Source organism: Eumetopias jubatus, unplaced genomic scaffold (genome assembly GCF_037043125.1).
Source record: "Eumetopias jubatus isolate StellerSeaLion01/CBP00866 unplaced genomic scaffold, mEumJub1_p1.0 scaffold_10, whole genome shotgun sequence".
NCBI classification, from domain to species: domain Eukaryota; kingdom Metazoa; phylum Chordata; class Mammalia; order Carnivora; family Otariidae; genus Eumetopias; species Eumetopias jubatus.
This window is the reverse complement of record NW_028274816.1, coordinates 6,425,741-6,709,412: the sequence shown is the minus strand read 5'-3', so window position 1 is coordinate 6,709,412 and position 283,672 is coordinate 6,425,741. Positions and strand designations below refer to the sequence as shown.

General features: G+C 52.9%; 1 protein-coding gene and 1 pseudogene across 1 annotated transcript; both read left to right on the top strand.

The window, feature by feature from the left end:
- Positions 1 to 106,785: 106,785 nt before the first annotated feature.
- ZNF423 (zinc finger protein 423) lies at positions 106,786 to 267,213 on the top strand. Its single transcript, XM_028094544.2, has 6 exons — positions 106,786 to 106,837; positions 129,685 to 132,899; positions 139,576 to 139,660; positions 238,565 to 238,696; positions 240,235 to 240,350; positions 266,902 to 267,213. The coding sequence occupies exons 2-6, from the start codon at positions 129,759 to 129,761 to the stop codon at positions 266,929 to 266,931; spliced, it is 3,504 nt and encodes a 1,167-aa protein (XP_027950345.1). The 5' UTR covers positions 106,786 to 106,837; positions 129,685 to 129,758; the 3' UTR covers positions 266,932 to 267,213.
- A 6,709-nt stretch (positions 267,214 to 273,922) lies between these two features.
- On the top strand, positions 273,923 to 274,466 carry LOC114201718 (ATP synthase peripheral stalk subunit d, mitochondrial pseudogene; annotated as a pseudogene).
- Positions 274,467 to 283,672: the final 9,206 nt, after the last annotated feature.

The following is a 283,672-nucleotide window of genomic DNA, read 5'->3' as shown; positions in this document are numbered from 1 at the left end:
ACCAGAGCCTCGGCCCCACCCCAGCTCTCCCCGACCTTTCGTCGTCTGGATTCTGCCTTTCTCCTCTCAGGATGCAAACTTGGGCAAGAGAGAACACTCTGTTAGCATTCCTTGGCCTGTTGCTCCTTGTCGTGGATGTCCCCTCTTGGGCTCAGTCTGTGAGGCTCTGGCTGGGGAACGAGAGCGCGGACAGATACATGATCAAGAGGGCCACCCCTGCAGAGCTGGACTTGTCCAGCCCTAGCGCCAAACCTACCTGAGTGCCTGAGCCCCTGTTCCAGCAGATGCCTCCATCACCCCGCACAGGCCTCTCTGCCACCCTATGGCTTAGGCACCATTATGAGCTATCTTTGAGATGGCTAAACTGAAGCTTAGAGGTTCAATAATTTGCTCACGAGTCAGAGTCAGGATTCGAATCCAGGACCAGAGCCTAGCCGGCATGCTCCTATCACTGCTCGGCTACCCAGCACACTTGTGGACCTGCGTTCCGTGGGGTGGGCTGGGGTTGCTGCTTATCAGTCCCGAGTTGCTAGGATTCTGGACAGCATCCTCTGCGCCTCTGTATGCGGTGGTTTCAGATTGCATCGGCCTTCCTTTCAGACCCACTTGTGCGTTTTAGGCCAGACTCTGCACGTACTTCCTGTAGCCATGTAAGACCTCAGGCACGTCACTTGGCCTCTCTGGGAGTGTTGTTGAGGAGTACTTGCAGTATTGCCTGGAAAGCACCCAGCGCCGCGTCTGGCTCACCGCGTGTGCCCACGGAGGACAGCGACGGTGCAGAGGGAACGGGCGGGACCTGGTAGCTTCAGTTTGCACATATGTGGAACTTCAGAGCCCGTTAAATTTGAAAAATTCTGTGTATGCACATTTTTGGCTTAAACATTTTACAGAGTCTATAACCCAGCTTTAATATTATTACATGCCCTAGACTGGGATTAATTCCAGGACAAGAGCTTTATTATGCCAAATAGAGTTTCTCCCGTGCTCCCCTGGCGCTTGGCCTCCATCTCCACCAGCCTGGTCTTACATGTTGGGGTACAGGGTGGTGGAGGTGCCTCATCCCTACCCAGCCTCGTTCTGGGGGCTCAGGGGCGGGGTGGAGAGGTGAGTTGCTTTCTGATGTTACAGCCTGTGACTGCTGACCACAGGACCTTAGCGTATCCTGAGGTTTGTCTGTGGGCCAGTTCTCTCAGTGTGTGCAACAGCACCCTGTGCTCCTCCAACCTCTGAGAGTGATCTTATTTGCTTCACAAACAAGCTCTCACATTTTGGTGGTGGCTTAAGGGGCTTTGGGGAGGAGGACGATGTCTGCGGGATCGGGGAGAGGTCTGAGTCTCTGCTGTCTTCCTGTGAGTGGCTAAAGGCTTTCTCTCAAGCGGAAACTCTGATTATAGATAGTGATTGGCTGTAGCACGGTGAAGAGAAAGATCCTGATGCTGCATCTGGCTCTAGGCAGTGCTGTGATTGATTTGTGATGTCTGCTAGGGACACAGAGATGGGGAAACTATACTGATCCAGCACTTACTCGCTATTCAGGTTTTATTCTGATTACTTTACATCTCCGTGAAGCCAACAAAGGCCTCTTTGTAGGCTTTACCCCCTTGTTCCTGATCGTGGGTATTATAAGGACCCCCCACAAATGACCCTTCTTCCTTGCCGTGTTCCGCACCCTGATGGCCTGTTTGTACAGCTTCAAAACTCACAGGCCCATCTCTGTTCTCTCTTTCAGTTGAAGAGGGGGAGGCCTCGGACTTTTCGCTGGCCTGGGATTCCTCCTTGACCGCATCAGGTAAATGCCCAGGGGCTGCTGGGGGGAGTTGCTGGGGGTCCTGGGGGGGGGGCGGGCTCAGGAACTCAGGAAGCCACCCAGCTGGTTATGGAAATCATATTCTTCATGTCACATTCCTGTCTCCAGGCCAGATTACCCTGTGCAACACGATTTTTATATCAGTTCCATATGGTCAATAAAATCTATTACATACGGAGACTAATATGCCCTATTCTCCTGGGGGACCACGTTTCCTTCTTGTGGGCGCATTCAGAGGGGCCATGATACCCCCACTACACAGACTTTGAAGCTCCCTGCCGTGGGCCTCACTGCACATTCATTCCAGTCTAATTGCATAAAACCCACTTTACTAGGATGTTTAAACTCCAATCGAAATCACAGTCCTCAGACTTCCCCTCCCAGAAGGGGATGCTCTGTACTCCCAGGCCAGCAACCCAAGCCCATGCCTCTAGGGGGAGGTAATAGGGGAAGTTCAGACTTGTGTGTGGCCCCCATTGGGTGATGCAGGCGACTTGGCAGTCAGGAGTCACTTGGGTTTTCGGCTCACTTCTGTCCTTGCATAAGCTCCTCTGTGCCTCAGTTTCCCCCGCTCTAAAAAGGAGTGAAGGTTTAAAGTTTTTCTAACTGTAAAGTCTTGTAATTTGGAGCTGCCTGTGGAACTTGGGATTAGAACTGGCTTTGGGGTCCTTGGGAGCTGCTTAGTGGAGGGCATGACTCTCCTGTTTGCTCTGCATCCAGCCAGCACCTCTCTGGGCAATGGCCTTGGCTCCCAGTCCCGCAGGTACAGCCTCTCCGGCCTTGTCCCTGTCCCAGGATCCTGACCAGCTGGTTCTGGATTCCTGGGGGAACTGGATCCAGGCTGATCTCGAGGAATCTTGGGCCTGAAGAGACTCTGAGGGAATCATTTAGTCCAACTTCCTTGTCTTCTAGCTGGGGAAACTGAGGCACAGAGGGAGCTTTGCTCTGGGTCAGTAGTTCCAGAAATGTGGTGTGAGGCATCAGGCATATGAACATTTAATGCTCGAATGGTTATACATTGGATTTGTGATTTTATGGCTACTTGTGACTTATGATGATGCTGAAGTCATTTAAGTGAGAAAATTGCATTGACAGTTTTAAGTAATGGTACATAATGCTTGGGTCCAACAAAAATCATGAAGATGGTTTGTAAATGACAGAAATTTGGGAAATGCTGGTATAGATTGCACAGAAGGGGAGTGGAGAGCTAGCACTGGAACCTGGGTTCCTGGACTCCTTGTCCAGTGCTCTTTCCAGCACGATGGGGAGCTGCTTGGAGAGTCTGAAGGGTCCTGGTTGGGTCCTGGCTGACTCAGGTTTGGGCACTGTTGTGTCTTCAGGTGCCTGGCCCTTGGTGACAGGGTCTCCCTCCATGGGAAGGGTGTCTGAAGCCAGAACAAGGGGGCTGGTGCTCACATTTTCAGAAGGGTCCAGGATTAGGGCAGACCTGGGGGTCCACACCGGGTCAGTTGGAGGAAAGGACTGCATAGCCCCTGTGCTGTCTCTTCCTGTACAGGCGATATGTACTCCCCCTGGTTAGTGGAAACACAGTGAGATTATAAAGCTCCATGTCTCCTCCAGGGATCCTGACCCATGTCGGGGTGCATGTGCTCAGGCTTCTGCCAACTCTGAAAATGATCCCCACTGTGCTCTAAACCCCCGAACCAAGAAAGTGCCCAGTGTGGTGTCCATGTAAGGTCCTGCCACCTTGCTGCTTTCCCAGTAGTGCTGGAGGCAGTGAGGACAGACAGGAACGGCAGTGGGGTGCCAGGAGGGCAGTGGCGTCGGTTGTGGTGGATGGACAGCCCTGCGCAGGGGGCACCGGGGGCCCAGGCTGTATCCCTAAGGCAGGGAACTGTCTCTCGGTCTGCGATGCCGAGGGGGCCGTGTGGGGGCCCTGCTGGTCTTGGGTTCTCTGCTGCCATCATGGAATGGCCAGCCTCAGGGCCTCTCTGGGGCAGTTGGGCATCGCGGAGGTTGTGGGATTTGTCAGTTTCCAGGCAAGAGCTGAGCATGCCCCGTACACTTGTGCAGGAAGAGGTACATGACTCTTTGTGAGTCCCCTCCAGCCCTCAGGGACTCATGGTGCCAGTCAGCTTTGGATCATCTGCTCAGAGATGGGGAAAGGGAGGGCAAAGCATCCTGGGCATTGGATAATCCACAGCCAAGCAATGGATTGTTTTGTTTTCATTGGCCCATTTCTGGTGATTTTTTACAGTGTGTGCATGTGATAAATTTTCCTTCCCAATTTTGTTGGGCTTGGGCTATTAAAGTCAGCTTGGATTCCCTGAGCATGGGGGTTGTGAGATGGTGCAAATCCTGGGTGAGGGGACAAAGTCAGTCTAGGAGGCAGCCCTGGATGAGGGTGATGTCACATTTATTGAGCCTTGGCTTGGTCCATGCCAGGTACGGAGCAAATGCTTGACCTGCGGTATCTCACGGAGCCATCGTGACAGCCCTATGAGGTGGGTGCTGTTTCCAGCAGCAGCGCCAGAGTTCCTCCATAGGCTGGTTTAGGGGCAGCCATCTGGTGGCAGACAGGGCCAGAGGCCTGGGTAAAGCTGCTTTAGTGTAATGCTTTTCATTAAGGTGAGGAAATGTCACTTGGCCGCATCGGAGAATGGGGGCAGGTGCCGAGGAAGATTATAGGGGGAGCAAAGCCCCCCCAAGCCACCCTTGGCTCTGCCGCTGAGAATTGCCATCTTTATCTGGCGGACGGGGGAAGGAGGCTCAGAGCTGTAGAGTAGCGGACCCGCGGTCCCTGGCCAGCAAGCTGTGGAGAAGGAACTCGAACCCAAGTCCTCCTGCGGCCAGATCCTGTGGTTTCACCTCTGCACCGCGTGGTGCCAGAGGTGGGCAGGGAGGCCGAACCTGACAGTGTGGCATCGTGGGGGCTTCAGGAGGGTCCCTGGAGGTACGGGCCACGAAGGGTCTTTGGCTTATCAGATCAAAGGAGTTCAGGGTGAGGTGAGCAGGGTGGGCTGAGAGCGTTTTACCAGGAGGAGCTGCGGGCCATGGGCCATGGGCCGTGGGGCAGCTCCTTTCCTTGGGGGCCTAGTAGCCGGGCTGCAAGCTTTGCGCGGTGCCCTTCCCCCTCGCCCGCTTTGCCCTGCCTGTGGGAGCGTGATGGAGAACTCCACTAAAGAAGCAGAATGCCCCGTGTGCTCTCTGCTCACTTCTGGCCTCCTCCGGCCTCCCCTGCCTGGGGGCACCCTGTGGTCACCACCCCCAGGAACAACCTGGCCTGCTCTGTCTATGCCTTTGCATCAGGGCCCTGACAGTGATGGAGAGCCCGGCCTGGCCTGCCAGGGGGACTGGCTCACGGCAGGGCTCCCTGGTGGGCCTAGGGCTTCATGGGAGGGGGGAGCACCAGCCTCTGCCTGCCCCTTGGCCAGCAGATACTGGGCTCCTGAGAGCAGAGCCCTGGGACCGAGCACTGTGCTCAGAGCCTAGGTGTGGGGTGTGTAGTAGGGGTGGGGTTTTAAATCATTCCCCACGGGATCCTGATTTTTCTTACCCATGAGATGGGGGTGAGGGGGATAATAGGTTATAAAGAGATAATTGAAGCATAATTCTGAACCTGTTTTGAGCCACAGATGCCTTTGAGCATCCAGTGGGAACATTTTACGTGTGATTTCAGGGGAGTTCGTGGGTTTGAATGGCCTTAGAGATGGGAGAGTCTTTTGTGAGAGCCCCATAGAGGTCCTCCCTGTCCCGAGGCTGGCCTGTGGCCCAGGTGAGGGGGCAGGCTGGGGAGGTTCTCTGGTAAAGTGTGACACAGGCCCTGCTAAGGGACAGACTGTGCCAGGGACCTGCACCAAATTGCCAGATCATCTGAGTTTTTATTTATTTATTTATTTATTTATTTATTTATTTATTGAATTATTATTTTTAAAAAATTTATTTATTAGGGAGAGAGTGAGAGAGAGATCACGAGCAGGGGGGAAGGGTAGAGGGAGAAGCAGGCTCCCCACTGAGCCAGGGATCCCTGATGCAGGACTTCATCCCAGAACTCTGCGATCATGACCTGAGCCGAAGGCAGACGCTTAATGACTGAGCCACCCAGGTGCCTCCATCTGAGTTTTTACTTTTTATTTATTTATTTTTAAAAAAAGATTTTATTTATTTATTTGACAGAGAGAGACACAGCCAGAGAGGGAACACAAGCAAGGGGAGTGGGAGAGGGAGAAGCAGGCTTCCCGCGGAGCAGGGAGCCCGATGCGGGGCTCGATCCCAGGACCCCGGGATCATGACCAGAGCCGAAGGCAGACGCTTAACGACTGAGCCACCCAGGTGCCCCCATCTGAGTTTTTAAAAAAGAGACCAGAAAGCTGGATTTTTGAGGGAAATCATCAGATTAAAAAAATGCAGCAACTCTTATCACTTTAAGGTAGCTTTATTGAGATACAATTTACATATCATATAATGCATTTACTTAAATGTACAATTCAGTGGATTTGAGTATATTCAGAGATATGTATCACCACCATTGTAGTCAACTGAGAACATTTTCTCTCTTTTTTTTTTAAAGATTTTATTTATTTATCTGACAGAGAGAGACAGTGAGAGAGGGAACACAGTAGGGGGAGTGGGAGAGGGAGAAGCAGGTCTCTGGCTGAGCAGGGAGCCTGATGCGGGGCTTGAGCCCAGGGTCTGGAGATCATGACCTGAGCAGAAACCGAGAGTTGGACACCCAACCAGCTGAGCCACTCAGGCGCTCCTTGTGTAGCCTAATATTGTCAAGATTTATCCAAATTGTAGCCGGTACCAGTCCTACATTCTTTGTTACGGCTGAATAACGTTCTGTTGTATGGATAGACCACATTTTGTTTATCTGTTCTTCTGTTAATGGACATTTGGGTTATTTTCCCCTTTGGACAGTTGTGAATAAGCTGCTGTGAATTTCCATGTGCCAGTTTTCAGCTTTGGCGGACATACACCTAGGAGTGGAATTGCTGGGTCTTGTTGTAACTCTCTGTGTAACTTTTTGAGGAACTGCCGAACTGTTGCCCATAGCAGCTGCATCATTTCACGCTCCCACCAGTAATGTGTGGGAGTTCCAGTTTCTCCATATCCTCACCAACAGTTGTTATTTTCCCTTAAAAAAAAATTTTTTTTTTAAAGATTTTATTTATTTGACAGAGAGAGACACAGTGAGAGAGGGAACACAAGCAGGGGGAGTGGGAGAGGGAGAAGCAGGCTTCCTGCCGAGCGGGGAGCCTGATGTGGGGCTTGATCCCAGGACCTTGGGATCACGACCTGAGCCGAAGGCAGATGCTTAACGACTGAGCCACCCAGGCGCCCTTTCCCTTTTTAAAAATTTTAAAGAAATTTTTTATTCCAGCCTTCCTAAATGTGAAGGGGTATCTCATTTTGGACAACTCATATTTAAAAAAAAAAAAATCTGGGGCGCCTGGGTGGCTCAGTCCGTTAAGTGTCTGCCTTTGGCTCAGGTCATGATCCCAGGGTCCTGGGATCGAGCCCCACATTGGGCTCCTTGCTCAATGGAGAGTCTGCTTCTCCCTCTCCCTCTGCCTGCCACTCCCCGTGCTTGTGCTCTCTCTCTCTCTGTGTGTGTCAAGTAAGTAAATAAAATCTTAAAAAAAAATCCTTGTTTGGGTCACAGAAAGGCCTTCTGCTAGCTGGTTTGGGCCTGGTCACCAATTAGGAGGTTGCTAAGCGTGGCCCTCCCAGGGGGCCTCTCTCTCCCCCTGCCCCACCCTCCCTGGTCAGCCCAGCACAGTGAGGAGACCTGTCTTCCCTTCAACGCTTCTCTCTTCCTTCAAGCCCTTTAGAATGTGGTCTCCAAGTGGCAGGCACCAGGATGATCGTGAGCCCTACAATGTGGGTTTTCAGTGAACCGGTCCAGCCGGATTGAGCTTTGCTTCCCTTGCTCTGATCACCAAGTTTGATGGGGGGGGGGGCAAAGGGGACTCATCTTTGTATAACTGTCTGACCGCAGTGTCACTGGAACCTCTCCAGTCCAGCTTCAGGACAGGTTGGGCTTCCTTCCAACATGGCAGCTCTGGAGTGAGCTGGGGGGTGCAGTGGGAGGAGGGTCTGCGGGGTGGTCCGGAGATGGGAAACGGTTACTCTGTTCACATACACTCATTGTCAGTGCCTGGGCAGGTCAGCCAGGTGGTGACAGACACTCTAGGGATTGGAGAGAAACGCTCGATATAATTCGTTGTTTGCGATGGCCTGAGACCCTATTGGGGTGATCAGAGTTTTGGGCCTTCCTGCCACCTGACAGGTCTCATTGTCCTGGCTAATGGAAACATCCATCTCATTTACAGACTAATTCTGGACCAGCCCTCTTTCTTGGTTCATGTACAGAAACTGAGGCACGGAGATGCTAGTGACTTGTTTTAAAGTCACACAACCAGAAAGTAGCCGAGCCAGGATTTGAACCCGGGCAGCTCATGCATGAACGTAGCATCAAAACTGTAACTGGCCGAGCTGCCTGTGAGGGTGTTGTCCAGGCTATTCACTGTAGAGGGAATCCAGAGCCTTGGGGGAGGGTCTCAGCTGTGTGCACTGTCCCTCCTGGGTCAGGTGAAAGAGTCTGACTTCTCCGCCCGGAAGGCGAGGAGAGGTGCATGTTTTGAAGGCCTTGTACACATTTCCTATCTCAGAGGCCAGGGAAACACTTCGGGCCAGGCTCTCGGTAGGGACCCCCACACGCCTATGCCCAGCCTGCCTCCCCACTGGGCTCCCTGCTCATGACTGTGCCTGCGTGTTGGGCGTGGCTGCAGTTTGCAGGGGAGGCTGGTAATTGGGCTGTGGGCTCTGGGACCCGCTCGGGTGGGAAATTAGAGTAGCATCCAGGTAGCTGGTATCCTGGGGGCCCCATAGAGAGGGGTGCTGGAAGCCTTTCCTTTCCCTTTCATTCTGGCGCTGGGTAAGCAGTGGGCTAGGGAGAGTGGTCAGGGTTCCCACTCCTGACAAAGGTCGCAGGCTCCTCCCCACCCCTGCAGTCCTGCACCCCAAGGTTCTGACAGTGAAGTGGTTGGAAATGTCTGGAAAACTGGGCCTTTCACGCAGGGCGTCGAGGCCCCTCCATGCAGCCCAGCCTGTGCTTCTGAGCCTTCTCGGAGCTCTCTCCCCACACCACTGGTGTTTTCTTAGAGTGCGTGTTTATTATTTCAACTACTTCATAGAAACTGCACCTACAGCCTTGCGCTTCTGCACTCCTGCCCTTTCTGTTTCTCTCGGCCCCGTTTCCAGCTCTGTCCCGTATCAACCAACTTACCTAGATGAAATCCACGGTGGAATCTGTGTAGCTCCCGCCCCCATGAGACCCGAGCTTCACGTAACCCCTGGACCCCACACATCCTTCTGTCACGCATCAAGGTCGTTGGGTGGCTGGACATTCACTTTCCTAACTGCCCCTCCCCTGTTGGGCATTTGGACTACTTTTCATTTTTGGCTCTTAGAAATAGTACAATGACTAGGGCCTTTGTGTAGTAGATGCTCTTTTTCTCCTTTGGAGTTTTTCTTAGGGGCTCCCAGCACCTTTTGACTTTCTCTTTCAATCTTCAAACCCAGGCTGGAGTAACTTGGACCCCCTCTTTCTCCCCAGTCCTCGCCAGGGTCCCTCACTTGAATTCTTTCCTGAGTGGCCCTTTATCCTGGGCTCCTCCTCGAACGTGTTCCGGCCCCTGTGGCCAGAATACCGCGGCCGCGATGGATGGCCCAGGCTTCCTTTGGCTCCAGCTGTCCACCTCTTGAGCTTGAGCCCCCAACCCAATCATACTCTCAATGTGGGCCAGGGGACATCTTAAAGGAGCAGAAAAGGTCTAAATAGATGTATAATTTCCCAGCATTTTAAAGACTTATGAAATGCGTTTTTATGTGGGGCCAGCTGGGGAGTTTCTCATTAGCTCAGCTGGGGCGTCTGTGGGGAGTTGAGCTAAGTGGAACCAGGCAGGCTGGGCAGGAAGACACAGTGGCCCCGAGCTCACCAGGGGAGGGTGGCAGGCATGCGCCGGCTGGTCTGTGCCTCGGACCCCCGGCCAGGCCAGCAGGTCTGCGCCTTTGTTAGGGCTGCCTCCCCCCCAGTCCAGGAGGCCTAGAAACCTTTAGGGGGTTACTGGAGCTGAGAGGTGACCACTCTGTTACCATGGTGAGCAGTCCATGAGGTGTAGGGCATCTGTGCCCTGCGGGCACACGGAGGCACGTACTCGTGTTCATGTGCGCATGCATGTGTGTGTGTGTGTGTGGGGGGGGCCCAGGTGCTATAGCCCTGATTCAGACCCCTGGGGACCCCAGGGCCTTTGCACCCTTCTGTACCGCATCATGGGTCCCCCCGGCCTGACTGGGACCTGTTCTCTGAGGGGGATGTGGTATTTCCTGCCCACCCTTTCCTCTGGCTCTGGACCAGCCAGGGACCCCTGCTGGGCTGCCCTCTGATTGCCTCCCCTGTGCCCTATCTGCCGTGAACACGTGTGTGCGGAGCCCGTGCACATGTCTGAGTGTGTGTGCCGGCGCCTGGGGTGTGTGTGAAGGACCGTATGTGGGGTCTCTCTTCAGCCTCCTCGTCTCCCCCCAAGCCTGGCCAGTGGTTTCGCTGGAGTGAAACCATGGAGTGGGGCTCGTCTTGCTGGTTTTCACCTCTTACGTGGACTTGGGCTTTCTCCGAGGCAGGGACTCTGTGTCATTTGTGTGGTACTGGCAGCCTGGCCCACAGCAGCTGCTCCGCCATTGTACCCTTGCTCCCAGCCCCTTGGACTTGGGGCTGTCCACCTCAGCGAGCCCTGGGTCCCCTTCCCCTCTCCTGGTGTGCCGGGCCTTTCAGGGGGCAGTCATGAGGATTTTAATGAGGGAGGGGCTGGTTCTAGTTTCTCCAGGCTTGGGTGCTCCCTGAGGTCAGGGAGGAGTCTGTGTGGTGTCAGCCCTTCCCTAAGTCCTGAGGACCCCACTGGTGGGCGGTGGAAACCAGCGATTCTTTGGTGACTTGAAGCCTGGCTGTAAACCAGGACCACAGTCTGGTGTGTATATGGGTGTGAGCATGTAGGCGTGATGATGACATTGCTCCTCGTGACTTTGGGGACGTCTCCCTGTGTTGCCCAGGTGTGGTTAACGCCAACTCTGCTCACACTGGAATGTGCATGCCAATCTGGTGATCTCGTTAAAATGTGAATTCTGACTCAGTAGGTCTGGGTGGGGCCTGAGATTCTGCATTTCTTACCAGCTCCAGGGTGGCCACTCCAAGTAGTGAAGACTTAAAGGGCTTGATGAGTTAAGCCCTCTTGCCTGCTCCCCTTGACTTTTGCTCTAGCTGGGCCCTCTGCCTATGGAGCTCAGCTAAATGACCCCTCCTCCAAGAAGTGTGCTATGATAGACCCATCATAATTATTGCACCTTCCTTTGTTCCCTTTAGCCCTGGGGACAGCCGTGATCCTGGCCTTCACTGCTTTTCGCTTGCTTATGACCTTCCTTCTGTACATGCCCAGTTCCCTTGCTGCTCTGTGTGCTCCTTCAGGCAGTGACCACATATGATTCTCTGTGCTCCCAGAACCTAGCCCTGGCTTGGTGACTTGGTTTGCCACCTCTGCCTCTTTGTCTGTATTTGCCCTTGGCAGTCCAGGGCCAGATATCTGTTCCCTTTAAGGGCCAGAATTGGGTTTGAGGTCCAGATACTTAGCAGCTCTGTGAGGCCTTGAGTAAGTTGCGTAACTTCTCTGTGCTTCCATTTCGTCACCTAAAATGGGGATAATTGTCTTCCTAGGCCATTGTGAGGATTATATGAGGGAATCCACATGGGTTAGCCTTAGCCTTCCAGGGTGGCACCTGGGGTGCTCTGTGCTTTTATTCTTGCTACTGAGAACACATTGATGGAAGCTTGGACTGGAGCTTAGCTCAGAGCTTGGATCTGTGGGGGCGGCAGAGGAAGCTCTGATGCCCCCAGCCCTACTCCCTCAACGTCTTGAGTGGCAGTCTCTAGCCCTCACCACAGTGGGCAGCGTCCTCACTCATGCTGACCCTGGTTGGTGGGGCATTGCTCGTTTCCTAAGTGGAGATGGCTTTGGTGGGGTTGGGTACCGGTCAGGGGTTTGGTGGGCAGGGTCTGTTCCGAAAGGCAAATGCTGTGAGGATGTCATGTGATCAAGCTCCTTCCCTGGGCAGGGCTGGACACACCAACTGTGCAGCCATGGGTCAGTGCCCAGTAGGAAATGGCCAAGGTCAGCTCAGTCGTGCTGCCTGGCTGCTCCTGGCTTCCTGGGCAGGCACTCTGCAGGGCCCAGCTCCTGGGTCAGGGTTGGCCAGCGCTGTGTCAGCCAGTGTCCTGCTGCAGGCTGTGGGTGGCCCACGGGGGTTAGGCTGCTGTCCTCTCAGCTGACATTCTCCTAAAATCGTTGAGTGTGCAGGCAGGTGTGGGTGTGTGTGCGCACAGACACACGCACACACACACCAGTCCTTGTATGTATTAGTCTGAACCTGGCTAACTGATGCCTGTCTGGTTCGAAAAACCATTATTTTGCCCACACGGATAATTCTTTTCTCCTTCGTTGTGGTCGATTGCTTTAACTGATGGCTGCTGGCCATCCTTGGTGGTGGTTAGTACATTAGGCTGACACTGAGTCCAGTAAATAGGACACTTTTTTGCTTCTGCTTTTCTACTTCTTGCGGCTAAATACTTTGCAAACCGCATAAGCTTGGGGAGGCAGGGTAGTGCCTGTTTTGCTCACTGTTGAGTCTTCAGCCCCTAGCTATGGCTACCAACAACTATAGTAACAGTAACGTTAAAAATAATAACCATCTAGTTGTTAGTCAGTGGTGCCAGGCATGAGGCTGGGCTCCAGCACACGTGATCTCATTTAACCCTCCTTAGAAGTGCTACTATTTGTGTCTCACAGAGGAGCGGTTGAGGCTCAGAGGGGTTGAGAGCCTGGGGCAGGCTTTCGGAGCTCATGGGACCAGAGTGGGGATTTGAGCCTTGGTTTCATCTGAGTCCAGGGCCCCCTTCTGTCGTTGCTGATTCAGTGATGAGGGCTCAGTGGAGATGTACTGTGTGCTTGTGGGGACACACGAGAGGATGTGCCAAGAGCCCTGATGAGATCACGATGGTGACATACCACTGGAGGGGGGTGCCAGGGCCAGTGTGGGGACGAGTGACCGCGGGGGGCACAAGCCCGAGAGTGCTCTTTAACAGCGGGGTGGTGACTCACCAACCATTGTGGGTGCAGGTGTGTGCACACACACACGTTCACTTGCTCACAGACATACGCACATGTGCACACACCTTCACACGCACACCTGTACCCGCAGCACACATGTACAGACACACATATTCACACATGTCACTCCTCCACCCCACACCCAGGGCACACATTCATATATATGTAGCCCCCACACCTCACATGTGCCCCACCACGCACACACGTGCTCACAGACACGAGGTCCATGCATATATGAGTGCAGGAGCTCGTTCTTACATGTATGCAGTGTACATATGCACACGCTTAAAACATGTACAGAGAGAGACACGCACACACACGCAGCGTGCCCCTAGGCTTGCAAATGAGCAGAAAAATCCTGCTTCTGGGCTGTGTCTCTTCAAGGATGGCGACCGTGTGCGGCCGTTCCAGATGCCTAGGTTGTCTTTGTGCCTTCCGTTTCCTTCCTTTTCTTTGGTTTCTTTGTTGTACCCTCGTGCCTTAGACATACTTTCCGTCCAAAGATTCAAGCGCCTGCTGTTGGGCCCGGTGCTGGGCTGACCCGCGTGCAGACACAGACCCCAGTGCCCATCTGTCTGTTCGCCTGCCTGGCCTGCTCTGGCCCACATGCGCCCCCCCAGCCCCAACTTGGACATGACTTCATTTCCACCCTGCACCTGCCACTTTAAGAGTCCAGGGGCCTGGTGGGCCTGTCCCCAGGGTCTGGCTGAGGGAGGCTGGACAGCTGCGGGTTGGGGGGAAGCTTTGTTAGCTCCCAGGGGCCTCTTGGAGCCCAGGCAATGCTGGGGAAACCGAAACAAAGAGCGACAATGGCCTCCTTCCCTCCCTGGGCGGCCTCGGAGCAGGGCCTGCATGGGCGGCCTCTGGGGGCCCCTGTTATTTCCTGTGCTGGCTGCGGGGCTCCTCGCCAGCCACAAATGGTCAGGAAGCGGGGCAGGGCATCTCCTCCCCACCCGCTGGGCTGGCCCTCATAGGCCAGGGTAGCCGCCTCTGTGAACAGCGGCCCGGCACGGCGTGCCTGCTCCACCGTCTGCTACTGTAGAGGCCTAAGTGGCCGGGCCTGCCCTGCTCAGGTCTGCCCGGGGCCTCCCAGGAGGGGAAACCCGACCCCCGGCTCTGCTGACCTCTCCCTGCTGCAGACCCCACATGCTCCCACCATCTGCACTGGAAGCCGACTTTCTGCCACCGCTAGAACCGAGGACCAGGCTGGGCAGGGAGCTTCATATTGGTTGTTAATTAATTCATCTGGGATTGTGCTAGAAGTAAGCTTAGATTTAGTACCGTGGTTAGGTGTATGTTTAAGCCTAAGGTTAGGGTCAGGGTTATGTTTAAGGCTAAGGCCAGGGTTAGCTTGGCCAAGCCCTAAAGACTAAAGCAAACCAGGAGTCAGAGCATGGATTTTGAAGCAAGCAGACCTTTGTCTCAGTGCTGGGCCCCCCACCCGTTTGTTCAGCGCCTAACAGCAAGGGTCTGTTTGGGCCATATTTGGCCCCAAGGATGCAGTGGTGTCTGCTCTCCAGGACTCACATCCTAGAGTGAGGACACAGAGCAGGACCCTTCACTTCTTAGCTGTGAGGATGCACTTGCCTAAGTTATTCACCTTCTCAGGGCTCAGTCTCGTGATCTGTAAAGCGGGGATACCAAAGCCCTTGCCAGGATGAAGGAGAACGTAGATGTCACGTGCTCAGCGCAGTGCCCGGCATACAGCAAGCACTCCTAAGTACCAGCTCTAGGTATTATTAATGAAACGAGATGAGGTGGCTGTACATCACTGGGCAGCTAAAATAATAGATGAAAGAACTAATTATGTCCAAAGCCCAAGGTAATGGTCACTATGCAGGTGAGCTTCCCGGCAGCTCAGGCCAAACGAGAAATCGGATGAAGGGCAGTTGGCCGCCTCTTCCTGATTTATGCACTGGGGACGGACAAATGTTTTTCCCTGGCACTAAATGCTGAGGAATTTACTGTGCAGAGCCTCATTAATCATTGAACAAACAACAGCCACTGTCTCAGTAACAATTTGGCACACAATACAGAAACAACTTTCCTAGAGTTCTTTCTTAAATTGACCTCGGAAGAATGCTCAGGGCCTAAGTGCACACCGCAGCCGCGAACTTCCAACTTCCATGTGGTGCAGCCTGGAGGGGGCTGGGCAAAGGCAGGCTGCATCCTGCGGCAGATGCTCAGGTTACTTGCCTCAGTGCCTGGTTCAATGCAATTGAGCGGGGTTCTTCAGTGTAGGACCTTGAAGAGCCCTTGACGTGCGCATGGTTGCTGGGAGTCTTTGGGAGGGCTCCTCAAACTCTTGACTTCAGAAACTAGTCCCTACCTGTTTCTGAGGACCACCTATCCCCAGTTCATAAAGTGTTTTTTTTTTTTTTAAGATGTATTTATTTTATTTGAGGGAGGGAGCGCACGTGTGTGGGAGGGGCAGAGGGAGAGAATCCCAAGCAGACGTCCCCCCTGAGGATGGAGCCCGACATGGAGCTTCATCTTGTGACCCCGAGACCATGACCTGAGCCGGAACCACGAGTCAGATGCTCAACTGGCAGCCAGCCAGGCATCCCGCTCATGAAGTCTTGGGACACAGTTTGGGAAGCTCTGTTTGCATCCTTATGTTTTGAGCTCAACAGCTCGGGAGATGCGTCACCCACCATGGCCCCTCTGCCCAGATTGTACTCTGGCCATGGTTTGTGGACTTGCTGCTGGGGGTTCCACCCAGCAAGCCCCATCCTTTGTTCCCTTTTTATAGGATTTTGTATTTACTCATCTTATCTGAGTAGAATCTGGCCTCTGGGGGCTGGCGGGGGGCACAGTCAGGAAGAGTGAGGCTCAGAGGTGTTAGGAGGACTCGGGGCTGGGGCTCATTCGGGGTCTCTATAGACTCATGCCTAGATGCATATCCGCATACCCAAACTCACTCACACGTACCCGCTCTCTGTATGTATGAGCACTGTTCTGGGTCTGAGCTCTGAAGTCCAGCTGGAGCCCCCTTCCTGGCCCTTCCCCCTCCGGCTGGCAGGACTGTGGGCTCGGCCCCAGGAAGGCCCGCCAGTGGCCACTTGCCCTTGTGTCTGGCAGGCACCCCATGGAGTTTCCATGGTGAGCTCTCCTTTGAGGGCCCCTGGGTGGGACTTTCCATCTGGGTGGAAACCTGACCCGCAGGCCCCGAGAAGGAGGAAATGCCTTCCCCAAGTGTGGAGAGAGAAAGAGACGGCCAGCCTGGGATTCCAGCCAGAGCCCCTGACTCTTGCAAAGCCGTGGAGCCTGGGGACCCCAAGGGGCCTGGGGAGGGGCTGCCGAGGACCCACCCCTTAGGGAAGCGTCGTTTTTTGGTGGCTGGCTGCCACGTGTCTCAGTGGCTCTGGCCTGGAGTCTGTGTGTGCTCTCCTCCGGAGACCGGTGTCTGGCTAGGATTTGAATCTGGCTCTCTCTATCCCCAAGGCCTGTGTGCTGGCCCCTGTGTCCCCTCACCTCCTTCCAGCGGGCATTTCCACAGGCATTCTCTGTCTGAACCCCTGAAGTAGCATTTGGACCACAGGTAGTGTTCTCATGCCTGTTTCTCATATGCAGACATTGTGCCTCAGAGAGGCTGGGAGACTTGCCCAGTGTCACACAGCGAGTCTGCAGCACAGCGCGCCTAATCCCACCTCCCTACCTTGTTGACAGTGTATGTGCAGACTTAGAGGTCATTACTCGTTCATTCAACTTCGCCCAGTTAAGATGCACATTTGCCCAAATAAAGGAGGCGATAACAATTTGAAGAGAGTTGGCAGTTCCAGCCGCGGGGGCTGCCCGAGTGAGCCTGAGTGAGGTGGGTGAGACTCTGCCGCTCCCCCAGGTGCCACAGGTGTGTGTGGCCCCTCAGGTGGCTGTGGCTCTGGGGTTCTAAGATGTGTGTCTTCCTCCCTCACGCCTGACGTAGGAGCCAAGCACCTCACGGCCATTATCCTCACGTGTGTATCCCAAGCCACGGCCACTGGATCTCAGGGCAGGGGACATTTTTGCCTCATAGGTTGACTTTAGAACCTGGCATGCACCCCCCTCACCCCCACACCGGGACCCCACAGCCAGGGAAGGGCTGTGTCTGACACATAGGTTCGTGAAGGGTGGTGTGTGGGTCCATGTGCAAGGGCAGGGGTGTGTGGTGGGTGCTGAGTGGTTCCCATTATGGGTGTTCTCCTTGGGGCTCCTCCTGGCACCACCCCGGCCCCAGATCCTGGGGCAGACCCATTGGGGGATGCCTCTTCTGGCTGAGGCAGAGCTTCACTAAAAGGAGCCTGATCTGGTTGTTGGAGAGATGGGCCCATCTGCTCCTCCACACCCAGCCCCATGGCTCCTCTGGCGGCACCCCTCCATCCCTGGCCCGGGGGTGTGCAAGCAGAGTGCCTTGACCTAGTGCTGCTGGGGGGAAGGGCCCTTGACTTCAGGCTTTGCAGCACAATGGCCTTCAGGGCTCAGGTCAAGGTCTGGGCCGGTAGCTGGCGCAGTGGGCAACGAGCGAGCCTAGAGAGTGGTGACAGCAGGAGCACTAGACCGGGAGTCCAGAGCCCCACGCTCTGGGCCCAGCTCTGAGGCTGGCCAGGCTTGGGGGCTTCCAGCAGCCTTGGGCAGTCATGGTGCCCTGAGGCAGGGGGTTCCCCGTAGAGGGTCTCACCAGTACATGTAGCTCAAGAGTTGGTGCGTGGGTGGGGGGACTCCCCAAGTCCCGAAGTGGCCTCTTGCAGGAGGTTCGTCCTGTGCTCTCGGCCTTCATTCTAGCCCACGCCTCCACTTGGGCTGTGTCCCTCTCCGGCAATGTCCCCGCCCCACGCCAGAGTCCTTCTGGGCCCAGCCCCAACCTTGCTGTCCGCGCAGCCCTTGTGTATGTGCCTCCTGGTTCCACGAACCCCCCGTCCTGTCCTTCGGAGTCTGTGAAGGGCCAAGGGCCGGCCTGTCCCTGTTCCTTAACTGTTCATAGGCTCCACCTCCCTTGCCACTGGGGATGGCTTTTTCTCCCTCCTTCCCCTCCCTAGTCATCCAGCCCGGGGCTCCAGCTCTGCTTTATTCACTGCCGGCCAGTTTCTCAGAATGTTCAGCCCCGGGCAGTTCTAGTGAACGTCTAACCACCTTCTCATTTGCTGCTGGATGAGCATCCCTTGACAGCCAGTGATGGCTGGGACCTGCGTCACCACCAGCCGGATCCCGACAGCTTGCCTTCTTTCGGTCACACGTGGGACTGAGCACCTACTAAGTGCTGGACACGGTCCTGGGTGGTGAACAGGGCCAACAGAGTCCCTGATGTGCTCGGCGCTGGCGTTCTAGTGTGGGGCATGATGCCGGCAAAGTCTGAACAAATACAGAATGTGTTTCTCTGGGACATGACCAGCAGGGCGGTCAGTTAGTGATGGGGGGTGGGAGGAGGGGCGTCTGGAGGGTGGTCAGAGAGGCCTCTGTGTCTAGGAGGGGCATTTGAGCAAGAGAGGGTATGAGCCATGCAGAGGGGTGGGAGCAGTATTCCAGATGTTCCCCCCTATGGGGATGAGCTGGGCCCGTGGAAGGACAGAAGGAATGTCCCTGTGGCTGGAGTAGAATGAGCCAGGAAAAGAGGGGCAAGAGGTGAGGCCAGGGAGGTGGCGGGGAGGAGGTGAGGTCAGGGAGGTAGGGAGAAGGTGGGAGGGAGGAGGTGAGCTCAGGGGAGTTGGTGGGGAAGGTCGGGGGGAGGAGGTGAGGTCAGGGAGGTGGGGAGAAGGTGGGGGGGAGGAGGTGAGGTTAGGAGAGTGGGGGGATGCTGGGGGGGAGGAGGTGAGGTCAGGGGAGTGGGGGAAAGTGGGGGAGGAGGGGAGTCCAGGGAGGTGGGGAAGGGGAGGGGAGGTCAGGGTGCAGTGGGAGGGAGGCAGGCAGGCCTTGAGTCTTGGTGGACACTGGATTTTACTCTGAGCTGACGGGAGGCTGGGGGCAGAAGGGAGAAGGGACCCCTTTAGCTGTGTGTGGGCAAGAGGGAAGGGGACTGAAGGCCTTGCCCACGTGGGAGATGACGGGGGCTGGGACCCAGGAGGTGAGAAGACATCGGATTAGGAATTTCTCTTGGAGGCAGGTCCCCCAGGATGTGTCGGGGGTTGGATGTCGGGGGTTGGATGTCGGGGTGAGGAAGGGAGAGGAAGCAAGGTGACTCCAAGGCTCCAGGGCAGCTGGGTGGCTGCAGGTGAGCAGCTGGGCGGCCGGGTGTCCTGGGAGAAGCTGCTCTCGTATGATGGTGGGGGTGGTGCTCAAGAGCTTGGTTTTGGCCGCAAGTTGGGAATGCCTCTCCAAGGTCGAGTGGGACTTGAATGTATGGTCTGGCGCTAGGGGAGGAGGGGCCCGGGGCCGTATTTGGGTCTCGGGTATGTCGCTGGCACTTATAGCTGGGAGGGAGCTCAGACAGAATAGAGGCGAGGTCTTTGTCCAGAGAGGCGTCAGCACTGAAGGCAAAGATGGGGTCCCCAAAACCGAATGAAGAAGGTTCCTTCCAGGAAGGAGGGGGCCGCCGGGCAGGTCCGGAGCTTTCCAAAGTGGGGCCCTCTGACCTTGGTGGGACCAGCTCTTTGTGTAGATGTGGTCAGGTTGCTTGAGATTCGTGCAAATGGGAAGGAAGGCCAGCCCGGCGACCTCTCGCTTGGCGGGAGCCAGATCTGCGAGAACACCCTTTGCTAGAAACCATTCTGGGGCGAGAAGAGATGGGGTTCAGGGGTTAATGAAATGAACTCTCGTCTGCAGACTGGCCCATCCGGGGGCGTCTGCGCCAGGCCCCCCTCCCCGGCTCCCGCTCGGGACCGGCCCCGCGGCTGGGCCAGGGGTGGTGTCTGGGCGCCGCAGACTGTCCGCGGCGGAGTCCAGCTGTGAGCGAGCCCTCAGAGCTGAAATTGCCAGCCTCGCGCAGCCCGGAGCCAGCCCGCGGAAGTGGGCCAGCCGCACCTCCGCACAGGATTAGAGGGATGTGTAATGGATTAAAGATCAAAAATGTTAATTAAGAAATGGTCTTTTCTAATAAGATGCCTTCAAGGGCACAGGCCTGCGAAGGAGGGGATTTCTCATTTTGGCAACACGGTTTCTGTTGTAATGAAATTGGTTCACAGACAGTGGGGAGGACCCGACGTAAGTCTTGGTTTAAAGACATCTCCATCCAAATTAATTAGCAATGAAAAACGGAGGGCAGCGCGTCAGACTGGCAGGCAGGCAGGCAGCGTGTGGTGGCCTGGCAGAAAGGCTGAATGGGCTTCGGAGAGTTCCATCTGTGTCCTGGTGCCCGCTGGAATGTTGCGTCTGAGGGGATCTTCCTGGGGGGCCTAGTGGGGTGACTATCTCCAGATGAGGCCCGGTTCCCTGGGAACTTGCTGTGTGACTTTTGATTGTTCATGCACCTCTCTGGTCATTCCTCAGATCGTTTCGTATCCGTCGTGGATGATAGCAAAACCTCTCCCATCTCCTCACTGATCTGTTGGGTCACATGGATTCTTAGATAGGATTTGAAAACTCAAAACTGTCCATGTGAATCGATATTATTTTTAAGGCATGGCTTGGTGTACCTGATTCAGCCCCGGCCCACCCTGAATCCTGGTTTCCGGCCTGTGAAATCCCCCAGGTTGTTTGAATGTCTTGGAAGGACACAATAGTCTGACGGTTAAGAATTGGGCTCAAGAGTCTGCCGGGTCCTACAGTGAATCCGAGCTCTGCCTCGTGCTTGGGACCTGAGCTTAGTTACTTGACTTCCCTAAGCCTTTGGTTTTCCCTTCTGTAAAATGGAGTCAGTGGTCCCTGGCTCCTAGTATGGCTGTGAATTGAGGGGCTAACACTGTAACGAGGCTGGGCTCAGAGCAGGTGGGCTTAGTATGCCGTGCTGGGGCTATTGCCTGTATTGCGAAGAAGGAATCTGTGTGTTGGTTCCAGATGCATCCTTGATGGGAGGCTGGCAGCCTCCCTGTGAATCAGGCTCAGACCTGCAGTGTTTTGAGTTTTCTGGCCCTCCTGGGGGCAAAACCTTTTAAAGAAGCCAAAGGAAGGGGAGTCATTCAGAGCCTGGGTCTTGCTCTGAAGGTTCTGAGACTTGAGAAGAGCGTGGATGCCCATGTCCAAAGGAGGGTGTCTCACTGACTCCACGTCAGGTCTTGCTGTGTCTGATAGAAGCTGGCCTCATGTCTTGCTTTCTGTGGCCGGGATGTGGGGAGAAAGTGAGAGAGAAGACAGGAGCCTCGGACTGTCCTTTTTCTCTGTGGTTGGAGATTCTATGCTCTTCTGTGTCTTGCTGCCTCTTTGGACTTACCATGGCTGCAAACCTCACTTTTAAAAAAATTCTGAGGGGCGCCTGGGTGGCTCAGTCGGTTAAGCATCCAACTCTTGATTTTGGCTCAAGTCATGATCTTAGGGTCATGAGATCAAGTCCCGAGTCGGGCTCTGAGCTGGGCAGAGCCTGCTTAAGATTCTCTCTCTCCCTCTCCCCCTGCCCCTCCCACCCTATCTCTCCCTCTCTTAAAAAAAAAAAAAAAAAGTCTGAAACCATTCTCATTTAACAGTGTTTGCCTTGAATTGCATTTTTGTCTCATATTAGTATCATGACTTCTGTTTTGCTTTTTCTTGCATCTGCCTGCTATACCCTTTCTCAGCATTTGACATGTTTTCTGATTAAAACTTGAAAAAAATTGTGGTAAAGTACATCTAATATAAAATTTACATCTTACCCATTTTCAGGTGTACAGTTCAGTGGCGCTAAGCCCATGAGCACTGTTGTGCAACCAGCACCACCGTCCGTCTCCAGAACTCTCTTCGTTTCCCTCAACTAAAACTCTGTCCCCACTGAAATAGCAACTCCCCATTTCCCTGTCCCCCAGCTCCTGACAGCCTCCATCCTACTTGGTCTCTAAATCTGACTACCCTAGATATCTCACAGAGGTGGAATCAGAGGGGATCGGTCCTGTTGTCACTGGCTCATGTCACTCAGCCTCATGTCCTCAAGGTTCATCTGTGGTGGAGCAGGTGTCAGGACCTCCTTCCTTTTGAAGGCTGAATGATATTCCCTTGTATGGACTGGCCACATTTTGTTCTCCACTCACCCGATGATGGACGCCTGGGTTGCTTGATGTTCTGAGGACCCTCCCTGCTGTTTCCCACAGTGGCCTGCACCATTTTACAACCCTTCATGTCGAGCTTTGTCTGCCGGAGGAGTGAGAAGGAACCTGGAGAGTGTGGTCTTGTCCTGTCTCGACTTGGATGAAGGACCCCCGTGGCCCGAGGTCGAGGCTTGTCGGGTGTGTCTTCTAGGTTCTCTGGAGCTGGGCCTGGGCCAGGGTGTGGGGAGGCTCTGGCTGAGACAAGTCCCCTCGGTGTCCTTCCTGCCACAGTTCGGCCCTGGGACTGGGGGACCCATAGACGCAGCCCCTTCCCTGCCTCCCTCCAGCCCCTCGAGCTGGAGTAGCAGAGGCTCTTAGAGGAGGAGAGGGAGCTCTGTGCTCAGTGAAATCTGGTTGCCAACCACGGGAATAGGAATGCTTTACACCTCACACCAGCGACCGCACAAACGGTGGAACGGAAAACTACGGGATGAGCGGGTCCTGTGATCTGATATCTGAGCCTAGTCAGTGACACCGATGGGGAAAAAGGGATTGGATTGGATCCGACCTTTACGAAAGCAAAAATTAAAAGAAAAGTACAAACACAGCAATGGAGATGAGCTACCTGCTGCCACACCCAGAGATGGGCTGGCTCTCCCAGGCCTAAGGTTGAGCGAGAGAAGTCAGGCAGAAGAGGAAAGACGGAGCGTGTCCGTGTACGTGACGCTCGGAGTCGTGCCAAGCCACGTCTGGGGGTAGACGTTGGGCAGTGACTGCCCTTGGAGGGCATGGCTGAGGGGGCACATGGGGCCTGTGGGTGCTGGGAACGTCTTCTGGAAAAATGGCCGCCCATTTACCTTAAGATCTGAGTCCTTTAAGCGGGCACCTGGCTGGTTCGGTCAATAGAACACGAGACTCTTGATCTCGGGGTTGTGAGTTCAAGCCCCACGTTGGGTGTAAAAGATCACTTAAAAGGGACATGAAAAGAAGCACAGGAAGCAAAGCTTGAATTTCAGAGGTGTGGGGGTTGTGGCTCTGCACTGAGCTCCTTTCCTCCAAAATTATTAGAGGAACGTAGTCCGGGGCCAGTCTTGGGCTTGGCCCTGCCAGCATTCCAGACTGAGGCGGAAGATAAGAAACAGAGGTCAGTACTCCAGTTCCTGAGCAGGGAGGAGGAACTTTGGGCGAACCCGAAGTGCCATTTTGACGTTCTGAGTGACAGTGGGGTGGGGAGGGGGCTGTGAGCCCCTCACTCTTCCACACACGGAAAGCGAGGTTCAGGCCTGCTTATGTCCCTCTTTTCTCTGCCTTCCCGGCCCCGTCTTGGGCGAATTGTTTGACCCCTGTGAGCCTCTGTCCTCCGGCCTGGGTGCAGGGACACCTCACAGAGTGGTTGGGAAGTGTGCACAAGTAACGTGTCCCAGGTCACACTGTATGTGGGAGGCACTTTCTCGGGGCATGTGTGTGGTGCAAGCACACGCACGCTGGAAGGGAGGTGGTGCTAACGGCGCAACTTGGGGAATTTTGGGAGATGACTCTTGGCGGAAGCGGCAGATACAGCAGATGGTTTGGGGAGAAGTCGGTGGGGTTGGGGAGATCCCGAGGGCCTCCTGCAAGGTGCTTGTCCTGCCTCCCAGTGGAGGGACTTTCTGGCTTTTCCTTCAAAATTCAGCTCCATGTCCTGTCTTCAGCGAAGCCCTCCCTGATTCCCCCTCACGGTGCTTACATCACCCCCTGTGCATTTTCCACCTTCGCCTTCATCACGTGGTCTGGTTTGTGCTTCTCCTTGCTAGATGAGGAGGTCCTTGTTGGGAAGACCATGTCTTGGTCATTTTTGTGTCCCCTATGGCTGCCATAGTTGGGTTTCTTTCACTGATTTATTTTATAAAAATATATCGATGGTCTCCTGTGTGCTGAGCCTTGGCTTCGGCACCACTGGTTCCATGGTAAGTAGGGCACGTGCGGCTCCTGATCCCTGGAGTATAGTCTGGAAAGGACAGCTCTTGTGGAAGGCTCATTCATTCATTCATTAATTCATTCCTTCATTCAGCAACCTGAGGCACTGGGGTTGTAGTGTAAGCAAGTCAGATGTGACCTGGGTCCTAATAGAGCTTACAGCCCAGTCGGGGAGTCCATGACCAGAAATTTCTCTCTCTCTCTCTTTTTTTAAATATTTGACTAGAGACTTTATTTAAATAAATTTTTTAAAAGATTTTATTTATTGACCAGGGAGAGAGAGTGCACAAGCAGGGGGAGAAGGAGAGGGAGCCCGATGTGGGCCTCGATCCCAGGCCCTTGGGACCATGACCTGAGCTGAAGGCAGCCGCTTAATGACGGAGCCACCCAGGCGTCCCCAGAAATCTCTCTGTATAGGCTCAGCACCGTGAAAGAGAACAGGGCTAAGGGGCAAACTGTTTTATTGTAAAATGGAAAACTGATACAGATGCCCCACAAACGAATTTCGGACTGAGGGAATTCTTATAAGTCGGGTCCAGATATGGAACTTTGCCAGCCACCGCAGAGGCCCCATGTGGGCATAACCCCCTTCCTCCTTCCAGAAATAACTACTCGCCTGACTTCTGTGGTAATCGCGTCTTTGCATTTCTTTAAAGTTCTGGCACCCAAATGTGTGTTCCTTGCCATTATACGTTAGTCTTGGGGTGTCATTCTTTATGGAGCATGAGGGAGTAATATTTTTTTTAAGAAGGATGATTGTTTTAAAAATCCTTTATGACAAATCCCTGAAGTGGATCCTTCCGACGTTGAGGTTCTTGGATAAACCATTTTCCACGTTTGGCAGGCGAAGGTGGGTTAAGAAGGACATTTAACATACAGCAGGCGTCCGCTAAGGGTTTGACAGGGGGCTGGATGGGCCGGTGAGGCCGTGGGGGAAGAGGTGACACAGTCCTGAACCAGGGTGATGGTGGCCGGGAGGGACGGACAACTTGGAGGAGAGGAGCGGATGGCGTGCTTCTGAGTGAGGGGCCGTACATCATCCGTTCTTTGACTTGTCATTTGTGACTTATTTCCCATTCAGAGCATTTTGGGAAATTAATCTCCCCATACCTGCTGTAGTAGGTAAACTGAGTTTGCTGTGGGGCCGTCTAGGGTGCACGTGTGTGTCTTTGAGGCCGTTCTTCAGAATAGATGGCAAGGGGGTGTTTCCTGCTGAGTCAAGCTCCTCACCCCTCCACCCAAAGGGAGGGATCCACAGGCTGGTGGCCACATGTCTGGCTTGGTTCAAGTTTCCAGGAGCCCCAGTAACCTGCAGAAATGTGTCGAATTCTAGAAGTTACTGGCAGATGAGTTCCATGCGATTGGGACATGGTGATTTTAAAAGGCTGGGTAATTAAGCAGCGTTAACCTTTGGCGGGGGCTGTGCAGTCCTTCGCACTCAGGGGCTCCTGCTGTCCTGGGAACTTGCTTCAAGCAGGTGGATGACAATGCCATCCTCTTAGCCGGAGCTGGCGGGGCTGGTCTCCTTGTTCACCTCCCAGGCATATATGAAGCCCCTTCCCTGGGGCGGGGGAGGCGGCCGTGATTATGTGAGTGCGGTCGAAGATTCCCTTTGCTACAGGTTCATTAACTCCCAAGCGAGAGCAGATAGAAGGAGAATGGGGAGATGTTCATATAGCCAGTTACTAAGCTGAGTGAGTGGCTAAGTGTTAGAAACCCATGGAATCCCCAATATGATATTTGAAAGGCAAGAAAAATAGGATTTGTGAGATTGGACATTTTTGGCTTCACGCGTACCACGCACACTGATGGAAAGTCTGTTTTGTCTTTGGCATGGAGGGCACAGCGACTCTGCATCCGGTGCCTCTTTTTGAGGCGCTGCGTGGGCCTGGCCTGGTGTGGCATAGTCTAAGGGCAGAGACATAACTGTCACCATACAGCGTGGCAGAAGATTTAGAAGAGACAGAAAACAGCCACGTGCAAGGCGGGTGGTTTCTTGTGTGTGGCGACATGGGAGGAGATGTCTCACGGACCTTCCTCTGGAGTCTAGAGCTGTGCGGTGTTTCAGCGGGACATAGGTTTTTTAAAAAGTCCCACGTGCTTTAGGAGAAACCGCGAATAATCTCGCGGCGCCGTGGATGTGGCTTCTGACGCCCGTTCGTGTGCGTGTCCACCCTCCCCACGTCCCCTGTTGTCACCAGAGGTGCTCACAAGCATCCAAGAGATCAGATGAGATCGGGCGCGTTCAGGGTGGTATGGCCGTAGACGCTCGCAAGCATCCTAACTCAAGATGGGTGTTGTCCCCATGTGCCCATCCTGTCCTCGCCCCCTTTCCCACACCATCAGATTCCCTGGCCTGGCAGTGCCCTGGGAGGTGGTGATCAGTGCGACCACCTCCCTTCCCTGGAGGTGTGCTGGCCAGCTCCGGACAGCCTTCAGGAGGGATGAAGCTTTAAAGCACACCGCTTTACCAGGTAAGAGCTGGGCTGGATGACATGGTCTTTGGGGTCCCTTCCAACCAGAGGCTTCCCTAGGTGCCTTAAGGGACGGGCCGGGACCACTTGTGCCATACGGCTGGCGGGGAAGGTGACCCTGAGCGACGGTGGCGCCGTAGATTCAGCTGTGACAGCTCAGATGCTCCTTGCCTTGGCCATCTATGGGACGTGGGGAGCTTGCCAGATTGCCGTATATCTCATGCAGGGTCTGGCCTCCACGAGGCTGGCTGTCCTCTGAAGACTTGATTATCTTGTGTTGCTTTGATTCTAAGATGGGCATTTTGGCGGAATCCAACATTTCTGAAACGGAGCAACCTTTTGGTCCATGCATCTGTAGACCCGAGGGGCTGCGGCAGCTGGGGATGGGCGCCCTCGTCCGATGCCCGCTGCCTCCTGGGCACCAGGTTTGAAGAATCCGGAGCTCCCAGGATGAGAACACCTAGCCCTGGACCTGTGTGCTCGTAGCCGTGGCATCCTGGGCCGGCTGCTTTCCCAGACACAGCTGTGCACACACAGACGGAGGAGGCAGTCAGCCATGGACAGCAAATCTGTTCTGAAAACCCTGGACATTGAGACCTTCCAGTCGCCTCTGTGGGCTCTGCTCTGAGCTTGCTTAAATCCTGCATTTGCTTTTCCTCCCTCCCTTACAAACCCTTCAGTGTACCCCTGTGCCCCCAGTGCTTCCCACCAAACCTGAATGCAGCCTGCTTCCAGCCTGGCCATTTCTTCTGCCTCAACTGGCCATTCACCCGGTTCCTTTCTGGTCATCCCCATCTCTTCAGATGCAGGGCTGGCTCTGGCCCCGCTTTCGACTGGCTGGGTGCCTAGGACAGGGCCTGACTGGTGGCAGGCACTTCGGCCACACTTGTTGGCTGGTTGAATTGATGGGACGATAGCTGAGAACTGGAAGCTTTCAGGCATTTTATTACCATCAGCATCCGGGCAACGCAGCTCGAGGATTAAACCGAGTTATAGGAGAGAACTCAACTCTTCAGAACGGCTAATTATTATTATTATTATTTTTTAACCAACTGCAATTTACAAAGGGAGGGAAGGAGACACAAAAGAGCACACCCTCTAAACGAGGGTTAATTAGAAGTCTTCCCGATAGCTAGTGCTTCATCAGCAACAGAACAGCATGTAAATAAATCTAATTTCCCTCCAACTCAACTCGTCACAAGCTTAATTACAGCAGCCGCAATGTGTGCATGTGTGTGTTTTTTTCATTAGCGAAAGAGGGTCATTATTAGTCGTGTCTGGTAAGAATTATTGTGAAGAGCCTGGTTTCCACCCTCGATAGGTGTCCTCAGAGAGCAGAGAGGAACTTGCCGTGTGAACTACAGAGTTCCCAATTAAGGTGGCTTGGAGGAAGCAGGAAGCGGCAACGCAAATTAGAAAAATATTAGGGAGAGGGGACAAGCAGGCGGGCAAGCCAGGGAAGGGTGCTGGGAGCCTCGGTTAATTACTGCGTGGAGGAAGAGCACCTTGTGGGGGTCGGACCCTCTTTTCCCCCATTGCCACTTGCCTGCCCTGAAATCTTGGGTCTGTCTCCAAGACCCTTCTGGGGTCCTCACTTACACTCCAGCTGGCTGGCCCCAGAGAGCCGAAAATGAGACTTGCCCCGGGGGTGGGGGGCAGGCTCGACCATTTCCACCCACCTCTTTCAGATGGCTTTTCACACCTCCCTCCCCCTCCTGCCGAGGAGAAAAGCAGGGGGAGGCCACACTGTCACCGCCAGGAAGACTGCCTCACTGGACGGCTGTTGCAGTGAGCGTATTGTTCTAGAAATAAATGGCTGAAAACCCTGAGTCAGAAATTAGTTGACACAAAGGAAGTCGAACGCTATAGGCCAGGTTCCATTTGTCTGCAGGAAGTGCCCTTCTCCGGGGCGTAGGGAGGGGGGGTGGCCTTTGAGGAAGAATTATGTCCATTCTGCCTGGCACTCAGTGCACAATGTTGGCAAAAAAAAGTTTTTCTTTCCTTCTCATCCCGGCCGCCGTTAAGATTCTGTCTCTCTTTAAGCAGCATAAGGGGCTGCACTCGGTGGTGCTAGTAAACCTTGAGTGATCCAGAAATTAAGGCACTGCCCAAGCTCTGCCACGTGTGTCCTAGCCACTCGATGATGTCTCTCCCCAGCTGTCTCCTCACGGTGGCAGGAGCTGGTTGCTCCCCGGCACTGGGCAGAGGGTAGATCTGGCAGCTCTTGGAAGGGGAGAGAACCTGGAGCCCCGACCATCCAAGCCCCTCCTGGTGCCAAGGGTTCCCAACATGTGTTCTTCCAGGCTCTGCTTGAATGCCTCCAGAGATGAGAGGCTCATCTCTTCGCAGAGCAGCCAAGGTCCTAGTGGCAGCCTGAATCATCATATTTATTGAGCACTTACTGAGTGCCAATAATTACTTATTAAGATGACATTGTTGTGACCCTCCTCTAGGCCAGGCAGTAAGGATTGCTCAATGACCCAGGGTGGAGATTCCTGCCCTCCTGGAGCTTACACTGGATTGGGTGTCAGGAGAAAATAAACAAATGCATAAGGTTGTGAGTGCTTCTGGAAACTACAAATAGTTAGGGTGATGGGGTAGGGTGTGCAGTGTTGCTGTCCTGTCTGGACAGGGAGGAGGTACTAAACCCAAACTTCTGGCTCTGTCTTTATAAACCCTCCTGGACCTGGCCCTCACCCACTCACGCTGACCTTTCTGTTCCTTGAGCCTCCCAGCTTGCTCGCCCCAGGACTTTGGCACTTGCTGCAGCCTCCTCCCTCCACCTTTCCATGCCTGGCTTCTTTGTGCTACGTAGGCGTTTACTCAAACACTGGTCCCCAGACAGGCCTTTGTCATGCCCGTGGTAAAGTTGCCTCTTTGCCTGCCATCACTTCCTACCCCATCGACCCTGTTTCAGTTCTCCACTCTGCATTTATCACCACCTGAGCTTTTCTCCCTTGTTCCCTAGTGGATTTTGTTGGTGTTGTGGACTGCTGTGCCCCCAGCCCAAGGACACTGCCCGGTGTGGCACACAGTCGTCCCACAGTTATGAACTGCCAAGCAGATGAGTCCCATGGCTCTCTCATATCATCCTCACCACACCTCCCACACTGTTGTCCTCCCGTTTTACAGAGGAAGAGACTGAGGTTCGGAGAGGTTACATAGCTGCAGTTGCACAGCTGGTGATCTATGACACAGGGCTGCCTCTCCGGCTCGTCTACGGTCAAACCCATGTGCTCTGGCCTCGTGATGAGTTGACATAGGTTCTCCACCTGGTCAACCCCACAGGCTCTGGTTCTGTGCCTGTCATTCTCCAGGACAAGCCTGCTCGCTCAGAGCCTCAGTGTCTGTAGATAGTTTTCCTGCCATCCTCCCTGCTCCCTTCTTTTCAAAAGACACGATGCTCAGAGAGAGATCCAGGACTAGAATTCTCTGATGATGTTGCTATTGTCAGAGGTGGGAACCCCCAGGCCCCTGAATCAGTCAAACAGCTGGTGCTGGGGCTAGAAGTCCAGAGCGGGCTGTGCGGGCAAGAGAGAACATTGTAGCTCTCTCACATGGAGCTGCTGAATTCACCCCCTGGGCCTGATCCCGGCTGGGTGGGGTGGGGAACGGCCACTGACAGGGTCCCCCCTGATGGGCCTGGGGTCCACGGAAGCTGGAGGATGCACCAGACCACCTGTTTCAAATGCCTTCCTGGGCTACGTCACTGCCACGCGGTCCAAGTTCTTGGATTCTCAGGCTGATGCATCATGGGGGCAGGGTGGGTGACATTGTCACACGGGTGTGGCCCCTCAGCCCAGTGTTCTTCTTCAGGTGCTCGATCTCTGAGAGCCTGGCTGGGCAGGACTAGGGGTCTGAGATGAGCCTGCTGGTCTGAATTTGCTACCTCCTTGCTGTGGTGTCTTGGCTAAGATCTTTGCCCCCAGGGGCTGCAGAAACCTCTTGGGTGTCCCTCTTGGGTGGCACTTTGATCTTTCTAAGGCTGAAGTCAGTGGTTTAAGAGAGCCAAGATTGTGACTACAGGGTCTGCCTGGATAGGCAACCCCCACCCCCAGGTCTACCCCATCATTATCTTGGTAAGCAGAGGCCATGCACATGTGGTGCTGGTACTTTCTCTCCCGACCCTTGGAATACCAGCATAGTTTTCAGTGTAATCCCATCTTTGAGAAATCAGAAAGCTCAGCTGGCTGTGGTAATGGTGGGTTTCGAAATGACGTCTGACATCACAGCCTGTGAAATGTTTGCCAACTGAGATAGGATCAAGTTGAATTCTAGTATGGAGGTTCTCGATCTTTCATTTGTACACATTCACCTTCCATCTATCTTCGGTCTGGATGTTTCACGTTTGCCCCGAATCGAGATATTAGCACTGGTTCTGGGCTCTTTCCCAGTCACGGTCTGATCCAGGACTTGATGGCGGGTCCTGGGCCTTCCCCAGGCCTAGGGTTGCTCTCCCGAGTCTGCACTGTTGATACACAGGCCTCCTTTTGGTTCTTGGAATGGACCTGATTCTCTATCACCTCCGACCCCTTTGGGCTCCATGCTCCTTTGGCTCAGAATGCTCTTGTCTGCGTGTTGATGGGCTGGTTCCTTCTCATCCCTGGCAGCTCAGCCCCCGCCCCCCTTGGCAAGGCCCTTCACCCTGCTAGAGCTGGCCTCTCCCCATCCCGTCCACTTCTTCATTTCCTTCAGAGTGCTCATCGCGTTCGGAAAGGATCGTGTCTCTATGTATCTGCTGTCTTTCTCCCTATGGAGGGTATGTCTTCCTCCTTCCCTGCTGTGTTTGAGGACAGTGACACGTCATTGGCACATCATAAGTCTTGGGAAATGTTCTGTGCATAAATGGATGTATCTTAAATGCTCCTATGTGTCTCTGCCAGAGTGAGCAGGAGGCTGGCCCTGGGGCCCATGGCCTTCTTCCTGTGGTCGCGGGGGCCAGCGCTGTTCTTCTGTGATTCAGAGCCCGTAGCTGGCAGAGAGAGGGGAAGGCGACTCCCTGAGGAGCTCGCTTCCCAGAAACATCCAGCTCACGTCCCCCACCTGAGCTCCCCCAAGGACAGGACAATGAGGGGCTTCCTGGAAACCCTCCTGGCTTGGCCCCTGGAGGGTGGGAGTGACTTGGGCCCAGTGCTTAACTGTGAGTGACAAAAGCCAGGAACCATCCCGGCTTCATGCCTAGGAGAGGGGAACCCTCCTTTGCTGGTTGGTGGAGGAGGGAAGGCAGAGAGCAAGCTGCCAATTGAGAATTCCCAGAGTAGGCATTTGCTAGTCTTTCCCTGGGATCAGTGGGTGTGAGGAAGAGGCCCCGGCTGGACTCCCCCAGAGCAGTAGATTGTGCGTGTGTGTGTGTGTGCGTGCACACGTGTGAGTGACAGCCGGACGGGGTCACGGGCTGAGGGCAGCCTTCCCTTCAAGCTTGGCTGCCCACACTGCCCACCGCCTGGCCCTTGTCCCTTGCACAGATGCAGTGGGAAGTCCGGACCTGGAAGGTTTTGAAGAGAAGAAGGCCAAGCCCTGGGACCATGCTGTCCCACAGATCTGACTCCGCGCTGAGGCACAGAGCAAGTTCTTGTCGTGGGGAGTCAGCCTCCTGGGCCAGTATGGTGATTGAGAAATTATACTGGAGAATCATTATTATTTCCGCTCCATTTTAAATACACTTGGACAGTACTTAGCAACGGACATACTGAGGCGGTTTAAAATACCGATTTCCGAGCCCCGTATTCAGAGAGGGGCTGCTGGTGTGTCATCTGCATTTTAACAGGCCCTCCCTTGGGCGCCTGGTGGCTCAGTTGGTTGAGCGACTGCCTTCAGCTCAGGTCATGGTCCTGGAGTCCCCGGATCGAGTCCCGCATCGGGCTCCCTGATCAGCGGGGAGTCTGCTTCTCCCTCTGACCCTCCCCCCCTCATGTGCTCTCTCTCGCTCTCTCAAATAAATAAATAAATAAAATCTTTCAAAAAAAACCAAAAACAAAAGAAAAGAAAAAAAGCAGGCCCTCCCTCCAGGTGATGCCAACTCAGGTGGCCCTTTGACCTGCACCTCCAGAAACCCGTGCACACTCGTAGGATATTCTAACACAAACCTGGGGGGTGAACCCATTTGCAGATTTGCAGAGCAAGGAAGTCTTTTCTAGGAAAAATGCGCTCCCCCCCGCCCTGCCACCAGTTCATTTACTGGGACTTGTTCGTATTTCGCGAGGAGCCAGGAACCTTCGTGGTTCCTTCTAGATGAAGCTTTCAAGGCAGACTCTAAACGCTGTCCCTCAAAGAGCTGGCCGTGGTGCAGGGTTCAGTGGGACAGCGAGTAAGGTCACACGGCGGCGTGCGGCTCAGGACCCCGGTCTTACGAGATGATTGCTGTGCGTGTCCGTGAACGGCTCGCCTTGTTCGTCAGAGCGCTTGCCCCGCGGGCCTCTGGGTGGTGAGATCGCAGGTGATTGTGACTGTTTTCTTTGTGCTCGTCTGTCTGACATTGCATCTTCCACGTCGGTTGCTGTTGTCTTTGTAGTCAGAAATAAGAGCAAAGCTTCCTTTTTGTGGGAAGGAAGGAGACTCAGAAATACAGAGGTGGTTCTGGGGAAGAAGCCCAGTAGGAGCCCTGGCTGGGCTGACACCCTCCTGGCATCAGCTCCGGGGTCAGGAAATGGGGATTCCTCTGGGATGACCAGGCAGAGCCCCAGCTTGGGCATTTCTGGGCTGTCCTGGACTTTCCTGCCTCCACGTTGGGGTTCCTGTGCCCACCTTAGCTGAGGTCTCTGTGAGGTGCCACTCCCTGGCGTCCGTGTCTTTGGTGGGTCTTCGTGCTCCTGGTCGCCCTTCTGGGGAGTGCCTTGGCTTAAAAAGGAGGTGACAATCCACCTGCCTCATCTCTTAATTTAATGCACTGGAGCTGGGATGGCAGCACCTGGACCCTATGGAAACTCAGCATTGTGCCCGCAGGCTGTGGTCAAGCCGTGGCATAGACTTCACTGTTCACCCCGTTCTGCACTAGAGGGGTGAACCAAGAGGATCTCAGAAGCTGATATCCCAGGGAAGCCTGTTCATGCTCGGATGGAGCTCCCATCTCTTGGAAATTGGAATCCCTGCTCTGCTACCCACTAGTTGTGTGACCTTCTCCTCTCTGGGTCTCAGTTTCCCCATCTGTAACTGAGGCTGAAATAGTCCCTACCTCCTAGGGCAGAGGTCACAGTGGGTGCCCGACAAGATGGCTTTGTTTTCTCTTCTCCCTGCACAGAAAAGGGGATTTGCTGGAAAGATTTCCAGCCACGGTTTTGAACTCTGACCTTGACCGTATCTTGACTGTAGCAAGTCATCATCTGACGTTGCCTGGTGTGATTTCTTAGCAACCAGCTCCTTTTGGTCGGCCCAGCCCTCAGATGCTCTCCTATAGAGAGAGTTCAAGTAATTTTTTCCATGTGATGTGTGCTCATGGAAGGGGGCCAGGGATGCATTTTAGGCAGTACCTGGCTCCTCCTTAAATTAGACTGTTTTCCATTCTCATCTCCCCAAAGGTGCTTTTCCAGACTCAGCCGTGACTCACAATCTCAGCCTACCCATAGGAGGGTCAGAAAATTGGTGAGAAGTCAGAGTTGGAGCGTTGTTGTTTTTTTTTGACACGAACCTGGAAAAATCTGCATTTGCTTAAAAATGACTAACTTGGTGTTTGTCCAGCAAAGGGGTCTTGTCCAAGAGGGTCTGCTTTAAGGGGCACAACTTTCATTCAGCCCTGTGTTCGTTTGCTCATTCATTCATTCACTTGGCGAATAGTTATTGTGCACCTACTGTATGCCAGGCTGGGATCCTACGCTCCAGGAGAACCAAGTCCTTATGTGCCATTTACTTCCTCAAGCTGGAAATTCCCTCCTCCACCCGTCTCACACAGGGTGCAGGGAAGGAGCAGACGGCTGAGGCAGGACCCGCACACCTGAGGACGAGCTGTGGTACCGCCACTAGCCTGCCACGAGACCCGGGAACAATCCCGTGGGTGTTACAGTCTGCAAAACTGTGGATGGCATTGACTCCTTTGCCAGCCTTCTCTATCAAAAATTCCCCAATTCGTTCACCATCTGAACAACTATTCAGCAGTAGTTTTCTTTTTTTTAAATTATTATACAGTATTTCAGATAAGTAAAAGAGAGTAACGACTACCCAAGGTGTACCCTTCGGCTTGAGGGACAGACACCATGGGTCACCCGTGGAGCTCCCAACTGCACTTTTCACCCTCTTCAGGGGCTCGGCATTTACCATCTCCCTGTATGGCTTTCTTCTTGGACTACGTCTCATCGGTATATAAATGCTATTGGTGCGTGTTTTTAAACTTTCTGTAAATGTTGTCATATCTTACCATATTACCATAACTTGTGTTAGTTATTTATTTATTTATTTATTTATTTATTTATTTATTTACCATAGTTGATCTTTAGAAACTCGCTTTCTTTCTCTCTTGAAGTCTTGTTTGGAAGATGAATCCTTGCCGATACATGTTTAATCGTGGCATGGAGTCCACTCTGTGAATATTCTACCCTTGATGTATCATCCATCTTCTTTATGGGAATGTAGATGCTGTCTCCTTCTTTGGCTGTTGTCCACCATTCTGAGGTGAATAGCCTCACAGTGAGCTTAGATACAGGAGCTTCTAGCATAGAAATCTTGATGCAGAATGACTGGGTTCAAGGGCATGGCTCACACACCTTTTGTCCCCCTTCCCATCCAACCATCAGCTCTGCTCTCCCCGTTGTCATATTAGGTGACCCCTTTCCCTGTGGTTCCAGAAAATGCCGTGGTGTTGTGTTGTCTCAGTAGCCCCGCTTGGGTCATGTGTCCATCCCCAATTGGCCGGGTCTGGGCCTGACCCTGGAGCTTGGGGGTGCATCCAGCCCCCAGTGAGCCTCCAAGGGAGAATGGGAAGGCTGGCCCCAGGGCAAGTCAGGGTGGGTGGCCAGGCTCGGGGGGCTAACCACTGCCACTGCTCAGGGTAGCCTGGCCCCATGCTGTTAGAGGAAGTGACTGTCCTGCCTTTTGCCTTGAGCTGTCTTAGAAAGTGCCAGTCTCTTTGGAAACAACAGTGAGTGAGCAGATGAAAGAGCCCTTGGTCTCTGTCTCCTCTTTGATTTATGAGTCCCACCCAGGGCAGTGATCTGTGTGTGCTTTTTAGAGGTGGGAAACCAAGGCTCCTAGGGGTAGATCCCCGGAGGTGTCTGGGGACCCGTTGGACCCGGGAAGATACTCTGCTCGTCTCCTGAAGCTTTCTCCCGGCTCTCAGGGGCCAGGCGGCTCCTTGAATGGCTCCTAGAATCAATCCTGCCATTTTACAGGTGCGAGGACCAGGCCAGGAGCAGGAGGGGCTAACGCTGCACCTTCTTTGTTCCTAGTTGTTCATCTAACATCCTCGACACAGGGTTGATGCAGGATGTTCTTACAGGTGGGGAAGCTCGGGCTCAGAGATGGGAGATGACTGGACGGGCCCAAGGTCACTCATAGATTTAGGGACAAAAGTCAGAGAACAATGCAGGCCATCTCCCAGTTCCCCCCAACGTGGCTTCCACCTGTCCTCATCATAGGCTTGTTTCTCCGCCCCTGATGGCACTGGTCTGGCTCCCCAGACCCCACCTGTACCCCCCACGGGGCAAGGAGATAGTCCACTGGTCCCTGTCCCCTTGACTGTGTCCCCTTGAGCTCCCCACAGAGAGTCCTTTCCTGCCTTTGATGCAAATTCTTGCGCTTTCCTGATAATATTCTGGGATCTTCTTAACGCGAGGGGGTCAGCTGCGAGGCATCTCGGCAATTTATAATTCTTGAAAATTCTGTTTGGTGACATGAGTTAGCATTTAATAGACACCCTGCCACCTCCTCTCTCCCTATTGTGACAAGCTCCTGGCAGAATCCTTTTGAGACTCAGGGTAATTGCACCACGCCGGGAACGGGAAGACCACGTTGTGCTTGAGTGCGTCTCAAAAACGTCTCCACAATAGACAGTCAGGTACGTGTTTGCCTGGCTTCAAGGTAATGATTTAAACTTAATTTGACCCTTGATGAGGAAGCCCGTGTTTCTGGTCAGACGCAGTCTTTCAGTTTGGGCCTGCCTGCCATGCCTTCAATGGTAACACAAATAATTCCTTCGTAACAAGTGCCTTTCAGAGGATGTCTGCTGCTGACAGCTAATATAGAATTATTGCCCCTGAATGCATTTCTGTAATTACTTCCCAGAGATCTGTCTTTGTGTTAGAAGACATTTCACACTTTAGTAACATAAGTGTTTTGGGAGAGCACGAGCAATAATTATGAACAGTCTTCCCGTGAAAATAAACCTAAAAAAATTATAAAAGCTAATGCTAAAATTGGGTAGAGTCAGGGAGGAATTTCATTTGAATTTGATTCATGTATATTTATTCCAAGTATAATAACCTTTCCTGTATGGAAACTTTTTTTTTTTTAAACAAAAGCAGTAATGATACAGAGAACCCGCTTTCTAATTTTTGAGCGATACTGAAACTGAAAACTGATTAAAAGTGACACGTTGCTTGAGACGGAATAAAGAAGCGTAATCGTGGAGCCCTGATAGGAGACATTTGCGGTAATGGAAAATGAAATGATTCACAGTGTGATCAATAAAAAATTAGCAGCATTTAATAAAAGGTTTCTGCTTCATGTTGACTAAAGAACATCGCAAGCAGTTTGAAATCCGAGTTAAGTGACGGTTAGAGGTTGAGCGGGCGGCGGTGATGGGGTGCGGGTGTGTGCGTGCATATAGATCACGCGGATATTGGCCATTGTGGAGGAGGCAGCCAGGCCCCTGGGGTGGGTCTGGAAGTTTCCTTTGCGCTGCCCACTTGACCTTTGATCTGTGGTTAATTCTCTCCAGGTCTCTCCGTTCCTCATTGTGTGGGAATGTTTCTCCAAAAGCAGACTCTGCTCTCCTTGGTGGGTGTGGGCCCAGCGCGCTGCCCATTTAAATCCATCTCCTGGGAAGGGGGGGGGCGCCCTGCCCGGGGGGGGGCCCTCAAACGTGTTGTGTGGGCCGTTGGCTTTGTTCTCTCAGCTGTCCTAGCATCTAGGTTTTTTGGAAACTTCTGGAATGTCTTACAGCCCGTTTGTGGGACTTGACACCCTTTTGTGGGCCGGCGGGAAATCTGTGGAGAGCTGGCAGGGCTTAGTGAGTGGATGAGGTTAAGCGGGGAAGGACCTCCATGGTCTCCCGGTGAAGCCCGCTGCTCGCATGGGCCCTTGGAGGAGTGGGGGGCCTGGCCGGGGGGGTTCAGTGGGGACCGGCTGCTTGCAAGCTGAGCGTGCCACCATTTGGCTTCTCCCTCAGTAGCAACAACATGGTGAGAACCACTCCATCAGACACGCTCCCCGTTCTCCAGGCACTACTTCAGTATTCCCTGGGACGCCGCTGCACACCAGGCTGTCTCCATGCCCAGAAACTTGTTAATTTTTAAAGGCTTTACACAGCATTTCCACTGTGGCTCTGGGCCTCCCGGGCCTGGATGGGAGACTGGGGTTGGAGGGCCACTGGGGAGGGGCGGGCGGCAGCGTCGGGATTACAACAGCAGCCCGGGAGCCTGGGCCCCAGAATTTGTGCAGGGAATCCTTGCCATCTCTGAATCTTGGGGCGGCGGGCAGGACCAGGGGCCTGTTCCTGGATTTGTGCCTGTTTGCAACCCTCCCCAGAGATGCCTAGACCTGTGGCTGGATCCACAGAGCACTTCCAGGTGGTTTTGTTCATGGGTTCGCTCCACAAATATTTCTTGAGCACCTGCTATGTGACCCGTCCGATGCTGGGTGCTGGGTAGGGGGAGAGGGAGCAAGATGAGGGGGCCAATAAGGTCAACTCTTGTTGACCCTGCCCGCCTGGGGTCTGCTCATTGACACAGGAGACGGTCAGATGTCCTGCAAAGAAAAGACCGTGGCTGTTGTGACCAGAGCAGGGAGTGTTCCGAGCTCATGGGTGGCTGGCCCTGGAGGGGTGAAGGTTCCCTGAGCTGGGATGTGGACGGTGTGGGGGGAGTTGGCTGGGGGAACTTTTGCACATGTTCTGCTTTTGCAGTGGAACTCCTAGAAAGCACTGCCCCGTGGAGTCCCAGAGTCTAAAGCCGACAGAGTGGGCTTCCTTTGATGCATCAGAGTTATGCCCTCGGGCCGGCCCCCCCGCATCAGGGATGAGTCACTAAGGTGTACTCTTTTAAAAATTGCTGCTCCACGGTCCATGCCTTCATTTGATGGGGGCGGCTGAGGTCCAGGGAGGCTGCAACGTGCTGGGATCCCCCAGCGACCTCGCTGTGGCCCCAGGGCTCTGGGCTCTGTCTGCACCGCCTGTGTTTGCCTTTGACTCTGAGCCACTCGCACAGCCTGGCCACTGGTGCAGTGTTTGGGGTACACAGCCCTTCCCTGCCCCCTTCTCTTCCCCACAAGGGGCTCCTCTTTCTGTCCTGGCCGCCAGGGGGTGATTTGTGCCCCAGCGTCCTTGCCTTGAGTCTTGCTCCAGGACCGGGAGCCATTAGGAGCGCCAGGCCACGGCGCTGGTCACAAATTAGCTGGATTTATCGAGCTCCCCACGCTGCCTCGCCGCCCTCCTCCCCTGCCTACCTCCGGCCCCGCTCCTCCATCTCCTCCTTCCCAGCAGCCGTCGGAGACCAAACATGACAGCAAGGAGAGGGCAGAGTGGTCACAGCCTCAGGTGGTCACGGTGCACAATTTTCGTGGTTCCAGGGTGGCTTTGTCCAACCGCTCTTCATTATTGCATGCGGCGAGATCAGTTTTATTAAGATGGTGAGGCTTGGAGGAGCGACACTGTTAACGACTTGCTGGAAAAATATAATCCCCCCTCCCTTTTGGTGGGGGTGCCTGTGGTTGCTTTTTCCCCCTTCCTGCTTTGTCCCTGTCTCGTTCCCTCCTCACCTACCACCTTTTCTTTCTGCTCCTTCCCTTGCCCATTGAAGCTGGGAGCTGGGTCTGGGGGCAGCTGCTGCCTCTCTCCGCCTTTGGGGTTGGGCTTAGCACTTGAACACCCTCTGGGAGGGTTGTCATGCATTCATCCTGCAGGTATGGACCCCAAAGGGCAAGATGCTGTTGATGGAATGTCAGGCTCACCTGGTTCAACAGCTGTGCTTTTGATCTTTGATGCACCTACAGCACCGAGAATAAGGGCCGCCACGCAGTAGGTGCTCAGTAAGTTTGTTGACTGACTTGATGTGTGTGGCGTTTGTGTTCCAGCTCTTGGGAGCTTGTTGCCCACCAGAGCCCCAGGTGGCAGAGACCTGGGGTGACCTGAGCAGGAGGAGGTGATATCATCCTCATTTTTCAGGTGAGGAGAGCGAGGCCCAGAAGTGTAAGCCACCCAGGTCACATGGTTGTGGACTTGACTGCAGATTCTAAGTCTCCAAAGAAAGGACGCTTCCATTGCCACCCAGCTAACAAGCTTCCTGTTTGGTGGGGAGGGAGCAGAGCGCCCTGGGCTCAGGGCAACTGTGGCTCCTGCTGGGCATGCTTCATGGCAAGGGCCCTCTAGGCTGCATTCAGCCCTCCAAGGCCTATTGTTTCGTCCACATCTTGCTTCCTAAAACTTGAAGTCAACATTTAAAAATCCAGGGATGTCACATAAAAATATGGATTTCCTTCTTTAAAAGAACAACAACAAAAGTCAGCTGATGTATCTGCACCGGGCATCACTTTTCCATATGGTGACCGTGTACATAGAGCATTTAAGCAGGGGCCACCCCCTTGGGTGGGTGTCTGTCTGCCCCGGCCTCCCCCACCTGATCTACTCATTTGTATAACAGTAGAGGGCACTGGAGTTGTGAGCTTTGGTCAATTCATGGGCTGAGTGATGGGGGAAGGGGGCCTCGCTCACCCATTTGAACCTCAGTTTTGCCTTCTGTACAATGGGTGGATTGGTACCATCTCCCTCGTGGGGCCACGGATCACTGGGTAAGGGATGCAAATGAATTAAAAGGTCTGGTCTGAGGGAAGTGATTACCATCCTCTACGCTGCTAATCATTTTCGGCTCAGGTTCTAGAATTCCTGGCAACTAAAGAGATACCCTCTGGAAGATTCTAGTCCTTTCTGTGGTCAGCCATGGGCCAGTGGAGAGGGAGGCCCGGTACCAGGTCCTGCATTGTCAGCCAGGGTGGGGCATCCCAGCAAGGCTTGTGTGGTGCAACCAAGTCAGATTCAGCATCTGACTGACCGTGGCTTTGAAATTCCATTCATGGAGCCCTCAGCACTGAGAGGGGACCAACAGATGCTCCCCCTGCCTCCCTGGCTCTCCCTCCTCCGACAACCATCCAGAAGTTGCTTCCTTATTTAAGAAGCAGAACTTGGACAGCAAATTATGTGTTAAAATATTTGCCTACAGCCCTGCTGCCAAGGGGACCCTTTAGGCTGAGTGTTAAATGTTACCCTGCTGCCCGCACTGCAGATATTTTAAATCTGAAGATAAATAGTGGCTGCCTCGTGGAATTTGGGGCCAGCCACGGATGCACAAGCAGAGTGTCTAATTGGGGTTGGCAAGCTCCTGGCCCACCCTGGGCCCAGCCCCTCCCGGCCTCCATCCCACCAGCGCAGGCATGCATGAGAAAGTGCTCACAGGCACTGAGTCCTTCTCTACAGGCAGAGCCCAGATAGTGAGCTCAGGTTAAGCTAGGGGTTCGACCTAGTGCCCAGGTTCTGGAAGTGCTTTCTCCCACTCTGGCCCTGGGGAACACGCTGCTAGAAACCCCCCCCCCCTTTTTTTTTAGGAAATAGGCAGGCTGTTAGGATGGAGTATGCGTTCTCTATTAAAGAAAAATGTTGCTCTAGGAAAAACGCTTTGGAAATGGTAGACACCTTCCTAGACTAGGAATTCTATGGGGAGCCGCCCAACTACATACAGGGGAACGTGCAGGAAAACGGGCTTGTGGATTGTAAAGGGAACATGTCTATGCTGTTGGCCCCGGGGGTTGGCTGCAAAAGACCCCTGGCGGAGGTCACGCTGTTTCCGGGGGGAAGGTGGGCTTGTCACTTGCTCAAGGTCATAGGACGTGGAAGGGGGGAGCCTGGACTTGAGCCCAGGACTGTCCTCTCCTGCTCCAGGGGATTTTCTTGTCTGTATGGACATTTTTGTGCCTTCGGGTGGCCCTGTGCCCTGACATTCTCCATCCTTTGGAGCCGACGAGGCTCCGCTAGACCTCCCCTGTGTCCCCAGCTCCTGTGTAAGTCACGATGCTGCAGGTACTGGTTGGAGTGATAACAGCACCAGTAAGACTGTAATCGTGGCTCCGCTTTTCTCAAGTTTTATTGCAGGCCAGGGATCAGGCTCTGTATAATATTACCTCATTACAATGATTGAACTTGTTCAGATTGTTCTCTGAGAGGGTAAGGGGCTTGTCCAAGGTCCCCCAGCTGTGAGGTGGTGGCATGTGGATCTGAACCCAGACGGGTTGGCTCTACAGTCTGTGATTCTTTTCCGTTCTTTGTCCGTCATCCCGCCGGTCCCTGCAGCATGACTCCGGCTGCCTGCCGCTGGTGTGTGCTCGCTCGATGAGAGTCTTTCCTGCAGTGGCTTGGCCCTGTCAGCCCCGCTGGACCCCTGCACGGCCCTGCCCTGTGCTTCCTGTACAGCTGGGCTTCCCGGCCGAGCCCTGGATGCGCCTCGAATTCACTGTCCAGCGGTTCTGATATTTGCGGCGGGGGGTGTGTGGATGGTGCCGCCACCGGTCGGAGTCTACTTGGGAGAGGAGATGAGAAGTGATGGGGGGCCGCGGTGGGGGCTGTCTGGTCCTCCGGGGGCCTCCCCATCGTCCCCGGGCACCATTCCTGGCTTCTGCATTGCTCTCTGCTCCCCGCTCCCCTGCACCCTTGCCCTGCACCTTTGCCTCTTCCCGCCTGCCCCGCCCCAGCCTCTTCTGGGCTCCTCTAGACCCCACAGGGCTCCCGGCCTCACACGTAATTCTTGCATCCACGGCCATCCGTTCAGGTGAGCCTCACCTCCACCTGTCTTGTCTCTCATGAGCAGGCTCTTTACTGATGATACGAACTCAGTGTCAGGCAGGGAAGGGACTTGCTCAGGGTCACTCATGGGGTGTGGTGGGGGTACTGCAGTGAAGACTGGGAGCTGGGCCCCTGACTGACGCTGGCCCAGGCCGCCAGCCCTTCCCACCTGTACCTCCCTTTCGGCATTCATGGATTCATATATTCGCTCATTCACCAAGCCTGTGTTTGTTGAGTGCCCTTCTGGGCCAGGCTTTGTGTGGGCTTTGAGGCACCCAAAATGAATAAGGCTGGGGAGCACCCTACTCTGTATGTGGTAGCAAATGTGTGCATGTTATGCCTGGCACTCAGCAGATACTCCATACATGTTTGTGGGATGAATGAAGGAAAGAATGAATGACTGTGTGTGATTATTGGCACTGGTATATTTCATGCCTTTCGAGCTCTGCCCTTGTTGTCTCTATCCTGGGCTTATGGGGCTTCTCCTGGCTTCCGGCCTCCACTGGGCAGGTACTCAGCCCTGGGGCCCCAGAGGTGGGACCCCCAGTGGTCCCTGGTTAGTTCTCAAGGTGCCCGGGGCTCCCCACTGGTAAGGGGAGGGACCCCCATGGTTCCTCCCAGGAAGAGACGGGGCAGCCTTCTCACTGAGGTCCCTGCTGGCTCTCGAGCTGGCTGGGGACCGGGGCCAGAGGGAGGAGACCCTCACCGGGGCTCGCAGACTGAGCCTCCCTCCTCCGGCCCTTGGGAGTGGTGGGGCCCCACCAGCCCTGACTCATGAGCTCCAGAAGCCTCGCTGAGAAGGTAGGAAATGTTCAGTTCCCAGACCTGGCGGCCTGCGGGCAGCCTGCTCCTGCCCCTCTGGGGCTGATCTCCTTTCCCTTTCTCCCGGCACCAGGCTCGGCCAGCTGTCCCTGGCTCGGCCCTTTCACAGACGTCCCCTTTTTGGCCCTCCCAGGCAGTGGTTAGGAGTCGAGATCTGTTGTCAGGAGGCCAACCTCTGCCCTTCCCAGTGTGCGTGACTCGTGTGTGGTCCTGAGTCGTGGCCTCCCCGTCTGCAGAGTGGGGATACCGACCCTACCTTTTGCATAGGATGGCTGTGATGAGGACACGGGACGCGGGTGTAGGCCGGTGCCAGAAATTGCTCCTCCTGTGGTCAGCATCACCCAGGGTGTGGGGGTCGGAGGGGGGTAGGCCGAGCCGCCTCCTTCTATCCCTGACTCAGTTTCTACTACCTCTTCCCTCAAGAGGGGGCCCATTTTCTTGCTCAGTGTCTCTTGCTGTGTACCCTTTCTGTAGGGTCCCACTGGCCTTCTCGGATTATCATCTTGAATGAAAGCCCTTGCTCGTGGGCAGTGGTTCCGTGAGGCTGCTTAGGCCTGGGATGGGGCAATGCATGGCTTTCTAATGAAAAGCAGTGCATCAAGGGGGTTTGTTACTCCTCCCTTTGCTCATAGAAAGTTCTGCAAACCCGTATCTTGGGCTCAGGGACTGTGGGATGTATGGAGGTGGTGCCGTGGGGTCCACCAGTCCAGGTGTTTCCTCTTCCTCCTGCTTTGAGAAAGAAGCTGGCGGGACAGAGTGGCCCCATCTTACGTTAGGCTGAACCGTTTGAGGTGGCCAATATTCAACTTCTTTGACCCACAAAGATGGCAACTTCATGTGGTTCAACCTAATGATACTTATCATCGCTTGTACTGATATTCGGAGACATGTTTCTTTGAAACCAATCTTTTCATTCGGTTGAACATTGACTGAGCCCCCCACCGTGTGTTCTGTCTGTACCAGGGGCTGGGGAGACAGTATTGAGCACAGAGCTCCTGCCCTCATGGAGCTTGTGGTCTCATAGGGGAGCATTCCTGCTGTCTATTGCTCTATAACAAACCACCCCAAAACTCAATGGCCTAAAGCAGTGATTATTATTTCACATAGCTCTGTGGGCTGAGTGGACTTGGTTGGGGTCCCACTTGGCATTTTTCATGTAGTTGCCGAGTGAGTTGAATCTCTTGTCATCTGAAGGCTCGCCTGGGTTGGATGTCCAAGATGGTGCACTCCCACGGCTGGCAGTTGGTACGGATGGGGGCTCTGCTGGTGCTGTCCACTGGAGCAACTACACTCTCTCCATGTGGCTTAGGCTTCTCATGGTATGGCAGCCAGGTACTACTAGGTAGTGTCCCAAGAGACCAGGAGACCCTGTGGAAGTTGCAATCCTTCTGACCTAGCCTCAGAAATCCCAGAACATTGCTTCCATTACATTCTAACGTCAAGGGAGTCACTACAGCCAGCCGGGCCAGAGGGCAATTGTGCAGGGGAATTAGATCCCTCTTCCTGATGGGCGAGTGCGGGTCTCGCTACAGAAGAGCGTATGGGATGGGAGGTGTTGCCGCTGCTGTCTTTGGAAAATGCAGGGTGCCACAGGGAGGCGGGGAGGAAGAAAGTTAACCTACCAAAGCATGAGTGAACACTGTGCCAAAGGTACTGGTGGCAAAGGGAAAGGCACTATGGGGTAGGAGTGCTGGGCATCCACATGACATTGGCGCTCAGGCCTGTAAGGGAGCCCCGTTAGCTGGGGGAAGAGTCCCGGGGGAACAAGAGTGTGAAGCCCTTGGTGGAACAAACTTGCAATCGAAGGGGCTGGAAGAAGGTCTGTGTGGCTGCGGGGCAAGTGATAAGTCAGTGAGGTTGGCAGAGCCCTTACTGGGCCTTCGGGGCCAGGACAAGTATCCTACACGTGACTGTGAAGGGTTTACAGATCCCTCAACCGTTTTTCATCGAGTATCTACCGGGGCGGGGCTGGTTTTGTGGGCAGGGTGGTTTTGCGTCCGACACAACTGTGTTTGAAACCTGCCACCGGTGGCCTTTCTTTGCACCAGTGTCCTCACAGAAGGTTCCTGGCAGGCAGCAGGTGCTCCAGAAAGGCGAGCTGCTCTTGGCGAACTCCTGGCCAAAGGAGTGCCCAAGTGCACATCGGTGTGCAGAGAGGTGTGCGTGTCGGAGGGCAACTAGGCTGTGAGTTGTCCAGTGGGGAGTGTGAGGCTGGGGAGGTGGGGAGCTTTGTCCACGGGCTTGGTGACCCTCAGGGAGAGGTCCCTATTCACCACTGCTCAGCTCCGGCCTTCCCAGGCAGCCCTGGGAGGACTGGGGTGGAGCAGAGGGAGGGAAAGGCTCCAGGGCCTGTTTTCGGGAAGTCCTTCCCAGCTCCAGAGGCCTGCATGGAGAAGAATGAGCTCCTCCGCCTGCGGACTTTGCTTCCTCCGGGCCGGCGGGGTGGTTGGAGAGACCAGCGGGTCACCCGTTGTTCAGGCCCAGAGATCACAGTGTCAGAAACTCGAAGCAGCACGTGGGATGGGGACTCAGGGCTGGTGGCCGCTTCTGAGCTCTTGCCTTCTCTGTGCTCACTCAGGCAAGGACTCGCAGGGCTGGGTGAAGGCAGGACCTGGGACGGGCAGGGCCACCCCTGACTAGCGAGAGCTGGATCAACGGAGGGGGGTAGGTCCATTCACTCAATCCCCCGGGCTTCCTGAGTAGCTGCTGTAGGAGGAGAGAGAGGTCTCCTGAGAATGAGGAGACCCCAAGGGTGCTCCAGGGGAGACATCACCCTCAGGGCTCTCCCCTCCCGGGCCTTGGAGAGCTTAGGGCTCCAAGAGGCCCCAGGCCTGGGGGAAGGGCGTGCTGCTTAACGTCAGCTTTGGATGACCCCCTAGAGCCTCTGTTTCCTCATCTGCAAATGGAAAAAGAGCACCATTTACTCTTTTCCCCTTGTGTGAGGTTCAGAGCCTGCGGGCAATGAAAGGGCGTTGCAGGGAGTAAAGCTGGAGCCGGATGGAGGGCTTCCTGTTTTGAGGTCCTGATTCTGCTGATGCAGAATACTGAATACTGGGTCTTCAGGGGGGTCCTGATATCCAACTTCTTCTGGCTGCTGGTCTTTTCTCTCAGGCTGCTTGCCTTCTTTCTCTCTGGCTTCCCGAGGGGCAGGCTGGCTGGCCGTGTGACCCCCTGGGACCTCAGAGGATGGGGGGCGCCCCCACCTTTGCCCGCCTCCCCTCCCCTGCCCCTTTGTGCGCAGCCACCTTGCCTTCCCATTAGTAGACAGTGGCAGGGGAGGTGACAGTTCCTTAAAACAGATTTATACTCTTGGATGACTTTATGGGTTTTTGCCTTATAAAAACCCAAGAGTTGACATCCTGATTTATCTACTCCTGAGTCAACAGGATGTACCAGATTTAAAGAGATCAAATGCATTGTAATGTTTGTGGTTCCAGTTGTGGATTAGATGAGCTATTATGGAAAGTGCTGCCAAGTAAATATGGCAAAAAAAAAAAAAGTAACAAGGGGTAATTTAAATATGTCTATTAAATTGTGTGTTAAGTAAAGTAGCACAAGTGTGGTGCTGAATGTAACTTATTATCTGGAGAGTTCATCTAGTAGATAAAGCGGGAACGATGTTTCTTTCCCTCCCCCACACCCAGAACATTTTTTTTTTTTTTTTTTTTTATTAAGGAAAGAGACTGTAAACTAGGAATTTCAGAGATGGGCGCTTGACTGCGTAACCGTGGTTGTGTGATGACTTATAATATTGAAGGCTCCAAATGATATTTCTCATTTCTTTGCTTTCTATTTCTTGTCGCCACAGCAGCAGCCGATCAGATTTCCTGAGATAAATATGCTGCCTGGCTTTTAATGGGATTTCTGTATTGCCGGGAGTTGGCGTGTTCTGATAATAAAAGAACCTAAAAATTGTACATCCCTTAATTGGTAAGAAGAGAGATGTTTTGATGGGCCACAAATGGAAACATTGATTTTTACTGCCTCCGAGCAGTTGCAACAGCGTGTCATGCCACGTTCCCTGCCACGGAAGGCGGCAGCTGGCTCTCCGATGAGCTGATTTGTGTTCGCAGGTTCTTGATGTCGGGTGCTTGGAAGTGCGTGTTTTGTGCGGATGGGAGAAATAGAGCCCTTATAACATTATCTGTTTCTAAATTGAAATATTTATAGGACTGTGGCTTTCACCTCGAATCGAATGCATTCTTTGCCTCGTTTCTCTTTCTTGCTTTGGTGACTAGTCCTCGGGGGTTTAAAGGTTGTGTGCTGAAGGTTTTTGCTCTAACTGCGGTGTTATATGTGACATGCATGGGTGCACACGTGCTGGCACACACACCTCTTTACCTGTGTGTGTATGTTTGCATCAGCATCCTTCCACATAATAGAGATTTCTCTCTTTAGTTCACATCAGTGCTAATTTCTGGATGGGTAGATTGTTTCCCAGGACAGACCGTGGGAGATGTAACACGCCCTTGGATTTTCCAGTGTGAGTCTCTGTACTTTAATGAGGAAGTTTAATCCACTGACATTTATTGGGATTACTGATATATTCTCTGTGTTATATTTACCATGCTTTTTTGCACTTTGATTTACAAGTTCTTGATGTGTCCTATTAATCTCTCAGATTGAGGCTGTGCTCCATTTTCCCCAGCTGTGCAGGGAAGTGCAGTAGACAGGAGTCAGGATGTCGAGTTAAACGTCTGTCGGGTGCTGGGGATATCATGTCCCCCTACGTGGGTGTCAGGTGTCTCACCTATGAAATGGGAATAACAAGGCTGCCCCTCTCTGTGGGCAGGGGCAGGACCGCATGATGGTGTGAGCTCCCTCTTAGCTCTAGAATGTGTAAGCCTGGGAAATGGGGCTATGCATATATAATTGGGGCTTTGAAAAAGCGTGTGGAACACTACATGAAACGCAAGGCATCATTACATGATCATTAACTCACTTTTCTGTACAGTTTAGCCACTTGTCTGCATAGTGCTAAGTGCAGAATAGGTAATTTATTTTACAGAAATTGGTTGAATGATTCCAAAACTGGTTCTCACCTTCTAGGCTGATCCCAGCGCATGAGTGAGGGCTCAGATGCAGTTTAACTTGTGATTTGACTATCCGTGGTCTTACAAACACACGTGCTTCCTTGATTCCAGGATCAGGACATCTTTGCAAAGAACTGAGCCAACATCACCACATTGGGAGGCATGCCGTGTGGATGGTGAACTTGGCTAAGAGATCTCCCTTGCTGTTAAATTGCAAGGCTTTGGGGTGGGGGGGAACGAAACGTTTAGGTGCATCAGGAGCAGCTGATGGAGGCTCTGGAGAAATGTGTAAGAGAATTGGGTTTTCAGGAGACAAAATGCAAAGGCATTTTCACCTCTGTGATGGGTCATGACCCCCAGCATCCATGTGCAGGGGGAAGATGACAGGAAATCCCCCTAGAAGATTTGCACCAAGAATTAAAGGACCTAGTTGAGAATTATGGCACCACACGCTACAAAAAAACCCCTGTATATTAATATACTGAGAGGTGTCAAGAATAATGGACCCTGGGAGGTAGAGTAATTAAATGTATCTTAATAAATGCTGGGCAATTCTTTTAAAAACCTTTCCCAAGACCCCGTCAGCTGACATGGACTGTATTCTTCCTGTTGGCAGGAGGCCTGGAAGGAGAGCCGGAGTGTGATCGGAAAACCAGCCGTGCGCTGGAAGACAGGAACAGCGTGACAAGTCAAGAGGAGAGAAATGAGGACGATGAAGACATGGAGGATGAGTCAATTTACACCTGCGATCACTGTCAGCAGGACTTCGAGTGTCTGGCAGACCTGACGGACCACCGGGCCCACCGCTGTCCTGGAGGTAATGCTAAATAGCGCCAGGATTCTGACAGGTGGTTATATGGATAATTGGACATAGCAACAGCTTGAAGCCTCAAGTGAGATTAAAGAATTAATAATGTAATTTTACAGTTAATGTCATTTTATTATGGTGTCTTGGGTACCCTGTATCCGCCTTTTAAATAAAATTAAAAATAAAAGCAACAGCTTTCTGGCAGGCAGAGATTTGGGGGAAGCACCCCATTGCTGCTTCCCCCCAAACCGCCATCTCTAGAATGTGGGCCCAAGCTGGGAGGGTCTGCCCCCTGGATCTCTGCAAGGCCTTTTGGAAACCCAGCAATTAAGAGGTCGTTAGTGCAAAGTTAAGTAGCTTAAGTGTGGAAAGCTGCGTGAAGGAGTAAGCTCTGAGGCTGGGCTTCGATGGGATGGGGGGAATTTCAAAGGCCAACAAGAGCCCATGCAGAAGGGGACCTGGTTCCGCCTCTGTGCTCGGCCTCCTGCTTCTCTGAGCAGGAGAGGGCTGGCTGGGAAATAATCTGCCAAACCTGACTATGGCCCTGTTTCCTGTGTCCTGGCAGCCTCAGAGAAGGGGGCCAAGGCCATGGTTTTATAAGAGCGATTTAAGATGTAATGAATCATGTATGTCTGTGTGTCTGGGTCCTGTGGGTGGATGGAGTGGGAGAATGGGGGCCTCTGTATTGCCTGGGGGTGTGGCAGCCATGCTTACAGGGGCAAGGGGCCGACGCAGTTTCAGGCCCCGAGTGGGGAGTCCAGAGCATCTGTGGTCCGACATCTCTCTCCACGATGGCTGTTGATGCAAGGCTGCAGATGCCAGTTTGCGGGGAGAGGAACTAAAATCTTAGACAAGTATTCCAAAGGGGACCTGTCTCCTGTTTTTGGGGGGACCTTTGCTGGTAGGAAGCAGGTTGGGACTCAAAACTCTAGCTTCTTCTACTTGTCATGCCATCTTAGAAGTTTGCAAGCCAAGTGTTTGGGGAACTATGACTTTCCCTCTAGTGACGGCCGTACCTGCACAGCCCTGGTTAGACAAAGTCCCCTGTTCTCAACCTCTGGAGGAACCATGTAACCAAAAACAGTGGACGTGAGAGGATTCTCACAGTTTTGGACTTTTGGGGGGCTCAGGAAACCAAACCCCAGTCATTTGGAATTTGTGCAATTTCATCCACAGGCAGAGGTGACGGCCAACTTAGAAGCTTAGGATCAGAACTGGAAGGGACGTATGGGGTTGGCTTTTCAGGCCCCTCATTTCCCGAGGGGAAATACTGAGGCATGAGAGGGGATGGTGATTGACCAAGGGCACCTAGGGATTTGGTGGCCGAGCCAGGACCTCTCCAGGACCTGGGCTGTATACTCTCATTCTGCTCGAGAAAATAGTAGATGGCCTGTGTATTTCTTGATTTAGCCCAGAACTGAGGTGGAATCTTAATGATACGGGAATGAAATATTGTCCCTGACTTGGAAGACAATCAATGAATTGATCTTCTAATTAAAAGTGATTCTCTTTATTTTCGGAGTGTAAAAGAACCCGTGGGGCTTGCCTAGCATCAGCGCAGGCCCCCTCAGGACTCCTGTGAAGTGATGCTGCGTTGAGTCTCTGCAGCTTTTGGAGTGAGGCCCCATGCCCAGCACCACTCAGTTCTTCAGCACCAAGGAGATTCTCTTGTCTCTCTCCACACTTTCGAGAATGGTGGTGTTTCCAGGTGGCGAAGGGCCAGTGTGAAGCTTTGAGGCTGAATATCGGGGTGTTTTGCTGGAAATAGTAGCTAAATTGTGCTTCAGTCCTGGGCAGGCCTCTTTTCCCAGTGGCTTTCTCTTCTCTCCAGAGATGCGGCCTGGCTGACATCATGGTAACTCTGTCTGCAGGGCCTTCAGCCACCGACACTTCTGCCTGCTTCCTAGCAGGACCCCACTAACGACCTCCATGGGGACATGGGAGCCAGGAATCCCCAGGCCCTGGAGCATCGGAAGGGAGTCAGAAATTCCTTAAAGGAGTATGGGAAACGACCTTGCCTAATAGCATCCCTAAGAAATTCATTACCGCCCAGTAAAGGTGTGACCCAGTCTGGGAGTCTCCCTGACATGGAAGTAAAATGTCAGGAGTGATGTTCCCCCAGGTCTTAGGTTCTGAGGATTATTACCCAATGACAGGATAAACCACTGGGAATTGTGTGCATATTATTCAAAGCAGGTCCCTACCTCGGCCACCTGCACGTTCTCTGATCTGCAGTGGTTTCCCACTGTGTCCCCAGAGATGTTTCTGGAACGATTGGGGTGGGCATTGGGGCCTGTCTGACCGAGGGGGCTCTGATACCCACTCCAGTCAGAGCTGTCCACATTAAAAAGTCTTTGATATATTGGGCTTTAGCACAAGATGTGTGAAAATTGGCTTCTGCTTTAAAAACTTGGAACTGGCGCCAAAATGCAATAGCAGGTCCTCCCAGGCTGGGCTCAGGGGGCTGCTGGATGCTCACCATTGGCCATCCAGCCGCTGGACTAGGGACGAAGCAGGCGGGCAGTGTGGCCACTTTGTCACCCTGGAGGGAAAGGTGGACCCTCAACAGCCTGACAAAGACCATTTCAGAGAGGGCCACGCTCTGCTGAGGCTGGGCAGGCTCTGGGTGCTCAGCAGATGTTTCTGAGGGAACAAACAAGTCTTGTTTGGAGGGAAGGTGGGGGGCCCTCCCTGCTTTTGAGAATTTGGGGCCCAAGGGCAGCACCACCTGTCAATCCCGCTGTCTACTCCTCCTGGCATCGGAATTAGGCTTTGGGTGTGAACAACAATCGTCCCCACTCATCCCCTGCTGGGGGCAGTCAGAATGTGGAGACTGCACACCCCTCACCAAGCAGGTGTGTCCCGGGGAGGTGGGGTGTGTTTGTGGGACGCCATCTTGAATGTGCTTCTTTTAGAAAACTGCTTTAAGAGGGTGATCTCTTGGCTCTTTCTGTGTCTTTCTGTGGCCATTGGGGTGGGGGTGGAGCAGTGCCTCGTTCCATCAGAATCTGGGAGAGTCGCTGAGGTTTGGAGATTTTCCGAGGTGGTGGGAAGCTCCCCATGGAAGCGGGGGGGGGACTTCCTGCCAGGATGGCATTGGTGGCATGCAAAGGGAGGGTAGGCCCCTGGAACTCTGCCCTGAGGAACCCTCACCTGCAGAGATTCTGGAGCTTGAGAAGGCCCCCTCTCCATCGTCCCTTCGTGGGAGTGCTTCTGCTGGGGCCAGGAGAGTCTGGTGAAGCGTGGACTTCAGAAGCCAGCCCTCTTTCTCCCCTTTCCCTTTCTGTCTTCCCATTCGCGTCGGAGAAGAAACCAGCCTTAAACCCACAAGGCATCAAATGTTGCATCCTTAGGACCCGAAATGAGATAAGCCAAGAGCCGTCCGCTCTGTGGATACTCACATCCCCAGGAGCTGATTCCTCCTTGTTCTCCTGCAGACCTGGCCCACAGGGTGACATGTTTACGGGCTTGGCGTCGGGGGCATATGCCATTTTGCATTCTGCATTTGTTACTGAATGTTTTCTGAATGGATTCCCACGCTGCAACATGATCTTCTCCATTATCAGCAGCACTCAAGCAGATGAAGTTTGGGTTGCAGGTCCTGTGTCCATATACTACAAAAATATGAAATTTAGACCGGTCCGCCAGGAGATGAGGATTTCTACAACAGAGTGGACAAAGGCTGACTTGATGCCTGTGCTGGGCTTGTCTGTGCCTCATGGAGCATCATTTGTGGGCCCCAGGTGAGGAAATGGCCAGAGCGTTTGGTGGCTCTCTGAACTGATGATAGAAAGTTCCCCTTACTTCGGGCCCCACTAACTGGAACGATGTCAGAACAGGGAGTGAGCTGAAGTTTACATTGACCCAGTTTGTGAAGTGTCGGCCAAGCACGTGTGGACCCTATCAGCGGTGGCAGGGGGTGTTTTTCGTCATCTTCTAGAAGCCCAGAGGACTTCAGTTGCTTTAGAAAGTATCTCTGGGAACTTCCTGGGGCACCATGGAAGCAGCTACTACGAGAGGTTTGATTTACCCAGGGGCTGATTCCAATTTTTTATGTGCTCACTGAAGCAGGTCGGCTGTGGACCTTCAGTCTGGATTCAGGTGGAATGTTTTACGGCTTTCTGGGACGAAGACTACCTTTTCAGGAGACGCTGTGATTTAGACCGACGGCCGCTTTGGCCCAAATTAATGAAGCTGAGTGCCCGAGGACATTTGGGTGCTGGATCTGTGCTGTTATAATGCTTTAGATCGTACTCTTCTAGGGACGTTCCTCCTCGTGTCAGGACTGGGCTGTCTGCAGGGATGTGCACTGTGCCAGTCGTGGAACGTGGCAGCTCCCCAGGGCCGGAGCACCCGACGGCTTTTGGAGATCTCTAGCCTCTTCGCTAAAGGCACCGCTGGTATGATTTGGGTTTTCATCATAGGTAGGGAGAGGTAGGCAGATGGAGTCTCTTTAGAAAGACTGAGGTTTCTAACTCTGGGCCCGTTCAGGTACTTGCTCTGTGGAATAGAAATAGTCTTCAGGACCAGGTTGAAGCCAAGCATTGGTTTCTTCCTCCAGGCACCATTCCGTGATCTCCGACGCAGACCAGGCTCCTCACTGGGCACAGAGAGGCATCCTTGAAGCATACGGGGTCCCTGCCATGCCCCCAACCCCCAGGGCTCCATGTGTGGGCCGCAGCCTCCCTGACTGCTCTCCCCACAGTCCTACCCCCGACACAGTGCATAACATGGGTCAGATTCTGTGATTATTCTGCAATAGTTTTTTTTTTTTTTTTAAAGATTTTATTTATTTGAGAGAGAGCGAATGAATGAGTGGTGGGGAGGGGCAGAGGCAGAGGGAGAGGTAGAAGCAGACTCTGCACTGAGCAGGGAATCTGATGCGGGGCTCGATCCCAGGACCCTGGGATCATGACCTGAGCTGAAGGCAGACGCTTAGCCGTCTGAGCCTCCCAGGCGCCCCTGCCCCTCTGTGATTGTTTTTAATGTGTTTATCGCCGGTCTCTGCCACTACTGTTGAGCTTCAGGAGGACAAGAGCCGTGTCCGTTTTGTTTCCTGTTATGCCCTAGCCCAGTGCCTGGCACACAGTGGTGGTTAATACGTGCTTGTTGGATGAAGGAATGATCCCACCTGGTCCTCCTGACGGTCCCAGCAGGGAGATCCCATTTTTCACCATTCATCGCCATCTTACACATTGGGCAGCTGAGGCTCAGAGAGTGAGGGGATCTTGCTGAAGTTTAGAGAGCTTGAGCTAAGATTCGAGGTCTGAACAGCTCACACAGAGAACATAGACCAGGGACAGTGAACGATTTCCAGCTAAATTCCAGACAGACATGGCTTTTTTAAATGCTCAACTTAAAAAAAAAAAAAAAAAAAAAGATGGAGACGGAGAGGGATTTGTTCAAATAGCAACAGCAAAAAAATGAACTCCCTGTGGGTTAATTTTGCTGCTCCCCCTTCAGCTGCCCCCCACTTCCTGAGGACTGGGACCGAGGAGTGTTTCCCCAGCCCCTTCGGAAAGGCAGACCCGCCTTTTCTGGCCAAGGTGAAATGCTGCTGTGTAAAAAGCCGGGTGGAAAGTTAATTACACCCTGGTTTGTTCAGCTGTGGCCAGAGTGACCTGTGGGCCCTAATTACAGGGCTGGGGCTTGCGTGAAGGTTGGCACCTTTGCCAGCCTCCTTCCTGCCCGCCGGCTGGCGGGATCTTGCCTTTGTGTGCCGGCTCAGGCCCTTTCTCGCTCTGACAGCATGGGTGGGGCCCCTCCCTGCCTTATTGCTTGGGGCGCCCCTCGTACTGGTTCCATTTGGACAGAGCAGAGTCGGCATGGGCAGCCGCTGGGCAGTGCACTGCCAAGTGCACAGGTGCAGGGCGCGGGTTCCTTCTGCCCATGGGGAGCATGCACTGCGCCTTGGTGTCAGCCGGCGTCTCGCAGTGCAAAAGGCCTGGGGGCTTGAGCACAATTAATACCCCCGCATCAAGAGCTTTCCTCCATGCAAACAGCATCCAGCTAGAAAACGCGGAGCAAAGAAGGATCCTGCTCATGTAGTCAGAGAATGTGTAAAGACCAGGCAACAGACCCAGGAAGCCACTTTCAAATGTTTGGAGAGGACAAACAAACCAGCAACATCAACTATGGAGGGACACAGAAGAGACTTCACTAAATGAGGAGGCAGACCCTCTTCCTGGGTGGAAAGATTCAATATTGTAAATAGGTCAATTTCCCCTGGATGAACCTGTTAACTTTACTTAGCCTGTGAAAGTAACAATGGGATTTGTTTAGAAATGGACAAGCTGATTCTGAAGTTCATCAGGAACATAGGCATGCAGGGAGAAGAAGGAGAATTCTGAACAAGAGGAGTGATGGGGAGGGCTGGTAACCAGACCAGATTTTAAAACACATTCTGAAGCCCTAGGAATCTAAGTGGTGTGGGACGGATGAGGGCCCGGAAAAGAGAGCAGAAAGGGATGTGAACAAAACTGGAGATGAAGTGTATGAGAGCGGTGTCACTGCATCTCCACGGAGGGCAGATGGATCACTCAGTAACCGGGATTGGGGTGCCTTGTAACCATCCTGGAGAACGGAAATGGGACCCCTCTCCTCTGAAAGCTGAAACAAATCCCAAATGGATCAGAAATCTAAACAGAAAAAGAAAACTTGAAAATACTAAAGGAAAACGTAAGTGGGTTTTTAAAGAATATGATAAGATCAGAGTGGGGAAGCCTTTTCTAAATATAACCATAAACCCAAAAGCCGTAAAACAAAAGACAAATATTTGACCACATAAAAATAAAACATTTCTGCATAGCCAAAACCACAATAAACCGAACCAAAGACACATATAAAGGGCAAAAGATATTTTTCCTTAATGTGTAAGAAACTCCTACCAACACCAAGAAAAGAACCAATAAGTCAACAGGAAAGCAGGGTGAAGTCTGGGCTGTCTGAGGTCAGCCCCTGCTCGGAACGATTGGTGCCCCACTGGTCTTCAGATATTTTGAATATCTCCTGTGCGCAAAGTGGAACCAGAAAGAGATACACTAATGAGATCTTACACATTGAGGAAGGAACCTTATTGAGAATAGGAGAACTGTCAACTTTGTTTAAAGATTTATTTATTCATTTGAGAGAGAGAGAGAGAGAGAGTGGGGGTGGGGGAGTGGGGGCAGGGGGAGGGGCAGAGGCGGGGGGAGAGAGAGAGAGAGAGAGAGAGAGAGAGAGAGAGAGAGAATCTCAAGCCGACTCCACACAGAACCTGATGACGTGGGGCTCCATCTCACGACCCTGAGACTGTGACCTGAGCCAAAATCAAGAGTTGGACGTTTAGCCAACTGAGGCCCCCTGGCACCCCGAGAACTGTAGATTTAGACCACAAGAAACTACCTACTATTTTTAACCTACCAGATTGGCAAATATTTACAAGCCCACTGTGCTGGTGAGGACCTATGTCTTGATGCCAGGGCTTGGGGTCTTGTTCTCCTCTCTGTCTCCAGGGTCGCGTTGGCCTTATAGCTAGAGCACATAGTAGGTGCTCAAGAAAAGTTTGTTGCTCTTGTTGCCAGGGAGGCCACACCCTCCATGAGGGAAAAGCTGTCAGCAATTAGGCAGGTATGAGCTTGTAAAGAGAAAGGCTCCATGAGCCATGCCTGGATATAGTAGGACTTCAACTAATGAATCATGAGAAGGGAGAGTTACAGAAGGAAGAGATGCTTTACTCATGGAGCAAGTATTGAGCACGTGCTATGTGTAGGGACCCTTCTGGGTGCTGGGGATGTAGGAACTGTTTATTTAAATAAAAGGTAACCCAGTGGAGAAGGTATTCACTTCACAAAAGCATTCCGTGACTTGTAAGGTGACGTGCCCTGGGTGGCCTTTAAAGAGCTGGCTTTCCCAGGGTCTTTAAAAGATGTTTCCAGGGGCACCTGGGTGGTGTAGTCGGTTAAGCGTCTGACTCTCGGTTTCGGCTCAGGTCGTGATCTCAGGGTCGTGGGATCGAGCCCCGCGCCGGGCTCCACGCTGAGCGGGAAGTCTGCTGGAGATTCTCTCCCTCTGCCCCTCCCTCCACCCCTGCTTGTGTGTGCCCTCGCTCTCTCTTTCTCCAAATAAATAAATAAATCAAAGATGCTTCCAGATATAGAGATGTCGTCTGAGGGGTACCTAAGAGGATGCTGACTGTGTGCGCTGTCTTGTGAGCTTGCTGCCATTTTGGAGGAAAGCAGATAGGCGGGGTGAGCCACCGGCCAGTCTGGGTCTGCCCCGCCTGTGGTGAGATCAGAACCTTCCCTAAATTGCCTGCTCCCTGCCCTCCGAGTGCCCCACCAGAAGGTGCCTGGGAAGCCAGCAGGCTGCCTGGGACCGCGGTTCTCTCTGGGCTTGGGCAGCTCTGCCCTGGCTCCTGGTGGTCATGTGGAGGGGAGGTGCTTTTCAGATGCTGGTGTGATTATTCACCTCCTGTGGGGCCCACAGGTTTACAGAGTGTATCCCCCCTTGACTTGATTATGTGGAGCGAACGCTGCTGTCATGTTGTGGGGCCTGTAGGTCTCTCCAAAAATTGGACACCACATCTAGCAGTATAGAAGGCAGGGGTCAAGGTGGGAAGAATCCATATGTCTCTTGGTTTCCACGGGAAACGGTGTGTCCATGTGTGTGTTCTGAGGTTTCTGAGGGCTCTCCAAAGTGGAGAGGATCTTTTCCTTCTGTTCCACCCAGCTAGCCTGACTACCCTGATGGGTTTCTGAATCATTGTGCCCAAGGGTGGGTTCCTTTGTGTCCAAGGTGGGCCAGAGTGGAATTCAGGTGTGGTGCCCGACACGGGGAAGGCGTCTGCTGCAAACACCCCCTGGGATGAGCCTCAGTGAGGGGACCCTGCAGAGGCCTTGGGAGAGTGATGGGGACTGGCCCGGGGCCGGCCCAGTCTGGATCCTGGTTTCCTCTCCTTTCCTGGCAGCAGGCAAACCTTCCGCTGGCTTCCTGTTGTTCGGGCCAGGATGTACACCCAGCGGGACCTCAAGGTCCTGGGAGGAAAAGACAAACCCCAAGCTGGCCTTCAGGCTGGTTGCGTGTGTATTTCTGGGTCCAGCCTGCTGTCATCCATTTCAGCCTGGAAGTTTCCAGAAGGCACATGTCGTGCCAGCAAGTTGTGATACCATACCCACTGTGAGCCTGGGGCTGTGTGCACGTGTGTGTGTGTGTTTGTGACAGAGCGAGACAGAGAGAGAGAGTTTCTATTAACAAGGAATGTATAATCTAGCTGGAAAGTGAAGTCGCCATGATCCTTTGGGCTGCCTGGCGCATAGTAGGTCTCAATTAACGTGCTATGTGCATACTCAACTCCAGCTGACAAGCAAAAAATGCAGATTCATGGGCTCAGGGAACTGAGAAGTAAGACTGGCTTCAAGCATGACCCTCCAAAGGACATGCTCCAAGGCTCTCTCTACAAACCCCATCCCCAGGTGTTCAGTGGCTGGGGTGCTGCCTCCAGGATTCCACCCTCCCGCCTCAGAGAAAGAACAGCCTCTTTCCAGTCACCAGGACAGGAGTCCTGGGGTTGACTCCTAGCGGAGTAGCCATGACCAAGGCTCATCCCCGAAAGCGTCCCCGAGGCCAGGGGAGACAGACATGTGTAGTAGCTCAGGGTGGTGGCAGTCGAGGGCACCTCCATACAGACCATGGGGACTGAGAGTTGGGGAGGGGCCTCCCAGGATGTCTTCTGTAGGAGGAAGGCGTGATGTGCAGGCAAATACGGAGGAATACAATCATTGAATCCAATGCCAGATTGCCGAGTATCGATGGTCAAGTCCATTCACTTTGCTCTTGATGGAATCTAGCCATCTCATCTCAGAATTTTAGGGAGGCAGACATAGAGTGCTCTGTTAAAGAGTGTTGTAGATTCTCAGCTCTGCCTACATCTCTCCTCCTGCCACCTTAGCCTGCCCCGGAGCCCCCCAGGCAGTCTGAAAGCCTGGAGTGGGCCAGGCTCTTCAGTGAGATAGGACTTGTCCAAGGTCACACAGGGAGGTGGTAGCTTAGTGAGTGTGCCCCCTCTTCCCCAGGAGGTGGCTGGTAATACCCGGGAGGCAGTCCAGTTTCCAGGATGGCCAGGGGACTGGTGTGGGACCCACAAACCTCACTTCATTTGGACTGGACTTTTTGTTTGCTTCCTGCGGAGTGACTTGGACACTTGAATTCTTATAAACTTTGTGGAAGTTGTGCTCCTCCCTTGGGGGGGGTCCCACAGAGGCTGGCCCACCCTCCCCTCCCCGACCCTCTGCCTCTTGTCCCTTTGGGGGCAGAGTTCTGGGAAAAGCAAGTCATGCCCTGGTGGCATCCCCCGGCTACTGGGCCTCCGGGACATTGTGTCCAGGCCTTGGACCCCCGCTGGAGAGAGTTGGTCTGGCCTTGAGGCTTGAGTGGCTCAGGTGCCCAGATGGTGTGGAGGGGCAGCTATGAAATCAGTCTGCTTTGCCGGCTCCTGAGAAACCCAGGGTGACCCCAAGTCACATCACCCACCATCAGCTTCAGGGGGAGGGAGGGGGACAGATAAAGTATTCCAAAGTTGCAATAACAAGATGTTTTTCTTTGTTCTATAGGTATTTCAGTAATAAGTGTTTTCCCCCAGTGGATACATATATAGCTCCCAAATCTCAGCATCACTGAGCAAACCCAGGGTCAGTTATGAGGTGCTCTGGTCAGTCCCTTTCCCGTCAAGACTACAGTTCATTAGTCCAGCCCTCCTTGCTCCTGCCTGCCAGTGCTGTCACTGATGGTCAGGACACAGGGACCAGAACCCCTCGGAGAGGCCCTGGTGCTTTCTCCCAAGAGGTGCGTGTGGATTCCTCAATCTGTTGGGCGTAAAGACCTGACAATTGTGTTTCCTAAGTCATCAATCTTGGTTTCCTCCAATTTGAGGTTTGAAAAGCTTTGAGAAATGCCTGTCAGTGAAGATCGGAATAGCCTTCAGCTGGATCCTGACCTGGTTTTGGGGTACAAGGGGCAACTAGAAAGTAATGTTCTCCATGAGTCCTTTATTAGAGCTGAAAGCTATCGGTGGTGTCTTCCCGTGTCCCTTACTTAGGCTACAACTCCCCGTGCCCAAAAGAAGAGAGCAAACCACTGCTCAGAAGAAAAATGTGTTCTTTAAAATCACAGCACCCCCTGGTATGTATTCATTCATTCATAAAGCACCTACTATGAGCTGGGAACTATTTTTGACACAGGGGATAGAGTAGTGAGTGAAACGGACAGTAATTCCTGGCCTTCTGGAGCTTACCTTTGATAGCACCTAGCCCCTCGCAGGCTTTGGCCACGAGATTCTTAAACTGACCCGCATGTAGTTATTTTGTTCTAAAGAACCGCCTGGTTCCCTCTGTGCTGTAGCTGAGTCCTGGCCAAGGCCCGTGTGAGCAGTATGAGCGGGGAAAACAAGTAGCAGGGTCCCTGCCAAAACGGTTAGTGTGCTCAGAGGCTGTGTCAGCAGAAGCAGGACGGGGAGGCGAGAGCTCAGTCCTACATGTTGCTGGAGAGACCGGGGCTGGGAGGGGTTCAGGGGAAGATGGAGAGGGGGGGCGGTCCTCAAAGCCATGTTTGCAGTTTGGGAAGTTAGGCTTCTCGGTGGCTGGTATCAGAAAACTCATCCCTATTTTGCTTCAATCAAGTAGGGGAATTTAGTGGCTCGGTAACTAGAAAATCCAGATGTAGTTAGCACCAGCTTCAGGTGTGGCTACATCGAGGGACCCTGGCGAAGGCTTTGGAACCCGGTCTTCCTGCATCTCCTGGCTCCGATGAATGTTGTCTTGGCTTTTGGCTCAGGCAGAATGGAGTGCTCTGAATGGCAGACCCAGAGATGTTCCCCAGAGGAATCCAGGGTGCTGCTAGCAGAAGAATGGGGTGAGGGGGGGATGGGTGCTCTTAGGCAGCATCAGCCCAAAGAGGGAAGGAGCTTATGCCATTTAACCAAAGAGTCCAGAGTAGGTGACCTGACCTCAGGGGTGGGATTGAGCATGACCAGTCCCACCAGTGCAGAGGCCATCTGCTCCTATGGTGGTGAGCCAGTGGTTGGTATCTTTACTATCACTTCTGGGTAAAATGTATGGTTGGATGGGGCTGAGCAGTGGGAGCTCTGGTGGAAGCTGGGCATCAAAGCAGTGGGGGAGCAAGGGGGAGCAAGAACAAAATATAAAGTTGCTCTTCATCTGTGGGCCAGAGTGGGTATCCCTGTGGCCCCTTGAATTGGTCTTGGTTCTGTCCCTTAGAGCACCAAGATTGATGGAGAGAGGGGTTCCTCCGAACCTTGAGATCCTGTGATTGGCATCCCTCAAATGACACCCTAAACACAGGAAAATAAAGAACATCCCCAAACAAAATGAGAAATCAACCAAATTTATCTCCTGCTGCCTCAGGCGTGTGGTTCAAGGAGTGCAGCCAGCAGGGGATCAGCCTGGCCTGGCCTTAGAGAGGGAGTTAACAACTGCTTGTGATGCTGCGGCGAAGGCTTGGTGGGGCTGGGGGTGCGGGTGCGGGTGGGGGCGGGGCCGGGGGTGCGGGTGGGGGCGTTTCCGGACCGGGAAAGGAGCAAGGAAATTCGAAATTTAACTCTGGCACTGGTCTAAAATAAAGCCGAACTATTGGTTGAGTGTTTTGGCAGTGTTTTTAAACGCTGTGTGTGCCAGCTCAGGGAAAAAATGTACAGGGGATTATAAAATGCTTCATTTTGTGTTAAACAGTTTTATTTTGGAGTTGACTGGCTAGAATTTGGCTGCCTTTGGGAATGACATCATTGCTCTGGGGAGGGGGGCATCTGGGAAGACTGGGGCTGTGAGGCAGCTGTGCAGGTGGGGAGAGGTGGCCACTGGCCTGGGGGGAGCACACATACCCGGGCCCCTCCCCCACCCTGCCACCATGGATGCCCGAAGTCCCGGCCTGGCCTAGTGGTTGGCTGTGTGTGTGCCAGTACTGCCAAGTGGCAGAGGGTGACAAGACCAGATCTCCTGGAGCAGGTCTGACCCCTCGGAGGACTGGTAGGGGCTGAGTGGTGAGGAGGTGGCAAGAAGGTGGTGGAGGGCAGGGGGTAGGGGGACTGGGGAGGAGAGATGGTTGGCATCTGTCTGTGGCCTTCCAGTTGCTTCCCCGCATCTGACCCTAGGGCTGCTTCCACGTGACTCTGCCCCTCTCCTGGTGCACTTAGGATGAATCCATTTCACGGCCCCAGGCCTGCCTCTCCTACTCCCCCTGAGACTGCTTATTCCTGCCCCAGGGCCTTTGTTCCACCTCTTCTCTCCACCTGGATGCTCTTTCAGGTTTGCCCAAGGATCTCCCCTCCGCTTCCCTGTGGGGCTTAGCTCCAGTGCCCCATGCACAGAGGGGTCCTCTTTGACGCCCCCACTCCCCAGCCTGAGTAGTTCTCCTTCACTCCGTCTATCGAATCGGCCCCTTTGATTTCCTTTCTGGTAATTCTTTTTATTTCCCATTTTCTTTTTGATTTTTTTTTTTTTTTTTTTTTTTGGCTTTGCTATTAGAAGTTGACCCTCTTGAGAACAGCGGTGCGCTCACTTTCTCATGCCTGTATCTGTCTCTGGCCTAACACGGGCCCAGCGCATGGTAGGTGCTCGGGAAATATTTATTGAACGATTTGTTGGACGTGGTGCCAGGTTGTTCCATTTGTCACTCCTGTGGGTGGTTAAGGCCCAGGGATTCTTGTGAACGGTCTCCCGTGGTCTGGAGAGGAGCCTCCTTGGTGTGCCACCAAGCACATACCTCCCTTCCTGGCCTCAGAAACTTCTTCCCACCTGCACCCTGAGACCATAAGACAAACCAGAGGACGTATGCCGCTCTTCCAGGGGATAGGGATGTTTTGCATGCTGGACCTCTAGTTTTTTATGAAGTCCCTGCTACGTGCCAAGCCACGGTAGGTGTTAGGGATATAGCAGGTCCCTGCCCTCAGGAAGCTTTTGTTCTGGTGGGGGAGATGGGTAATGAAGAGGTAGATGGACAAATGCCTAATAAACCCTGGGGTGCACATGGGGAGCACAGGAAGACCCGAAGGTCCCCGGGGTGGGATTTGAGGAGCACCAGTGGAGTGTCTGCATGTTGTGGGGTCCGGCCAGGGTGGTTTGTGCTCCCCACGGCGGGGTGGCAGAGTTGCAGGGAGAAGTGCCGAGTCACAGAGGGAAGGGCCTGGGGAGTCTGGGGTAGGAGGGGCGTGGGTACCTAGGGAGGCTTTGCCCTCTGACCACCTTTGCCACGGGCCACTTGCCTCATCACTGATTCTGGTTTTGGTTTTTTTGTTAATCTCTCGTCACTCTCACTGATGACATATTTTACACTGCATCCTCTAAGGGCTTTTTATTACTATCTTCACAAACACCTTGTGTCGACACATTTACTTAAAAATTGTTTAAAAGATACCCCCTTAGTCAGGGTCCCAGCAGAAAACAGATGGTGCATTCAAACGAGGTAATTGAAGAGCATTTAATAAGGGGCCTTTTTTTACGGAGGTGGGTAGGTCGAAGGGAGGGATGGGGGAGCATTTTTGGGACTTCCTGGCCATGTTGGAGAATGTAATGGGGCATGCGGAGGGGCTTTTGTTGGAACCTGGAGAAGACTGCCCCTGTAGCTGTGAGGTCCCTGATGACAGGCAACCTGTGACAAGCCAGGGAGCATGCCAGGAGAATAAATACCCCGACTCTGTCCCCTCCTACCCTCCAGTCTCTGCCGGACCCATGGGCTAAACCTAACAGGAGCCCCAAAGCAGAGGAGCCTTCTGGTCAGCTTCCTGGGATGCAGAGCAGGATGGAGAAGGGAGGAGGGTGGATCCGGAAGGGCCGATGACCAGCGCCCTCTGCATCGCCCCTGCCCCTGGGGCCAGCTTGGGTGCTGCTGAGAAGTCAGCTTTTGGAGATGAACCCCAGTTTATAAAAGGAGAACTTTTCCCGTGTGAACTTGTTTGGGGGTGTTGGAGCTACGTGTTTGTCTTGGAGCTTGGGGTTTTGTCAGGTTGCCGCGGGGCTTTTGGCTTTCGGTGTTCTCTTTCCCTGGGACCTGGTAGTAGTCTGTGACTCAGTCTTGCGCCATCAGGCCGCAGATTATGGGAACAGAGGAGCAGATCTGTCAGACGTGAGGCCTGGCTCCTGGCAGGTAGAGCTGTTCAGATCACGGCCTGAGCTGCCAAAACTTTGTTATTTGCATAAATGGAGAATGGAATAGACTCTCATTCCGATTAACACCATTTACTGCTTAACTACTGGAGAAATTGGCAAGGAGGGCACTCTGTGGCCGTCACCCCCCTCAACGGTGCCATTCCATTTATGGCTTCACTGGGGACAATGGCAGGGGAGAAGTCAAGGAAAGCAGGAAGGTCAAGGATGCTTCTGAGGAGCCTCTTTGTTCATTATGTATTTATACTGCGCATGGTTTCCATTCTCTGGCTGCACCGCTCCCGGGACCCCCAGAGGATAAGGCAAGGGAACCTGTGCTCCGAGCACCAAAGCTATTTTTATTTGTGCGCAGGGCAAGGTGACGCGGCTGCTGCAGGCTGAGGTTCAGCTCTCCCTGACACACAGAATTGGATATTAAGGCGGAATTAGAAGCTTGAGTCCAAGGAGATCCCTTGTGAGTGATGCATTCAGGATGGCATTATGACTTTCCAGGCAGCTTCTGCGGAGAGCAGCAAGGGTAGATGAAGGAGCCGTTTTGGGGGGCAACCCTGGGGCCCCCCAAGTAGCCTTGTGTTAGTCTGTGAGTCAATTGCAAATTCTTTCCCCAAATCAAATTCCCTTCCTGTTGTTTCTTTTTTTCCATGACACGTCCCCACTGGACATTCAGAAGCGCTTCCTTCTCCTCTTCACGGAGCTTGGCGTGTCCCGCTCGCCCACCCACCCGGGCCCCACCCTGGCCTAGTGCCCTGGAAAGTCCCCATCTCTGCGGTGACTCATGGACTTGCCCAGTGCTCTCAGCATCGCCTCACCTTTCAGTGAGGGGCGGAGGAGGCTTTCCTCGCTCTTTATTTAAAAAACATTTTTAGAGATTAAATAGCACGAACACATAAACGTATTCCATTTGTGAAAGTTTCAGATGCAGATTCAGCTGAAGTCTCCATCCTGGCCACCACCCCCCACCCCACATTAATTTGCAATCACTAGTTTGGCTGGCGTACTCTAAGACCCTGTACTCCAGATTTGCGTCATACTGCGTTTCATAGATTCCAGGACAGACTCTAACGTCTCCTGCAATTAGTGGCTGGTCATGGTTTAATTGATAGTTTTTTTTTCTTCTTTTAGTGGTATGTAAAATAGTGGTGACTTTACAACCCATGGGGTCTTAGATTTGATGAAATATGGTATATGTGTATCCATAGAAACAATGTCATATTGATTTTTTATTAAAAATATAAATGATCCCGTATTGGATTTATCATTCTGCAATGGGTTCCCCCCCACAATACTATGCCTTGGAGAGTTTTGCACATTGGTATATAGATCCCCCTTATTCTTTAACTGCTGCATGGCATTGTACAGCGTGGATGTACCATGGCTTATGTAGCTGGTCCCCCCGGTGATGGGCATTTAGGTTGTTTCTAATTGTTGCCTGTTGTAAACATTCTTGTACATGTCTCCCTATAGGAGCACTTTTTCCATGGCTGATAGTGAGAAAGAGGCATTGCTGGGCCTAACCTTTCTTGCATTCCATTGTCTCCCATACGTTCTGTCCCTCTGTCCCATCCCATCCCATCCAACCCAGCCCAACCCATCCCACCCCATCCCACCCATCCCATCCCATCCCATCTTACCCCATCCCACCCATCCTACCCCATCCCATCCCATCCCATCCCATCCCACCCCATCCCACCCATCACATCCCATCCCATCCCATCCCGTCCTACCCCATCCCACCCATCCCACCCCATCCCATCTTACCCCATCCCACCCATCCCACCCATCCCACCCATCCTATCCCATCCCATCCCATCCTACCCCATCCCACCCATCCCATCCCATCCCATCCCATACCATCGCATCCCACTCCATCCCATCCCACCCCACCACATCCCATCCCACTCCACCCCATCCCACCCCACCCCACCTCACCCCATCCCATCCCATTCCATCCCATCCCATCCTACCCCATCCCACCCATCCCATCCCATCCTACCCCATCCCACCCATCCCATCCCATCCCTTCCCATCCCACTCCATCCCTTCCCACCCCACCACATCCCATCCCACCCCACCCCATCCCATCCCATCCCACCCCATCCCTCCTCATCCCATTCCACCCCATCCCTCCACCCCATCCCACCCCATCCCACCCATCCCATCCCTCCCATCCCATTCCATCCCATCCATACCATGCCATCGCATCCATCCCACCCCACCCCATCCCACCCCACCCCACCCCACCCCACCCCACCCCATCCCACCCCACTCCACCCCATCCTATCCCACTACACCCCACCCCATCCCATCCCATCCCACTCCACCCCACCCCACCCCATCCCACCTCACCCCATCCCACCCCATCCCATCCATCCCATCCCATTCCACCCCATCCCATCCCATCCCATCCCACTCCATCCCATCCCATCCCACCCCATCCCATCCCATCCCATCCCACCCCATCCCATCCATCCCATCCCACCCCATCCATCCCATCCCACCCACCCCATCCCATCCCACCCCACCCCATCCCATCCCATCCCATCCCACCCCACCCCATCCCATCCCATCCCATCCCACCCCATCCCATCCCATCCCACCCCACCCCATCCCATCCCATCCCACCCCATCCCATCCCATCCCATCCATCCCATCCCATCCCATCCCATTCCACCCCATCCCATCCCATCCCATCCCATCCCATCCCATCCCATCCCATCCCATTCCATCCCATCCCATCCATCCCATCCCACCCATCCCATCGCATCCCATCCCGTCCCACCCATCCCATCGCATCCCATCCCGTCCCATCCCATCCCATCCCACCCCATCCCATCCCACCCCATCCCACCCCATCCCATCCCATCCCACCCCATCCCATCCCATCCCATCCCACCCATCCCATCCCATCCCATCCCATCCCATCCCATTCCACCCCATCCCACCCCATCCCATCCCATCCCATCCCACCCATCCCATCCCATCCCATCCCATCCCACCCCACCCCATCCCATCCCATCCCATCCCATCCCATCTCATCCCACCCCATCCCACCCATCCCATCCCATCTCATCCCACCCCATCCCATCCCATCCCATCCCATCCATCCCACCCCATCCCATCCCATCCATCCCACCCCATCCCATCCCATCCCATCCCACCCATCCCATCCCATCCCACCCATCCCATCCCATCCCATCCCACCCCATCCCATCCCACCCCATCCCACCCATCCCATCCCATCCCATCCCACCCCATCCCATCCCATCCCATCCCATCCTACCCCATCCCATCCCATCCCATCCCATCCCATCTCATCTCATCTCATCCCACCCCATCCCACCCATCCCATCCCATCTCATCCCACCCCATCCCATCCCATCCCATCCCATCCCATCCCATCCATCCCACCCCATCCCATCTCATCCATCCCACCCCATCCCATCCCATCCATCCCATCCCATCCCACCACATCCCATCCACCCCACCCCATCCCATCCCATCCTACCCCATCCCATCCCATCCCATCCTATCCCACCCATCCCATCCCATCTCATCCCACCCCATCCCATCCCATCCCATCCCATCCCATTCCATCCATCCCACCCCATCCCATCCCATCCCATCCCATTCCATCCATCCCACCCCATCCCATCCCATCCACCCCATCCCATCCCATCCACCCCATCCCATCCCATCCATCCCATCCCATCCCACCACATCCCATCCATCCCATCCCACCTTGTCCTTCACCTATAACCCCAGTACTTATTTGTTATCAGATACTGTGCCAGATCAATTTTGTGGCTTGAGGTATCTACAAAAGAGAGTCAGACCCTGCCCCTGGGAACTTATAGTCTCCCTGGGAGAGTAGGCATGAAATGAGTCTTGGATCAAAATTCCAGAGCATCCCCAAGTTCAGCCTGGGTATAGGAGCACAGGTGTTGGTGTGGTTCTGAGGAAAGCATCTCGGCCCTCGTTTTATACCCATTCTGGGTCCCCTCAGGGGCAGTAATCCCCTTAGGAACAGCAAAAAGAGTGCCCTTGCACCGACACATGTCACCCCTTTCCTAATCTGGGGCGTAAGTGTGCATCTTTCCCAGTTGTGTTCTGAAGGCTGACACGTGTTCCGGCTGTTCTGGGAGCGAGGTCCCGCTCTTGTTGTCCCTCCTTTGAGCTGAACAGGGAGAAAAGAGCTGGCCCACCTGTCCTGTGACACCTGGTCTGTTGTTCATGAGGGTTCTATGGCATCTCACTGAGGATGCAGGAAACATGGGGTTGGGGGTGCGGAGGGAGGCGACTGAGGTGGTTGGAGCCTCCCTCTTCTGCTCTGCCCCAGGAGGGCTTGTGAACAGAAAGTGCCAGGGAGGCTGTTTCCAGTGCATATGGGTCATTTGGGATCTTGTAAGAATGCAGATTCTAATTTGGCAGCTCTGGGGCGGGGGAGGAGCAGGGTTCTGCATTTGCTCCCAGCTCTCGGGACGCAGATACTGCTGGTATCTGGACCGCACTTGGAGTAGCAAGGACTTTGGGATCACTCAGCAAACGGTGCAGGCAGGGAGGACCGGGGAAGGGGGGAAGGAGCATTTTGGTGGGAGCTGGGGTTTTTCTAGGGGCCGAAGCTGGACACATCTGGCAGATCTCACTTTGGGGGATTATAAATCCTTTGACTTTGCACTTTTGGCACACCGGCCTCCAGCAGTTGTAGCCAAGTCAAGGGAGAATTTGTTGGTTTGCTGATAGATTTGTGCTAGAATTTCCAAACTTGGGGTGGCATTTGAGTAGGATACTTCATCATTCTGAGGGACTCTCCCTTGCTTTACAGGGCATTCAGCACCCCTGGTCTTGCCCATTAGATGCCAGTAGCAACCTCCCTGATTATTGTAGCACTTGAAAAGGTGCCCCCCCCGAAGGGAGCTATTGCTACACGTGGTTGAGAGCTACCGAGCCCGACATGGCCCTTGTTGAGGGCAGGGACCATGACCTGGTCTTCACGTCCCTAGAAGCTGGCACCATGCCTGGCATGGAGAAGGAGCTTGATCAATGTGTGTTGCATTAGAGAACATAGCATGCTGGGCACTAAGGGGAATGCAAGTCCTAATAATCCTGTGTACTTCAAGGAAAAGCCACATTGTGTGCCCCTGCTCTACCCAGCAGGGTGGCACCCGCTGAGGACAGCACCATCCTGACCTGCGCCGGGTCAGGGGGACACAGGACATGGAAGTGGGGAGCATTCTGAAGTTCATCTCTGTTTCCTTAGCTTCCCCCCAGCACTTGAAGGCTCCCTTTTCTCACGGGTTTTTGATGTATCTGTCCTTTCTGGGCAGAGAGGCTGGAGGAGAAGGTGTGTCTTGTTCATCCTTGTGTCCCTGAGGCTCGGTACGTAGTAGGCTTCTTGCAAAGGTTCGCTGGAAGAACGGTTTCAGTTCCCTAGCGGACTTGGCTCCTCTCAGGAGCTCCGTGGTGGCTCCTCATGGTTCTTTGGTGATTGCATTTGTAATGCCAGTCATCCTCCCTGATTTATTCATGCTGTTATTGTTCTATTTATTTGTTCAACAGCTCTTTCTTGAGCACATGCTATGTTCTAGGCAGGGCATGATGGTGCGCAAGGTGGGCATTATTCCCTTTATGGAGCTCATGGTGTGCTTGGAGAATCATACAGACAGTGGGAAAATCACAGTTGCCCTAAGGGCTTGAAGGGGAAGGTACGTGGAGCTGTGAAAATGCTGAGAGGGCCTCTGCATCTGGTCTTTGTGCTGGGGCTGGTAATGATAAGATGTCATGGAGGCCTTCCTGGAGGTGGTGAAATTGGGGCTGAGATCTGAACCATACTGCATCCAAGTTAGTGCTTCAGGGTCTCGGTAAGGCAGGACCACTCCCACTGGAGAAAGTTCTTTTGTAAGAATTTGATTTAAAGTATTTTTTAAAAAAACTTTAGAGGTTGCACAGATAAATGAATCAATAAAAATTTTGTCAAGACTTCATTACTCTTATTTTATAGTGTAGTGGGTTTTGTTCTATTTTGTTCGAATCATGCAAGTGTAGAGCATACTTTTTTCTATATGCAGGGCCTCTAAGAGTCTTGGCCCTGGATCTGGGATGAGTAAGAGATCGTGGGTAAAGTCTCCAGAGGAGAGTGCTGCAGACAGAAAGAAGAGTGTATGCAAAGGCCCTGGGGAAGCAGGGGTGCTACAGAACGTTGGAAGACCAGCGAGGAAGCCAGGAATGTAGGAATCCAGTGAGCAGGGATGTGAGGGTGTAGGATCGGGCTGAGAGTCTTTGGGGGCCAGGTAATGCAGGTCCTTCCTTGGATGCCATCGGAGGGGATAAGGCAAAGGTGTGACATGACTGGGGCTGGGGCTGCTGCGTGGAGAGTAGACACATCTGTGGGTCATTCTCGGGGGTGGCTGATGGGTTTTCCCTGTGAGGCCAGCACTGTGCGGCCTGGAGCCACTCATGCTGTGCGGATGAAGGTGCCATCGTGTCACCGGTGCGCAGATCTTCACCCCACTCTGCTCTGTACTTGTGGGCTCTCTCTCCCCTTTCTGGGTCAGGCAGACCTGGCCTTCAGAAGCCAGATGGAGTCCAGAGATCTTTGGGTGATGTTTGGATTTCTAAGTTACTGTAAATCTCACTGAAGTGACCTATTTTTCTCCCATCTCGCTCTTGTATTTTTTATGAATGGATAATAAAAAATGCGGCAGGGTCATTTGTTTTAATTTCCTCCTGACACCTGGACTCTGCGTTTGGTGGTAGCTGTCCCTCTGGCGGCCGGAAGTCTACCTCCAGGCAGTGGGGCCCTGGGCCCATTCAGGCCAGGCTCTGTCGGGAACGGAGCAGCTGAGACCGTGTCCCTCCCCCCCCCTCCATGAGGCAGCGAGCCCTCTTTGGACATGGCGCCGCAGGTTCAGTGCCTGCTGGTTGGGCCGGGACTGGTCCCAGTGTGTCTGTGTGGTCAGATGCTGGAGCAAGGACTAGCTTGGAGGGGAGAGCTCCGAGCCTCCGCCTCGTTTGGACTGCAGCCCCGCCCATCTTGTTAACCAACGGATGGAAACCAGTTCTTCCCAGGCAAATGTGGCCTTATCTTTGATGTGGAGTGGTGTGATGGGTCAGGGCCCTGAGGGATGCCAGCCTGCAATACCCATGAGACCAAAATTCAGCTCTTTACTCAAGCGGCCATGGGTGGTGGGGTCTGTCCCTGGTTTTCCAGCTTGAATTACCGCCTCCTGCCTGACCATTGTCCTTGAAGTCTGTCATGGGTTTGTCTGTGCCATTCTCTCTGCCTGGAACCGCCCCCCCCCCCCCCCATCACAGTTTGCTTCCCCCTTGGCAAAGCCAGACCATCCTTCCTGCCTCCCTGGAAGCCTCCCCTGACCCCTGAGCAGTAAGCAGACCCTTGTTTACCAAATACATTTTTCTTGCTTTGTGCTAATTATTAGGTGAATTTGTTGTGGAAGATCTATTACATAAAGACAAGCCAAAGGAAGAAGATAAAACCTAACCATAGTCTGGAGATCCAGGGTTTTGGCGTTTGTCCTTCCTGACTCCGGTTCTGCAATCTGCTTTTTCCCCAAGTACCTAGAGATTGTAAACAGTGTATTGTATTGTTAAATACTTTCCTAAAGCTTCCACGAATTGGCCTTATCGTGTTCCATTGTCTGGCTGTGTTCAGGTGGGTATTACAGTCCCTTTGGGCCAGATGGGACACAGCCATCCCACCCAGGGGGCTTGTGAAGGGCAGGACCTTGCCTCTTCACCTGTGTTCACCCAGGGGCTGGCATTTGGCTGGAGGGCTCATGGGATGTGTTCGTTGGACGAACGAATGGTCCGGAATAGTGTTCTTTCTCCCATCATGGCCAGAGCTAACAAAGCCTGTACTTTGGGCCTTTTTCTTTTCCCTACTCCAAGTATCTTCCTGCCTTCTCCCAGAAAGAACACTCTATATCCCAGTCTGCAGTTGTTGCACCTCTAAGAGTCAAGCCCAAAGGCTTGGAGGGGGTGGTCTGGGAGTGGGTGGACGGAGAGCTGCCTAAAGGTCAGTGATTGCAGTGCTGACTGCTCCTAAGTGGCTTCTGGAGGGTGGGAGGTTCAGGGGGGCCCAGGGGCTGCTGCTGGTTGTGGGCAGGAGGAACTCTGGTTGGGTGCGGAGGTCCTGGCCACCTCCCAGCTCTGGCAGCCACGTTCGAAGGCCTCCAGGGCAGGCCTGATGCTGCCTTGCGTGCCTGGTGCACTCGCTCTGTGGTTACCTGGGAACTGAGCAACTATTGTACCCCCTCAGGCCTGCTGGAAACTGGGATCAAAAGACTTAATTTGTTCAGGCATGGATTAAACAAATGTTTATCACACACCTCTTCTGTAGCAGGGTCTATGCTGGTCCCTGCCCTCAAGGAGCCCTACAGTTTAGGGGTAAGGGTGTAGGGGTAGGGTGTAGGGTGACCCCCTGCCCGGGTTTGCCCTAGACCGAGAGGCTTCCTGGAATATAGGATTTTCTGTGCTAAAACTGGGAGTGTCCCAGACAAAGTGGGACAAACTGGTCAACATAGTCAGACGTAGACATAGATTCCCGTCATCCAAGGAAAAGCAGTCAGAGCCCCGCAGGTGGGATGGAAGGAGGGGCATGGGTGGGAGGGAGTGGGGGGATGGGCTCAAGGGGGGGAGCTCATGTGACAGGTCTGGCACGCCTACTGGGGAGCTTTACATGGAGCTGTGCCATCCCTAGAAATAGTTTCTATCAAAGATTCTTCCCCTCCTTCTCGTTTCCCCCACCCCCGGTGGTCCCCCTCTGGGCACGGCATCGCTGGCTGCTGGGGCCAAGCAGCCCTCTGGAAAGTGCATGCCTGGGGCCTGGGTTCAGTTGCCTCTACCAGCCTCCAAGACCAAGGTTTTCTCTTTGAAGAAGAGGGTTCCCCAATGTCTGCTCCGAAGGGGAAATCTGTCCTTCCTCCTTTGGGACTGGGAGATTGTTACCAATTCTATGTTTTTCAAGTCACATTACCTCTTGGGGTTGACTCTTGATAGCCTCATCTATGACTTGAGCTTATTGTTCACCCATGTCTCCATTCACTTCTTCACTCAACACTGATCGTCTATTATGTGCTTTTGTGATATACCGATCTCAGAGCTGGGCACTTGGGAACTGGCAGATAGAAAACTCCCGGCCCAGAGACTTGGGAGCTGTCTCCAAACCGGCCAGCTCCGGAAGTAGCTTTCTCACCTACAGGTGCTGGTGGGAAGGACTGCATTCCTTCATTCGGTGGAGTCTTATCCATCCCTTAGGGGGCCTCCTTGAGGGCTGACACCCAGGGTGGAGGCTCCCTTGCCAGGTACCTCTGGAACCATTGTCCCCAGAAGGCTGTGGGGGGCTTGGGAGAATGCAGTTTTGCACCCTTCTCTTGGAAAAGCTGTTTGTCTATGGAAATGCAATTTGCTTTTGAAAGGAGGAGAAAGAAGAGGAAGGCCACCAGGGTGAGAATGTGTTTCCTACAGGCCAACTCCAAAGTCAGTTTCTAGCATGGAGGTGAAATCCTGGGAAAATGTAGGGCTGGGCTGGACATGTTGTTACCATCCCCCATGACCCCCCTCACCCCTGATTCTAAATGCTCTGGTGCCCAGCAGAAATGATGATTATTTCTTAACATGCTTTGGAAAAAAAAAAAAATCAACGAAGGACAACCCCAAGCCCACCACGTCATGGTACGGTAGTACAAAGAGAATTTTAAAAGAAGCAACAAAAATTTCTAGGGAAGATTTCTTTGTGTGTTCCAGTGGCCGTGGCGTGGTTGAGGCAGGTCGCCTCTCTCATTCTGGGGCACATGGTTGGGGGGTGTCCTGAAGGCAAACGCAGAGCCTTGGAGGAAGGAAAAGACCCCACGTTGGAATGTGCATGCCTGTGTATTGGTGTGTGTGTTCCTATCAACACACGTACACATTTATCACATTACATCCGCTTTTACCTTTAAAATTTTATGAACACGGGCATATGGCGCATTATCCTGCCACAGAGTGTGAGTGCGTGTGTGTGTGTGTGTGTGTGGTGTGTGTGTGTACGCAGCCAGGCCTGCTTGGTGCTCGTTCCTCGAGTGGCTGAGGAAGTCTTTCGGAGCGAGCGCCTCGGAGCGCGTGGGGCTGGGGGGCTGTGGGTGAGCCGACCTCCCCAGGGCCCCAGCCTGGCCCTTGGCCCACCAGGCCATGAATACATTTCCATCCATCTCCGGCCCCCATCACCTAGGCAGCTAATTCCTCTGAGCCCCTCTGCCTTATTAAAGTCACAGATCACTTTCGCGAGCTTAACGCTGTCAAGACCAGTGTGCCCCAGTTCCAGCCCCTCCCCGCCATGCAGCCTCTCCTGGAGGGCTGGGGGGGGCTGCGGTGGAGGTGAGGGTCCTGCCAGCCGCCCCCCCTGCGCCCCCTGCCCGCCCCCCCCCCGGTTTGGTCTGCCCGATGCCTTGCAGTGATCAGTGAGGTCGCCTCAAGATTCCTTCAGTAAAGCCCTTGGCAGGGATACAAGGACCATCACAGCTGTGCTGCACAGACCCGCTTCCAAAGGCGAGGACTGGGCCGGCCCACTTGAAGTGGCGTGGCGGCGGAGGGGTGCGAGGCTCGCTGCTGGTTCGGAGAACACTCCTCCTGTCCCCGGCTGCCTCGGCCTCCCCTGTTATGAAATATGGATGGTACCGGTTCCAGCGTTGGGAGACTCGCTGGCAGCGCCGAGCGTCTCCAAAGGCCCGCCTTGTGCATGCACCTAAACACTTCACTGAGCAATCTGTCAACATGTCAGCAACACATGTTTTGTAAAAAGCTTCCAGTGGGAGTAATGACTCCCACCAGGACTTCCAAAATGCTTTGAATTCAGCAGATTTCTATTGCGGGCATCCCCTGGGGTGCCTTTTACAATGCCTACATTTCAGAAATTTGAGCCACAGACCCCTGGGGGTTTCCTTTCATAATGCCTCAAAATGTAGGGTTATATTGTTGGAAGTCCCCATGGGGTCTTTATTAATACCTGAATTCTGAGGAACTGGAAATTACACAGGGCACTGCAGGGGCCCAGATCCACACCAGGAAGAAGAGAAAAACTCTGTGGGGAGATTTTTTTTCTTCATGCAAGAGTGAAAGAGAAGAATTTGCTAAAGGACAAAATTGAGTGTGTTTGAGCTCCCTTCATTTAATCTGCCTTCTAGAACGCTACAGTAAAATCTGCAATGGGGAAGGGGGGAAATGACTTTTCTATTTTTAAATCTCACTTTGATATTTTAGGGGCCAGGGCATATTCTCTTTAAACACCCAGTGTCGAGGGGCTATTGTTTAAAAATAAATTATTTTTCTTTTTGGTAATTGAAAACACCTCTGCTGTGCCCCCCTCTCCCGGGGTCTCCCCTCTTCCTTAGAGCTGTTAAACTCCTGGGGCGCACGCCGGCTCATTATCATTAACCGTTTGGGGTCGGTTTGAGATATTGGCCCGCTCACTGTCCTCCCCTCCCCTCCCTTCTGTGCATTAAAGATGAGAAAAATCAACCTTGGATAGGGTCCAACCCCCCCCCCCCCCACCCCGGTGCGAACTGGATTCAAACCCTCTCTCCCAGTCGGGGCCATCAGAATAGGAAATAGTGAGGTTGCCGGCTACTTTTTTTTGCAAGTGTTTTGTTGCTGAAGTCTTGCAAAGACAGAAGGGATGTTCTCCTGTCCCTCAACGCACACGCACACGCACACGCACACACACCAGCTTCTGTGTGTGCCTCGCTCGAGCTCTCGTCTGCACGCTCACCTTCGGTATTGTTTTTTTAAAAGTTACAAGACTTCCACATGTTAAGCCTTAGGGTTAATTTAAGCTGCTTTTTTTCCTTTCTAAATCTGGCATTCACCGGCTTGCTGAAAAGAGGTCTCTCGCTCTCTCTTTCTATTACAGTCTCATTGACTGGGACAAGAAAATAACATTGAGAGAGCTAACTTGCAGCCGCCAAGGCCAAGAAATTCTAAGTTGCTGATAAGACCCTCCCTCTTCCCTCCCCCCTCCGCCCCCCCCTTCTCCCTCCTCCCTCCTCCTCTCTGCCAGAGTGACTGGATCACACAGGGGACTCGGGAACTCACATTTTTCCCCCCTCGGTGAGACTCCCAGACGGTGCTCAACCATCTGTGGTCCCGTGGGTCCAGCAGAGGGGGCCCGAGGAGGGGGGGTTTGCCCATCAGGAGCTGTTTGGGTCAGACACTCACAGAGATCCTATGCACCCACCCTGAGCGGGCTGATTAATTAAGCAATTGCATCATTGATTCAAGGTTTGTGATTTGGTGCCAGGGCTCTGGCTGGCGCATTCCTGAGCTTCCCTCCCCTGGGCTGTCAGTTGTAGGATCCCTTTCTTTTTTTCCAGGCGGATTTTCCTCCTCCTGCCAACGCTGGGCGCTTGGTGAGGAAAGGAATTGGGGCCCCTGTGTCTCCGCCACCCTCCCCCCACCCCCCACCGCCTGACCCCCAGCCAGGAAGCTCCGGTGGCAGCTCCTGGGGTGTCTTGATGGGTGGGGCTGTGAGCTCACAGCCCTGGGCAGACCCCAGGAGGGGACATTTCTCCTCCCAGCAGGGCCCCATGGGCGTCAGCAGGGGCTCCAAGGCTGAGAGGGCAGGGAGCCCCGCGGCGCTGATTTGACATTTTTAGCTGAAGACCTTTGTTCAGGCCAATTTCCAAGTAGCTTTGGGTTGGAGTGCATTCTGCTTTTTTCCTTTCCTTTCTTCCCTCCCTTCCTCCCTCCCTCCCTCCCTTTCTTCCTTCCTCCCTCCCTCCCTCCCTCCCGCCCTCCCGCCCTCCCTCCCTCCCTCCCGCCCTCCCGCCCTCCCTCCCTCCCTCCCGCCCTCCCGCCCTCCCTCCCTTCCTCCCGCCCTCCCTCCCTCCCTTCCTCCTCCCTTCCTCCCTTTCTTCCTTCCTCCCTCCCTCCCTCCCTCCCTTCCTTCCTTCCTTCCTCCCTCCCTTCCTCCCGCCCTCCTCCCTCCCTTCCTCCTCCCTTCCTCCCTTTCTTCCTTCCTCCCTCCCTCCCTCCCTTCCTTCCTTCCTCCCTCCCTCCCTTCCTCCCGCCCTCCCTCCCTTCCTCCTCCCTTCCTCCCTTTCTTCCTTCCTCCCTCCCTCCCTCCCTCCCTCCCTTCCTCCTCCCTTCCTCCCTCCCTCCCTCCCTTCCTTCCTCCCTCCCTCCCTTCCTCCCGCCCTCCCTCCCTCCCTTCCTCCTCCCTTCCTCCCTTTCTTCCTTCCTCCCTCCCGCCCTCCCTCCCTCCCTTCCTCCTCCCTTCCTCCCTCCCTCCCTCCCTTCCTTCCTCCCTCCCTCCCTCCCTTCCTCCCTTTCTTCCTTCCTCCTTCCCTCCCTCCCTTCCTCCCTCCCTTCCTCCTCCCTTCCTCCCTTTCTTCCCTCCTCCCTCCCTCCAGCCCTTCCTTCCTTCCTTTCTTCCCTCCTTCCTTCCTTCCTTCCTCCCTCCCTTCCTCCCTCCCTCCCTCCCGCCCTTCCTCCCTCCCTCCCTTTCTTCCTTCCTCCCTCCCTCCCTTCCTCCCTTCCTTTGTTCCCTCCTCCCTCCCTCCCTCCTCCCTCCCTCCCTCCCTCCCTCCTCCCTCCCTCCCTCCCTCCCTCCCTTCCTCCCGCCCTCCCTCCCTCCCTTCCTTCCTTTTTTTTAAATCCTGAGCCTATTTTTCCTTTTTCTTTCAAAGCGATGAAATAGAATCTGACCCCGGGAATCCCATTCTCGCCATCTCTTTCCCCAAGCCACCCTCTCCTGCCTGACCAAGAAGGCCTGAATGTCCCAGTGGCCTCTGGGCCTCAGACCATCCTCTCCCGGCCCCCTCCCTGGGTCTTCTGAGGGCTGCAGGCTCCCATGGGAGGCCATCCCCCAGCCTGGGGCCTGGTGCCGGAGCTGCAGGGTGGGAGCTGCCATCTTCCTGTCCTCCTTCCTCCCGAAGACTTTGGCCTCGGTTGGGGGAGGCCGTGAAGTCTGCCCAGATGCGTTCATAGCCTCTAACCTCAGGGTTGAGAGCCGTGGTGATGGGTGGGGAAGCAGTCGAGCAAGAAAATTCAACCCACTTCCAAGGATACAGACTTTTTCCAGGGGAGGCCCCAGCTACGTGGCAAGAACCTCTTAAGTTTTCATTGAATGGAGGTGGCATTATAAGAGCTACGCCCTCACCCTGCTGCTGCTTGGGGAACAAACCCAAACCCAAACCATAAAAACAACCCAAACCGAACAATAGAAATTCCTCCTCCTTGTGTGCCTCAAAGTAAACAGTGAAGACACTGCCTCTGGGGGAGAGGGGATCGCAAACTTAGGTTCTTTAGAAAACCCATCCTGTTTGCCAGAATAGATGGCGAACCCCCTTCCAGCGCTAAAATGCGCGTGGTTCCAGAGAGGAAGGCTTGCAGGGGGAGGTGGCGTCCTTGAGCCCCAAACAGATGTCCAGGGAGGGGAGGCCAGAAAGCCGCCTCTGTGCAGTGATTTATTTTATTTTTTAGATCTATACGCTTTGGCCACATTTATTTATTTATTTCCAAAGGGCTATTTTTGGCTTCTGCCCGGGCTCCTTTGTAGCAAAGCCCCCTTTTCTAGAATTTCCTCTCCTTTATTAGAGTTACAGCTCAGCTTTGTGCGGCCCCGGGGGAGCCGGCCAGCCGCTGGCAATTTCTCTCAGACACCCAATTACCCCCTGACGTCAGTGCCTCCTCGCCCTGCTCCCCTGGGTGCCTGCATTTTTTCCTTTGTAACACTAATAGCTGACTAGCTAAGTGCCTGTCGGTTCCTTGGCAGAGGAGTTGATTGTGTTTTCGGCTGGATACTAAATCCAAAAACTATGTAAAAATGTCAATAGGTGAGTGCACATTGATTTTGGTTAGTCACAGTGATATTTGAGCCCCTTTGGGGACTCTGTCTGGGGAAGTATTTTACAAGAAAGATAATATAACAGAAAATTACTGGAGCTCCGCGGGTCTCTGGTGGGTTTCTTAGGGGCCTGCTAAATTGCTGTAGAATCAACAAATGCTTTATTAATCTAAATTTGTGGTTTTGTTCTTTCTTCTCTTCAGAAGGTTGGAGTTTTAATGATGCCGGCGGCGAGGCTGGGCGGCGCGGCCCGCACCTTGGCTGCCGGGCTGGGGTACCCTGGCTGGTAATGAACTCCCAGAGGATTCTGGGAGCAGGGCGGCTGTGTTCCCAGCCGGCTTCCTGGGGAATGCGGAGCAGGCGCCGGGCCCTCCGCTTGCCAGGCCGAGGTCTGCGCGAGCAGATAAAGTGAGGGGCTGAGGGCCTGGAACAGCTGTGCCGGGCCAGGCTGACTGGGAGCGGCTGATAAGGGCCCAGAAGGAGCCCAGGCAGGCGGCGTGGCACCGCCAGAAATCTGACGGGGTATCAGGACTGGCAAAGAAAGTTAAACGCGGCCGGTTCCGGGGGATGGTTGGCGGCCCTGCGGAGAAAGATAATGGTAATTGATGGAATCAAAGTCACAACACAGCCTTGTGTTTTCTTGGCAATTAATCCCCCCCCTCCCCAACTCCTAACCCCCTGGCATTCTCAGGGCCCAGGATGCCCTGGGAGCAGCCTGCACACTCAGATAATCAGCATGCCCTCCTTGCTTTGGCGGGTGGGAGCTGGGAAGATGCGGCCCGGGCGCAGACACAATTAGAGACCAGGTTGTTGTTGTTGTTTTTTGTTTTTTTTTTTAAATATAGTACAAACAAACAAGTCCGAAAAGAAAGCCCCACTGAAAAGTTAGGGATGTGTCTCTCTGGGAGCTCATCTGATCTTGCTCTGGAAGGCAGGGAGGAAAATCGATGTCTTTGTAAGCACGCGTGGCGCTGGGGTCTCCTGGCTGGGCAGGACAATGTGAGTGGGGCCAGTCCCTGCACACGCGCGCACGCACACGTGCACACGCACACCACGCCTCCCCCATGCTGCTGCCGGGGAGACTGTGCCGATAATGGGCCAGCAGTTTATGCTTATGCCCTGTACAGATATGCCTGCCTCTCTTGCGCGTGTGTAGGCCTGCCCCCCTCTACCTTTTGTCCCTTGAAAGGCAGCCCTTCTCAACAATAGGCCGACCGGGCTGTTTCCGCGGGCTCACGCTGCTGCCCGCCTGCTCCGTAGGTAAGGCTTTCAGCCGGCCTTTTGTTGTGCACACGCTGGGACACACCTGCTTGCAGACACGCGTGAACGCATGACTCTGGGGCGCACACCCACTCTGCTGCCCGGCCCTGGCTTGCTGGCTCCTGAGCAGGTCTGGCTGTGCCCCAGGGAAGCCCCAGTGTCGACTCCAGGGTCTTCAGCAAATAAAACACTCCAAAAAATTTCCCTGGAGTCTTTTGAAATTAAAATCAGTGTGCAGTAAAACGGCGTGTCAGTCCAGCGTGTGAGGTGCAGGCCTCCAGGAACTGGGAGATCGTAGAAGGGAAGCGATCCAGAGCAGTCTTCAGGCGATTCTACCTGGTGCTCCGCATAGACGCCAGGACCCTTCTTGGTTGGTGTTAGGGAGCCCATCTCTGGCTAGGTGACAGAAGCCAGGTGACAGAGGAACCCAGTGGGTTAGGACTGAGAGGCTTCTGATTTTATTCTGACCTCCTGTCAGGTCCATCCCATCCTGCCTTGGTGAGGGGCTGACATTAGCCTTCCATGGAAGCAGGGTCCTGAGTGCGGGCAGAAAGAGAGAGAGAGGTGTGGGCCGGCCCTCCCCAGCCAGCCTCCTCCCCCAGGACTGGCCGCATTCCTGCATCAGCCCTCACCAGCTCCCCCAGAGCTTTGTCTCCCCTGTAAGGGTTGGAGGAAGGAGGTTTGGAAAGGAGGCCCCCTGGTGACTTCTGAGCCATCAAAGCCTGGGACAGCACGCCTCCAGGCCCCTCAGCTCCCCTCCTGAAAGGGCTCTGCAGGCCGGCAGCTGTTTGGGGGCCTGGAGAGGAGGAAGGGGGCTGGTTCTTTGTCCCTGGAAGGAGGCCTCCCGGAGGCCCAGGCCTGTGTGGCGGGCAGCCACGTTAACCTTCCACCCTGGGGGGAGGGGGCTTGCCTGAGGTCAGGCACATAATGAGGCCAGGTCCCTGGCTGTCCCCTGCCTGGGCTCCTACAACAAAGGCCCCGTCAGGCTGCACAATGAGGGGGAGGCGGCCGGGTGGGGGTGGGTAGGTGCCGGCGGCCTCTGCGGCCCAGGGTTTCCGTCCAGCCCACCCCATGCTGGGCACTTCAAAGGGGCAGAGGGGAGAGGCCAGCCGGACCCCGGCGGGCCTGGGCCTCCTGCTCCCAAAGCTGCCACCGGAGGTGGAAAAACACCTTGAGAACATGGTCATGGAGTCCGGTTTTTGGAATCTGGCACCATGGGAAGCCCTTGGTCTGGGGTCTTTCTCTGGCAGCCGTGTTTCACTTTCTTTGTTTGGAACTAGAGCTCAACATGGCCCAGTTATTTAAATCAGAGCCTTTCAAATCAACAACAACAACAGCATCCAGTGTCTGAGGACACATACATGTCACTGAGTCCGGAGTGTGTACTCACCTCTCCTGAGTGCTTTTTCTATTTGCTTGATGAGGTGGGAGGGTGAGCAGGTCTCTGGGTACCTCTGCCCTTCAGGTGGGAGGAGGGGAGCCAAAGACCGGTCCTGGGGCACAGAACTCAGCTCTTTCCTCCTCCGGACTCCCGCATTCTCGCAATAACACGGACAGCTGGGCAGCGGTCCCATTTCACAGATGGTAAGCAAGGCTGCCTGAGAGAACACAGCTCTGTCACTTGCAAACCCTGGGACTCCTGTGGATTTATCGAACCTCCTCGTGCCTCAGTTTCCTCATCTGTAAAATGGGGCTAATAACCGTACTACCTTGTGGGAGCGCTGGGAGGATGCCTTGAAATACTGTGTCAGGGGCTCCGAGTGCACAGAGTAAGCGCCCAATAAACAGTGGCAGTTCTTGTTGAAGTCGGTGGGTCTGGAGTTGGGTCCAGGTCTTCTCGGCTCCAGAGCCAGTGCCCTTTTTGCTTCCAGACCGAACAAAGGAAAACCCTGTAAGGCTGCTGAGGGATGATTGGTCTGAGCTGCTGGGCTGGGTGTAGAGCTGAGGAAGAGGTCCAGAGAGGGGGTAGGGATGGTCCGAGCCACAGGTGTCTTGGGTACTGGGATGGGAGCCATGCTCTCCTGTCTTCAGCAGGTGTGGGGTGCATGTAGGTGTTGGGTGTAATTTGTCAGCTTTTGCTTAACTGCAGACTCATTTCTTCACATGATATTGGACCATATTTTGTTTTTTTTGTTTGTTGTTTTTAAAGGTTTTATGTATTTATTTGAGAGAGAGAGAGCATGAGCAGGGGGGCAGGAAGGGGCAGAGGCAGAGGGAGAAGCAGGCTCCCGGCTGAGCAGGGAGCCCAAGACAGGACTCGATCCCAGGACTCTGGGATCATGACCTGAGCCGAAGGCAGATGCTTACCCAGGTGCCCCTGGACCATATTTTGTATCTTGGAAATGCTCATGATTTCCAGAAGCCCTTTCAACACAATCCCAAGAGGCTGTTGGGTAACTAAAAATGGGCTGCCTGGTCCCCTTCACCCTAGCCGTGGCCTGGGGCGGGGGGGGGTGCCGGTCCTGGAGAGAAGGCATCAGAGCCCTAACCGGAAGGTTGAGGGCAGGGCCTGTGTGGAGTGCCCTTTGCAGGAGAGGAAAGCATAGGCTCTTCAATCCTTGGGAATCCGACGGCTGTAAGGTGAGGGGAAGAAAGGCATGCCGAAGGACGTCTCCGTGCTGGGCAGCCATCTCTGCTTGCAGAGGAACCGAGATTGGATGCTTTTACCACGTGGGCAGAAAAAGAGCTTTGTGAAGTAGCCGGAGGTACAAAACCACATTTCAAACTAGCAGGAGAAAAAACCTTGAGGCATGGAGGGATCCTTGGGAGTTCACCTCTCATGTTCTCTTGTCTCTGCTTTCCTCTTTGTTGGCTTCGTTCTCAGCCAGGCTCTTCCTAAGAAGGGCTGGTTAATCCCCCTCCCCTCCATGGCCCCACACTCACATCCTCGCTGAGCAAGAGCATCTCTTTTCTGACGACTAGTGAAAAAGCCTTAGGATTCACTCTGGTTGGGCCACACTGGTCACATGCCTACCCCAAACCTGGGACGCAGTGCTATTAGCCGGCTTGGGGTATCTGAATCATAGAGAGAGGAGTGTTCGCTCAAGGAAGACAGGGCTGCTCTTACAGAAGGTGGGACGGGTGGTGCACAACCTGAAGAGCATGGTGTATTCCACCTTGGGCATCGGAAGCATCCTTCGAACTTTGTTCACCTGTCACACGGGCTCTGGAGCCCAACTGCCTGGGTTCTGCTTCGTGCCTACTGTGTGATATGGGGCAAGCCTTAGCTTCGTGCCTCAGTTTCCTTATCTGTCAAATGAAATGAACAATAGTCCCTACCACCTACCACGTAGGTTTGTTGTGAGCATCCAATGAGGCCACCCGTGTGAGGGGCTCCGAGCAATGCTGGGCACACGGGAAGCACTTAAATAAATGTTAGCTGTGCTGTTTTAGTTAATTTATTCACTTGCTCATGAGCTCTTGCACTCGGACAAGAGGTGAATAAGTCATGGTCTCTGCCGTTATGGACCATAATATCTTCCACAGAGACTGCATAAAGGGAAAAGGTGTGGAAGTGTGTGAAAAATCTGGAAGTGGCTTTTTATCCAGCATATTGCCAGTGGGTGGGCATCTGCTTGCCTTTCAGGGCTTGTATACTCCACGGATTGAGCTTTGCCCAGCCCCCTTCTGTGTCCCTTTCTAGAACCTTCCTCCTGTGTGGCTGGTCTCCTTAGCTTCTGTGCTTGCTGCCAGCAAGATGGATGAGGTGGCTTCAAGACCTCTGTGCTCTGGCTACAGGAGGCGGAGGTCATGCTTGGGTCCCCATGTTGGTCCTTGGTGGGAACCACTGGGTCCAGTGGATCCTATTCCCTGGCTTCACTGAGGCTTGCTTTCTTGTGAGGTCTTGGGCCTGGCTCTGCTGTGGCCTTGCTGGGTTGTTTTGTGCAGCTCTGTGCACCAAGGATGCAGGCCAGGATTCTGAAGGAAGACAGGATGGGGAGGGAGAAAACCTATTCATTTACTCCCTTCTGGCCCACGGGTGGGTATACTCAAATGTGAAGGACTGTGCATAAGAAATGGGAAAAAGCAGATACCCCATCCTTTAAAGCCCTCAATGTCTGTCTTAGGTATGGGCTTTGGGGATCCTTTATTTTTACCTATCAAGAAACCGAGGCCCAGAGATATTCAGGAACTTGCTCAAGGTTGCTAAGCCAGGACCTGGCCGTGCCCGGTGGCAAACCCATGTGTGTCTGACCATGGATCTCAAGTTCTTGGTCACCGAGTTGTACTGTGCCATTGAGTGAGGTGTGCACAGACTCTGGCATCTCCCCAGCTGGGAGAGGCCCAGAGGTGGCATTTGCTTTCTACAAGTTAGAAATTTCAGAGACCAGAGTTGCCAAGAGATAAGAACCCCGGTAGACGAGAGTATATCCTTGTACATATTCCTTAGACATATATAATGACCCTGAGTATATCTTTGTGGGCTGTATTCATTCCTTTCTAAAGGGCCCCCGTCTTCGTCTGGCCAAATCCTTCCCTCGTGGTGACCAGAGGCCCAAAGTCAAGAGCCGTGGGCCTGCTTCTGAGAAGGAAGTAATCAATGACCCCGATCAGATGCCTGTGCCTCAGGCTGGAGCCGATGGCTTCTGGGGAAGGTCGCACCTCCTGTCTCCACACACTCCCAAGGGTCTAGGTCTGGCCAGACAGGAATCAGCTCACAGGAATTCATTAAGTTTGCCCGCAGACCTCCTGGCCCCTCTCTGGAGCCTCCTCCCACTACCTGCTGGCTCCGCCTGCCAGCCTGCCACCTCCAGCCTGGGGGTGCTGCCCAGGGCGAACCCCTGGGGCCGCCTCTCCTGCACCCCCCAAGCTGGTTGTGCTTCTGCTGGGCCTTCTCTGGGCCTGGCCACACAATTCTGTCTTGGGTGGTGGGGAGCGTGGAGAGCGTGAGGAGCATGGGGAGGAGGCTCCCCTGCATTTTCCATTTTCCTCCCTTGAATGCTGGTGGCTGACGTGTCCTGTCCTCTGGAAGGGGGGAAAAGTGGCACAATCGTTCGGCCTCCTTGTTGGGCAATTTCCCTTGCCCTCCTCTGACCCCCGTTCTCACTGGGAATGCTGTCTGTCTGTGTGCCTATACTGGGGAGGGGTGCCAATAGGCATGGCCTGGGGTTCTTTCTGGGGCATGAATAACTCATTTGCTTAACCTGTCAGTACCTCATTGGTGCCTCCTCTGGAACCTCTCTGGTCTGCACCTTTTTATCAAAGATATTTATTATTATTACCAATAGGGTGGAAGCTCTAGAGAGTCTTTGGGAGGTGATGTCACACCATGGAAAGAAGAGATGATTTGGATCTTGACAATTCTGTGTTCAAATTCTTTCTCTGCCCTAAGTCTGTGATCTTTAGCAGTGAGCCTCTTTGTGAGCCTTAGTTTACCCCTCTGTGAAATGGGGCCACCGAAGCCTCGCTTGCATGGTGACGGGGGATTCAGAGGGGTGAGTGTGAAGAGTCAGCACACTGCCTGGCACATTGGAGCTGCAGTCAGTGAGCGGTGGTTCTGTTTCCTTTGGAATGGAACAGGTCACCCCCAAAGAGATCAGATGGGGTGTGGTAGGGCTTAAAGAGGGAGCCTTCACCAGTGGATGGTCCGTGGAGCAGCATGGGACAATCCAGGCCACAGTACCTCAGTGGACCCAGGCCAGGTGCCACCCACAGTGCTGTGACTGTCAAGTTACCTTGTGTCACAGAGCTGGGTCCCATCCTGGGAGCCCTTGGGGGCTAGTGGGGTCCAGAGATGTGGCCACTGCGAGGGAGGATCCCCCTGATTTTTCTGTCTGGGGAAGGACAACTCTCCCAGGTGCTCCTCACAGACCCATCTCCAGCCAGGCCACTTCCTGGCAACACCTAACCTGTTGTTGCCCTCTGTGGAGCTATGCGGGAGATTCTCGCAGTGGCCCCCACATGCCTGTGGGACCCCTGTATGTGCCCCATGGTGGATGTGCACTTGAGGGAAGACTGGCCTCTTCGTGTGCCTTCTAGAGTGAAGGGAGGAGAGCTAGGCCTTGTCTCCATCTGATGGACACAAGACATTTCCAAACCCCTGATGGTCACAGGGAAGTGTCATCCTAGGGAGGTGGACTCTGGGTATTTCTGAAAACACTCTAGGAGAATTCTCTAGGAAAGCAGCATGTCCTTGCCCAAATTCTTTCTCATATAACACCATCTTGGGCCTGTGCCCTGAGCCATCATGCACAAACAGGAACACATGCCCCTTCTCCTGTGCCCACACCTCCAGCCCCCCAGCTTTGTGCCCGTGTGCACAGCCAGGATCTCTCGTGGGCCCTGCTGGGCTAACCCTGCGATCCCAGGAAGGCCCGTCTTGTTCTAGCCCAGCCCAGCCCAGCCCAGGCTCATCCCGGTATCTGGAGCCCCACTGCCAGCCCTGGCCTCCTGACCCCCAGGAGCCACAGGATTACTCTGAGGGCGCTGCAAGAAGAAAATCCTGCAGCCTCGAACTTGTCTTCTGCTCCCATGGGCTCCACCTGGGAATTTGCAAGTTTTTCTTTTTCAGTGAGTCACTCCTTTATCGCGTGAATAACACAATTACACCCCATGGTTTGTGCATGTGTTTTAAGGATGTCAGTGATTTATTTAAATCATTAGCCATTTTAAATGGCCCACTGTTTTGTCACCTCATCCTGGCATTTCTTCATTTATGACAGACACCTGGATTCTCCTAACTGGGGAAGACCTGAGCCTCCCTCAGCCTCTGGGAGAGCCTCCCGGGCCGCCGGCAAAGCCTCTTCTGAATGGGCTCCCGCGTGGGGCCTGCAGTTGGCCTCCTGGGCCCAAGACTCCGTGGACTTCCCTCCGCTCTTGAGGAAGAGGGCGGGCTCCCATGTGCCTTTTCTGCCGAAATTATCTCCCTAGCTCCGCCCTTCGATACAAAAGGCCCAAGTCTGGGTCCAGAGTAAGTTATTTGTAATGCATTTTTAGAGTCCATATTGCAATATTAGCCATGACTGTCTGCTGTGTAGAAGAAGGGGGAGTCTGCGTTTGAAGTTTAATCCAGCTTCTACTTAAGCTCAGTCCCTGGGCAATCCTTTTTTCTGCCGCTGAGCTCAAACAGCCGGTCCTCAGGTTTGATCTGCTGCCCCACGGAGCCCTGCCCAATGTGAATTTGAAGTTTTTTTTTTTCCCCCTCTCAACCAGGGAGACTTGCAAAAAAAAAAAAAAAAAAAAAAGTCACTGTGGTCCACAGCGCCGGCTCCCACGGGGGGGCCCTTGGGTCCCCTTGGGTCCCCGGAGCCCCTCCGGCCGCCAGCCTTCTGGGGGAGGGGGGCCAGGGCCCTGCTGCAGGGTCTCCGAGGAGCCCCTTTGAGCTGTCTCCGCTGGTGGACAGCGAGCCCTGGGGAGTCCGGGAGTCCTGTCTGGCATGTGGGGGGCCGAGCAAAAGGAGGGAAAAAAGGGAGGGAAATGAAAGGCGCGAGTTTGTCGGGAACTGGTGCTGGCGGTGGAAACAGGAGCCACAGCAGGATGGAACCTGGTGGCCTTCAAAACTTTTCTTCTCCCCTCTCGCCGCACGACTCGGAGGAGGCAGGCAGTAATTAAAGGCCCCCCTGGCTCCTCATTTTCTGTGCCTGTGGCTTTGATCTGGCTCATGTCAGGCGGCTATCTTCATTGTTCGTGCCTTTCTTTCATTCTTGTTTGATGCAGCAATGATGATCTTTGATTCCAGAGTCGGAGGTGGGCAGGAGAGTGTTACAGGTCTTACATAATGCATCTTTCACATCTTATTTTTAAACACGGGCATAATCAGGGCTGGGCAGAGGCTGGGCGTGATTTTAACCCGTGTTCTGGGAGAGGCGGTCGCCGGCCCTGTGGCGCTGGCCTGGGGGTAGGTGGGGACAGGCAGTCCTGGGCAACTGAATGAAAATTACTAGAGAGAGCCTTTTCCCCTCCACCCCTTTCTAAATGTAACGTGGAGGGAGTTTTTCCTAATTGTTCCCTCATGGCCAAAGATGCGCTGGGAGCAGGCAGGGCGGGGAAGGCTCGGCCGGCGGCGGGGGGCGGGGAGGGCCTGCACACTGTTTATTAGTGGGTGTTAATAAACTATAAGGCACAAGCTGTCGGAGGAGGTGTGTGAGCCGCTCACTCAGGTGGCCGGCATGAAATGGAGACGCTGGGCAGACGCGGGTGAGGTGGGCGGCGGAGGGGTGCCCGTCCCCGTCTGCACACCCTTCCCCGCTCCGCAGCTCCCACCTCCCGGCCGGGACAGAGATGAGAAGACATGGTCCCGATGGAGGAGGCCCGCGGCCCGGGCCTGGCATGAGGACACGCGTGGCTAAGGCCCGGGTGGCCAACTCAGGTGGTGGTGGCGGCCGGGCGGTGGAGATGGCGTGCCCGCTGGGGCTGGGCTGGGGGCCAGACCCAAGCTCCCAGACTTCCAAGAGGAACCAGGAATTCGGGTTGTCGAAGGTTGAAATTTGGGTTGAGATGAGATGGAAATCTTTCTTGGTCAGAGACCACGAAGACAAAGGCTGGGAGGTGGGACAGCCTGGGGCGGGTGGTGGCTAGGGCGTGGGGTTCAGGAGCACGGTGGAGCCAGGTGGCAAGGCAGGGAGGTCCTTGATCGCTATTCCACAGCCTCCACACTGGGCAGACTGGGAAGGCCGGTGGCCCGAGAGTGGCCAGCTCCAAGATGAATGCAGGGGCCCTTCCTGGCCGGGAGCTCCCCTGGGCTGGAGGGGTTCTGCCCATGAAGTCTGAGGCCACATGTCTTTGCCACTGAGCATTCGGGGTTTGTGAGGGCATGGACACATCCTGCTACTATGGGAACAGGCCCCTGTCAGAACTGCCTCATTCTTCGGACAGCGCTGATGGTGCTTTGCTTGCAAGGGTCCGAGGCCGGCCTTCCCGCCCACCCACCCCAGGCTCAAGTACCAGGATTTTTAGGCAATGATGTTTCAGTAGATATTTATTGAGCACCTACTGTGTGCCAGCCCTCAGACTGGGTGCTGCGTATACAGTGAGCAGCAAGGCAGGCCTGGTCTGTCCGTGAGGGAGAAGGACAACGGACAAATTGCCACATTGCTGCATAGAGGCGTATGAATGTTTGGAAGGAAGAGCTGAGGCGTAAGAGAGAACCAAAGGCTTCTCTGAAGAACTGACGTAAGGTGGAATGATGCACAGAAATAATGGGGATGGTAGTCCAGAGAGGCTTCAAAGACCCCAGGGCAGGCGGGCATGTGGAAGCCGGGGGACTGTCAGCAGGCGGTGCTGGGGAGCACGGTGAGCAAGGGGGTGCACTGTGGAGAGGGGTGGGGACCGACCCCTGCAAGGCCTTGTGGGCCGAGGGAGGGGTGCTGGGGGGTGAGGAAGATGGGTGTGAGCCATGTGGGGAAGCCGAGATGGTGGTGTAGGTGGTAGAGGTAGAGAACCAAGGGCATATTTGAGAGTTTTCTAGATAGCAAAATTGACGAGACTTGGGATGATTAGAAGCTGGGGGACTCCTGGCGTTTGGGCTTCAGCAGCAGGTGGATGGAGGGTTCTTTCCTGAAGTGGGGCGGCCTGGCCGAGAAGCAGGACTGTGTGTGAAGTCCTTCCCCTGTTCTGGCAGCCCAGTGCCAGGCCAGGGGCCCTGGAGGCAGAGCTGGTGAGGACAGTGGGGTGTAATCCAAGGAGCCAGAGATCCCACAGCGTCTGAGGGCTGCCCCGCAAGATCCCATGGCGCCTGAGGCCTGGGACTGCCCCTGCTCTGTCCCCAGCTGAGCCCAGTTTGTGTTGTGTCGAAGGGCCGGTTCCCGCAGGCCATAGAGCAGTTCAAACACGTTGGGATCAGGCACTGCTTGACCCTTGGAGATTTTGCCCTGGGCTGCCTCCTTCCCCACCCACGGCCGGTGCTTAAGCTTGTGTACCCGGCTGGGCGGCCTGATGCTCAGGTGGAGGCAGGCTGTCCAGTGTTCCTTGCTTCCTTGTAAATCCTCTTGGCTGGCCAGGCCGGGCCTCTGAGGCTGGGGATGCCTGGTAGCTGGGTTGATGGTGCCTTTCTGGGCTGATGATGCGGGAGGAGCGTATATTTCCACCTGCTGTCTGAACTGCACACAAAATCTGCTTTGCCTGGTATGTGGCAGAGCCTGCTGGCTTGGACTCTGCACCTTCATTTAGGACCCGTCCATTTATGACCTACTGCCTTCAGCAGCTCCCTCTTATAGTTGGGTTGGGGTAGGAGTGGGTCCTGCTTAGCCTGGCAGGAGGGACCTAGAAGTGGATCATGTTGGGAGGGGCTTCTGGGCAGTGGGGTCTTCTGGGAAGGCGGGGCTCCCCGATGGGCTCCGTACTCTTTATGAGCTGAGTTTCTGCTGTCAGTTCAAGGCAGCTCCCCTAGATTTGCTACTTGGAGTCGAGGAGTCTGATGTCAAGGGACCACTCATATCCTGACCAGCGCCTCGAGAGGCCCAGCTTCTTTTTTCATCCTCACCCCCAAAGCAGACTTTCCAAGAGAGGCACAGCCGGGTCTGGGCAGACTTTGGGGAGCCAATGTACCACTTATATGGGTAATTTTCTTGCTTGCAGCCTGGGGTCTTTTCATCTCTGCCCTATTTCTCTCACCGTCCAAACTTTGGGCTAATTAATGCCATGAACTTCCTCATGATAGTTGGTTCTCCCCAGAGCACCTGGAGAATCTAAATATCCCTGATACATCTGGCCATGTTATTATAGCTTTATAACCTAAGAATTCAACAGATGAATTAAAGACAACAGTCAGTTGAATTTGAGGGAAAAAAAAACTTCATTCTCCAAACACCCTGTTTTCCTATTTATATCCTTTCTCTTGGTCCTTGCCCTCACACATGTGGGTTGACAGGATTATAACCAGAGGATATCTGATATACTCTGTTCTTTTTCCCAGTGAGGTCATGGTCTGACCTGCCTTCAGAGTCTCTGGTCCATAGAGCTGCTCTTAACAACATTGGGCAGATGCTGCCCGAGATATGGCTAAAGTGCCTGGCCTCACTCCTGGCACATGGCGATTTCCCAGGAGGCTTTTCTTTCCCCAAGTTTCCTTCGGACCCTGGGCCTCTTGAGGGCACTGTTCTTATTGTGCCTTGTGGCCGAGAGGAAGGGGGTCTGAATTTGGGGTGGGGAGAACTGAGTCCTAGGGCTGTGTTGCCACCAGCTGGCTCTGCACAAACTTGGCCCTTTGCTTCCCGGTCATCACTTTCCCTGTCTAAAGATGAGGGTGGCTCTCATCCACCTCTGACATTCCAAGGTTTGGGATCCAAAAGAAAGAATCTACTTATATCAAGTGTGAGTATTAAGTAATCAGAATATACTTATATTAAGTTCCTCTTTATAGCCTTTACTCTAGTGGTTATTTTACACATATTTGGTGTATTTCTGATCATGGTCTGTGTCCTGCCTGACATGGTCAGGTCCGGGAGGGGCCCCCTCGGCCGCTGCCACCGCCGAGTGCCCCAGGGGTGGTTTGCAGGAGAGCTCAGTGAGTACTGTTGAGGGAAAGGTCAGGTAGCACAGTTAGTGGCGGGGGCCAGGCTCCCCTCTGCTTCAGTCCACAGATCGTAATAGGTGAGCAATACAGAAGGTGGTGGGGGCGATTCCTCAGTCCTCGGGGTACTGCAGCTCTGTGGGCTGGAGAGGAGTCCCTCTTTTTTCTTTCTTTAAAAAAGATTGATTTATTTATTTGGGGAGGGAGGGGCAGAGGGAGAGAGAGTCTGAAGCAGACTCCGCGCTGAGCCTGAAGCCCTAGGCAGGGCTCCACCTCATGACCCTGAGATGACAACCTGAGCTGAAACCAAGAGTCGGATGCTCAACCCCCTGAGCCGCCCAGGCGCCCTGAGGGGTCCCTTCTTTATCAGGGTCAGAAGCAGGAGACAAGCTGCTTGGTGCCCCCTCAGCCCTGAGGCCCCTTGCCTGACACAGGGGTCTCCAGGTGAGAGGGGGTGCTCTGAATGGGGTGGGGGCCCTAGGGTGGGAGGTCTCCTAGGCGGCCCCTCTGTCCAAGTCCTGACACGTCCTCAGAGCCACCACACAGGGCACAGCTGTAAGAGTTGTTGAGTGCTTACAACAGGGAACCACCCTGTTTCAGCACGACAGCCTTTGTGGTGGGTACGGTGACCACCATTCCCATTTTACAGATGAGGGAACTGAGGCTCAGGGAAGTTATAATTTGCCCACGGTCACGCAGCCAGAAAGTGACAGAGTATTTGCACCTGGCGGTCTGCCTTTAGAGTTCACACTCTTCATGACTGACCTCCACCCCTTCTGTCAGCTCAGCACCCCCACAAGCCTGCTCTCCCCGCTCCTCTTCTCTCTCAGGCCCTGCTGCCATGCTCAGCGACATCCCATCTGTCAGAAGTTCTGTTCTTGCCAGGTGTGGTGCCCCTCCTGGGACCCCAGGCCGGGACAGTTGCTAGAGGGAGGTGAAGGAAAGACTTCCCAGGTCTCCCCGTGGCTCCAGACCCTGGTTTTGCGTGCGTGGCCTGGGAGGGCCTGGCGGCCCTAGGCTTTTCCCTGTGGCTGGGCCTTCTGGCCCAGCCTCCTCTCCCTGTGTGGGTGGGATGGGATTTGCCTGGTCAGTCCCGTGGGTCACAGCAGGCCCAGCAACCTGACAGGCTCCTCTCTCTTGTGTTCGAGCAAGGGGCCTGAGGAGTGGGGCAGGGCAGGGGGATTGAGAGAGAGGCAGGATTGGGGAGTGAAGGGAGGGAGTGGGCAAGGAGGTGGACAGACAGCCTGAGGGTGAGGAGAAAAGGAAATGGGATGAAGAGCAAGGAGGGGGGGGGGTGGTGTTGGTTCCTGAAAGGGAAGAGGAGAAGGGAGGGGAGATGGGTTGGGAATTAGTGGAAGGGAAAGAGGAGCAGGGACGGAGGGGAAGGGGGGGAAGCAGACCAGAGAGGAGGAGATGGAGGGGTGCACAGGGGGCTGTGTCAGATACAGAAGGAATCCCCATGTTGGAAGCTGACCCTGCTCGGGTGGAGCCCAGGCCTCCAGGAAGCGGGAGCCTCCGGGAACCAGGAGCAGGCACTTGGAGGTGGTGGCAGAAGCTGTGGGGCTGGGTGAGCCGAGGGCTCCCCTCACTGGCAGACCAGCCCCGGAGCCATCACTTTGAAGTCCCTGACATTTGTGGCAAAACGATCTGGTCTGAGGTCTCATTAGCCTCTGCTTTGCTATATACACCCTGCCACTTAATCTCCCCGTTGAAACTTCAACGCCAAGGTTTGTAAATCTGCCCTGCTTGCTTTATGAAGTCTGTTGCTGATGTGAACTTGAATGTTCCTACACTTGAGTTTTCTCTCCCCTTTCCCCACCCCCAGAAGTGCTTGATTACCAAAGCTCTGCTGCCCAGGGGGAGAAAGCTGCCAAAAGAGAACCCATGTTTCATTTTCCACTTAAACTTGGGAGCGGTTTAGTCTGGAATGCTGGTGGATTTCATTTTTCACAAACTGGCACAGCCACCTCTGCTGCTCAGGACAAAGGAACCCCTTGGTGCTCGGCCATTACCCCCGAGCCCACCCTTTGTTTTTCACCTCCCTTCCTACTGGGACCCCTACCAAGTTCCCCAGGTCATTGTTCCAATTCTGCGGTTTGGCAGAGCTGAGGACATGCAGTGGGACATGAACAGTCCTTAGAAAATTCTCCCTCCCTGTCTCTTCCCACCGGCCTTGATCAACACAGGTGCTTGTCTGGCTTAAAGGCTTTTACAAGGGGCAGATGGCTCAAGACCTGTTTACTGATAACTCCTGACCTATATACTGATGGCTTCTGACCTGTGCACTGATGGTTCCTGACCTGAATACTGCTGGGAAGACTAAGACCCAAAGGGAGAGACCCAATGGGCTCTGAAGCATTTGGGGCTGGTGCTCTTGAGCCAAGATTTTTCATGTCTCGCATCAGATTCACATGATGCTTCTCATTCATTCATCCAATAAATAATTGACATTGGTCTTCAAACTGTGTGTCAAGGTGCTGCAGGGCGCCACAGCTAACCCACAGGAGCTCTGTGATATATTTTAAAATTTCAAGGGAAACACAGCAACACTCAGCATCTGCTGGACATGAGGTGAACTGCTAACCCAGGACTGTCCACCATTTCAACAACAGATTGCTCTCTAGTTTTGATGATGTCATATCGTTGCAAAGCTGGTCTTTCAATAGTTACTATGGATAAAAAGCAAGTGATACCTGAAAATCAATATGGGAAAGGAAATGAGGCTGGTGGATCCAATCCAATTCCAATGTTGGAGTTGTGTCCTGTTGCCCAAGGGAAAGATGACTTCAGGCCTGTGGGGTGTCGATTAAGGGCTTTACTTTGCCACAGTGGGAAGGCCTCAGAGGGATTTCAAGCAGGGCAGTGATGTGAGTAGTCCTGTGTTCTGCAAAGAGCCCTCGGGCTACTGCTGGTTTAGACTAGACATAGGGAAACATGTTAGGAGACCACAGTAATGGTCCAAGCCAACCAACCAACCAGTCAACCAACCAACCAGTCAACCAACCAACCAACCAACCAACCAGTCAACCAACCAGCCAACCAACCAACCAACCAACCAACCAACCAACCAACCAACCAACCAGCCAGCCAGCCAGCCAGCCAGCCAACCAGTCAACCAACCAGCGAATCAACCAGTCAGCCAACCAACCAGCTAGTCAGCGAACCAACCAACCAGCCAGTCAGCCAACCAACCGATCAACCAGCCAGCCAGCCAACCAACCGGTCAACCAACCAGCCAATCAACCAGTCAGCCAACCAACCAGCTAGTCAGCCAACCAACCAACCAGCCAGTCAGCCAACCAACCAGCTAGTCAGCCAACCAACCAACCAGCCACTCAGGCAACCAAACAGCCAATCAACCAACCAACCAACCAGCCAGCCAGCCAGCCAGCCAGCCAGCCAGCCAGCCAGCCAGCCAGCCAGCCAGCCAGCCAACCAACCAACCAACCAACCAACCACAGTGGCTTGAACTCAGGTGATGGCAGTGAGGGAGGGGAGTCTGGTGGACAGACTTGAGACCTGGCTGATGACAAGATGGATTTGATGACTAGCTGAATATGGGAGTGAAAGGGAGGAAAGGTGTCTGGCATGGGGACAGGGTGACATGGATGGGAAAGTGCAGGGCTCACACACAATGGGTGGCCAATAAGTACTTCGCCCTGCTTTATTTTTCTCATTCACTTCCCGTTACCTGACACCTTATATAATCATTTGATTACTTGGTTACTCTCCAGTCCCCTCACCAGACTGTCAATTCCATGAAGACAGGGACCTTGCCTTATTCCGTGCTGTGTCCCTGTCACCCAGACTATGCCTCATACAGAGTTTAGAGGCTCCCAACTTTATTGGTTCATGACATCTTAGTTGGTGATTTTTTTCTTGCCCCCCCCCCCCCCCCCGCCAAGCCAAAAGAAATATCCAACAGTTAACCTTTGTTAATGTAGTCAGGCCAAACAACTGAAGAAGGATGTCCTAACAACTTAGTAACTGTTTGAAAAATAAAACACGTAAATTCAAAGAAAAAACATTTTCATTTCATTTTTAAATAGCCACAGTTACTAGTGGAAATGTGGTAAAATGCAGATTCTGAGTCAGCAGGTGCAGGTGGGGGCTGAAATTCTGAATTTCTCTCAAACTCACAGGCAATGCCAAGCTGCTGGTGCAAGACTGCCTTTTGAGTGGGTGACAGGGACAGCTCTGAGTGCACTGACTTCACGTCTTTCCAGATATCCCTTCCCACATATGTTGCTCTCTGCAGAGAGCTTTGCCAGCCCCACGGCATGAGGTAGCAGTCAATTGTCCACACGCTGTGGCTTGAGGTGCCCAGCTCAGCTGCCCCCGTCTCCATGAACAGAAATCCTTGCTATGCCTTATCTGGGACTCTGCGTGGCTGAAATCTTGCATGAGCGTAAGCTCCTCGTTGAGAACAAGATTGTTCATGGTTCCTACCAGCAAGATAGTCTTGGTGGACCTGAAGTGTGCTAGAGATGCTTGCTGGGGCAGGATGACTAGCTCATTTATCTTGGCTGTTTTATCATCTAGAGGCACCTGCCTTGTGATGGCTATGTATCCAACTTAGGCCGAGGATGCCAGGAGGTTCCCGTGGGCCACCAGACCCTCTGTGCTTCCCTTCTGGGAGCTGGATCCCATCAAAGGGATTGCTTTCCATCTCCTGGCTGTGATGCCCAGGGCCCTCTCCTGCCAGCTGCTGGTTGTTCAGGATGTCCAGGTCTGGGAAGGTGAGTTTTCTGGTCACACGTGCCGGGGCACATCACAGGTGCACACGCACCTGCATGTGTGTGTGTCCCAGTTCGTGCCTGGCCGAGCTCCACAGCATAGGTGGAAGTGGAAGGAAGGGCAGGAGGGCAAGCCCGTTCCCAACCCACCTGCTCTTCCTGTTCTCTGGGGAATTCAGTCTGTTCTACTGATTCAGTGAGTATATAACATTGGACTTGGGGCCAGAGCTGTCCTCTTCCCGTTCGCTGACTGCGTCAATAATCAATTGATTCATTTGTTAATTCATTGATTCCCCTGTGCTGCAAGTGTTTATTTACTAATCGAGGCTGATGTTCTGAGCTGGAGGGCCACGGTTGCTGGAGATTACCTGGAGGAGGGCGGGCACACTGTGGTGTGTGTCATGTACATGTGTATGTGCCGCACACCCGCACACACAGTTGTGCGGAGCACTCATGTATGTGTGTACAAATACGTGTGCACATGCATGTGCCCGAGTGCAGTGTGTGTGCACCATAGGACTGTCCAGGCAGAGCCCAGTGCCGGTAACGATGGCTCGGGGGCTCTCTCTTGCCAGTATGGACCCCAGGCTGGAGAAGAGAGGCTGCTGATGGTAGAGCAGAGTTTGTAGCTTGGCTTCATGTGCGTGTGAGCACTTGGGTGTGTTTTAATTAACTAGAACATTTGCCTGGAAATGAGCAGCGGCGGCAGCAGGCTCAAAGGCAGCTGGAGGCGGGCGGTGCGGTGGCAGCCTGGGTGGCGGAGGCCATGGCAGCCAGGCTTCTGAGTTTCCACGTGCTCAGTCCTGGCTGATGGCACCATGGAGTGGTGGGGTGGCAGGCCCAGCAGGGAGGGCCTCCTGGGAGTGGCTGAACTCTCTAGAATTCCCAAGACTCCTCCCCACCTAGTTGAGGGTGGCCAGGGTAATGGTTCCAGCCCAGGGGTGGGGGCATGCGACTCCTGACATGAGTCCAGGCAGGCTTTGGGCCCCTGAGCCGGGCAGGCTTGACTGACCGACCTCTATCTTAGCCTAGCACCTGGCACATCATGGGGCCCCCCTATATGTTTGTTGCATGGATAAATGAACAGATAGAGGAAAGCAAGGCTCAGAGAGGTTAAGGGATGTCTCCAGGGTCACACACCATGCTATGTGACCAGTTGGAAGTTTGGATTTTGTCTCTGGTACTTTCTCCACAACCCTGTAATGTTGGCGTGAAGAAATGCATTGCATCATTTCAGGGGCAGATGAATACACACACCACAGGGGCTGTGTGTCACCCGCTGCTTCCAGTGGTTCTTCCAGGTGTCTACCCAGCACTCGGTCCATCTGGGTGGTGGGAGAGATGGTCTTCCCAGGGCTTCTTGTGGGGGGGTAGAGAGAGGTGGGGCAAGGGTAGTGATGGCGGGACGGGAAGGGCTGGGCCTGTCCCTTCCCAAGACACCTTGGCCACTGGGAGCTCATAGGTTGGAGTTATTGAAGGAAACCTCTGGAATGCTGAACTTCCCCCCGCAGAGTGCCCCTGCTGTCCCACCCGGCCTGTTCCAAGGCTCGGCGTGCCGCCCATTGCTACGGTCCACCCCTAGCTCCTCCGGAGGGGCGTGCTTTCTTCTTGTCCCATTTCCCTCAAGGGCTCCTGCCTGGTCATTTTGCTGACATACAGCTCTGTTCCTGTGTCTCTTTCGTCTAGTGGTCCAGGGGGTGGGCTCCGGGGCCGCACTGCCTGGGGTCAGATGTGGGCCGTTTCCCTTCCGGGTTTTGTGATTCCGTCAGCAGAGTGACGTCATGGCTCAGAGCCCCATTCTTCTTACTGGTAAAGTGGACAACGCACTGTCTACGTATCAGCTGCGATTTGTCATATATACGTGGCCAGAATCAGGGACTCTTGTCGGAGATGGAGGCTGGGCTGCCAGTCACCCGAGAGTGTTCTGACGGCATGCCGGGACACTTGCAGGAGAGGCCAGGGGAGCATAAACTGGTGGAAGGAGAAGCCAACTTCTGTTCCCATCTCAAACTCCTCCTGGGCACCTGCTCATGGAGGGAAATATTGGGGAATCACTGACAACGCTTAAATAGCTGTATCTCCATCTTTTTGCTGAACGTGCTGCTAAATTTTAACCTAAACATAGATTAAAAGTGCCCCCGATAGATCTCCCATTATATCTACATTTACCTATTATCTATCAACTGGAATAATTTCCATTCTTGTGTTAGCTGCCTTTTCTTGGCCTTTACCCTTGCCCTTTCCTCTGCCCTAAACGTTCTCTCCCCTCCTCTTGACCTTTTATTTTTTACCATAAATGAAGACTTAGCACAAGATGTCTTTGCCTCTTGGTGTCCCGCATAGGCCAGCCAGACTGAGCATTCTGGGCCTGATGCGGACCTTTTTATGGTCCCCCCGTGGTCTGCCTTGCTTTGTGTGTTTTTTTTAGCCTCCTCTAGAGAATAGGGAGGCAGAATCCTGGGTTTCTCCTTCTTGGCCACTCACAGCGCCCAGAACTTGGTGAGTCCTTACCGGTGCTGATTGGATAACTGGAATTTGGGGTTTGCAGCCACGGCAGGAAGCAGAGTGCGTGCCTGTGTGTGTGCATAGGCACGTGCTATGCGCACACACACGTGTGCCCACATTTTGGTCCATCAGCCTGCTGCGCCTGTCTCATTGGGTTTCTGAAAAAAGGCGCCTGCTTTAATTCTTAATTAGAAATCAGAGCGGTGACAGAATGGGCCAGCCCTGCAGCTGGAGGTTTTTCTCAATGCTGGAGTTCACCTTAACAAGCGCTCTTGGTCCAGGGTGGCGTCTGCTGGGGCTGGACACCGCCGCTCACACTGGTGGGAGTGTATCAATGCCTATGGAACGATCATGTAATTGTTGGGTGATGGGGCATCAGGATTTTGCCGATGCCACAGTCTTTCCTGGCAGTTAAGAAAACCTGCTGAGGAAGAGACGTTGGAGATGACCGGGAGTACACCTGAGGAGCTGTGCGTTTCCCCCATCTTTTGGACGTGATGGGGTCCTGGCATCTGGGAGCCCTGGCCTCAGTCAAATGAGATTACCTGCACCTGTTCTCCCAGGCTGGGGATGCAATGAACACATGTGTTGTGGGTAAAATGATCTGTACAGACTGTGTCAGGTTCCGTTTCTCTGGTTACCTGGGCATCAGGGCGGAGTGGGGAACCTCACCTGCTGGTGGAGATCCACCCCTGAGCTTCTGGGCCCCACAAAGGGCCCAGGCAGGTGTGGGGATGCCACTTGGGTTCCCGTGGCCTCCGGGTAGGGCGCCTCCTGGCGGGGGTTGGCCCGAACACCGCACACATGGTGGGGTGGGCTGTGGACACTCCGGGGAAATACCTGGATGCTTGAGTGTTTCTTCAGGAAGCTTTTAAACTGCGCTTCGGGACTTGGGTCAACTATAGGACACCCTGGGGTAGAGCCCACAAGTGTCTCAGGCCACAGGGCCAGGGGACCCCCACGGACGTGCTATGTGAGCACAGAGAAGTTACCTCTTAACTGCTTTGTGTCTGCTTTTCCTCTTCTGGAAAGCAGGGGAAGCATCCGTACCTCCCCACTACGGTCACTGGGGAGACGAAAGAGACAATATAGATCTGTACACCCCTTACTGACAATTCTGAATTTCAGAAAGTGTGAAACCTGAATTTTTTTTTTTTTTTTTTTTGTAGCTCATTTGGCAGCAAAATTTGACCTGGCTGATGTGAAGCTATTTATAGGCTTTATTTAAGTCAAGTTGGTGAATATCTCCCTGTTTTGCTGCTGACATATAAATATGCTTGATAGCTTCTGAGGTGTTCCCAGATACTCAGGAAATGCACTGTGTTACCTTTCCAGAACCTGAAAAAGTCTGAATTCTGGGACACATCTGGCTTTGAGGGTTTAGGGTAGGGGTCATGAACGGGCATATGCAAGGCATTTGGGGAGAGTCCTACCATCATGCTCAGGAGACCTTAGGTAGAGCTGTCTTTCAACCCCACCGAACTGCCTTTTCCTTCCTTCCTCAAGCTCTGGGCTGTGCGGGGTGGGGCCCTTCACCTGCTTTTAGGCTGTCCGTGCTGGGCCTGTGCATGCAGGCACCCTGCTGGTGCCCTTCCTCCCCGGCAGGAGGGCAAACAGCTCCTTTGCTAACTGCCAACCTCCATAGCAGGTTGATTTGTGCTTGGGACATGGAGGAAGGGCCCACACCTGGCCTGGCCCTGGGGTATCGGCCTTGGGATCTGATGCGTGTGGTTTGTCTCTGTTTTAGAGGTTCCTGCTGCCCAGTCTGTCGCTTCCTTCAAGGGCAGGGCCCCCGGTTGTCCTTCTGGCTCTCCAGGGGGCGGTCATGCTTGTGTTGGAGGTTCCGTTTCTCTGGTTCCCCGCGGGTGGCCGGGCCCAGCTAGTGAGGCGTGCGTGGCCTTCCTGGTCCTGGGAATCCTGTTGGCTCAGACACCATGTTCCAGAGGGGCTGTGGGGTGTGGGACTGCTTCTGCCTGCAGAGGAAGGCAGATAGGAAAATTGGAGGTGAGCCTCCCTTTATTTATATATTTACTGGCGGCCTCCCCCACCCCCAGTAAGACATCTCTTTTGCTTGCCTCCCGGTGTTTCTGGCCTGACTCCCTAAGGGAACGGGACACTCTCATCTGGCCGATGGCTCCGTCCTCGCCCTCTAGGGGTAATTCCATTCATGCCACCCCAACTTTTTTTTAAAGAGTCCTCCCCCTCCCCCCAGAAGGAAAAAAGATGCTTTAAATATCTTGCCTCAAGCCAGTATTTCAGCCATAGCTGTAGTTTGCTTTTCTGTTTTGGTTGTAAGACCCCGCAATTAAGAAAATCCTCGCCTCAGATTAATTGTAGCCTACGTTGGCTCACAAGGAGGCAGCGTGCCATTTCCCTCGGTCTCCCAGCTTTTGGGGCCGAGGGAGCTGGGGAGCTTTGGGGAAAGTGGGTCTCAGACAGAGGTGTGCCCTTGCTGGGGATGGCACGGGGGCAGAAGTGAGGCAGGACTGGACTTCAGGGCCCGCGCTGTGTCCCTGGGCCTCCCACAGGCCTGTGACAAAGCCTCGTGGCAGGCGATCACACGGGTAGGGCTGGCCCCCAGTGGCCATGAAGTGGGCAGAGTCCCGCACATTCCCGCCGTTCCTGGGCCACGGCCCTGCGGGGTCTGATGCCTCGCCGGGCCCACTGCCCGTGCTCGACAAGCACAGACACGGCCGACTTTTCTTTTCGAGGAATCGTTTTCTTTTCCGGCTGTGATCTGTGGGCATCTGCGCGGGTGTCTTGCAGGTTGTATGAGGGTCAGAGGCTGGGCAAACACTGATGCCAGCTGGACGAAACCTACTATGCGCCGGGTGCTGTGTGGGGGGGGTGCAACTCTCCATGCTGCTGAGAGTGGCTGGGGCAGCCACCGCCTGCCTTCTGGGGCTCCCACCCAGAAGCTCCAGGGTGAGCCCCTTCTCTTCTTGCGGCCACTGCCTGGATTTAGGCAAGCGGGCAGGTCGCGCTTGCCCTTGGTGCCTCGTCCCCTTCCTATGCCCGTTGTCCCCAGAGCCTGCCTGTGACTGTGGCACTTGGCATTTACAGAGCATTTCCCAGCCGTGTTCTCCTCTGACCCTCACTGCAGCCCTGCAAGGTAATCAGAGCCCAGCGAGTGGAAACTGAGGCTCAGGGCAGGAGGGAGCTGGCTAGGGCCACGAGGCCTAGGAGCAGGGAAGCAGGACCAGTCTGTGGGGTGACATGGTGACCTGGCCAGCGTGGGGGTGGCAATGCCAACAACTACTTTTCCCCCTTGTGGTTCTTTTCTGAGTCCTTCTAGTCAGAGTGGAGCTTGGGGCTATCTGAGAGGCTTCCAGGTCCAACTCCTGCCTCCTGGGCCCAGACACGGGAAGGAGGGGTCTGTACCCTCCTGGGTCTCCTGTGCCAGGCCACGTGCTCTGAGCTGTCTGCTGGGCTTGGTTCAGGGACAGCTGAGGGGTGCATGAGCCTGTGGGGAGCCTGTTGGGGCAACCGTCCTGAGTCTGAAAGAAGGAGATACTCTGCCCATTTGGTATGATGGCCTGGGCCTCTAGGGAAGCCCGTGTGCGAGAGAGGGTAGATTTGACACCATTCTTTACTCTTCCTGCCTCGTTCCCTGGGCTACCGTGTGGGGGTGGGGCTGGCACTGAGCTAAATCCTTCCCAGACATCATTCCCTTTAATCCTCAAGTCCAGGAGGGAGGTATCCATTGTTAACCGTCTTCATGTTACAGGTGAGGTTTGTGGCTCAGAGAGGGGAGGTTACTTTCCCTAGGTCACACAGCGTGTACATAGCAGAGTTAAGACTCAACCCAAGTCCATGCACTTAACCTCCACTGCCTACGCTTCTTTCCTCCTGGGTGGCCTGGTGCTTGTTGGGGGCAGGGCTGGGGGCGCCTGCAGGATGTGGGTTCTGCAGGCACTGGTGAGTTAGCAAAGGAGGTGTTTCCCCAGGCACCCCCTGCCCATACCGAGGCTACCTCAGGCGGCTCTGAGTCTCCTGCCACCCGACTATGTCTTGACTGCCTGCCAACCTGGGAGGCCTCCAGAATTACACACTCAGCTCCCATTGAGAGCTGGCCCGGAGGTTGTGGCCATTTGAACCATCTGCCTCTACCACTTGTGGGCCTCAGTTTCCAAGTCTGTGAAATGGGACAGAGTCCTTGCCTCCTGCCTCCGTAGCATTGGGGTGTGGGGTATTGAGGCCTTTGAGAGCTACCGTGTGGGAAAGGGCTGCCCTCCTGGGTCTGGGTGCGGTGGTCTGTTTGTGGCTTTTGTACTCCTGGGAGTCAAAGGCAGCCTCAGGTCCCCTGTGCACTGGAAGTGCTCCATACGTGGGATTTTGTCCTGTTCCACACGCGCGCCCCCCCTCCCCCCCCCGCCATGCACCTCTCCCCTCCTCCCCAGGGGTCCTTGCAGAGGAAAGCTTGCAGTCTGCCGAGCAGGCGGCGGCAACACAGCTGGCTGGGGCGGGAGTGTGCAGCTTTGAGCCCAGCAGACTCCTTTGCGAGGCCGCTCTGCCGATGCCACCCCACGACACCAGCCCAGGCTCCTCAGCCCTCTGAGCCTCTGTTTCCACATCTGGGGCCTGGGGATAACCATTGCACTTGCCCAGGGTGTTGCTGTGAAAATCAGAGTAGGCATTCGGAGAATGTTGTCAGATGGGCTCAGTCCCATCATCCTGGTCAGTTGCTCCTTACACCCTGTTTAATTTCCTTGATTTAATTTTTCTTGTTCCTCGTCCTCATGCTAAGGATTCGGCTTGGGTAAGAAATTGAAAGCTACACAATGATGAGCTGTTGTCTGGTTGTGTCTGCGACCCTCTGTGCGAGCATCCTCTTGGGCCTCGGTGCCCACACGGTCAAATGGAAACAGCACAAACTTTCATGCAGTGTGTTCTGCTCTGGGCAGTGCAGTTGCCGTCTCTAAAGTCATCAGCACGACCATTCTGTGAGGCTGCTATTGTTTCCCATTTCACAGAGGGGGAGGTGAAGGCTCAGCGCCCGTGAACGGTAGAGCCAGGATTGGAACCCAGCCTGGCTCATTTCCCTGTGGGACCGAGCACCTAGGGTAGCTCCATGCTTAGACACGCGGCAGGTGGGCTGACCGGGAGGCTGCGGGAAGGGAAGGTGAGGTCAGCGTTTGGCAGTGAAGCCCGGGAGTGGCCCGGGCTCGTGCTCACCCTGGCATCGTGCACCCCCCCGCCTTTTCCCCCCCTCGCCCCCCCCCACCAGCTCCCCTTCCTTGGCCTTTTCTCCCCCCTCCTCAATTGCCCTAATGACTTAGCCCAGGTGGCAAGTTGCGTGGAAAAAGTACTCCAGGGAAATAAGAGTCCTTGCTACCAGCCTGGGCCTCAGGTGTGTGCACAGCGGCCCTCCCTGGGGGTCTGGTGAGCTGTGCCTCCCCCACCCCCAGCTGTTAGGCAGGAGCTGGAGAGCTGTGTGTTTTGTGCAGCTGTGTGTGGTGTGTATGACCGCACGACAGACGGCTGTGGAGAACTGTGTGTGTGTGTAATTCTGTGCATGTGCGTGTGTGTACCCGCGGTGTGTGCGGGCATCTCTGCGTTTATGTGTGCGCTCGAGGCGGGTGGTGCCGGGTGAGGGGGACATGGGGTCGGTGTGGGGCTGGGGGCAGGGGCCGCAGCTGTGGATGGTGGGCACTAGCCTTACCTTCTTTGCCGGTTAAAACCGTCTTTGCAGAACAGAGTTAAACACATGTTTAGATAATTAGAACAAAAGCCAAAAGAACAATTCCATTCAAAGGGATGAAGCTGGGAGGTGGGGGCCCACCAGGATCTGGGGGGTCGAGTTCTGGCTCCCCAGCTCTCTGCGGCCTTCACTGCGTTTTGATCGAGCTATTTAGAAAATCCCTTTGTTGTAGGATAAACTGACATTGGCTGGCGAGTTTCTGCTGTGAAGTTCGCTGTGTTCCGGGGCCCACTCGGGACAGTCAGGCCATGAGGAGCTGATTAAATGAGCTAATTTTCATTTGTTCAGCGGTTACAGATGCGGAGGCCTTTCCATGCCCTTTTCCTGAGGTTTTATTTATTAATTAATTTTTTTTTTCTGGAAAGAGAAAGACCTTCAGGACTCCCTTTTCTCTTCCCACCGCGCCCCCCCCCCCTTAAAAATAAACGTATGAAAACCTTTTTAACAAGAACTCCGACTGGGAAAGCCAGGCTCCGGTGTGGGTGTAGTGGCTAGAGGTACCATTGGGGGGCTCCCCGAGTCTGTGAGCTGGGGTGGGGCTGCTGGGCCTGGGCTGCCCACTGTTGCTGAGAGCGAGGAGGAGCCAGCTGAGGGGCGGAGAGGTTTTTTGGATTGAAGCGGCCACAGATCTCGGGCCTTTGCATGTGCTGTGATGCTGCTTGGTCCTCTCTTTGCATCCCTGCTTCGTTCCCTTGGCTGATTCTCGAGGTTGCTCCTTCTAGAAAGCCCCATTCCCCCACCGGCCCATGGGCTTCTCCGGTCACAGCAAGGATCACAGACACAGGACCCCTGCCTCCCACACACGAGGCCTCTGTAGGGCAAGAGCAAGGCCTATCTATCCCTCTCATGCCCCCCCCGCTCGAGTGCCTGGTGGGTCAGAAGCTTGGCATTGACTTCTGTTGCGTGACCTAATGAGCGAATGAATGGAGTGAATGAGTGTATGAGTGAACGGGTGGATGACGTCAGCACTCACTGAGCTCTACTAGACCCCAGGCTCCGGATGTCAGGACCCAGATCTCCAGGTGTCATGGGTCCCTGGGCCACCTCCTCACCCCCGCGTCTGTCTTCCTCACTGATGTGCGGCGAGGATTCAGTATTGAGGGCTGGATCCCCAAAATGAACATCACGGCAGCTGGGAGCTCATGTTCTCCTGGCCCAGCGTGAGCCTGAGCCCCAGGCCCGGGAGGCAGCTCAGGCCCGGCGCCGCTGGAAATCTGACTGAAGGCCCGGTGGAGGGAAGCGGGGCGGGGGGGGGGGGGAAATTGCTCCGTGGGCTGGCTTTTTACAGCACTTACAGGCAAGCGGGCCTTGGGGGATGATGTGCCAACAATGAAGGGTGCTCAGAGCACAGAACAGGAGGGACTGTGTGTCTGCCTCCAGTTGCCACCCCTCGATCTTGCCGAAGCTGCCTGGCCCCTCCCTGCTCTTTCCTTTTTAACACCACCTTTTGCTGGGTTGGGGCACCTTTTAGAAGCAGCGGGGTTTCCCCTGGAGCCAGGCAGTGGCTGTGGTCCGGCCAGTTTCCGAGGCCTGGTTTCCATTTGCTGAGAGCTCCTTCCCGCAGACGGCACCCCACCCACCCCACCCAGGGGCCTCTGAGGGGCCGTCCCCCACCCTGTCCTGGCAGCCCCGGAGCGTCTCTCTGTGTTCCTTCTTTAACCCTGACCTCGGGGACAGGCAGGGAGCAGTGCCGTCCCAGGCCCCCCCTCTCCGCAAGAATCCCAGAGCTGGGGGGTGGGGGGAGTCAGACCTTCCCGGGCGCCCCCGGGGCCTGGGGCCCTCAACTGGGTCAACATCTGGCTGAGTGGCCGAGCCTTTGGCCTCCTCTGCCTCCTCCTCCCCACCCTCCCCGAGGCCCTTCCTTTCCCCACTTGCTGGATGCTCCGCCAAGTGCCGCGGCGGGAGCAGCACACTCTCGACCCATCCTCTCCCGGCTGCGGCTGAGGGTGGGGATGCGTCCTGGGGCTGAGGTCACCGGTGGGGCAGTGGGAAGTGCCGCTCCAGCCTCGACCGCCCCGCCGCTGGGTGCCGGGAACAAGGGCATCGACTGACTTGTCCCGGGGCGCCCTGGTGAGCAGGGGGAGAGGTAAGCGGAGGGGCGGGGTCGGCGGGGAAGAACGAATAAAACAGGCCAGTTGGTGTCTGCGCTGACCGCCAAGAGTCCCATTAGAGGCTCCAGCTCGTTGGGAAGCGGAATGTTTGCTCAGAGTGGAATCTAACCCAGAAGGAAGGAAACTGTTTTTCTGGAGTTGGGAGAGGAGAAGTGAGGGCCTAGGAGGCATTTGGTGGTGGTGGTGTGGGGCGGGGGCGGGGGGGGGTCAGATCCATGTGGGGGAGGGGGGCTCCTTGGGGAGCACCCTGACTTCTGGGTCTGGCGCTGCTCTTCTCTCAGTGCCCCCTCCCCCCAGATCGGGGGCCTCGTGGCCTGTCTCCTGTGAAGACGCCTGGCTTATATCTCTCATGATGGTCTGTGTGCCCCTTGGGCTGGTGTGGTGACCCTGAGTGTCTGCTGGCCCCTAGGCTCCTTGGCTACCCCCTCCGACCCTCACGTCTCCCCCCCCCTTCTCTTGCACCGTAGTTTCTGGCCAGGAGTGGGGAGGCTGCAGGAGTGCTGGCTTCTGGGCCCAACCTTGCCACCCACAAAGCCAGCATGGCCCCGAGCCATCACCTCCCAGGCTCGGGTCTCCTCTCCAACACAGGGATGACGTGCCAAGAGCGCAGGGAGACAGGTCTCTGGACTATGGATCACCAGACCATGACTCCTGATGGATTCGGGGGACTCCGTGGGGTGGGGGGGACTCGGCGGTAAGCGGGTGTGTGTCGAGGCCAGCCGCTTGTTCTCCTCGGGAAGGAACTGGTGAGTTTCTTTCTGTTTATGTCGTAACCAGGCTACCGAGGTGGCAAACGGGTTCTGCAGTTACACAGCGTTTCAGAAGCAAATTGATAGGATAACGTGTTATTATTGGCTACTGGGTTAATAGCTATTTTGGCAGGAGTGCCAATCCTGCGTGGTGTTGCTGGCATGGGGGTGAGAATGGCGCCATGGGCTAGAGGGGAATGGTGGGTGCGTTTTGCACCGGGCGGCAGACTGGGGAGGACCGCGGGGGCAGTGCCTTCTTGGAGGATGCTCAGCCCCGATTAGCTGTTGCCGAAACCAGGATCAGAGAGGTTGAGAGACCCGCATCAGGTCGCACAGTGAGTCGATGTGGGGTTGGACGTGAGGTCCCCGTGGGAATGAATAGCTTGGCCAGTGATCTCTGAGGGCAGGACAGGTGCCCTCACTCCGAGCATCATGTTGGCATCTCGGAAAATGGAGATTTGGAACGTACCCAAGTTAGCCTGCTCGAGCTTCAGGGCGTTTTACTCCTGCTCATCCTCCTGCCTGGAATGCTCTTCCTCCAGATTCCCCCTTGGCTTGCTTCCTTGCTTGCTTCAGCTCTCTGCTCAGGTATCACCTTGTCACCTGTCCAGAGTGGCACCTCAGCCATCCCGTTCCACGATTCTTCATAGTGCTGCCTGACTTCTTATAGATGATTTATGGCTTCAGTCCTAGCTCCTCTCATTACCCTGTAGGCTCTCTGAGGGCAAGGACTTTGTTATGCTTACGACCCTGTCCCCAGAGCCTGGAACCGGGCTGGTAGAATGGGCACTTGGTGATACTTGTTGCAGGAATAAGCCAATGTAAATTGCAGTGTCATTTAAAACAATGGCTGCCATGTAACAGATGACTATCTCTCTCTCCTCTCAGAGGACAGTGGGTGTTGGGGGATCCTGTTATTCCTGTCCCCCAGAGGTGGTCAGCAGCTCCTCCCTTAGGATTCATGTTGACAATTTTTTCTTGCTAAGGAAGCGTAGGAGGGAATGAGTTCCCCACTACCAGAAGGGACCCTACCTTTCTTGCAGAGGGGATTTTGGTCCTGGGTGCAGAGGTGGATCATGTCCCCTTGAAGGCTTTTCTATTTATGGGCTTTATGATGGGCTCAGTGGTAAGATGGGGTGGGGGGGATGGCTGTATCACATGACATCAGTAGCTTTTGTTCCAGACCTGGGGCAATGGTGGTGTGAGGACAGGGGAAGTTAAGGATACTCATGGGAAGGGCAGACTGGGAGTGGGAATGGTGAGCGAGCCCTGCATTGAACCAGAGGTCTTCCTAGTGACCTTTGCTCTTGATGCCCCAGGTCTGGAAGTGACACTCAGTGATATGTTCATTGAGTATTTCCCGTGTACCTGGTGCTGGGCCAAAGTGCTTAACCTGGAGTATCCAGCCTAATCTTCACCACAACCAGAGGAGGCTGAGAGAAGTACAGGACCGTGTCTGAGGTCACACAGCGGGTTAGTGGTGGAGCTGAGATGTGAACCCAGGCTCTCTTGGTTCTAGAACATTCCTGGACATGGTCCTGATGGCTCCTAGAATGTAAGATCCGTGGAGTGGGGCTTTGCTGGGTGTGTTTGCTGTCCCAGCTTGTGGAGAGAGCCCAGCACAGATGTAGGTGCTCAGGAAATATTTGGATTGAATGAATGAATGAATGAATGAATACAAGGAGTTTCCTAAGATGAATGGGGTGTGATCACTTACAACTGTTGGCCCCTTTGGGCAGCAGCAAAGGAGAAATCCAGGGCAATGGTGGCCGGGAAGGGGTGACACCCACATGGGCTTGGCTGGTCTAACTTCCTCCCAGAGGAATTTACAAGGGCACCTGCTTGGCTGTGAGTTCCTAGTGGGAGGGCACATTTGTTCGTGGGTGCTGGGTGGTTAGTGGGAAGGTCTTGGAGGTCCCTGGTAGGGAAGACATGCATGCACGTTCATGCACTTGTGGGTATGTGTGTGGATGCCTGCGTGCACACATACCCCCTCACACCCAGCCTCAGCCTCCAATGTGTTGTGTGGAAAGAGGCAACCATTGGAGGGGTTTTACCGGACAAAAAGTCACCCCTTCCCAATCACATTGCTGAGTCTGTACCTTCAAGAACATGGAATCTCAGCCTTATTAAATCTAGCCATTTGTTCTGCTCTGGTCTGGTCTATTTAAGAAGGCCCCCCACCCCAATTCTTCCCTTCCCTCTACTCTTGGGGTCTCCTTTGTTTTAATGCTCTTTCTCCAGAGATTCAGGCTGAGGCAGGGTAGCTGAGCTCTGCCTCCATCCCTGCACACCCCCACCCCTCCCCATACCTTGCTCTCTCCTCAGTTCCAAGAGGTTCTTTCAAATTAAAGAATGACTGATGCGTGCTGCACTGAAGACTGGACTAATTGCATTCTGCCACCATGTGCAGAACCCTTGGGACCTCGGTAACACTGGACAGGCTCTGCAGGGGCAGCCCCTCCGGGCCAGGTGGTCAGGCTAGTGGTCAAGCTCATTAACTCCTTGGCTTCCAGCTGGAACCTTTACCCCACCAACCCCTGGCTTCAACCTGACAGGAGCCTCCTGGTGTGATTCTTGGTACCTTCTAATTCTGCTTTTTTAAGATTGTGTGTATGTATGTATGTATGTATGTATGTATGTATTTATTTATTTATTTAGAAAGTGGGGTGGGGAGGGGCAGAGGGAGAGGGAGGAGAGAGAATCCCAAGCAGACTCCATGCTGAGTGTGGAGCCCAACGTGGGGCTCAATCTCACGACCCTTAGATGGTGACCTGAGCCAAATCAAGAGTCGGACGCTTAACTGACTGAGCCACCCAGGCGCCCCTCCTTGCACCTTCTTTGTGATTAGTTTTGTTATTCATCCATCCATCCGTCCGTCTGTCCATCATTCATTTATTCATGCCATGGTTACCAAGTGCTTCTTCTAGGCCAAGACCTGGAATGCACTCTTTCATCCATTCATTCATTCTTCAGTCATCCAGCAGATAGTTGTCACCAGGCACCTTGTGGGGGCTCCCAGGGATCCATGAACGTGAGCTTTTTGTCTCCAGGCAGTTCTAAGCCAAGAGCACCTGTGGGGAAGCCCTAATAACATCCTTGGAAGATGAACAATGGTGTGAGAAGTGCTGTTCAGGCATAGTGTTGGGTGGTGGAGTAAGGAGATCAGCCCATTCATAGCCTGCATCCAGCAGGGTGACCTGGCTGAAACTCTTATTTTTGGTTCATTCCCTCATGGGACCTACTCTGTGCCTGGCACTGAGATGAGCTTGTACCCAGCCCTGCTGGGGACAGTGGCTCCTGGTGGGCAGCGGACCTAGCATTACTCTCAGGGATGCCCTTCACCTGAGCTGGGCTGCGGGCAGTGTCCCCCCTTTCCAGATGCCCTTGGGAGGAGGATGTCATTGCCTGCATAGTGATGCATTGTGTGCAGGATCCTGGGTGACTGATCACTTTCCATCAGGGTAGTCTCTCTCGGTTTATACTTCTGTATTATGTCAATCTTCTCAGACTCCGTGTGTGTGTGTGTGTGTGTGTGTGTGTGTGTGTGTGTGTGTGGTGGTGGTGGTGGTGGTGGTGGTGGTGGTGGTGGTGGTGGTGGTGGTGGAATTCCCGTAAATCCAACGATGAGATTGATGAATCAGGCAGCTAGATCCTGCTGGCTCTGTAAGATTCTGCCTTGGGGCAAGTCCCCTCCTCAGATGTCAAGGCCCTCAGTGTCCCCACAAGCACAGTGAATGGTTCACTGGGCAGGTCTGGGGTCTGTTTTTAGCAGTCTGAGCCTCAGCTCTCTCATCCCTAAAATGCATCTAGTGAAAGGATTATATGTGGTTTAAATGCATTAACACAAGCAAAACATTTATGACCAACAATTTAATGAACTCAATAATTGACATAAAAATTAGCACGGCATATAGTAAGTGCTCAGTAAATGTGGTTTATGATGATGATGTTCAAGTCTGTGGATGAGAGTAGGCACAGCGTGGGGCCCGAGGAAGGCCTGGTTCCCGCATGAGGAGGCGGTGGCCCATTTGGTCTGAGAAAGCAGAGGTAGGGGGCAGGGGACTGTGCAGGGGCACCTAGAGAAGGGTCAGTGAGGCTGAGAAGGACCAGGGGACTACCCACCCCAGTCGTGATGTCTAGGACGTCAGTGGCTCTGTCCACCCTTGGAAATCCAGTGGGGGGAACTCCCCTAGGCCACAGCCACCTCTGGGGGATGCCAGCCCTGCGACGGGGGGCTCCTCCTTCTCACTGTGGTCCTGGGCCAGGTGGCCACCTCCCCTCGGCTGCCCTTCTGGAGCCTTCCCCGGGCCTGACAGGTTGCTTTAATCTCCCTCCCACCACAGGCAGGGCTGGGGCAGCCTTCAGTCATTGAGGCTCGATAGCTCGGTCACAAAGCCCAGGATGGCAATTTTTCTGGAGGCTGAAACATGAAAATCCAGGGAAAATTGAAATTCTCTCTGCTGAGTCGTAGATGTGGATGAGTATAAAGGGTGAGTGGGACCCGCAGGGTGGCTGTGTTGCCGGCAGAGGCACATCAGCGAGAATCCTAGGGCTTTCTCCTCCCCGCGGGGCTCAGGCCACTTCCTTCCCCGGCCTGCATCTCTGGCCAGGTGCTGTGCTGGGCACACATGGCCTGGAAGCCGTCAGGAGGCTCACAGCCTGCAGGGGAGGGATGAACACACAGTGCTGCAGTCCCGTGGGAAGCGTGGGCTTCGGCAGGGGCGCCACAGTGAGGACCCGGGCCCCTCTCGGGGATACATAAGCCAGATGTCAGGTGGTTCAAGCAACTTGGTTTTTTTTTTTTTTTTTTTTAGTAATTATGTTTAGTTACCAAAACATCATACCCATGATTTCAACAAGAGTTATTCAGGATTATACACGGGAAGGTAGTATGCTCAGGTCCAAGGCAAGTGAAAGGCAAAGCTGAGCAATAGTGCCAGGCACGGGTCTTGAAGGGGGCCTCTCGGTGACCTGATCCTGGCAAGCTCACCCTGGCGAGGGGCTGGACCGACTCAGCTTCCGGGGGGTGGTGCCACCCCCTCGGGCAAGCGTCACAGAATGCAGAGCCTGAGGCCAGGACTTGGGTGCAGATTCTGTGATGGGGAGGTGCTCCCAGGAGGCGGTCGGGAGGGGTGGAGAGAGGGAGGTGGGGAAGGGGGAGAGGTCTGCACTGGGGAGGGGTCCGGGTCACTGCTCGGACCCCAGGCTCGTGTCCGCCGGGATCTCCATGCATGTGCCAGATGCCCCTGGCTCGGTCCCCCTTCGGCTGAGGGCCACACCGGGTGGGGGGGCATTAGCTCCCTGCCCCTGGGCTGAGCGGGAGTGAGCAGCTTGAGATCTGGGGCTCCAATCAGCCACTGAGGCTGCGGAGGCGACCAGGGTACCAGCGGCCCCGTCGTCCCCCCAGCCCTCTGTGTCCTCCTCTATAAAATGGAGCCAAGCTCCTAACTGTCTCACGGACTTGCCGAGAGGGTAGCTGGCACCTGTCGGTACAAAGACAGGGAGTGCTTTGGGGGGGGGGCCTCTGTCCTCCCAGATGCCGGGGGGCCCCTCACTTCTCCCATGCTGGGGACTGGCTCCTCGGGCTGGGCCTCGATGGATCTGATGGAGCTTCGGCAGCAGGTCTGTGCCTCCAGGTTGGACTGCGTGCGCACCTTGTCCGTGGTGGTATCTGGGCTGAGAATGCAGACACGGCCCAGACATCCCCTGGGGATTCTTGGCTGGGCATCCAGCCTGGGCTCTGTGTGAAGCCGTCTCCATGGGGGCAATGTTCATGCTCCTGAGCCTGAGTCACCCACCCACCCACCCACCCACAGGTAGGATGACTCACGTACATGCATCCCACCGTGCTAAGAGCACAGACGCTGAGATCAGGTGAGCCATATTCAAAGCCCAGCTCGGCCATATCTGACCTGTAAGACCCTGGACATGTCAGTCTTTGGAAGCCTCGGTTTTCCCATCTGCAAAATGGGTTTGACAGTAATGACTTGTCAGACTTTGTGAATATTAAATGAGACAACATGAGGCATGGAGCAAATACTCAAGAAATATTTAGCACATAACATATGTCATTTATTATCCAATTTTATATGCACATGTAGCATATATGTATATACATAAGATGCAACATAACCTATTAATTACCTTTTAATGTCTTCTCTAAGCTCCGAGTTCTCAGTTAGAGGCACCATGTGGTTTTCTCTGATGCTGGGTTTTGTGAAAATTATAATTGGAATTTGGTCATCTGTTCATTTGCTTGCTCATTCTTTACCTTCACTGAGCCCTTCCTTGTGTCCACACCTCCGGGGAGAAAGTCACCTATACCAGCTGCATTCTGTAGAGGAGACAAGGGGAACCCAACTCTACAGTGCCCAGGATTTTCCCAAGGTCACACAGCAGCAGGGGGCTGGAAGCAGCCCCAGAACTAGGGTGCTGGTCCAGTGCTGGTCCAGCCCACTGTGAGGAGCCCTGGGCCAGTCTCCTGGGCTCTGCTGCCTGTGGCCAGCCAGACCTGGAGGGGACGGTGGCAGCCCCTGTGTTATGAGTTCTGATTCTCTCAGGGGCCCTCCTCAGGGAGCACTGAATTGCAGAGGCCTGCTGAACCTGGCTCAGGCCCCGCCCATATGCCCCGACCGTGACCTCCGCCTGGCACCTGCCCTGGTTGCTGTGAGCTTGGGGAGCTGAGTGGTGGTCTCTGGGGACCGGGGGGCAAGGCCTGAGGGGTGGAGGGCTGCCGAGGTGGGGCCTTCTATAGCAGTAGGCTCCTAGAACAGGTGTTTTCCCAGCCGCCACTGCCAGGTACTTTCTCTCACACCTGCTCCCTGAGGAGCTGAGGCTGGGTTCGCTATGACATCCCCCAGGGCCCTGGGGACCCAGCTCCCTAGGTGAGGACCTGGGTTGTCATGGGGGTTGGAGGGCATGGCACACCTGGCCTGGTGCAGACTCTGCCAGGACCAGGGCCCCAGCCTGGGCTGTTTGTGCCCGTGATGTAGAGCCTCAGAAAAGTCCCAGATGTGGGCATTACGGGGAGGAGAGAAGGGGGTGGAAGTTTGCTTACCCCCACTCCACCGGATCAGATTCTGCTTGGTCTGCTATCTGAAGGGTTGGCTGTGGACATGGCATGTGGGTTCTAAGTTGAAAGACTTTTGTTTAGGGCCCCTAGGTAACGGGGTGGTGGTTGGAGGGAGTGGAGACTTGCCCTGGGTCAGATGAACAGAACCCCCCTGGGGCTACCTCGTTCACCCACTTGGCTCTCAGGAGTTCAGCTGCACGTGCTCTGAGAGGGAAGCCTTGCGGTGACCATGTGATGAACGTCACTTTGTCACTTTGACACTGGTAGTGCCAGCCTTTCGTGCTTCATCAGCCCCTGCCGTGAGTCCTGTGAGATTTGAATATTCCCGGTGCTGTGATTTACCCCGTATTTTCTGTTGAGTCAGTTCTGTTTCCATACTTAAATTAATTCATTTATTTAATTCTGCAAATGGGAAATCAGTATCCTTTGCTCTAGGTAGACAGTAACCTTAAAAGTCAATTAAAAACAAACCTAAGGAAAAAGGCCCACGCTCATGCGGTTCCAGCCAGGAGCTGTGAGGTCTTGCGAACGCTGAGCCTGGGGTCTGTGCTCTCTCCTTGCTGGAACGTTAGAAGTGAAAGACAGCCAATGTGGCTGCCCCCTAAAATCATCATGGGTCCCAGCAATGGGGCATTTCCCATGTTTTGGGGAACATGGGTCAGGGGAGAGCCTACTCCTTCCACAAAGCCCAATTTGAGTGTCCCCTGCCTTCCAACCTGACACCTCCTCTGTGCTCACTCTTTCCTGATCCTGCCCAGGACTGAACTGTCTGGCACCCACTGGCCTTCCCTGAGGGAAAGCTCTCTATCGCCATGCAGATGAGCATGGGCTGTGTGTTCTTGCCTACACCCCATAGACCCCAGCATGTACTGGCCTGCCTTTTTCTTAGGCCCCAAGGAACATCAGAAAATGAGGGCCTGTTAGCCACGCAGGAGACTCCCTCTGGGATGCCTGGGAGGTGGGCGGAGGTGGGCTCTGGGTAACAGGTGGGGTTTGGGTGAGCTGTGACCAGGGGAGGGCAGCCTCGATGAGCACGACGGCCCGAAGTCTCAGAGGCCGGGCGAGGCGCAGTGGGTGGCTTTGATGGTTTTCTGACTAAATGTAGGGCTAATTCCAGACTCCTTCCATTAACTGCTGTGAAACTCAGGGTACTTGTGCTCTTTGTCTCAAGTATCTGATCTGTGACATGGGAAAAATCATGGTGTTCACCATATAGGATGGAGGTGAGGATTTAATGAGGTAAAGCTTACAAAGAGCTTGGCACCATGCCAGGCACGCACGGAGGGCTCTGCAGTTGCTGGCTGAAAGGTGGGGCTGGGACATGGGCAGTGGGAGGTAATACCAGTCTGCAGTTCAAAAAGTGGCTCCGAGACCATATCTCAGGCTAGAGAGGAGCCCAGGGACATGGGGATGTCCCAAGGACTCAAAATTAGGCAGTGATACCAAGAGCCACAATTCAGGGTGAGAAATGGCCCAAAGGCAGTGGCCTGAGGTCAGGGAGAGGTACTGATGGTGACAGAGGGAATCAGGGAGGGCTCCCTGGAGGCAGTGTCGTGAAGGACCAGTGCCTGTTAGCCAGGACAGAGCAGGTTTGGCGAAACAGTATGTGTCACTCACCTCCCTCCCCACAAAAGAGAAAGAATGGCCATTCCCTTTCAAAGGCCCAGATGGAGATCCAGCTCTGGATGCCACGTGCCCTTTTCCCTGAAGTTGGCAGAGGAGTTGGCTGAACCCTTCTCAGAAGCATCGGGGACTTCCAGACCGTAGCTCTGACTTCTGCAGCTCAGATGTAGGGAAGGGAAGAATGCTATCCAAACAAGCTTAATCCCAATCAAAGGATTATTTTCTTACAGAAAAGCTTCACCTATACTTAATAGTTTTAAAATTGTTCCGGGTACCAATTAGACTTTTAATTTTGCTGTTCCCTCCGGCAGCTGGAGGATGTGTGTGGTTTGCGTTTAATCAGAGCTGATTTTTTTTTTTTTTTTAAAGTGGTGGTTCTGAGGGAGGGGAGGAGACGAGGATAGTGTTTCGGGGTTTCCTCCTGGTCCTGCCAGGGCCCGTGTCTCGCGCGCCTCCCGAGTTGGGGGGTCTGTGTTGGGGCAGCCGTGGATGTCTCCAGAGTGCCGAACCAAAGTCCCCTCCTGCCAGCCTGAAGGCAGGTCAGGGCTCTGCTGCGGCAGTCCTGCCTGGAGAATCCAACGCCGAGTTAAATATATGGATTATCCCCAAATTTCTGCAGCAATAGGGTGAGTTATTATTGATTCACAGAGCACGACAAAACATCGCTGCATGAATTAGCAAGCAGCTGTTTCTAATTTGAGTTTAGAACGGTACACAGAGGAACTTGTTTCTCTGTTCACTCCTTTCATTTATAATGAATTTTAATCACCGCTACAGGTGAGAAAAATGTAGAAACAAGCTTGTATCTTGTGGAAGAAACAAAGGAGAGACAGATGCTAACAGATTTCCAGTCTGTGATAAAAGGGATGTTTTGGTACACTTTACATGTAATTAGAGCACAGCTGTTTTCAGTCCCAGGTCCACGAACACGGCCGAATGTGGGCTCTGCCGGTCTCCAAAGGGAGTAAAGAAAAACAGTGATTCAACCCCGAAAGCATTTTGCTTTCTCTCGAGTCGAGCAGTGAGCCCTTGCGCTGGCCCTTGGCGGTGCTGTTTCGTGGAAGCTCTCGGAGGTGACTTCGCGTGATGCTTTCTCCCCACCCTGGGGCGGTGGGAGGAGGGCAGGGCGAAGTCGGGGTGTGCTGGTGGCAAAGGCCTTCCGGGCGCCTCTGCTGGTTTCAAGTGCCCGTCTTCGGGGAGTGTCTCATTGGGGCAGACCGGGGGGCCCTGGCAGGACCTGATCGTGTCATTCCACACTAGTTAGTTTGATCACAGTTAACTCTCGGGTGAGTTGACGAGGGCTGGCTTTTTCCTTGCCTTTGTTTTTCTGGTCTGTTTAATTTCTGCAATAAAACTCAAACTCAGTTGCATTTTCATTATCGGTGCTGAGTACATTTGTCTAAGGGATGGAGCAGCCGGGCGGGCTGTGCGTTCCGTGAAGTCCGAGGCTCCAAGGGGCAAGGTGGAGGCCTCCTTACTGTCCTGTATGTCCAGTGGTCCTTTGGGGTGGCAGCAGCCGTGGGTGCAGGGCAGTCAGACCGCATCCCCCACCCCCTGCACTCGGAGCCTGGAGGCCAGGTCCACGCCCTAGCAAGGCTCCCGGTGCCTCAGTCTCTCCATCTGTATGAGGGGGCTGGGCCGGCTGCTCTGGAAAGCTCCTTTCTCTCCGATGTCTTGGGATTGTCAATTGTAGGGCCTTTTATGCAGGTCGAGTGTCCTTTGCTTTGAAAACCGTCTTCTATAGGGTTAATTGCTGGCCCTTAACTTAGACGCCCCTGGTAGTTAATCAGGACCCAGGAAGATGGGACCACTCCGTGTCTTGTGTCCATTCAGAACAACAGGGCTGTTGCCTCCCTCTCCCTCTCTCTGTCCTGTGACCTTATATTGAGCTGGGGAGCCAGTAGCCAGTGACTGTTTTTTTATTTTATACATTACAGAGAATTTCTCACATATTACACGTTACAGATATTCACTTCCTTCGTCTGCATAGCAACCCCATAGTTGGGACCATTATTATTCCCATTTTACAGATGGGGAAATGGAGGCAGTTTTCTGCATCTGTAAAACCGAGGGAAGTCGATGATCTCGGTGGAGCTGAGTGTGTAAGGACACTTTGCAATGGGGAAGGGGGCCCCACGAGCATGGGCACACAGGAGAGTGAGTGCCCCTGGTCCAGACGGGGAGCCGCAGCCAGGCTCCATCATGGATGTGCAGATGCAGAGCCTCTGCCACAGGCTCTCGTTCTCCTTTAAGAAAAGCCAGAAGTGAATGTGGGTGTTTTTAAAAAAACAAAAAACAAAAAACCCCCCAAAACTTCAGGAGTTCTCGATGTCTAAATGTTGACGTTTTTACAAATAAAACGATAACTGGGTGGCCCCCAGTCTATCCGGGGGGAGGACAGCCATGGTGATCTGTGTCCCACTGCTCGGGTCATTGTTTCTCTCAGTCCAGCTGGCTTAGAGCCCTTGGGCTGGGAGTCCGGCCCCAGCTTTTCTAATTACCATCTGCTTTCTGACATCGGGATGTGACCTAACCTCTCTGTTCTGGTTCCTCATCCGTGCGGTGACCATGCAGCTTAGTGTGGAGTGTGATAGAGGGACGCTGAGTGGGTGGGATGCCGGGGGTGTGCCACGCTGCCTGCTCGTAATATGGGAAAAACCACCACCACTACAACCTCACTGAGCTGCTCAGTGTTGAATGGGATCATGCGTGTGAAGCTGCTGGGCAAAACTTGAAATGCCACACAGATGAGGGCATTTACAATTAATGATAAAGTTATAGAGCAACCGCCTTATTTTCTTTAGCCAACGTTCATTGAATGCTTAGCAGCATCTACACATTACCCATTTTGTGATTCCCATCCAATGGATGAGGAAGTGGGGGCTCAGAGGGGTGCAGTAACTTGTCCATAGTCACACAGCCAACAAGTGGCGGCTCCGTCTAAGCAAGGCTGTCCAATTCCCCGCGGCTCTGCTGTCTCCCCGTTGCTCACGTCTTCCTGCAATTGACCGAGTCTCTTTACGATTACGATTACGCTGATGGTTTGGGCTCCCGGAAGGTTTACGAAGGGCTTTGATTGCCACTGTTCACTGTGAGGCGGTATTTTGGCACAGCCCCGAGCTGGCTGGAAAAAGACATGCCCGGTCATGACTTTCAGTCTGCGGCCCCTCAGAGGCTATGTGCTAAGTGCCCCTTTGAGGCCGGGCAGGGAACTGGGTCCCACTCTTCACCCTCCAGGACCCGCTGGAGAAGCAGCTCCAAGGGCAAGAATACCTTCCCCCTTTTCTCAGTGTTGGGCCGCTGACCTCTGCAGGCCTGTCCCCACCTCCATGCTGCCTGCCGGCCCCCCAGTGCCCCAACCCACTTAGTTTTTATCCCCAAACTGAAAGAAGGATTCCCCCTTCCCCTCACTGTGGTCTCACTGGGGCTTCTGAGATCCTATCCACAAAGGCACTCTGAGCTCCCTGGAGGAGGGGAGGGTGAAGATGAGCTGCTATTATCTTTGCTAATAGCATAGTTCTAATTTAAGATTTCAGGTAGAGTCACATCAGCTTCTGGTAGCCTCCGTGGGGCTCCTTGCCCTACCTCTAAGGAAAGACCCTCCAGCTTCCCCGTCCCCTTCCTTCCCAGGGTGGATTCTTGACTTCCCAGGGCTTGGGCCTCTATCCCTTACACCGTACCCCCATCTGTCCCTTTAAGGAAACCAAATATCTGCAGACAGGACTGACCATCGCCATGAAGAAAGGGTTTTTTTTTTTTTTTTCTCTTTCAAAATGCTTCAGAGTGCCAAAGCGTTGGTTTCGAGTTGCAAGTTTAGACAGTGACTGATGGACAGGTTGGGCAGAGAAGAGCATAACAACCTAAGAATGCTGAGTGCTTTCTGTACCCCTCAGAGGACCAAGCATATGGAGCTGGCTTGACAAATATGTGCTCAGTGAAAAAAAATACCTAAACTAGCAGCAAACTGGGATGCCTCCTACCTGCTGTTCCTCATTCCTGTACCCAGGGCAGACATCACTAATGGATCACAGACTCTTAGAGCTGCAAAGTCTCTCTGAGACTAATTCATCTGATTCCTTCTCTGGAGAGTTGGGGAAGTGAAGACACAAAGAGGGGATGTGCTTGCCTGTGGTTATACAGTGCCAGAATCTGAACCCAGTCCAATATGATCTCATTCTCCATGGCCCATGGGCCGCATGCTCTGGGCTCACAGCTCCACCCTCTGTGCTCAGAATTCTACCCTCTGGCTGTGGCTTTGCCTTTTGGGCTGGAGGTTCCACCCTCTGAGTCATCCTTTTTTTTTTTTTCTTTTAATGAAAGGTACCACATGTTTGCAGCCGAGTAGTTTTATTTTGTTTTGTTTTATTTTATAGATTTATTTATTTTAGAGAGAGTGTGAGCACATGTGTGGGGGGTGAAGAGGAGCAGAAGGAGAGGGAGAGAGAATCTGAAGCAGACTCTGTAGTGAGTGTGGAGCCCGGTGCGGGGCTCGATCTCATGACCCTCAGATCATGACCTGAGCTGAAATCAAGACTTGGATGCTTAACCGACTGCGCCACCCAAGCGTCCCCAGCTGAGTAGTTTATTAACCTGTTTCCTGCTGTAGAATTTTGGGGGTCTGACAGCCTTCTTTCTTTCATCTCTGTCCTTTTTGGTACAAGCTGCCTGCGTTTCTGTGATACCAAGTTCTCAACAACCTTGTGGGTCTCCTGTGTATGTCATGGGGATCTACTCTATCAGACAAGAGGTTCCTCCATAGATATTTTCTAGATAACCCTATCTTTACTTTTGGCTTCTACTGAGATGGTTGCAGAGAAATCTCCCCAAATTTCCTAGATGCTCTCTGGTTTGATCTAGGGGATCTGTAGGCCACACACTTAATCTTTTCAAAGAGCCTTTCGTGGGACTGCATACTCTGAGCTTTTGATTTTTCTGAGATGTTAGCACGATATAGAGTCATACCCTCAGCCTTCTCTCCAGTGTGTGCTTTTCTGTTGGAGAATCTCTTAATTATAATGTCTTTTGCTATCTGGGTAGGCTGAGGATTTCCAAAAATGATCAATTCCTGGCTTCCTTTTCGTTTGACAGCTCTGTTGATCTAGCTCTTTCTTCTCGAGACGAAACCAGGCCATGCCTTCGACATTTTGCTTGGAAATCTCCTCAGCTAAATATCCATTTTTATCCATTACAAGTTTTGCTTTCCACATAATTGTGGGACACAATTCCACTGAGCTTTCTGCCACTCTATAATAAGGATCTGTTTCCTCCAGTTTCCAGGATCATGTTCCTCATTTTCTTCTAAGCCCTCACCATCAGGGCCCTTAGTGTCTAAGTTTCTCTTGACAGTCTGGTCATGATAATTCAGGTATTTTCTATGACGATTTAGGTTTTCCTTTGTACACCTTTCTTCTTTCTGCATCCTCACTAACAGAGTCATTAACATCCCTATTTCTATGAACAGTCTTTTTTTGGGGGGGGAGGGGCAGGGATGAAAGAGAGAGAGAGAGAAAATCCCAAGCAGGCTCCACACCCAGCGCAGAGCCCGACACGGGGCTCGATCTCCTGAGCCAAAATCAAGAGTCAGATGCTTAACCAACTGAGCCACCCAGGTGGCCCCTCATGAATAATCTTTTTAGGGCAATGTAGGCTCTTCCTACCATAGTCCTGAGAATTCTAGCGGCTTGCTCACTGCCCGATTCCAAAGCCACTTCTGCACTTTTAGGTATTAATTATAGCAGCGCCTCTCTCCTGGAACCAAAATCTGTATTCATTTCCAATGGCTGCTGTAACAAATGACCACAGACTTAGTAGCTTGAAAACAACGAAAATTAATTTCTTATGGTTCTGTAGGTCAGAAGACTAATGCGGATCTCACGGGGCTAAAACTGTGGCGTCGGTGGGACTACATTCCTTTCTGGAAGCTGTAGGGGAGGGCCTGTTTCCATGCCTTTGTAGTTTTTAGAAGCTGCCCCCATTACTTGTGGCATCGTCCTGTTTTGCCTCTTTCTTCCACATTTTAGGGACTTTTGTGATTACATTTGGCCTACCCAGATAATCTGGGATCATCGCTTTATCTTAAGCTCAGCTCATTAGCAACCTTAATTCCAACTGTAACCTTAATTCCCCTTTGCCATGTAATGTAACATATTTATAGGTTTTGGGGATTAGGGCACGGACATTCTTGGGAGGGGGGTAGTCATGACTCTTCTTCTCACAACCTCCCAGGTCAGTTCTGCCCAGTTCTGCTAGCATGCTTTGTCCGCCATCAAGTGAGGAAAGAGGCCAGCTACCTTCATTGGTGCTTGGCCTCGGAGCCAGTCCGGCCTGCTAATCCACTTCAGGACATGAATTTGCCTTTTTGGCAGGTGGGATTGTAGAGTGTGGGACCTCTTCCTGGCTCTCCTTGAGCCATAGGTTCTGGCTCTGTGCTGGTCCATGGTGGGCCTCAAGAACGAGGGAGCAGCTTCTGCAGCAGGTTGGGCCTGGACCAGCTTTCAGGGCAGGAGAGGCAGTATAGTCTGGTGGTTAGTGAGTGAATGGGGGCTGGGGGACATCTGTCATTCACTAGCAATGTGTGCCCAAGGGGTTGCTTTCTTTCCTGGAGCCTCAGTCTGCAGTTATAAAGAAGGGGAATGTAGGGGCACCTGGGTGGCTCTGTCAGTTAAGTGTCTGCTTTCGGCTCAGGTCATGATCTCGGGGTCCTGGGATTGAGCCCCACATCGGGCTCCCCACTTGTGCTCTCTCTCTCAAATAAATAAATAAATAAATCTTAAAAAAAAATAGAAGAGGTGCCTGGGTGGCTCAGTGGGTTAAGCGGCTGCCTTTGGCTCAGGTCATGATCCCAGGGTCCTGGGATCGAGCCCCACATCGGGCTCCCTGCTCCACGGGAGGCCTGCTTCTCCCTCTCCTACTCCCCCTGCTTGTGTTCCCTCTCTCACTGTGTCTCTTTTTGTCAAAAAATAAATAAAATCTTTAAAAAAAAATTAAAAAAAAGAAAAAAAAGAAGGGGATGGTAATAGTACCTACCTCCTAATGTGTGTAAGAATCAAATGAGAACATGAGAGCATGCTAGCAAAGAACTTGGCTTACGGAAAATGTTCCTTAAACAGTAAGTGCTGTGGTTTTTACGAGTTTAGTTCTGCATCTGTCTGCTTCTTGCTGTGTGGTCTCAGTTTCCCCATCTACGAAATAAGATGAGTGATGGTCTGTTAAGTTCCTCTCACTTCCCTTCCCTCCCCCTTGCATTGGTATTGATTCTACATGTGTGGATGCCATTGAGTTGAGGAATATTCTGGGACGGTTGGCCAGCTTTGGCGCCTGGTCGGAGTGCAAGGAACAGGGCAGGCACTCTGCCCCTCTGCTGTCTGTGAGCTCGGTTCCCTTTAGGCCTGGCTGGAGACTAGACTCTGTCTCTGGGGGCTGAGCCCCTGGTAGGCACTGAGATGCTGAGGATGCCCCCTATTCAGCCTGGGGGCTCTGGGCTGCTGGCCCCTGTCTCCTGCTGGGCCTTTGTGTCCTGGGATCCAGGCCCCCACTTGCTGGGAGGGGTTTGCTGGGAGGGGAGCCTCCAGCCTCCCAGGGAAGCTGACGTCACCGTGAGCTGGAAGCAGCCCCAGGAGAGGGCCTCCGAGCTTGCCCAGTGCCCCCTTGTTCCCTCTGCTGCCCCAGGCTTCTAGGTGGTACAGAGACACAGATGGGTAGGTTTGAAGTTTCCCAAGAAGAGATCAGGAATATGGCCAGATGCCCTCCTCGGCTGAACTTGTATCATTTCAGTCTGGAAAGACACCTGTTTAGGTTCTGGCTGCCCCAAGGGGAGTGCAGTCTGTGGTGTGTCCTGAAGCATGTTCACTCTTCTGAGTCCTCTTATCTGTCCTTGAACAACAGGATTTTCGGGACCCTGCCTCAAGATCTCCTTTTCAGAGAGGATAGGCAGCTCCTTTCTTGGAGGAGGAAAGCTGCTGGCTAAAGCCCTCTTCTTTAGCATTGGGAGTCAGGAGACTCCTTCCTCCGATTTGTTCAGTGCCCTTGGAACATTCCACGTGTACAGACCTGTGCTCATGGCAGACATCACCAATCAATTTCAGCACTCATGTCTTCTGAGCCCAGATATGGCTTTACAGTCCTTCCGAATACAGTACTCTAGGCAAGCACTACCAATTTATCATCCTGGAAGTCCCCTTCTCCCTCTGGACCTTCTGTATCATACAGGATTGGCATAAATGGTCCCTGAGTCTGTGTTCCCATTTCTCTGAGCTGCGGAAGGGTCACTGCGATTCTGATTCCTGTTGCTCCTGATGGAGGCACAGGGGAGGCTCTACTTGGAGGACCATAGAGCTTGGTCCTGTGGGGACCTTGTCTCCTTGGCAATTTTCATTTTTCCAAGGAAATGGGGTAGTGGTGAGGAGAACTTTTGGAGCCTCATGAAGAATTGTCAGGCCTTTCTGTGGTTCTAATGGAGACAGTCTGGATGCTTGGAATCTTGCACAAAATGACCTTTATATTCATCCTGAAGGGACCTTGAAGACCAAAATTCCAACTTCCCATATTATAGCAGAGGCAGCCGAGGGCCAGAATTTCCTGATGGGCTCTCTGTCCTGCTCTCCTCCCTCTGCCCTCAACACGTTCTCCCCGAGGCACCTTGCTTGCTGTTCCTCAGCCTTCTTTCATGGTCTGGAAGATCTGGTCAGGTTCTTTCACTTGGACAGCGCTGCCCAGCCCAGGCATGTCCTAGAAACCTGGAACCACTGGGTGTCCATGCTTTTCCCTTTCCCGTCGGCTGCAGGGCACCTCCCAGGGCGCTTTTCAGAACCATTTATTCCTCTTGCGGAGCTTTGGTCGTGAGGGCTCACTTCCTCCTCAGCTGGTGTCCGCACTGCCGGAAGTTACCCCCTTCTGCTCGCTCCTGTGGCCTGGGGGCCACCTGCCGTCCCACCTCTGTCCAGGCACTTCCTCGGCTGCTGCGGCCCTGATTCTCTGTGATAGGAGGAACCAGGGGGTGAGACTCCCAGCCATTCTGGGCAGCAGCCACTCTGCGCAGACAGAGGTGGTGCGGGCCGGTGCAGGGCCGGTGCGGGGTGCCCAGGGCTGCCACGTGAGCTTGCAGTCCACCCTGCGCTTTCTGCCGCAGATGCGTTCTGAAGCCCAGTTAATGTTCTTTTTGCTACTTAATTGAATTTTTATCGAAATTTCTCCCCTCTTTTATGCTTGTTTTGGTTCCCTTCCTGCAGCAGACAGCAAAAGCCTCATATAACCCATTTCCTACCAGGCCTTTTTGCAGGATTAGTCATTTTTAAATGACTTTAATCTCCGTTTTGAAAGTGATTTCTCTACTCATTTTGTCATATTACTTTGTAGTCATTCTAGGGGGAGGGGAAGCCGAGGGCCTGCATTAGTCACTGCTTTTGGCACCTGATCTTCTCCGGTGACAGCTCCCCCTCCCAAAGGAAAGAAGCAGTGGGAAGTTGAGGGCGAAGGCACCGACTCAGAACCAGGCTGACTGGGGTTGAATCCTGGCTGTGCTGCCTCCCAGCTGTGTGGCATCTGGCAAGTTACTCAACCTCTCTGTGCCTCGCTTTTCTGACCCGTAAATGGAGATAATAATAGTACCCATCTCACTGGGCTGTTGAGAGACCTGAACGTGGTAACACATGCAAAGCTCTTAGAAGAATGCCCGCAATAGTAAAAGCTGTACAAGCATTTACTTGGAAGGAACAAGGTAGCTGGCTGAATGGGACTTTTCCTGGACCTGCCTTCTCTGTGAGTTCTGAAACATTCATGTCGCAGGGGCTCCTGAGATTGCTTGTGCCCCATTTTCGCACCCTTTTCCTTTCTGCACCCCTGCCAGAGGGTGTGTGTGGTCCCGGCCGTGCGTGCGCGTGTGGTGTGTGTGCACGTGTGAGAGGAACGGTACCACTGTAAGGCCAGGGGCCCTCGTCCTTTGCCGACATCCCTGCACCTATGTCCTGGGAGCTTTGGCCCCAGCACGTCTCTCCAGCCTGCTCCTAGAGCACTAATCTCAGTGCCCCCAAAGCAAACTGTACTTGGGAGGGGTGGGCCGGCAGCAGCCAAGGTCAAACGTGTTTAGAACAAAAGGCTTTAAACAGTGCAGCCTGAATTTGGGACTTTCTGTGTCAACATGCTCATTTCCCCCGATTGGGCCCTTTCAGTGTAAGGGGCCTTATGGTCATTTCCCTTCAGATGACTATAATCTCGGCAGTGGCTCTGTTGGTGGCTCCCAGAATAATGTGCTTTGCTTTAGTTTTGAAACTTGCTTGCAGGAAAATAAAGCCAACCAGGCTGCCCAGCCATGGGCCTTGGGGACTGTGGTGCAGGGCAGGTTGATTCTCCTTCTCAAAGTCTGGCGGGACCAGGGTGAGCAGAAGCCCACACTGCTGGGAGACGTGGCGCTCTGGCCATGAGACTGAGGGCAAGTTACTTGCCTCCCTGAGCCTCAGCTTCTTCATCTCAAAAGTGGGGTGTCACCGATGGTTGTGAGGATGGGAGGAAATTAACCGGGGTGGCGTGCCCAATAAGTGTAGTTGCTCATATCAGCACTGGTGGTACTAATTAGTGCTAATTATGATTATTGGCCAAATAGTGCTTTTGTTGAATGGCTTTCTTGAAGTATAATTTGTATACCGCAAACTTAACTTGTTTTAAGTGAGCAGGTAGCAACGTGGTGGATTTACAGAGCTGTTGCAGTGCTTACCACAGCCTAGTTTAATTTAATAGAAGGGGAGTAATAGTGCTTTTTCACATTCATTTTTCTCATCTGTTTCTCACATGATTCCCTTTTCTCACATGTGGAAACTGAGTCGGAGAGGTTGAGAGGACTAACTCTGGACTGATGGATAAGCTGAGGAGCGGGGGGGCTTTGAGTGCAGGGCTCTGCTCTCATCCCCGGGGGCTGAAGGGCTTGGGAGCAAATGAATGCTGGCAGAAAGACATGTCCAGCCTAGGTCTTTTGGGCAAGGCGTGTTCCTTGTCTCACTCACCGTTGAACTGACCTGGGTTCAAGCCTGTGTCCTCTGCTCATCAGCCCTGCGAGTCCCTGCACGTCTCTGGTCTCTGGGGGCCCCTCCCTGAACGCAGGCTGGTTGCGGTCATGCTGTCAGGGGGCGTTAAATGAGAGGCAGCCTGTGACTGCACTGGAGGCTGGACGCGGGGGTCCCCCCGCCTTTCTCCCTGATGCAGGGGTAATCTCATGCAAGAGACCTGCAGGAGGCACGTCCAGACCCATGTCCCGGTGCTGTCATTTCCTGGGGAAAGTCGCTGTGACTGTGCCTTAGTCTCCTCATCCGTGCAGTAGGAGGGGCCCTGCTCCCGCCTCATTGGTGGTTGTGAGAAAAGCGCTCAGCCGAGCACCAGGCGCACAGGAAGGGCTCCCTGGCAGCTTGTGTGAGTCTGAGCTAAGGCATCAAAATAATCAAAAGTCATCTGAGCCTGGCTGGGGGGCGGGGGCCCAGCAGGTCCCCCAGCTGCCCCAGCTCCAGCCATCTCCTCCCTTGGGCCCCTCTGTCTGCACCCCACGGAACCCAGCTGGCAGGAGCTGGGAATTAACCAGGCGGGGGCTGGGGCATCTCCCACCGCATCTAATCTGAGGAGCTGGCAGTGGCTGCATCCTTCCCTTGCCGTCCGAAGGGCCGTGTCATGGGAGGCCCCAGGGGAGCAGGTGCCCTTGCCCCGGGAGGATGTTCTGGGAGGCGCCCTGTGCCAGGCTGGGCGGCGAGGCTCCAGAGGTGGAGAGGCCTCCGGGAGGTGCAGGACGCAGGGCTGGGAGCTTTGCAGAGAGCCTCATCCTCCCAGGCAGAGCTTCGCCGGTGCTGCCGGCCGGGGTCAGGGGCAAGGCCAGGGACCAGGGGGGGCACGTTGGGGTCTTGGGTGGGGTCCAGGAAAAGGCTCAGAGCCAGCGCTGAAGGGACCTCTCAAGACCCTGCCTGGACAGCAGAGGCAACTGTGAGAGCCTCGGGGTATGGGACCCTCGGGGCTGGGGCCATGCCCGTGGCTGTGGTGAGTGCCACCAGGTGTGAGCGTGTGTGTGAGCCATAGTGGGAATTGGGTGTGTGAATGGATGTGTATGCGTGTCTGGGCTGCCTGTGGCCCAGACTTTCTGGGTTAGGTCTGTGAGGCTTTTTCTGGAGACTAAGCTGTGCTGGCCGGGGCAGTGGTTTATTTCCTCGGGGTTACAAGAGCAAGGTCAGTGCGGCTGAATCTGAGCTTTTGTTTGTCTCTCCCCTGCCCGTGGCAGCCTGCGGTCCGTTTCATTCATTATTAAGTTTTAAATCCACCTGACGTGAAACTTGAGCCGTGGAACTCACTCCGTGTGCAGGCTGGCTCGGCCCGACCCCCACCGAGGAATGGGGGAACCCCACCGGCTCTGCTCGCTGGGTCCTGGGTGCCTTTGTTTTGCCAGAAACGGCCAGCCCCTGGTTTGTTTAGATTTCCCCTGAGGCTGGAGGGTGGGCCAGGTGCTCATCTGGGCAAGGACAGCCTCCTCTGCCTGCCAAGGTGGGTTTCAGGGCCCACGGGGCTCTGAGCTCTGGGGCCATTTGGGCCCCGGGCTCATCCCCTAGTAGCCCCGGATCAGGCCATCCCCCAGGGTCCTGAGTGGACTTGGGGCAAATCCAGGGGTGGAGGGGGGACAGAGCAAGCACCCCTTCTTAGGATGGTTTGGGCTGGGAACCTTGCAGATCCTTCTCAAGTAGCCTTTGCTTACTCCTGTTTGTGCTGCTGGGTCTGATGCCATGTGCCTGGGACTTTGGCCTCCCGGGTCTGTCTGCTCCCTGTAGCAGCACACCCAGCTCCGTCCCCAAATGTGGTGCAGACGAATTCACTAAGGTGCATTTTCTTTTTTTGGGGGGGGTGCATTTTCTTTTCTTGCACGGTTTTGCCTATGCCCCTAAGGAAATTGGAACCTCCCACCAGGACTAGGGGCTGGAAGGGGGAGTCAATCCCCAGGACTCCCTCAGGTGAGGACCTGCCTCCTTTTGGCCTCTGGGACTGCCGGTCGGTGAGGTCATTTCCGGGTACTTTTTCGCTCTCCGGCTGCACCCCCGACACCATCAGGGAAGTGCTCGAGAGCTCACCTCCTGTGGGGGTTACGGTGTCCAGCGAGGCCCATGCGGGTGTCGCCAAGGAGGAAGACTTGTCTCCGTGTCTCCTCCATATCCTGCCACCCCTCTCCACACTGAGGGCCTTCATGTCCACTCGCTTCCGCTGCGCCCCCCGCCCCCAGGACTCCCTCCCCCGACTCCCCCTGCAGCAGTCGGCCAGCTGCAGGGCCCCAGCCCGCGAGCTGTCGAGAAGCCGGCTCTGTCCTTGTTTCTGGGCGGCCCTGGGAATTGCCTCTAATCTCCTCTCCGCCTTCCCCCCGCAGATGGTGACGACGACCCGCAACTCTCCTGGGTCGCCTCGTCTCCCTCCAGCAAGGATGTTGCGTCACCCACGCAGATGATCGGAGATGGGTGTGACCTCGGCTTGGGCGAGGAAGAAGGGGGCACGGGCCTGCCGTACCCTTGCCAGTTCTGCGACAAGTCCTTCATCCGCCTGAGCTACTTGAAGAGGCACGAGCAGATCCACAGCGACAAGCTGCCGTTCAAGTGCACCTACTGCAGCCGCCTCTTCAAGCACAAGAGGAGTCGTGACCGGCACATCAAGCTGCACACGGGCGATAAGAAGTACCACTGTCACGAGTGCGAGGCCGCCTTCTCCCGCAGCGACCACCTCAAGATCCACCTGAAGACCCACAGCTCCAGCAAGCCCTTCAAGTGCACCGTCTGCAAGCGCGGCTTCTCCTCCACCAGCTCGCTGCAGAGCCACATGCAGGCGCACAAGAAGAACAAGGAGCACCTAGCCAAGTCAGAGAAGGAGGCCAAGAAGGACGACTTCATGTGTGACTACTGCGAGGACACCTTCAGCCAGACAGAGGAGCTGGAGAAGCACGTGCTCACCCGCCACCCCCAGCTCTCCGAGAAGGCCGACCTGCAGTGCATCCACTGCCCCGAGGTCTTCGTGGACGAGAACGCGCTGCTCACCCACATCCACCAAGCCCACGCCAACCAGAAACACAAGTGCCCCATGTGCCCCGAGCAGTTCTCCTCGGTGGAGGGCGTCTACTGCCACCTGGACAGCCACCGGCAGCCCGACTCCAGCAACCACAGCGCCAGCCCTGACCCCGTGCTGGGCAGCGTGGCCTCCATGAGCAGCGCCACGCCGGACTCCAGCGCGTCCGTGGAGCGCGGCTCCACCCCGGACTCCACCTTGAAGCCGCTGCGGGGCCAGAAGAAGATGCGGGACGAGGGCCAGGGCTGGTCCAAGGTGGTCTACAGCTGCCCCTATTGCTCCAAGCGGGACTTTAACAGCCTGGCCGTGCTGGAGATCCACCTGAAGACCATCCACGCCGACAAGCCCCAGCAGAGCCACACGTGTCAGATCTGCCTGGACTCCGTGCCCACGCTGTACAACCTCAACGAGCACGTCCGCAAGCTGCACAAGAGCCATGCCTACCCGGTGATGCAGTTCGGCAACCTCTCGGCCTTCCACTGCAACTACTGTCCCGACGTGTTTGCCGACATCAACAGCCTGCAGGAGCACATCCGCGCCTCCCACTGCGGCCCCGACGTCGGCCCGCCCGACGGCAGTAACGCCTTCTTCTGCAACCAGTGCTCCATGGGTTTCCTGACCGACGCTTCCCTCACCGAGCACATCCAGCAGGCCCACTGCGGCGTGGGCAGCGCCAAGCTGGAGTCCCCGGTTGTGCAGCCCACTCAATCCTTCATGGAGGTCTACTCCTGCCCCTACTGCACCAACTCGCCCATCTTCGGCTCCATCCTGAAGCTCACCAAGCACATCAAGGAGAACCACAAGAACATTCCGCTCGCCCACAGCAAGAAGTCCAAGGCGGAGCAGAGCCCGGTCTCGTCCGATGTGGAGGTGGCCTCCCCCAAGCGGCAGCGGCTCTCGGCCAGCGCCAACTCCATCTCCAATGGCGAGTATCCCTGTAATCAGTGCGACCTCAAGTTCTCCAACTTCGAGAGCTTCCAGACCCACCTGAAGCTGCACCTGGAGCTGTTGCTGCGGAAGCAGGCGTGCCCCCAGTGCAAAGAGGACTTCGACTCCCAGGAGTCCCTCCTGCAGCACCTGACGGTGCACTACATGACCACGTCGACCCACTACGTGTGTGAGAGCTGCGACAAGCAGTTCTCCTCAGTGGACGACCTGCAGAAGCACCTGCTGGACATGCACACCTTCGTGCTGTACCACTGCACCCTGTGTCAGGAGGTCTTCGACTCCAAGGTGTCCATCCAGGTGCACCTGGCCGTGAAGCACAGCAACGAGAAGAAGATGTACCGCTGCACGGCCTGCAACTGGGACTTCCGCAAGGAGGCCGACCTGCAGGTGCATGTCAAACACAGCCACCTGGGCAACCCGGCCAAGGCGCACAAGTGCATCTTTTGCGGGGAGACCTTCAGCACCGAGGTGGAGCTGCAGTGCCACATCACCACGCACAGCAAGAAGTACAACTGCAAGTTCTGTAGCAAGGCCTTCCACGCCATCATCCTGCTGGAGAAGCACCTGCGGGAGAAGCACTGCGTGTTCGACGCCGCCCCTGAGAACGGCACGGCCAACGGAGTGCCCCCCGCCGCCGCCAAGAAGGCGGAGCCCGCCGACCTGCAGGGCATGCTGCTCAAGAACCCCGAGGCGCCCAACAGCCACGAGGCCAGCGAGGATGACGTGGACGCGTCGGAGCCCATGTACGGCTGCGACATCTGCGGGGCGGCCTACACCATGGAGGTGCTGCTGCAAAACCACCGGCTGCGGGACCACAATATCCGGCCGGGGGAGGACGACGGCTCGCGCAAGAAGGCCGAGTTCATCAAGGGCAGCCACAAGTGCAACGTGTGCTCGCGGACTTTCTTCTCGGAGAACGGGCTCCGGGAGCACCTGCAGACGCACCGGGGCCCCGCCAAGCACTACATGTGCCCCATCTGTGGCGAGCGCTTCCCCTCCCTGCTGACGCTCACCGAGCACAAGGTGACCCACAGCAAGAGCCTGGACACCGGCACCTGCCGTATCTGCAAGATGCCCCTGCAGAGCGAGGAGGAGTTCATCGAGCACTGTCAGATGCACCCCGACCTGCGCAACTCGCTCACGGGCTTCCGCTGCGTGGTGTGCATGCAGACGGTCACCTCCACGCTCGAGCTCAAGATCCATGGCACCTTCCACATGCAGAAGCTGGCGGGCAGCTCGGCCGCATCCTCCCCCAACGGCCAGGGGCTGCAGAAGCTCTACAAGTGTGCCCTGTGCCTCAAGGAGTTCCGCAGCAAGCAGGACCTGGTGAAGCTCGACGTCAACGGGCTCCCCTACGGCCTCTGTGCTGGGTGCATGGCCCGCAGCGCCAACGGACAGGTGGGTGGCCTGGCCCCGCCCGAGCCCGCCGACCGGCCCTGCACCGGCCTCCGCTGTCCCGAGTGCAGCGTCAAATTCGAGAGTGCCGAGGACCTGGAGAGCCACGTGCAGGTGGACCACCGTGACCTCACGCCGGAGACCAGTGGGCCCCGGAAAGGCGCCCAGACGTCGCCAGTGCCCCGGGTAAGAGCCTGTTGCTTCTCCTCGGGGCTCTGCTGAGCTCTGTGTCTCCTCGTGGTGTTGCCTCTAGTAGCTTGGAGAGGCCGCGCTCTCATGTGGCGGTCAGGTGCATCCACTCTGTTGTAGACTCCAATGTGATCCCCAGGGCTGTCCGTTCCCTTCCCGCTGTGTGACGTTGGCGTACGTTATCTATCTCTCTGGGCCGCATTTGTCGAGTGCTCATCCGCAAAAGGGGGGGGTGACAGTCATCCGGACGTCATAGGATTGCTTTTAGGGACCCGTAGTGTAAGATAAGTAAAGGGCCTAGTGCCCTGGCTGACACACGATTATAAATGATTATCGCCTTTCTTACAGATCTGGGGTGGACTTACTCGCTTGTTTGCTGAGTCTCCTTGGGTGAGTCCCTTTGCTCTCTGGGCTTCAGATTCAGGATTCTTTTGATAATCCATAGAGATCATTTGTAAAGGGCTCAGGACCTGCACTTAGTTTGGGCCGATCACACTAGCTGTAGTCACCAGCTGATACTGTTATGGTCTACGGCACACCTTATAGTTAGGGCAGTTGCTGGTGCATGGAAGACCCTAGGAATTGTTCCCATGACTGTTCTCCTTCGTGGCTGCTGGATCCTTTCATCCATCCTCAGATTTGTCCCGAGCACCCGTTATGTTTGGGGGTGCCTGGCAGTTGAGGAGAATCAGAAATGGACTCTACCTTGGGGGCTCCCAGACAAGGGGGAGAGCACAGGCCCAGAGCTAGTAGGTTTCAGGGAGGCAGGGCCAGTTAGGGCTGCTGGAGGGTCCACATGGGCTGTGGGGCCAGTGGCCAAGGTGGTGGTGGGCCTGGAGCCTGCGTGGCTCTTGGGTGTCAGGCAGTACAGGCCCGGGGATTCCCAATGACTGTCGTCTGTTTCCAGACTGAGGAGGTGTCAAGTGGATCTCGGGAGTATCTTTCCCTCGAGGGCCACTGCTGGTGCCCCAGGCAGTAAGGCAGAATTTGGAGGAGGGCCACCCGCCGCAGGGGCCTGCTGGAAGACGGGGATGTAGCCCTGGGTGTTCCGCTGTGGGAGCAGATGTGGGATCAGAACTGGGGCCTGGGACTTGGAGGTGAGAATGAGAGAGAAGGCGGGCTGGAGAGAGCGGAAGGAGGATGTACGGAGACTGCCTCTGGGCAGGGGTCCCCTAGGACTCCCACCGCAGGTACTGTGCCCCGGCCCCGGTCACCACCTCTCAGCTCTGCTCAGCCTCCACTGGTGGGCGGGGTTAAAAGGAAAATCTTCCCTCCTCCAGGACCCACCAGGGGTTTGATTTCTCCGGGCCTCTGTCCTCGCCTATAAAGCCAGAGAGTAAGGGTGATAATGGTAGCAACAGATAGTGACAGGGTCTGTGTCCAGGGCTGACATCACCGGGCAGGCACCAGGGAGGGGGGAGTCCTTCTGGGTTTTTAATGAGCATGTGCTGTGATTGGTCGGTGTTCGTGCCTCACCCGTGGTTAAATATTGTGACTGTGCTGACCTCAGCATTTGGCCCTGAGCTTTGAGTGAGTAAAGGAAGTGCTGGGTGCACAGGGAACATCACTTGCTATCTCTCCCATTTATGATCACAGCTCACACTTACCGAGGGATAAGGATGTGCCGAGCACTTTCTATCTACGCCGTGACACTACCTTTACGGATGAAGAAACGGAGGCACAGAACCGCTGGCCGTTAATAGCCCCCAGCTGTCAAGAGGCAGAGAAGGGATTTGAACCCAGGGAGTGTGGGCCACAGCAGAGCGAGCTCTTGACCCACATTCTGCCTGGCTCTGGAGCCCATCCTGGTGGCAGGCTGGAGTGGGGTCTGGGATAGTTACCCCCCTCGTTCAGACTGTGGGACAGTGTGGCAGGGCTGGGGCCCGGCACACCCTCCTCCCAGGTGCACCCCATCCCCATCCCTGCCTTCCCACACTGCCCACCGTAGTGTGGGGGCTCCTGCTAGCCACGGGGCTGCTTCTGGTGCCTCCAAAGCCTTGAGCTACTGGGGCCTATCCCTCCCCAGTCTCTGCCCTGGATTCCGCATCAAGGACCGCTTCATGAAGCCCCTACTGTGTGGGCAATGGCTCTTTATCATTTCCATGGCAACAACCTGGGAGCTTTGCCGTGACCTCTGTTTTGGCAGAGATGGTCCCCAGGCTCGGAAAGGGGTAACCATCTACCCGGGGATGCACAGCTGTACCTGCCAGCTCAGGGATTCACACCCGAGGGGGCTTGTTTTCTGGGAGCCCAACAGGCCTTCCTCTCCCTGTCCCAGGCTTTGCGAGAGAGGAGGCGAGCAGACAATCACATCTAGAGGCCTGGGCAGATGGGCCATTTGCAGAAAGGAGCTAGACAAAGCGTGGAACCTCCCCAGTGGAGGCCCAGCCTCTGGGGCCTTGCCCCCTGCCTGGGCACGCCTGGGGGCAGGGGCCCAGCTGCCTGTTCGCCCACCCCTCGCTCCCCTAGGACTCATGCATACAAGAGCAGACTCTGGGGGCCGAGCGAGGGCTTGGGGGCTGGCAGGCTGGGACCCTCAGAAGTGTATCCATAGCAACCGGCTCTCAGAGGACTGGGTTCCCGTGGGGCCGAGGCTGCTGTCGGCTGGAGTGGGGAAGCATGGAGGCTCCAGCCCCGCCCCCTCTCCCTGCTCTGTTTATGGGTAGTAACAACATCACCCCAACTCTAGGCCAGTGTGGGCAGACTCCAGCCCTCCGTCGATTCCCCAGGCCCTCCCAGTGCCAGGTGGGGCAGCCTAGGTGCTCTCACACAGGTCAGAGGGCTTGGCCAGGCCGCACCAGCTCTCTGTGCCCTAGCCCAGGACCGTCCGGGGTGTTCTGGGACACAGAGCTGAGAAAAGCTGCTCAGAGAGTGGCCCAGGACGCAGCCTGCCTGGCATCAAATCCCTGTCCCCTTGCTCAGCAGTGCGGGGCTCTGGCCAAGTGGTTTAGCCTCTCCAAACTCCACTTTCTCCACCCTTAAAGTGGGGCTTACCGAATGATTGTGAGTCTTCAGAATGAACAGAGCCTGCACATAGTAGGTGCTCAGTAAACGTGAGCTGCCATCGCGACCGTGGAAATTCAGCAGCTATGGGCTGTCTTTCCTGTCGCTCCCACTCTTCTTGTCTCCTGTCTCTACTGGTCTCAAGTGTGTTCTCCCTCTGCCCTGCGCTCTTCTCGGAGGTTGCTGGGGGCCACACAGGGAGAGGCAGCCCCGGCCGCAGGCCCCAGGGCTCAGCTTTGGTTCTCCCGGGCTGGGCTCTGGGGAAGGGGCTTATGACAGAGGAGGCGCTTTGAATGCCAAGTTCTCTCTTTCTCTAATTATGTCTCCTGGTGGGGCCTGAAGCTCCAGAGGAGGAGGAGGGGCTCTGGGGGATAGAGAAGGGGAAGACAGACCAAGAGGAAGTATTGGAGTGAGGACGGGGTCTGGCCAGCATTGCAGCAGGAAGGAGACAGAGCGAGAGAGTCGTCATCTGCTTGTCCCTGAACTCATGTTCCACCAACGTGGAGGACCAGATGGCCCTGGCCAGGTGCCTTGCATGCAAGGCCGGAAGGGCCGTCTCTGTATGGGGGCCTCTGGGAGTAACAGACGTGCTTAGTGACTGTTGGTGCTGGTGAGGCTGCGCGTGTGGCAGAGCGTGGATGCCTGTGTGCGAGTGCACACGTGGACACTCGGGAGTCTGCTGAGACCGCGAGGGTGTGTCTGGAAGGGGTCTGTGCGTGTGCTTGTGTGGCTGTGGGCACACCGGGCATGACGGATGTAGCTATCGGCGGTCCAGTGACAGAGTCGAAAGCCTTTGTGTCTCAGGGTGAGTTTGGATATGTCGACGTGTGTGAGCTTGTGGTCGTGAGGACGTCCCCACTGCTCTGTGGGTGTTGTACCTGTGTGTCTGTGTTACAGGGAGCAGGTTGCTGTGTGTGGTGGTGGGGGCGGGGGTCTTATGTGTTGACAGCGAGTTGGGGCGAGGGAGCGTACATACGTCTGTTTGCATGTCTGTGTGTGTCCTCGTGGGCATGTACATACCTGTGCATGCAGGGTGTGTGTGTGTGTGTGTGTGTGTGTGTGTGTGTGTCTGTCTGTGTGTGTACATCCAGGCTCTTGTGGTCAGCAACGTCCCTTCCCTTGGGAATCCCCTGGAGTCTTTTTCCCCATCAGGAAGGGCCCAGTTATCAGCAGTCTTCTTCCTGCTGCCGAGGGGCTGGCCGCACGCTGGAGGAGCCCTGGGGATAGCTTCTCATTCTGCTCGGCCCCTGGTGATTTTTTTTTTTACCAAGCATAGAGACCCCCTTCATTCACCTGCCCCTAGGAGGAACAACCAAAATCACCTTGATCGTGGCCCGTCCTCCGCACTGGGCTGGACCAGCCATGGCTATGGTATGGCCTCCACGGACTTCTACCCAAGCAGAACTGTGGAGGGGGTACACGGCCTTCCTTGTGCAGCAGGCCTTCTCTGGGCTTCCTTGGTGTGGAGATCCTGGGGTGTGTTTCATTCTCCCTCATCCCTCCCTTCCTTCCTTCCCGCATCAAAGGGGTGGGGTACACATGTGGGAAGGAATGCATGATTTTGACAATGGAGAGACCCAAGATCATTGCTCTCCATGAGCACGGAGGTGGAGTTGAGCTGAGATGGGGGCTTTGGGCCTGTGTGCCTCCAGAAGACCTCAGTCCCCACTGTCTCCTCTGACCTGAACGTCTCCTCTGTCTCTTGTGTGGCCAGAATCCCCAGCCCTGTTTGGCCCTCCAGCCTCATGCCATTCTTCCCAGGGCATTTCCAGGCTAAATGCCTGCTTCTCGGCCACTCTTCTGAACCCCTGGGTCTTTTGCAACATTGGGGGAAGAGCCCCGGTCTTATCGGAGCGGGTTCTGGACCCTGAGCAGAGACATTGCCTCTGGAACCGAAGCTCCCAGCACCAACAAAGACTGTTGTTTCTTCACTCGTGTGTTCCACCAGCATTTGCTCAGCATCAACAACCGCTGTAATAAAAGTTAAGTCATTATGAGGCGCTCGTTCTGGGCCAGGCCCCGTGCCCGGTGCTGAGGATCCAGCGTATAGAAGTCATCTTTGGTTCTCTTTGTTCCTTCTGTCCTAGCAGAGTGCTTTGCAACATAGTATTTGCAACTTTGCTCATTTGTTCAACAGATGCTTCCCAAGCAGGGAGTCTCTGCTGGCCGTGGGACCTCACAGGTGGACGAAACACATCCTGGGCCTCTGGGTGCTCGTGGTGCAGTGGGGGGAGCAAACAAGTCAATTAGACACAAAAATCCATGTGCTGATGAACTAGATGCTTAAGCATAAGCTTGGGGGCCTGGGGAGCCCCTGAACTCATCCCTGGGTGGGAAGAGGAGGCTTCTCAGCAGAGGTGACATTTGAATGGAGTCTTCAAGGATGGAAAGGGTATACTCCGAGTGGAGGACACAGCGTGGGCAAAGGCCTGGAGGTGGGACTCTCGAGGGAAGCTGCAGATGTGCTTGGAGCCACTGTGGGAGCTGAGGCACTGAGCCCCCTGGTGGTTCGTCCTGGCCGCATCGTTGAGGGTTGGGCCTGAGTGTCTAGCCAAGAAATCCAAAGTCCTGCTCCCTTTTCCAGGGGTGGAGGGAGGCCCCATCGTCCCGGAGTTGAAGTGGTCTTCAAAAAGCTTGGATATTTTGGATTCCAGTACCACCCTGTCCCCTTCATAAAAACCCACAGCCACCAACCTTCCCCCACACAGGCAATACTGCCCCTGTCCACAGGGGCCTGCTTTCACAACCACCCAGCCAGGCTTAGCTGTTGAGAATGAGCTCCACTCTTTCGAATGGGTCTTCAAGAAGCTCTGAAGCTTCCGATGATCTCCATTTTCCTGCTCCCACCCCCTCAGGGCAGCTGATCTCAGCTTCCTGTGTGCGGAAGCCAGCTGTAGGATCACTGTGGCCTTGTGAGCCTAGGGCAAATGAGGAATTCCTCAGTTACTTCTAAGCACTAGGATTGGCAGGAGCAGTGTCCCCTGCTCGGCCACATGGTCCTTAGGGCGGGTAAAGAGATAGAGTAGTTGAATGCGTGGAAAGATGGATGTATGGTTGGCTAGGTGGGTGGGTGGGTGGATGGTTAGAGAGAGAGGGTAAGTAGATGGATGTAGGGGAAGACGGACAGATGAACAGGCAGATGGATGGGTAGATGGAGGGTGGATGAATGAACGGGTGGATGGGTAGGTGTGTATAACTAGATGGATGATAAGGTAGGTAGGTGGATTGATGGGTAGATGGATGGGGGTGTGTGTAGAGTTGGATAGGTGGGTAGACAGTGGGTAGGTAGATGGATGGATGTTGGAGAAATGGATGGATGGGTAGCTAGGGGATGCATAGATGGATCTGAGCATGCTCCAAGCAGGGCAGCCTCCTTCAAACTTCCTTTCCATGGTCATACTCTGTGCTCTCACCTTGGGATGGTGATTCCCATCATGGCAATTTCCCCACATCTAACAGAGGACAGCTCCCTTAGAATCTAGCCCAGTCCCCATCCCTAGGCTGGAGAGCTGGATTCAGAGGCAGGTGGGAATTGAATGGCTCAGCGAGACCTGGGAGGGGATCAGAGCCATTCTGGAAAGTCTTGAGCCAGGACTTCCAGGCACTTTTGCTTTATGCTCTTTTCTACCTCCTGACTATCTAATTCCTTTCTTTTTTGGCTTCCAAACAGAAAAAGACATACCAGTGCATCAAGTGCCAGATGACCTTTGAGAACGAGAGAGAGATCCAAATCCATGTTGCCAACCACATGATTGGTAAGAGAGCGTTTCCTCCCACCCATGCTGGGGCCACTCACTGGGGTCTGAAGTTTGTGGTTCCGATCATCATTTCACAGCTTTTAGGGCGAAAGATGGAGTCACAACTGCTGTTTCAGAGACATTTCAAATGGGAGTAAAATGTAAGAGCTGAGCACTTTCTCCATCCAGCCTTCTTGTCGCAGCTCCACTCACATTACAATCAAACTTTTGACAGTCTCTTCCATTTCCCAGCATAAATTTCCCTCCATTTCTGAAACGAAGTGCTTTCCAGTTGTCAAGCACTCAGGGGCAATTATGCCTCAATTTCGTATGTCATGACATTGAATAGACTTAACTGCTCACATTTCCCCGCTAAATGTGGTGAATTCCTCAGGCACATTGTCAAAACAGAGTGCTTACAAAGTTATTTCAGTGCTTTTCCTATTCCTCTTCAAGTAGTTTTGGACTTTGGAAAAATCAGCCTTTCCAGAGGGGGACTTGCAAAGCGCCATAGTGTTCTCTCTTGGCCTGAGGTACGGAGGGAAGGCGTGTGCCTTGCGTGGATGGGTGTGGTCTCCCTGGCGGCTGGGGATGCCCTCAGTGTAAGAGGGAGTGCGGCTGGATTTCCGGTGAGCGTGGGGGCTTGGCCCTGGGGGGCGGAGGACTTGGCGGTGAGCGCTTTGGGAGCTTCTGGAATCCTGGTGCCTCGGGTCTCCAGTAGAAGGTTGATCTCCATCTCCAAGACCCCTGCAGTCTGAGCAGTGAGGCTTCAGGTGTGGGTTGAGCATCCTGACCCTTCACTTCCTCTAACATCTTTCCGTTATAGTCTTAAAAACAGCCATGCCGACAGAGAACTGTTTTACAAAACCCTTAATTGCATACATTCGAAGAGGTCCATTAACCGTGCAACTCGGTGCACTCTCATGAACCGGGCACACCTGTGTAAGCAATAGCCCAGTGAGGAAACAGAGCATTTTCGCATCCCTCCTGACCCTTCTGGGCCCTCCCCCACCCGCAACGAAATGTTGTCACCCTCCTGATGTCAAATGGCGTAGGGTTTTTTGGGCCCATTTTGCATTGGATGTAAATGAAATTGTATGGTCTCTGCTCGTTGGCATCTGGCAGCTTTGGGTCATTCATGTTCGTGCCTGTAGTTTGCATGTCACCCCTTCTCACGGGTGTGTACTATTCCGTCGTGTGAACACTTCATTTATCTTGTCTGTCTGACTCTTGCTGGGCTTCTTGGTCATTTCCGTGTTGGAGTTGTTTCAGATCGTACGCTGCTGTGGACCTTCTCGTATGTGGATTTTGGTGAGCAGGTGCATGTGGTTTGAATGGGAAGATCGGTAGGGCTGGAATTGGCGGGTCATGGGATACTAGTAGGTCACCTTCAGTAGATACAGACGGACAGATTTCCAAGGCAGTTTTGTGAAACTACCGTCCCACCGGCAATGCAGGACAATTGCTCCACGTCTGGGCCACCATCCATGTTTTCCGCAAAAGGAGCGATTGCTAAGGTCCTTCTTCAGTGAAATCGTGCTCAGGGTGAGGATGGTGCCCTGGTCCCCCCCAGCGGCAGCCTTGGCACACTCGGTGGGTTTGGGTGTCCGGTGTCCCGGTGACGCCAAGTGGTTCCCCTGAAGGTGTGGACCCCGACCACGTGCGGGGTGGGGCTCACCCGTTGGTGAGGGGACCTAGGGTGCTGAGGAGGGGCAGGTAAGGCCCCGGGAGTTCAGCCTGACAGGGAGATTGGTGGCTTTTTAATTTCTTCTGTTTGAAAGCCCCCTGCTGAAGTAGAAGGAGGAAACTATCCTGTCAGTCACCGGCTGCTGAGAGCGCTTTCATGGGAGTGTCAAGGAGGTAAAGATGAAGATATCTAAAAATGTTTGCTTTTGTAGCAGGTGTTAATGTGTGTGCCTGTTTGTAAGCACGAAGGGCGAGAGCCTGGCTAATTGGACCACGGTGATTTCAAAGGTGCTTCCCCCACACACCCCCCTTCCACCTTTCCTTCTGTGCAGAACCCGGAAGCCACGTGTCCTCAGGTGGAAGGCGAGGGGGTTGCTCCTAACTAGAGAGATGGGCTGGGCAATGGGAAAGGGGGGCTGGAGGGGCATCTGGAACTTGGTGCGAGCAGGGTGCCAGGCTCCCAAGGGAGGCAGTCCCGTCTGGGGGCTGGGCAGGGCCCCTCACCCCAGCCTGCTCCGCAGTGCCGTGAGCTGGTCTGGTTCCCAGGACACACGGGGAGCAGGCAGCAAGTTGCTGCTGGTCTCAGAGCCTGAGATTCTGAGTGAGACGTTCACGCATTGCAGAAAGTGTCACCATGCCGTGTCCCCATGCAGCATGGGCTGGGGGCCCCTTGTGAGCCATGCCTCTGGTTGCAGGGTGCAGTCTCTTGCTCTAACCTGCCCTTCCCACCTGCCGGCCCTGCCCTGGCCTCATCAACTCCATTTATCAAAGAACGCTGACTGAGCACCTCTTGCATGCAGAGTGCTGGGGTGGTCTCAGGTGATCCAGGGAGAAGGGGACCCGGTCCCCGCCCTCAGGGACCTTATGGCACCCTGTAGGAGACACCATGGCACACACATCATGCCAGGAAGGGAGGTGTCACTGGGTGAGGACGCTGAGCCCCACCACATGCCAGGTACCCTAGGTGGGTGCTCTCCTCCATCTCATCGAGGAGCTTCAGTGATGTATCCAAATTCTTCCAGAGATGAAGCAGCAGAACCGGGGTCTGAATTAGGCTGGGCTCTCTCCACTGTGTGTGGCTCCCTGCCCAGGGTCTGTGGTGGGAAGGACCCAGTGCTGCCCACAGGGGAAGCTGACAGCATCCGCATCCAGGTACGCAGAGTGCCGGGAGGTTGATACTCCCGGAACGAGGACTGCTAGATCCAAGGAGGTCCGTCAGAAAGGTCTGGGTGTTGAAGGCAGAAGAGGAGTTTTCTCTGTGGCAGGGCCCATCGCTGGCAGAGGGTGTAGCTTTGACAAGTAAGGCCGGTCACCGGAGAACAACAGCCTCGGAGGGCTCAGCAGAAGCAGGTCCTTGCAGGATGCACTGTTAGATGGAGGAGGCGGCGGGCAGTGTCTGTGGGAGGACTGTGGGGTGAGCCAGGCTCAGAGGCAGGAGCAGAGGAGGGAGTTTGGGGGGCTACAGGAGCCCGACCTCGCTGGGATGGAGGCCTCTCATGTGGGAGCATCGTGGGCTTTATTTAGGGTGGGGAGGTAGACTGGGGCCAGGCCACAGAGGGCCTTGAATGCCAAGTTAAGGGGTTTGGGTTTGGACTCGACCCTGCAGGCTAGGGTCCAAATCTGGGGGTCCCTTGGCTGATGTTGTTTTGGCTGCTCTTGAAAAACCAGAAGAGGGGGCCGCCAGGGCCCTGAGTTCTCATATGGGGCAGCTGGGATCACGTGTTCCCAGGCACCACAGTCCCCACCCATCCCTATTGTATTTTAGGGGCTGCTTTGCTCATTTGTGTCCCCAGCCTGGTCCCCGTGGGCACCTGAATGTGCAAACCTGGGCTTAGGCGCTAGGGAGCCATTGAAGGTTTGGGAGCAGAGTATGGCCTGGATGTAGCTGAGTAGTTGAGGGAGATGAATCCAGCCACAGTGTTGAGGGGGAAGCAGATAGAAAGGAACAGAGATCTGCCTGGCCTGGCCCAGAGGTGGGGGGATGAGGCCAGGAGAGAAGAGAGAGGTTGGTGATAGAACCGATATTTGGTTTGTGCGGTGTACCTACTTGGCCCTGGTGGCTTGGGGAAGGTGGCAGGGGGCAACGGTGGGGGATAGGAATGGAAGAGTAGTGCGCCCGAGAGCCCCAGCTGGGGCTGGCTCCGAAGTCCCAGTAAATCTGTTGGGGCCCAGTGTCCCTGTGGACAGCTTCCCCTGCTAAATGGCCCGAGGCCAGAGTGGATGCCTGCAGCTGGTTGGGGGCAAAAGCCCCCCTTAGCAGCACCAAGGGGACTTGGCGGGTAGAAGTGGTACTGTTCAGCTTGATGGCCTTCTCATAAACGTGGGGCGCGGGGGGGGGTCTGAGGCTGGCCTCCCCAGGGACCCGGACTGCTGGAGCCCTCCCCTGGGGGTTGCTAAACTGGCCTTTTTATAGCAGGGGGGCCTCTTCGTGGCTTTGCAGCCTCCAGACCCTGGGAGTTATGATGACTCAGGGACGCATCTCCTTGGGAACATTTTCCCAGCACCCTCTCCTGGCTGCTGCTGGCCAGGGAGTGATTTGGAGCCGATAGAAAGGCAAGAGTTTTTTGAGACCTTTTCAGCAGCGGGGTTGCCTTTGAAATCCCCCCTCCCCACAGGGAATGAGGCCCCCTTCTCTGGGCTTCCCCCAGCTTTTGAAATGGTTTTAAACACCCCCTTCCCCAGCAGGCACATCAAAAACTTGGAGCGGTCCACAGCCCTGTTCGGTGGCCTCCCGCAGGGATGACGTGGCCCCACCCAGCTGCCCTTATCCACCATCCACTGCCTCCACATCTGGAAGGAGGGCCCCCTCCTCGCCCCCGAAATATCTCTGCACAAGGCCTGCCTTGGGCTTCCTGTGGCCTGGCCCAGAGGCAGGGCCCCCTTCCAGTGGCTGGAGCAGGGGGGGCGTGTCTTCCTCTGCGTGTTGAACATGTAGACACCTGAGGCCTCAGACCCCAAAGAAGCCGATTTGCCAGAGCTGGGCCTGCCCATTTCTCAACTGCCCGTGGACGTTTCTCCTCTTGGTTCCTGCCGGGCGTGGCTGGATAAGGGGTCTGAGAACTTGTCCTTGAAATAACGGACTTGCTCTGACCCAGGTCGGCCCTAAGGGAGTGACTCAGCCTCTGGGCCCTGGTGTCTTTACCCAGGGCTTCACAGGCCCCTGGGGAGAGCCCCGAGGAGGGTCAGGGCTGGGAAGGGACAGTCCTCAGGGAACCTTGACAGGAACGTTCACCCTCTATGTCCTTGGAAAGTGCCTGCAGACTCTGGCAGGCAGCCAGCCAGGCCAGAGTCAGACTCGGCCCAGGGGGGCATCAGGCATTCTGGGGATGTTGTTTTCCTGGTCACATCAGCCCCATTCCCTGGGTGCCTCTGAGGGCTAAGCTTTGCTGTCAGGGGTGAAGAAATTGAGGGCACCTGGAAGATCAGCCTCTCCCACCTCCTGCTCGGGCCTTTAAAATCCTGCCCCCCTGTCACATGCTGGGCTGGTGGTCCTTGTCTGTCGTCGCCTCCATAGCCCTTCCGTCGCTCGCTGTGGCAGGATGGGCCATGGTCCACATGGAGGGTGTGTGTATGTGTGGGGGGGCTTCTGTCTTCTAAATCTTTAAGAAGCACAGCCCTAGAGGCACACTGAAAGCCACCTTGCAGACCGGGTCCCCACTCTTTCTGCGGCAGCTTGCATGCCCAGGACCCATGCTGAAGACCTGGCCTGCAGCATTTGGGAGGGAACGGGAGGTCTGGTGTGGAAATCAGTGTCTCGGCCTCCCACCAGGGAAATACAGAACCCCTCAGATATAACTGAAGAGGAAAACACATGAAAAGGACGAGAAGAAGGGGTTCCTGTGTACTCTCTACCGCAAACACATGTTGCTGAACGGGGCTGTGTTAGGTGCTTCCATGGTGCTTTTGATTCAGGGAATGCTGGACCTAAAACATTTGTCTGCCCGTAGGATGTGATGAAACCGTCTCCCTGTCCCCTCAGAGATTACATTTCAAGTTCTGGAACTGCTCTGTCAGAATGACAAGCCTGTATAGACAGCGTATCATCCAATTCTTTTTACGTTTTTTAATTTTAATTTTTCCAAAATCCTCGTAGCAGCCCCCAAGGATGAGAGGAGTCAGTTTCCCTGACTTTGAACCTCATTGATTGGTTTGAGGAAGCTGTTGATCAAGCACTTTGGCTTATGAAGGACTCATCAATTCTGGATTTTAAAATAGTGGAAATGTTCTTGTTTTCATAGATTTCTTCTTTTTATTTTTTTAAGAGGGGGAAAGGCCTCTGTAGGTGGGGTTTCCTCTAATAATAACCTCAGTTCAGTAAAAATGATTGAGATCTTTGGAGGAGCTCAGTGAGGAACCTCTCGTCTCATTCAATTGGGGTGATAATAACCCCAAAGGAAAAGTTCTATGTAATGTCACAAGTGTGAGATACGGAAGCTCAAAGGATAGGCGTGTTGCCGAATCTGGGCGTCCAGGAAAACTTCCTGGAGGAGGTGACACCTAAGAAGATGGGCAGTAAGGTGGAAGGGGCGTTCCAGGCAGAGAAAACAGCAGAAGCCGATTCATAGAGAAGAGGCCCATGTAGTATGTGGGGGAAATTACAGACAAAGCAGTGTTGCTTCAGGAAAAATCATGAGACAGGAGGTGGGCAGATCACAGAGACAGTGCAGTGGGGTCAGTGAGAGAAGATGAGGGTGTTGGTTAGGAGGGTGTGGGTTTGAGAAACATTTAAGAGGCAAAACCAGCAGGATTGGGCAAAATTGAATGGATGTGGGAAGGGGAGAAGTCAGGAATGACTTCAAGGTCTCAGGGGACCAAGTTTTGGGTGACAGGTAGAAGATGATACTGTGCCTGAAGAAGAGCTGGTTGTTGCAGGGCTGGCAAGGATGGTCCTAATAATGACCTTGCAGGTGAGGCTGACTGAGTACTGGGCCCAGGTAGCCGTACCTGCACACCTGCCGTCACACTCACTCCTACAACTGATGAGGGGTCACTGTTATTTTTCCTCTTTTGGACGTGGGGAGCTCAGGGGACTCGGCTGTTGTCAGTAAGTTGCAGAGGGGGGATTGGAATTCAGGAACTCATGAAAACTGAGTTCAGTTTTCATGTAACTGAAAAGTCCCAGGATTCCTTGGGGAAGAGGCTTCTGGAATCCTCTGAACTCCGGCACTTGAACGCTCATCACACTCCAGGGGCTTGAGTTTATGTGTGATCTGACCTTGCACAATATGCTCATGGGCGATCCGCGGGCTGGTGTCTGGCTGGCGGTCACCCACATGGGCCAAGGGCTCAGGAGAGAGGCCTGGGCTGGAGAAGGGGTCTGGAAGCATCCACAGATATGCTGAAGGCAGCTGGGAGGAGCATGGTGTCATCGGCAACGAGAGAGCCGAGTACTTCCGGGCAGCACTGCAAAAGGCCACAGAGAGGCCCACAGGAGGGAGGCTGAAGAGGGTCTGCTGGACTCTCCTGGGCAAGAGCAGGGTCAATGGAATCAGATGGAGGAGGGAGCTGGGGGCTACGTGGGGGAGACAAGCAGTGTCACGTCGCCTTGCCAGGTTCCAGGCTGGAAAGGGAGGGGGAGAGGCAGGAGCTGCTGGGGTCCAAGGGTCCCAGGAAGTTTTTGCATTTTTAAGAGGGAGACACCAGAGTGTGCTTCTAGGCTACGGGGAGGGCATCACTGGGGAGAGGAGGACGAAGGTCGGAGAGGAGCTATAGGGGTGGCGCCAGTCCTGGAGGGGCAGGGACCGGGGCCCCGGCACCCTCTTGTGTGGGCCTGCCCACAAGCCTGGCCTTCTCTTCTTTTCGTTGCCACGGACGTGGCGGCTTGTCCTGCTGGATGGACTTTCCCGAGTGCCCTTTATGGTCATTTGGCTGCTTGGGAACCGCTGATGCATGGGCAGCGTCCCTTGCATCTGCTTCTGGCTGAGGCTTACTGGAGTGAGGGCAGAAAACAAGGGTCCCGTGGTCTGTGGTGGCCCCAGGGCTCGGCCCCCTCTGCCCTGGGCTTCCAGTAGGGTGCCAGAGCCATACCCTGGACCCCCTTCCTCAAGTGTCTCTCGGGCCCAGTGGGGAGGGAGGGGGAGACCTCCTCTCCCAAGAGGGTCGGGATGGCCCTCACTGGCCGATCAGTTCACAGGTCCCTACCCGCTCTGGCTTCCAGCTCGTCGGCCTGGGGAGGGGGTTGGGGAGAAGGGAGGTGGTTTCCCAAAGACACACAGGTGCGCTGCAAGACTGAGTTGGAGTAAGAATCCAGAATCACTGATGGGAGCATTTTCTAAACAAAGACTCCTTTAGGAAGTGACTGATTTTAATTTATCCAGTAGAGCTTTTTTTAAAAAAAAATTTTATTTAAATTCAATGTAGTTAACATATAGTGTGTTATTAGTTTCAGGGATAGAATTTAGTGATTCATCAGTTGCATATAATACCCAGTGCTCATTACATGGAGTGCCCTCCTTAATGCCCATCACCCAATTACCCCATCCCCCTAGCCTCCAGTAGAGCTTTATTAAGCACCAACTGTTTGCTCCATCTGCTGTAGGTATGAATATTAATGTGAAATAGAATATGCAGGTGGACGCGTGCGTGCGCGCGCGCGCGCGCACACACACACACACACACACACACACACACTCAGAATGTAGAACTCTACAGTCAGTCACAGCGGTTAAGAGCACTCCCAGCTCAGGGTTGTGTCACTTCACGGCCAACAAAACTATCTGCCTCTGTATGCGTCAGCGCCTCATCTATAAAATTAACCCCACCCTAATGGTATACAGCAGTTTAAGCAGGACTCGTTCAGTGGCAAGTCAGGCCCAGCTCATACTGACTAACGCATATAAAAGAGAATTACTGGTTCATGTAACTGAAAAGTCCCAGGATTCCTTGGGTAAGAGGCTTCAGGCATGGCTGGATCCAGAGAGAGATGACTCCAAAAAGTCATCTCTCTCTCTCCTCTCAACTCTGCCTCCTCTTTGTTGCCTTCATTCCCTGGTGCATGATGACAGTCTCATGGTCCAGCAATGCCAGCAGAGAGGGGCATATGCTTCCTCATCAGTGGAAAAGGCCTCAGGACCAAGACTCGCTGTCTCAGGAGGGTCCTGAAGCTACCCATGAATTAATTACTGCAGCCAGGGAGATGCAATAGTTGATTGTTCAGGCTAGCACCAGGGTGGGTCAATGTTAGCCCCCTGCCCCCTGAAAATGGGAGTTAGGGAGGGTATACTTGAAAAGAAAGGAGGTATCTATTTCCACAAGGGGGCAGCACAGAAAGGGTCCTACCCCTACTTTTGGCAGGAGCGGGGGGCGGGGTGGCTGCTTGGAGCATTAAATGGGCTAAAAATATATGAAAAGTGCCCAGCACACTGCCTGGCACATGTAAGTTTTCCGTCAGTGGTAGCTGTTAACATTAATATTATTCATATCATTATTATTACTCCCCATGGCAGGGACTAATTAAAGATAATGCTTAAGATAATGAGGATGATAATAGAGCCCTTGTTAGAGAGGATAAACAGCACTTCTGTGGCTGTGCTAAGCCTGCATCCCAGGTGCAGCCCAGAGGGTTGCTGCTGAGGGCTTCCTGGAAGAGGAAGACTTGTCCTCTGCCTTTGTCAAGCTCTAAGGGGCTGTGCCTGCAGGACAAATCCAGAGAGTAGCTCCAGTCAGGATGATTTATTCATTCACTCCTTCATTCATTCTGAACTGTTTTTTTCTTTCTTGAGCTCCAAGTACATGCCAGGCACTAAGCATAGATGTCATGGCAAGCAAAACAAAATCCTGGAGCTAGTGGGGAGCAGATAAGAAATCCTGATGCCTTCTTGGATATGCCGTCAGGCTCCCTCCAGCCTGGAACGGCACCTGAAAACTCAAGTGGTCACTCTTTTGGTCTTTTTCTGGATTTTGCACGGACCACCCACAGAGGGTCACTTTCAAGGGTTATAGTTCGCAAAATGCCAGTGTGGTATCCCAACCAGGATACTGACATGGATGCATTCAGGCTACGGAACATTCCCATCACCACCAGCATCCTTCATGCTGTCCTAGCCACTTCCATTCTGCCCCAGCTCCTTCCTTAACCCTTGAGATTGTTAATCTGTTATCCATTTCTATAACTGTGTCATTTCAAGAATGTTATATAAATGGAATTATGCATAAGCTTCCATTATCTTTGGGATCAATGCCCAGGTGAGCAGTTGCTGGGTCTATAATGCTTGCACGTTTGACTTTTAAAGAAACTGCCACACCGTTTCCTATAGCAGCTATGCCGTTTTACATTCCTATCAGCAACATATGAAACGTCAGGTTTCTCTACATCCTTGCCAGCATTTGATTTGTCACTATTTTGCATTTTAGCAATCTGATGGGTGGGTAGTGATAGCTTATTGTGGTTTTAATTTACATTTCCCTAAATGGCTAATGATGTTGAATATCTTTTCATGGGCTTATTTGCCATCTGTTTGTCCTCTTTGATGAAATGCTTTTTCATATTTTTTGCCTATTTTTGAATTGGATTGTTTGCTTTTTTACTGTTGAGTTTTGAGAGTTCTTTATATATTCTAGATACTAGTCCTTTTTTGGTTACGTGGTTTGCATATATTTCCTCTCAGTCAGTGGCTTGTCTTTTCATCTTCTTAACAGACTCCTTAAAACAGTATTTTGCAGAGTAAGAGATTAAAATTTGATGAAGTCTAATTTATCAATTTTTCCTTTTATGGCTCATGCCTTTGGTGCCCAGTTTAAGAACTTTTTGTCTAACCCTAGATCCCAAAGATTTTTTTTGCCTATTTTTTTGCAAAAAAATTTTATAATTTCATATTTCACATTTAAGTTCATGACCCATTTTGAGTTAGTGTTTACATAAGCTGTGAGACTTGGATTGAGCTGCTGCTGCTTCTTCTCCTACAAATGTCCAATTGCTCTTGCATCATTTGTTGAAAACACTATAATTCCTCCACTGAGTTGTTTTTGCCAAATACCAGCTAGGCATATTTGTGTGGATCTATTTCTGGGTTCCATTGATCTATGTGTCTATCCCTCTGTCATTATGACACAGTCTACATTACTATAGCTGTATAAGTTTTGAAATCAGGTAGACTGAGTCCTATTTTATTGTTCTTTTTCAAAATCATTTTAGGTATCCTAGGTCCTTTGTCTTTCCAAATAAATTTTAGAATAATATTGCCTATATTTGCAAAAATTCTTCCTATAATTTTTTAAAAGATTTATTTATTTATTTATTTTAGAGAAAGAGAGAGAGAGAGAGAGTGAGAGAGAGAATGAACAGCAGAGGGAGAGGAAGGGAGAAACTCAAGCAGACTCCACACTGAGTGTGGAGCCTGATGCAGGGCTTGATCTCATGACCCTGAGATCATGACCTGAGCCGAAACCAAGAGTCAGATGCCTAACCAACTGCATCATCCAGCTGCCCCTCTTCTTATTTTAATAAGAATTGTGTAAACCTGCATATTGATTTGAGGAGAATTGACATCTACTATGTCAAGGCTTCTAATCCACGAACATGGTATATCTTTTGATGTACTTAGATCTTCTTTGATTTCTTTTTTTTTCAAAAGATTGAGAGAGAGAGAGAGTGGAGGGAGGGGCAGAGAGAGAGGGAGAGGAGAGAGAATCTCAAGCAGACTCCCTGCTGAGCATGGAGCCTGCAGTGGGGCTTGATCCCACCACCCTGAGATTATGACCTGAGCCAAAATGAAGAGTTGGACGCCCAACTGACTGAGCCACCCAGATGCCCCTTCTTTGATTTCTTTTATTATTTTTTTTTGTGGTTTACAGCACACTGGTCCTGTACATGTTTTGATAGATTTACATCTAAATATTTCAATTTTTTAACAATTATAAATGATATTGCCTTTTTAATTTTGGTGTTCACATGTTCATTGCTAGTATATAGAAATACAGTTGGTTTCTGAATGTTGGTTTTGTACCCCTTGACTTTGCTCAACTCAGTTGTAGGAGTTTTTATTTTTGTTTTTGTAGATTCCACTGCATTTTCTATATAGACAATCATGTCATCTGCAAATAAGGACAGTTTTATTTATTTCTTTTCTTTCTATGTGCCTTTTATTTCCTTTTCTTGCTTTTTGCTCTGGTTAGAACTTCCAGGACTGTGCTGAATAAGAGTGGTGACAGTAAACATTCTTGCCTTGATTCTGAACTTAGGGAGAAAACATTCAGTCTTTTACCATTATGTGTAATAGTAGGTACAAGTTTTTTGTAGATAACTCTATCAAGTTGAGGAACTACCCCTCTATTTCTATTTTTTTTAAAGAGTTTTTATCATGAATGGGTGTTGGATTTTGTCAAATGGCTTTATGTTTTTTTTTAAACTGCATTTGTTTATATGACCATGTGATTTTTCTTCTTTATTCTGCTAATATAGTGGATTATATTGGTTGAATTTTGAATATTGAAATAGTCTTGCATCCTTGATATATACACCCAAAATGGCCATAGTATATAATTCTTTTTATATATTCCTGAATTCTCTTTGCTAATATTTTGTTAAATATATATATATATATATATATTTTTTTTTTTTGCCTGTATTTATAAGGGACATTGGCCTGCAGTTTTCTTTTGTTTTGTCCTATCTGTCTGATTTTGATATTGGACAATATTAACTTGATAAAATAAATTGAGAACTGGTTATTCTGTATTAGGAAGATTTGTTCATTTATTTGAGAGAGCGAAAGAGAGAGAGAAAGAAAGTGCATGAGCAGGGGGAGGGGCAGAGAGAGGGGGGAGAGGGAGAGAATCTCAAGCAGATTCCTCACTGAGCAGGGAGCCCGATGTGGGGCTAGATCTCAGGATTCTGAGATCGTGACCTGAGCCAAAATCATGAGTCAGACACTCAGCTGAGCCAACCAGGCATCCCTGGTTCTTCTGTATTTTGAAAGAAATTATATAGAATTGATGTTTGTTCTTTAAACATTTGTTAGAATTCTCCAGTGAAATAACCTGAGCCTGGAGATTTCCTTTTAGGGAGCTTTTAATTATGAATTTAATTTCCTTTTTAGTTTTAGGACTGTTCAAATTGTGTATTTTATGTTGGTTGAGTTGTGGTAGGTTGTGTTTTGTGAGGAATTGGGTTTTTTCATCTAATGTGTCAAATTTATGTGTGCACAGTTTTCATGATAATATTCTCTTTTTATTCTTTTGATGTCTGTAGGATCTGTAGGGATATCCTCAGGTTCATTTCTGAGATTGGTAACTTGTGCTTTCCCACTTTTTTTCTCTGTCAGTCTTATTAGAGATTTGTCAATTTTATTGATCTTTTCAAAGAAACAACTTTTTAAAATGTATTTTTAATACTGGTTTTCTGTTTTCAGTTTCATGATTTCTGCTTTTATTTTTATTATTTCCTCCCCTCTGCTTACTTTGGGTTGATCTTGGTCTTGTTTTTCTAGGTCTTTGAGGTGGAAGCTTAATTATTGATTTGAAAATTTTTCTCTTTCTAGTGTATGTATTTAGTGCTATAAATTTCTCTCTAAGCATTGATTTATCTGTATTCCACAAATTTTGATATGTTATGGTTTTATTTTCATTAGTTTATTGTATTTTATAAAATATTTTATTTGTACTTCATCTTTGACTCATTGTTTAGAAGTGTGTTGCCTAGTTTTCAAACGTTTGGAGGTTTTCCTGTTTTGTTTTTTTGTTTGTTTGTTATTAACTTTTAGTTTGAATCCATTGTGATTGGAGAAAACACCATGTGTGACTTCAAATATCAATTCTTTTACATTTGTTGAGATTTGTTTTGTGCCCTGTGATATGGTCCATATTGGTAGGTGTTCTTTAGGCACTTGAAAAGAATGAATACTCTGCTGTTTTGGGGTGATGTGTTCAATCACTGTCAATTAGACTTTGTTGGTTGATGATGTTGTTGAGTTCTTCTATGTCCCTGCTGATTTTCTATCTAGTTGATTGATCATTGAGTGGAAGATGTTGAAATGTTCTATTATACTTGTGGATGTGTCTATTTCTTTCAGTTCTATTAGCTTTTGCTTCACGTATTTTGTAGCTCTATTGTTTGGTGCGTACACATTTAAAATTGCTATGTCTTCTTGGTTAATCAACTCCTTTATCATTATATGTCCTTGTCTATCGCATAATTGTTTCCTCTGAAGCCTGCTTTACCTAATATTGTTTGCAAGATACAATGTTTGCACGATATATCGTATGCCATTGTTTTACCTTTAACCTTCCTGTATGGTTGGTTTTTTTTTAAATTTTATTTTATTATGTTATGTTAGTCACCATACAGTACATCATTAGTTTTTGATGTAGTGATCCACGACTCATTGTTTTCGTTTAACACCCAGTGCTCCATGTAGTATGTGCCCTCCTTAATACCATCACTGGGCTTACCCCACCCCCACCCCCCTCCCCTCTAAAACCCTCAGATTGTTTCTCAGAGTCCATAGTCTCTCATGGTTCATCTCTCCCTCCGATTTCCCCTCTTTCATTTTTCCCTTCCTTCTCCTAATTTCCTCCATGCTATTCCTTATGTTCCACAAATAAATGAAACCATATGATAACTGACTTTCTCTGCTTGACTTATTTCACTTAGCATAATCTCCTCCAGTCCCATCCATGTTGATGCAAAAGTTGGGTATTCATCCTTTCTGATGGCTGAGTAATATTCCATTGTATATCTGGACCACATCTTCTTTATCCATTCATCTGTTGAAGGGCATCTCGGCTCTTTCCACAGTTTGGCTATTGTGGACATTGCTGCTATGAACATTGGGGTGCATATGGCCTGTCTTTTCACTACATCTGTGTCTTTGGGGTAAATAAGTGAATTTCTTGGATATAGAATGTAGGTGGGTCATTCTCCCTTGCCCCTACAACCCCATTCTGCTAATCTCTGTCTTTTAATTTGTATATTTAGACCATTTATATTTAATGTAATTCATGATATGTTAGGGCTTAAGCCTGCCATTTTATATATTGTTTTCTGTTCGTTCTGTGTGTGGTTTTTTTTTTTTTTTTTTTTTTTTAGTTTCTGTTCTCTTTTCCCTGCTTTTCTGTGGGTTACTTGAACATTTTTAAGAATTTAATTTTGGTTTATCTGTGTTGTTTCTTTTTGTACAGCTTTTTAAATGATTAGGTATTATGTTAAATAAACATATCAAAGTCTTCTGGTGTCATCATTTTACCAGTTTGAGTGATACATAGAACACTTACCTTCCTTTATCCTCCCCCATTTATATTCTAATTGTTTTAGATATGTCTTTGATATATATTTAGAACCATATCAAATGGTGTTAAATTTTTGCTTCAACCATCAAACATAATTTAGAAAACTCAAAGGGGGTAGAAAACTATTGTATTTACCATATTGTTCTTACAGTGTTTTTTCTTCCTAATCTTCCACGATTCCTTCTTTTATCATTTCCTTCTGTTTAGAGAAGTTCCTTCAGCCATTTTTTTAGGGTAGGTCTTCTGGTGATAAGGTCTCTTTAGTTTTTTTCATCTGAGGATGTCACTTTCCCCTTAATTCCTGAGGTATATTTTCACTGGATTTGGGGTCTAGGTTGCCAGTTCTTTCCTTTCATACTTGTGCAACTTTCTTCTGGCCTCCATGGTTTCTGATGAGAAAGCCACTGTTATTTGAATTTTTTTTCCCACTATGATAAGGTATAAGTTTTCTCTCACTGCTCTCAAAAATGCTTTCTTTTATTTTGTTTTCTTTTCTCTTCTTTCTTTCTTTTTCTTTTTCTTTTCTTTTTTTTTTTTGAGTACTTTTCTAGTCTGTCGTCTTTCTCTTCTCCTTTCAGGACTCTGATCACATGAATGTTAAAGTGTCACCAACCCCTGAGGCTCTGTTCTTTTATAAATTATCTTATTATTTTAAGTTTTTAAAATCTATTTCTTTTCTTTTTTCAGATTGGGTAATTTTTATTGTTTTATCTTCCAGTGCACTGATTCCTCCATCTCTCCTTTCTGCTGTTGAGCCGATCATTGCTTATTTAAGAAATTTTATTTAGGGGTGCCCGTGTGGCTCAGTTGGTTAAGTGACTACCTTCAGCTCAGGTCATGATCCCAGGGTTCTGGGATTGAGCCCCAAGTCGGGGGTCCCTGCTCAGCAGGGAGCCTGCTTCTCCCTCTTCCTCTGCCCCTTTCCCTGCTTGTGCTCTCTCTCTTGCTCAAATAAATAAATAAAATCTTTCAAAGTTTTTTATTTTTTTATTTCTAAAATTTACATTTAGTGCTTTTTTTATATCTTCTATTTCTTTGCTGAGATTTTCTTTTTATCCATTTGTTACACATGTGGCCATAATGGTTGAAGTATTTTATGATGGCTCCTTGAGATTCTTTGACAGATAGTTCTAACATCTCTGTCATTGCAGGCTTGACATGTATGGATTGTCCTTTCCAATTCAATGTGAGATCTTTCTGGTTCTTGGTGGGATGAATGATTTTGGATTGCAGTGGGGAGTTCCAGGTTCGTCTCCCCACTAAGTCTCCAATGATACCTCTCCCACTGGTGAGAGGAGTGTACCATTCCTCTTCCCCACATGGCCTCCACTGACACCGGGCAGAGGGGTAGGGACATCTTGCTACTGCTGGGTGAGAGTGGGAGGCCACCTTCCCAGATGGTCTCTCCTGATACCAAGGAGAGGACCATGTTACTGCCCAGCAAGTGTGAAGGCCCCAACTCCCTACTAGGCTTTCTCTGACACCACCTCAACATGGGGTGGGGAGTGGTGTTTGGTGCCTTGTTACAGCCTCGGGAGCATGGAAGTTGGGGTGCCCCCTCAGCCTCTGCTGGAATGGGGGGCATAGCTTTTTTGGTGGGCTTTGGCTTGAGCAGAGCTGTTATTGTCTAAAGGTCTTCTGTCTTGCCAAGCTGCCCCTTTTCTTGTCCTTTGGCTGGAGAGAGCAGGCTTTCCTTGGGGCTTTTAAAAATCTCACCTGTTGGCCTTCCCTGGTCACCAGCTTCTTCAGCTCCAATCTGAGGTATAGGAGGCAAAAGGAAAACCCAGAGTTCTCACTGGTGTGTCATTTCTTGGGTCCCAAGATCCCTCGCCATTCTGTCTTCTTCTCTCCACCTTTCAGAATCTTCTTATGTTTCTTTCATATATGATGTCCAGGGTTTTTAGTTGTACTTAGCTGGAGAAATAGGGAAAATTATGTCCAGGGGAGAAATCTGCAAGCTGAATAGGCATCTGAGGGTCTCAGGGACATGTAGAAAACATTGCTTTATTCCACAGCAACTTCTGTGCTATTTGGGTCCAAGGGCTTGTGGTGAAATTGGAGCTTAGATTTGTAGCTCAGACCTGGGCCAGGCCCTTTTTGAGGACCCTCCTCCTTCCCTCCCCTCCTCTTCTTTTGCTAGGGGTGAGAACAGTGGCGGTATGAGATCCCCGACTCACCCATTGGTGACAGTCATCCACCAAGCCCAGCCAAGTAAAGGTTGATACCAACAATGCCTTGTCCCCACCTCTAGCATTGTTTCCTTCCCTCCGGTGATGCTTGTTGCTCTGATTCTATCCTCATAGCAGCCAATGAAGTCATCAAGCCAGGGTGGGGTCCTACCTGACATACCAGGCTGGGGGCATTGATAGGGAAAAACCGAGAGCTAATCGTGTTGGTGCCTGGGTGTGGAGGAGAGACACCACGGTTCCGTGTTGGAGAGGTAGGCTGGAAGAATGATCCTAAATCAGCCTTGCTAAGGGCCAGAAGCTGTCATGGGAGTTGGGAGGCGGTAGACCAAGATTTGACTGGCCACCTGATTGTCTTGTCCCTTCAGAGGAGGACAGCTTTTGCACCAACCCCACTTTTCCCATGCGGGAAAAAAAAAGCCCCAGGCAGGGGCTCAGGAAACTGCAGTGGAATCGTAACACTTGGTTGGATACTGGAACGGGGTGCTGTCTCTGGGATGATGAGGTAAATAAAAACACGACAGATTGTTTTCGAAGCATCACATGCAAATTGTCAACACAAACATGTTTCTGGACCTAGCAGGTGAAAGTGTGAATTCATTATGGACCTCTTAAGAAGCAGAATTATTCTTCCTTTCAATGCCCAAAACAGCTCTGCTGCCCAACCCCTCCACCCTGGGAAGCAGATTTCAAGGGCTGCTCTTTTAAAGTTTCAGGGGCTTGTGGAAATGCAGGAAACTGCAGTACAAACCCAGCTTCCCCGCAGCCACTCCAGTTTTGAGAATCTGTCCCCACGATCTTGGTTAGGGTTCGATTCCTATCCAATGTTGATGCGTACTGTCAAAGACCTGTAGCTTTAGGGGAAAAAAAATGTTTCTATTGGTAATGCGAGTCTGTAAAAGATTGTGAGGTTGAGGTCCACGTCAGGCCCGGTTTATCTTTTTTTTAAAAATTTTTTATTGTTATGTTAATCACCATATATTACATAATTTGTTTTGGTGTACTGTTCCAAGATTCATTGTTTGTTCATAACACCCAGTGCTCCATGCAGAATGTGCCCTCTTTAATACCCATCACCAGGCTAACCCATCCCCCCACCCTTCTCCCCTCCAGAAACCTCAGTTTGTTTTTCAGAGTCCATCATCTCTCCTGGTTCGTCTCCCCCTCTGACTTACTCCCCTTCATTCTTCCTCTCCTGCTATCTTCTTCTTTTTCTTTTTTCTTAAAATATGTTGCGTTATTTGTTTCAGAAGTACAGATCTGTGATTCAACAGTCTTACACAATTCACAGCGCTCACCGTAGCACATATCTTCCCCAATGTCCATCACCCAGCCACCCCATCCCTCCCACCCCCGACCACTCCAGCAACCCTCAGTTTGTTCCTGAGATTAAGAATTCCTCGTATCAGTGAGGTCATATGATACATGTCTTTCTCTGATTGACTTATTTCACTCAGCATAACACCCTCCAGTTCCATCCACGTCGTTGCAAATGGCAAGATCTCATTCCTTTTGATGGCTGCATAATATTCCATTGTGTATATATACCACATCTTCTTTATCCATTCATCTGTCGATGGACATCTTAGGCCCGGTTTATCTTGCTGTGTCCACACACTCGGAGATCTGTGGCCTGTTTACCATTTGTGGGGCTGCAGTGAGCCATGAAAGGTACTTTTCACATGTACATGATCTGCAAAAGCACTTTGTCCAGTGAGCTTCTCATGGAAGATTTCTCATAAGGGGTACCCTCCTTAAAAACCCACACACAGACACACACACATACACCCCCAGCTGTAGACTACACGAAGAACTCAGTGTGTGCCTTCAAGATCTGCTTTACAAAAATAAAGAAATTAAAAAAAATTAGCATCTCAGTGTAAAACATTTTGGGAGGGGCGCCTGGGTGGCTCAGATGGTTAAGTGTCTGCCTTCGGCTCAGGTCATGTTCCCAGGGTCCTGGGATCAAGCCCCGCATCGGGCTCCCTGCTCAGTGGGAAGCCTGCTTCTCCCTCTCTCTCTCCTGGTCCCCCTGCTTGTGTGCGCGCCGTCTCTCTCTGACAAAGTCTTAAAAAAATAAAAAATAAAAAAGACATTCTGGGGCTTCTACCTGTAGTATCAGGATCAACATCTGGTTTCCGACGTCTGGCTCTATCCCCTGCTCCTGGAGCAGTTCAACGCTTTCTCCTGGTGACCTGTTGGCAGCTTGTACCCCCTGCAGGACCCCCACCACATGGGCCCTGCTCAGTTCGAATGGTGTTGGCAGAATTTGCACAATCTCTGCTTCTCCATTTAGAGGCTTGGGGAATCTTGTCTCTGGGATGGGGGGAGCCCTGGTCCTCAAAATAAATGAACAAATGAATAAAAAGGTAGTTAGAAGATATTCCTCACCCTTTTCTCACCTGATAGCTTCTGGACCACCTGACCCATTTGGAAGCTGAGGCTCAGAGAGGGGCAGACACTTGCCCAGCATCACACAGACGGCCAGAAGCTGGGCTGAAGGCAAACCTGGCCGGTGCACACTCAAGTTCCATCTCCTCTCATTACTCCACTCACTCATTCAACACATGAAGCCCCCCAGCTGGCCCCTGGAGTGAGAGTTTCCAGAGGAGGGGCCTGGAAGTCTGTGTAGTCTCGGAGCGCCCCCACCCCCCGAGCTCTGTACCCGCAGAGCAGTTTGGGAACTTCTGGTCTATACTGCCTCTGCTGGTGGTGGGTCCAGGAGCCTGGCAGGAACCTCTGGGAGCCTGTGGTCTGGCCCCGGGGCCAGCGCTGTGTCTGGAACCCCCCAGTCTGCTGGCACGGGGAGAGAAGGGTGGGCTGCCGTGGGCACTGGGGGCCCATAAATCAACCTGTGTCAGGGCACCTAGTAGAGGGTGGATATTTAGCTGCCATGTGCCAATACTGTAACTGGACTGTTTGTTAAAATACGAAAATGTTCCTAACCGGCTGGCAAGGAGTTTCTGCCATGAATTCCCTGCCCACAGATCCTCCCCCGGTGCCTGGACCCTTCCCCTAGATGCAGTGCACAAGAAGATAACTCCTGGTCCACCAGGGGCCACTGGGTGACACCAGAAACAAAGCCGTTTGGTGGGGCCCCGTGCACCTGTTGTTAATACATTTTGCACATCACCTCTGCTTGCTACGGAATTTTTTACCCCTTCTCTTTCTGCCCCGCAGCAAGCGCTTACGGGGTTCTAGCCATGTGCTTGCCACCATGCCAGCTCCTTTGGCTCCAGCCAGCTTCTCTCAGTCCCGTCTGATTTCTTCCTGATCACCCCCCGGACCCAGGCCCCTTCTGTGCCTGTCGCCCCGCAACGACCCCCCTGCACGTCGTGTGGTTGAGTGTTACCCGTGCTGCACAAGACAGTCCAAAAGAGGACCTTCTCTGGCTCTGTTCTGACCCCCAAGGGAAGGGAGCGCACTCGACAGTTAACCGTTCAGTCTGCATTCTGTTTAGGACTTGGGTAGGAGCTGCCTCGTTTCCCCTGACGTTTTTCTAGCGGCCGCGACCACAGCTCAGGTGTCCTGGCACAGGACTGCGGCTGTGACAACAGCCCCCGCTCGCGTCCCTCTTGGCGCGTGGTGCCCCCAGCCCCGCGTTCTGCCGGCGTTTCTCTGAGCCAGGACCGGGTTGAGGCTGAGAACTCACCTTTCCTGGGGAATCCACTCCTTGTGGTTTGGAAAGTTTGGTTATTAGCCCATGTCTGCTTTGCTTCACAGCCAGGCAGGCCTGCGCTGCAGGGAGCTGAGCACTGCCACTCATCGGTCACCCCAAGTTTGGTTCTGCTGCCCATCCACAGCACCTGCCGCCGGCGGCCGCGCTGGCCCTAACCCTGACCAGAACTCTGTTTTGCAGGATATATGGCAGTTTATTAATGGGCAAGTGTCGGCAGGAAGCCTCCTGGCCCTGGCTCCCAGGCTCCCAGGCTTGGTGCTGAGCAGGGGGCTTCAGTTACTTAAAAATCTCTTAATTATCCCGAGGGAGGGCCTGTGGTCCTGTCCCATCCCCGCCATGTTCCAGAGGCGGGTCCGAGGGTCTGTTCTTTCCTGGTCCGTGAGGGTCTGCTCTGGGACTGGCAGGAGGTGGGGCAGGCTCAGTTCTCTTTTAGGAGGGCGAACAGAATTCCCTCCTTGTTAGGAACAGTGTCTAGGAGGAGCTTGCTGTTCTGCAAAAGCCAAGATAGGGTCAGAGCTGGAAGCTTCTGGACCACCTGTCTGGAAGTTTGGGAAATTCTGGTCTATACTGCCTCTGTTGGTGGTGGGTCCAGGAGCCTGGCAGGAACCCGGGAGCCGGGCCTCTGGGAGCCTGTGACCTGTCCCTGGGGCCGGGGCTGGGTCTGGAACCCTCCAGTCTGCTGGCATGGGGAGAGAAGAGTGGGCTGTTGTGGGCACTGGGAGTCCGTAAATCAAGCCAGGGTAAAATAATAAATTTTGGGGGGAAACTAATAATACCTTATCCCTGCTTTCCTTCTTGTGGTTTTGTTTTGCTTTATTTGTCATGGCTCTTTCATACTCGGATTGTATCCTCCCAGGAACTGGTGATGTGGACCCGCTGGGGAGCTGGGGGGCAGTGGTGGGGAGAGTCTCCTGCTGCACTCCCAGCAATTAGTGCAGTGGTCATGTGTGCCCAGCAAGCAACCGGGTGGATGCATGTGCTCACTGGTGCTGGTGGTCAGACATGGGGCAGTCTCTGCACAGGGTTCTGAGGCTTGAGGATGGAAGGATCAGCTCCACTTGCTGCCCACTGTGGCCATGTGTCCTTCAAAGGAGCCGAAGCCCTGCAGAAATCGGGACGCTCCTTGTGTGGCTGCAGAGACAGAGTGAGCTTTGGGGCCCCTCCTGGGCTGTTGGCGGGCATTCGCTATCAATGGCACTATCCTCAGAGTGCCGTCTGAGCAGCCTGGCCTCCCATGCAGGTTCCCCTGGGCGGCCTGGACCGAGGGGAGGCCTGGAGGGTGGGACAAGGGGCCGGATAGCAGCTCTGCTGCCTTCTGCTCGGTAAGTTGGTGTCTGTGTAAGATTTCCCAGGGGAAGTCAGAAGACGTGGCCCTGGTCCCATCTGTCCTCACTCTGTGCACCATTGCTGGAGTTAGGAGATCTGTGTGTCAGGCCTGCCCCGGTGGGAGGTTCTGGGCAGTCTCTGTGAACCTTGGGCTCGTCTTCTAGATGGGGCAGATGCTCTGTCCCAGGTTGCTGGCAGATCTGATGAGTGTCACTGGTGATTGATTGGTGTCTCGGGCCAGGGTTGAGGGTCAGCGGTGAGGCACCTGGGTGCCCAGTCCGCGGGTTGCTGATGGTGGCCCTGTTTCCTGCCTTCCTGCGTGTGTTCTCTGACCTGCTTTTTGTTACTTACCCTCTGCCAAAAATCAGGAGATTTTCTTGCAGCTCCGACATCAGTATAATATGAGAAAACCCAAGGGCCTTTAGTCTCAGATGGGTTTCTTACTATCAAAAGCTTCTTCCTGCACTAGGGTGCAAGCCTTGGAGATTTCTGGCACCTCCGTACCCTTGCCCATCACTGGGACCCCTCTCACCCTCCCCCTGCTCCTGACAGGCCTCCGAAGTAGGCCCATATCTGGACAACTTGGAAGATGAGGAAGGATGGAGGCTGGACATTTTCTTACTTTTTTGTATAAATTGTTCAGTGATGAATCCCCTGGATAACTGCTCATCCCTCCTCTCTACGTCCACACTGTGCTGGTGCTCTTAAACAGGGAGGGAAGACCAGGTACGTAATTTGTGCATAGTGAAAATGCAGAGTCCGTGTTAGAAAATTAAGAATTTCAAGACAGCAACTGCAGGATACAAACTGAGTGTGGGCCCTTCTAAATTCAGGCCCTCATGCCACCACATGTCACATGCCCGTGAAACCAGCACTAGTGAGTGGCAGAAACCCCGTAGGACTCAGGTCCGCAGGGTATGGCTGTGCAGGTTGTAGACTGCACAACTCTAGGGGACACCATGCACACTGTGGCCTGGAGGGCAGCCCTACCAGAGGTCACTACAGCCAGCCCCTGGCAATGGCAGTCATCCAGAACTTTGAGACAGAGAGGAGGCCGCTTGGCAGTGGGCAGTGTCCTCACATCCCCATTCTTCTCTCTAGCCAGGATTCTGGAACCTCCCCCTTCCATCCTCCCTTTCTCCTTGGCATTTCAGGGACACGTTTCTCTGCGAAACTGAGGTGCCCGGGCTGCTTGCGGGTGCTGCTGGGGAAGCTTCCGCTCGTCGGTGTTCATCGCCTGCCGGCGGCTCCGCTGTTAACCTTTGGGGTTTGCTCATAAAATAGAAACTCTCTTTGTAGGTCAGTTTGTCAGTAATTTTGGCAGCCGCGGGGCCACCGAGGGAATGAGGCTTGGTTCCCACTTGTCTCTCGTGCTCGGTTTGGAGACTTTTGCAGAGCCCTTCCCCGGGAGGAACGCTCACCCCTGCCGGAAACGAGAGACGGTTTTCTCTGACCTGGTTTTGAATCGGCAGGAGCAATTCCTGTATGCTGGAAATGTACGGCCGCGGGGAAGGAATTTTGTCCAAACCCAGCCCGAGGAGCCTTCTGCTTGGGGCCTTGTTTTCCTGCGCAGGTGGCGCTTGGGCGGGGCTGCTGGGGTTTGCGTCCGCTTCCACGTTAGGTGAGGTGGAAGGTTCTGCTGCAACCGGCACCCACCTGAGCCTCGCAGGCTTCACCATAGTCCGGGGACCTGCCAGCCGACCCAGCTCGTCCTGCACAACCGCCCCTGACCTCCGCCCCCATCCAGGCCTGGGCTGCTGTGGTTGTGGGCAATCTAGCATTGCGATAACCTCCCAGTGCCCAGCTCTATACTTGATGCTGGAGGGGAGGGGGAAAGATGAGCAAGTCCTCATCAGGCCCTGCCTTCAAGGGCCTGGCAGTGGGACTGGGGGTGAGGGTGGTTGTGTGGACATGTGCAGGCTGGGGGAATTGGTCGTCAGAGAGATCAGTGTTCAAGGGGTGCTGAAGCAGGCGTCCTGGAGAAGTCAGGGAGGGCTTCCTGGCAGAGGCAGCAATGAACTGGACAGTAGTCCTTCTCTCTATTATTTTTGGGGCCTCTAGGGAGTAAGACTGAGAACAGAACATTTCTATTCCAGGACAGGAAGCTGGGAAAACCAACGCTGGGATCCCATTATGGCCTGGAAATTTAATCCCACCCAAACAATAATTAAGCACCAACTGTGTGTGAGACCCATTGACAGGATCAGAGTTGATTCAGAGCTAGCACAAGACGTCATGGCCAAAGCTGAGGTTTATGGAGTAACAACTTTAGATTAGCCAGAGTGGTGGGTTGGGTACCAGGGGAAAGGATGCCAAGGACGGAGAATAGGGCAGATCAGATCTAGGGGAGCTCCCAGGAGTCTCAAGGAGCAAGACTCTGGCTCCATCGTCCTCCAAGAAGGCAGGCAGGCTGGAGGAATGCTCTCCAGATGCTTCTGTGATCCCAAGGGTTCACCTTTAGGCCTCAAAGCCTGAGGGTGGACCCACAGGTCAGCTGGGCCCAGACAGAAACCTGAAACATTCCCCGGGACTCAGAGGCCTGCTTACAGCTGCCCTGGACAGGTCCCTGTGTTGCTGATGGTTGTAGACAGGGCTGCCTTTTGAGGCTGTGGGGTGAGGGTCTTAGGGGCAAGGGATGCAGCCTGGGAGACAGGAGGCCTGGATTCCGGCGTGTTCTCCCCCATGTACTTTGCGACTTGAGCAAATCATTTCCCCTTCCAGGAGTCACCGCAACTATAACATGCCCGAATGGGAGCAAGTGGACATGTCACCATGGGGATCATGCGCGCCGGGCCCTGTTCCAAGCAGCACTTCACTCCCTCTTAATTCTCACGTCAGCCCCCCAAGGGATATCCTTATTTGCCCATTTCATGGATGGGGACATTGAGGAACACAGAGGCAGAGCAGGCTGCTCAAGGTCACACAGCCATCAGGAGTCAGAGCCAGGGTTAGAGCCCGGGCGGTCTGGCTGTGGACCCCGTGCGCTCAGCCACCACACCAACTTGCCCCTGCATGGTTGTGGAGTCCCTTAGTCATGGAGCATCTCTCTGGAGTGTTCCCTGGCACACATCTTCCAGCTGCCTGTCATGGGCGCTTCTGGCTGCTAGCTCTGGGCTGTCACGCTCTTGAGGGAATGCCAAACTGGGGGGGATTTTGCTCCAGTCTCTAAATTCCCACCAATGTGGGATCCTAAGGCATTGCATAGATTAATACCCCCCTCCCCATTTTCCTTCTTCTTTTCTTTATAAACACCGTAGCGGAGAAATGTGCTGATGACGCGTCCACCTAAGAACCCCCTCGCCGAGGCAGCTGAGTATTAAGGGGGAAATTCGTGAAATGAAGTTTGGAAGCCGCCGGCCGGCCGGAGCCCCTTCTGAGAGATGATGATTTATTTCGGCAATGTGGTAGTCATTAGTATCTTTGGTGTCGGGGCCCGAGCGCTCAGGCCTGGGTCTGTGGCCGAGGGAGCCTTCGGGGCCATTACGAGCTAATGGCTCAGTGTGGGCAAAGGAGGCCTGCAGTCAATCTCGCTGCTGGTGGGTAATAAACGTCGGCCGGCTCCCTTCCTGCTCCCTGTGAGGGGTGGGGGGCCTCGGCTCAGGACTGCCTGCTGGGCCTCTGACCAGCCTGGCCTTGTCTCCCCTGGCCTGGGGCTTCTTGCACCACTTCTCGGCCGAGACAACGGGGGGGCCAAGAAGTTGCCCAGAATTTTGTCCATCTGACCCAGATTTTAGAGGCCTGAGGTGGGTTTGGGGGGCTGTGGGTTCTGCTGGCCTCACTTTGGGGTATCTTCTTGCAGGGTTTCATGACCTCAGCATGTCCCCACGGAGAGGACTTGCATGACACAGGGACAGGGTGGGAGCCGCCCCACGTGAGGGGTGGGGATGATCTGTCCACCTTGCCCCCTGTAGACTGAGGCTGAACTTGGACTTGGACGCCATAAGGGCACCTGAGTATGTAGGTGTATGCATGTAGGTATGTATGTAGATGGCATTTGCATGTGTGTACCTGCCTAATGAGCACTCGCATCCACAAACAGCCCATTCCCTTGCCCCCTGTGGGCCCCCTCACTGAGCTCCCTTCCAGCCAGCACCCCGCAAAGGGCAGCCACACTCCGGACCTCTGCCGCCCGAGATCAGTTTGCCCTGCTTCTGGGTGTCGCGTCATGCAACCTTCCAGTCTGTCGCCTTTGTGTCTGGCTTCTTTAGCTCACTGTTGGGTCCGTGAGGTTCACCTTGTTGTGTACCAGGGGTCTGTTCCTCTCTGTTGCCATGTTGCATCCCCCTGCATGAGTGTGTCCCAGTTTGCTGTGTTCCCTTGCTGCTGGATGTTTCAGGTGTTCATGGCTCGGGGCTGTGGCGAAGTGCTTCGAAGGCCCCCTGCGGAGGGGTCCCATCTGCCGCGGGGGCTGCGGTGGTTGTCTGACCCACGCCTTTGCTTGCAGAGCCAGGAGGGGAATTGTGGGCCCATGAGGGAGGGAGTTGTGCAGCTCTAGGAGAGGCAGCCCAGCAGTTCTTCAGGGCGGCTGTACCGACCTGCCTGCACCCTTGCCCACCCCACCGCCTCATCTCCCACTCTCTCCTGCCTGCCCTGCTCTAGCCACACCTTTCTCCTGTGCTGGAACACCGTGAGGGCCTTTGCCCAGCCGTGCCCTCCGCGTGGAATGTTCTTCTCCACCTCTCACGCGGCTGCCTTCTTCCCATTCACGTGTCACCCCTCGCAGGACTGACGACCCCCACCCCGAACTCGCCCCTCCTTTCTAGCTCCCTGTTTTATCTCCCTCGTACTTCTCACCTTCTGCTGTCCTCTCATTTACTCACTCATGGGTCTGTGTCGTGTTTGCCTTTCCCACTAGAGTGGACCAGGGCCCTTGTCTGTCTCGTCCCTCCTTGTCTGTCTGGCCCTCCTGGACCGGAGCCTGGCACTTAATGGCTGTCAGTAATGAGAAGAATGAATGCACGAGAGCTTTTCAAGCCCGACTGTGCGGTGTATCCAGTTTTCCCCCCCTAGCCGTGTCTCTGCGGAAGATGAGGTCAGAATCATGGTCTTCATCTAACAGGTGAAGGCAGAGAGGCCTGAACGAGAGTTGAGTCCAGGCCAGGACCCCAGACTCCAGACCTGAGCCCAGCCTTCTGCCTGGTGTGTGGTTTTTGATTTTTGGCTCAAAAGCTTCAGAGTCTGGCTTCAGATCTGACTCTGCCACTCATTTGCTGTGTGACCTGGTGCGGCTTCATCACCCTCTCTGAGTCTTGATTTACTTATTGGTGAAATGAGGGGATTCAAGTGTCTGCTATGAAGTGCTCAGCCCGTCAAACAGCGCTCAGTGATTGGAGCTGCTTCTTCTATCAGTTGGTTTCCCCCAGACATGCACTTTTGGGCACCGAGTGTGATGGGACAGTGCTCCCTTGATTTTTAAAGACTGCCTAGTGATCCTCAGCCTTTTTCTTCGGATCATTGAAGTTTGCCATTGCACAGGGTCCGACGGGTATTGTGTCTCCATTTCTATTCTTTCCTTCCCTTCCTTTCCTTCCTTCCTTCCTTCCTTCCTTCCTTCCTTCCTTCCTTCCTTCCCTCCCTCCCTCCCTCCCTCCCTCCCTCCCTCCCTCCCTCCCTCCCTCCCTCCCTCCTTCCTTCCTTTCTTGGTCTTTTTCTAATCTGTAAGCAAATTCAAAGGCAAACAAGCATGTGTGTGTGCATGCCTGTGTGTGCACATCCAATGTGCATATCTGGGGAGGGGTTTCTTCTCAGCCCGAGGTGCCCAGGGGTTAGTTCAGAAGCTGGGACTTCCTTAACCACAATTCAGCCTTGCCCTCCAGGCCAGGGCCTGGACCTCTGGAGGGGATGGGCCCCACTCCCTGGACTTACTGTGCAGTGAAATGCCCGGCCCAGCTCTGTGCCCGCGTCTGGGTGCTGCTTTGTCTATCATTAGCGAGGGGCTGGAACATCCTCTGGGCCCTGCCCTTGCACCTCTGCGCAGGCCTACACTGTGGCTTTGAGGTCGGCTCCCTTTCTCTGCCTCTGCCCCAGGAATGTTGGTCCAGGCACCCAAGGATTTGGCTCTGAGTCATGGGACAACTCCAGAATGAAAAAATGAAATGACAATAATAGTAAAAATAATAAGAGAATCTCGGGGTGCTTGGGTGGTGCAGTCAGTTAAGCATCCGTCTCTTGATTTCGGCTCAGTCGTGCTCTTAGGGTTCATGGGATCGAGCCCCATGTCGGGCTCTGCACTCAGCGCTGGGTCTGCCGGAGATTCTCTCTGCCCCTCCTGCTCATGCTCTCACGTTCTCTCTCTCTCTCTCTAATAAATGAATCTTTTAAAGAGAAAGATAGTAAGAGCTGCTATTTACAGAGTGTGTACTACATCTAGGCACCTTACACGCATTATTTCAACTTTCTCCTTAAATTGTATAAAGTCGGTATTTTCATTCCCATTTGACAGATTAGGAAATTGAGGCAAGGAGAGGCTCAGGAACCTATGTAAGCCCTCGCAGCTAGGAAGGGGCCCAGCCTGGAGTTATATCCAGGCTATGTGACTCTAACTAAGTATGTTCTTCTCACCAGCCCCCTCTGCTTCCTTGCTGTTTCTTTGAATTTGAGAAGTTGAGGAACAGTTTCTAGGAGGAAGATAACACACAGAGAAAAGCTGGACATGACCGACGAGCTCTCTCAACAGGCCCCGTCTGCATTCTGGGCAGGGGAGAGTCAGCGAGGGTGGCAGTCACTGGGGGCTCCGTGGGGGTGGTGGGGTTGGGAGTCCTGAGCTGTGTTCGGCTCTGGAGCAGGTAGGGGGAAGGGAGCTGTGATCGCCAAGTACTTGAGGTCTCTTTGATTGAGGAGTAGGCAAGACCAGGGCCAGAGGGCCTGCCCTCTTCACAATTGTCATTGTAGAGACTTTGTTAAGTGCTGGCAAGCAATAGTAATAGAATCTCTTTAACATGTAGTGCTTTCTTAGAACTGTAGAGCTATGGATTTATGGAATCATAGAATCCCGGAGTCTGAGGCTTGTAAAGCTCTGGGATCATAATGTTAGGGACCTCCCATTTGCACGGTTTCTAGGAGAGCCGTGCTCACACACACTCACACAACCCAGGCTTTTTACGCAGCAAACCAGAGTGTTCTCTAGAGCACACTGTCCAAGGGAAATCAGATTCGAGCCACATGTGTAATTTTAAATGTGTTACTAGCTGCACTGAAAAAAAGTAAAAGGAAACAGATGAAATATTTTTATTTAACCCGATATATCCAAAATATTGTGATTGTACGCTACAGTCAGCTTAAAAAGTAATTAATGAGCATTTTTTACATTTGCGTTCTCATACTAAGGTGGCAAAATCTGCTGTGTGCTTTGCACTGACCTCACATCTTAATGTGGAGCAGACACATTTCAAGTGCTCAGCAGCCCCACGTGGCGAGGACAGTGCAGCTCTAGGTGGGAAAGCCCCCATGTTGTGAGGTGGGGGTGGGCTGTCCTTGCTGGGAGGGGCAGGCTCTCAGGATCCTTGGCAGAGACCTTAATCTCTCTTGGGAGTTTGGAAACAGGCATTCCCAACTCAGAGTGCCCCGGCCATCTTGCTAGTCACCCCTGTGCATCCCTGCTGCTCTAGGGGCAGCCCTTAGAGGAGTCTCCCCACCCAGAGGGAGCTCTGAGGCAGTCCGATGGAGCCCGGAGCCCAGACGGGCCCACCAGGGGAGGGAGGAGCCACGTGGCCAAAGCTCCAGCCTTCATTCTTGCTTCTGGCCCTTGGGGGTACAGACGATGGGCAGTCCCTCCTGACCCGTGGCCTCTGCCAGCCTGTCCCCAGGGGGAGGGGAGGGGAAACTGGTAGGGGTGGGGGCACACAGCTCCATGCTTCATGTCCCCCCTGCCATCATCCAAGGCCGCCTTCCCAGGCTGATGCTGTGAAAGCGATTCTCCATCTCTCCTCCTGAAGCCACAGGGAGATAGAAGCCAGGGCTGTGGGGATGGTAAAGAGGGAGCCAAATTATATTTATAATATTAAAGTGAGTGCATTTGTGGCTTGCTGTTCTCCAGGGTGTTTTATAAGTAGAAAAACACAAATTAGCATTTTCCATTTCCATATATTGACTAGAAAAATCGCCTGCTCTCAATTAAGACCTATAGCTTTTGGGATGTATGCAACAATTTTATAAAATATTTACAGCGAGATTTGCATTTTACATGGTGTTACAGTTTTTCTTGTGTTTAGGAGACAGAGAGGAGGCCTGTAAGAGGAAATACATTCTCTGAAATCGAGGGGGAAGAAAGCTGCCGGCTGTTTTTCTTGCCTTCCCCACGTTTCTGACGTTGTCTCTGGTAATTACCTAAGGCTGATCCACCCATGAGCTGTTTGTCTGTTTCTCAAAGCCCGTGCTCCTTTGACAAATCTATTACTTTCCCTTTAAAACTTGCCCGAATGGAGCTGTCTGTGGCTTTGTGTGAGATGGAGGAGAACATTTTTTTTCCGAATGTAAAAGCATGCCGTAAAGAACATAGCTATTTCCTGGATAATTTGCAGTTGTATATTTTATGTTAATTTCACCGAAAATACTGCACCCCTGCCAGGTTTAGTAGCGACTCACTGTGATATGAATAATTTCTAGTGAATCATTTTTTTTTCTTCATTTAAGATTTGGCACCTTTTTAAGATTTTAATAATAGCAACAAGGAGGAAGATTTAGAACAAGTGAAACATTAGTGCCAAAGAAATTCACGTTGAGCGCTAATGTAAAATAGCAAGAATAATTACATGGAAAACAGTTTCCACAGATGTTTTTCCTTGTAATGTAATAACTATTTACTAAACTGTTTATTTTAGGCCTTTGGTTTATAATAAAATATTTATACATTCTCTGCTGTAATAAAAAAATATTGACAAAATACTATAGAGGTTTAAAAAGACAATTGATATGTTTATTTTCCAGGAAGCAAGTGTGCTATAAAAGTTTGGTGCTATTTTGGTGGATGTTTCAAGATGAGTGAAACTGGGTTCGGTTTTGGAGTTTATTCCCTGATTTACTGGCTGAGAACTGGTGAGGTGCAAAAATTAATATTTTGTTAGCTTATTGTTGGATAGGGGTATTGGTAGATACCGCATTTTTTCAGTAGGATTCTTGGCTGTGAATCGTTGCTGGTGGAGGGCTAAATATTAGAGTCGCTACTCTGGGTGTAAGTCAGACGGGCTGAGGCGGGTCTGTGGCATGAAGATGCTACCGAGCTCTTTTGCACAATGGCGATTCCAGCAGGATCAAGGGACTGTCGGGAGGTCAGTTTAGTCCTGGGGTTTATAAAGATTTGACCTCTGTGCTCAGCTTCTGTCTGCAGCCAGCGAGGCGTGTCCCGGTCTTGGTTGGCCCCGTGAGATCCTATCTGCAGCCTGGGAGCAAGGAAACCCTAACTTCTTGAGGCCCTCTTTTGGACAGTCTTTATTTGGGAGGAAGATGAGCTTCAGGAGACAGGAGAGAGCCCCCTCCACTCCTACATCCCCCCCCTCCCCCATATCACTCCCTGCCCTCTGGCTGGCAGCCGGCTGTGATGGGGAGGGTCCTCCTGTCAGCCTCCAGAAATGGCCAGGGTGGGGAGGGAGGGGGAGGCATTTAAGGACCCCAACCAGAAAGAGGCCGCCAGGGAGTTCTGGAAGAGCCTTTTCTGGCCTCGCCTGCGTGCTTGGTCCAGTTTTGCCATAATCAGCCGTTCTGCCCTCCTGGCTCTTCTGAGCAGCAGTCTGATGGACAACCCTATCTGAGGGTTTGTCCCTGAGCCTGGGGATTGGGTTCTGTGGGTTTGATTTGTTATTGTTTTTGTAGCAGGGGGTTTGTGTGTAATTTGTATTTGTGTGGGTCTTTACACATGCACGCCTGTGGGTTTGTTGCTGAGTCTTCTGTTTATGTGTTTGTGCGTATATGTGGTTTTTGGGGGTCAGTGCATGTGACGTGTGTGGGTGTGTTTCTGTGTTTTGGGTCTGGGTGTGTTTGTGGCCCTTGTATATTTGTTTGATGCTATGTATTTGGCTCTATGGGGTTATTTCTCTGTTTTGTGCGTGTCTGTGTATGTCTCTGCATTTTGCATGGGTGTGTGAGTGTGACAGGCAGCCCCTTCTGCTATGTACCTGTGTATCTCTGAATCTGTGTGTGTGTGTGTTTGTGTGAGAGAGAGAGAGCGAGAGAGAGAGAGAGAGAGAGAGAGAAGCATCCCCTCTGTAGAGCTGGCCTCTTCGCTGGGAGAGACCGGGGGCGCCCCCAGCACAGAGATTGCTGGCTGTGCTGGTGCAGGTGTATGTGACCATTTCTTTCCACCAAACTTTCTGATGAAAGGGGAGGAGAGAGGAGGTAGGAAGGAGGTTCCAAAGAGAAGGGAAGTGTGGAATTTTTAATAAAGAGAGAGACAACTGGACCCTGGTCTCAGAACACCCAGAGCAATCTGTAAGAGGAAGTTTGCTTCTTTTGGTTCCTAATCCAGAAAACATCCCTTTCTCATGGCTGGAGGAGGCCAGTACCAGGGCCTCTGCCTGGAGGCCCCTGCCCCTCAGCTGAGGGCCAGACAGTCTGGGGGGGAGGGAGTTGTCAAGGACTTGCCTTGCCCTGCTATTGGTTTTGTTTTTGGGTTCTCTTCTGCTGGCTTGGCCCATCTCCAGTAATCTAGGACAACATTTCATACCGATCTCCTGCAGGGGTATGGGAGCTGCGTCTTGGGGCCCCTCGGGCTGGGCTGGTGATGAGCTCACTGCTCCTCCAGCCGGGACCTGGGAGAACACCACAGATAGAAATTGCTGCCTCTAAGCCCTTGGCAAAGTTCTTGGTCTCCCCTCTGGTAAGAAGTAATTCTTTTTCCTTGTGCTTTGCTAAATAACCTCTATCCCCTTTCCAAAGGAAGTGGCCTCCCTGCAGGTGCCATACCAGCAGCTGGGCCCGTGGTCTCAGGGCCATCCCGCGTCTCCCCCCCCCCCCCCCCCCGCAACTGTGAACAGGCTAGGGCTCGGATTTAAATTTTCCACTTTTCAGAGAAGCGGGAGCAAGAGGGACAGTGACTTGGCTGAATTTGGGAGCACACCTTTGGGAGGTGCTCCAACCCCACCGGAAGCCATCTCCAGGCGAGACTTCTGGAGGGAGGGTCCCCAGGAGGTCCCAGCAAGGGCAGGGCCCAAACCTGATTGTCACCCTCTACGGGGTGGGGTCTGTGAACCACAGAGCTTTTGTTCTGCTGTGTGAGGCTGAGTCTGGGGTCAGAACTGGATTGCTGGGGACAGAATCAGACAGGCTGCAGCCGCCACCAGGGGTCCCCCCTTCTACTCGCTACCCCTGACAACCTTCCTGTCTCCTCTAAATAAATCTTGATTAGGTATTTAAAGGATATGGGTTTGGGTTGGGGGCAGATGAATAGTCAGCCTGGATGACCGACTTCTTCCCCACGAGCTGTTTCTTCTCTGACATCTTGCTTACCTTTTACGTCTTCTCACCTGTTTTTTGAGCATCAGTGGGAAATTGCGCCAAGTGCGGAATAGAGGGGGTAAGAGGGATGTGTTAGAAAGTGACCTGAAATGAGCAAGGAGGGGTGTGGGGGCGGGGAGGGGACTGACACCAGCGGTGGGCTCTGGCTGAGGTTGGCTGGGGAATCGCACACCTTGGCCCAGTGGGTCGGAACTTCCCACGTGCTTTTCTTTTGTCTGACTGTTCTCCAAGCGCACGAGGCCAGCTCCTGGCCGGTGTGGGTGACCGCTATAAACGGTGTTGAACTGCCACCCACAGTTGTTTATTTACGTTTTGGTTCACACTGCTCCTGGACCAGGCCAGGGAAAAACAATTCACTCCGCAAGGGACTTCTGCAGAAGAATTCTGCCTCCCATTTTTCTAGGAGAGCCCGCATCCAGAAGGCTCGGGCAGAGCAGGTCCCAAACTGCATTTGAGCGCTTTTATTTGTTGACTAGATGATGATGCGGTGGTGGGTGTTATTATTCATCTTGCTAATTGGTCATGTTCCTTATAATTTCAGACGAGTTGCCCCTCTCTGTTTAAAAAAAAAATCTTTTTTTTTTTTTTAAAAAACTGAATGTATTTTCCTTACAAGAAGAAAAATGCTGATAAGTCAAAAGAACAGATAGAAATCACCCTTAATCTCATCTCCTGGGGAAAACTGCTGTTAACAATTTGGTGTTTACCTTACCTGACTCTGTGTATTCATACACATGTAAACACAGTTTTAAAAAACATTTTATTGAAGTTTGATATTTATACAGAAAAGTACACATATCAATAAATATGTAATGACTTATTACTGATGCATAACTTACATACAGAAAAGCTCGAAAGCCATAAGCATAAGCTGGCAGAATTCTCCCGCACTGGACCCATCGGTGCAGAGAGGGCTGCATTGTGACGTCCCCTCCACTGCAGGGGACCACCTCGTACCCCCCCTTCTAGCCCCACCCCAGACTAACCATGATCTTGACTTTTGAGAGCAAAGATGGTGGTGCCTGCTTTGGTTGCTGTGTGCAAACGGAACCACTGTGTTTTACACACACACACGTTTAGTTGTAAATGGAGTTATCCTATCCTTAACGATTCTGTGACCTTTCCCCTCCAGCAGGATACGGTGACAGCTTCCTGTGTCACCACACACACGTCTACACCGTCGTTCTGAGTGGCTGCTTGCTGTTTCATTCTGGGAAGTGCCACAGTTTACATTCCCCGTTGGAGCGTTGTAGCTTTTCACCGTGATAAACCACTTCCTAGCGAACATCCGTCCTAGATGGGTGACTCTCGCCTTCTCCTCCGGGGACAGGGTGGCCAGAATGGCCGTGCAAGAAGGGGCCCTCGCCAGGGCCCGGCTGCAGGAGCCCAGGTTGTTGAGTGGAGGATGCTGGCATCGCTTCAGTTTGCCAGCTGGACCTCATCAAGTACGGGTGTTAATTACTGGGAGGCCCCTGGTTCTGTGAGCAGGCGGGGGACGCTGGGGCTAACTCGCGAAACAGGGTCACCTTGAAACAGACGCTTCCAGGGGAAGCGAAACGGAGGAGAGGACCACGGGGAAGCACAGGGCCAGGGCACCGGCTTCCCACCCGTCTCCTCTAAGTCACCCCAGTGCTCTGGAGCCTCTGTAGGGGACATGTGCATAGGCTCCCTCCGGCCCCGTGTAACCATGCCATGTGTGTCTTTGTTCCTGGCTTTAATTGGGGTGAGCTGGGAGCAAGAATACCCATATCTGTGGCTTACCCCTTTCCAGAAGACCCCTGGACTCTGAGTAAGCTGGCGATCCCTGCATGTCCTGAGAATGTGGCCTGAGTGAGCGCCGGGGCTCGGGAGTGGAACCGGGATTGGGAAGGGGGGGCCAGCTGTGCCACGCGCCCAGGTCAGGAGGCGCTGCCCCGTGGCCCCAGCCAGGTAAGCCCAGGGCTGCAGGAGCAGCCGGGCCAGGTTGGAGGAGAATTAGGTTATTGCATTTCCTCTGTAATTCTTCATCAGGGCTGCCGCCTGGATCTGTTGCGGGAAAATCAATGTGTTCTGACTCCATAATTTCCCAGGTTGCTTTACTCCAAGTACATTGTGCAGGAAAAGGTGACATCTCCGGCCATGTCTGCGTGGACCCAATATATCTATCTATAAAACTATATATTTATATTTCTGTTATACCCTTTCCTCCCTTCCCCTTCTCCCCCCCCCCATCCCCACCTCCCAGCAACTGGATTCATTGGAATTTCACAACCTTTGTATGCTTTTGTGAAAACACTCATTTGTGTTTGCACCAGGCCGCTAATGGCGGACGCCCAGGTCTGCGGAGCTTACCTCTGTTCAGCTCTCGTTATGGCGAGGAATGTGCCGTTAATAATGCATCTATGGAACTCAGCTGTGTGGGAGCCAAGTAATTATCCCACTGTAGCGTTCCGGCTTCAGTGTCATCACAACTGGGGCTTCATTAAAAGTCCTACCAGAGACGGTGTTGTGTGCTGCAGCCCTGTATATATTTTTTCATTTAAATTATCAGCCTTGCTATGGCTCAGAGGTAATTTGACTTTTTGAAACCGCTGAGCCCCTGTGAATTCCCCTCCCCTTCTCCCTCTCGCTGCTCTACCAGCTGATCAGCCCCAGAAGAACAAAAGGTTTATCTGAAGCTATGAAGCATATATTCACCAGCTTCTGGCGTCTAGATAAAAAAAAAAATCAAAGTACTCCATTGAACATGTTAATACTGAGCAAAATGCACACAGCCAGACACTAAACCTTTACAGGGATTTGGGCATTTGAAAAGTGATACCCCGATCAGGTCTTGAGCTACGTTTCTTAGCCCAGAGAAGAGCAAGTAGCAAAGGAGGAAGAAAGAATGTTTATAAAGGAATATCAAAAGCAGCCAATGAATTGCGTCAGAGCTGCCCACCTTTCGTCTTAGTCTTTTGTCTGGTTTTGGCGGGGTGGGCAGCCAGAAGCCTGGAGAAGAGCACATCGTAGGGCGATGGGATCCCCCCTTGGCTCTGGACTTTGAAGCTGCCGGCGACGTGAGCGGGAAGAAGGCTTGCCGTGACTCTTGGAAGAAACACAGAATCGGCATGGTGGTTCTCTTCTTTGTTTCTCCTGATTCTCTGCGACCTCTTCAGTGTTCCACAGCGGAGGGCTGGGGAGAGTCTCAGGAAGGGGCCTGGCCAAGTGCACTGTGTCTTGGGGCCTCCTGGAAGTCTTGCGTTTCCCAGCTACTTCATTTCCCCCGACGGGGAGCAGTGACCAAATCAGACTGGCAGGAGCCATCAGGTTCCATGAGTGAATCATCCATCACAGAGCTAGCAGATAGGCACTTGATTGGTAATGTCTGCCATGGGTGATGAATTGGTGAATGGGTGCTTTTCCCACACTTGTCTATCAAATAGGCTTTCTGAGCTCCCATACTCTGCTCTGGATTAAGGAAGATATCAGAAAGCTGTAGGATTTGTTTCTGCCCACTAGAAGCTTTCTGCATATTCGGGAGGCAAACATGGCTGTGGAAAACATCTCATGTAATAAACAATTTATGATTAAATGCTGGGGTATACTTTTCCATCAGGAGAGAGAATATGAAGAATGGAGTCATGCAAAAAGACGTCCAGAAGGATATAGCATGCTTGGGCACTGATGAGGCCAGCTTGGGTGGCATTTAACCTGCTCATGAAGCCAAGAAGTGTGTAGCACCATATACAGCTGGTGCCCAGTTGGAGAGAAGGAGAGAAGAGTCCAGTTTTCACTCTGCGTGGCCCTCATGGAACCTTTAGGGAGCTCTGTCCTTTGCAGATGGGGCTCAGCCTCTGTGTGTGTAAGATCGGAGCTGGCTCCCCCACCAAGCCTCAGGTGTGCCCCAGGTGGGAAGTTGTGCATGTAACGTGAGTACAACATGCAGAACGCCCATGGCCTTCTGGTAACTGGCCTTTTTGGTTTGCAGAGTTGACCCCAGATACAACCTCTTGAAGCACCTCTCTGCCACAGGAGAGATGCACAGATCTCAGACTCTGGCCCAGATGTGCCTTCTAGTCTTTACCGGCCGGCTCTGTGCCAGGCTTTGCGTTGAGTGTTGCGGATCCTTAAGCAAGGCAGACAAAGCCCCCAATCCCCAATCTGACGGGAGAGGTAGCCACGCGGATGTACGAATTCCTGCGTCATACAAGTGGGTTAGGGTGTGATTACCTCTCCTGGTTATGTGCAGGTAGATACGGGAGGATAGAGAGTGGTCAATGGAGGTTTGAAAGCAGAAAGGCATTTGAGCTGGGCCTCTGAAGGATGACTAGGAGTTCATTAGGGAGAAGAGAGAAAGAGAATTCTAGGTGGTGGGCACAACAAAAACTCGGAGACATTAAAAAGAGCATGATGCTCCTCGAAACTCTTCTTGCCAGCGTCACCAGTGACTTCTGATTGCGGAAACTGGTGGCTTTTGTGGTCCTTCTAGGCCCCTGGAGCCTGCAGAGCACTCCCGGCACACTTGTCCTCAGGTGTGTCTGACTGCCCCCAAATTGCTGGTCTCTGGCCCTGGCTTCCTTCTCTCTCATAGTCACCCTTACAGCTAGTTGCCTACTAGCCATCTAACTCGACGTGCCCTGAAAATGTCTTCACCTTCCCCCCCACCCCAGTGTCAAAGACCCCCACCTCAGTCCTCTGTCTCAGCTCCTCCTGCCCATACCCATGCCCCCTACCCACACAGTTGTTGGACCCCCGATGCTCCCCCGCTTCGGCCAGCCAAGCTCCAGCTCTGGTCCAGGTCTGCAGTGCCTCAGGCTCTGTTTGCCAAAGAGGCTGCATCCTGGAGGCCTCGCCCGTTTGCCAAACTCAAGGCCAGCGGCACTCCATTCTTTGCTTTTGTTTAGCCAGGGACCGTTTCCAGGGCCTGTCTGTCATGGTCAGGGTCTTGGAAGCCTCCGGGGGCGGGGTGGGGGTGGATTCAGACTTAAAGGAACACGTCAGACGCTGCCTATTGCCTCCCGAGACGCACACATACTTGGAGCTGGGGCCTCCAACTGTTTCTGGGGAAATAGGTCTTTGCCTCCTTTTGGGACCGTCAGTTCGCGCTTGTGTGAAGGATTTTGGGAATCATTTTGGCGTCTGAACCTGCGCAATGGCCACTCGTCCCCATCGGAGCCAACATCGGTGATGTTATGCCCGCCGGGAACGGGGTCGCCCCTCTTCCTGGGCAGCCGGGGCTGGGGTTTCAGAAAACAGAGTGCCTCACTGCTGTCCTCACCGGTCAGGACTCAGGGCGGGCGGGAAAACTCAGCCAAGCACGTCTCGGCATTGGGGAGCAGCTCGGAGGCCCCGGGTCCTGGTTCTCCCTGGTCCGGAGCTGGAAAGAAAGAGGCGGCAGAAGTGTTTGAATACTGTGCTGTGAAGGGAACAGTCCTGCAGCGAGGCAGTTGTGATATTAGAGCAGGCCTCCTAAGAGATCCCCCGGCTCTGAGCTGTGATCCACACACCACATTCACAGACAGCTGGTCGCCCAGCGTGGGCTGTGCCTGCCGCTCAGAGCTGGCACACTGGCGGGGACCAGGTAATGCTCTAATTTCCCTCGTGCAGATGCGGCCAGGAATATCTTAATTTATTGGTGTGCTGGCATGCAAGAGGGAATGCTGCCGGTGCAGCCTTGCATAACTATTAGCAAAAAATGGAGCTGATAGGGGCTTGACTTTTCCTAAAGTGGGTTTGAAATAATCATCGCCTTTTGTTGTGTTTGGAAGGGCTTGAACAATTCTTAATTATTTAATTATAGATATGCGAGTAATACACTGGGAATGGCCCTGCCATTCCAGGGATACCGAGCAGAGGAAAATGTTTAGTTACCGGAGGAGGGGAAAAAAAAAAGGTGGTAATTAAATCGAAGTGTCGTTTGTATCATGCCACACGACTCCGTCAGTGACGCAGGCGGGACGAGGTCTGCCGGGCCTCCCCTTGGAAATTCTTATGTAACCCTAGGACGATCGACAGCATCGCTGCTGTCCTCCGGGCGAGGCCTGCAGAGTTTGCAAAGTTCTTTGTCACTCGCTCGCGTCGTGCCATGTTAGGGCTCCGGGTGGTAGGTGCCGTTGTTCCCATTTTCCAGATGACGAAGCGGAGTCTCGGGGACTCATGGACGGCCTCGCTTCGCTCAGGCTCGAGAGCCACACTTTGCGTTGCTCAGATGTCACTGCGGCCTGCCTTTGGCGTCCTGTCGCTGGAAGAGGCTGAGCCGCGCTCTGCTGCATGGGGACTTTGCTCTCCAAATAGCCTGGGCCAGCCTCGACAACTTTGGTGACTGTTTGCCTGAATTGTGTGTCTGACTCCATGGCACGCGTCTCGTGATGGACACCTTGTAATTATCCCATATAAGCACTCATTGTATTCATATCATTAATTTTGTTTGGGCTATTACATTTGATAGATACATTAAGCATTATATAGTTCTCTTTATACATGAAATTGAACTGCCTTTGAACAGTCAGCCGGCTAATTGCCCGTAATTTGTGTTGCTAACGAGAGGCAGAATAGTGGTATAACATTAGGCTCAACAGTCAGTTAACAAATTTGCCGATTCCGATTGCAAAGCATGCCCTCTGCGGCTGAGGCAGGCTGCACTTCGCACGTGAATAGATTTTTAAAAATGCATTCAACTAAACAACAACAACAGCAACAAATTCTCGCGCCCCCCCCCCCCCCCGCCCCCAGCACTAGGCAGCAGTGGCTGGCCAATCAGGGCGACGGGTTGGTGGTAGTGGGTTCGTGAGGCTCGAGGATAGGCGATGTGGGGAAAACCTGGGAGTGGGAGGGAAGGTTCTGGCTGCTCCTCGTGTGGGGGCCAAGAGGCTGAGCTACTGCCTATGTCCTGAGTGACCTCCTACCCCATCCCTTGTCTGTGGTCTGAGGGGGGCGTGGGCACCTGTGGTTCTAGCCTTTTGATCATCATTAGATTATTTTGGCACTGGGTCTTCCATTGGGGCCTTGTCACCCGAGGGGTTCTTGGGAGAGGATTGGGTGAGGTCATCTTCGCGTCTCTTCTGCCATAGCCAGAAGGTAATTTGGAAACGGGTGGTGGTGGGGGAATAGCTAGGGTGTCATCCTTCCCTGGAATCCCATGACCATTTCTGAGCCCTTGCCTTGAGAAATGAATGCCAGCTGCCAGACAGGCCTGGGGAAGGGGCACACCACTAATGAAGTGATAATGGTGGGGTGTGGAGGGGCTGATGCACATGAGACAGGTGAGCTCCTTCCTTCTGGAATGCCGAAGACCTGAACGCATCTCCCCCAAATTTGTATGTTGAAGCCCCAACCCCCTAGGACCTGAGCATGTGACTGTATTTGGAGGCAGGGCCTTTTTTGAAGAGGTGAGTGAGTTAAAATGAGGCCATTAGGTTGGGGGCCCTAATTCATGATGACTGGTGTCCTTCTAAGCAGAGAAAATGTAGACACACGGACACCCCAGGGAGGCACGCCCACACAGAGGAGAGCCCATGTGAGGACATGGTGAGACGCAGGCCCTCTGCCTGCTGAGGAGGGAAGCCTCAGAAGAAACCGATGCTGCCAACACCTCGATCTCAAAATTTGGCTTCCAGAACTGCGCGAAACTAGATTCCTGTCGCGTAAGCCACTCAGGCTGTGGGATTTTGTCCTGGTGGCCCTGAGCAAACCAATACGGAGGATCCCAGCCGTTCCATCAGAATGAGGTGGGAAAGGTGTGGTACGGCCTTGCTGGAAAAGTCCCCGAAAACCAAAGGTGAGCTGCCCTCTGTCAAGCTTGAAAAATAGTGTTAGGACAAAAAAGAGGCTGATGCAGTAGATAGATATGGGCACTCAGAGTTCATTCCACAGTGGAGACCCAGGTCCTAAAATGGCCCTGATAGACCTTGTTCTCCACGCCCCTGGTTAGTTACCCGGGGACACGGCGGCTGCTGGGGGTGGCGTCTCCTCTTGCCCTCTGGCACTGGCCTTCCCTAGCTGCGCCACCCCCCCCCATCCCGTTTCCATGGCAGGCACGGGAGAGGCTTGTATTCCTGTCTTCCTCCACTGAGCATGTGAGTGTTGGTACCTACAAACCAGCATCAAAGAAAGGGACTTTTTAAGCCTGGAAGACAATGCCTGTGGGCATCTGAGTTGATTCCAACAGATTTCTAGGCCTGGCGTCTGCTCTGTGAACAAGCCAGGTCTGTGACGGACACATTGCTTAGCACCGTAGGCTCTGACTTCCTCTTGCCCGTTACTTGAGTTTATAACTTAAGGGAATTCAATTTTCTTTTAACTTCGAAAACAGAGTAGTAGAAATCATTTCGATTGTCACCTTCTGGGCAAATTGTTGCTTTTTCCAGCATTGCTTTACATAGTTATGGGACAAATTGCCTAAACATGGCCAATACATGTTATTGATTACTCACCAGTGCTGTGTCCCACTGTGTTAGGCGGCTTGGTACCCTGGGTGTAGATTTGGCGCATTCTCCACTCTTGAGTGCCTTACTCTGTGGGCAGTGGGCAAGTCGAGCTTGTTGACGGCATACGTGTGTGTGTGAAATGTAGATATAGTGTGTGAGCACTTTTGTAGGTGGCTAATGTATTTGTAAAGATACTTATGTCATTAGAATAAAATCGAGAGGTGTAAATGTTTCTGTGCCTAAGTATATTTGTTTTCAAATAATTTTGAATCCATTGACGTTTTGTACAGAGTGGAAACGGTGTTGCCATTGTGACTTTTTTCCCCCCGCGTACGGAGTTATTGGCTAATCACAAGATGTTTTTCTGATATCAAATAGCAGCTTTCTGTGAAGAACCCAGTATGAGTGTGCTGTCAGTAGACCTGGCCATCTTGTTCTAGCTACTCTTTCCTCCAAAGATGGGAACTTACAGGAAATGAGAAAACCTATCATCTGGGGTAGGCCACAATGTCCTAAAGACATGATGGTTTGTCGCCATTGGCCAGTAAGGGCCTGAGGGTACTGCATCTTTGCTGTTGCCTGAGATTTTAGCCCAGGGATGGCCTCTGGAGCCCTACTGTAATTCCCCTTGGCTGGCCTTTCTTTCTGTTTTTTAGTTAGCTGAGGATAGAAAGAGGAAGTAAGAGCTTAGTTCTGAGCAGGACACTAAGAGAATTTCCTCTTCAGAGGATTTCTCATTATACAGTAAATTGGTAGATGAATGTTGGCAAAGTCATTCAATACAGATCTAGATTGGGAGTGTGGGTTATTGAGAAAGTTATTTGATAAGGCTGATAATTAGTGATAGCGATTGGTCCCTGTGATGGCATTCTTTTCAGTGAGTTAATATAGAAATTCAGGATGGTGCTACTAAGTCTTTTTGATCAACATAAATGGATTTCACTGTTTTTTTTTTAAAAGATTTTATTTATTTATTTATTTATTTATTTGAGAGAGAGACTGAGAGCACAAGCAGAGGGAGGGGAAGAAGGTGGGGGAGAAGCAGACTCCCCGCTGAGCAGAGAGCCTGCCGCAGGGGGCTCCATCCCAGGACCCTGGGATCATGACCTGAGCTGAAGGCAGATGCTTAACCCAGTGAGCCACCCAGGCACCCCTGGATTTCACTATTTTTTTAATCAAAAAATTAGTCCCTGGCATGCAGAAAAGATTCAAATAACATAGAAGAGTATACATTCTCCCTTCCTCTTGACTCCTCCCCCACTTTCCCAACTGGAGCACGGATACCTTGGGATGCTGGGGAGGGCTTCAGCGAGGAGGTGACATTTGGTAATAGGTTTTGGAGAGCGAGTTGGAGTTTGTGTACTGCGAAGCTGCTTTTGCTGATGGCTGCCCTAGGGAGGGAAGTCGTGCAGGTTAAGAGGAGAAAGGGAGCCTCGGCGGGTTTGGGAAGGCAACAGATCAGGATCTTGCCGTGCCCCTTCCTGCTTGGAGGGGCCCCGCTCAAGAGGGCGAGTCCTATGGTAGGAAAAGGGGCCAGTTACCTGAGTCTGCAATTGAGTATAGGTGTTAGGCAGGCTCAGGAGGACAGATAAGCGTGGGGAGTTGCAGGAGGGAAGCCGGAGTAATATGCAAATGACCAAGTATCAAAGCCAAGGACCCCAGCTGAGAAAGAAAGCTTGAGCGAGGGAGCAAACCCACCCGGCTTGCTTCCCAGTTACTGCTCCGGAAGCGTTGCTGGGAACCCATGGCCGGTGACATGTCAACTCCTGATGGAAACCTGGTTTGGCAGGCCCCGTTTTTTAAGCTGAGTGCCTGACTGCCAGATCGCATTTGGATTGAGTGGCTGGCATTCCTCGAGCCTGGCTTAATAGGATTGAAAGGAAAGAAATGTTACTTTTCATCACACAAGACAACAAAGAGAAACGGGAAAATGAAAATATTATTTCGTTTGAACAAATTACAGGGAGACTCCCTGGGGTGCTTTCCAGGAGTTAGATGAGGAAAAGCATTTAAATATCATTCCATCAAACTAAATTTTTAACTACAATTTTTTACAGATAAAATGTGTTGGGAGGATTCAAAGAAGATTAGAGCTCACCTAAGAAACAGTATTCAAATTTTACCAGCTAATGGAGGCTGGGCAGAAACTGTTAATGCCTATAACTTCCCTCCAAGGGACAGAGATTTCAGTATTCTTATAAAAACACATTGAGCTGATTTCATTTCCGTGTCTCGGCAGACTTCATTCGTGTAATTTCAGTAAGTGTTATAAATGTTATTTTAAGTATTATAATGATAATCCCTACTGACAACGGAGCCGTGCATCTCAGCTTCCATTCCTCAGGTAATGTTTACCTCGGATAGCACATAATTGTTTGCTTTTTTCACGGTAAACTCTCTGCTCCCAACTGCTTAATCAGCCATGGAAAGGAGAAGAGACTTTAGAAATGTTTAATGTTCTTCTGATTACATTAGAGTCGTGGGTAAGCCCACATCAGTGGGGCCAGAAGAGCAGACTGGCGCTCTTGCCTCGAATTTTGTTTTGGGTTTGTGTTTTGGTGTGTCCGTGTTTGCTTTCTGTCCGCAGACCTTCAGGAGTGCCGGGGGCTGGGGCGACTGGGGGAATCACTTATGGGTGTCACTCTCCCGGCCGGGGCGGCAGTCTGCCCTTTCTCCGGGCGTTCCTTCCTCCTGGCCCCCCGCCACCTTGCGGATGCTGCTCGCAGGCTGGGTTTGCACGCTGTCAGGGTCCCGGGCGCCTGCGGGCTCTCCGAGTGTGTGCTCCACGGCCTGCTCGCCCGAAGCGAGATTTCATTACGCTTTATGAAAGTGAAGCTTTTCTACCCCAGAACGCAGAACCTCGGGGGCTTTCTCGGGGCCTTGTGTGTAACATTCGCCTCTGTGGCCTCTTCCATATCTGAATCCGGGTGTGATCAGGAATTAAGAGGGAGCGGGGAAGCTTGATATGCATTGCAGGTTGGAAGAGTATTTGCTGCTCCTGGTCTTGAGCGTTTAGAGTCCTCCTGCCTGCATCTCTGACTATAGGGAAGTTCTGCTTCTGAGCTGACTGGCAGCCGTGTGTGCTTTAATTTGTTCAGCAGACATCCGTAGAGAGACCGCTCTGCTCCATGCACTGTGCTGGGCTCTGGTGAGTGACTCTCTGAACAGCGTGTTTCCCCCTGTCTAGAGGGGGGAGCCAAGACTGAACAGGCGAGCAAGCCAGTGTGTTATTACCGATTGAGAGAAGTGTTACTAGTGTGAGGAGGACAGAGGAAGGTGGGGGAGCATGTTGCTTAAGCTGAGCTTTAAAGGCTGAACAGGAGCTGGGCCCGTGAAGAGGCTGGGGCAGAGCAGGTGCTTTGAGGCCAGAAATGCTGCAGCCATCTTCTGGGCACCGAAGGCAGGTGTGTGTTGGGGGCTGGTGTGTGGGAAGGACCCAGGACCGTGGCTCCAACGAAGCGAGAGTGGCTGGGCAGGGTCTGGCCTCGCAGGGTGGGGATTTTATTCGCTGCAATAAGAAACCGGTGCGGAGCTTTAGGCCGCCCATGACATTGTCCTGTTTGAAGCTTGTAAAAAGATCGCCCTGGCTGCTGGGTGGATAGGACACCCTCAGGGTGCAGGAGTGGGAGCTCGGAGTCCAGTGGGTAGTCAGTGCCGTTATCCTAGCTAGAGAGGGTGGTCCGTGGTGGGGGCAGTGAGTGAGGAGCTGAATCGAGACACATTCTAAAAAGGAGATGGACATCCCCGCCGGCCAAGTGCATGCCAGGCAGGAAGAGGGGTTGGGTTTCTACAGTTGGTCCGCCTATTCCTGTGTCCTCCTGTGGCGGAGGCCCTTTCACTTCCCAGGACTAACCCCCCTAGGCTGTCTGTCTTCTTTCCCCTCAGGCTGTTTGGAACACATCATGGCAGTCCCCTGAGGAAGGATGGAGAGGGGCTGGCTGGATTCCCTGCCTCCCCCACCGCCATGCATTATATGACTCATTCTCCAGCCTCGGTTTCCCCAGCCCCTCCTGGAAAGTGGATGGGAGCGTGCTCGGTGTGCCTGACCCTTCCCTCTCCTCCTCCCACGCCCACTGACAGCCCTTCCTCCACACACCGCTCTGGAGATCCCCAAGGTCTGCGGGATAATTGAGCTTGAGCCTTTAGTTAAAGACCGGGGCCGGTAGGTAGCTGATTTCCCCAGTCCTCAGGGTGGACGCTTGACAGGTTTCCGTGATGGGGACAGAGGAGCAAAGAGAGAGGAGGTGGAGTGATGGATAATTAAAGCATCCTGAGGGCCCTGGTCTGGTCCAGTTGGCCCAAGAGGGGTCTTCCCCAGTGGGGCCTAGTCAGAGGGCGTGTGTGCCCCTGGATGTCTGGAAGGTAGGCAGCCTTTTGGCTGATGCGGGGGTGGGGCCCGTGGGTAGGAGGGGCGCAGGGATGAATTGCATGGATGGAATATCCGTCGTGCCCATCTTTGGGCTGAATTAACTTCCGAGAAAGCATCTCCTACCTCTCCTCTTTCCCTTGGACAGGCAACAACTAGTTGAATCCATCGCTCTGTGTCTGTCCCTGGCTCTCTGCATTCTGGGGAACCATCAAGGAATCTAAAAAAAAGGGGGGGGCAAAAATCAAGGTGGAACCAGGCAGGTGTGCCAGGGAGAAGACACACACACCCCCACCTCCATCCCAACCCAAACCAGATGAATATTTTAACACTCGAGCATTTTGTTCAAGCCAGGAGCACGCTGCATTGCTGGCAAGGCCAGAGAATGACCTGAAAACCTGAATATTTCGGGGAACAAAAGGTCCTTGGGTCTGCTTTCCCGAGAAGGGCCTCAGTCCAGGGTTATTTGAAGGCCGTGTAGTCCGGGGGCCCTGGTAGGTGGCGGGAAGGGCTGCTGCTGCTGTGTGCCGAGGGAGCATGGGCCCTGCTCCCTGGCACCAGGCAGCCACGTGGCACCGCGAGGCCCCGGCCTTCAGACGTGCGCCAGGCAGAAAGGAGGGAGAAGGCGGGAGGAGGGAGAGAGGGAGGAGGGAGAGCCTGTGAGAGGCTGGGGCAGCGGGGCCGGGAGAGGGAGAAACAAACTCTATTTTCCGCTCGTCTGTGGTGGGAGGGCTCCTGCGGCCCACACGCTCGCAGAGTGAAGCAATTTCAGACGGGGATGAGTGTCTGTTTTTCCCTGGAGCGGAGACTAAAAACCCCGAAAGCCCTCGGTTTCTCTGCCCTTAATATCCTGTTCTGAAAAGTGCAGTTGTAAGAAGTGGAGGAAATGAAGATCCGTAACAAGTGGAAGGAGGCCCTTCCCCAGCCGGAAGCGACGGGACGGGGGAGTCTTGGGGTGAGGGTGGCTGGCTGGGGAGGCTGGGGAGAGGCTGAGAGAGAGGACCTGGCTGCCCAGGGGGATCCCGGGCAGGTGGCCACTTGCGGACAAAGATTCGGGTTCCTCTCCTGTGTCTGGGGGTGTTTGCTGGCACTGGAGCCACCTGGGTGGCATCGAAGCCCACGGACGATGGCAAGGCTGGGATTGTGGAATTGTTATTCCATCTCTGCAGCTCCTGCCCTCCCAGACCTCCCTGAGCTGTGGCCTTTTCTCCAAATGCAGGCACTCGCCGCCTCTCGCCTCCTGCTCTCTGCCCCCGACGGTGTGTGCGCCTGGCATGTGCCCAGGCTGAGCCGGGACAGATCTTGGCTGCGAAGTGAGCCCGGAGTTTCAGAACTAGCCTGGGTCCAGGGCAGCTGGGGGCTGGGTCTCTAGAAACCAGAGGCGTCCTTGTACCTTCGAGGGGCTTCCTGCGTCTGCATGGTGGAAGGAAAATGCAGTGTGAGGGGGGCAGCAGGGCACAAGGAGAGCCTCCTCCCCAAGCAAGGAGGGCCAGGGGCTGCCGGGAGGCAGCTGACAAGGCTTTCTGCTGGGCCCCCAAGTTATGTTGAGGTCTTGGCCCCCCTGCACTGACTCGCTGTCTGTTCTGCATCCGCTGGCCCAGCCCGCCTCTCCAATATTTCTAATGTTGCCCCCACCCCACTTTGCTCTCGACACGTGACGTCCCATGTGGGGTACCAGCCCCCTCCTCTCCGTGTGGGGAGATTCTGGCCCCCTCTGGCCTCCCTGGGGTCCTGGCCTCCGTAGAACCAACTGGTCCAGAATACAGACTCTGGGCTCGCATCGCTCCGCATAAGCTGGGTGACTGTGGCCAAGTCTTGCATCCTCTGCGTCTGTTTCCTCCTCGGCAAAATGGTAGTGATAGGTGGTTGTGAGAGTTAAATGGCCTTAGAACAATGTTGGCACAGAGGAGTAATGAGTGGGTAAAGGTTCAAGATTATTATTGCCGTGGGTTATTGTTTTTCTTCTACAAATCCTCCCCATTCCCGGAGATAGCTCCCAGTGCCCCTCCTGCAGAGAGCCTTCCCAGCTGGCCTGTCCCTGGCTCTCTCACTGTCTGCCCTGAGTAATTTGACACACCAAATCACTTACTGCCTTATTGTCTGTCCTCTGTCTTTAATGACGCCGTATGCATTCGGCACACCTTCTCAGGTAAGTTCTAAATTCTCTGAGAAGAGGGCCTGTCTGTCTCCTAATCTGTGCCACCTCCCACGTCCCACCACCGTTCTGGACTTACAGCATGCTCAGTGAGTGTTCACTTAATTGGATGGTCTGAAACTATATTCAAAAACGAGTTTAAGGCCTTTTCTTTCGATAAAGGAAATAGATAATAAAATACGTCTGCTCTGTTTGACCCTGTGCAGCGAGTCACGTGGTGTTCTTACGTAAGTTCATACTGCTGATGCAAATATGAGCCTCAGAGAAGAAAACTGACTTCCTCAGGGTTACAAGGCAGGACTTGAATTCAGGACTCTTGACTCCACTAGAGCAGGCCCGCGGCCAGTGGGATGCGTGGTCTCTGGGCATTCTCAAACAGGACTGATTTTCCGATGGGCGGTGGCTAGTTTATTTAAGGGTTGGGCTATGCCCAAGCCCCTTTCTCCAGAACCTGGGTGGGCTAATGAGTCCCAAAGTCTAGGATATGGTGCCTGCCCCCAGCCAGTGTGCAGGGGTGGCATGAGGACGTGCTTTTTTATTGGTGGTAGATTTAGTTGCCTTTGGGTTAATATCAAATAGGCTTAAATTCCCCAGGGCTTGGGTGACTACAGTGCCCAGCCCAGCTCAGCTTGTGCCCGTGTGTCCCCACAAGTCCCACCATGAGCTGCTTTAGATGGCAGCACATCTTTCTCGTCCACTTGTTGTGTGCCTGAGGACAGGCACTGCATCCTGTTGCATATGCCCACGGTACCTGTCTCAGTACATAGTAGGTGCTCAGGGGAGGCAGCAGGGAAAACAATGAAGGCCAAAGGGATTTGTTCGGTTCTGGCGATTTCCTCCAGACACCAAAGGCAACTTCTTCTTCCATGGCTGGGCATGGAGTTTGAGAAACCAGATGAACAGGCAGGCTGGGAATATATAGGCTCTGAAAGAGTCCTCCTTCCTAGCCCTCTACCTGGGCTGATGGTGAGTGGGCCAATAGAGAACCAGGGCCACCAGCCTGAGACTGAGCTGCAGTCTAATTATGCTGGGGGTGCTGGCCTCTGCTTTTTCTGGGCCCTGCCTCCTAGAGCCTCGCTCCTCAAAGTTGTGGCCCCGTGACTAATGGTTTCCCCATCACCTGGGAATGCACTAGAAACATGGACTACCAGACCTCACCCTAGTCCTGCTGAACCAGAATCTGCATTTTATTTTATTTTGTAAAATGATTTTATTTACTTATTTATTGGAGAGAGAGAGAGAGAGCGTGTGTGCATGAGCTGGGATGGGGAGAAGCAGAGGGAGAGGGACAAGCAGACTCTGTGCTGAGTGTGAGCCCGACGCGGGGCTTGATCCCATGACCCTGAGATCATGACTTGAGCCGAAACTGTGAGTGGGACGCTATACTGACTGAGCCACCCAGGTGCCCCCAGAATCTGCATCTTAAAAACAGCCCCAGGGGATTCACATACTTGTTGAAGTTTGAGAAGCAGTCGCCTAAAAGACCATTTCCCTGGGGGCAAACGCCAAAGAAGGTAGGCTGGTGTCCTTGCTAAAAACACAGCCACCAGCTCCCCATCTCAGCTCCCCCCAGAGGTAACACTGGGGGTGTAGCCTGTCTGGCTTGAGTTTCCTCCTGGGTGAAGCGGGATCATGGAAACAGTTGGGCCTTTCTTCTTGGGCTGCCGAACGGGGATTAGATGTAATAACATAGAACATATGTTCCGTACTTAGCGCACGGCCCAGGCAGAGCGAGCCCCGGATAAATGCGATGTTAGCTCGCTTTAAGAACAGAGGAGTGAAGGGGGCTTCAGTGAGTGGGAGGGAAAAACACTGTGATTTGTGCAGCTAGTTTTGCACGGGGCTTGTTTAGTGGAGCTTAACTCAGGAGCTAAATACCAGCTAGGACTCCCTGTAGAATTATTACATGGAGTAGTAGGGGAAGGGGGAGCCAGAGTTTAATGCTTGTGATAGCAATTTTTTTTTAAATTAGAAAAAAAAAAACGTGTTAAAAGCAAGTAAAACCCTTGGTGATCGCAAATGAATTGCCTAAGTTCTCTTAGCGGATCCACTTTCTGGAGCGATGACGGGGTTTGCAGGAATGAATGGTGTCTCCTTCTGTGAGGAGGGGGCGGTGAGACCCCCATGGTGACTCCTGGCTCTGGCTTGGGGTCTGGCCGTTCCTTATGGGGAAGCCATGGCCACGGGGGGCGGGAGGAGGCGCTCTGTGGGCAGGGCAGGGCATCTGGGCCTCCTGGCAGCTTAAATGCTTCCGATTAGCAAGTCGGGCGGGAAGAGGTGCTAAAAAGAATCCTTCCCGCCTCCTCCACTGGCATGTTTTGAAGGGAGTTCAGTTATGAGACTATTAAAATGTTATTTTGATAATTAAGCCCACAGCTGTTCCGAGGGCAGCAGAAGGCATGGTGCTCTCACAGGCTCTGAGAGAAAGAAAGCAGGCAGGGAGTGCACTGGGCAAGGGAGGGTGGACACAGGGCCGTGGAGTGGGGCTGGTGGCAGGGGTGTCAAGGTCCCCTCTAGCCAGGTCTGGGGTTGCCCCTGAGTGACCACAGGGGACAGTGGCTCCAGGAGGCCCCCTATCTGGGATAGGGGGAGCTGCCCCCCACATGGAAGGACCCTTAACAGGTGTGGGCACAAACTGTCAGAGAGGTAGCTGCCAGGGATGCCCTATGTCGGTGGTTCTCAAAGTGGGGTCCCAGGACCAGCAGCATTTTCATCCTCTGAGACTTTGCTAGAGATGTTAAGTTCTTGGCTCCACCTAACCTACTGAATCGGAAACTCTGGTGGTGAGGACCAGCAAGCAGTCTGTGTTCTAATGGATCCTCTAGCTGATTCTGATGCTCGCTAAGTTACAGAACCACCGTCCTTACAGGTCACCTGGCAAATGAACCCTTAGACATCGGTAAAGCTTGGCTAGTAAGGTGTGGGTGAGGGTGTGGGGATGGACAGCACATAGACATCCCTGATCTAGTCCTATTCTGTTATTGTGCTCGAGGGCAAAGAGAAGCCCAGAGAGGGGAAGTGGCTTATCTAAGGCCACACAGCAAATGAGAGCAAAACTAGAATTAGTAATCAGCCAGCTCTTTTGATTGCAGATCTTTCTGTGAAATAATCTTTCTGAATACTAAGGGCAAGGCTGGGAAAGAAGAGGTTTCGATTAGAAGCGATGAGGTAAGCCAAGGAGAAGGCCAACGGTTTATCAACGCAGAATATATTTACCTGCCCAGAATCAGCCAGCATTCTCTCGTCATGTTCTGCTGGGAGTTATTGCCAACATATGCATCCACCCACCCACTCATCCACTCACCCACGTATCTATCTATCTATCCATCCATCTACCCACCCACCATCCAGCCGTGACCCACCCACCTACCCATCCACCCACCCATCCCCTTACCCACCTACCTACTCACCTAACTATCCAGCCATCCACCCCCCTACGCAGCCAGTCAGCCAGCCAGCCTTGTATCCTTCTGTTGCTCACTTCCACCTTCCGTCAGTCCACTCATCCCTACTCCCCTTTTTGTCCACATAGTTGTGCATCCATACAAATATTCAAATGGCCGTTACTCACCCATCTGCTCATCCCCCCCAACCCATGCATCCATCTAACTATTTCTTCACTCATTTTCCCATCCACTTGTTAATGAAACCTTCCCCCTTTCCCTCCCACCCCTGCAAAAAGGCTACTATGTACCAGCCATTTTTATATCCTTCTCAATGGATGGGAGCTTAAGCTACCCAGGGCACGTGAGCTGGCCATGCCTGGGCTCTGCCTAGGCCCTCCTGCCTTGTCCCCTAGCACCAGGCTCCCTCCCCAGTGTGCCTGCAGCCACACTCACATCTCTGTTCCTCTGAGCTATGGTAGTGGCCTATCACCTGGCTGCCCCTCAACTAGCCTTCCCCAACTCGGGTGCCGTAATTCACATTCTGGAAGTGAGTAGGGCTTGATCATGCCATTTCACTACTTAGACTCCAGTGACTCCTCATTGCGTACAGGACAAAGCGTGCAATTTGGTTCTGCCATCTGATGCAGTCCGGGCTCGTTCCCAGCCTATTTATCAACCTTATGACCCTGTGGTTAGCTTCAGCCTAAGCAGGTGATTTGCTGTTCCCAGATGTTTTTGCATGTTCTTTGCACATGTGGTCCTCCAGTCTAAAATGCCTTCCTTCTACACTCCCCACTCTTCCTGTTGAAATCCTGCTCCATGGGCCTCTTCCAGCGCTGCCAACCTTGTGCATGGCCTCTGCTTTTGTCTCCCACTGGGATGGGATGTCCCTCTGCAGAACCCTGTGACATCTCTGGCCCCACGTTATTGTGCGTCTGGCTCTGGCTTGTAAGGCTCACGCTCACATTGCAGAGAGCGGCAGGCCCGTGCCGGCTCCGGCGTAGCTCACTACACAACGCCTGACACGCAGTAGGTGCTGCTTTTGAGGTGGGCAAGTTCAGGGCTTAGTGACATGTGTCTAACACGCGTGCCACAAGTCCCCCAGGCTGTGCTGAGGGCCTCTCCCTAAGGGTGACGGGGAGCCACTGAGGGCTCTGAACAGGGAAGACACAAGTCAGTGCTGCTCCCCCCCACCCCGCCCCCTACTCCTCCCCATCGGCTTTGTCTCCGGCATTTGCCCCACACCTTCCGAGTTCCAGCCACACTGGCCTCTCTCCTCTCCCAGGCACACCCCTCTGGGCAGGCTGCTTCCTCTGTCCCCAGCACCTGTCCCCCATGTGACGTTTGCCTTCCCTGTCCTGACGACATGGGCTCGATGCCCTTTCTGTGCCTGGATGTGACTCCACCCCTCAGGCTGTGCCCAGTGGTGAACATCTTTACCCCCCACCGCCGGACTGTGAGCTCCCTGTGGGTGGGCACCACCAAGGCCTGGGGCTCTGCACATGGCAGGTTTCTTTTTTTTTTTTTTAAACTTTTTTTTATGGTTATGTTCATCACATTACATCACTAGTTTTTGATGTAGTGTTCCATGATTCATTGTTTGTGCATAACACCCAGTGCTCCACGCAGAACGTGCCCTCTTTTTTTTAATAATTTTTTATTGTTATGTTAATCACCATACATTACATCATTACTTTTTGATGTAGTGTTCCATGATTCATTGTTTGTGCACAACACCCAGTGCTCCACGCAGAATGTGCCCTCTTTAATACCCATCACCAGGCTAACCCATCCCCCCACCCCCCTCCCCTCTAGAACCCTCAGTTTGTTTTTCAGAGTCCATCGTCTCTCATGGTTTGTCTCCCCCTCCGATTTACTCCCCTTCATTCTTCCCCTCCTGCTATCTTCTTTTTTTTTTCTTAACATATCTTGCATTATTTGTTTCAGAGGTACAGACCTGTGATTCAACAGTCTTGCACAATTCACAGCGCTCACCATAGCACATACCCTCTATCACCCAGCCAACCCATCCCTCCCAACCCCCACCACTCCAGCAACCCTCAGTTTGTTTCCGGAGATTAAGAATTCCTCATATCAGTGAGGTCATAGGATACATGTCTTCCTCCGATTGACTTATTTCACTCAACATAACACCCTCCAGTTCCATCCACGTTGTTGCAAATGGCAAGATCTCATTCCTTTTGATGACTGCATAATATTCCATTGTGTATATATACCACCTCTTCTTTATCCATTCATCTGTCAGTGGACATCTTGGCTCTTTCCACAGTTTGGCTATTGTGGACATTGCTGCTATAAACATCGGGGTGCACGTACCCCTTCGGGTCCCTACATTTGTATCTTTCGGGTAAATACCCAGTAGTGCAATTGCTGGATCGTAGGGTAGCTCTATTTTCAACTGTTTGAGGAACCTCCATACTGTTTTCCAGAGTGGTTGCACCAGCTTGCATTCCCACCAACAGTGTAGGAGGGTTCCCCTTTCTCCACATCCCCGCCAACATCTGTCGTTTCCTGACTTGTTAATTTTAGCCATTCTGACTGGTGTGAGGTGGTATCTCATGGAGGTTTTGATTTGGATTTCCCTGATGCCGAGCGATGTTGAGCACTTTTTCATGTGCCTGTTGGCCATTTGGATGTCTTCTTTGGAAAAATGTCTGTTCGTGTCTTCTGCCCATTTCTTGATTGGATTATTTGTTCTTTGGGTGTGGAGTTTGATAAGTTCTTTATAGATTTTGGGTACTAGCCCTTTATCTGTTATGTCATTTGCCAATATTTTCTCCCATTCTGTCGGTTGTCTTTTGGTTTTGTGGACTGTTTCTTTTGCTGTGCAAAAGCTTTTTATCTTGATGAAGTCCCAATAGTTCATTTTTGCCCTTGCTCATGGCAGGTTTCTGATACATGTTTTTTGAGTGAATGAATGAATGAATAAATAAAAAAGATACATGGTGGGTACTTAGTAAATTTAATTGAATGAATACATGAATGGCACAGAGTCAGTGCCTAGCAAAGATCTGTTGAATAAACAGACAAATGCGTGAATAGGAAAGGATGTTTAGGGCTTTCTTGGAAAAGCTCTGGCCAGTTCCTTCAGAACAGGAGATTGTCTGTCCATCCATCTTCTCAGCCCCTGGTGCTCACCCCATCAGCTGCAGGAGACTCTGCTTTGCCAGATGTCTCTCCCCTGTGCCTGCCTCTCACCCACATGCACAACCAGGTGCTGGGTGAGGGTGGAGACGGTGGGCCCGGAGGCTGCTGCTTCACACAGCTGTGCTGGGGTCAGGCGTGGGTGCTGGGGTCACGGTGGCCTTTCAGTGAGGAGCAGGATGGAGGCTGCCCTGGCCTCTGGCCCCCGGTGTCACAACTGTCTACATAATTCTTTCAACTCCGCAGCCATCCGGTCCAGCCCTGATCTGAAGCCATCCTCCAGAACATCTGTTTTCCTCCTCCATCAATACGCTCCCCAAAGAGGGCCAACTTGCAAAATATTATCTATAACACCAAACATGCTATCTGAATTCAATTACGTGATTTGGTTGGGGAAGGGTTTGTGGTAATTAAACATACTGTTTTGGGGCAAATTGTAGCAAACTATCTCATTCTTCATTAATAGACACCTCTCTTGACTCCCCATGAGCCGAGAGAGAGAGTTGGGGGGAAGGAGGGAAGGAAGGGAGGAGGGAGGGGGGAATAGCTGAATAACCCCCAGATAGCATGATTTACAGCCACCATTATGGGCTTTGGTTTTCAGCTCTCTCGGGCTATGTGACCACAGTGAAGTCACTTAACCTCTCTGAGGCTCAGCCATCTGGTCTGTAAAATGGGGATAATAATCCCCATCTCACAGGGCTGCTGTGAAGATGGAGTGAGAGAGTGAATGAAAGCACACAGCTCCCAGCACACAGTGGTGTGACCCTTTCATGAAGGCACAGAGGTACACTGAGGCTGGATGATTTCTGTCCCGTTGGTCAGGGCCCCATCAGAAGTCCTTTTTCCCCTGAGGCAGGGCCTGAAATGCATCTCAGAGTGTTCTTTCTTCCTGGCATATTTGTCAGGTTCTGGGAGCAAGGAGGAGGAGCCTCCTACCTTACTTCACTTTGTTATCCGTAACCCACAGCTCAGGGCGGCTCAGGAGGAGAGGAGGGCCAGTCAGTGTGCATAGACTCTGGCTTCGGCTCCTGGCCTGCCCCTCCGCACCTCTGGGTCCCTGGGCCAGTTGCCAAAGCTCTCGCTGCACAGATTTCTGTTCTGTAAAATGGGGATAATAAGAATTACTACAGATCTCCTAGTGTTAAATGAGTTTCATAAATGGCAAGCTCTTCAACAGTGCCTGGCACATAGTAAGCTCCCACTACATGGTGGTTTTTGTTATTTATTTGCATTTTCAATTCAGAACGGCCCGTTTCAGCTGCCAGCTGTTTTCTGTGGGCGCTGGACTCCTCGGGCTGGGGCCGGTCATGGCCAGCATCCCATGGTAGCATGCGGTACCCACTGCGTGTCACCGAAGACCCAGCGGAGGCGCTTCACATCCTGTTTTTAGAATTTGTCAACAAGCTTGCTGTTACTTTCATCTTAGGCAAAGTCACCTAGCAGAAGCCATATGGGCCGCTAGACACTTGGAGGGCTGGGCTTGGTACCCAAGACTGTGGGATTCCAAGGCGACACTCTTCTCCTTGCTGTGCCACCACCCAGGGAGACACACCTTCGGAACCGGACCCTCACTGGGTATCTGGTCTGCATAGACCGTTTCCTATCTGCGGTCTCAACTGGATTATCCACAAGTCTTGGAGTGTCTCTGTGGGTACCCCCAATGGAACCGTCTGATCCTTAGCAGCTCCCTTTTCCTGGGCATCCAGAAAAGGCTCATTCAGGACACACACTCCCTGGAAGATGGAAAACTAGTTCGGAGGTTGTTGTCATGTAGACAAGAAAAGATGGCGGCCCGAGCGGGGAGGTGCTGGCAGTGTAAGTGGAAAGCAGTGGGCGAATTCTGGAGAACTCAGGATTAATCACCAGGGGTGCACACAGTAGGTGCCAGAGGAGGGGGTGGTGTCTTTGGAGGAATAGTATTCTGGAAGACTTCCTAGCAGGGGCTGCTGGGGCTTGATCGGACTCTCTAAGAAGAGCTGGGCCATTTCAGACAGAGGGGACATGGAAAGCAAAGGTTTAGAGGTGGGAAGCCTGTGAGCTCTTCCACAGTGGGGCGGGCTGTGAATTTTAGTGCTCAGGAGAGGCTGCCAGAAACTGGAGTGGGGGTGGGAGGTGACTGGAAGCCCTCCCTGGATCCGGAGGACTGGACTGAGCAGGGGTCGTTTGTCATCCAGTCATGCATTTGTTCAGACCATCACCGTATGCAATACTGTAGGGCAGGAGAGCAGGGGGAGGGAAAGAGGGAGAGACAGACAGATGGACAGTAAGGGACAAACCCCTCCCTGGGACCAGGGATTCAGTTGTCAGAACTTATTGAATTGCAGGGGCTCAGACTCTGCCTCAAACTGCCTTAGAGAATAGGTTCACTGGGCCTGAAGTGGAAGTTGGCCAGGCCCAGGTGGGCACAACATTAGGACATGTCCTCCCCTAAGGAAAATGGCCACCAGCCCCTCCAGGCTTGTGTCCTCGCAGCTCACCATCCCAGGGGCAAGAGTCTTTTATCCCCAATCTGGAGATGGGCTCTGAGTGGCCAGGCCTGGGTCACGTGCTCACCTGGGGCAAGGCGGGGAGCGGTGTGCACCTGTGGAAGTCCCCCAAAGACATCGGGGTGGTTGGTCCCCAAGGAAGTGAGACTAGATGCCTGCAGGAGTAAAACCCAAGTCCACCCCAGCAGGAGTAAGGAATGGTTCTCCCCTGCAGGACAGAAGCTGGCCTCCAGCAGAGAGGTGGGTCCATGGGAAGAGGGGTTCTTCTAGGCCAAGAGATGATGAATCCTGGTGGAGGCTGGAGTAGGCAAAGGGGACCCCTCATCCTCTCTAGTTTCCTGACATCTCCTGCACTTGATTTTCTTACCCCTGCACTGGACGTTCCCTCTTTGTGTCCTCCCCAGCTGTCCCTGTGGAGAACATGCCAGGATGGGAATGGGGCCTTTTGCTTCAGGCCACCTGTGGTCTGATTCCTGTTTGGCCACCACGAATGATGATTGAGATGGTGGGTCTTGCTTTTCCTTTTGAACCCGCCCGACACCTGTCTCGCCGGCCTCCGTCTGGGTAGAGAAACCCAAAGCTCACCCTTGTTCCTGCTTTGTGGAGTCATTTGTCGGCATCATGGGGGATCGCTCTGGGAGCTTTGTACCTCCTTTTTGTCCCAAGAGGGAGACAGGTTGGTTTGGGAAATGAAAGGATCGGCCAATAGCAGTCTGGGTCACATCAAAGCCAGCGCCAGCCGCCAGCCAGGTGAGCCAGCTCGCCACAGCTGCCCGGGTGTGGGAAGTCCAGGTTGTCAGAGGCCTTGGCCCGAGTCCCAGCTCTGCTTCAACTCGCTGCACGATCTCAGCAAGTTTCCCGCCTCTCTGTGCCTCAGTTTCCTCATTTGTCACACAAGAACACCACAGGGTCGAAGTGTACACGTAGTGATGTTATCAGCTTTGGCGCTATTCCGTCCTCTCCCTAGAGCCTCCGAAATAGCCTGTGAAGTTTCCCAGGGAGCTGACTCTGTCTGTACCCCCTTCTGTCCCCTCGTTGGGGTGGGCGGTGCTTGGAACACGTGGCCCTCATTTTAGGATGAGTGCCGCTCTGCTGGGAGAATCTGCTGTGAGACCTGTAGACTGGCTGCCCCCTCTCAAGGTTGCTGCCCCCTTCAGGCCCCCCCCCCCAACAGCCCTCCTGTCGCCCTCTTTGCCGTCCGAGGTGACGCTAGCCCCCACTGCCACCTCCCCACGCCCAGCCATTAGCCTCACTTCTCACTGGCTGCTCATCAGCACAGTAATCATTTTCAGATTTACAAGCATTAAATATTTTAATTTAATGCCTTGGCTCTCTTGTAATTCATGCACTTAATTATATGATAATTACTCAAATGAAAGAGATACAGCTGCTGCCGGATCAATGCTGAGGGAAGACTGGGTGTTGAGTTGGACTGTTTTTGGGGAAGCGCCCCCCCTTTTTTCCCTCCGGGCTGCATAGCCCCTCCTCCCCGAAGCCATGCTGAGGCCGGGAACATGCACCCATCTGAGCAGGAACAGGGTGTGGGGCCTGCCCTGGCCTGTGACCCCGACTCCTGTGGGTGCTGCTCCACAGACAGAAATATGCCGATGGGCAGGGAGGGAGGACTTTAGGGCCCTCCTTGGCGGGTAGAGGGCAAGTCCCTTCTCTGCGCCTGCTCAAGGGGGCACAGGAGGCTGGGAATGCTGTCTGGGCCCCTGTGGCAGGTGGAGAGACCAGGGAGCCTGTCTCCCCCTTGGTGATGGGTGTCTGGGGGCAAGGAGTGGGGAGCGACTTCTCTGAGCATCTCCCCTGAAGATGGAGAGAGGCCTGGGCCTTCTCCCACTGACCGCGAAGGGGTTTGCAAGGACAGATCGGGGAGGGGTGGGTGCACGGCGCTTTCTTGTTCCTGTCTCTCCTCCCCTCTCCCCCTCTGCCTTTCCTTTCCCGCTCTCCGTCCATCCTTTCCCTTTTTATTTTATTTTTCTCCCTTTTTCTCTCTTTCCCCATTGATATCGAAATTTGAGTTTAATGCCTGAAGGGTACTGGTTATGTTGTAAGAACTGGAACGGTCCCTCTTTGGCCGGAATTTCAGCTCCCCCCTCCGCCAACATGGGTCTGATGCTGCGGCATGGGTCCACCGGAGGCCCGTTATGGCTGATGGCACCAGCCCATGTGCGAGGCAGGTGGCGTTGCCTTGGGCCAGGCCCCCCTCGGGTCTGGGGATGGCAGCCCTGGGGAGGTCCTCTGCAAACCTGAGCTTGCTTCCTTGGGGAGTAAAGTCCCTCCTCTCTCAAGAATCAAAGCCTAGCACCAGGTAGAGGGGTCCTGAGGCCAAGCCCTAGTTACAGGGCCCTGCAATGTTGTGGCCAAAGCTTGTGAAGAAGTTGAGTCGGGAGGTTAGAATTTGCAAGCCAGTGACCAGTTGAGGCTTCTGAAAGTGTCCGGGTTTTTAGGGTGGGGAGCCTCCCGGTGCAGGGGAGGGCCTTGGCCACTCCCGGCCCGCACATTTCCTGGGCATGGGCAGAAACACACACTTGCACTGAAAAGGGTTACAAACGGTTTGCCCCGTATGCACACAATTTTCAGCTAGCTTACCGCAGCTGCGGCACCGTGCTGATAGATTAAAAGCAGCAACCAGCCCCAGAATGAAGTGTATTAGAACTCCTGCTGGGTCGAGCTGGGGAGAGGCCCACACAGCTGTCATCTAGGCCAAGTTTCCAACTGAAACCTCAAGAACAGGATGGAACTCGGAGAAAAGTTAGCTTTCTAAATGAGGTGGCCGGCTGTTCATCGGGAAGGGGGGGTGGGCAGAGGGACCGGGGGAATGCCGGGGATTTAAAAGATGAGAGCAGGTGACTGGTTGGGGGTGTCCTGCCTGGACCGGGAACTTTGTACCCACCTGGGGTCTCTGAGGCCAGGAACAAAGAGGAGGCTGTAGGCGTGGGCCCCGTCGCAGGCACCGTGTCCTGGGCTCTCCCTGGGCCTGGCTCCAGACAGCTGGCTTGGGAGTTGGGTGAATAAGAAAGACATCTAGGTGTTTCCACACTGTGTCCAAAGGGCCCCAAACGCTCAGGGCTCCATGGCTAAAATAACAGGGTCGCCCTTGGATTTAGGGGACTGCACAGGTCTACCTGTGCCCAGGAAAAATGAGCTGTCAGTCACTTGCCCCCAGCTGACCTTAATTCCCCCCTGGCTGCAGCAGAGAGGCCCAGGCTTTTCGACTTCAATTTTGCATTGTTTTAAGGGATGTCATCTCCTCATGATGAGAAAGGCTCTTGGCAGGGGTCTGGCTTTGGCCCATGAGTCTGACTTCAGGATGGGGGAGGGGTATTTTCCATTGTCACAGATGCCACTTGAGAGCCCATCTAGACCACCCCAATTCTTTTTTTTTAATTTTTTTATTGTTATCTTAATCACCATACATTACATCATTAGTTTTTGATGTAGTGTTCCATGATTCATTGTTTGTGCACAACACCCAGTGCTCCACGCAGAACGTGCCCTCTTTAATACCCATCACCAGGCTGACCCATCCCCCCACCCCCCTCCCCTCTAGAACCCTCAGTTTGTTTTTCAGCGTCCATCATCTCTCATGGTTCGTCTCCCCCTCCGATTTACTCCCCTTCATTCTTCCCCTCCTGCTATCTTCTTCTTTTTTTTTTCTTAACATATCTTGCATTATTTGTTTCAGAGGTACAGACCTGTGATTCAACAGGCTTGCACAATTCACAGCGCTCACCATAGCACTGTGTCTATCACCTCCCCAATGTCTATCACCCAGCCACCCCATCCCTCCCACGCCACCCCTACTCCAGCAACCCTCAGTTTGTTTCCGGAGATTAAGAATTCCTCATATCAGTGAGGTCATAGGATACATCTCTTTCTCCGATTGACTTATTTCACTCAGCATAACACCCTCCAGTTCCATCCACGTCGTTGCAAATGGCAAGATCTCATTCCTTTTGATGGCTGCATAATATTCCATTGTGTATATATACCACCTCTTCTTTATCCATTCATCTGTCGGTGGACATCTTGGCTCTTTCCACAGTTTGGCTACTGTGGACATTGCTGCTATAAACATCGGGGTGCACGTACCCCTTCGGGTCCCTACATTTGTATCTTTGGGGTAAATACCCAGTAGTGCAATTGCTGGGTTGTATGATAGCTCTCTTTTCAACTGTTTGAGGAACCTCCATACTGATTTCCAGAGTGGCTGCACCAGCTTGCATTCCCACCAACAGTGTAGGAGGGTTCCGCTTTCTCCACATCCCCGCCAACATCTGTCGTTTCCTGACTTGTTAATTTTAGCCATTCTGATTAGACCAACCCGATTCTTAGAAAAATCACAATGCCAAGGGAGAAAACTGGGTATTGGTTTTTGGGGGGCTATATCCTTATTTTTGCAGAAAGCAAAATGCTTCCCACTGGAAGGGCCAGGTGAGTCTTTACTGGGTATGGGGGGGGGAACTAAAGTCAACTAAATTGTTGCTATTATGATGATTATAAATAGTACAGCGTATGCCCATAATTCAGTTGTAATTGCATATGTGGATATCACAGTGAATTCATTTCACAAACATTGACTAAGCTCTCCCTCCACCAGCTCATCAGCCGAGTGGGCGGGAGCCTTGTAAGTATTGGGTACACTTGGTCTTTGAGGAGGTACAAACCCAGGCAAAGAGCCTGGTGATAAATGCTTCTGGTGGCACACGTCTACCGGGACGCTCTCATGTCAGGAAGGGGTCTGCTTTCCAAAGCCACCGTGAGTGCCTTCTGCCCATCAGATGGCAGGAAATGAGCTCAGCCTGTTGGTGGCATGATTGGAGGCTCCTGAGCAAATGAGGTGGTGGCTTGTTTCCTAAAGTGCAATCAGATTTGAGGTGTTGTAGCTGTTTGCTTGGATTTCTGAGCTGGCCCTGCTGGTAGGATGCGTGGATGCTCGTGGCAGGCTGGGGGGAGGCAGGGGTACAGACCCGTGCCATTTGCTTGGGCCGCTGTGGCCCAAGGATGTGGGTGAGAGCATTCAGACGGGTGTAAGTGGCCAAGGACACAGCTCTGGAAGGCAGGTCCTAGACCTAAGTTTGAGTCCTAGCTCTGCCTCTGGTGGCCTGCATGACCTTGGGCATGCTGTTTAACCCCCCTGTGCCTGTTTCCTCCTCTATAAACTGAGGCTAAGGGTAGCAACTGTCTCAGGGCTGTCGTGAAGATTAAAAGAGGTAACATGTAGAATGCTTGTGACTTTATTTGGACGTTGTAAGTACCCAGTGAATGTGAAGAGTTTGGTCACATTCCTCTTTAAACTAGACTAGTTTGGCAAGAAATTTAGAACCTTAATGTATCTGGAATCCATTCACCAGTCTCTTCCACATATACCCAGATTTCCTTGCATGCCCGCCATGATGAGGAACTCACCCTCAGACTGCCATTACAGTCATAGAGAGGTGTCTTGGACCCAGTTTCTGAACTCTGTCCTTTTTTTTTTGGCAGTTCTCACCTGCTACAAAGACTTTCCTGACTTTCTCTTCAGTGTAGATGCCCAAGAAAAGTTAATAGCTGTCACCCCATTGGGTGCTTACTGGGGGCAAGTGCTGTGCCAAGCACTGTCCATATATTACCTCGTTCATCTACCCAAGTCCTAAGGGGAAGGTATTATTTCACCTACATTCTACTGATGAGCAGACGGTCAGAGAGTTGACTTGTGTCAGGGTCACACGGATCTAGGGGGGCCGGCTGGGACTGAGATCGGGTCTGTCTGATGTCCAAACCCTTGTTCTTAACCATTATCCTTGCCAAGCAAGCTCAAAACCAACCAACAATCCCTTGATCTTTTTCTCTGCATCTTCCCTCTCGAGCCCAGTGAGCCTACCTTCCCACAACGGTCTCTTCTCCTCGATGTTTTAGTTGCAGGATTCGGGGCAAGTGCATACAGCTGTTACCTTGAGCGCAAGGTGTTACATATCCAGTGTCTCACAGCATCATGAAACTGGTTGGATAACTTCTGTCTGCAGGAGACAGAAACCACTCACCACTGTTATATAGTCTCTTAAATTAATAAAAGCAATAATCTGATAAACTGGTTATTATAATTTATCCACATAAAGCAGAGCATGTGCCTGAATTGTCAGTCGGGCCTCAAACCGGTAGAAAATAGCCAGCAATTACCAGAGCCTCAGTGAGCAGGGCTGCTGCAGTCCTGTGGTCTTCAAATTAGGAGAAATAATGAATGCATCCAGAACACATCCATTTTCAGCAAGTGCTGCATGGATTATAAAATTTATTATCAATAAAATTATTCATTTGTGCCCTATACCGCACTTAATGCACCTGAAGTGAGAAATTAGAAGTGTGTTTAATTCTGGGGTTGGAAGAAAATACAAGTGCAGCAAATTTGCAGTAATAGGAGAAAGTTAATGCCTGGCAAAAAGAAATCAATTTAGCTATTGCTATTATATTTGGGGAGAGTAGGTTGATTTCTCTTTCTTTCTTTCTTTCTTTTTTAATCATAAAAATATACAGGTTCACTTGGATCCCTGGTTCTAGTCTTGCTTTCAAAGACATAATTAAGGAGAAGGTATGAATTAGGGGGAACGTACAAATGTGAATAATGTGTGTGTGTAATGTCTCTCTGTCTATACATACACACATATATGTGTATCTAAGATTTGTGTACGTACCAATGTATTTCTCCGTACATCTGTACACACACACACACACAGGCAGAGTGATGCACATGCTGGTAAATTTATTTATTAAATATTTTACTTATTTACTTTGAGAGAGAATGTGTGCATTTGCAAGCAGCATGAGGGGCAGAGGGAAAGGGAGAATCTCAAGCCACCCAGGCATCCCTCTGATAGATATTTAACAACTAGCAGTCTGGGGGCGGGGGCGGGAGGGAAAGAGAATTCTGATTTGTAGCATTTGCCAATTTCTGTGGTGTAAATATTGCCACCAGGGCTGGTTTTTGAGCTCCCAGCATGACTTCACCGAGCGTGAGGCTGGGGAGGGAGGCACGCCGTCTGCTCACACGAGCCCCCCCATCCCCCTGGCTGCACCATGCCTCGGTTTTAGACACCGACTGAGACCTAGCGTATCTGCGGCGAAGGGAAAAAAGAAAGGAGGGGTGAGTCGCCTCCATCCATTGGGCCCTGAGTGTCATCTGTGTGTCTTTGCCAAGTGTCAACCTCCTTTGGTGAATTTGCACCAATATGTTATGCGAGGAAAGAGCCGGCCGCCTCCCCTGGAAGCATGGTGACTTTTATTTTCATGAAGTTCCCAGGGAAAAGGGGAAAACGAAGGGAGAGCGGAGGTGAAGGAGAAGGGGCAGGCCCTGGGCCCTGCTTTCCCTCCCATTAGCAGCACCAGTGCGTCTTCAGGACGCTCGGCAGACTGGCCTCGGTTTCCATCCAGCCATTGTTCTTTTTTGCACCGCCTTTGCACACTGTGGCGCGTTGGGGGAATTTCAGCAGTTGGAATATACATGAAAAGAGTTCCGCTCCACTTTCATAAGGTCCCTAGACGGCTCGGACGAGGCCTCAAGGCCCCATGGTAGAGCCAGTACCACATTCATATTCCTTCCCATCACCGCACACATGATAGCGCGGAGCCCAGACCAATCGAAAACTTGACAGTAAGCCTTTTGATTTTGCGGGGAAACCTTCATCACGCTGGGAGAGGGAAGGGAATATAGCCCAAACTGGACTTCATACTGTGGCAAGCTTGAAATCCCAGCCCCACCGCAGAGCCGGCTGATTGGAATAGTTGGAAACTGTGTCCAGGAATTCGGCTGAGGGAACTTGGCTCACAGCAACTTCTGCCTTTTTGAAAGAAAAATTGTCCACTGGGAGAGCCACTTGGGGCCTGGGTTTAATCTGTCCAGGCAGGAAAGATTCACGGAAATGATTGGCCAAGTTTCCCTAAAATGCTCAGAGCTCCTGCCTACGTGGGGACTCTCGTGGGAGGGAAGAAGCAGGCTTGACGGCTCCCGGTGATGGCTGTTGTCAGTGTCACGACCATGGCTTTGTCACCGGCTCTGATGCTATTGCTATTTTGCTAATCACCAACCTGCCACTCGCGAGATAGCGGGGTCAGAGGTGCACACAAAGCCGCACAGAGCACGTGCTCTTCCGGGAACCTCACCTGCGGGTGACGGGGAGGTGTGTTTCTGGGTATGTCTCTCACTCCTGGCTAAGCCATGGTGACATTTAGGAGCCCCAAGGGCCAAAGAGAGCCTGGCATTGAAATCCTGGCCATCCACGTGGCCAACCCACAAGCAGCAGTTGGCTGTCTCTGTTGCGGGAGGGTGCATCGGTTCGCTGAACTGGGAGAGTGCCTGACGGCACCCATCTGTGTCTGAAGATGTTCAAGAATGAGGGACCCTGACGGGACGTCCCCATGAAAGTCAAGGATCTTCACTGGCGTTGCCCAGGACATCGTGCTGATTCAGGCTCTTGGGAGAGAGAGAAGTCAGTGATGTTGAGATAGGATTGGGTTGGAGTAATTTCTGCAGCTAGACGGAGCCTGATGAGAAAGTCCACTTGGCCTCCCGGTAAGACTGGGGTAGGGGGACATCTCTTGCCATTTGACCCCAGGCTGATGCTTGCACCCGCCTTACCTTACTTTACCAAAGGAGCCTTTTCTTTTTTTCTTTTTATTTCCCATGCTCTGCTTGGGCCCCTGACCTCATCTGGCCTCGTTTTCTCAGGTGACCGGACACAGAGTGTGGCTCTGTGCGCCGAGTGGGGAGGACCAAAGCCGGAAGTGGGAATACCCGGAGGCGGGGCCCTGGCTTTGGCGGTTTTGTGTAGTGAGGTTACAGGTGAGGTCAGTAGATCTCGGTTTCCTGATGTGTGGGCCTCAGTTTCCCTATGTGTGAGAGAGAAAGCACCCTCACCCAAACGCACTCCTGCTTCCCCAAGGGGCACTTTGGACCTGAGGGGCACAGGAGATGATGGAAAGTGGCAGGTGCACTTAGATCTCCAGAATTCTCCACCATGGGGGTGGCCTGGGCTGGGAGGCGCTTCCGGAGGCTCCTCAGCAGCTCAGGATGTGGCCCCACTTTGAACAGCCCCCACCCCTGAGACCCATTTCCAGGGGGTCATGATAGGCATCGCGGGGCCTGGCCAAGTGGGTCCCCCTTCCTCACTCCCAGATACACCTTGGTGCTGATGCCAAGACGATTCAGGGAACGTCAGGAACCTAGTAATTTCTCAGCTGGAGAGCGTTGTAAAAATAAATGTCTTCTGGAGGTTGAAAGGTTGTCAAATACACACTGAGCCTAATTGGGTCCTCAAAATGTGCAATTCCCGCTGATTTTCATGGAAGGTGTGTGTGTGTGTGTGAGAGAGAGATTCTCTGGGAAAATTGGGCAAATGATAACTTCTGAGGTGTGTAGATGTGCTCATGTGCCTGGATCTGTGGATAGGTCCCCCGTTGAGCAAAGGGCATGATGTCCCCTCCATATGGGGTGATCCCCTCAGACACTTCTGGGCCGACGACTCTTATCCTGGATCACCCAAGATGGGAAGTGACCTAGGGCCTCTGCCAGGCCAGCCTGGAGGGGTGACCGTGAACCTTTTCTCACGCCATGGGACTTTCTCCCCCACCAGAGTGAATATCATAACACCAGCTAATACTTCTTGAGTGATGGGCCTAGAATAGTTTCAGTGCTTTGCATATATTAGCTCATTTCCATCACCTCTTAGCACTACTCAGAGGTTGCAAGGCTCAAACGCAGTGCAGCTGTGAGCTTTGCCCACTATTCCGGGGGTCTGGGTCCCTCCGGGTCTAGACATGAGCCCAAGTTAGGAACACCTGCCTTAGAAAGTTGGCCGTGGGGCTTGGAATTGATTTCAAAAACAATCCTTGTTTCCACTTTACAGAGGGCAAACCTGACTTCAGAGAGCCCCGCGCTGCAGAGCAACCCCGTGACTCTGGCCCCGGCTGGTCTGTTTGCTTTCTCTGGGACCGGACGCGCATCCCTTCCCTCCTTGGTCCTCGGGCTGGTTCCCCATCACCCTACAGCTTCCTAGCCTCAGGCCCTTTCCTCAAATCTAGTTTCCAGCCCTCGGCTGACTTGCTAGAACTGTCTGGGCAGTAATGAAGAGCTGGGTCAGAGACTTCAGGGTGGAACCTCTTCCCTCCTGATCTTCCCTGCTTGCTGGACTCCATTAATCCGGTGGGTGATGAGGGGCCCCTCTGACGCTGCGTATCCTCCGTGGGAGAGGAGCTGAGTCCAGTGCCGGGCGTATGGAAGGACTGGGTGCCCGCCCAAGTGCCCCATTGCCATACAGCTCCTTCAGCCCTACAACAGAAGTGCCTCCCATGGTCCTTAGGTGGAGGAATATCTCGTTCCTTCACCAGGCCCAGCCTCTGGCCATGTCACCCTGGGCTTCCTGTGCACCCACCGCGGGGGCTACGGGCTCAGAGGCCCAGGGCACTGCCCCGGCACCACCCGTCCCAGCCCCTGGGTGCCTCTGCCTCATTCGCCCGGCCTACAGCCCTCTCCTCTGTGACTGATTGTTTGTGCAGCGAAGACAGCCAACCCAGGGAAGAGGAGCAGATACTGGGCTGCAGCGTCTGGCCCCCTTCCTCCTGCCAGGCACTCATTTGTATGCAGAAGGGATTAGGCGGAATTTACCGTGGCCTCACCCTGGGGAGCTGCTCGAGCCCTAGGAATACTCTCCGAAGGCGGCGTACAGTTGGTAAGATTAGAACAGGCCCTTCTGCCACTGCACACGCCCTGGTCACTCTCCAGGCCGCCGACATCGAAATCATTTTCATTTATAACCTTTTTGATCATCTAGCCTCAAAGAGGGCCCACCTTGTATGACAGCGGGCACCAAAATGGCCCAATTATTTGGAGGAGGAGGGAGCAGCTGAAAACAGTCAGATGTGAGAGACAGGGCACTTGATCCGGGCTCATGGCTTTTTTTCCCTGGCTTCTCCCACCAATATTTTTACAGCTGTTGACATATATTGAGTTACATGTGCCTGGGCTAGATCCCCGCGGTACTGTTTCAAAGATCTGTTCACCATAAAGTGTGCTGTTCTCAAGTAAATGACTGACTTCAAGAAAGCACAGTAGTTTAAATGTTACTATAAATACAGGAGCTAAGACATTTTAATTATAATTTTTGAGTTATACAGTGTTCTGTAAGTACACCAGGCATTTACAGAAGAACTTGTGTTGAGCTCCAAGACACTGCGCTCTCTTGTGGGTAAAGAAGTAACTGCAGCCCCCGGGGGTGACCGGACTCCTGTTTACTCCGGCCTGGGAAGGGAGGGGGAGGCGTCCGTGGAAGTGTCCCGGGCGTTGGGATCCATCGCACATGTATTTATCGAGCCCCTCTGTGTGCAGAGTCCCGAGCTGAGGGCTCTTGGGGGGTCTCAGAGTGGATGGGGCAAAATCTGCACGCCCACGTTGATAAGCCCGTGGGAGAGGACAAACTAGCAAAGCAACGTGAGAGGCGCCAGAGTAAGAAGATGCGCACGTGAGCGCTAAAGAAGGGGCATCCGGCTCTGTCGAGGGGAAGGGGAAGGCTTTGGAGAAGAGGGGATGCCGTGCTCTGTCTTGAAGGGTGAGCCACAGGGAATAAAATGAATGAAACCCAAGTCCGTCTTCGGTGTGCAAGCAAATATTCTGAGCAGGCTGCACCTAGTGCCCTGACTCTGTGCATGGCTTGCCTTGTCCCTGATGCCCCGGAAGTCCCCCCACACCCCACAACTCAAAAGCTCCAAGGGGCAGGACGATGTTCATGGCCTTGTGGGCTTGAAAACTCAGCCCTCGGGAGGGTCGGGTGAAGAGAATTAGTAGTTGAGAGGAAAGGGGGGTCAGCCTGTGGGTGCCGTGTTGTTGCAGTTTTGATGGGAGCGGTCTTTGGGTCATCCCCTTGTTAAGGCTCAAGTGCTAAGGCACTGGGTTAAGGGACAGGTGCATGACTATGATCCATCTGACATCCAGCCATGAAATATTCATCCACCACCTCCCCATCCATTCTTATCATCCATCTCTTGTCATCCATCCATCCCTCGTCCACCAGCCCATCTAGTTACCTAGACACTCCTTGTCCATCTACCCATTCATCCTTGCGTCTACCATCCGTGTAACTGTTCATCCACCATCCTGTCCTTCTGCCAATCCATGGGTAATCTGTGAAACATTATAGCTTAGGAATGAAAAGCAGAGGTTCTGCAGTCAGATTTCTTGAATTCAAATCCAGTCTCCATCACTTACTAGCATTACGTCCTTGGGCAAGCTACTTAACTTGTGAGTTAACACTTTCCATCTGTACAATGGGGGAAAATAATGGAGGATAGCAAAAGTGTGCTGCAGCGATTAAATGAGACGTTACACGCAAAGTGCTCGGCACAGTGCCTGGCATGTAGTAAGACCTCCATGAATGTTGGTTTTGTTTGCTGAGTGACACCTAAGTGCCAGACGCTGTTCCACAGCCTGGAGTGACCTCCAGGCATAGGCTGGAGAGGTTCCTCCTGGAGCAAAGTCTTCTGCCTCATAGCAAGGGCTGGCATTCGAGCAGAAGGGACTTATGGAATGAACATTAAGGACTATTAAGGAATGGGCAGTATATTTTGTTCTTATTGCTATTTGGGGTGAGGGGGATTTCCATCTTATGTGTCTGTTCCTACCCTGTTTTTAGTGTAGGCATGTTTGGCCCCTATCCATGAGATCTCTTAAAAACTATTTTAAGCAATTAATTATGAAATAAACATACAAAATACCAAAGAAAAGGAAACTCCTTGGTGAGGTGTCTAAGAGCCCAACTGCCGTCTTGACAAAGCCCTTAATTTGAAGATGCCGTTTGGACTGCATAGACTCAATATCCCTTACATTCTAATTTGTTTAGTCTTTGACTGTTGTCTCATGTCTTTCTTGAACATATACATGTTGAGCTCCAGCTGTATACCAGGCACCATGCCAGGTGGTTTTGTCTTTAAGATCTTATGTAACTTCACGTAAGATTTATTTTCTCCAGAGCGAAATAGACCAAAATCTTGACAATAGCTTTCAAAGAGAGGTGAATTGAGGGTGATCTTTATCTGGTTTTGTACTTTGCAGATTTTCTAGAGTAACCACACAGTCTTTCATATCAGCAGAAAATCCAGCTAAAAACAATCCAGTAAAGTCTGAGCCCCTGCCCTCACAGAGCTTACAGCCAAGCAGGAAGACAACCATTTACACCTGCCGAAGTGGTGACGTAGGATTGTAGGCTTGTACTAATGTAACTGCACTCTCTGAAAACAAGTGGAATTCTCCGGAATGGCTGGCCCTCGGGGCACCTGGGCACACACCAGCCGTTGCCTAGTCGATTCTTGGCGCTTAGACCACCGTGTCCCAATCCAGTTAAATTGTCCTGACTAGACAAGCCAGGGAGAGAGGGTGTTCAGCCAAACTGTTTGGGAAGTAACTGGGATTTGGGGAGCTCTGCCCTCTGTAACCTGTTAGAAGACGTGGAGTGGGCATGGTCATCGAGGCAGGCTGTGGGAATTGGCAGTGGCAGGGGTCCTGCCTTTCAGATCTGGCGGGTATATAGAAGAGAATGCTTGCTGCCAGCTGAGGGGCACTGCTGTACTGGGCTTATACCCTGGGGGGGGGGTCTAAGACGGGGGAAGGGAGGAAGTGTGTCAGCAAGCCCTAGAACTTTCTGTCCATTCGCTGAGAATCTGGAGATGGCAGCTATAGTGATGTGTCTCCTGCCCACTTGTGGCCTCGGGTTTGGCCAGATAGGGTGGTATTTGGTGCTCTGTCAGTGTGGACGTGTTATAGTGTTGTAAGTCTTTACAGAGTCAGTGTTAGGAGAGAAAAGAAGTCATTGTTTTGAGGGGATCAGGAAGCCAAGAATCAGAATGGATGCTGGGGATAGGTTGGGGATCCTCCTGCCCCCAGGGTGGGACTGTGCTAGGATGAGGCGTCACCCTTCCCTGTCACTGTTTGGTACATGACTTTGGTCCAGTCACATCACCTTTGGGGGCTTCCGTTTCCTGTCAAATGGGGAATCTTTCCCTCACGTCATCTTGTGAGCATCGTCACTCAAGAAAAAGGTTATGGAAGCATTTCGGAAACTGGGGAGCTTTGTACCAGTGAAAAACAATAATTCGTGAAGACTTTTAAAACCATCAGCTGATCTACTCAGAGTGATTGTTATTAAGAAATACGTGTCAGATTTTAATGCCGTAATACCTTATATTTGTTTATATATTTAATAATGACCGTAATGTTGAAACTGCTGTTGATTTTTGAGACCCATTATTGTGCCAGACACCGGGCAGTTGCCACCTTCAGCCCTTATAATGTCCCTACAAGGTAAGTGTCATTATTGTCAGTTTCCAGTGGTGGAGTCGGAATTTGAACCCAGCTCATGCCCTTTGTGTTTGGTCTTCATGCTTCCTAAAGCACCTTTGGTTCTGTAAAATGAATTTCGGTCCTCATAACAATCCCAAGAGAGAGCCACTATTTTATACCCATTTTATAGCTGGGGATAGACCTAAAGGTGTTTCAGGTCCCGGGACCCTATGTTCTTGCTCACCCTGTAAACACTGGTCTCCAGGACACAGTGGGCCTAGGAGTGGCCAAGGAAGTGCATTCTCCTGCATCCCTGTCCCCTCCTAGATGGGTCAGAGGGAGCCCTTGGGGGGAGGGGTACCCCTGGTTTCTCTTTTGCCTTGAGGGATCTCGGCCTGGCTTCCGAATGAGAGCCTGCAAGGTGCCTTCCGTCACCTGGGATCATGCATGTGGTTTTCTCTTTTTTTCCTGCCTTTCCGGAATGACACACTTGTGCTTGTCCCTTTGGTTTAGCCAGAAACCGAAAGTGTGTCTTCTCAAATGCAGACTGACGTGCTTCTTTTATAAATTCTTGGGCATTACTATTGATTTTTGGCTGAGGATTTCGAAATCCTATCTCTAGGACTCAGGAGATTTCCCTGCTGCAGTAATAATGCATTGTCATTCTTAATATCTCCAGTCTCTGACACAATATTCATATCAGGCTGCCGATGAGTGGCGTCAGCACAACCTTGGGGACGGCAGCGGGGCTGGCTGTGAGGGCACATGGCACCTCCCTCCCGCTCCTGCCCGCCTCCTCAGCATTTGACGGGGGCGCCGCGTGCATGAGTGGTGGGGTTTCTATCCCCTTCCCTGCGCACCTTCCTCTGAGGCCCAGAGAGGGGCAGGGGCTTGCCCAAGGTCACACAGTGAGTTGGAGCTGGTACTTGGGCCTCCTCTGCCTTGCTTTTACCTGGTTATTCAGGTGCCGCCGACTCCGTGTCTACAAGGGGCGAGGCAGGAACGAGAGCAAGTGAGGCAGACTGGGGAGAGCAGGGGCTCCTAGCAGAGAGCCCAGGCCTCGCCACTGTTGTCCTGGGGGATTGCATCTTGGAGAGTCCAGGTGTGCTGAGTTTTCAACAGAAGCCCCCGATCCAGATTTTAATGTAAAATTTTTGGCTATTTTAAATGTTGGCAACTCATTACCACCCCCCCACCCTCCCCCCACACTCCCATAATGTGACCCCTCAGAGAAAACCACAGCTGTGGGTTGAGGGCTGGAGTGGTCATGCCCTGTGTCCCAGCCAGAGGCGGGGGCCACTTGGTTGATCCGCTTGTGGGAACATTTTGCTGGTCCAGAATCGGGGCCCACCCCCGTCTTCTCTCCCAGGGCCTTGTCTTCAAGCCCCTTCTCCTCGAGCCCCCATGCCCCCGAGGGTCTTCTTGCTCTTCCAGTGGAGAAAGTGCCGGCTCTCGGGGATCCAGCCTAAGGGCACCCTGTGCGTTTTGAAGTGTGTACAGGCCTGATCCCACCCCTCAGGCCTGGCTGTCCTTTGTCCCTGTGCTGCTAAGAAGACAGAGCTACTGGCTTGGCCTCCAGGACCTTCTGGGCGAGTCACTGAAGAGGTTCCCACTGAGGGATTGTTTTTCTAGTTCTTGGAATTGATGCTGCTTAGACCATAAAAATAAAAGGCCCGTGTCCTCGATACTTGGAGTTGTCTTGTGAATGAGCGGATGTGCAGGGGGATGGAGGGAGTCGTGTTTTGAGGTCCTCATAGGAACCGATGCCCCGCAGCTGGCCAAAGTGACTGATGCTGCTGGAGTTGAAGGGAGAGGCCTGTGACGGGGGAAAGCAGATGATTGGACGCTTGAACTGGGGTTGTCGAAGATCTGTGAAAATTGGAGCAGCCCAGAAACATTGTTTTCTCAGCTGCAAAAATCATTTAGTCAAAATGGTAGGACGTTGTGAGCGGGAAGGAAGGTGGTGGGAGCTGCGCCTCTCACCATCGTCCCAGCAGAAAGGCCATCCTCTTGGGGACCCACCTGGACATGGGACTGGGATGGCCAGTCTGATGTCAAGGGAGAGCCCAGGCCTTGGGGGAGGTTGTGCTGATTCTGTCCGGGGCGCGGTGAGAAGCACCCTGGTCTGTCCTCCCTGTGTGTCTGTGACAGGGGGGCGAGCTCCCCACCTCCCCCACCGTGAAGGGCTCCCTGCTGCAGCCAGGAGGGGCGCTAATCATAGTGGGGGACCCCGCCGTGCCAGACAGTGTGCCCAGCCCCACCTGTGGACCATCACATGGACTTTTCCCAGCCGGCTGTGGGGCAGGTGGTTGTGGTCGTCACAGGGAGACTGGTTGGGTCAAGCTCGCTCCAAAATTGTTGACTGAATGGGAGCTCTGCTCGGGGCTCTGTCCTCTCCCTGTGTCTCTTTTGCCCCCGTGCCTCACCTCATCCACACACAGTGCCCTTTCCTGTGCCCAGGAGGACCAGGAGGGGCCAGGGACCCTCTTGTCGCCAGTGTGGTCAGCAGTGAGTGCTGGGAAGCCCAGGGAGGGCTTAGGGATGACGGACACTTCGAGGCTTGGTGGAGAGAAGGCCGGAGGCTGGGGCTTGGGTTCTGGCAGGGCTACAAACCTATGAGATCTTTGCAAAATGGGCTGCCCTCTCTGAGTCTCAGCTTCCGTTCCATAAAACGAGGGAGTTGAAGCAGCCAGCGTTTTTCCAGTGGTAGGCTCTAACCCACTAGCAAATCATGAAATCAGCTTGGGATGGTCACAGTCAACAAAATGAAAAAGGAATTAGTAAGGCAGAGCAGAGCATGGGATGGGACAGAATAGAATGAAATAGAGGGAAGGGAAAGGAAGGGAAGGAAAATGCCAGAAGACATCACACTTAGGAAGCTCACATGTAGTTACATTAATCTTTTTTTTTTTTTTTGGTTTTGCGTGCGTCTGTTAGTGTGTGACTAGGTCATGCATAGGTATTTCTTGCTGTAGGTTACAGTTTAAAAATTTGAAAAAACAGGGCGCCTGGGTGGCTCAGTTGGTTAAGCGACTGCCTTCGGCTCAGGTCATGATCCTGGAGTCCCGCGATTTAAAAAAAATTTTTGAAAAAACACGGGTTAGTTGGCCTACAAACATTCTTCTAAACCTTACAGTTCATAAGCATAGTTACCAGCTGAGTTGATCTTGGGCAAGTTCTCATCATCTCTCCATGACTCACTTTTTCTCATCTGTAAAGTGGGAGTTATTCAGTGTCCAGCACAAAGAGTTGTTAGGAGGACTCAGTGAAGGAACCATGTGATGTGGTCAGCCCACGAGTACCCAGTACCTGCTCCTTGCTAGTTGGCACTGCTACGGGTGTTATGTCCCCTCTTAGACAGGGGGAAGGGGGTGAGGTGCCAGATCTACCGTGTTTCAGGTCTTCCTCAGCCCACCTCTAGATGGGAAGAGGGAAAACGGGACCTGCAGTGCCTTGGCTGTCCTGCATAGCCCAAGGACTGTCCCAGGGCGGTGCAGCTGATGCGGCGTTGACCAGGAGGTGCATCTCTGAGCAGAGCCCTGTGCCCGTCTGGGGGAGAGCTCTTCTCTGCCCTCTGGGGGGAGGCTGGGGAGGGCCCCGAGCAGGGCCGGACATGGGCCGGGCAGCCTTCCGTCACCCATGGAACCACTGCTGCGGCATGCCACTCCCTGGGCAGAGCTGAGAGCCACTGAGCCCCAGCAGTTGGGAGCCCGGCTGACGGTCCCGGGGCACCGGACCTGTCACCTGCAGCTGTCTGAGCATTTCTGCCTTTGCTTCCTGCGAACCTTTGTGCCCCGGCTCCGTTTTGAACCATGTGAAGTGGGCACACATCTATGACAATGAGGACTTTTTTTCCTGCCACCCTCCCCCACCCCACCTTTCCTTAACAATGCAAGATGGGTCCATGATGAAGTGTTTTAAAAAAAGAAAAGAAAAGGGCCAGAAATGAAAAAAGTTGTCCAGGAAGCTGCCTGGTCAGGTTCGTGCTGCAAGAAGTAGGGACTCGGGTCGAGGCCCAGCCCTACCCCCGCCAAGGGAAGGGAAAGGAAGGATGATACCGGAGTTGTATTTTTGGCAAGGGGACAAGAGCGCGTGGGGCCGGGCGTGAGTGCCAGACTAGCAACCGACAGGGGACCCTCCACTGTTCGGGAACTTTTCCTGATTTGGGCACAATTGACCATACCGAGAGGAGCAAGGTCATTGGTTGGCTGTCAGGGGAAAGCTTTGTGCTTCCAGAAGGCGGCTTCTTCCCCCTCTCCCTTTGCTCCACTCCGCCTTCCCGTCTCTTTCCCCTTCTCTTTCTCCCGAGGTGCAGATGGCCACATTTGCAGGTTAACTGGAACAGCTGGAGATGCATTATTAGTTTCCCGCTGCTCCTTCATATTTGCTTGGATTTTTTTTTTTTTTTAACGGCAACATAATTTACAACTAGTACGCTGGTGTCAGAGCTGGCGTGTTCTAAATCCGCATCAGATTTATGTAATGCCGTTGCTTATCAGTGAATGAAGTCATAATTATTGCTTTGTACCATTAAATAGCATAAATATATAAACTGTTATACAAATTGCAGCAAACGTTTCCTCTGGGGAGCTCTAGACCAAATTTTAATGTCGTGCATTTGTCTGGGATGGCAGTTTCTATGGTATATAATAATGTTGATAAATTTTACTGTAGCGAGTGACATTTTAAAGCATTAATTTTGGTTGCTAAAAAAATTCTGAAGGATGCTCAGACCAAACGGGGAGGTGCTCTGAGAACCAGCTGGGTGAGGCTGGGTGAGGCAAGGTTTCTCTTTAAGAGTACAACGGTGGGGGCGGGGGGGGGGGCGCGTGTCACCTCCCAGGGCTCCTCTCCACAGGAGATCGCCCCCCTCCTCTCCCAACTCCCAAAGGAAGGCAGCGGAGACATTTTCCATGGCGATGATGATAATTAATTTCAAAAAATTCAAATCGATTCATTTCTCCCTTAAATTTGAAGTGTGCGAGGAGGAAGTGGAAGGAGGGCCTGGAAAATGCACAATTGGTGGGGAGGGTCCTCCTCGTAACCTCCTTCCCAATTATGTAAATTCTGTGTGGGGTGAAAAAAAATCCCCATCCTAATTAGAGATGCAACACCTGGCCTCTGACGACGTTTTAGATGCCAGGCGTGCGGTTGCATAGCCTCCTAAAGCCATTATCGTCCAGAGCGACTTGTGCGGAGAGCCCCAGGACGGCACATGGCATTTACCTGGCGGGTCCCTCGGAGAGCCGGGTGGCTGGGAGGACTGCATCACCTCCGCCTTCAGGAGAGGGTGCGGGGCCTGGTGACTCTGTGGGGACCCACTCGCTGCTGAGGAGCGGCCCCAGGGAGACAGCGTGGGGTGGGCTTCTTGCCCCTCCAGACCCCGGGCCTTGGCGCACTGGAACGTTCTCTGAGAGGCTCTGTCACCATCGGGGCTTCTCAGGTGGCGTTTTCTTTCCTATACCCCCAACTGACTCCTGCCTGTCTCAAAATCCTTGGAGATCCCCGGTGAGCCTCATTGCACTTAATGAATGTGGCCGTGAGCCGTGTCATCCTTGGCCACGTGTAGGATGACACAGCCTGGCCCCTTGGTCTTGGGGTAGGGCCGAGTGGCTAATTCTGCCCCAAGAGCTGTGAGTGGAGGGAACCTGTGTCACTTCCGGGCCGGGGCATTGAACCTCCAGGGTCACACCCCTCAGAGTTCTGTCTTTTCCTCTCGCATGCCAGAGATGTGGGTGCTCCCATACCTTAGGTACCTGATTTCCACGAGTGGAGCCCCTGCCATGGGTATGAAGGGTGAATGAGAAATAAACCTTTGCTGTTTGCAGCCCTTGTGCTTTGGGTTTGCTTGTTACTACACATTTCTCTTCCTACCTCACTGATACGGGTCCCTGCTGGTTCCCCCCACTTTCATGATTTTCCTCAGGGTGCTGCGAGTGCCAGGAAGCTGGTCGATTCTCCCCCCTCCCTGGAAAGAATATCAAGGAGATACAGATGTGTGCCCACTATTGGTAGTGAAGAAACTGAGGCTCAGAGAAGTTAGATGACTTTCCTAAGGTCACACAGCTTTAGAGGCATCAGGCATCCATGCCTCCCAGTTACAAATAGGCTCTTTTCTCCCCCTTGCCTTGCTTTGGAAGAACCGAATTTTCTTTAACAGAGGTCACAAACTCAGTTGCCTTTGAGGATCAGGCAGCTAGGGTGGGGCTATGGATATAATCAATAAGAAGTGGTAATGACTGCAAGGAATATTCCAAAAGCATTAAAATCAGCATTTTGTCCACAGCCTATCAGCTTTGACATTTGCTTCTGTGTCCTAATGACATCTTGAGCTTCCAAAGAAACATTTCTTTCGCTGTTACTGTGTGCTCTCTCTGAGCATCTCTTTCTGAGGTCTGGCCCTTGAGTTGAACCTTGAAATTTCGAATGAAATTGTTACATACTTATTCCTTTGTATCCTCCAACTATCTGACAAGGTCTTTTATAATTAGGATGGGGACTTGCCCTTCACCCTGAACCTCTAGACCCTGAGGGACCTTGTGAGTTCTCTAATCCCAGCTTCCCCTTTCACAGATGAGGACTCTGAGCTCAGAGAGGGAAAGCAACTTACCCAAGGACATGCTTCTGTGGTCTCTTCATTAAAGGGTCACTGTTTGGGAGTGGGGAAGTTTGAATGGGTGTGTGTGTGTGTGTGTGTGTGTGTGTGTGTGTGTGTTGAGGGGCATGGTTTGAAATGGAGAGGAGAATAGCTAGTAGGGAAGGAAAATATGATCTCCTTAAAAAAGAACTTAACTTTCTTTTTTGCTTAGTCAAAAACACATACCGTGGACTTAACTATGTGCTGGTCAAGTGCTTGATCATTAAAAATAATCTCGGTGATAAGACTACTGCATCTGTAGGTGTAATAATGTGGAACTTCTTACACACAGTTTAGTTCTTAGTCGTGCTTCTATTCCTAACACCCGGCCCTACGCTTTGCACGTAACAGAAATTCAGTATTGAATTTAATTGCCTTTATCCCTCTACTACCAGTGGTCATAATTAATAATGGTAAGGAAGTTGGTGTAGCCCAGGGGTTAAGAGCACAGCTCTGTGCCTGGGATGCTGGGCTCCATCACTTACTGTTACCTCCTCGTAGAGATTTTATGAGCTCATCCCAGATGGAAAGTGTTTAGCATAATGCCTGGCACATAGTCAGCACTTAGTAAATGGTAATAATTATTAGTCCGCCTGTCCTTTCTCAGAGCTGTAGCAGCTGAGGCTTGGCGAGCCCAGTCATGGCCAGCGTCTGCGAAGGTTTGCTTGGGATGCAGGACCTCAGCTCAGCACAGGCAAATCCATTCTGCCCACGCCCCATGTGCCGTGGAAAATAATTTTGCACCCCAAACTGCAAAATCGCCATTTAAAGCAGCAATGTCTGCTCACAGGCAGCTTTGGAGAATTGTTTCAGCATGAGCTATTGCTTCAGCTGTGATTGCTTTTCTCACTGGGACCACGGGCAGTGAGTGGGTGGAGTAGGGGGTCCCCATGGCTGGCGCAAGGTGGGCAGGGCTGGGAATGATGCCCATGGAGTTTGAGGGTTCTGAGCAGGGTTGATGAGATGGGGTGGTCCTGTGGGGTCCAGGGCCCAGGCTTGCACACATTGCATCCCAGCATGCTGGGCTTGCCCCTGCCAACCCTGCCCGGCCCCTCCTCTTCTGGACAGCCTCCAATGACCTGCCCAACAGCATCGGACAGGCAAAGAGTCCTTGGACAAGGAATTGAGTCCCTGGGGTTCATTTCCGTTGTCACTTACCACCCTTTGTGGCCCAGTGCTTAGAAAACCAGTGTTCCCGTCTGCAAAATGGGTCCTCCGTCTAGCTTTCTCCCAAGGCTGTGAAAGAGACATGGGTGTAAAATGTTCTGTAGAGGCCAAAGGGAAAGGTCATCTTTGGTTCCTTGACCAGCACCCAGAGACGGTGCAGAGGGTAAGAGCCATGTCTCAGTCCTGCACCAGCCTCATCGGTAAGTGCTGTGACCGCGGATCAGTTGTTTAACTTCATTCAGTGTCAGTAGCACCATCTGTAAAATGGGAATAAAAAGAGCACCAGCCTCATAGCACTGCTGTGATGATGATTAGTGACTAGCTCCATGCAAAGCTGGCCTAGCTTTAGGTTTATACATTATTCACATTGGATTTTTAATAAAGCAATTACTTGCAAGAGGCAGTGAGGGCTGTGAGGTCAGGGGCCCTGTCGTACTGTTCACCTACGTGTCCCCAGCTCCCAGCGCTGTCTTCTTCACTTGGACACTCAGTCAGAATCTGTAGAATGGGGGAAGGATCTGATCCCTCTGAAATTGCTTCTTGTATGTCTGGCTCCTCTCAGACTGTGAGCCCAGCAAAGGCAGACGCCCCGCCCCCGGGATCACTGCTGCTGGTGACACCTGGCCCAGTGAGCATTTGTCACTAAGGCAAAGCCACTCCAGGGCCTTTGACCCTGACCCTGCTGAACGCCCTCCCTGCTTTTTCATCTAAACCTGCTCCTCCAAGACCGCCTCCTCCAGGAAGCCGTTTGTCACTCACTCACTCAGTCATTTAGCAGATATTTGTCGAGCACCCACTGTGCACCAGACACGCACATGCCAAAGTGATCCTCACCTTGCATAGAAGGAATTTCTTCCCTCTTGGTCTTGCCCAGTTCCTATCGCTAAAGTTTTATCTGCCCTTCTTTTTTTTTTATTTTTTTTTATTTTTGCCTTTTTTTTTTTTTTTTTTTTAATCCACCCTTCTTAAGGAGCTGATTTTCCTGCCTGGTGTTATGTACACACCTGGCTGATCTCGCTCCTTGAGTAGATGAGAGGTTTTTAAAAAACTTTAGTGAAGTCTGATGTATGTCCAGAGAAAAGCACAAATCATAAATGCTCAGCCTGATGGCATTTTCAGAAACTGAATGCATCCAGACTAAGAAGCAGAACCCGATGGCCCTCCGGTGGCTCCCACACGCCCCGCTTCCACACTACCTCACCTCAAGGGCAAGCACAGCCCTCACCTTTGCACCTGCAGAATGGTTTCGTCACCAGAGGTGATTCAGAGGCAGGATATGTGTCTCTGTGTCTCCCGGACTTCCCAGCACAATCCCTGGCATTTGCTGAATAAACAAATGGATGGATGACGATGTTACCATGATAATGGCCGGCAGCTCCTGCGTTCCATCCGCGCTTTGGAAGCAGTACTTTGCGGGCTGCCTTGTCTGGCCCTACTGAGATTCAGAGAGGTCAGTGGCTTGCCCAAGGTCAGCCAGCCAGTGAGTGGCGGTCGCTATGACCTGGGTCTGTCTGGCCTGAGTCTGGAGCTGGCACTCTGAGCCTTCTTCCTGCTGGTTTACAGCCCTGGGCAGTGCTTCCTTTGCTGGGCCAGCTGGACACAGGCTCAGCGGGCGACAGGGCTGAGCTGTCCTTGGCGGGCGAGCTGCCGGCTCCTCACCGCGCCCGCCCACCCGCCAGGCGCCCCATTCCTCCCGGGCTGCACAGAGCCTTCTGTGTGCCTCTCCAAAGGACAGGGCATATTTCTTCCCAACCCTCCTAAGACCCAGCCCGCACTGGAGGGCTTCATCATTATGCAAATTAGCTGGATTGGATCTGCTCCCGCAGAGGACTCCGGGGGCGGCAGAAGGACAGAGCTGCCTCTGGAGCGCCGGGTTGAGCCTCCGATTAGGCCAGTTGATGGGTGGGGGGCGGGGGGGCGAGCACGAAGCTGGGGCTGGTGCCAATGGTTTGCCCCCCGGGAGGCTGCCGGGAGTGGGGGGGGTGCTGGGGACAGGTGCTGGCGGCGGGGGGGACAGTGAGCTCAGGCTCCCAACATTCTTGCCGAAGATGGGACTGGAGAAAGACATCCTTTTTGGATGTACTCTTTGTGTATTGAGCCCTTTTATGATTCATCAGTAAGTAAATATCAGCTGAGGGGTGATTTGTTTCTAACAAGCTTATAAAATAGTGGTGTCATTTGTGGGCTTATTGGAGTGCTGATTATAAACACTCCCCCATGCCCACTCCTCTATGTCAAATTAGCATTCGAAATACAAATATTGGGTCTTTGGACCACTTTCTACCATCTCTTTGGAAGCCGGTGGCACGGGAAGAGGCAGCGGTCAGACCCCAGCCTCGGCCTGGGAGCACTTAGAACTCACTGAAAGACTTGAGGGCTTGAGGGGAGAGCCCCTTGCTGGGCCCTCCAGAGGGGGGGGGGTGGTGCTCCAGGTCCTGCCAGCCCAGCTGCTCCCACTGCCCTTCTCGTTGCCAAGTTTCCTGTGACCCAGCTCCTCCTGGCCCCTGGAGCCTGTCATCGTCAATCTCACCGAGGGCGCAGATCTGGGCAGGCTGCATCTGGCCTGCCGAGCCGTTGGCGCGGCTGCCTCCCCAGTGGGCCAGGCCCAGCCTGGACCCGGTCAGAGGCAGCGCTGGCTAAGCACGTCTGGACTTGGTGGTGAGGCCGCCACCCACCAGCCTCCTCACAAGGGGTCATGGCCTCCCTGGCATCTCTCGCCTACTTGGAACCTCACTTCCCATCTCCTCACTGCTTCTGGCCTCTGGTCTTGAGGCCGTGAGTCATACCAGCCATGCTCCACTTGCCTCTGAGGCACGAGCCTGCAACAAAGCCCGTCAGCTCCCGCGTGGCTTAACGCCCAGTGTGGGAAGGGACGGCCACGCACACTTTCCCAGAGCACCTCCCCAGCCATGCTTCAGAGCCTGTGAGGGCCCAGCAGGTGCACTCCAAGCTGTATGCATGCCTGTGGATCACACCCCTGTCCCCATTTTACAGATGTGGAGCCTGGGGCACAGAGAGGTGACTTTCCAGGGCACACAGTGGCAGAATCCAGACCTGCAAAGTGGCCTGCCCATCCCACTTGACAGGTGATAGAACTGAGCCTCGGTGACAGGGACAGAAGTGGGGGCCTGGCAGAAACCAGCAGGCAGCAAGAAGCTGAGTGTGGCCTGCTGCCACTGCCCAGAGTCTCTGATGGGAAGAACCACAGAGCAGGGACTGAGCGGGGCCGAGGAGAGAAATGTCCAACCACCTCACTTTCTAGATGGGGACACCGGAGAGAGCACTGTAGTTGTTGTCATCGTCTTCGTCACTAATCAGTAGATTAATTTTTTTAAATTGAAGCTGTTACTCTATTTATTACAAAAGCTGCCCATGCTCTTTGCAGGAAAACTAGAAAATACAGCCGAGCCACAAGGAGAGTGACCTAAGGATAACACTGATGTGACTGTACTAATGAATGACAGTTGCCTTCAAATCAGTACTTTGCAGGCTGCCTCGTCTGGTCCTCCTGGGGTTCAGAGAGGTCAGCAGCTTGCCCTGCCAGCCGGAGGTGACCCTCTAATGCCTTCGTGGGTGTCCTTTCACCGATTCTTTGAAAAAGCACACACACATGTAGTGACGCACACTCCTTGTTGTAAAAAAAAAAAAAAAAAAAAAAACACCAAAATAGGATTGTGTTGAATAACTGGTTTTATTTCCACTTTCATCATGTGTGAGCTGGGAGACTGATGGAATGTGTTGTCTTAGAGAAGGTATTTGTCCCTGGTGCCTGGTTCTGTGGGCAGGGACTAAATAGTATCTCTAGAGGCCCCTTTCCCCGGAGCAAGCATGTCCACCTTGCTAGGTGCTGGGCAATGCCTGGGCTTGGGGGGGCAGGGAGAGATGATGAGCAGTGTGAGTAGGCCAAGCATGGGGAGGATAGTTTTCGGGGGGCAAAAGAGTAGAGGTCCCCCCATGGTGCTAGAGATGGGCAGGAGGGCATGACATGTTTCTCTTGAGGTGGGAGTTTGTGAAGACACGTGTCTGTTGGCAGGAGGGCACAGTAGGGACTTACAGGGAGGACTCAGCCTGCAGGGAGGCACGGGGTGTCCTCCGTTGTGAGGCTGGCAGAAGGCCACCCGGACTCCCATTTTCATGCGGAATCCCAGTCCCATCAGCATGTTCACAGCTCTCTACAGGTGCATGGGATTTCTGCCTTTCTCAGCTCTGGACAGGGCGAAGGGAGCCATCCAGATGGAGGCTAGGATAGGGGTAAGCACCGTCCCTGCCTAGGGAGGCCAAGACACGCTCTTGATTTGGAAACTGGAATTCAAGGTAATTCGCTAGAATCTGGTTTCTGGTTTCTAAATTGCCATTCAGGTTGGGCTCTTGTGTGTTCAGGGTATGATGAAAGCATGAAGCGGAGGCGGAGAAAACATCTTGGGATGCCCCCCTTGCCCAGAATCTAAGGTTAACCTTGTGGATGGGATTGGGAGCCATGGCCTTTGCTATAATGGGAGATTCTGTATTGAGAAACTCCTTCAATGTGTAGGACCTCAAAATGAGTTCTAGAGGATTGTGTGTGTGTGTGTGTGTGTGTGTGTATGCATGTGAATGTTTATGTGTGTCCGTCTCCTGGTCATACCCTGTGGGGTCAGTCCTGCCAGACTAAGCCTTACAATGACGACAGGGACCCTGAGTCCTCACGCCAGGCCTTGGCCCTTCTGCCCACCCTCCAGTGAAGTGGGTCCTGGGTCAGCAAGGCTATGATGTGGCATGCCAGGAGGACCGAGGGCTCTCGTATGGGCCCAGTGGGCCTGCTGGGCATCCAGCGCCCACCACCTCCTCCATCCTCAAGGGCCTCCACCCATCTGTCTTCCCTAGAGCTTTGCTGTCCCCACACTGGGTGTCCTTCAGGGCCTGGTTTGGGGGATTTGCGGGGCTCTGGGTGACTGTGTTTTCACACATGGCATGTCCCTTCCCCTGGCTTCCCAGGTTTCCCAGCTCTAGGCAACTTGGGGGCCATAGCCAGTGTCTCATTGGCCTGTCCACCCAGTGCCTCACCCCGTGCCTGACACAGAGTCAGTGACAGTGACGGGGATCATCAGCACGGACGCTCTGAGGCCTGTTCACCCCACAGCGGGCTGATGAGACAGGCGCCGTGACACTCCTCATTTTACGTACTGAGGAACAGCCACTGACCCAGGATCCCACAGCTGGTAGGTGGCAGGAGGGGGATTTGAACCCTGACTCGGAGGCTCTGCTTCTCTCCATGTTCTGTACTTGCCGAATGCAATCAGTACACAAGCAGGGGTCTGTGTCCAGCCCTGAGAATAGCCTTTTGCTCGGGGAGCAGAGTCCCAGGCCTGACTCAGTCCTGTTCTGTCACCATCCAACCTGCTAGGGGAACTGTGGACCCAGAGCCACATGTCTGAGCTCCTGCGTCTGGGACTGCATTGAGCCTGGAAGCCCCCTGCCTGGACTCCCAGGGTGGGGTCCAGAGCTGTGGGGGTGGAGCTGTGAATCGAGGAACCAACCAAACTGTTAGCATTTATTTATCGCCTCATGTTTGCCTGGCCCTATTAGTGACACCACAAGTAAACTCCTTTTATGTTTCCTCAGAGAATTTATTAGGCAGCACTGTTTGGGTTGCAAGTGAGAGAAAGTCAAGTTAGCTTAAGCAAAGAGAATTTTTGAAAGACACCTTTTATGTCACATAACTCTGGACAGCGTTAGGTACGGCTGGAGCCAGAGCCTTGAATGTCTGCGTAGGACCATCTCTCAGAACACCGTGGTTGGAAGGACAGAGGCCAAGCACCGAGAATTGTTCAGATAAAGGTGCAGAGTCAGGAACAAGGCCCTGGAATTCAGGGAGCCAGTGGGGTAGGAGCGCGTGGGTGTGGCTGAAAGCAGGGGTGTTGCTTACGTGTGGCAGAAGGAGGGAGAGCGGGAGCCCTTCTTGAGGAGCAGAGCGAAATGCTGGCCATAGAACCCAGGGCATATTCTCCAGCGAGTGTGTGCTCCAGGGAGTGAGTGGGAGATTAGAGCCAGCACGGAGAGGTGGGGCCAGGAGGGGAGGTAGCAATCGATGAATGGCCAGGAGTTCAGCGTACTTTTTCATGAAGGTATATGAAGCTGCCTCTACCGAGAAGGAAGAAGGCAGGTGCCAGCCAGAGCTGCACGGAAGGGCCTTCCTCTGCCCCAGTGCATGGGCCTCAAGCTGCATGCATTTCGTCCCAGCTGATGGCAGCTCTTTGGCTCACTGAGTCAGCATGGAGAGTGGAAGGCTGCATGGGGGCAACTCCACCCCCTCCCAGCCTCTCCCCAGTCAGCCTGCCCCCTCCTCTGGGCTCAGGCTGCTGGTCCCCTGCTCCTCTGGGGGCACAGGGAGGGGGGCTGTCCGGGGCTGTCTGTGAACTGCCTCCTTGGGCTAGGAGCGGTGGGAGGAGTGGGGGTGGGCCCCAGATTTGGGGGGCCTGGTGGCAGGTGACGGACGGAGCTGGCTGTGGACAGAGGCAGAGGGGACAGCCTCTGGGAGTTGGGCTGTGGGGCCTCAGCTGCCCCGAGTTGGCAGACCCCCCTCATCTGGCCTCAGGGCGCTGTGTCCAAACCATCCCAGGCAACCGTCTGGGAGAGCGTTGGTCTGGGAGCTGAGCATATCAGTAAGTTCATGCTACTGTGAGCTTGGGGCATCTAATAGGCCTCATTTAGTCTCAGTCCCAGGTCTGCTGGAGAAAGGAAAAGAGCAACCCTCTGCCCTCAGGCAGGTGATATTTTCGATTGGTGGTTGGGGAGAGGGAGTAGAGACCAGAGTGGACGAGAGGAAGTCTGACCCCAGAGACCGCCTTGGAAGGCCGTGCGTGTGACTCTAAGTTTTGCTTTGTCTCGTGGACTTTGAGCCGAACGAAGGAAGAACTGCTCCCTCAGAGTCGGCTCAGTGCTGGCACGATGGCTGGGATCAGGTGATGACTTGAGGGATGTACCATTGGTTTGAATGTGTTCGTTTAGTCCATGTTGCATTTGAATTTCCAATTTTAGTTCAATTTTCATTTTACTTGGGTCACGGCAAAGCCCCGGTTCTTTGAGATGTAGCCAGCAGAAGCGGCATAAGAAACCACACAAAAAACTTAGCTAAGCATTACAAATGCAAGCATTTACTTCCTTCACAAGCATCCGTCCGGGCTAAGCCAGTTTAAAGGTGGGAAACCCCTGCATCCTTTAATCTCTCTCCTGGCCTTGACCACCAGCAGGTGTCCTGTTTGCTGACATTCCCATACTTCTCGGGGAACAGAGGACGCGGGCTGCTCGGTGAGAGGTGACTCAGGGGCATAGCAGGTGGGCTTCTAAACTAGATAGTGACCCAGTTGTTATCTATCTACTTCAGAACCTATGGGTCCAAAATTACCCAATTACTTGAGTTATGCCCTTCAGAGAAACTTTGTTACTCTTAATGTTCCTGCATTCCCATTTTCTTATCTGCCCTGGGCAGAGTGGCCACCTAATTACTAGGGTAGAGGTTTAAGTTGAAGGTCAGAGAGGCTCAAATCTGGGCAGTTTTCCACGAAGGGGAATCCCAACAAATGCTAACAAGTAAAAGGGATGAGGAGTTCTTTAAAACATTTTGAAACACAGGTACTACAATTCAGTAAATATCTTTTAAGCACCTGCTGTGTACCACCCACCATTGTAGGTTTGGGATTACAGTGTTGAACAGGACCGGGAGAGCCCCTGCCTTCACGTTGCCTGCATTCTAGCACAGCGCCCTCCACTAGAACTTTCTGCCGCGATGGAAACCTTTTGCGCTGTCCAAATCAGGAGCCGCTAGCCACGTGGCTGTTGAGCACTTGAAATGAGGGACTGAATTTCTACTTTTATTTAACTTTAATTAGCTGAGATTTAAATAGCCACACGTGGCTAGTAAGGACCGTATGGGACCATGCGGATCTAGCAGAGGCATATGTTTTAAAATGTTGCAATAGAAACCAGCCTCGTCTTGTTACTCACCATTGCCCAGAATGGTGCTGAGGGGTGGGGATGCCCAGTGTCCAATTAGTGCGGCCAGAGGGGAGGAAGTGGTGGATTGCTGTCTCCCGTCTGAGCTTCAGCTATTAGGAACTGCAGGGACGGCTCTGTGTCTCCCTGGTTGGAAAACTTTTGCGAAGACGGGGCTCCCTGCATTCTGTACGGGCACGCTGTGTTTGTGCATGTGGAGAGCTCCGGGTTTTTGAGGCTTTGCTGTGCTCCTTTTAAAAAAACATGGTCTCGCTAGGGGAAAATGATGTCAGCAGCAGAGAAAACCCTTGTAGTGGAAGCGGGGCTAATTCCCGTGTCCCCGGCAGGGTTGGTGACAATAAGGGTTTTGCGGCCTGCCTGTCACGTTAATTGTATGTTATTAGAGGGGGCATTAATCAGATGATTATTAACATGATGGATTTTTAAGCAGTTGCCTTGTTGTGGAAAACTTGAACCTGAAGATCACTGACCTACATTAGTAGGTGTTTGGTGTGTTAAGCAAGAATTAGCTACTTGTTTGCACCTAGTGGGCCCCTAGGGGATGCATCAGGGTCTTCATTTCCTGAGGGCCTTTGTCTTTGTCAGGTGGAAGGGGGTGTGTGTGTGAGGAGGGCAGGGGAATGTCTTCATCAGCAGGATGTGTCGAGCTCCTAAGGGTCAAGTTCTAGAAGTTTGGATCCTGTAGAACCCTCTCTCCTTCGCGTCCCCCGTGAAGGTCCACTGATCCGTCCATGGTGGAGTTGGTCAGTCACTCATGTATTCGCTCTTTTTCCATTAAGCAGCTCAGATAGGCACCTCTCATCTCTTAGTGACCTGTCCAGGGCCTGGTTGGTGACTTTGTTTTCACCAAAGACAGCTAATCACCACGTCCTAAAGCTTACAAACAGCTCAGACTGCTGAGACCCATGTCTTTGTCAGCCACCACACCCAGCTTGCAAGCAGAGCCCTCTGCAAAGGCGGTGCATTTCCCCAACAGCCGTGCAGTTGGAAGGAGCCTCCTTCCATCATGGATCTCTGCCCCGGGCCAGCATCTCTTTGAGATTCTCGGAGCACTGGTGCCCTTGGGGAGCCCCCTGCATGGGCCAAGCTAGGAGGAAGGGCAGGCCGAGGCCTGGGAGGTGCAGCATGAACCTGAGACACGCCCTCGTCCCCAGCCCTGGTTTGGACCTCCATGGAAATCCCACTGAGTTTTAAGACAGAGGAACAAAGAGAAGAGCCATGAAGAAAGAAGGAACGTTGGCTGCAGGAGCGTCAGAGGGGCGGCGGAACCGGCTCCTGTGGCCGGAAGTAGGAAGCTGCAGTGAGCCACAGTCGAACAAAGGGTTTGAAATCCAGAGACAGCTTTTGCCATCACAAATATGGGGAGCGGTGTGGAGCTGGAGGAGGAGAGAGACAAGAAAGGCTGACACAGAGGCATTGGCCAGATGGACATAACATAGATTGAGTACCCACAATGTGCCAGGTGCCATGTCAGAGCTCCTTAAACATTTCCTGGGGCGGGGGGCTGTCCCTGCTGGTGACCCCCCACAAAGCCCGCTGTGTTCCAGGCCCTGGGTGTGGAGTTTCAGGGCAGAGTCATGTCCGAAATCATGACCGCTTGGTAATAGTACTGTGGTCAGTATTCTTTATCGTGTTCTCACTCCCTCTTTATCACAGTCCTGTGAGGGATTTCTTCCCATTTCACAGGTGAGAAGACTGAGCTACACAGGACCGTGCTCAGCGCAGTCACCCTATGAGTCTGAGGCGGAGCCAGGAATAGCCTCCACACCGCCTGGTTTTCAGCCACATTTCCCTCTCCACTCCCCAAAGAAGCTCATGCTGATGGAACAGGGGTGAATGGGGGGCAGTCAGTTGAGCTGTCCTGTTTGCAGTGATGGGAAATCTCCAGGGGAGTTTCCCCGGAATCATCCTCAAGCTTAACTGACCCCTCACTAACATTCATGTGACATGGCTCTTGGGAGCAGTCGGTGAATGGAACCATCTGGAGCCTTCTGACTTGAGTTTCGGAGGAAAAGAGAGTGCTCGGGTACTTGTAACTCAGGATAGCAGTGTCCTGGAGACGCGCCTTGGCCAGATGGCTGTCTTGCCATGGGAACCCCAGGGTGAGTGTGGGGGTGGCTGAGCCAGCCAGGCCTTCCTGGGGTGTGGGACCAGGAGGGAGGGCCTGCAGTTGTCCCTCCTCTCAGCCTGCCTCCCCCAAACTCCATGTGGACACCTCCCCCAGGTGCAGAGATGCACATCTGCCTGGCATCTCAGTCTAGCCCCTCGGCTAGGGACACGTCTCTGGCAGAGGAGACTCTCATCCGACCCTGGAATAAAGCCAAGCAGCCTAGCGATGAAGCCAGGCTGGACTGACACGCCTGAACAGCAGATGAGAGGAGAAATCTGAGTCTGACTCCTCTGGTGGATTTCTACCGGATGCTGGCCTGCAAGAGGGCCAGTGCTTCCGGCAGGAATGACGTGGGGGTGGGGGGTGGGGGAGGAGAACCCTTTTCACCGGTGAGCACCTGCTCGCACGTGGCCAGAGCTGCATTCTGCTGAGGTGGGGGTTGCGGTCTCCCCTTCTCTCCTGCGGGCCGGTAGCCTCTGTTTGGACAGGCGACACTGGTTTATTGTGGCATCCTCATCATTGGCGAATGGGGATGTTGGTGGATACCTGGGTAAATAAGTATAAATAGTTTTCTTTCTGATATGTGACCGGATTATTTTCCAGTTGATTTCAAGCCTTGGCCCCAAGTGGCCCACAGATCAAAAAAAGATAAGGGTCAGTTACAAGGTTGAGCTCATTCTCCGTTGCCATGGCAACTGACCTCAGGCAACCCTCAGAGGACTACACCCAGCTCCCCAGGTGATATTTTTACTGTCCACGCCATCAATCCCAAGCCTTTCAAAACTCAGACTGCCTAATTGTCAGGGCTCTGTTTTGAAGAGGCTCCGGGTCCCCAGTGGGCCCTGGTTCAGGCTGCCAGAGCTCATTTATAAGCCTTTCTGAAACACGGGGGACAAGGAGATGGGTCCCTCCTGGCCAGAGAGGCCTGGGAAGGTGCCCCTGAGGGGAGGAGGAAGGGCACAGCCCATCTTCCAGGATTAATTAGGAAAATGGGAGCCTGGAATGGGGGCAGCAGTGGCGGGGCGTGCCTGCAAGCAACGGCTAAGTGTTCTTGAGTGAGGGGAGGCGCTGAGCAGCCCTGAGCACCCCAGCATTTGGGGTCTGGGGCAGCAGGGATGCCAGGGTGCTTGACACACAGTCACTGCCCCCAGAGTCTCCAACAGCCCCTCCAAAGACACCCCAGGTCATTCTCATTTCAGTTGTGATAATAGGAGAGTGTTTCCCACTGTTGATCTATCTCAGTCTTCTGTAAAATGTAGACAAGTGAGTGTAGAAAACTTTCCTCTTTTTTAGAGATGGAAGCATACGATCTTGGGAAAGATTATAGCTATGAACACACAGCTTTGTGACAACAGGCTTCCAATAAGATTGGCATCCCCAGAAGCCTTTTTATAGGGCTCAGTGCTCCTCAAACTTGAATGCATGCCCAAATCACAGGAGCACTTTAAAAATGCAGATTCTCATTCTGCAGGTCTGGGGTTGGGCCTGAGATTCTGCATGTCTCAGCAGCTCCGGGAGGTGCCGGGGCTGCCGGTCCGGGGCCCACACCTTGCCTAGCAGGGATATAGATATTCAGGGCAGCCAGGGCCTAAGGTATTGGGGGTCCCAAGATCAGCCCTTGCCCCCACTTCCGTGTTTCCCCAGGTCCTGCCTGGCCTCTGGGGAAGGGCTCACCCTCAGACCCTGTTTCTTCCTTTGCCCCTTGTCAGCTCCCAGGTCAGATATCACACACCGCCCCCGCTTTCCCTTACAGCCTGCCTTGGTTCATTTCCTTGTGGTATTTAATAACAAATCAACAGATAAACAGCCTGATCTGGCTGCCCAGATATTAGTATCTGCCCTCTTCTCTTCCACCCAAAGGTCTTTGTTCCTTACAGAGAACAAAGGACTGTGTCCCCTATTGGCCTGTGTTTCTATTTCCTGTTTGGTGCCTGTTTGTGACTGGTTATTTATTAGGGCAGCATCAGAGGGGTGCTCTTCTGGGGTCCCCCTCTTGCCTGCTCATTTACCTGGATGAATGCTTGGCTCCTTGTTCTTCCCCCTCCTTATCTCTGTGTGCCCGAGCCCGGGCCCCTGGATCTCAGGGGTCTTTGCTTGACCTCAGCCTTGGGGTGGGCTGTGGAATTGAGGCTGGAGAATTTATTACCCAGGCCGGGAACAGAGGCTTTCAGCTTGATGAGGCAGCCTGTGTGTCCCCTGCCTTCCTTCCACTCCCAGAAATTTCAGGGACAGTGCTAGGGCCCTGGGCTGGTCCACGCTGTCACCGCGGGCGCTGCCTCCCCGCTGACCTGGGCAAAGTTCCTGGCCCTCTGGCCAGCTGGAGCTGGTACTGGCAAGGGGGCCTCCAGGCTCAAACGTGGAACCCGGGAGGGTACATCTCCATCCTCCTTCTCACCCCCAAATTCTGGATGATCAAGGAGCAGAGGGTGGCTTGCTGGGTCCCAGGTGTCAAGTCCTGGGCCTATTTTGGTATTTTTCTGTTTGGGGGGGACCGCGTGCCCCCAATCCCCAGCTCACCCACTTTGGTGACACAGGTGCTGCCCCTCTAAGCCTTCTTTTCCTTTTTGGTCCACTGAGGGGGACCCTCCAGGTCTGCACTCCCAGAGCAGGCCATTTTGTGAGGATCGGACTAGCGAGTTTCTGAAAGCAAGCACAGATTTTGTAAGCCTCCAGGCCTTCCAGTCTGGGGGAGACCAGTGGTGTGTGGTAACCAGCATTTACCAGGAACCTTACCCCGTGTTCCAAGCATTGTATTAAGTGCTTCGCACGAGTCGCTCATTTCTTATTTATTGATCACCTACTGTGTGCCAGGCCCTATTCTAGGCACTGGTGACATAGCATGAGCAAACGACCTGTCATGGAGCTTACATTGCTCTGTGCGTGTGCGTGTGCGTGTGCTTGCGTGCGTGAGTGTGTGTAAGATGTGCGAGACAGGAAGTCAGTTAAAAAAAAACCAATCAACGCTGTAATATGCCAGGTGGTGATAAGCACTATAAAGGAAATTAAAGGTGGGTGAGGTGCTAGAAAGGATGGGGGTGTGCGCTGCTTTAGCGCGGGGCATCCAGAAAGGCCTCTCGGAGGAGGTAGCAGTTAGGCAGACTCCTGAATGACGTGAGGGAAGGAGGACAAGGGGAGGAGAGAGTTTCATTGAGGGCAGACATCCTGTGGCAGAAGCAGGCTGCTTTGCAGCCTTACAAAAGCCCTGTGATGATGCTTCCCATTTTGTAGCAGAAGCCCCGAGGCTCAGAGAGGTTAAATAACTTACCCAAGTACACCCAGCGAATGACTGGAACTGGGACTCAAACTCAAGTGTTTCTAGTTCTCACTTTTGTGTCCTTAATTGCTGCTTCCCGAATGGAAGGTGGCTAATTATGCCCCCTGTCAACACAGGTGGCAGTCACTGGTCCTCTCCTCTTGGAGGGGTCTGTGCCGTAATGATACCACTCCTGGGTCAGCTTCCCCGAGTGGGGTCCCTGCTTAGAGAAGGGCCGGGCTGGGCCCAGCGATATGGCGGGAGCAGGTCACGCTCAGTGCATTAGAGCCCGAGAACAATGCCCTGTCCACTCCCCACTGCAGCCCGCCGCCCCTCCCTCCCAGGCAGCAAATTATGGCCTCCGAATGTGTGCCCAGGCCTGCCTTTGACATCAGTGGGGCCCACCTGAGCTTCACCTTCAGGATTCTGATAATCAGCTCTCTCTCCTCCTGGCTTCCCCCAAGACCTGTATGGAAATAAGTATGTGTCTGCCAGGATCAAATGCTTTTGGAGACAAAAGTCGGTACCGAGGACATTACAGGAAGCTATCATCTCGGCACGGTGCTCTTCCACAAAGCCCTCCGCTCCTCTTTTGGGCTGACACAGTTTCAGCCTGAAAGGTTCCAGCAGGCTGACTTGGTTTTAAGCAAAAGCACATCCTATTATTTTTTTGAGAAATGAAGTGTAAAATTAACACGTATTATTCCTGAGCAGAAGAAAAAAAAAAAAAGAGGGTTGGGGGGGGACTCTGGGATTTTCGCGCTTGCTGGGTTGTTTCTTTGGCAGTTCGGGTTTTTATTTATTTTTATTTTTTAAAAAATCATAATAAATCAGTGGATTCCCCGTGCCAGCCCCGACTTACGGGGACCGGGAGGAAAGATCTGGCACAGCGAGCAGGCAAAAATCTGCATTTCACTTTACAAATGAGCGGGGCTGCCTAATTCACTTGAGTTGTGTGGGTCTCTCTTATGGATGTCTGTCATGTGCTATAAAGAAAAAAAAAAGAATGGGAAGGAGAGGAAGTGATTTTGCGTCTTAACTCACAAAATCCTCCATCCGCCCCCCGCGCCGGGGCAGAGGGGCCTGTGGGCTCCCAGACAGCTTTGTCATTCTGCTCCAAGGTGTCTGCTGAGGCTGTGTGATCTTGTATAATTCGGGAAAGTTATTCTCGGAGGGTGTTGCTCTCTGCGGAGGCCGCAGCTTGGGACAGACGAGAGCTTGTCCGCGTCGGCGGGGTAAGCGGCCACGGCAGCGGCGGATTCTGTCAGTATCCGTGGGCTGGCTGGTATCGGGTCACCGGCACGCACAGGAGTGTTTGCACGCTAACTAGGGCAGCTCCTCACCCCCCCCCCCACCATTTTCCTGGATGGCTGTATAGGCAGAGGTACACATGATGGACACCCCGGGGAGCACCTCCAACCCCCTCCGGTGGGGAGAGGGTCTTGTCCTTCAGAAAGCAGCTTTGCAGACCAGAAGGCCTGGCCCGAGTGGGAGAGATTCTCGGGTCTGTGGGAGCCCCTCCGCCTTTCTTGTTTTTCACTCCATTTTCACTTTGTGCTTGTTTTATTTTCCCTCCCCCCATCTCTCCAGGTTTGACTCCGTTTAACATGTGGTGGGGGGGCGAGCGAGGAAAGGGTGCAGGGGCACGCAGTTGTCTATCGGGCTCTTGATCTGATTAGACCACAACCTCGCATCGACCCCGGTTTGGGGGTGTGATGTGCTTAAATGGCAGCTCTTTGGGGCCCGGGAACCGGCTGGCAGCCCCAGGGCTGCCTGACTGTGCACATATTTATGAACGTGGGTGCAGGGTGTAGCGGCGTCTATGAATCAGGAGGGACCGGCTGATGAATTGCGCGGCACTCGGAGAACGGAAAGTGACTGTCAGACATGATTTCTCTGATTTATAAGTTGCGGGAGCCTTCTTTGTCCTCCCAGTGTTTGTGCATCAGACGGCACGTCTCCATTCACAGCCAAGTGGATAAAGGCCCCGCTCAGCAGAGAGCAGTAAATCCTCCTTTGCCATCCCCACCTGGGGAGCTGGCTCTGGCTGGGCAGGGGGAGAGGGCCCAGCAGGGGGCATCCCTCCTCCGTGAGTATTTCCCGAGCCCCTTTTGTGGGTCCAGGAGGGGCCTGATGCTGTGGAGGCTGGAGGAGGAGAAGCCATTATCTGTGCCCATCACGTAGTTGCCAGGATCAGAATAGATGAACCCGGGGTCACGGTGCCCAGCCAGGTGCAGCTGTGCACGTTGGCATAGTCAGGGGAGGCTGCTTGGAGGTGGTGTGCAGGTGGGATCCATGTGGATGGCGGGAGGGCTTTGTATCCTGTTCAGAGCACCACCCCCAGTTGGCTGTTACCTTAGCAAGTGGTCTAATTCTCTTTCCTAGAAATGGGGTTTTACCAGCAAGCAGGGTTAATTCTGATTTTTAATTTATGTTATCAGCTTAAACGTAAGTTATATTATAAACGATAATAGAAACCTCTGTACAATCATCAATTCACATACCGTCTGCCTTATTGATGCCCAAGAGGTGTCCACATTCTACCAGGGAGGCCCTATATAAGGATGGTCCCTCTCTGCCTTCCGTTCATCCATTCCTTATTTTGTGCCAGGCACTGAGAAGCATTGTTTGTGGGGGGGGCAGGGGGTGTTGGGGGTCTTCTGAGGCAGCCCCCACACAGGAGGCCATCTCTAATTATGATGAGAGTCCCCCCAAGGGAAGCGGAGGACGTGAGTAGGGCCTATGCGGCGAGCGTGCTGAGCCTGCCCCGTGTCCCCAAACTTGTCAATGAATTCCTTTTCTGTCAGTAGAAATGGAAGATCTGCCTGAATCTCTGTCGGGTGCATGTGGCCTAGTTGCTGGGGCTCCAGGGGCACGACAAACACCCGGTAGATTCCAGCCAGTGGGCTATGTGGGGCAGGCCCACCTGCACGCGCATGTGTGTGCGCGCACCTCTGCGGGGGGTGCCCGGGGGGCTGGGGGATGCATGCTGTCCCTGCCAGCCCCTGCCAGGGCCTGGGGACCCAGGGACTCGCCAGGAGCCCCAGCCCATCTGTGTTCATGTCTTACCACTGGCAGAGCCCCTCTGCTACCTAATTCTTGCCTTTGAGGGCAAATCAGAGCACCTGGCACCTTTGGTGAGGCTGGTTCCCTGGGGGAGCCCGAGAGGGAGCCTGTGTCCTTGGCTGTCCCAGATAATACTCTCACGGATACTGGCATGCCTGACAACAAACACTTATTGAGCACTTGCTGTGTGCCAGGGGCTGTCAAATTCCTCTTTCATGTATTAACTCATTTACCTTTTTGGGGGGGAAAGATTATTTATTTGAGAGAGAAAGAGCAGGGAGGGGCAGAGGAAGAGGGAGAGAGGAATTTTGCAGACTTCTCCCCTGAGCTCAGAGCCCGCTGCAGAGCTTGAACCCATCACCCTGAGATCAGAACCTGAGCCGAAACCAAGAGTCAGATGCCCAACCGACTGCGCCACCCAGGGGCACCCTGTATTATTAACTTTTAATTGTCACATCAACTATAAGAGGAAGGCTATTGGGGGAGGGGTGACTTTTTTTGAAGACCTTTACTTATTTTTTAGTTTTTTTAAAGATTTAATTAATTTATTTGAGAGAAAGAATGTGCGCATGCGCCAGGGGACGGGCAGGCAGGGGGAGAGGAGCAAGCAGACTCCCCACTGAGTGTGGAGCCTGATGCCAGGCTCGATCTCAGGACTCCGAGATCATGACTCGAGCAGAAATCAAGAGTTGGACGCTCAACAGACTGAGCCACCCAGGCGCCCCAACTTTTATTAATTTTAGAGCAGTTTGAGGTTTATGATAAAACTGAGAGGAAGATACAGATTTCCCTTGTATTCCCTGCCCCGCACATGCATAGCCTCCCTCATTATCCGGGCCACTCACCAGAATGACCAGGTACATGTTTTTTGCAAAGATGAACCTACAGTGACACCTCGTAATCACCTAAAGTCCATAGTTTGCCTTGGGTTTCACCCTTGGTGTTGTACCTTCTGTGGGTTTGGACAAATGTGTAATGACATACATCCATCATTATAATATCATATAGAGTATTTCCACTGCCTCAAAATCTCTGTACTCTGTTCGTCTCTGCCCCCACTTTAGACAACCAACTGATCTTTTTATTGTCCTCATAGTTTTGCCTTTTCCGGAAGAGTTGGAATCATACAGCATGTAGCCTTCTCGGATTGGCTTCTTTCACTTAGTAATATGCATCGAAGGTTCCTCCATGTCTTTGATAGCTCAGTTCATTTTAGCGCTGAATAATAATCCATCATCTGGATGGACCACAGTTTGTGTATCCATTCACGGACTGAAGGGCATCTTGGTTGCTTCTGAGGTTTGGAAATTGTGAATAAAGTTGCTGTAAACATCCGTGGGCAGCTTTTTGTGTTGATATAAGTTTTCAGCTCCTTTGGGTAAATACCCACGGAGCAAGATTGCTGGATCATATAGTAAGAGTATGTTTCGTTTTGTGACAAACCGCCAAACCGTCTACCAGGGTCGCTGTGCCATTTTGCATTCCCAGCAGCAGTGGGTGAGAATTCCTGATGCTCCACATCTTTGTCAGGGCTTGCTATCATCAGTGTTCTGGATTTTGGCCATGCTCATGGGTGTGTAGCAGTAAGGAAGGCAGTTATCGTGTATTTGAGAAAAGAGGAAACTGAGGCACACAGAGCTTATGTACCTTGCCCAAGATCATGCAATGAGTGGCAGCACCGGGTTCTAATCCTGGGTGAGGCGACACTCAAGCCAGGGTGACTCCCCGCCACACTCCCTGCTGAGCCATGGGCCACACTGGGGGCAGATGCTGGCCTCTTCCATCCTCACACAGCCTCGTGGGACAGGGGCTCAGGGGGCGCTCGTTTCCTCTGAGTGGACTGGAGCCCGGGCCACACACTGTGGAGCAGCTGTGGGGATCCGAGCCCTGCCCTGCTGACTCTGGCCTGGGGCGCCAGACCTTGGCCCTGCTCCCCTGGGTGCTGGTGAGAAGCTGGTGCCCGGGGCACACTCTCTTCCCTGGGCACCTCTGAGTGAAGTTTTGAGGTCAGAGCGGCTCCCAGGTGGGTAGATGGAAGGACAGAGTGTCTGCCCTTTGTCTGGAGGGTGTCTGCCCTTTGTCCATCAGCCACTGTCCATAGGCCATCTCTTCCAAAATTTTTAAAAAAGATCATTTTGTTATTGTTTTGGTGACATGTACTAGTAGTGGCTCAAGCCTCCGAGTAAAAGCCAGAGTCCCCCAGTGGCCAGCAAGGCCCGGGGTGATGGGCATCCCTGTGTCCCCTCTGACTTCACCCCCCCCATCCCGGCCCCCAGGCTTCAGGCATGCTGCGCTCCTGCTCCCGGCAAGCTAGGGCATTCCAGGTGCACCTCAGGGCCTTTGCCCTTGACTGCCACCTAGGGAGCCCTGTGTTCTCACGTTACCTCCTGACGCTGTGTTATGTGTTGGTCATCTTTATTATGTGTCTCCCCCACCATTAGAATGGGGACAAGTGAGTTATCTGTTTAGGTCCCCACCAGCTCAAAGTGCCTGGCACACAGTATGTGCTCAGTAAATATTCTACTGGATTTTTAAAAATTCTGGTTGGACTCCTTTCTCTGTGCAGACCCCATCCTTGGCTCCTCTCCACTGTGACATGGTCTCAGATTCAAGCTATTGATCATGGCCTGCGCACATTCTTGCTTGACCAGCAAGAGAAATCACAGCAAATGATGCCTTCAAGAGCCAGATATTTGGGGCTGGCCGGCGGGGTCTGTCAGTCTCTGGGGGCGGGGTCATTTGGAGCTGGGGTGGGTCTTGGCATCTCTGGCCCCCACACCAGCCCTGGTTCTGGGTACCAGGGAGAGGCTGGCCTGGGCTATACTGGGGGCCCTTGGGCTCCTGCCCAGAGGACACGGTTTGCAGGGTCACTGATGGCCACTGTTTTCCTTGCAGAGGAAGGCATCAACCACGAGTGTAAGCTGTGTAACCAGATGTTCGACTCCCCAGCCAAGCTCCTCTGTCACCTCATTGAGCACAGCTTTGAGGGCATGGGCGGCACCTTCAAATGCCCCGTGTGCTTCACAGGTAAGTATACATGGGAGTGAGGGCGGGGGGGATGCAGGGCCCAGCCCTTTAATTGCATATGCTCCCGCCCTGACATGGACCTGGACTCCCCAAGGGACCCACAGCCCATCACCCTGCATGCCCCATGCAGAGCTGGCCCACGGCCCCCCCCACCTCTGTCCCCTCCTCTTAGGCAGGTTGAGGGCCCTCTTTCCTAGCCCACCTCTTACCCACCTGCATAACTGCTTTTTCCAGCCCAGCCTCACCCCTCTGTTGCCTTCCGTGGGCCCTGGGAGCTCTGTCCAGCAACAGTGGGGCTCTCTCTTTACACACCTCCTGGCTTCCTCGGACCCTGTCCATCCATGCTCCAGGATGGAGGGGTCAAGGGCAGCTCTGTTGGCCAAGTCCCCAGCCCTTGGCCCCCAGCCCCCAGCCTGGCTGCCCGCCTGGGCGAGCGGCTGTCCCGGCCTGAGGCAAGTCTCAGGGGCTCTGCCATCGCCCCTCCTGCTGCCCAGATGGCAGTCGGTGTGCGTGGGGGAGCCCTGGCCTTCCCCTGCCTCCCCCGACATCTGTTGTCTGCCTCGGCAGGAAGCCCACCCCGGGGAGGGCGCCTGGCGGGAGGGGATATCTGAAGTGCTCACCTCCCAGACACAGAGCTGCCTCCGGGCCAACTCCTGTGTGTGCCCAGGGCCGGGGCAGCCTCATGAACTATTGCCACCCAGAAGCCAGGGCTGCGACCCGCTCCATGATGGGCCTGAGGAAGGGGCTGTGCTGCAGGGAAAGTCTCCAGCGTGCATGAGAGTCTTGGAACACCCTGGGGCCCCTTCCCCCTCAATCTCGGGAGCCCCCACCCATCTGCTACCATCATACCCTGTGGGCCAGGCAGAAGCTAGTACTGAGGGGCCTGCCGACTCAGGACACCGGGGCCCCTGCGTGGGGATCTGAGGATGCTGATAATAACCTCAACAAGAATAGTAGTTCGTGTTTATTGAGCACCTTTTTGTATTAGACAGTGTGTTAAATTTATTTAATTCAACTCTCAGCTCTGCCACCTGCTAGCAGTGGCATTTAACGTTCCCAGTGCCTCAGTTTCCTCTTCTGTAAAATGAGGGTAACAATAGTGCCTGCCTTACAGGTCTGTGCTAGAGTTAGGAGCCCACATGCAGAAGGTATCTGGCAAATGATGGTGATGATGATGGTGATGACATTCCCTGGACTAATCATGTGCCAGGCCATCTTTTAAGCATTTTGCAAGTATTAACCCATTTGATCCTCCCAGACACCCAGTAAGCTACATACTTTAATGATCCTCATCTTTTTCAGAGGAGGAAATGAAGCCCAGAGAGGTTAAGTGACTTATCCAATGTTGCACAGCCCCTAAGTGGCAGAGCTCAGCTCCACTGGCTCGAGCCCTCTCTAGTAGCTGCCGGTGATCTCCTAGTAGCCCCGTATTTGGCTGACTGTGTCCGTGGTTGGGTGATCCCTACTTGTGAATGGTGTGGCAGTGGCCGGGCTGGTGTCCCCAGAGTCTGACCCCTGACGGCCATGTCCGTGTCCAGTCTTTGTCCAGGCCAACAAGTTGCAGCAGCACATCTTTGCCGTGCATGGGCAGGAGGACAAGATCTACGATTGCTCGCAGTGCCCCCAGAAGTTCTTCTTCCAGACCGAGCTGCAGGTGAGTGCCCTCGTCCGCTGCACGCCCCTCCTGGGGCTCTTCAGGGCCACCAGGGGCACCGAGGGGCTTGGGGTGAAGCCAGGATGGTGGGGTCTTGTACTTAGCCTTACCCCCACTCAAAAAGCAACAGGTGCTTGGTGTGGCCCCAGTAGCTGCCCTCATGGAGGCTGGTGTGGGGTGGCCTCCTGGGCCCTGTTGCCCAGCACTCTCAGATGAGCCGAACTGGAGCAGCCTGGTGAGGAGTCAGAAGGCTCTCGGTGGTGGTGTTTCTGTGCCAGCCTCTTCCCCTCTTGGGGAGCCTATTTCTCCACCGATCTTATGTGATGATGTTCAACGGAGCTTTGGATCTGTGGCTGGTAGTCTCTGCAGCTTGCATGGCTGAATCCTGGGGCTGTGTGCAGCCAGGACCTGGATCTGGGGTCTTGGAGCCTCTAGCCTGGGAAAGCCAGAAAAGTGAGAGCAGTCGGGTTGGGCCCCAACTCAGAGGAAGGGGTGCCCACCACGGGTCCTGAGGCTGATGAAGCCCTCAGGTACAGCACAGTGGCCCTTGTGAGGGGGCGCTGCGTGGGTCGTCCCCCCCAGGCCCTTGCAGCCCCTCCTCCTGGTGTCCTACCTGTTACTGGTTTCTGAGGCTCAGACCTGTGTCCAGGTGAAGCTGCCTTCTTGCCCGCTGGCTTTTGCAGGAAATTCTTGTAACACTGGATTGGTCACATGTCCACCCAGAAATACCATGCACACACACACACAGAATACCACACACATAGCATAACACGGCACCTGAAAAAGAAGTACCACATGGACGTCCCCAGAAGTACCACACGTACGTGCAGGCATGCCTCGATACCGTACACGGAGAATAACACCACTTTCCCCACACAACATGAGGGAGGTGGTGAATCAGACACCAGCCCTCGAAGCTTCCTCTGGGCATTGACACGCATCTCCCTCTATAGTGTTGGCTTGGCCAGATCTGGTCATGTGGCCGTGCCCAGTTTCAAAGGGGACAAGGAAGGTAATGGTGCCCTGTGCCCAGAAGCAAAGGAGAGCTGGTGTTTGTCACACCCGCCAAGCACTGTGTACACCGTGACCCGCAGGGTCTGCGCACTGGAACTGTGCCCCGCCTGCCCACCCGGACGAGTGCTGACCCGGCACTCAGCAGTCACGCCCTTCCTCGGGGGTGAGGCTGAGGCCGCAGCAGCAGGGTTGAGTCATAACATCACTGAGGGGCAGCAGTGGGGTGCCCCTTTTCTGGGGTCAAAGGGGTACAGACATGGCCTGTGCAGCCTAGTGACACAACCCAGCTTGGGCGGTCACCCTGAGGAAATGAAAACAGGCCCCTGGAGGGTCAGTGGGGATTCACTATCCGACAGTCAGGGTCCTTTCCCACGGGCTGGCCCCATGTCAGGCCGGGCAGGGAGAGCTGATGTCATCCTGTCACGCTGTGGGACAGTTAAGGACCTAACTCTAGGGACCGAGGCCCAGAGAGGGGGTTCCACTTCCAAGTGCCACCAGCAAGGTGGTGACACACCCAGGGCCCACCGCTGTCCCTGCCTCGATCCACAGCCTGAGCTAAGCCTGGCTAGCTGCCCCCCCTCCCAGCTGACCGAGGGAGATGCATGCGGGCACCTGAGCGGCGGGCTCTCCAGGGAGCCTTGCACCTGAGCTGGCCGTGCGTCCTGCCAAGTGCAGTCTGTGCCCCGCCATACCCTACCTCCCACCTGCCTTATCTGCCCGGTGCCCCTTCCAAAATAGTCCCCGGGTCCCCAGACAACCGAAGCTTTTTATAGCTCAACACGGTAGGCCTCTTTGAAACCCACCACAGCTCCTATAAACTATGATTTACTTAAACTTTGAACTCCCTCAGCCCTCTGGCCCTCCCACGTTGTCCTGGATGCCAAGAAAGGGGTGCTCTCCTCCCTTGTTGGCCTGAAGGTTTTTCCCAGGGAAGTCGCCCCATCCTGCCTTTTGTGAGCTTCCTCCGTATCGCCGCACCGCAGGTCCGCCTCCTGATATGGAGGCCCAGGGAGCTGTGGACCCGCTTCGGCTGACCTTACCTGGGGCTGCAGACTGTCCCAGACATCAGAGTGGTTCCTATGAGCTGGTGGTTTCCTGGGTCATCCCGTCAACCTTTAAGGCAGGTCCTCAAATGCCGAGAACTTCACTAAATTATAGCCTTAATGAGTGACGCTTTTCTGCAATTAATGTTTTTAATTACAGACCATTTAAATGTGGAAGTGTTGTAGCAACACCAGATCTACGCAAGTAATGGCTTTCCATAAGTAACTTGAATAGCAATTTTCTGGTTTTTGGAGAGGAGGGTTTTTCAGGCATCAAAGTTTTCATCGTCATTGTGTCATTAGGCAGAACCTGGGGCCAGCGGGCAGGTGCGCTATTCTCCAGGGGTGACATGTGGGGCTTTGTGTGTACAGCGGGATGTAGGGTCCTTGCTGGAGCCTTGGCTGGCTCTCCTGGCTGTATGTCATTTGAGGTCCTGTGGGGAGACTCCGGGAAACTAATGTTTGTAGGCACAAGTGACTCTGAGCTGAGAGATCTTAATATACAAGGCTTAGGATTGTTCTCATAGTAGAACTGGAAATTCCTGCTGTGAATATAGAGGTAACAGATGGGATTTGACCCTGGCAGGCTTGGTCTGTGTCCTAGTGATGTGTCTACCTCCAAACAGAATGTTCTCTTAGGATGCATTAACAGGAGCACTGTTGCCAGGATGAGGGAGGTGGAAGTCCTGTCTGATTTTGAGTTCCTCTGGCTCTGCCCGAAGACTGACATTGATTTCAAGGACTTGGGACAGACTGGAGCACATTCATATCAGAGTGATTAGGAGCAGGAGAGGGGACTAAGCTTTGCTATCCATTTGTTCAGAACATATGCATGGAGGGCCCACTGTAGCCAGGCACTAGATCTAGGAACTGACAAGACTGTGCTGAATGAGACAGAGAAACACCCACAGGGCCTGCATTTAAGAGGGACTGATAGACAGTGTCCTGTCGTGGTCACCACAAAGAAAATAAAATCAGGTGATAGGCTGGCGCGTGATGGGGATGAGGTTGAGTAATCCTTGGTGAGTGTGGTCAGGGAGGGCCTCTCTGAGGAGGTGGCATTTGAGCTGAGACCTGGCTGGTGAGAAGGAAAGTGTGTGGAAGACAACCATGAGTGCAAAGGCCCTGTGACCATGTGAGCTGAGTGTACTGCTGGGACGAAAGAAGGCAAAAGGCGGCTAAAGCCCAGTAAGTAAGGAGGAGGGGTCTGGAGAGGGCTGGCAGGTGGAGACCAGGTCATGGCGGGGTTTGTAGGACAGCAAAGGAGTTTGGACTTTATCCCCATTGTGCTGGGAATCCAAGTAGAGAAGAAGTATTATCCGATTTCCACCCTGAATCAAAATGTAAGAAGTTTGGTCTTTGAAAGACACTGTTAAGAAAATGAAAAGTCACAGACGGGAAGAAAATATGTGCAAATCACCTGTCTCATAAAGGACTCGTAGCCAGGACATATTTAAAAAAAAAAAACCCTCACCACTTAATAATGAAGGGGAATGCAACGCCACCACACACCTACCAGGCTGATCAAAACAGAAGCAAAAAGCTGGCCCTGCCGAGTGCTGGCCAGGGTGCGGAGGGGCAGCCGGAACCCCCGCACTGGTTGCTGGTGGGAGGCGGAAGTGTATGGCCACCTGGCGAAGTAGTTCGTGAGTCCCTATCAAGTTAAACATACACTTACCATTTGACCGAGCTATCCTCCTACTACGTGTTTATCCTGGAGAACTAGAAACATGCTCACACCAAAGCCTCCATCCCCTGCTGGAAGCCCCTTAATTGTCCCTTACCTCGGAAGGGATGGATAGGTGTGGTACCCTCAGGCAGTGGCCCACTGTTAACACGCAGCCACTTGGATGAATCGCAAGTGCCAACGGATCGAAGCCAGCTTCGAAAGGCTGCGTGCTACATGGCTCTATTTACCTGGTGTTCCAGAAAAAGGCAAGACTATTGGAACAGAGAACACGGATGGTTGCCAGGGACTGGAGGCGGGGGAAGAGAGAGGGGAGACTAAGCAAGGTTTGGGTACACACGCACGCATGCACGCACATGCACACACACACCCCCACGCACGCATGCACGCCCAGGGAGCTCAGGCAGCGTGCTAGGCTCTGGGGATCCAGCCTGACTCCTAGGAGCTTTCAGGGAACCATTCACCGGGAGAAGATGCGGGCAGATTGCTATGGAAGTGGGGGACAGTTGTCTTCAAGCATTTTAAGCTCTGTCCACTTGCATCCTGTGGCCCCAAGACTTGGGGTAGTGGGCAAAAACTCAGGGTGTGCACAGGCATCACTCTGGGCTTAGTTTGAGCAGGATGGGGAATGGAGTTGTAGTGACACAGGGTGGCTTTTGGTTGCCAAGAGCAGGGAGAAGTGTTGTTTCTGAGGGCCCCTGTCCTTAAGAATCTAGTGCCCCTTTCTCAAGGTAGTGACACTCTGCCTTCTGCCTCTTTCTGGTGCCTACTGTGTTCTCCTTCAGCCTGACTTTCTGGGCTTGTCTCTACTAGGAAAAAGGTGGCCGGTGCTGCCATGGCTTCTGTCATTTCTGCTGAGACAGACACACCTGGGTATTTCAACAGAGGGGCTCTAGGATGGGGATTTGGTGATGCAAGTAGTCAGAAGGAACACCCAGCCCACCCAGAAGTAGTGACTGCTGAAAACAGCCAACACGCAGACACCAGGGTTAGGGTTAGGGTTAGATCCCTGGAGAGGGAATCTGATGGTTGAGCTCCAGTGGTTGACAGTCAGCTGTCCACCCCTGCTCCACTGAACTGTGGCCCGGGGTGGGGGAGGGGAGCCCATGAACCTCCACTGTGTGGGAAGAATCTTTCCGAAGGGAGAGAGGGAGGGAGGAAGGGAGGGAGGGAGGAAGGGAGGGAGGGAAGGTGGTGAAGCCCCTGTGGGCTGAGGTGTCTGGAGTGCTGCAGTCAGGGAGGCAGGAAGCACGGTCTGTGAAGCAGCTCTGTGTTGGCAGCCTGGCTCCCTCACTTACGAGGTCTAGGCCTCAGTTTTCCTATCTGTTAAATGGGAGTACTAACAGTTCCCACCTCATAGTTGTGTTGCGGGAGCCCTTGGCTCAGTGACTGGCCCACAGGCAACCCGGCTCATAGTATTCGCATTACTGGGACCCTGGTTATTAGCATATGATTAGCATGAGGCACTTGAGGGTCAGATGACTTTGCAGGGCCTCCTTCCACTAGGGCTTTGCTGTGATTCCGTGATTTCTGGCGTGAGTGTGAACACAGTGAGACGCTGAGTCCCTCCGTCTGTGGCGCCCAGCCACGTGTGAAGTCCGCGGGCGCGGGACACCCACACTGGGGCGCAGGGAGGGGGTGGGTGTGCAGAGTGGTGAGGCGATGGGGGAAGGCCACAGAGGCTAGGGCTTCAAGACCCATTCCCACCTTTGGCTGCCTCTGGCCCGGGCTTTTCCTCTGCACCGTTTCCCTGGGCCTTGCCCGTGGCTCAGCAAAGGGCAGTATGCCGATTTAGTGGGGGGCCTGCAAGACAACTCTGTAAACCACAGACCCCAAAAATGTCAGGGCTGTTGGCCTTGCACTTCCAGCCTCGGGCCTCAGCAGATGAAGGCCTGGGGCCCTCTGGGCCCGTTGCCAGGGGTTAGCTGACCTGAGGGGAGGGGCTGGCTCAGCCGCCCAGCCCAGCTGTCTCGGAATCCCTGTGGACACATCTGTGCCACAGACCCTGGGCGGGATGGCATGTCCTTCTGTCTTTCCTGAGGCTCACGGTAACCCGTTCTTCACTGTCGCTGAGGGAATGCATGCAGGGAGTGTGCGAATTACTAGCCCTACAGGGCTGGCCTCTGACAGGGTGGATGAGCTCCCCCATGACATTGGACAAGAAATAGTTTGAACAGTCACCTCCCCTGGGTGGCTCCCTCCTGGGGGCCACGCTCTGACCTAAGCATTTTGCACGGACTGTCTCAGCCCAACCCCATGAAGTAGGTCCTCTTATGCTCATTTACAGATATGGAAACTGAGACTCCAAGAGCTTAAGTGGTGTGTCCTGGGTCACTAGCAAATGGCAGAGCCACATGCAAAGCCAAATTGTCTCTGCCACCAAGGCAAACAGAAACCCTCCAAAGTTTAAGTGAATTGCCATTTATATGAGCTAATAGATTTAAATGAGGCCTGCAGTGCTGATCTATAAAAAGCCTTCATGTCAGGGGACCTAGAAACTATTTTAGTAGTTGGGCCGAGCAGGTAACACAGTGGCAGGAACAGGGGATGCAAAAGGACCCGCTCGCAGGTGGGGCCCGGCGGAAGCGTGCTGGGGCCCGAGCTGCGGTGCCAGGCCTGAACGCAGCGTTCGCCAGGCTGCAGCTCGAGGCCTGGAGCCTGCAAACCTTGTGGCAAGCAAGGGGGTGAGTTCAGCTCAGGCTAGGCTTGGGCAGAGGAAGGATTAGGTCTGGTCGTGGAGACAGGGACCTCAGAAGACCTCAAGCTTCCTGGTGTTGCCATTTGCCCCCTTATGGCAGCCTCACCGGGTGCTGTCACAGGGAGCCTCGAGCCCGAGGAAGGGTCTCTCTGATGGGGTACGTTCTGGCATTCCTGAGCTCGGGAATGGGGCTGGGCTGGGCTGGGGGGAGCAGTGGGTCTGCCCTGTGCCCTGGAATCTAGACCCCCTCATTGACAAAGCGACGGGCCGCAGGAAGCGCTCCCCGAGCCGGGGCCTGCAGCGGCAAAGCGGCCAGCCCTGCGTTGAGCGGGCGCATTTAAAGGATTAGCTCACGCTGTTTGCTTGTGTGTGCCTAATCATGCCGCTTCCAGCTAAATGATTACAATTGATTAAAAGCAGAGCTAGGTATTCTAACAAGCAACCTGGAGCCTTTCCAATGGGGTGAGCTGGGCCCTGCCAGGCTGAATCCTGGTACCCAGCCAGGGGGAGGTGTCTGTGAGCCAGGGGCGTGGTCTGAGCTCCACTGGGACCCTTCCTCTTGAGCGCTTGAGAACATTTGGGTTGACCCTTCCCCTCATTCCATTTTCATTTACGAATATTTGCTGAGTACCTACTATAGGGGAGCGCCATCACAGGGACCCAAGGCACAACTGTGAACAGGTTGACACGGTCCCTGTTCTCACCCAGCTGTCATTCTTTGGGAGAAACCATCAGTAAGCCCGTGAATACATGAACTAGGTCATTTCAGACTGTAGAATTTTGAGGACAGTTAAACACTGTATGGTGATGGAGAATGATGTGTGTGTGTGTGAGAGAGAGAGTGTGTGTCTCGGGGCAAGGGTGAGGGGATGTTGAGGCTGAAAAACTGGATTGGGTGGTCAAGGAAGGCTGGCATTTCAACAGAGTCCTGAAGGTTGAAAAGGAGCCAGTGTGGGGAAGAGCTGGGGAACCATCTGGGGAAGGGAACAGCCAGTGCAAAGACTCAGAGGCATGGACAGATTTGGGGTGTCCAAGATACAGAGAAAAGGGCAGTGGGGCTGGAGGTGGGTGAACACCTTCTTGCTTCATTCATCGGGGCGATTTGGCGAGATAGGTGCTTCCTGGCTGCCCTTCCTTTCTTCTCAGGCTTCAGGGCTCAGCTCAGGGGGTCCCTTCTCTGAGAAGCTCTCCCTGATTCTCCCTCCTTTAGCGTCTCTGGCCCTGGGTTTTACCCCTCGATCCCTTTGCCAGTGCAGATTGTAATAACTATGTCTAGCCTGACTTCCCACCCAAATGTGAGTTTTGGGGCCAGTGAAGACGCCCTCTGTCATCCATCCATCCATCTATCCATCCATCCATCCATCCATCCATCCATCTAACCATCCCCGCATGTATTACCATATTTCTTGAGCTTCTAGAAAGGAGGAAAATAAAGGAAAGAGAACATAAACAAGGAAGGGAGAAAAAGAGGGAGGTTGCAATCAAGGGTTGCAGATTCCAGGAGCCCAGTTTTTAAGTTCCTGGTCCTTATAAGATGGGTAACCGAGGAGCCAGTTTCCTTGCCTGCGCGCTCCTGCCGTCAGATCCAGCCAGATAATTATAACTAATAATAATTAAAAATTAAAAGTGCTCTAGGCAGATACTTAGCATTTGACTCTTTGGCTGAGTTTTCTGTGAGTAGGAGCATCTCCCTCCAGCCCAGTCCCTGCCACCCCACTGCTGCTGGGAGAGCCAGGCCAGGCTGAGCTCGGCCTGGGACAGCAACAGGGAGGTGCCTGGTGACACCCAGCCGTGGTTCCAGGGGGTGAGAACCTGTTGCTTGCTTGGAGTAGCCCTCAGTCAGTCTGTTCCGTTATTTTCCATCCTAGACATTGGTACCTCTCTGGCCTCAGTTTCCTCATCTGTAAAATGAGGTGAAACCCACTGCCTCGGGTGGGTGTGAAGATGGAGAGCCCACGTGTGAAAAGCACTTAGCATCTGAGGCTTCCTGCGGGTAAACCACGGCACATTCCAGGGCAGGATCGCTTTGTGACAGGACAGCAGCTCCTTTCACAGATGGGGTTCTAGTCCACGTGACGACACGGCGTGGTGGCGCCCAGCCTGCTCTGTGGACCAGCAGCCTGGGAGCAGCTCTGTGCCCTCGAGCAAGTCCCTGATCCTCGATGGGCCCCAGCAAATGGGGGGTCATGACAGCCCCTTCCTGTGGGTGTTGGGGAGACGAAAGGCCATAGTCCCTGAAGGGCCTCCAGCACCGGGTGGAGGTTTGGGCAGCCCCAGCCACGGCTGTCATCGTCATCTCGAACGTGGTCTGAGTGCCGTGGGCTTTGCGTTCACTCCTTCGTCCGCTCATTCATTCAGTCCGCCGTGCGTGGATGTGCTCAGTGTAGCCCACAGGTGTTCACCAAGCGCCCTCTCTGTGCCAGATGTGTGCAGGTGTTGGGGACGCACGGAGGCCAAGTCCCTCGAATGCTGTGGGGAGAGGGACAGTAAACAGATGAGGACAAACAGAATGGATGTGTGTGCTTGCAGCATAACATAGCATAACATAGAGCCTATCAGCCAGTTGTTTCCTACACTGCACATGACCCGACATGACCCTACGTGACCACTGACGTCACAGGAGGCCTGGGGGACCCGGGCCTTTCCCCCTCCTTACTGTGTCTCCAGACGCCATCTATCTGTGTCTCTTGATCTGTGGGGTGCAGCCTTCCCTGCTCACAATAAGGTGGATCAGCAACATCGCCGTCTCATTCCACTGTGACCACTGTGGGACGCTGAGCCTCCTGAGGGGCCGTGTGTGGCTGTTTAGGGTCCGCGTCTGGAGAAGACTGAGGGGTGGCCACAGATGGCTCCTCGTCCTCCTGAGTCCAGGGCCTGGGCCTGAGCCGCTCACCCCAACATGGTAAAAGTGAGACTGCGTTTCCTGAGTGCTTACTGGGAGCCTGACTGCCTCTCTTCACACGTGTAGTCTTTTGAGACCTCGTGGTGACCCCACACGTGTGGCCTCCTATGATCTCCGTGTCACAGATGGGTAAACTGAGGCTCCCCAGGGTCACACAGCTGCTAGAGCTGCAGAGTGTGAACGAGGCAGCCTGACACTAATGTCTGTGTTCTTAGCCCTGAGGCTGAGGCAGCGGGACTCTCAATCCCTTAGGAGCCAAGGACAGGCCTCCAGGTGCTGGCTGCTGGTTGCTGGGTGCCGGGTGCTGGGGGCAAGCAGGTCTTCCCTCCCAGGGGAGTGACCCAGCTTCAGGGCATGGGACTGTTCTGCTCTGGGCAGGGGGGGTGAGCTGCGTCTGCCGTGGTCGCCGCAGAGAGGAGCAAGGGTGGAACAGGCTCTGGGAGGAGCCTCTGCCTGGATGTGCCCAGATGCCCTCATGAGACCCGGGGCTCTGCCCGCTTGAGCAATGAAGTGTGTGGAGGCCCAGGTGGGGACTCGGGGGGCTCCCCCCAAGGCCCAGCTCTGGGCAGAGATGGCACTTGGAATCAGCCTTGGGCTGCCTGTCTGCCCATCAGAGCCTGTCATTCATGCCCTAGGGCGGGGGGCCAACCGACTTAAGAGGGGCACCATGCCATCGCGACAGATGGGCACGGGGGAGTTGCCAGGAGCTGCCAGGAGCCTCTAGCCAGCGGCCGTTGTGTGTGCCGGGAGCCCAGCCTCTTGCCGGCACCGTCCCAGCCTGGACCAAATGCCTTCAGTTTCTCAGAAACAGTAATAATACTACATAATCAGTGGGTGCGGGGTGGGTCCAAGGCTCCCAGAGGTTGACTCCGTACAAAACCCTGCCTCCACGCACCGCGCCCCCCCCCCCACCGACTTAGACAAAGAGGCAGCCGGATGGACAGGAAAGACACAGGCCTTGAGGGCTGGAGGGGGGGAATCTCCGAGTTGCTTCTTGCTGTCACTGCGACGTTGGGCATGCGACCTCCCTTCTGCAACTCACCATCCTCCCTGGGACATTGGGCCAGTGCTGTCTCTCCTGGAGGCTCCCTTTTGGAGCTCAGCATAAGCATTTGTGAAACATGATCATAGTGCCCAGCCAAGGCTGGGAGGGGCGGGTAATGGCACCGGGGTAGAGTTGATGTGGTGGTGTTGTCCCGTTGTCACAGATGGGAGACTTGCTCTCATGCCATGTCACACAGCTAGTAAGAGCGGACTTCACCGCAGGACAGGAGAACAGTAACAGAAACAACCCCCGGGCACCATGGGGGGCCCTTGGCATCCATTTTCCTGATTCATCCTCAGGACAGTCCTATGAAGCCCATGCTGTTATTCTCCCCATTTTGCAGATGGGGAAACTGAGGCACAGCTAGGCAGTGGCAGAGATGGGACTCAAACCCAGACAGCCTGGTTGGCTGCAGAGCCCGAGCATTGAACCACTCGGCTAATAGCGTAGGCAGGCTTTTTTCTGTTGGTGAGCCCATCCACGGGAAGCATGAGGCCTGCTTTGTCTTTCCATACAGCAGTCTGCCATCCCAACTTGTGGAGAGCGGGGCTGGCTGCCTCCTGCAAGGGTGCCGGGTCTGGCATGGCGGGGGGGGGGTGCTTCCCCCCCGCCAGCTGAGAGACGAGTCCTGGGTGCTCTTGGCGGAAGCCTGGATTGCACTCTTTGGTCGAGCAGGAACAATTACTAATGACATTTAGAAAGAAATTAATGATGAGAAATGCAAGTTGGCATTTCAGGAGCGCCAGTCAGCAGCCGTGTGTCTGCACTCACAGGAGAGGCGAGGGGTGGGGGCCGGGCACAGAGGGGAGTGGGGGAGATGGCAGAAATTAATTTTGCTGTGTCAATAATGAACATGGCCCCACTCGCTCTGGTTTTGGAGTTTAGACAAAATCAAACATGGGCTGGCTGGGGCTGGTCCAGCACTGCAATGAGATTTCCTGTGTACTGGGATCTGGGCGGAGTCGGGTGACAGGTTTGGTTTGGTGGCACCAGGAGGCAGAGGACAGCCAGAGGGGAGGAAACAGCCTGAAGACTGGGCCATTTGGGTGCAAATCCAAGCACCACCTCTGACCAGTTGCATGACATATCAAGCTGCTTCTCTTTTCTGAGACTCAGTCACTTCATCAGTAAAATGGGGACAATGGGGAGATGTAAAGATAATGTATGAATGTTGAACCGCCAGCCCAGCTTGAGCACGTAGTAGGAGCTCAATATATTGTTAGGTGGTGCCACATTGCACTGATATACAACTTCTCATTATAACGTCTCGTAAACAGGGATAGCTTACATGTGTTCTACTTTAATTGGTCATTTCTTCTGTTCACCGTGATACATCAAATATTAGAGCTTCTTATATGTTCTTTGGGTCTTGGATAAAATATAGCATTGATAGGAGGTATGGTAGAAGGTGAGGGGGACACAAGATGCTGAAATTGTCTGGGGCAGGGATTGGGGCTCCCAGGGGGGCTATAGGGGTGTGTGCCGACTCCTTGCCTCCCATCGGGTGCTCCAGAATGATGGAGAAGGACCCCCACCAGTCTCCTCTCATGTCCAGGGGAGGAGATACACACAAGGAAAAGTTATTATCGTAGTAACATTGAACATTTTGGCCGCATGGAGGGTGAAAACTTAGAGCCCGTGGCCAGGGATATTGGAATCTTTTAAATGATGATCTGTGTTTCAAAATGGAGATTTCCTATGATTATAGTGGCTAACATATAGTGCTTATTGAGTGTCAGACCATGTTCTTAGCACTTTTAAACGTTCAAAATATTCATCCTCATAATGCCTCTATTATTAAAGTAAGGAAACTGAGGCACAGAGAGGCTAACCCTCTCCCTAGGCCACAGAGCTGGTCAACGCTGGCCCCAGGCCCCCGGCCCCAGATTCTATCCTCTTTATCATCACACTAAATGGGTAGAGTTGTTGATTTTTCTGCAAATCAGACCTAGAAATCCCTGGACCATACTTCTGTGTGACAGCAATCAGCTGCCTCCTTAAGACACAAGGATGTGCTCCCCAGCTCAGCACAACCCCAGCTGGTCTGCCCTACCTGGTTCCTTACCCACCTGGGCTCTGAGTCTCGGGCCTCTGCTGCAACATGTCATGGTATGCAGATATCTCATTGGCACCTCAACAACCTGGGGCCATTAACCCTAACCCTTTACTCTCGCCATTTTGCAGACCAGAAAGCTGAGGCTGGGAAAGGACAATAAAGTAGAACACTTGCAGGGAGACAAGGCTCCCAGGGGGAAATGGGGAGTGTATTCCACCCACAGGGTTTGGGTGTTTGAGCAGGGGAGGCAAGAGTAGCTCAGTGACCCGTGCCCCCACCCCCACCCTGAAGCCAGACCTGGATGCACAGTCCAACAGCCACATCCCTGACCCAGGGCACTGCCTTAGTCTCCCCATCCTTCCTTCTGAAGGTGTCACATCAAAAGTGTGGGGTCATCCATGCTTTCGAGTTGACAGTGATGGCAGAACCTCATGGTTGGTATTCATTATGACAATATTGAATGTCTGTATATCATTGTACATGTTGTGAAAATTTTTACACGTGTTACCTAATTTGGAGCTCATAACAAGGCTGTGAGGTAGGCATTATTCATCCCACTTCTCAGGCGAGGAAACAGGAACTTAGAGAAGCGAAGTGACTTGTCTAGGGTCACAGGTACAGTAAGTGACTAAAGTAGGATTTGGATTTCAAAGCCCATTGTCTTTCCACCAATCCATCCACCTTCCTACCTACTTATGTATTCATGCCCTCCTTTCTCCTACTAGTCATCCATCTGCTACCCATCTACTCATCTATACATTCATTTGTCCATCCACCATTCAGCCATCTATCTATCCATCCATCATCTACCCATCCATCCATCATCTATCCATCCATCCATCTACCCACCAGTCATCCATCCATCTTCTATCCCTCTGTCCATCCATCCATCATCCAACCACCCACCCATCCATCCATCCATCCATCCAACCAGCTAGCTACATCCATTAGTATTGAGTACCAAGTGCCAGGAACTATACTGCTTTCATGACACCTTCCTCATATACTCTTAATTCCATGCTTACCTGCTACCCACCTCTCCCTCTACCCTACAACTGCCTATGAACACACACACACACACACACACACACACACACACACACACACACACACACACACACACCCACCCTTCTGGTGAATTGAGAGGGATGGGACAGACTACAGATATAGATGATTCTTGGTTTGCCTCCCAGAAAGCAGCGAGTTCTGCCTGGTGGTGGGAAGGAAGGTATAGAACAGACCCATGTGGTCCTGGTGGGGCAGGTGTGTGGGCAGTGATGACGTGCCCACAGTTTGGTTGGAAGCTGAGTGCAGATGAGAAGGGCAGACAAGGCATTGCAGGCTGGGCCCCAGTGTTCTTCAGCCCCATCAGTTGGCCCAGCTCCTGAGGAGTGGGCAGCCCCTCCATTCTGGGTGGCAGGGATCACATTTGCCCTTTCCTTTGTGCCAGGCTGGACTTCTTTGAGTGGGCAAAGGTATACACCCACATGTTTCCACAAGAACCATTGCAATTATTAAATATAATCGGTCTCAGCTGCAGTTTTGATCACTGGGGCATGCACACAATTCATCACAGCAAATTAGGTCCACCTTCAGAACTTCTGGCTCTGCAGCCTGGGGGGGGGGGTCTGTCAGTAAGGGGAGCTGGGCCATATGGGCTCCAGAAGCCATTTTGGGGGGGGTGGTGATGGGCCATGTTTTCTGAAGGGGCCCTCAGAATATCTGCCAGAACAGCTGTCCATCCATGGGGGTTAATTTTCTAGAAATTTCAATGATGCAGGAAAGTTTCCCTTTTAGCAAAAATTTGGAGGAAAGTAGAAATGGACATGATCAAAGTCCTAAAATATCATTTATAAAACCTAAAAGCACTGGGTTAGTTTAGCGACCTGAAATATGTGTTCTGTATAATTGGTGACCGTGTGACCTATTTTCCAGGACAGCTTTGATTTCAAGTATTCCATCGCGGCTATTGGCTATTTGTCCTGATTTTTGGCTTGTGGAATACTATGACTATATGTAGAGCTGGGTTTTCTCATCCAATTTTAATGAATAAAAATTTCAAGTTTGAAAGGCCTGGAAAGATTTCAGAAACATTCAAGGGAACCATTGTCTCCCTCTTTTTTTTTTTTTCCAACATGACAAAATATTTAATGCCTGTAGGTGTGCCTCATGCTTACCTTCCCATCTCCCCAAGCACAGAACAGGGAAGACTTCCGTCCAGCAAGGTTTGAAAGCTGTCAAAGCTCCAGTCTTCATGACATAATTTTGGGGGAGGCCTCAGGCCCCTGTGCTCAGGCGCAAGAGCCCTGGGTTGTGCACTCTCCAGAGTCTCTCTGTCCTAACGTGGCTGGGTCCTGGAAGCCGTGCCATTGACCATGGCATAGGCTCAGTCACTGCAGGGGAAGCCTGGTACAGCACGGAGGCAGAGAAGGTCTTGCATCCCTTGGCAGGCAACATGTCCCCTGGAATCTGCCGCAGCTTCCAGCCCCCACCATCCACCGAGGCCTCCACAGGCTGTCTCGTTGCTACAGTCTATGTAACTCCCAGCTTCCAAGCCTCGAGCCTGAGCTGTGAGGGCAGCACTTAGGACCGGCCCTGAGCACCTTGGCTCTTTCTGTAGAATGTGCCCTCTCTCCTGCCCACCTGCCCACCTGCCCTCTGAGCCTGTAGGATCCCAATCAGTTTTTTTTTTTTTAATCGTGGTAAAATACACATAAGGAAAAATTAGCGATCTTCACCATTTTCGAGTGCACACGTCCGTGGCTCTAAGTCCACTCACATTGTTAAGTGACCATCCCCACCATCCAGGACAGTTTTCCGCGGAACTCTGTCCCCACTGAACACTGAACTCCGCCTTCCCCTCAGCTCCTGGAAACCACCAGTCGACTTTCTGTCTCTCTGGATTTGACTACTCTAGGAACCTCACAGAAGTGGAATTATACAGTATTAGTCCTTCTGTGACTGGCTCGTTGCACTTAGCATAATGTCTTCAAAGGATCTCTCCGCTTTTAAGAAAAAAGCGTAACATGCCCTGGGCAGGGCGGGGCAGGGGGCGCGGGAGAGGGGGCAGCTCTGTTTCTTCTTTGCTCCCTGACCCTGTCAAGTGGAAGCTTCTCTTGGCCCCCCTCACCCCCCTCGCTTGCCGGCTGTTCTCTCAGAAACGCTCGCGGAGTTTTTAGCAAGCGTAGGCTCTGAGCCCACGTGGGGGGATCGGCAGAGAACTGAGAGATGGGGTCCCTGCCTGCCGCGCACGGCCTGGTGAGGGCATTACCATGGCTGGGAGACAGCCAGGACTTTGCAGGTTGAGGAAAGTGCTAGAAGGACAGCTGTGCAGATGCAGACTGAGCTGCGTCGGGATGGGTGGCCCCTTGTTGAGTAGGTGGCAAGGCCTTTCTGAGGGGACAGAGATCAGATGGGGGGGGCTGGGAAATTGGGGGAGAGTGCCGGGCAGCAAGAACGGCCACGAGAGGCTGCGAGTGGCTGGCCTATTTGGGGAGCAGGAAGAAGGAGGTCTGGGGAGCTCTGGCAGGGCTGTGGCCAGGGGTCTAGAGTTCTAGGTGTGGTGGGGGCCCACTAGGCGAGTAAGCAGAACTCTCCCCCCCGTCTCTGCCCCTTGAGGACAGAACCCAGGCTGTACCTCTCATGGGCACTCCTTTGCCAGGGAGACGGAGCCTGGAGGGAACCCGGGTCATGGGCAGGTGGGGGCTTCCGGAGGGGTCCTGGTGGTGGTGTGGTGTGGACGGGTCCGTTGCACACGGAGGGGAGACGAAATGCCAAAACTAACAACCAACCCCTGAATCACTTCGTAGCACGTTGCCAGTGTAAGGTCTGTGTGTGCGTGTGTGTGTCCGTGAATGTGTGTGTACAGGTGTGTGTGGGGTTTGTGGGCGTCCGTGAGTGTGTGTATGTGCATGGGATTGTGGGGTATCCGTGAGTGACTGAGTCTGTACCTAGGATATCCATGAGTGTGTGCATGTGTGTGCATTGTGTATGTGTGTGTGTGATTGTGAGTTGTCCACGAGTGTGGTAGGTGTGTGCAGTGTATATGTGTGTGTGAGTGTGAGTTATCCATGAGTGTGTGTATGTGTGTACATGGGACTGTAGGGTATCTGTGAGTGAGTGTGTGTGTGAGTGTGTGTCTGTGTGAAATGTCTGTGTTTGTGTGTGTAGGTGTATGCAAGTGTGGGAAGTAAGACAGGCTCTGTGTACCATGTTGCGTTCACAAGCACCCCAAGGGGCAGTCCCCCACAATGCCTGGGGTGTGGTCAGTGGGTGACAGGTGGGAAGATTCCTAAGTTCTTTGGGAGAAAGGGAGGCACGAGGGGATAATTATCTAGCCTCTTCAGGGGGTGGGAAGGGCACTCTTGGGCTGGCCTCTTGGAGTCATTGAGGGAGGGCTGCCTGGTCCCCCTCTCTGAGCTGGCATTTCGGGGCTCCTGGGTGGCCCTGGGGAAGGTGATTTCCCTGGTTCGCTAGCACCTGGCTCACCGGGAAACGTTCAGCTGCAGGTGGGGACACACCCAGGACGTGCAGGGCATGTCATCTTCACCTTCGACTCTCCTTCCTCTTCTTCGGAATGTAACATTCCTAGTCCTGTCCCTGGGTGAGGACCCTAAATGATGGTCCATGTGATGTCACTAACCCCTACCTCCACTCCTGCCCTGGGCGTCAGCCTGGTTGGTGTGCTAGAAAATGTTTGGGGCATCGTGAGGTCCCCACAGAATATGAGAGGCCTTAAGCTAGCAGCCTGTGGGCAGATTCAACCTGCAAACATTTTTTGATTGGCCTGCATTGTGCTTTAAACATTGAGACATATATATGTATATATATATATATATTTTTTTTTTTTTTGAGAGAGGGAGGGTTAGTGGCAGAGGGAGAGGGAGAGGGAGAGGGAGAGGGAGAGACTCTCAAACTGACTCCACGCTCAGCATGGAGCCCAATGCAAGGTTCCATCCCATGACCCTAAGACCATGCCTGAGCCAAAATCAAGAGTCAGACATTTCACCGACTGAGCCACCCAGGCCATCTATCTATCTATCTATCTATCTATCTATCTATCTATCTATCTATCTATCTATTTTTTTAATCTAGTTTTCTAGACTGGATGTGAGGAGGCCTGCCCCTTTCCAGCAAGGCTTGGGTTCTTGGGATGACACAGTCCCCACCATACCTTACTGCCTTGCTCCTGGCCTGGGCTGCACTCGCTTGCAGGGTGGACTCGACAGAGCCAGGCCCCTGAGCAGGAGGCCTCTGTCCGGGCTGGCTGCACACGGTCAGAGGCGCCCTGCCCACCGCAGCTGGGTCTCCTGGATGTCAGCTGCTCTTTTTCTGTACGGCTACATTTGCGGTGAGTTTGGTCCCTCTGCAGATGGGATGCCTCAGTCTTCCCAGAATGTTCTGTGTGTGGTCTTTGATTCACAGATGTGCTTTGAGGTGGGGAGAAAGACCCCTCTCCGGTCTTCGGAAGCTGTTGGCCCAGAGCCCTTTCAGTGGAGTCTCACAATATCTGGCTGATCTCTCCTCAGGCTCCGAGGTGGTGTGCGCACTGGATCCCTGCCCTGCTGCATCAGGCTGCAATCGTATCTTTCAGGGGTCGGACTCGGGCTCTTTGAGGGCATATTGTAATATATATTTGAGATGAACTGTACCCCAAGGGCCTGGTTCTGGGCAGGCACTTAGCTGATGTGGTTGGAATGGACTTTCCAGTGACACAGGTGGTGTCCCCACTGGGAAGGAACCCAGGTTCAGAGACCGGAGCTTATGGTCACCTGACACACCACAGCCAGAATCCTTGATTCTCAGTCCTAAGTCCCGACCCAGAGGGGCCCAGCCACTGGGGACCCCCCGCCTCCCTTTGGAGAAATGGCAACATTGGTGGAGCAAATTAATGCAGGACTTGGGGTCAGGGTGGCCTCGGTTGCCGAGGTAGGGCAAATCTCTCAGCAGCCCTGATGTGACATGGCCGCAAAACTCCCGCTTTCTTTCACGCGGCTGCTACCTGAAGTCGCCTAGTTGCTAGTCAGCGATGCTTTGGGCACATTTGCAGTCTGAAGTGTGCCCCCCCCCGACCCCCCAGTCTACTGTCCCTCCAGACAGGTATTCATTTCCCTCTTTTGATGGGTGACTCCGAATAGGAGCCTGTTTATGGCCTGGGCTCCCAATAGAAGGCTGCAGTTTCCCTCCTTACAATATATTCTCCGGTGGGTTTTATTTCCAAAGCACAGCAGTATAGAACCTACCCCTTTGGGAATTCACTGGGCTTTTGTTTTTTTCCCCAGGACAACCTTTTCTCTCAATTTTCCCTTGAAGGAAGATGTTCTCGCACTCGTGGAACTGGTCATTGGCCAGGCCACCTGCTGGGGTCTTTTGTGTTCTGGGTGCCGCAGGGCACTGGTGAGAGGGGTGTTGGAGAGGGGCTACAGAAACCCAGTGGTCAGTCCCTCTGGGGACACCTCCAACAGAAGCCGTCTGGGTCCTACAGCTTCTCTTCACGTACCCCCAGGGGACTTTGAGGGCCCTGAGTCTGCTTCTGCTCTTGGTTCTGCAAGAAAGCAGCGAATCCCCCCAAAGCCAACCCTGCTGCTCCCTGGAAGTTGGAATCTCCCTGCAGGCCAGGAGTTCCGGATGAATGGAGGCTCTCACCCGAGAGACAGACTTCCCTGGCTAAGCGGGTGCAACGCTCACTTCCCACTGCTCTAGAGTGGCAGACAACAGCCTGTGTCGCTGTCTGGGAGACAGGACTGGGGAAGCCTCGCACACATCCCAGAGCATGCAGGGAGCTGCTTTTGCCTCCGAGGACGTGCCAGGGCTGTGTCCCAGGCCAGTGGGTGACTAGCTTCACCCAGGACCCCGATGCCAAGGAGGTGTGCCACTTCACACGGCCAAGCTTTCCGTGCCATCCGTGTCCATGCTGGCTTGCTGGGTGGGGGCCATGGGGGGACACGGGGCGCACACACGTCATTGCCTGGACCCCCGAGGGGAGTGGCTGCATCACCGGGCAGGCATTTAGAGGGAACCTTGGCCATCACTCACTCCTAATTTTAATGACGTGCATTAGCTAAATTGTGTTCTGAGTATTCATTCAGTGCTGTTTATGGCGTGCTCTTGAGTGCGCTTACCGTTTGTCAGAAGTGCAAACTAGCGAACATACGAGCCTTTAAGACAGGCCATCTGTTCGTCTTAGACCTTTGGACGATTGTCAAACGCTTCTAAAAATAAGTGCTCACTAGCAGAGAGGGGCTGCCCAGGTGATACACAGCAGAGAGGGAAGCAGGGCTGCCTGCATCTTTACCCTCCCCAAGGGGAAATGTATAACTTGAGTGTTGGGGGGCAAAAGGGAGATGGAACGCAGGAAGGGAGCAAGGGAGGTGGGGAGCACGAAGGCCCGGCTGGTACACCTTTTTGGCTGGAGGTGGAGCATTGCCCCATTCCTTGCCTTTCGTGTAACTCCACAGCTCAAATACATTCGATGGCTCCCCATGGCCCAGATTTAAGGGCGAGCTGCCTCGTCTCGCATCACGGAGTCTCATCAATAAGGCCCCCACCTTCATTTCCAGGCTTGTCTCCATGGCACATACCCTGTGCTTCTGCCAAGCTGAATTATTCATTGTTCCCTCAGCATATGCTGTGCTTTCCACATTTCGCAAGCAGAACAGTGCCGTGGGTAAGAGCGTGCTCTACACACAGACTGCATGGGTGCGGGTCTGACACAGCCGTCAGCAGCTGCAACACTCGACACTCTCCATTCGCCTGCCTCAGTTTTCTCGTCTGTAAAATAGGGATAATCATTGTACTTCACTCGCGGGGTGGTTGTGAGGTTTCAATGAGTTAATATAATGAAGAGGTGAGAACAGTGCCTGGTGCACAGTGAACACAGGATAAATGTTAGCTGTGATCATTATCAGTATCATTGGTACCTCCATGTGCTTCTCTGGGTGGCGGGGGGAGTCACCCTCCTTGGAGAACTGTCTCTGTGTTTGTGTACACACACACACACACACACACACACACACGCACACTGATGCAAACCCTAACCAAGCCATAGCACCTGCCAGTCAGAAGTCCTCTCTCCAAAGTCCCTTTTTGCGAAATGTCACCCCCTCCGTTGGCCAGGAGCTTGTCAGTGGCCAGGATGAGCCTTATTCTCTCTCTGTCTGATGCCCACTGCATTGCATAGGGCCAGGCTCCGTGTTTGTTAAACGACCAAACAACAGAATCCTGCTTAGCTGGAACATGGCTGCAGTGTTAGCCTGAAGTGTCTACCTTTTCCCCTGGAGAAGCAGGGGGAACATCTTCCCATGGTTAAGGCAGGTTCTTGGACTTGGTCCCTGTTCCTGGAGAAAACTGTTTGTAAAGCCAGCCTCGCGAGAGCCCGGGAGTGGCCTAGCTGTGGGCAGTGGGGAGAACGGGCATTGACCGCAGCCTCTTTCCCCACCTTGAACCAGAGGGAGGTGATGTGGGGTCAAGGTGAAGCCAGGTGGGTTCTGTAGTGGAGGGTGGATGGAACATTCTTGGGGGGGGTTGCTAAGCATTCCTGCACCCTTAATTTGCCAGGGATGCAAGGGCCAAGCCCTGGGACCAGTCCTTCTCTGGTGCCCCTTGAGAGTGAGGGTCTCCCCATGGAACTGTGAGCTCCTCAAGAGAGGGCTGGAGCCTTGAACTCTTCATGCCAGTGCCCAGCTGGGGCTTGACATCCAGGGAGTCCATGAACAGCTGTGGAAGGAATGAGTGAATGAGTGGGTGAATACATGGATGAGTGCATACCTCCCTCCCCCACAGAGTCTCCACGCACCTCCCCTCCTCACCAGATACCCTACTCTGTCCTCTGGGGTGGGGGAGGGAGAGCAGTGAGCTGGGGGCACTGAGGCTGCGGCCAGGGGCTTGTGGGGAGGGGACATCTGGAGCACTCCTGAGATCTTGCCGGCCCTGAGAGGAGGAGCTGGGAGAGGCACAGTGTTCAGACCATCAGACCTCCGTGCAGTTCCCACTGCAAGCCCTGAACCATGTGTGGTGCCAAGGGGTCCGGGATCCAAGGAGGGAACCAACAGTCCTTCCCTCACAGAGCTGCCTGTCTGCTCGGGAAGATGCTCAGGGACACCATTTACGGAGCACTTCCTCTTGGCCAGGCCTGGGGGTAGTCCGTGCACATTATTTCCTGAGTCCTCAGGGCCTCTGAGGAGGAGGGCTCTGTTATTACCACCCCTCCCCCAACCCCCAGAGGTCAAGGAACTTGCTCAAGGCCACATGGCTATCAAGCACCAGAGTCAGCATTCAAACCCAGGACTCCACTCGTCTCAGCCCACCGGGGCTCGCTGCCTCCTTGTGATCACCCAGGGCAGTGGTGCCCAGGCTCAGGGCCAGGTGAGGTGCTAGGACTTCACGGGCATTTTGTCCTCAAAGGAGCTGGGGCCCCGCAGGGGCAGCTAAGAGTGCTCTCCGAGAGGGATGCGCCTCGCAGAGACCTCTCTGGTCTGGGTCTGTGCATTTGGGGTGTGCGGAGAAGCCTCCTGTTGCTTCACAGACCGGGTTTGCCAGGCCGGCCGGTGGCCAGTACCTCTGGTCTCCCCTGCTTGACACTGTGGTGGGTAGTGTCAAAGGGAGACAGGCAGTGTCCCAGATCAAAGGATGGAACACAGAGCCGGGACCTCGAGAAGAAACCCCTGTGGCGGACGAGGGAGGGGCGCCCTGGTGAGCACTTGGGTGTGTGATGGTGGTGAGGAGCAGACTGGGTTGAGGCAGGGATGCCTCCTGGTTTGGGTGAAACCAGAATGGGACCAGGCCAGAACCTCTGGCTGGCCCCCTCAAGCGTGTGTCAGTGATTTGGGAAGGAAGGTCCAGCAATGGGCTCCCTGCTCCTCGCATGTTCCCTCTGTGCCCAACACACACCCTGGCTTGGGCTCTAGATCGGGGTCATGTTACTGCTGCATGCCCAGCGCCAAGCATGGTGGCCATCACCCAGCAGGGATTCAGTGAAGGTTTGTTGAATGAGTGAATGGTCATGTAACTGAATGCAGACCTGGGACAAAGGGCTCCTTGGCCCAAGGGCTCCGTGGACAACTGACAACTCGCATGGAGAGAGGTCTCAGCAGCACCCCCAACACTCCCTCGCCCATCACTGACTTGTGGCCCAGTGTGCCAGGCCTAGGCCCCCGAAACAGGTCCTAGCAGAAACCTCTCTCCCCGAGAGCCTCGTGCACTCTGCTGAGTGAGTGCATCTCAGCAGCAAAACAGGGCCCCCTAGCCCTCCCTCCCTTCCCCCTGTTTTATTTTTCTCACCTGCTTCTCGGCCCACACCTGCGTCTCCCTGGCAGGCAGAGAGGCCCTTGTGGATGCCAGGCCTCCTCCCTGGGCGCCTTCCAGTCCTTCCTGGCTCCCACCCCCACCCCACCCCCAGCCTTCATGGTGCTGGGAAAGTGTTTATCTGCAGGGTTGGTAGTATCTTTAAAAAACGATTTTCTTCCTTCTCCGAAGGGGCTAAATATAGCACAGGCGTAAATAGAGAGAGAGACATTAAGCCAAATGCCCTTGTGAGAGCCATGCGGGTGGACGCGGCTCTTGAAGACGGCCTGATGAAGCCCCCCCGCCCCTCGAACCACAGCTCCAAGCCGCGGGGTAGGAGCCGCGGGTCTTTGGGTTTATTCAACTGTGCTGATCGGCGGTGGCTCTGCCAGGAGCCGCTCAATGCGCAGGTGTGTAGGGTGATTGGTGAGTCCTGGTGACGGGTCGCCGCCACCCCCTCTACCCTTCCAGCAACTGTGCCTTCAGCCTGTGGAGGAACCGATGCCCTCCCTGGCCGAACACCTGGCCTCCTCGGCGCCCCCCACCACACTCACACTTATTGGGTGGCATGGGCCCTTCTCTCGCTGAGCCACCATCTGCACCATTAATCCTGCACAAACGTTTGGGTGTCTGTGTGTCTTGAGTACCTCCCCCCCATCGGGCCCCTTGAGGGGGGTGGGCCCAGCTGGAGTCTTCCCGTACCCTGCACTGTGCCCAGCCCAGAGCAGAGCATCCAGCAGGTAGTTAACGCAGTGCTGAATGAATTCTGGTGCCCGGCCCCCTTGGGGCATCAAGTTTCGACATTTCCATCTGCTGTGACATCCCGGGCTTTTGTTCTTGTAAAACTCTAGGGAAGGAAGTTTTACCCTTCTGTCTCAGAACTCTCTTTGGGGAAGTTCTTTCTTGAGTCTAACTGAAGGACTACCTGCTACTGCTCCTTAAGAGGAAAGGCCCACTGTGGTTTTCACCTGAGAAGTGGCGTTTATTCTCCTATTTTCCTGACCCGTGGGCCTACGCATAGGTTCCCGCCTCCTGGATTTCTATGCCAGTAGCCCGTGGATAAGCCAGTGTGGACCACGTGTGTTATACTGGCCCTGTTCTTGGCATCCTGGCAAAAGGCTGTTTCATTATCCAGAGATCCCTGGATACCCCCCTTTCCCCGTGTTGGTGGTGGGCGGTCCTTGAGGGTTTTGTAGAGATCAAATGCCATCTCTGGCTTTCTGCTGCTTATGGAACGGTCCACACTCAGGGGCACCCCGAGCCTCCACCGCCTGGGTCTAAACCCTTCCCAGTCTGCCATGTGACCTCTGCTGGGATCATCCCCCTGGCGCCTTCATTTGCCAGGCTCATTCGAGCTTCCATACCTTTGTCTGCGCTGTGACTTCTACTTAGAACGCCCCCTCCCCTTCCCACACATCCTACCCGTGCACTGAGTCGTTTATTTACCCTTCCATTGATTCATTAAAAGATATTTACACGGTGTCTACTTTGTGCCAGGAACCACCATTTGTGGACCTGTATATGTTTATCCTCCTAACTTCCCCCCTCCCCATCCCCCTCACCACTCCCCCCTACATAAAGACGGAGCTGACCACGCTCAGCACTGGCCACGTGGCACTGGTAATTGCCCGGCTGTTGGCAGGGTGGCAGAGTGGGACCCCCAGTCACTGCTGGGCAGCCGTGCCTGCCATGTCACCACAGGGCATCGTGTGCCCAGCCCCGGGCCAAGCACTGTGGGGCCGAGAAGGGAGGTGGAGCCCTCCTGTCTGCAGCTGAGCAGGCAACGCTTGTCTTGTGCTTGGGGGGCACATAGATGGGTGGCAGGGGTGTCGGGAGTGCCTCGAGGGGCTGCAGGGAGGGATGGCAAGGGACCGGGTGCCCAAAGGCCTTCAAGCGTGGCTCGGCTGGGAGGGAGGAGAGAGGAGGTGAGAACTGAATCACCAAAGGCTCGGAAGCTAGGTGGATGCTTGCTTGGCTGTAAGGTGGGTCTGGCTCCCCGCAGGACTGGCTGCCTGTGCTTGCCTAAGTGTGGGGAGAGGTGCCTCGGCTGGAGGGGGGGGCGTTCCCATGGCAACCGCCGCATCCCATCTGTGGCCTCAGACAACCTGCCTTGTGCCTCTGGGTCCATGGCACCCCCACCGAGGTGCCAGGCCACGCTGGCAGAGTTTGTCCTCATGCCCGGTGTGGAGTGTGGATGATCTGTGGACTGGGATGCCCATGAGCTGCAGGGTGCTGGGAAGCCTGCCTTCTCGCCCAAGGCCCTGGCTTTCTTGGATTCCAGTTGCCTGGTTCCACCCCGCCTGATTCCCAGCTGGATGACCTTGAACCAGAATTGAGCCTCTCAGCCTCATTTCCTCATCTTACCGTGTCCTACCTTGTAAGGCTATTGTGAGGATTGAAAGAGATGTCCCTCTAACGGCACAGAGCACGTGTGCTGGCCAAGCGTCAGCCATGGGGCCTGGACCCAGGAGCCCAAGGAAAGAGGACAGCGGTGGTTGGCGCTCTGTGCTGCGGGCAGGCACCTGCTATGTGGGGACAGGGCGATGAGCTTGCCACGGGGGGTGGTGACATCACCACGGCGGCGGCACGCTGCCAACAGTGGGAAGAGCCTGCCACAGGGGCCCTGGGCCACGGAGTGGGGGTGGCTCCAGGCTCCCCGGCAAAGCGGCGGCCATCGGGCATCCTCTGGTGGCCCTCCCAGCTCGACCGGGAGCCCGGGAGAGAGACGCAGCGCCACGTCTGACCTCTGGTGGTCATGGGCAGATCTGCAGCCTGGCGGCTCCCAGCCCCAGAGGAGTCAGGAGCCCCCCCCCCCGGGGGGACCTCGCTCCTGGTGACTGGAGGTCCCGTGCTGCTCCCAAGCAGGGCTCCCCTACCCTGGGTGGATTTTGCTTCCTTTCTTCAGGTGGCATGAGGTTGAAGGTTACCTGAGGCTTTGGTGAGATGGGTCCGGATTTAGAACAGGGACCACTGAAAAAGAAACAAAATCACTCTTGGAGGCCAAATCCCACCCCCAGCCCCAGGCCACTGGTTCCTCTGAAAGCAGATCAACACGGCTGGCCTGCTCGGGCTGGCCCAAGGGAAGAGAAGCCGTGGGCTGCGGTGAGAGGGACACGCTTGGCCGGGGTGGGGGGGGGGTCCCACCTGGGCCCTGGCTGCCCAGGCGGATTCCGGCAAAACGCACACTCCTCTGGCCGGAGCCCGCTCATGGGACCAGCCTGGCAGGCTGCCTCCTTCAGCGCCCTCCCTGCTGGGTGACCCGGCCTCGGCCCAGGCACCACTGCCGCCCACTGCCTCCGCACGCCTGGGCCACTCGGGTGTTTCTTGGCTGGAGAGCTACGTGGTACATCTGCTGTCGCCCTCCACGCAGCTCAGAGCAGCTCCCAGGAAGGACTGAGAGGGGGATCTGGTGAAAGCCTGCAGGCGATCAGATATAATTTCCTCCTAATCGTCAGAGCAAAAGGGAGACGGGAGAGGTGAGCAAGGATGTTTTTAATTCCTGCCACCCTCCCAACCCTCCCACCTCCTTGCACATACCCCCCTTGCCTTCCCTAGAGCCAGTCTCCATGGTAAGACCTGAACGGTCTTTAAAAACAATTTCTAGAGAGCCCAGGTTGGCAGCAACAGGAGCCCATCCCCGAGCCCCAGATCAACGTGGCGTCTTGGCAGCTGTGTCCCCCGAGCACTTTTTCCTGGTTGCATTTTGTGTTGTAATAATCAAGACGCTTTTTTGTGGCTCCCGGCGTAAATGCACTGAGTGGGAGGGGACGGGCCTGCTCTCCATTCTTCTGCCCTCATGCGTGTCTCCTTTCTTCGCCTTTGCAGAACCACACGATGAGCCAGCACGCACAGTGAGGGACCGCTCGACAGGACACCTCTCCGCAGAAGGCTTGCCGGAGACGCCGTGGGGAGGGCCATTTGAACATTACATCCAATCAAAGTGTCATTTGCAACCCAGATGTAAAACTCTAATGATTTGGCCATGAGGCGCTGCTATTATAAGCAGCTGGAAATGAATATTAATGGCAGAGATTAAAAGTATTCCATGCTCAGTATTTTTTATTGTCCTGCTACAGCTAGTGTGCTTTTAGAGTTTCCGCCGAAGACTACATTTCTAGAGTTAGAGAAACCCGCTTTTTGAGGCTATTGTCCTTTGTTCCTTCATGTATTATATTGATAGTTTTTAAAAAAGGATTAGTGTGATTTTTTTTTTCCTTTGCTTTTTTTTTTTTCTTTTCCTTTCTTGTTTTCCTTTCCCCCCCTTCGGTTAACTACTTTTTAATTGCAATTCTAGGTAATTGTGCATCGTGATGTGATTGCTTGGCTATTGTCTGAATATTTCCTTTTAATTTTTTAATTAAAGACTAATGCTTTGATTGGATTTGCCAGTTCACCGGACAGTGATTAAAACTATGTAATGAATATAATCGGTTTCAGTGCAACTGGATGGTCTGCTTTTAAATGTGACTTAATCTGACTGCAGTTACTAGTACAGTTCAATAAAGGGAATCCATGCGATTAGCATTGGCTGCCTGGTTCTCTCCTCCCCAGCCTGGGGCTCTGTGGGGGGCTGTCGTCATCCATAGGGTGGGGATCTGCACACGATAGACCCAGCCTCCCTTGGGAAAGAGGACACATAGTAACCTAACGCACACAGTCTGGATCAGGTGGGCAGTGGCCACAGAAGTCAAAACGGAAGGAACCCTTAAAGATGAAAAACTGATCTTTTCATTTGCGGATGGGGGAAACTGAAGCTCAAGGGTAAGTGGGCTTATCCAGGACATTCCTTGTTTCTCCCCCTGGGGATGGCTTTCCCACATTCTGCATGCAGATGGTTAAGTGGTTAACTCTTACCTGGCCAGGACTTCAGGCAGGACTTGGATTCTAGTTGTGGCCAGGGAGGACAGGAGCTGGGGCTAACCCCCAGGCCCGATCCTCCCGGTGGGAGCAGCGGGTTCCCAATCACAGAGCTCAGTGGGACATGGGAGTGCTGAGACCCGTGGCCGGGGCCAGCACTCTGGCTTGGCAAGCGAGGTGCCTACAGCACAAAATCTCAGGGGGGCCCCCTGCACTTGCAAACCCCAAGAAGAGGTTTCCTGACATTTCACCTCCTAGTTGCCTTGCTTTCCTCACTCCACACACCCCCCCAACTCTCCCCCCCCTCACCTGGCCTCTCACACGTGGCTGCCCTCCCACCCCGCTGTCATGCTGGTGCCTGGCTGACTTACCAATCAGAGGCCAGGGCTTCAGAACCTGCGTGGGGAAGCCCTTCCCTGTTAACTTTTCACAAGGGGCAAGAAAATTGGTTATTACCCTCCGCAGAGCGGAAATGAAACAGGCAGACAGATTGCACCTAATTACAATGTAATACTAAGTCACAGGCATGGAATTTGTAGCAATAATACCCGGCATCTTCTGACTCCCACATGGAGGGGCTGCTGGCGACCTGTCCGAGTTCCCCTTTCTGCCACCTCATGTGGGTGGGGCATTTAGTTTAATAAAATGCACATCACCCCTGCAAATCCAAGCAGACTCCTGCCAGGGCTGGGCAAAATGGAGCTGTTGCCCTTAGAATTCACGGTTCTTGCCTCCTAGAAGTCAGAGCCAGTGAACTCTGATTTTTAGTCCCCCGGAGACTTGGCCATTGCCGGGGAGACCTCAAGGTAGGCATCCGTGTTCCCCCGAGTGTGGCCAGCCACAGTCTGCCCCACATCCACAGCCAGGCCTGCCTTCGAGACGGCACCGAAGTGCTGTGGGCAGGACCAGCACGTCCCAGGGCTTGCCAGATCACCGTCTCTGGGCCCTCTCCAGCTCCAGATTTATCCTGAACCCCATGGAGCCCAGGTGAGTCCTCGGTAAGTACCAACAGAAGATTTGATTTGACGGTTGGTGGCGTAGGGCTAAATTAGTCACTGCCCCCATTAAAAATACAGCGGGGGGTTTAAGAGCTTTTCACGCCATGTGGGAATCAGCAGCGAAGCCGGCGGATGCCTTGGGTAAGGAGAGAGGCGGCCTAGGGGACCGCGAGGTAATGAGGTTTATGGCGATGACAAGGCAGCCAGGGAACCCCACCGACTCCCCCCTCGCCTGGGCCCATTGTTCTCTGGCTGGCTCTGCCCCCGCCCTTCTGCTGAGAGCCCCTCATGACTTCGTGTGGGGAGGGGGCTCTACAGGGGACACGAGGGGCCCTTACAGGGATTGGTATGTGTCACCATCAGACAGTATTGGGGTGGGGGTAATGCAGGGCTATGCGCCTGTGCTTTGGAGACCAGCCCCCATCTCTCTCCAGTCTGAAGAGGATCTGAAGCTGGGAGGAGTCAGTTTACCTCTCCGCCCTGAGGGACCTTGCAGGGTCGCTGGGGGACTTCGATGCCAGGATGCCCGTTGAAGGGCTGGAGACTGAAAGTGGCGTGGTGGTTGTTAGGAAGACGATGAAGCCGGGCCTCTGCACAGGAAGGGCCCCCTTTCAGCCTGGAGGGTGCAATGGCATCAATCACTGGGAGTTTGGACGCTGGAGTGGGCAAGGTGACTGGAAACCTAGGGTTCATTGTTGCTGTGTTTGCTTGTACAAATAAATGATCAGTTTCTAGTGACTCTGTGGTTGCAGGAATTTTGCCCAGGCTGAGAAATGGACTAGGACACCTGGGTCACAGGGTCCTGTCATTAGAAGCAGGTGGAGAAGGGTTTTGGTCTCAGTGGAGAAACTGCCATAGGAAGAATCTCAAGATCCCCCAGCCACAGACAATGCTCCTCCCAACCTCACAGTATGTTTAATATTTAACTTTCCACCCGTTTTTTTTTTTTTATTCCCATCTAGAATGTGCATTCTTAGGGGTGGGTTCTGTACTTACAACCGTTTAGGACCAAGGTAGGACCAAGACTTCAAGCCAGCAGATATTTCCTGGGGATCACTGGGGATATAGTGATGGACAGGCGATGTGGCCCCTGCCCTCATGGAGCTCACGGTCACGTGACACCCCTCTAGCAAGCAAGCCTGTCAGTAAATACCTAGTCACCCACGGTCTCAAGCACTATGATGGACAAGGAGCTGTGTGAGACGTGTGGGGGTGGGTGCGATGCGTGAGATGGGTGGGGACCGTGTCAGAGGCAGGGCTGCAGGGAGGAAGACCTTGCTGAGCAAGTGACGTCAGCTGAGACCTGGAGAAAGAAAGGCCTCGGGGAGAAGCCTCGAGTTGGAAACAAACCAGAAGTATCCTCAGGGGTCTCTAGTTGTACTGGGTTTCCATTTCAGATGGTTTGAAACAAGCCCAGAGAATTTCAGAGTTTTGTCCAAGGTCACAGGATTCAGGATAGAATGGAGACTATAATCTGGGTGTCCTGCCTTCTAGCCCCGGTGTCTGATTTCCTCTGTGGCCACCTTCTATTTGTTGAAGGGCAAATTGAATAATAACTATTATTATTATGAATAAAACGGCATACTGCGTAGGAAAGACTGCTGGCTCTCCTTTTCTTCAATAAATTAACTGATTTTTATCTGAGCAAATGTTACCCTGGAGAGGGTCAGATTATATATCCTATCACTCCTAGAAGTTAGGTGTGGCCGTATTACTGTTGGAAGCTATACTAGTTCTGACAATGGGATATAAATCAAGTGGTGTGTGTAAATTCTAAGAATTTTCCTTAAATGAAATGAGCTCATCCCTTTCCCTTCCTGATGGCTGGAATGTAGATGTAATAGCTGGAGCTCCAGAAGCTATTCTGAACCACGAGGTAACCTGGAAATGGAAGACGCACATGGGTTGAACAACAATATAGAAGGATCCTGGGTCTCCAACTGTGCCAAATGCTTACTAGCTCTGTCCTGCTTCCCAATAGGTTTCTGGAATTTGAGAGAGAAATAAACTTCTTTCTTGTTTAAGCCATTATTATTTGGGTTTTTTTCTATTATAACTGAATCAATTCTTAACTACTACAAATTAAAATATACATATATGGCTTCCAAGTAAGAGCAAATTTACAAGGCTTAAGGAAAGGGTATGAGATGGTTAAAAATATCTAAAGGTTAAGAGATATATATTAATGACATACTATAATCGATATCTATTTGGCCAATAAGTACATTGTGCTTGGCTGATCTGGGCTGGTCTAAGCTTAGCATGGCTGATCTGAGCTGGGTTGGCTGGCTGTTGGTTAATGTAGGATGGCCTTAGCTGGGATGACTGGGGTGCCTTTACTCTGCTCTTCATGTTTTATTCTCTGGCAGGGTAGCCTGAGCATGTTCTCATGGCCTTGGCCAAGGGCAAGAGCAGAACGAGGAGTGGTCTTCAAGCTTCTGCTTGTGCATCATGTTTGCTCATGTCCCATTGACTAAAGGAAATCACATGGCCAAACTCAGACTGAAGGGCAGGGAAATACACTTCACCTTCTCATGGGAGAAGCTGCAAAAACTCAGGAAAAAGGGCTGGACTCAGGGAAGGATGGAGAATTAGGGTCATTACTGTAACGAATCTACCACGGAGCTGAAAGGCCCCCTCCACTTCCTTCCAAGGCAAAGCCTGCTAATTAATGGGTACCATCTGTGACCACAGTTTTGGAAACGGGCAAATCGAGGCAGTCCAGCTTAGCCTTGGTGGGTTGGACCTGGCTTTTGGAGAAGAGAGGTACCCTCAAAAGATTGGTCTCCCAAATGCTTGTTAGCTGTCAAAGCATTCAAAGATTCACAGGGCCACTGTTTTTACAATTTACAGTTGAATTTGGTTCACTCAGACTTCCTAGGAGACTGACCAAGGATTATACACGCTGCATGGCACTCCATTTCAGGGAATGGAAGAAAACTCAGAACACTTAACAGAGACTGAACATTTACAACGTGGTCTTGTTCAGTGTCTCCCCAGAAGCACCAAATGGCTGATGGTTTGCCATGCACACCCCAGCTGTTCCCTCCTCCATGCTTTTCCCCATGCTGCCACCTCTTCTTAGGATGCCCTTCCCTTTTTGGCCTGGTTAGCTCCCAAGTTTTAAACTCAGCTCATTGAACTCATTAAGCTCATTAAACTTAAGTGTCTAATTCTCAGGGCTAGGACCTGGGTGAGGTGAGGTGAAGGAAGCACCCACCTTGGGTGCAAAATTTCAGGGAGAACCAACAAGCTCAGTAATCAAGATAAACAATATTTTAACGCAATATTTTAAAAATCAAATTGGCAAACTGCAACCTGCAGGCTGGCTGCCTATTTTTGAAAAAGGTTTATAAGATCCAGGGCTGGGTTAGAGTGAAGACAGTGAGGCAGGGTCATGCAAATGCAGCATTAGATCCTGTTTTTATTTAAAATGTTGCTCTTTGGGGGTGCCTGCGTGGCTCAGTCTGTTAGGCATCTGGCTTCACCTCAGGTCATGATCTCAGGGTTCTGGGATCTCCCCTGCTCAGCTGGGGAGTCTGCTTGTCCCTGTCCCTGTCCCTCTGCTGCTCTCCCCCTTCATGCTTTCTCTCTCAGTCTCAGGTAAATAAATAAAATCCTTTAAACAGTTGCTGTGTTGGGGGCGCCTAGGTGGCTCAGTTGGTTAAGCGTCCAACTCTTGATTTTGGGATCAAGTCCCAGGACCCTGAGATCGGGCTCCATGCTCAGTACAGAATCTGTTTGGGATTCTCTCTCTCTCCTTCTGCCCCTCCCCCCATCATGCTCGCTCTCACTCTCTCTCTAAAATAAAAAAATCTTTTTTAAAAAATTTAAAATGTAGCTATTTTGTTCATCATGGATTTTTTTGCATTAATTTTGATTTTTTTTGAAAAACATTGCATTAAAGTATTATTCTGAGTTATTTGGCATTCACTGCAGTTTTGTGCCCAAGGCAAGTGTCTCGTTTTTACCCTAGTCCCTGGCCCAAGCCATCCTCCAGGCAACATAGTCTGACCCCCAAAGTGGAGCAAAATGTTCTAATAATAAGAACCTTGATAATATCCAATGCATAAGCCTATCATTGGGCACCTACACACTTCTATAACTGTGTCTCTGGACTGAGTATCAGTCAGGATAGGTGAGGTTATGGCACAGTAACAAAAAGGACCCAAATTATAATGGCCTGACATAACAAAGATTTCTTTCTCACTCACATTACATGGCCATCCTGGATCTTGAGGGAGCTTTCTTCATTATGGTCACTCAGGAAGTCCGGCTCTGGGAGCAGCTATCACCATAAATGTAGTCAGTAACTAAGCCAGAGAGAGAGAACTTGGAAGGGTCTCACATTGCCAGTTCAGTACTCTTGCCCGGGAGTCACATGGATGTGCATACACACACACACACACACACACACAAGCACTTCAACTCATAACTCATTGGCCAGTAGTTGTCATATGGTCCTACCCCATCACAAGGAGCCAGAAAGTGCAACCCTGCCATGTGCCTGGAAGAACAGAACAGGCAAGGCTTGGCAAATGGCACTAAAGACTACCACAGCCTGTCCTCCCCACCACCCATCCCTTACTATAATCTCTCTGAGGGCGGCAGCTGACTCTTCCTAAATCTGGGTATGCCCAGCAGCCTGCACAGGATCTGGAGCTGATAAATACTTATGGGATGTATGCAGAAATTGTGAAAGTGAATAAATGACACTTAAAAAGGCCTAGGGGAAGAGAAGCATGTGTATGAAGACACCGTGCAGTGTAAAGCTTTGGATTCAACCCTCAGCTTTACCACTTACTAGCTGTGTGAGCTCAAGCAGGGAGCTTAACTTCTCTGAGACTCAGTGTTTTCCTTGGCAAAATGGGGCAGATAGCAAATAGCCTTAGGTCACAAATTAATGTGAAGTTGAAATGAGATGAGAATGACCACGACATTAAAAACTACCAGTAAGCCCGTTCCTTGCTGCTGTGGACTCTAGGCCGCCGGGGTCGGTGAAGGATCTCAGGATGGCTGCGCGAAAACTTGCTCTAAAAACCATTGACTGGGTAGCTTTTGGGGAGATCATACCCCGAAACCAGAAGGCCATTGCTAACTCCCTGAAATCGTGGAATGAGACACTTACCTCCAGATTGGCTACTCTCCCTGAGAAACCACCTGCTATCGACTGGGCTTACTACAGGGCCAATGTGGCAAAGGCTGGTTTGGTAGATGACTTTGAGAAGAAGTTTAATGCCCTGAAGGTTCCTGTGCCAGAGGATAAATATACTGTTCAGGTGGATGCTGAAGAAAAAGAAGATGTGAAAAGTTGTGCCGAGTTTTTGTCTCTCTCAAAGGCCAGGATTGAGGAATATGAAAAAGAGCTGGAGAAGATGAGGAACATAATTCCATTTGATCAGATGACCATTGAGGACCTGAATGAAGTCTTCCCAGAAACCAGATTAGACAAGAAGTATCCCTATTGGCCTCACAAGCCAACTGAGAATTTATAAACTTGAGTTGGGGAGAAAGCTCTGGCCCTCGTGTTGTAAATGCTGGACATTAAAAATAATGATACGAAAAAAAAAAAAAAAAAAACTACCAGTAAGCATTCACTATGTGCCCGGCATTATTCTAAGCTCCGGCACAGGTATTAACCCCATTCAATCCACACATTATCACGTGGGTACTGTTATACCCTCTTTACAGAGGAGGAAACCAAGGCAGAGAGATCCTAAGTAACTTGCTACCTCCCATTGTAACCCGGGCAGTCTGGCTCCAGAGCCCCGTTTTCAGCCCCAGAAGCACTTGAGCCGGTCGGTGGCACCTAACACCCTCATCCCTGGGGCGGATTCTCGGTGTTGGTCCACCGGGGTCTGCTTCTCCCTGGAGAGACCTCGCCGGGTCTGGCGGAGGGGGGACCGGCTCGTCCGCGCGCCTGGGCTGTGCACGCGCGGTGTCTAGGACCAGCCGTAGGGACGCGGCGGCTCGGCTCTCCCCCTCCCTCCCCTGATCCCTGATTGGCCAGACTGGGCGCCAGCCCCGCCCACCCGGCGTCCGCCTCCGGCAGCGGGCAGAGCGCAAGCCGTGCGCTGTGAACTTATTTGTAGTTATTAATTACTGAAGGGCGCAAACCGTGCTTCTGTGCATAAAAATATGTTTGAGCAGTTTCTACTTAAACTTTAAAGAGAACGTTAATCAATTTTATCTTAACAAAATGACCTTAAGCAGGGAAAAAAAAATTGGTGTTATTTGCCCAAACAGGCAAATTAATTTCTCTCTCTTGGGAAATCTGAGAAGTTTCCAGAAATAGCTATGCATAATTTACACCTGCCCTGGCCGCTCCTAGTTTAACGCCAAGCCCAGTCACGGGCCCTACCCAGCCCCAGGCCCAGAAAGAACAAAAAAAGATCCTTGCAAAGGCCCTGTCCTGCCCATGACCGTCAGTCTGCTTCTCCGCTCACCCTTTTCACGACCTTGGGAAACGGCGCTGAGGGTAGAGGTCAAGGTAGTCTCTGAGGGACCAGCCCAGCCTGGATCAAGGTCACTGGGAGGACAGGGACAGCTTCTAGTGGGAGGGCCTGGGAATTCTTGCTCTTCAGCAAATAACCATCCCCTAGCCTTCAGGCTCCCTTCTGAGGCGCCTGCAAGTCAGGTGCCTGCTTATTGCTCTCTACCGCCCACCTTTGCACCCTTGAGGGATTCCCAGGATGACAGGCTCCAGAACATTCGGCTGAGCCTGTGTTATAGTCCAAATCCCTACCCCACACCCCAGACATCTGCTGCGCTCATGTGGGGGTGGGCCCAAGTGGTCTGCCTGGAGTCTGGGCTTAGAGGCAGGGCCCAGGGGCCACTGGAGCTGTGGTCAATTTCCAGACCTGCCTTTCCAGCAGTGTGAGTTTTGGCAGGCCGTTCAGCCTCCCTGGACCTGGATATGCAGATTGTGCTCCTCCTGTCTCCATAAGCTGCTGTGGAGATGGAGTGAGGATCCTGGGAGGTCTGCTCGGGAGGGCAGTGTTTGTCTTTCTGTCTCCGCTGTATTCCCAGCAGCTAGAGCAGTGCCTGAGCATAGCTGATGCTTAATGAATGGATTCAAAGTGCCGAACACAGTACAGCAGCACCCCCACCTTATCCTCAGGGTGTATAGCCCAAGACCCCCCAAGTGGATGCCTGAAATCAGGAATAGTACTGAACCAGATATATTCTAGGTTTTCTCCTATACATACAAAGCTATGATAAAGCTTAATTTATAAATTAAGCACATTAGGAGATTAACAACAACAATAGTAAAGTAGAACAATTGTAATGATATAACTGTAATAAAAGTTATGTGAATGTGGCCTCTCTCCCTCTCAGAATATCTTATTGTATTATACTGAGGCCTCTTCTTGTGATGATGTGAGGCGATAAAATGCCTAGGTGTGGAGATGAAGGGAGGTGAATGACATGGGCATCGTGACCTAGCGTTAGGCTACCTGACCTGACAATAGGAGGATCCTCTGCTTCCAGACCCTGTGGACCACGGGTAGCTCAAACCCCTGATGGGGTGAGGGGGGTGGGGGAGGGGGTGGGACTATTGTAGTTGTTTCATTATTATTATTAGTAGTATTCTTGCAGCGGGATCTTTTTTTTTTTTTATTTCCCAAACATAAAATTAGGTCATAATGAAATTGTTTTTCAAACTGCATTTGCCGGTTAGCTATCCTCATCACACCCTGAAGATGCTGATAGGATCAGTTGGAGGGGAGAATTCCCTTCCTCCACTCCCTTCAAAATCACCATCTTGCGTCTTGTAAGTGCTCAATGCATATTTATTGAATGAATGGCTGGGAGCCCTCAGCAGGAGCCACAGACTCAGGGCTGGGAGGACAGGGCAGGCCAGGTGAATGAGTGAACTGGGGGGCGGGGGGAGGGGCCGGATGACAGGGCTGGGCAGTAAATGTCCTTCTCAAGGAGGTCTACCTGCTTGCTGCCCTGCAAGAATGCGGATACAGGTTGCTAAGATGTTCTGATTTTTCAGGAGGAAGAAATCCACCTTTTATTGTGAAAACATCTCAATTTTCTTTTCCTGCCGGTAATTACTTCAGAGTCTAATCTAAAAAGACCCACAAACCCCACAAAATCCATGTGTGCCAAGGAAAACATTTCCGGGGGCTGCATTTGGTCACGGGGCCACAAGTTGTAGGCCTCGTGAGAGCACCTGGGACAATGCCATAGGGGCTGCAACTTTGGGCACCAAATAAGAGAGAGGGGAGCATGAGACCAACCCCATTTTAGATCCCAGAGAGACTGAGCAGCCAGAAAGGAGCTGAGCAATGGGCTAAGGCTGGGGGACTCTGCCCCTCTCCTGGGTTGTGGGCCAGAGGCGGAAGTAGGAGGACACACCCTGCTTCTCTCCTCATCAGATGGATTTGTCTGTTTTCCTTTCTAATGTCAGGGCCTGGAGGCAGGCGGAGCTGGATTCTCAGGCTTCTCTCTGCCTCACTTTCCTCCTCTGTAAAACAGGGATACATAAGCTCTCCTGGAGCTGTGAGAGATCTGATGAGATGACATAGTGGGCACTTAGCAGAGTTCCTGGTTATCGTGTGTAAGGCGAGCATAAAAATGGACGGTCATCTCATTCCTATGGATTGGCTGAGTGCTCCCGAGACAATGAGAAGACTCTCAAAGAAGGAGAGAAGCCATGTGGAAGCCAATTTCTGTCCCTGAATTTCTGAGGGGTGATCCAGCTGCTGATTTGGAACAGATGACCGCAGAAACAGAGGGACTTGCAGAGCTCTGGGTTGATCCCCCCTGCATAACAGCACACGTGGGTTGGGGCCTGGCTGTGTGCTTCGCACGCAGAGCAGCAAGCACTGGGCTGGGATTCCACGTTCTCCTCTGACACCATCTCCCTGTGTGACTTTGGGCACGTTCCTTCCCTCCTCTGGGCCTCAGTTTTCCCATCTGTAAAATGAGAGTGTTGAATCCAGAAGCTTTATGAGTTGATCTTGGCTTTAGAGCTCCCTGTGCTTATGTGGCTTCCTTGGGAGGCCTGGGGGCCAGGAGCAGAGCTCAAGGATGGCTTCTGAAGCTATAAATGGGGACAAAGATGCCTCTACCTGAGGCCAAGGAGAGGATCTGGGGACATGTTCACTTGGCAGTACTTTGCACCAAGGGACAGTTTTATTAGCTGATGGTTCTTAAAGTCCCATGGAAATAAGGGGAGAAAATCAGCTCTGAGAACATGAAGAGGAAATTACGCTGGACCTTCTGTCCTCTTAACAAAGTAGAGCTCCAATCTGCCCCCTTGCAGGAGAACTTCTTCCCTAGCACCCTGAGGGCTCCTGGCTGGGCTCCTGACTCTGCCCTGCACCCTGGCCGCTATGTCCCCAGGTATCGTGGGTTTGTGCTACCCCCTGGCATCTCTGCAATCTCATTCTTCCTTCTCCTGGGCCCAAACAGAGCCTGCAGCTTCTTCAGGTCTTAGCTTGAATGCCTCCACTGACCGCCCCTCAGGCAGCTGCCTGGATTTGCCCTTGCTCCTAAATCCCCACAACAGCCAGAGTAGTGGAGGGCACATGGGTGCTGCTTGCTGAATTCACAGTCCTGACTGTTATTCATCATTGTCTTTATTCTCGTTTTGCAGCCAGGGAAGATGAGGCTTGGCTATATCAGTGGTAAAGCCGGGATGTGAAGCCAGGTGATCTGTCCGTAAGGCTCAGCTCTAGCCAGACAAACCATGTGGATGCTTAAAATAAAAGGATTTTTTTAAATGCAGTGATTAAATAAAAATAGAAAGAGTTTAAAGTATTCAAAAGGGTATAAAATAAAAGTCATCAACAGAATCAGCTATTCTCATATTTTCCAGCCTCATTTCTTCTGGAGCTAACCTGTGCACATGAAAGCATACACTGGTACATACCTCTATTCTTTCTTTCACAAAAACATGGTATTGGGCACATTGTCTTCAGACACACTTTTCATTCCTTTATCAATATACTGATCCTTTCTCTTTGTGTTAGCACATACAAATCTCATGATTTTGGGGGAAATTTTTCAATTACTAGTTCAGTTTCCTAAATAGTTATGTTATCTATAAGGCTATTCAAGTGATCTATTTCATATTGGGTGAGTTGTGGTCATCTGTGTTTTTCAAGGAATTGGTTCACTTCATCTAATTTGTAAAATGTGTCTGTGGAGGGTTGCTCATAGTATTTCCTTATTATACGTTGGATGTCTACAGGATCTCTAGTGATACCTATTTTATTCCTCATATTGGTACATTGGGTCTTCTCTCTTTTTTGCTTTGTCACTCTGGTTAAAGCTTCATCAATTTCATTGATCGTTTCAAAGAACCAACTCTATCTTTTATTGTTTTTTCTCTGTTGATTTTCTGCTTTCAATTTCATTCCTTTCTGCTCTTTATTATTTCCTTCCTTCTTCTTGCTTTAAATTTCATTTGCTCTTGTTTTTCTTGGTTATTGAGATGGAAGCTTAGAGTATTGATTTGAAACTTTCCCTCTTTTCTAATATATATGCTTACTGCTACACATTTCCCTCTCAGTACTGCTTTGGCTGTGTTCCCTAATTTTTGGTTTTTTCATTTTCATTCAGTTCAATGTATTTTTAAAATTTCTCAAGACTTCCTTTTTGACCTAGGGATTATTTGGAAGTGTTGTTTACTTTTCAAGTGCTTGGGGCTTTCTTGTTATGTTTCTGTTATTGATTTCTGGTTTGATTCCATGGTGATTGGAGAACACACTCTGTAATTTAAATTATTTTAAATTTGTTGAGATGTGTTTTATGGTCCATAATATGGTCTAGCCTAGTATCTGTTCCGTGGGCATTTGAAAGTAATGTGGATTCTGCATCATTTTGTGGAGTGTTTTACAAATGTCTATTAGGTCCTGTTGGTTGATGGTGTAGGTGAGTTCTTCTATATGCTTTCTGTCTAGTTCTATCAATTGCTGAGAGAATGTTGTTGAAGTATCCAAATATAATTGTGGACATGTCTATTTCTGCTTTTGGTTCCATTAGTTTCTGCTTCACATATTTTGCAGCTCTGTTGTTTGGTATGTACCCACATTTAGGATTCTGTGTTTTAACAACAGAAGTAGATTGATCCTTATATTATTGTGTAATACCTCTCTCTGTTTCTGGTAATTTTCTTTGCCCTGAAGTCTACTTTATCTAATACTAATATAGCCACTTTTGTTTTCTTTTGATTAATGTTTGCATCATATATTTTTTTCCATCCTTTTACTTTCAACCTGTTTCTGTCATACTTGAAATGAGTTTCTTATAGACAGCATGTGGTTGAATCATTTGGCAGCAGTCTTTCCCTTTTAATTGGAGTATTATATCATTTACACTTAATGTAATTATTGATGGGTTAGGGCTTACGTTGCCCATTTTGTTTTTCTATTCTCTGTGTGCTGTTTTTCATTTTTCTGATTTCCTTGCCTTCCTACCTTGAACATCTATTTTTTTTTTTAAGAATTTCATTTTGGTTTACATATGGTAATTTTGTGTTTATCTCCTTGTTTTAAAAGTAGTGACTCTAGGCATAACACTAGATATACAAAGCTTATTAAATCAACTCGTGTCATCATTTTACCAGTTCTAGTGATGTACAGAAACCTTACCTTCCTTTATGCCCCTTTATCCTCTCCTGTTTATAATTGTCTTAAATCTTCTTTTGCAGACATTTAGAACCCCATCAGACAGCACTAAAATTTGCTTCAATCAGTAAGCATAATTTAGACAATTCAAGAGGATAAGGAAAATGTATTTTTTATTCATATTTTTGCTTATGTGTTGCCCCATCCTTCCTCATGTCCCAGGATTCCTTTTTTTTTTTTTTTTTAATTATTTCGTTTCTGTTTATAGAGTTTCCTTTGGTCATTCTCTTAGGGTAGGTTGGCAGGCTAGAAATTCTTTTAGTTTTTTTTCACCTAAGAATATCTGGATTTCTTCTTCTTATATCTCTGAAGAATATTTTCACTGGATATAGGATTCTAGGGTGACAGTTCTTTTCTTCTACAACCTGGAAACTGTTGTGCCACTTTCTTCTGACCTCTATGATTTCTGATGAGAAATCCAGTTTTATTCAAGTTCTTTCCCCCATGTAGGTAAGATGTTGTCTTACTGCATTCAAGATTTTTCTTTTGTCCTTAATTTTTAGAAATTTGACTATAATGTATCTTAGTGTGGATTTCCTTGGGTTTAGCCTATTTTAGATTTACTCAGTCCCTTGAATCTATTTTGCTAAATTTCAGATTTTTTTTCAGCCAAATATTTTTTGACCCTACTCTTTCTCCTCTTTTTTCCAGGATTCTGATAAGACCAATGTTAGATCTGTTGTTATAGTCCAAGAGGTCTCTAAGGCTCTATTCTTTTTTTTCCCCAAATTTTTTGTTCAGAGTAATTTTTATTGCTATACCTTCCAGTTCACTATTCCCCGCCCCCCGCCATTTCCATTCTGCTACTGAGCCCATTGATTGTTTTATTTCACTTACTGTATTTCTCAGTTCTAAAATTTCCACTTAATTCTTCTTTATATCTTGGATTTCTTTGCTAAGACATTCTACTTTATTCATTTCTTTTAAGCAGGTTGTAAGTGCTCACTAAAGCAGATAATTCTAATATTTCTGTCATTTTAATTTTCCACCTATTGATTGTCTTTTCTCCTTCTCTTTGATATCTTCCTAGTTCTTGGTAGGACAACTGATTTTTTTTTAACAAATCTTTTTTTTTTTAAGGATTTTATTTATTTATTTGACAGAGAGAGAGAGAGAGAGAGAGAGAGAGCCCAAGCAGGGGGAATGAGAGGGGAGAAGCAGGCTCCCTGCTGAGCAGGAAGCCTGATGTGGGGCTCCATCCCAGGACCCTGGGATCATGACCTGAGCCGTAGGCAGACGCTTAACCAACTGAGCCACCCAGGTGCCCCAGGACAACTGATTCTTTATTGAAATGTCTATATTTTGCATATTAAGTCTTGAGACTCTGAATCTTATTGAAGTCTTCTCTCTTAGCTGCCTTCCTCTGATACTGCCCCAGCAGGGGAAGGTGGAAGAGTGTGTCACTGCCTCATTAATGCCACGTGGGATTGGAATGCCAAGTTCCCCACTTCATCTTTATTGATACCTGAGGGGGTTCTTTATTACAGTGGGTGAGGTTGGGAGATCTGGCTCCCCATTAGGTGTGCAATGATACCTCTGAATGGAAAGGGTAGGAGTGCCTAGTTACTGCTTCCCGTGTAGTCTCCACTGATAACACAGGAGTGGGTGGCCTTGTTACCATTGGGCAGGGGCACAAGTCCTGCCTCCCCAGGGGGCCTCCTCTGATACCACCCCAGTGGGAAGGGAGGGAGTAGAGTGCCTCAGTATGGCTGGATGGGCAGCAGAAGTCCAGGTACCCCCAGGACTTTGTTACTGAACAGTAAAGATGAAAATCTGGCTTCCTACTCAGCCTTCTCTGATTCCCTACCCTGGTCAGGAGCACCAGGGAGTATCACTATCGACTGGTGAGGATGGAAGCTTGACCCTAGACAATGGGGATGAGGTCACAGTTTTTTCCATGGTGTTTGGCTAGAGTAGAGTGGCTATTGTCTAAAAGCTTTCTGTCTTCACAGGCTACTTCTTTACTGATTCTTTGGCTATGGAGGTCAAGCTTTTGTTGGGGGACTTTTTTTTTGTCTGTGCCCATTAGTGTTTCCTGGTCTCTGGCTTTTTCAGCTCCAAGTCTGGGATATATATGAAGAAGAAAGAAAACCCAGTGAGGTCACCATCATGTTGTTCCTCAGGTCCTAAGGTCCCTAGCCAGTCTGCCTTTGTCATCTTTCTGAGTCTTCCTATTTTTTAAATATATAATGTCTGGAGATTTTGTTGTTGTTTTTGTTGTACTTAGAAGGAGAAATAAAGAAAATATGTCTTTACCATCTTGCTGGAAGTCCCCCCAGTTCCATTTCTTTTATCATAGCCAAAATGGATACCATTAGAAAAACGAATGATAATTGATTGAATGGACCCCCTTTTGTTGTTGGGCATTTCTGTTGTTTAGAGCTTTTGTGTTATAAACAGTGCTACCATGAACACTTTTATACACAGGCCTTTGTAGGCATGTATAACAATTCTGGAATGTGGTGGCTGAGCAGATTGGATTTCATTTGGTAAGCTGGCTCTCAGGGTGCAAGACTTGGGTGGGGAACAGACAGAAGGTCAGTGAGAGAACAAGAGAGAGTGGGGAGGGGAGGGAGGTCTGGGGCTGATCATTCAGAGCACTGCCCCAGTTTACATCAGAGGTGTTTCCCAGGTCTCTGGGAAACGCCTAGCGGGCCCTGGCCCAGCCTCACCCTGCTGTCCAGGAAGCACCAGCCTCTGACTGCCATCTTTCCCTGAGGTTGGTTTTGGAGACTATGCAACCTTCTCCTCTTCTTGCCCACGGAGGGATGGCTCTGGTAAGGGCTGAAGGGTGTCCTCCTCCTTCATGGAGCTTCCTTCCCATCGTGATGGAACTCCCCTGACCGCACCGTGCAGCACACAGCACGCTTACCACCCATCCTGTCCTTTGGCACTCTACCATGTGGGAGGGCAGGCTCAGCAAAGTGAAGTGACTCAGCTAAGTTCACACACCAGGGAGGGGCAGACACAGAGTTCAGTCGCTGGGGGTCTGGCTCTGAAGCCTGAAGTCAGTGGAGGAGTTTGGATCCAAAGTAACATTCTGGAATGAGCATATAGGAAGAGGCACCGGCAAAGGCTTGCACAGGAAGTTGGAGC

What these genes read in the sequence shown, in the direction of transcription:
- ZNF423 (XM_028094544.2), top strand. Translation starts at nt 129,759, where the DNA reads ATGATCGGAGATGGGTGTGACCTCGGCTTGGGCGAGGAAGAAGGGGGC. An exon ending in AGACGTCGCCAGTGCCCCGG is followed by an intron (nt 132,900 to 139,575) that starts GTAAGAGCCTGT and finishes GCTTCCAAACAG; the next exon opens with AAAAAGACATACCAGTGCAT. An exon ending in ATGCCCCGTGTGCTTCACAG is followed by an intron (nt 238,697 to 240,234) that starts GTAAGTATACAT and finishes GTCCGTGTCCAG; the next exon opens with TCTTTGTCCAGGCCAACAAG.